The sequence below is a fragment of the Pelmatolapia mariae genome, linkage group LG3_W, assembly GCF_036321145.2.
Source record: "Pelmatolapia mariae isolate MD_Pm_ZW linkage group LG3_W, Pm_UMD_F_2, whole genome shotgun sequence".
NCBI classification, from domain to species: domain Eukaryota; kingdom Metazoa; phylum Chordata; class Actinopteri; order Cichliformes; family Cichlidae; genus Pelmatolapia; species Pelmatolapia mariae.
This window is the reverse complement of record NC_086229.1, coordinates 64,583,574-64,871,931: the sequence shown is the minus strand read 5'-3', so window position 1 is coordinate 64,871,931 and position 288,358 is coordinate 64,583,574. Positions and strand designations below refer to the sequence as shown.

Sequence of the window (288,358 nt, the reverse complement as noted above, 5' to 3'; positions counted from 1 at the left end):
AAATCCATGTCCATGTAGTTACGTCCCCTCAGTGAGAGAGGCAGATATGAGCTGAAACACAGGAATCAAACCAGGGACGCTGCTGTTATGGAGCTGAACTGGAACCATTCAGACACTGAGGCCCTCTGAACACATTTTAATTACAGCTGTGCAGAGACACACTGATGACTGACTGGAACACTATGATTCACATTTTACATTAACACCATCCTCACACATGGTTTATATATGGCCACTAGAGGGAGATGTTGGACTTTAAACACTAACAGACATGCTCAGCATGTCTATGTTAATATGGACAAAATTAAGGAGGACATTAAGACCATCAACGCATCACCTGAGGACGCCTTGGACAGAACCAAATGGAGAAACCTTTGCCAAAGAGTGGAACCTGCACCTGCGGGAACAACGCCAGGATGAAGAAGATCAACATGCTCAGCATGTGCTGCTCCTAAATAAATAATTTTGGATAAAGATAAGTAAGACTGTGCCTGTACTTCCTGAGCATGCTTTAATTCCTTGAATGTAAAATAAAGAACAGTGAACATCCTCTGCTTAAAACCCTGAAACATTACATGACCATCGCAGTTAGACAAAGCTAGTTAAACCTCATCAGTGTCACTCTGCTCAATAGGAAAGTATTGTTTGTCATTTTCACCTGTTTTGGAACAAAAGAAAGTGCTGCAATCACAAGACAATCTCCAAGGGCCAATGGTTTATTACCATACTTTAAGAATGTAGTGTAGTATTTCTTTTTCTTCTTATAAGTCCTCTTGTCATCAGATATCTTCATGGGATGAGTACCTGCAGTCCACCAAGGTCTTTCAGGTAGTCCAACTTCTCCAGGTAGGCACGTCCATATGTGAGGAGATACACCTTGCTGGTGACCTCATCAATATCTTGAATGCAGTTTCTCCAGGTGAGCTAGTAAATGACTGGTGAGTGTTCTGCTTCTGTTCGTGGAGGTCAAATCAAAATGTACAGTATTAAATACACATGGACCAGTTAAAATCTTAAATGTATGCACTCTTTCATTTCTAACATGCTGCCAGATTTGAACTATCAAAGATGTACACATAATTCAACGATCACTTGAAGTGCTGCTTTCTATAAAAGCTTTAAACTGTGAAGTGCCTGATGGCACTGATCTGTGTGAATCCTTTCATGTCAGTGCAGGTTTCTCAGAAGAAGTGTGTTCAGGTTGTGGTGCGAGCATGGGGCTCATCCTCCTCTAATCATGCTTTTGAATTAGACACCAGGACCTGCTTAGTTTTCTGTGCTGGAGACATGAGCTGAAAAACTGCACAATAACACAATGGAAATAAATACTGACGACTGTTGATCTTGCACTGCTGCGTGCATCAGGTCCATTGTCACAAAGGTGTATTCACCATCTCCAGACCTACAAGCCAAGCTAAGTATCGGCAGAGGTCTCTGTATAGGGTTCAGATCTGCACATCTGACAATAAATGTGCCATTCAGACAATGACAACATGAAAAAGTATGCTTTCAGTATGGAGATAAAGATGTGTCAAAAAGGTTGATGATGATCAACAATTAAAGATTGTTCCACTGTTCTTCACACTATGACGTGAATGCAGCTGAAATTTGTGGATCTGTGTGAAAGTGCAACGTTAAATTTGTCTCAAAACATCACTCGGGCATGCAATGTGATCTCTGTGTATCAGGCAATTTTACCACATGTATTTATGGTTTTGTGACCTTTATATTATTACACATTTTGCTGTTATTTTCCAATAAATATCTGTAGATGTAGTTTTGTTTTCTGCTCAGGATCGGATGGCTGTTTGCTGAGTACATACAGTTTTCATGATTATTCTTTTTATTTTAAAATTATTGGGCCACTGCTATGTTTGATTTATTTGAAGGTGGGCTGTTTTATTATTTGATTATTTTCCACAAGCTCTGAACTCAAATAAACTAACAAAATGATTTTTCATTTTAAAGTTGGCCTGCACGTGCCAGTGTAGTTTTTTTTTCTCGTCTTCAAAGCATTCTTAAAAAGTACAGAGAGTTTTTCTTATTATTATACTTGTATTAAACATACGTATAGGATTTGAAAAAGCTCACTGGGACGAGCAGGTTACTGTATGCTGAGAGCAGCTGGGCCGGGTTTGAATACAACTTGTGGCCTTTTGCCATGTCTTCCCCTCTCTCTCTCTCCCTCCACTTTCCTGTCATTTTTCACTGTACCTTCTGAATAAAGCCGAAAAGGCCAAAAAAGGACATCTTATCATCATTATCATTGTCCTCTCCAAATTACATCTGTCTGTTTGCAGCCCACCTGCACGCACATGTTTTTTTTTCCCCTCTGGGTATTAGGTTGGGCTAAAATGGCTCTTTTGATAGTGTAGGTTGCCAACTGGTGGTCTAAACCATTTGTTAAGGAAACGTATTGCCCAAGAAAACTGCACACATGCATTATTTAAAACTAAAAAATGCTGAGAAATTTTAATGTTCCTAAACAGATCCTTGAGCTATAAGATGTTTGTCATGTTATGGCTGTGTGCAGGCAGGAGAGGACTCAAGATGCAGACTTGTTGAGGCGAAACATGAACTCAAAAGCAGCTTTAGTGCTGACGGGAAAACAAAACAGAAGCCTAAACTGGAAAGCCAGAAAAAAAAGACACAAGCACCAGGCAAGACACAGCATGAGGGGACAACGCGATGCTGACCAGATGAAAACACAGCAATGAATACAAGAGGAAAATGAGGGAATGAGGACCAGGTGGGCAACACAGCTGATATAAATCAACTGACGGGGCCAGGGCGATGTTAAAGTGTAACTTCCATATTAAACCAACGTGAAACATGTTCCCACTGCTTTGTTGGTAAGTTAATGTAAATTCTATTCAAACCCATAAAAACAGAAACAGTGAAAAAAACATAAACAAAGTCACAAGTAAATTTACTTTAATATGGAAAAATTTCATAAGACACTGCATTTCTGTAGATTTCTTCCAGGTTATGTAACAGTGACACAACACTGAAACCATTAGGTCAAAGTGGGAAATTGCACCAGCTAACATTTCAGGAAAAAAATTTAAAATATAGATTTAAGAAACCATGAAATTCTAAAAATTAAAGGGTGTGCTGTGGCTTTTTTTTAATTTATTTGTATTTTTTCTGTTTGGTGGTTATTGTTTTTCAGCCTGTGCAGATTTAATCATCTTTTGGTAATTAAAAATATATCCAGCTCAAGCTGTGATGTTTATTGTGTTGAGAATCAGAAGCCTTTATTAATCCCTGTGAAAATGATGTGTTCACAGTTGCTGTGGTCTCGGCATCATCCTTCTCTTAGACAACCTCCGCCTCTGTCACCACCTTCAGAGATTTAATTTCCATCACCACTACGTTACAGTCTTTGCGGACCATTTTTCTTTTTTTTAGTCTGTTATCATCTGCAGCCCTCAACCCACTGTTCAAGCATTCAACAGCATAAAGTATAGCACTGCCCACAACAGGCTCATAGAAAATCCTGGTGTTAAAAGTCCTGAACCTCAGAAGATGGCAGGTCTCTGCAGTGACTAAAGTCTGAGGTATAGAGGATGGTCCCTTGTGGTGTCCCTGTGTTGCTGAGCACCTTGTCAGGCACACAATGTTGAAGACACACATATTGTGGTCTTTCTGTCAGGTAATCAATAATCCAGGATCCAACAAGGCTGCAGCCCTGTCACCCAGGAGGGTCGTCCTGATGGTGTTGACCGTACTGGAAAAGTTTTTAAAAAATGACCCTCACAGTGCTCGCTAGCTGGTACAGATGGGTGTAGATACAACTGAGTATGTTTAGTGATGTTGAGAAGCTTCTGAAATGTGCTTTGGTTTAGCAGAAAAAATCACAAGTGTTGCGTCAATTTCTACATGATGTTTTCTGTAAAAACAGCTAATCTGTTTAATAATGATAAAAATAAAGTGGTGCAGTGATTAGCACTGTTTCCTCACAACAAGAAGGTCCTGTTATTAATCCATTCATCTCTGACAACAGATTAAAAGTGTTCTGTGTGGTGTGAAAGGACCATGATAATCCAGATGTTCAGAAGAATCTTATCAGTAAAAATCATCTAGTTTAAATCTCAGCAGGTCAGTTCAGAGATGAATGATGTAACTACAACCCATCTGTCTGGAGAGGTTGTAGATGCATCTTCGTTAGAAGAGAAAGAATAGTAAGCAGTTATTTAGTCAAACTGGATAAGTGCATTTAAAGTATGACTGGAACAAAACCTGTCAGATATGACCACTAGAGGGAGGTGTTTTAGTTTACAGGCAGATAAGCAGGTCATCACTGATGCTTCCTCAGTTTATTCCAGAGCACAAGGAACACATCTAACATGTGCAGTGAACAGTAGGACCACAACATTTCTTTTGTTCAAAACAACATTGTAAAAATTACTTTTACTTTGAAACCATGCTTTGAAAAAGGCCTAGGCACATACGGACCAGAGCTGTGATGAAATTCTATGAGAGGAAATTCCCAGACTGTTGTTATGAATTGGGATTATATAAGAAGTGACTGAAGCACACGTGGTTAGCCTGAAATCCCCTTCGGCTTATCAAGGTCATGCATGAACTGGAGGCTATCGCAGCTCCCACAGAGCGAGAGGTAGTGTACACTCAGGATAGTCTAAGGAGCTTAAAAGAAAAGCGTCTGGACTTCTTTAAATTGCCTGAAGACGTTTCATAATCAGTTAAGCTAATTGCACTAACTGCATGTCTTTGGACTCTGGGAGGAAGCCGGAGTACCCGGACAGAACCCACACAGGCATGGTTAGAACATGCAAACTCCACACAGAGAGACCCTGGCAAGATGGTGGCTTTAAGCTGGGACTGTTTGTTTTTTGGGGTTTTATTACTAATTCTTTGTTTTATGCATTAAAAAAAGGTTGGTGTATCAATTCTGGAAAACCAAACCACTACATATTTTCCCATCTGACACTTTGGTGAAAGTATCACAGTAACAAAGTCAGGCTAAAAGTGTATTTATTAATGATGTAAACAAACGAGACCACTACCAGCATTACAAAGGCAAGGTGACCTTATTGTAAGCATAAAACATATTAGCATACATTTTATTATCATTGCTGATTTTAGACACTTATATCAATTAAGATTATATGATTTTTGAAGTATGTGAGTCTAAATAAGCCAAAGAAACACATAAAATACACAGAAAGTCTTTTCAACATGTTGATGTCCTATGGTCTGAGGTGCTGGGGGAACAAGTTAGAGACCAGCAGCTGGACGTCAGTGGTTGGACTGGTGGACTACTTCAGTGAAGAGTAGACGACGTCTGGCTCTGGTTTAAAGTCTGAACACAAACACACACAGTTCAAACATCATGAAATATGATTACAAGCTTTGCAGTTCAACTAAAACTTTAATCTCCGCCTCTCTGCGTCACACACAGTCCCAGTTTAGACTTTACTGGGAACCAGTTCAGACACAAATCAGAGCACTGTGAAATTAGCAAGTCAAACAGGAACCCGAAGAGCTTAAATTAAGTCATACATTTATACCGAGGGTCAGTTTGAAATCACAAACAAAAATAAACCCGTCATGTACTGGACTGTGGGAAAGAACCTGCACATTCACAGGGAGAAGATGCAAACTCCAGACAGAAAGGCCTGAGCCTGGATTTGAACTCAGGACTTTTTTGCTGTTAGACAACAGTGCTAATTATCACAAAACTACCTGAGCACAATCATTATTAGCTTATAGTAGAAATGGGACCTGGCTGCCCTCAGAATCTGCTCTTTCTGCTGTGCAAAAAGGCTGATGAGGCATTGTCATCACCCCGGCTGGCATGCTGACGGACAGCATGGACACCTGCATTGATGAATATGACAACTTGAGATCTAGGGGACAGAGTTTAAAAATGATACCAAGCTCATCTACTAAAAAACTCAGACAAGTTCAAATCTCAGTATCATTGACCTCAAGGTCAGAAGTCAAGTTTTCTGAAAATCTGTAAATGGAATAAATTGAGCTCAAGGTGACAAAGGATAGAAAGGATACAAAGTGATACCTCAGGTGTGTCCATCGGGAGGCTGATTTTTGTTTGTAGTCATCCATTTAGAATTACAGAATCACTTGAATTACATGTTATGTGACATAAAACTCTTAAGTATTGTTCCAACAGAAGGGGGAAGGCTCTTTTATCCCTGATCTAATGTTTAGCTGTCCATGTCTCATTCAACAGGAACTGCATTTTGCATTTTATTTCTTTGCTTATTCAGAGATGGGAAGTGCGAGTGTGATATCCTTCACAAATCTAAGATCTGAGAGTCATGATGTGGTCATGTTAGCTTAGGTTAGGAGGATGTCTGGAAACAGAGTAACCCTTATTCAAAGTTAAAAGTAAAGAGCAGTTCTACCTGGTTCTTCTTTGTTCAGATGGTTTCTGGTTGGTAAGTTCTCACTGCTGAATGGACTGCAGCTGAATGTAAAATAAAACATGTTTAAATGACTGCAGGTACCACAGATACAGCATTGTTATATTATCACACTAGAGCAAAAAGTTTACTATTATTTGCATTATTATCATAATTTTTTCTAATATTGCATCATGAAAAAACTAACTGACAACTCTTTATAAAGATTAAACCCTTTGTAGAGTTTCTGTTTTTTAACAGCTCTGCTGAGAAACATAGACCACCACAAAGAACTGGGGGGAGTTTTCTGAGAATAACAAGGTGGACAACCACAAGCACACCTTCTTCTTCCATTGCAGACCGACGCTCTTAACCACAGAGCTAAGAGCAAGCACGCTCTCACAACACGACCACTTTAAGTGCATTGAGGCAACTGTTTTTCTGACTTGTTGCTATATAAATAAAACTAAAACGAACTGAATTATGGTTGGCCAAATTACAATGCACTGCAGTGAGAAGCAACTTAAAGCTATATTTAACTAGAATCAGTATCAATATGAATCGATCTGTTTTACATATTATTGTGTCTAGAAAACTAGCAAAATATTGTTGTTAAGGTGACACTCAGAATGCAAATATATATACTGATGTAGATATGATTTAAAATGCTATTGTCATATAAAAAACTCAAATGCTAAATTCGAAATAAATAGTGAATGCTGAAAGAAGATCTTAATCAAATGAATTTATCCTTTGTGTGCAGAGTTTCCAAATGATGTCTCCATGTTCCTTCCTATTTTAAAATGAACAGCTCTGTGTTGAAACACCTGCAGCTGAAGTGTTTTCTTTCTATCAGAAACAGGATGCTGGACGACTGCAGAGCTGTTAGCTTCAGTTAACCACAGACCACAAACACACAGTCCAGCTGACAGTGAACAACAGTAAGTACAGTGTGAAACACATATGGTTACATCCGACTAAGCTAGCCAATGTTTAATCAAAAGAAACAGTTGTACAATAAAGGTATGAACTTAATTGTTTTGATTTCAGGCTATCAAAAATATTTTTATTGTTACAGTAATCTGCATTTCTACACTTCTGATCATCCCTCATTGCTTCATAATGTCCTCAAAATTCATCATATCACCAAAGTCATAAACAGTCTTCATGGACTAAATCTAATTCTACCTCCAGTCAAACACTCAGCAGCAGTTTTATATTGGCTCTGAGCAGAAATATGCAGTTGTTTTATAACCTCTGCCTCAATGAAAGGGACACAACAAGGGCAGATGTAGAATCAACAGACACCATCTGATGAAACCTGAATCGATGGTGTGATGATTTGTCATGAAAAATAAATCAATTAACCACACAAGTTATACGTATACTCTCTATGTGTGAGCTGGTCTTCTAGTGAGGATTTTCTGATATAAGTCTTCATTAGAACAATAAACAGACTGAGCAGAAACTTGCAGAGATGAAAAGAACAAGTGCAAAAAGCTGCTGTTCCTCTAATATTCACTTTCCTAAAGTATTTTATTCCCCACACAGTAATCCAGGAAGTTACCATAAGTAAACTGAACTCCATCCTTACTATGACAAAAAAGAAGCTGAAACTTTCTGATGTTCATATACTTTGTGTTTAAGCTGCTGATTGGCTTTTGGGAGTGTGGCAACCATCATGTTTGTTAACACAACTTTCAAGTAAAGTATGCCTTACCTATTTATGAATGTCCTCACATTATAAAACACACCACACCTCTACTCCCAAAACACACACAGACACAAAAAGTCTAAAAACTCAGTGAAGGAAACACAGCAATACCTCTACTTTGTATTTTGACAGCATGGTACATGACGCGTGTGAAGATGTCATCTTCTCCAGCTTGTTGATCTGCTGAAATGAAAAATAATTCAAATTAAAAATCTAAAAAAGACATTACATTTAATCAAGTTGTTACTATGATCATAATAAATGTGAACTTTATTCTACTAAACGAACTCAGACATGAAAGATCAGGAAGTCTGAGTCTCACCTTTAGGTTTCCTGTGAACACATCGTCTCACCAGCAGAACCAGTAACACCAGTAGAACCACAACACAGACTGATACAACAAATGAAAACACAGAGAGAAGAGGAGGAGAGAGTGATGGAGGAAGAGTGATGGAGGTGGAACCAGGAGGAGAGTTAGATCCAGGTGGAGGTGTGGATGTAGGTGGAGGTGTGGTGGTGTGTTCCCCTAAAATAAAGCAAACACAGTCATTAAGTTGTCGTCACATTGTGAATGTTGAAAGCTGCAGAAACACAGACAGGTGAGTGTGTCACCTGTGACAGTGATCCAGCTGGATGGAGACTCTCCATGACCGCTGATGTCACACTTGTAGAGGCCTTCATCAGACCTGGAAACATGCTGGATGGTCATGTGACCTGTAGGCTGCTTCCTGATGAGGGAGCCATCTTTATAGAAAGCAGCTGGGAGGTTGGAGGGAGTGGTCTTTGTTTTACAGAGCAGAGTGACGTCATCTCCCTCCATCACAGGGAGGACAGGACTCTGCAGGATCACTGATCCACCTCAACACAGAGACAAACTACAGCATTTCATCCATTTACACACAGCTTCATCAACACTAACTCCACACACTCAGCTTACCAGTGACTGTCAGGTTAACCATGTTACTGATGGGACCCTCTCTGGACTCACACCAGTAAACTCCGCTGTCCACTTGATATGTGTTACTGATGTTACAGGAAGAACCAGCTTGTTTTCCCCACCCATCTCCACACTGAGTCCTCTGTTGTTTGCTTGTGTTTCTCCTCAGAGTCCATCCAGCAGAGCTGTCGTCCTCCTCACAGCTCAGAGACACAAAGTCTCCTTTAAAGAACTGAGAGCTGCTGGGACTCACAGTCAGACGAACTGTGAGGGTTAAAATGAAAAACTGATGATCTGTTTGCTGTTGTCAAGAGTTATAATTTTGTAATTATTGCTTCATTTCAACAGTTTTTTATTCAAGATCCATTGTGAAACATGAACCCAATCAGGTCATATCAGTGAGCATTAATCAGGTTTAAACTGTGACAGAAGAAGGTTACTGACCTTGGTTTGTTGTGCAGCTCAGCAGTGAGATCAGAACTAAAGAGAAATGACACTCAGGTTGATTTGAGGTGAACATAAAGAACAACTGCACACAAACAGCAAAGCTATATGTGGAAGGAAATGATGACTTAGGACAAGCTGATGGCATCAAAATAGTTACGCAAAATGAAGTATGCCTGCTCCCACTGGTTTTAAATGGTTAAACACAATTTATAAATCATTTCATTTTATTTTTATTAACATATCTCACCACATCCAAACTTTTCTGGCACATGCCATACCACATTTGCATTGAAATATCCTGCGGGGGACAGCAGGAAAAAAGCATGTCAAGAGCTACTGTGCAAAATGCAAGCTAATCAGCAGCAACTCCATGTTTGGACCCAACAAGGTGAGTGGAATTTGCCTAGCTTTGCTGGTGCTTTAATATAAAGCCATTCACAGATGGGGGTATGCCAAAACATTCATGGTTGATGTTGAACTTTTTGACGGCTTTTTGGATAAAGACAAAATAATCAAATATCTCTCTCTCTCAGCAAGAACTGTTCACGATCGCACTATCATGATAGTAAATCAAATTGAAGCAACACAAATGAAGGACTTAATTTCAGAACCATTCTTTTCTCTCAATTTAGGTGAATCAACAGACTCAAGCTGCTTATCCGAGTTCAGCGTGATTGCAAGGTAGGCTCTTGGTGACACACTATGTGAGGAAAGTTTTGCTGAGCTCGCTAAAGAAAAAAAAAATCTACTGATGGAAAAAACTTATTTCGGTGTGTACTGATGGTGCTCTGTGATGGTGGGGGAAAAAAGGATTCGTAGCGCTTCTTCGTAAACATGAAAAGAGACGTAAGTTTTCACCGCATCCTACATCAGGAGACGCTTTGTGCTCAGATGCGTGGCGAGCAGCTTGGTGAGCTGGTCACTCGGGTGGTGTAGTTATGTTGTTGCCAAAGCTTTAAATGATCTCCAGTTTAAAACACTGCTGGATGTAGTTGGGAATAATAATTATCGTGGTCTGCAATGTGTGTTAGTTGTCAAGAGGGAAGGTGCTCAACCGTTTCGTGGCTTGTCTGATGGAAATTAAAAATGACGAGTATTCTGAGTGGCTGCTGGAGTTCTGCTATCTCGTGGACATGACTGAACATCTGAAACAGCTCAGTGTGAAAATGCAAGGTGAAAAAACTTCAACCCGCAGACCAGCTGATTGCCAAAACTTGGAACGCACTTTCCATCACATACCACACACTGCACCATGTGAGTATTGCTGTACTGACAATGTTTTGCTCTACGTGTGAATTTGAGCAGTCTTTACATCTAAAGAACATTAAGGACAACCTACGATTGTGTTTAACGGATGGAAGTCTTAACGCCTGCATGAAATTTAACCTCACCACATATCAACCAGACTGCAAAGCCATAAGCAAAACCATGCAGCGCCAGAAGTCGCATTAATGGTAAAAAAAAAAAAAGTACTTTATTCAGCATAACAACGTTATTAAAAAGAATTCAGAGACTTATTGTATTTCAAAAGTGTTGGTCTTACATAAAATGCACACACTATTGAGTCTGTGTTTCCACAGGCCCCGCTAGTTTAGAGACTGACAGGCAGACCCCCAGTGTCCATAAATTCTTTCTCTCTAAAAAATTACACACATTCTCAGGCCTACAGCTAAGCCAAACTAAAACGCACAGACAAATCCTTCCCTATTCCTCTGATCTACTGCTGGACCCTCTTATCTAAGTAAATTTAACACATTGTATTCTAATAATTGTTTTCTTGTAATCACACAGAGCACCATAGGAAAAGAAAGGTAACAACCATCAGACACAACCCAAAGAGACGGCGCCATCTTGGATGGTGCCATTGTGCACGGCAAGCATTATTCCATACAGCCATTACTTCAGTGTCTTGATGACATTAAGGCTTGGCTGTCTCTTAACTTTGTAAAATTCAGTGACAAAAAGACTAAGGCGATTGTTTTTGGTAGGCCCACTGAGATCCCCCAATTTGTATTAAAATTCCTTGGCCCAGTATAATAAGCCAACTGTCACAATTCTGGGGGGTCAAAGGGGACTGTGAACTGAAGCTTGACAGTCAGATTAAGGCAGTCATTAAATCAAGCTTCTTTCAGCTCAGGCAGATGGCTAAAATAAAGCCAATTCTTTAACAGCAGCACTTTGAGACAGTTTGTTTGACGTTTGTTAGCACTTCCCTGGATTTCTGTAATGTTTTTATAGGGACCAGTGCTTCATACATTACCATATTTTTCACACTATAAGGCACACTTAATATCCTTTAATTTTCTCAAAAATTGACAGTGCACCTTATAATACGCTGGGCCTTATGTATGAATTCTGGTTGTGCTTACTGACCTCGAACCGATCTTAAGTGGTACACAGCGCTCAAAAATCTTTCAAAAACTGTTGTAGTATGACTTTGGTAAGCTATGAAGCACACTGCTTGATGGATTGTCGAACCATTACGGCCAATGTTTGCTCTCATTTTTGTTAGACTACTTAAGTGCTTTAGCCCACTTACAATTAAAATTTTAAAAAGTCTTGTTCATGACCTGTGTAGTATGTTAACACTTTTGGAAGTAAAAATAACTTAAACTCCAATTTTGAAAACACAACTTTCTTTTAAAATAAATAAATAAATAAATAAATAAAGCCCTGACTTGTATTATTAGTATGAGTCTGTGGTCTGTTACAATTAAAATTTTAAAAAGTCTTGTTCATGACCTGTGTAGTATGTTAACACTTTTGGAAGTAAATATAACTTAAACTCCAATTTTGAAAACACAACTTTCTTTTTAAAAAAATAAATAAATAAAGCCCTGACTTGTATTATTAGTATGAGTCTGTGGTCTGGCAGAGAGTCCTGTAACTCTGTCTGCAAAATACTGTATATAAAGACCAATGTTGGGCAATTAATTATATAGTTACTTCTTCAAAAAAGTAACTGAGTTATGCAAACAGCAAAGTTTTTTGCAGCCGTTAACCTAAAAACTATTAAAACTATTTACAGAACAATCAAATTTGATGCCACACAAATTATTTGTGCCACTCCAAAAACTAATTTCTGTCCACTATGAGATAAAGGAGAACAACAGCCTGATACCTGCAGGCCTGACAACAGGAGATGTATCACTCCTGTAACACCTGTAACATTCACTAGTCGCCTCATTGTTCTGACACACACAACAAAACTATTGACTGCACTACACACTAACTACACACTAACTACACAAGATTTGCGCTAAACGTGGCAAATCTCTCACATCTCAAAACATCGCCATCACTCCTAAAACTTCCCGCCTTAATAACAACTGTTGCAATATCATTTTTGATTGGTCGACATGGTACATTTTTGGTACGTTTTGGTTTTGTTTTTGCTCACAGGTGGAGAGTGCTTTCGAGCGTTTTCCTTATAAAGCGCCGTTTTTGCCATTTCTTCCCGCAGTAAATATAAACAACGAAAGTATTCAGGAAGAAAAACAAACATTGCATAATATTTTATCATAACTCTGGTTTTACGTGGCCTATCAACACAATTTAAAAACTGGTATAAAGTCCACATTTTTTCCGTCAATTGTTCCGTCTGTCCTGCTCACATCTCCAATGGTTGTACACGTTGTCATTAACGTGGCTTCACTCCACATCAGCCACGCCGCTTTGCTAGCTAAAACACCGGTGTCGGCACATAAGGACGCTGTCATAGCCTGTCAACCACATTGATTAGCTGCGTATATACGAATGTGAATCGCATCATTGGCTGGACTATGGGATAAGGGGGCATTGTTCTAATCCCATACGGGAGCAGCCAGTCACTTACTGACTAACACTGCAAAATAAAATTGTTAAAGTTTTAATTTTAATTTCAATTCAGGTTAGATTTTTTCGCAATTGTGCACGCCCGCAGCTTAGAGGGAACATTGCCTGCCATTAATTACTTCTTCAATCTTAAATATGATCAACCTATCTCTAATAATCGGCTATGTACCACAGGCCTTCAAGGTGGCTGTAGTTAAACCTTTACTCAAAAAGCAATCTCTAGACCCAGCTGTCTTAGCTAATTATAGGCCAATCTCCAACCTTCCTTTCATATCAGAAATCCTTGAAAGAGTAGTTGTCAAACAGCTAACAGATCGTCTGCAGAGGAATGGCTTATTTGAAGAGTTTCAGTCAGGTTTTAGAGCTCATCACAGAAACAGCTTTAGTGAAGGTTACAAATGATCTTCTTATGGCCTCTGACAGTGGACTCATCTCTGTGCTTGTCCTGCTAGACCTTAGTGCAGCGTTCGATACTGTTGACCATAATATCCTATTAGAGCGACTGGAACATGCTGTAGGTATTACAGGTACTGCGCTGCAGTGGTTTGTATCATATCTATCTAATAGACTCCAATTTGTTCAAGTAAATGAAGAGTCCTCTTCACACACTGAGGTCAATTATGGTGTTCCTCAGGGCTCAGTGATAGGACCAATTCTGTTTACACTATACATGCTTCCCCTAGGCAACATCATTAGAAGACTAACCTTCTGCTTCTTAATTCAGATAAAACTGAGGTTATTGTACTCGGCCCTGAAAATCTTAGAAATATGGTATCTAAGCAGACCTTACTCTGGATGGCATTACCTTGGCCTCCAGTAATGCTGTAAGGAACCTTGGAGTCATTTTTGACCAGGACATGTCCTTCAAGGCACATATTAAACAAATATGTAAGACTGATTTCTTCCATTTGCACAACATCTCTAAAATTAGAAATATCCTGTCTCAGAGTGATGCTGAAAAACTAGTTCATGCCTTCATTACTTCCAGGCTGGACTACTGTAATTCATTACTATCAGGATGTCCTAAAAACTCGCTGAAAAGTCTTCAGCTAATCCAAAATGCTGCAGCAAGAGTACTGACAGGGACTAGGAGGAGAGAGCATATTTCTCCTGTTTTGGCTTCCCTTCATTGGCTTCCTGTTAAATCCAGAATTGAATTCAAAATCCTGCTCCTCACATACAAGTTCTTAAATAATCAGACCCCATCTTATCTTAATGACCTTGTAGTACCATATCACCCTATTAGAGCACTTCGCTCTCGCTCGTTTTTCCTTTCCAGTCACCTTTCTCACTCACTATGTGTTAATAGACCTCTCTGCATCGAATCATATCTGTTATTAATCTCTGTCTCTCTTCCACAGCATGTCTTTATGCTGTTTTCCTTCTCTCACCCCAACCGGTCACAGCAGATGGCCGCCCCTCCCTGAGCCTGGTTCTGCCGGAGGTTCGCAGCAGACCACGTCATGGTACCAAGGCAGCTTTAGTAAGAGTTTTTAATAATCTCCTTCTAACCACTGATTCAGGATGCTCTGTAGCTCTGTAGTTTTATTAGATCTAACGTCTGCTTTTGTTACGGTTGACCATAACATTCTCCTTACAAGGGTAGAATATGTTGTTGTCCTTAAAGGTAATTTTCTTTCATGGTTTAAGTAATCGCTATCTGACAGATCCTTCTCCGTCACCATGGGAAAATACTCTTCCTCTTCTCCTGCTGTTAACTGTGGTGTGCCTCAGGGATCTGTATTAAATCCTACACCTTTCTCCCTGTCCATGCTGCCCGTGGAACTTGTCTTCAAAAAACACAACAGTTTCCACCACTGCTACGCAGATGACATCCAAATCTTCTTCTCTTAAAATTTGGATGGCCCGTCACCATTCTTGCCTTTGTTCGACTGTCTGCGAGAGGTTAAAGACTGGTTATCCCATAATTATCTTACCTTAAATGAAAATAAAACAGAAATTATTGTTTTCAGTAGCCACATTTCCCTGGGCCAGCTAAATGAAACACTGGGGTCTTTTTGCTTTCAATCCGCCAGAAATATCGGCGTGCTCCTGGATAGCTCCTTTAAATTAAACAAGCAGGTTTCTACAGTGATAAAAAACAGCTTTTATCAGCTGTAACAAATATCCAAAGCCATGCCCTATTTACCACATAAAGGACTCAAACAATGTATTCATCCCTTCATCACTTCTAGATTGAACTATTGCAACTCTCTTTACCTGGGCCCCCAACTTTCCCTTCTTCAGTGCTTGCAATTAGTACAAAATTCGGCATCATGCCTAATAACTGGCACCCGAAGCCGGTGTGAGTTAGCAAGGACAGGGACGCTAACTTACTCTGGTTTCCCATCAAATATCACATTGATTTTAAAATCCTTTTGCTCACTTTTAAACATTTAGATAACTTAAAACTTTAAATAACCCTAGCTACTTGATCTCCTTGACCTGTATAACCCAAAGTTCCTCCAGCCAACTGCTCCTAATGTAACCAAGGTCTTGTTTAAAAGCCAGAGGTGACCACTTTGCTATTGCCGCTCCTAGACTCTGGAATAATCTCCTAGTTGATATTCGTACATCGGAATCTATTCAATCATTCAATTAAAAACCCACCTGTTCAACTTAGCTTTTAAAGAAAATTAGTTCGACTTTCACTCGGCCTGCACTACACCATGTAATTGGAACTTTAAATTGGAATTTTACTAATTGTTTCCCGTACTGCCCGCATTGCTGTACTATTGTTAAAGGAAACTTGTATTCTTCTATTACTGTCTGTACTCTCATAGTGTTTAGCTTCATTTAAACTTAGTGTGTGTGTATGACATGAGGAGTATGATTGAAACCATAGGGAGGAAGCTGCACAGATGAAAGTAGAAATGTTCAAGGCCACATATAGATATGGCCAACGAACTCACCGAACTCACGTATCTTCAGTCTCCATATCGGAGCTATCAAGCGCTGAGTCTGTGTTTCTTGCCTCCTGAGTTTTCTCTTAACAACTATTGTGAAGGATTTTGATGTACACTAGTCTTTTAAAATGTGCTATAGAAATAAAATTTGATTGACTGACATGTGCTTGTATTTATCTTTAAACCTATTGTATGGCTCTCATGGAATTACATTTTTAAAATATGGCATTCACGGCTCTCTCAGCCAAAAAAGGTTCCCGACCCCGTCTTAGAGAGATCATAATGATTACAGTCATGTGCACTGAATACACTGTGATCATATCGAAAATAACCACTACTTATAATGTAACAGGTGTGTCCACTGTGCAGCTGTGTTGATATAATGAGTGAATGATTTGATCTTTTCACTGCCTGCTGTGTTTCCTCGACTCCTGAGCAAAGATAAAGAGTCAGTTCAGACCTGCAGTTGGTCCTCGTGGTGTTTTGAACTTGAATTCAGCCTGATTTGTTTTTCATGTCTTCTCCTCCATCATCAGTTATCAGGAGAGCAGACAGTCAAAGTACAAGAATTCAAACAAACACAGAGATTCTACTTACAGAGCAGACACAGCACAGATGTTTCCTTCATCGTCCTTCTCACTCATTTGAGCTTTTTTTCATTTCTCTCACTGACACCAAGTAAAGCCCGCCCTCTTCCTCTGAGCACCAGCTTTCTATTGACTCAAATGCAGAGGTGGGATACTAACTTCTTTTCATGGCGTAAATATTATTATTTTATGTATGTTATTAACAGATTAATTTTAAGATGTAACCAGACCATATTCCAATTTAAAATCAAACTGATTATATATTTTATCTGTGATCCCCTAAACATTCCTCAGTCCACACGGATGAGAAGACAATTCTTTTAGAAAATTTCTTCTGCTGTCAGTGCGCTGTAGTTTGGTTCATATTGTGGACATCCCATCCACTCTAGATCACATGTTCATAAGTTTATCATTCATCACTACACACACAACTGCTACATGTTTTTGCTATAGCTGAAAAGTGTTCATAATTTTGTTAAGTCCAACCTAACATCCAAAAAATACTTTTTTAGCCAGACCAGAAAAAAAGATGGAAGGATTCACATTTAAGAAGCTCTGTTTTATTTCTTTTTTCTGCTTTAAAAAGATTTTCTTTTCATTTTTTTACAAAAAAGACTTTGCATTTTCAGATAATGTCTCTGCAATTGAGATAAAGTCTCTTCACACACATTCAGCACTGAAAGGGTGTTTTTGTTGTTGTTTTTTTACATTCAGTGAATTTTTCTGCTGTTCCGGTTTTATCTGTTTTCTGCAGAGAAATGAGACGTGTATAGGTTAGCCAAAACCAAACTGGAAAATTCCAGTTTTAAATCTAGAACTTTGGTGTAAAAGTTTTATTAATCTGACTATAACACTATACTATAACTATTAAAATAGTTATATTATCAGTTATATTATTTTGCTGATTTTTAATATACGTTTTAAACTTCTCTCATCCACAAATATACAGAAAGTTTCGATGAGTTTGTGGATGTCTTCTTGTCTGAGGTGCTTGGGAGACCAGTTAGAGACCAGCAGCTGGATGTTAGTGGTTGGACTGGTGGACTACTTCAGTGAAGCGTAGATAATGGCTTGCTCTGGTTTAAGTGTTGAGCTGATGGCGGCATGGCAACCACGGATGGTTGAGCAGGCTGTTATGGGCCAATGGTGGCACTCACAGCTTCTAAGCCTCTAACCGACACTGACAGAGGCATGGAAGACACATATGGCTGGACAGACTCCTCAAAGCCCCCAGTGGAGACAGATGCAGTGCCAGCAGGTGTGGAGACCCCTGGCTGAGGCTAAGCAGGGTCAGCAGACGAGGAAAGAGTAGAACCTCAGACGGCCTGTAAACTGGAACAGGGACCAACCGGGACCTAGTCCCCCTCACCCAGCAAACTAATGAGGTGCAGGGGATGGCTGGACCATAGCCGCACTGGGAACAGAAGCACAGAGAGGCAGAGGAGCAGACTCAGACAAAAACAGTCTGTGTTTTCAAACTTTTTTACAGACTTAACAGACTCTGTGTTTTTAGACCAGGAGTTAACAGACTTGGAGTCAGTAAGTCATGACTCAAGAGGAGCAGAATGACAAAAGTTATTTTTGCCCAACAAATCAGCAGCATTGGAAAAAACAGTTTTAGATTTCGTGTTCTTAACAGGTTTTGAAGAGTGTTTATGTTTTGATATTAACCATCTCAGGAGGAACATGAGAAAAGAATCATTTTCACTCCCCACCAGGAGTTGCTCGGTGAAGGAAGAATGTCGGTGGCATGAGTGCTGCTTTCTCTGGGAGAGGGAATTGAGCTGTGCCTTCAGTGTGCAGGACAACAGCACCGAGGCTGAGGAGTCTATGCCCGCAGACACCTCGAACAAAGTTTGGATACTGAAAAAGATAAAAAGATTTTAAAAAAGCTTTATTTATTTATCCAAAATTATTATTATCATTTGTTAAACCTGATGGGTTTCAGATATGTTTTCCATGGAATGCAGGTTATGTTACAGCAAATTTACAACTCTTACTTTCCATTGTTATTTGAATGATTTAAAATGACAGAAAATCCATTCCTTTCTGAGAGATGTCCAGTTTGATATCCTGAACTTTTATAAGCAGCTTACCACCTCTGCTGAAAAACATCTGATTAGAAAGGACCTGTGGGTGTTTCTGAGAAAATGGAAGGCAGACGACCACAAAGGTGCCATCTTCTTTTAATACAGACTGAGACGCTTCACCACACAGCACAAAGGAAACTTGTTCTCACAACATGAACACTTCTGTTAGCCAAACCAGGACACACTGTGGTGAGAGGTCTCATCACAATAAGACTAGAGTTAACTGGTGTCAACAACAGGAAGTTGTTTTTGTGGTTTCACATGCAGAAAGAAGTGAAAGTAAATTATTGTATCATAGTAGTTTAAGCCTGGTCAGTTTTTCTCCTTAGCCACCTTGTACTGGTAATGAAGTCTTCCTGTGAACATCTTGTTTACATTCTAACATCCTAAATAACTCTGCCTAAGGATTTAATGCTCAGTTATGGCACTGCCAAAAGTCACAACACAAGATTTAAAGTGTTCCAGAGGCTGAAACTACACCATTAGTTATGGCCAAATGTGTTAACCTCTTAAGCCCCCCAACGCCCCCTGATACGGGGGCAACAGGCAGGAGATCAGGTAGGTTCAGCTTCTCGTCACTACCAGATCAACTGCCCATTTGCGCATGTGGCTTCGACAGTCTTGGTCGTTGTGTCCTTGGGCAAGACTTCACCCGTTGCCTACTGGTGATGGTCAGAGGGCCCGGTGGCGCCAGTGTCCGGCAGCCTCGCCTCTGTCAGTGCGCCGCAGAGTGGCTGTGGCTACAATGTAGCTTGCAATCACCAGTGTGTGAATGTGTGTGTGACTGAATGTGTAAAGTGCTTTGGGGTCCTAAGGGACCAAGTAAAGTGCAATGTATTCCCAATTTAGGTCATCCCTCCTAGTTTGAGTTTTGGTGTTGTTTATAGTATTCATGTGTTGTGTTTTACGTTTTACACCATCCTCCCTCATGGTTTATTTGTATGGCCACTAGAGGGAGATGTTGGACCTGAAATACTAACAGTGATACAAGCAGATCATCAGTGATGCTTCCACAGCTTGTCATAAATACAATTATCATGCTAAGCACGTGCTGTAGGAAACATTATGGCTGCATTTACTCAAGTCTGAATAAAGATAACTGAGATGCATGCATAACATGTTGTATAGAGTGCTATAAGTAGATCAAAACTCCAGACATCCAGAGGCCCCCAGAACACAAGAGACCAGGGAAGACCAACAGAGGGGCAGCCGCGTCACTATCCCAGAAAGAGCTGAGGAGAGTCCCAGATGAGGCGTCACTCAGCAGCCGCGGAGCAGAAGCCAAGGGGGGTTGCAGTGAAAAAAAAGACTCATATGTTCGAATGCTGTTCATAGATTTCAGTTCAGCATTCAACACTATAATCCCCCAACAGCTCACTCAAAAACTGGTCCAGTTGGGGCTTAACACCTCTCTGTGCAACTGGCTGTTGGATTTCCTCACTGGAAGACCTCAAGCAGTACGGGTCGGCAGTAATACATCCAGCACCATCATTTTAAACACAGGGGCCCCGCAGGGATGTGTGCTGAGCCCCCTCCTCTTCACGCTGCTGACCCATGACTGCACTCCATCATACAGCTCCAACCTCTTCATCAAGTTTGCGGACGACACAACGGTGGTGGGTCTCATTAGCAACAGGGATGAGACCGACTACAGAAGTGAGGTGAGACGCCTGGCCACGTGGTGTGTTGACAACAATCTCTCTCTGAATGTGGAGAAGACGAAGGAGATTGTTGTGGACTTCAGGAGAATGCACACCCAACATGCTCCTCTGACCATTGACGGAGCGTCTGTGGAGAGAGTGAGCAGCACTAAGTTCTTGGGTGTGCACATCACAGAGGATCTCTCCTGGACGTACAACACCACAGCACTGGCCAAGAAATCACAGCAGCGTCTCTTCTTTCTCCGCAAACTAAGACGAGCAGGAGCACCAGCCCCCATCATGTACACTTTCTACAGAGGCACCATCGAGAGCATCCTGTCGAGCTGCATCACTGTGTGGTTTGGAGCCTGCAATGCGTCCTGTCATAGAACCCTCCAACGCATAGTGAGAGCTGCAGAGAGGATCATTGGTGTCTCTCTCCCCTCCCTCCAGGACATTTACAGCACCCGTCTCACTAAAAAAGCCCTTTGCATAGCGGCTGATCCCACGCACCCAATGCAAAGCTTCTTCAAGCTGCTGCCGTCAGGGAGGAGACTGCGGAGTCTCCAGGCCAGGACCAGCAGACTGAAGGACAGCTTCATCCATCAGGCTGTCAGGAAGCTTAACTCCCTCCCGATTCTGCCCCCTCTCCCCTCTCTCCTACACGGTCTCACTGAACTCTGTCACACACACACACACTCTCTGACTCACTCACTGGCCTGCACCAGTTATTAGTCACCTTGTGGAGCATTGGATTGGACTGCCACTACCTCATAAGACTTTGTTGTTACACTATCTCCTACCGTACATTACCAAATCTCCATTTGCACTATTTGCCTATTTGCACTACCTTGCCTGGTCTACACTCAATGTCATTTACCGTTACCTGAATATTGTATATGGTATATTGTATAGCTTTTTTTGGTATATGTAAAATTGTACTGTATTTATTCAAATTTTACTTTTTTTTTTTTAATTATTTTAATTATTTTACTTGCATTTTTAATCACTCTCTTATATTTAAATGTTCATTGCTACTTCTTCTAGGGTTTGAGAGTAACGAAATTTCTATTCTCTGTATGTCCTGTACATATGGCAGAATTGACAAATAAAGTTGACTTTGACTTTGACTTTGATGTGCCCGTGAGCTACGCCGGCAGCCAGGTGTGCCTGAGTGACCGAGCCCCAGGCTGAGAGGCCGGGGGCACCCCACCTCCAAAGTGGCCCGAACGAGCCCCAGGCTCCAGGCCTGAGTAAGCAGAACACTTAAATCTGTACTCAAGTAAAGGACTGTGTGACATCAAGCCACATCATGATCAGTAATATTCAAGGTTTTCTCTATCTTTTTTGTTTACCTGTGTCTATGTGACTTTGGTGAGCATTTTTTATAACCAAAAAATATATTTACATATTCCAATATCACAGGGTTCAGGTTAGCAGAATTAAAAGCACATAGTTTAAACTATGCTGCTTTTAACATTTTCTTCAATAAATATGTATGTGACTTGATCTTAGTCTCATTCTTTTTCACTCTTATGCTGCTCATGCTTTGTAATGGCTGGATTACTGTTTGCTGTGGATGTGGACACGGTCTGCTGGAAACCTGTCAACTAAGCAGTCATTCCTGTTATACTTCTTTGAAATCTGCCACCTAAGGCGGATGCAAAGTTTTAGTCAGGCTTTCTTTGTGTCAGCTGGCTTGATCCAACCCAAAACTGTCATGGTCTGGGTGAGTCACAGTATTTTCCAAAGCCCCTGCTCTTCTTCTCTGGGCGGACTCTTTATCACCCCTCCCAGGATCACCACTTGAGACTAATTAAGCCCGTTTTATTTAAGATCAGCGTTCACAACCAGCCCTTGCCAGATTGTCTGCTAACCCATGTTAGTGCATGGCTCCATGTTTACTCATGTTTTTCACAGTCCATGTATTTACCTCTGCTCTCTTGTGTCTTCAGTGGTTCCTTGGAAAACTCTGTCATCGTCACAGTAATTTCACTCATCTGGATGCCCCTCCTTACGTCTCTACAGGTGGTAAAACTCTGTTTGTCTCCCCTGCTGTCTCTGATTGGAACTTCAGATCATTACTCCTCTGCACTCCTCAGGAGTCGTTTCCTCACCGTCCCCCTCCTGTGAACAAGTAAGGCTGTTTTATGCTTTGACAGTGGATAATTTTCTTAAACCAGTTGCCACTCCATGCTTTTCCCACTGAGGACTATGGCTTCAGACTTGGAGGTGCTCCTTCTCATTCCCACCGCTTCACACTCAGCTGTGAACCATTCCAGAGTGAGCTGGAAGCCATCACCCAATGAAGCCAACAGAACCACATCATCTGCAAAATGCAGAGATAAGTTTCTGAGACTACCCAAGGGAAAGCCACTTGGCTACGCCTAGAAATTAGTGGTGGACAGATTGATCCAAATATCGATTGTATCGATACCAAGTCGACATCAGTATCGGATCAATACTAGCCTGGGCAAAGGACTTGCCGTTCCCGTGTCAGCGCAAAGCAGGCGCACTTTGCTCCCCCTCCCCTGTCTTATGCTTAGATGTTGCACTGTCACATGACACGACTTAGATGCTTTGGGTTTTTTTAAGTTGTTTATACATTATTTATATTTTCATCAGTTCTTCATTTTGTTGAGAATTTTAATTCTAATTTATGTATTATAGTTTCTCAACAGTACTTGCTTTAAATTTTTTTCACTGGTTTGCGTTCACTGTAGGTTCAGTGAATGCTTACATTGCACTGATTAGAATATACTGGACATTCAAAGCTAAGATTCAGCGCACTGTGTTAGAGGCTGGGATTTGATGAATTCATCATATATACAACCTTTGATCATCATTTATGTCCAGTTGAGAATGAATCTGTGCTCTCACATATTAAATGAACTGAAATCAGTAGTGTGATCTCCAGTCTTGATATAAGGAATGAGAGAACTGACAGTTGTTATTTTAATCAGCCTGTCTCAGTTGTTTGAACTCTAAGTACCATAGAGTAATGTGGTAACATCTGGACTGACGAGTGTACTGTCAGCATTTTAATCGCTAGTTTAAAGGCTGTAGGTTGCAGCCATTGCTCTAACACTGTATAAATGTAAGAGGCCTCAGTGCTGGTTCTAACAGTCTGAGCTGCTTCCAGCTTTATTTGTGAAGAGCACAGCAGCTTACAAAACACGTAGCTAGCTCGTACAGCTGCGACGTAAAACTTTGATTAGCTAAGATGACCTTAAAATAACGGGGCTACATGCGGTGATGCTAGCGTTAGCCACGTTAGCACCTTACCTTCAACAGGTGGTCAGACTGAGTAACCTCCGTTTCGCTGCAGGGTCCCTTCATTCTTCACATATCCGTGTCGAGACGAGTGTAAATCTTGAGGCTGAACAGTTTATTAAATTTGAAAATGAATTTATGAATGCAGAATTTAATCTACAATTTATTATTTAAGCACTTTATTTCGATGCACATGACTCTTGTGGTCCTCCATAGTACTTATAGCTGGTTTATTCTATTATTATTCTATTACTTTAAATAAATCAGTTTAAATAAATAAACACTTGACACGAATAGAGTATCACTGTTTATTATTAGGAAGCAAAAATGACAAAGACGCTTGCACAGGAAAGTTATAAAGTAACCATTGAGATAAGAAAACACCCAAAAAGAGTAGAAGCTGCACATGATGAAAGACATGATAAATTTACCGTTCCCTTCTTTTATTTAAATAATTCTGTTCTGGCATTAAACACATAAACCTTCTTGGGAAATAAACAATAAACCTGATAAGGAAATGACCTGGAAAAGCCTTCACGAAGACCCATACTTTCCCTGCATATTTTTTTTAGGTCCTCCACAGAGGTTTCAGTCTTCCCCCAAAGGAAAATGATGATGATTGCGATTAAAACATTTTAATATATTCTTATATTGCTTGATTTATAACTGTTTACAGACTAAATATGCCCACCCCCACACATTTCCACCAGAAAAACCCCAAAGATGTTAAAAAAACAAACAAGGGCTGTGTGAGACATTTGCAGCTGACCTGCTGGATTCCCATCACTGTGAACTCACATCTGTCTTCAGAGCATCTTGCTTTTTGCCACGAAAGGTGGGATGAGTGGGACGAAGAGAAGGTTCTAACTTGGTGCTTGGCTGTATTTGTGTTGTGCTGTTTTTTTCTCCTTTTGTCTTTTGTGTCATTTTTATGTAGAAGATTATACTTGCAAAAGAAACCAAAGACAGCACAATAGCAACTTTCAGTCCAACAGCCCCATCCTCTCCGTGCCCTCCTGGCTGACCTGCAGGTGAGAAACAGCTGTGAGGTATCAGCTGCTACACACAAAGTCTTATCATCAACATTTTTAGAAATAAACAAGCTTCAACTCTCATGACAGACAACATCTTTTTATGTATCTTGAGTTTTCGACTCCCAACCGGACACCTCGGAAAATAGCTGAATGTGTCCAAAGCCAAAATGAATTTGACTGACTTACCTGGTGGAAGAACTTTTAGGTGGATGATGCTGATGGGATCAGTCTTTAAAATGTCTAACTTTCTACCGTCTCTCACTTCCTGCATGATGCAACACTCATATGTTCCACTATCAGCAGTCGTCACATCCTTCAGAATCAAAGACACATCTCCATCCTTCATCTGTTTGTTCTGCAGATCCACCCGGTTCTTAAAAGATGGATGCTGATAATATGAAACAATCTCTTTTTCCCAGTACCAAAGCACATATTGTGCCTTCAAGTCACGTCTGCTCCACTCCACACCTGGTATGATGATGTTGTTTGGAGATCGACATGTCAGAGTGACGTTCTCTCCAGACTCAGCTGTGATGTTTTTGTGGCCTAAAAGAGGAAACAACAAAGAGCAGAGAGGATAAAGAACTAACTGATAACTACAACAGCCAATCACAGACAAAAAAAAAAAAAAAACCAAACCAAGAAAAAGACTCAATGCTATTTATGTATATGTCTCATGTTTTAACTAGTTCTTTCACATGCAGCCCTTTACCTACTTTGTCTAAGTTACTATAAACATTTAGGAAGAACAGAAGTTAATCACCTCTTTTCTATAGGCTGTAGCCAGTTTTAAAGTATAAAGTACAACCAAAAAGATCCAAGCTTTTGACTTTTATTCTCCTCAGAAACATCAGACATCAAGAACCAGGAAGCAACTTCATCTATACTAACAAACTGAACTCTACCAACTCACTTTGAGGAACAACACTCAGGTAGGTGGTGCTGATGGGGTAACTTTCCAGACTGGCTCTCTTCCTGCGGTTCACTCCTCTCTGCGCCACATAACACTCGTATGTTCCAGTGTCATTAATCGTCACATTCTTTAGAATCAAAGACATGTCTTTATTCCTCATCTGTCTGTCCTTCAGATTCACCCGATTCTTATAAGATGGATGCTGGTAATCTGGAAAAAGCTTGTAGTCCTGATAAAAAAGGACATGTTTTGGCTCCAAGTCAGCTCTGCTCCACTCTGCAGCTATTATGGGGTTGTTGCTGTTTAGGGCTCGACATGGCAGAGTGACCCTCTGTCCCATCACAGCTATGATGATTTTTTTGTCTGAAAGAGAAAAACACAGAGTGGTTAAAGAAGAGAGGTGATTGCTAGAGCAGCTAATCATATGTATTTATATATATATGTGTATGTGAGTGTGTATAACCTGATCTCTTCCAACTCACTTGATGGAACAACACTCAGATAGATGGTGCTGATGCGGCGACTTTTCGGACTGGCTTTCTCCCAACCGAACGATTCGCTCTGTACCACATGACACTCGTATGCTCCTGCGTCATCAGTAGTCACATCCTTCAGTATCAAAGACACGTCTCCATTATTCATCTGTCTGTCTTGCAGATCCACCCTGTTCTTAAAAGACGGATGCTGATTTTCTGGATGAAATCGCTGATTCGGGTAAGAAAGGACACATTCTTCTCCCAGGTCAGCTCTTTTCCACACTACAGTAATGATATGCATGAAACTGGTGTCTTCAACTCGACATGGTAGAATGATGGTCTGCCCAGAATCAACTGTGATGTTTTTCTGGTCTGAAAGAGGAAACAACACACAGAGTAGAGAAGTCAAAGAACAACACAGCAGCCAGTCACAGAAAAATAAATAAAGACATATATGTATTTATATAGTTGATATATATATATATATATATATATATATATATATATATGTACATATACATCAGGCATACCTCTGTGCTTCCATGATGGCTCCTCCTCTTCCTAATTTTTCTTGGGTTTCTGATGCCTGAGGTATTTGCTGAGCACATGCTTGGTTGGGGCCATCTTTATGATGCACTCGCGGATGGCTGTTCCCAGATCCTGGACTGTGGTGCTTACATTCACTAGTCCCCAGCCTCGATCCTTCCGCTTAGCACACAGTCTTAGGGTGCTGGAATTGGGGTGAAACCCTCCATGCATGTTAAGGAGCTTGGACAACTGCTCCATCTATCAATAGCTGGTGTTTTGGGCCTTTGGTATTCTTGCCAATTAAATTCTATTCCCCATTCGTCTATTCAGCCATGTGCTTAATCACTTTAGACACAGTTATACTTGGAACAATATCTGAGCTATCAACACCTACACCATGCCTGTGATCAGGTACACTCCTGAAATGATAAGTTGGCCAAAGGAGGAGATGGAAGCCAGTGACATCAAGACATGTAAGCTCCTTTATGCATGGAGGGTTTCATCCCAGGTCCAGCACCCGGAGGCTGAATAGTAAGAAGGAAGGAGGCCAGGGACTGGTGAGTCTCAGTAACACAGTCCATGATGAGACAACAAACATCCAAGAGTAAATCAGGAAGATGGCCCCAACTGACCATGTCCTCAGCTAATACCTCTAGTATCCAGTGTTGGGAAGGTTACTTTTAAAATGTATTCCACTACAGATTACAGGATACATGCTGTCACAGCTAGACGGTCCTGACCGGTCGCCTGTCCAATTTTTGTTGTGTTTGTGTGTACTTTGTGGTGTTCTCCTCTCCATCCTGTGCTTGTGTGTTTGTATGCTGGAACATGTACTTCCGGAAGCCGTGGCACGGAACGGCAGCTGACCCGGGGGGAGAATCCTGAGCTGGAATCACCGCACCTGTGCTTTATCATTTCGCCAGCTGCTACTAATCCGAAGCAAACCTATTTAATGGTGCGGTCGGGTCACAACCAACGCTGGAACGTTGAGCTAAACCGGGTAACGTAGTCGCGATTAGCATACCTAGTTTGTGAAGGAGAGAGAACGTTTTCGTGACCGTGTGTGTGTTTTTCTCATCTGCCTCCAGGATCCAGGGATCGGAGGAGGAGCAGGCACAAAAGGAGTTGTTTTGGATTATCACTGCACTGTCACCACGGGGAGAAGTCACCGTATCACTGCACTGCCATTTTGGATTACAGACTGGAACTGTTGCCTTATTTTTTCACTGTGAATAAAATTCACTGCCATGCTGCAAGGAGTCTCGCACCTTAGTCCTTTAACTCAATTCTCCTAATACCAACTAGATTTTTTAATCCTAATATAAAATGAGTAACAGTAGTGTCACGGCCTAAGGGATCGGCGAGACGTTGATTGGCCTTTTCTGTCTTTTTCTCTCTCTTGTGCTCTCTCTCTCCTCCTCTCTTTCACCGGGGTGGAACTCCTTGTGGGTTCACGCCCTCGGCCCACACCCATGGGAAAGAACACACCTGATGCATTTAAGCCAGGAGGTGACTGCTGGTCTTCGCTGGATCGTTGTCTGCCACGCGTTAGTGAAAGTCGAACCTCAGCTCAAGATAAGTCAAGTGCTTTCTGTAAATATTGTTCTCATTCCTGTCTTCTGATCTGCAGACCCCCTGGATAACCCCTCCCGTGTGAATCTGTGTCAAGTGTGAAAGAAGAGGACTGCAGTCGTGTATGTGGAGAGCTGAAGAGCAAGTGATTCCCCCATTGGATTTCCCTGGAGCCCGTCCCTCACATTTCTGTATATAGCACTACCCCGCACTCTCTGTATATACACCTTGGTGAACCCTGTTAATAAACCCTTGTCTTAAGCTGATTCAGGAGTCCCGCGTTTGAGTCCCCTGTGTTGAACCTTAACAAGTAGGGTGGACATTAGGTAAGGCTGCACTTTTTGCAGCAATCTTGTTTAGAAAACTATTCCACGCATATATAAAACAGGTCCGCGGCTCCAAACCATAAAGGCATAAAACTGTAGTAAAGGGACCTCTGGCTAATACGTCGGGTTCCGTGTCGGGCTCATAGCTGAAAACTAGCTTTACTTTGTTGTCTGGGTCAACTTTGCTAGCGAGAGACAGCGAGTCCCGTCTCTGCTCAGTGACAACTCGTACTTTTTGACTCTCCTTTTTCTCCCTCCCTCTCACAGACACATAACTGGTATGGCAGTCGATTCTTCCTGCAGCATGGACTACACTGCCCATGAGGCTACATTCTTTAGGGCGATGCCTGTAACACTCTACTTATTGTCTTCATATTAAATCATTTTTTGAATAATAATTTTTTAAAACATTTCTTCACGTCCTTTACGTGGGCCACAGGTAGGTGACATGGGCCACCAGATTGAGACACAGACATTAGAGCCTCTTAATGTGTGTTTTGTTTAGGTTCTACCGGCGTGGAATCACCAAAGATACAGAGGGCATAGCCTAACATATGAAACAGGAAAATACCGCTGTGTAATCTATTTATTTCAACAAAGTAACTGTATTCTGAATATCACCTTTTTAAACAGTAATGGTAACAGAATACATTTACTCATATTTTGTATTTTAAATTCGTAACACTGGTACATGTATTGCGTTACTCCCCAATACTGGTGATACCAGAAAGGCAAAGAAGAAAGGACGAGGAGCCATGAACCATCATCGAAGGACAGGCCCCTGCACGGTATGTAGCACTGGCAGATAAAGGAAGTGGTTGGCATCCTGAAATTCTACCAGCAGCTAGACAAAGCTGGACCGAAAGAAAGCACAGAGACACTGATCTTGGCATGGCATGCTATTTTTTCGAGGTCAGTGTAAATGTCGGGTACAGAAGTTTATATAGGTCCCTCATCCTATTCATGTAAACCTTTCCTTCATGCAAAACTCAAACTTACCTGGAGGAACAACAGTTAGGTAGGTGATTCTGATGGGGTGAATATCCAGACTGGCTAGTTTCGTTTTTCTCTGGTCAACGTAACACACATAGAGTCCTGAGTCATCAGCCGTCACATCCTTCAGAATCAAAGACACGTCTCCATCCTTCATCTGTCTGTCCTTCAGATCCACCCTGTTCTTAAAAGATGGATGCTGATAATATGTATCAATCTCATCATCCTCGTAAAAAAGGACATATTCTGGCTCCAGGTCAGGTCTTATCCATATTGCAGCTATGATGGGGTCATTACTGTTTGGAGCTTGACATTCTAGAGTGGCCGTGGCCTTGTCTCCCCCAAAAACTACGTTGCTGTTGTGGTCTGAAAGAAGAAACAAAATTCAGCACAGAGGTTAAAGAACTAACTGATCACTGCAGCAGCAGCCAATCACAGAAAAGAACAGGGGTTGCTAGGGCAACTAGACATCTCTTCTCAACAACAGATGTCTACAAATGCACCTGTCTTTTACAGGCTGTAGCCAGTTTTAAAGTATAAGGTACAAGTACAAGGATCCATGTTTTCTTTACCTCAGAAACATCAGACATCAAGAACCAGGAAGCAGCTTCATCTCTACTAACAAAATGAACTCTACCAACTCACTTCGAAGAGAAACAGTCAGGAAGGTGGTGCTGATGTAGTAACTATCCAGACTCGTTGTATTGCTGTGGTTCGCTCCTTTCTGGACCACGTAACACTCGTATGCTCCCGCGTCATCAGTAGTAAGATCCATCAGAATCAAAGATACGTCTCCACCCTTCATCCGTCTGTCCTGCAGATCCACCCTGTTCTTAAAAGATGGATGCTGGTAATCTGGAACAAGCTTATTGTCCCGGTAAAGAAGGACATATTCTGGCTCCAGGTCACGTCTGCTCCACTCCACAGCTATAATGGAGTTGTAGTTGCTTGGAACTCGACATGGCAGAATGGTGGTCATTCCTGTGTGAGCTAATGAGACTACCTGACCTGAAAGAGAAAACAACAGAGTGGTTAAAGAGATCGACGAACAACCAGTCACTTTAAAGTGAGGAGCTACTGAGATCAGGGAGCTTTTTACTGTACATTGCTTCAGACAAACACAAAGGGCACATTCAGTCAATGCCTGACTGTCTAGTGAAAGAATGTTGTGCGAACTCACTTAATGAAGGGCTACTGTACTTACAGCACCACTGATTCATAATTACTTATTATTTATACTATAAATACATTGTTATACTTGGTCTTCATTAGCTTTTTTTTTTTTTTTTACCTCTGCTGTGGAAGTGACAGAAGCCATATTCTGAAGTTAGTCATATTTTTGTAGGCATTTGATATTAACAATTTTCAGTCAAGTGAAGTGAAGTGAATGAGTAGCTTTTAATTGAAGATTCATTTTTTGCCAACAGTTTACTGTACCAGCCCACTAATGACTAACTGCTGTTTAAGAACTGGTTCAACCTCACTTGTTATCTCTGTAATAACATAAACTTGTGCAGAGTAGCAAGAACCAGATTTGTTTTGATGTGAACTTAGGAATGAACTGTATGTATGAGGAAATGAAGCAGGTGTAGCAGGAGGAGAGGACAAGATCAGGTAAACAGAGTGTTCACAAGCTGAGCTCACATTTCTGATTAAACAGAAATGCTTGGAAACGAAACAGACCTCAGATCAGTCCTTAAGCTTTAACTCTCTGCAGATGTGGCAGGTCATACAGCCCAGTTAAACACACCTTTAAAACAATGAACAGAATCCTTGAAGAGTGTTAATAATTTATAAATCTGAAATTTAATCTCACCTGCAGAGACAAACGAGAGGCAGACAGACAGTAAAGTCCAGCAGACAGATGGAGACGTTACAGCAGACATTGCTCCTTCGTTTAAAGTGTAATAAATGTCCAAAGGATGGTGGTATTTTTCAACAATTACAAAATCCCTGAACTTAAAATCTGATGTTTTTAAAGAAAGCTGAAAGTCTCTTAGTGTGATACCAGTTATCAGTTAGCTTGTTCTTGCGATGGTCCAGACAGGCCAGCGTTTTTTTTCTCTCTTCATTTCTGTCTCTATCGTCCTCCTGTCCTACAGGTGAAGTGGAGATGGAGAGTGTCTTCTTCCCTGTCTTGGCTCCGCCCAGAGGCTGAGTCTCTTCTGTTGATCCTGTCACCTGTTTGCTTTGAAGTCTTTACTTCAGCAGATTTAAAGACCAGATATAATTTCGTTGCCACTCTAGTACTGTGACATTGCAATGGATATTTCTCTTCTGTCACATGTTTTTGACATCTAAACTTTACGAAACAAGGAATTGTGACAGGTTTTAGGAACTAGAAATGGATCAGTTCCCCTTTTTGGGAGCCAGAGCCTTCAGTTTTCAGGCCCCTCTTCTGTGGAACCAGCTTCCAGTTTGGATTCAGGAGACAGACACTATCTCTACTTTCAAGATTAGGCTTAAAACTTTCCTTTTTGCTAAAGCATATAGTTAGGGCTGGACCAGGTGTCCCTGAATCCTCCCTTAGTTATGCTGCAATAGACATAGGCTGCCGGGGATTCCCATGATGCATTGAGTTTTTCCTTTCCAGTCACCTTTCTCACTCACTATGTGTTAATAGACCTCTCTGCATCAAATCTTATCTGTTATTAATCTCTGTCTCTCTTCCACAGCATGTCTTCATCCTGTTTTCCTTCTCTCACCCCAACTAGTCACAGTTTTTCTTTCCTACTGTCGCCAAAGTGCTTGCTCATAGGGGGTTATATGACTGTTTGGTTATGTGTTATTCTTATTTAACTATTTAACTTTTAGTTGAGGTTAAAGTCAGCCATCATTTATCATTGTCTTCTTGGTTTCCGTGTTTGGGTTCTTGTCTACTCTGTCACGTGTTTTAGTTATGTTAAGCTTGTGTTGTCATATCTAGCCTCCATGTTTCTGTTTCACTTTGAAAGGTCCCGTGTTTCTTGGTTTAGCCTCACTTCCCCTGTTGTGCAATTATGTACATTTGTGTCAGCTGAGTCCTCATTTGTTTCCATTTCCCATGATCACACCTTGTGTATTTATTCTGTGTGTTTCCATTTGTTCCTTGTCACGCCATCTCATCCTTATTGTCGCCGCAGGTCTTTCATGATGTGGTATGGGACATGTTCATGTTTCTGGATTTCATAGATACTTAGTTTCTTTTATGCTCCTGTACCAAATCATAGTAACCCATAGTCAGTTCTAGTTTCTCCAGTATAGGTTTAGTTTTGTTCTCACTTGGTTTTCTGTTCCTTAGTCTCAGCTAAATAAAGGCTCGCTTCTTGTTGTAATGATTCTGTCTCCTCATCTGTGTCCACATGTTTGTCCTTTACACACACTCCACATGGTCTGGCCCCACCAACTGTGACAATACTCTGCTCTGTTTCCTGTTCCTACTTGACATGAAGGGCTACAGCAACCATGTAAATAAGTTTGACCTGCTTTGGTAAGAAATAAAAGTGGTGCAACAACAAGACAGCCTGCAAGGATCATTTGGTCTTTGAACAATCTCCAAGAATTTAATCGCCGAAGGCCATTGCTGTCTGCATATTCCTGATTTTTCTCTATTTTTCCTTTTTTTGTGACTGTTCAAATCAGTCCTGGAGCCATGAGATGGTACCTGCAGACCACTCAGACTGTACAAAATTTGCAGGATAGGACAGGAGAGTAAATTCAGACCAGCCACCAGTCACAGGTTTAGCTGTTTCCATGTTGTATTGTTCCTCCGGGTGAGCTACAGTACTAGTTTGTTTGTGATGTTGTTAGAAAGCTGTAGCCTCGCTCCTGTTTTATGTCTTTACTCTGCAGGAGGACACATCTGTGTTTCTTGGAATTTATGGAAATCATAGGGAGCATTTGGATCAGGTGAAAAAGCTGTGACTGTCCTTCTGTTGTTAGAGGTCAGTGCAACAAGCAGTGTTAAACTGACAGGGACCTTTTGACATGTGTTAGGTATCCTGTTGTTTCAGGTGATATTCAGTCTGACAGATGTCATATGATAATCATAATGATCACTAGGAAATCTTTGTGCTTAGGCTTAGCCAAAATGATATGGAGTTTCGACCCACTCACGCTGTCACTGCCATGGTCAATGTGTCTCCCCAGCTGCCTCAGCATCAAGTTATTGTTTTTCTTGTCTCTCTTGTCTCCTCCTGCTTGGGGAGAACTCATCACGGGTTCCTGCCCACACACCTGGACTGATTAACCACCTGCAGCTCGTCAACCTGAGTTAATCCTAGTCTCTTTCAAACCCTTGCTTGTTTTCTGACAGTCGTGTCACTGTTTATAGATATCCTGGACCCTTTCCTGTTTACCTTCCCTGGATTCCTGATTTTGGCAGTGTGGTGTGGTGATGAGTCAAGCAAGAGCAAGAGGAAGAGAGGCAGTGTGAGTGTCCAAAGAAGAGCATGGAGTGTACACTGCATAGGACCCTGGTGTAGTGATGGCTAAATGAAGCTTTCTGAAGCACTGAAGCTTGAAAAAGGGTTCATTACTCAAAGCTTTTCAACACAGCTTTATTCTTCCTAAAAAATACTGATGGCTTCAGTATTTTTAAGAAAGACTTCAGTAAGTAAGACTTTTGTATAACAGTGTCACAGTACTGGGTCATGAACCCAGTGCCTTGGGTTTATTATTGATCTAATAGTTCCGACTATTATTGTGATTTGTGATTCTTTTGCTTATGTCTGTCGTCTTAGTCCTTGGATTATGGTTTCGGTATCATCTCATCTCTGCTTCATGTTCTCATGTTCCACGTTTTAGTGCCTAGTCGGGGTCATGGTGTTTGTTTCAGTTTCCTGCTTTACGTTGGTAAATCTTGTCCCATGTTTTTGCTTTCAGCGTTGTTTCCCCGTGTGTAATCATGCCTGCATTGACCTTGTGTTTCCTTCCTGTCTTGCATTCCCTAATTACACCAGCCCTGTGTTTTTCCTTGCCTGTTGTTGCATCCTCCGTGTCAGCGCTGTTTATCCCTAGTCCTTGATTATGACATGGCACGCAATGTATTCCCAATTTAGGTCATCCCTTCTAGTTTGAGTTTTAGTGTTGTTTATAGTACTCATGTGTTGTGTTTTACATTAACGCCATCCTCCCTCATGGTTCCAGGGTGCCAGAGAGAGAGAGAGAGAAAAGCAGATCATACAAGCAGATCATCAGTGATGCTTCCAAAGCTTGTTATAAATACAATTATCATGCTAAGAATGTGGTGTAGGAAACTGGCTGCATTTACTCAAGTCTCAAGTTTACTCAAGTCTGAATAAAGATAACTGAGATCCTAAAATAATTCAGAGAAAACCACAAGCAAAAAGAGGTGGCCTCAACAGCCGCTGTTTATCCGGGGCCTTGAAGTGTAGAGGGTGAGCTGCTTTGGGTACCTGGGCGTCTACATTAGTGAGGACCTCACCTGGACACTGAACACCAAGAAGACTCAGCAGCGGCTGTATTTCCTGAGGCGGCTGAAGAAATTTGGCATGTCAGCCATGAACCTCAGCAGGTTCTACAACTGCACTGTGGAGAACACACTGCATCAGCTGCATCACTGCACGGTACAGTAGCACTACTGCTATGGACTGCAAACGCCTGCAGAGAGTGATAACAACTGCGGGAAGAACTCCGCTGCCCTCTCTGCAGAGCATCTACCATCGTAAAGTCCAGAGGAGAGGTGCCTCCATCCTCAAAGACCCCACACACCCTTTGAATATTAAATCTTGAACAATCTAATGCCCCCCTTTCAGCAAACACAAGAGAAAAAACACTCCAGCACAACCAGGGCAATGCTTTCTGGTGGGGGTAGCTGTAGCTCAGAAGGAAGAGCAGGCCATCCGGTAGTTTAAAGAATGTTGGTTTAATTTCTTTCCTCTCCAGTCTGCAAAACAAAGTATCCTTGGGCAAGATACTAAACCCTGAGTTACTCCTAAAGTGTTCATTGGAGTGTGAATGTTATGTAGAAAGCTCTTAGATCAAGAAGAAAGTGTTTGGGTTGTGAAACATGTTGTATAGAGTGCTATAAATAGAAAAGCAATAAAATAAAATAGTTAAACTCTCTTTTTGCAAGTGTACTTAAGGAGTCATGAACCTGCGGTCCATTCAGGCTGCAGATTCTCCAGGATGGCACATCTCCAAGTAAAGTCGGACATGGACGTGGACCTTTTGAAAAGTCTGAAGTATCCTGTTATTTCAGCTGACAACTTAAGACTCAGTCTGACAGATGTTATGCTGCTTGTTTTGATCAAAGACTTGCAAATAACCATAACAGTCACTTAAATTGCTGCTTTTTATAAAAGCTGCAAATACGGCTGGGCCATATTACACCTTTCACGGTAATACCGGTATAGTGTTAGGCAACGATAAGAAAATAAAATATTGTGATAGAATTTGGGTAAAATGCGCATGTGCAGTGCTTTCAGGTCCCAAAGTGAAACGAACACTTCAGCACACAGAGAGTTAAAAACTGTGTAAATTATTTAATCTTTAATAAAATGATCAGCATTACTGCTTTACCAGGTGTAACAATTACGTTTAACATCCAGGCATCCATTAAAACAGAATGTATTAAATTTAACGGACTTAGAAGTTAGCGGAAGTTAGCACGCTATTTTCGCTAGTTACCTAAACATGATATAGCATGTTCTGCCTGAGATATTTCTGAAAAAATTAAAATGTAAAGCTCTGCTGTCACTTCCAACATAGTTGAAGACAGAAACCAAAACAGCAGTGACATTTGTAGGGTTACTGAAGTTGGGCTAGCTGGTATATATTGATTTGCTACGGGATCGCTAGCAACCCAGCTATTTTAGCATAACATAAACAGTGAAGCTGGAAGATGAAAGCAAAGTTTTTTTTCCACTCGATAAAAGTTAAGGTGGTGGTTGGTGGTTAGGGACAAATGCAATCGAATGGCACACTGCAGGTTAATGTTGCAAAGCACCTCTTCTTAACTTTAGTGGATTATACATGTTTATGCTCAGAATATGTCAGCCCATTTTCACTGGAAATGCCTTTTGGTTGAACTTTTCAAATATATATCATGATAAATATTGTTGGCCATATCGCCCTACTCTAGCTGCAAACTATTGTTGAGGTGCCTGATATCTTTATTGTCATTAACCCTCTGGGGTCGCCGGATACGCTGGCGTGTCAAAATCACATGACCAATTTAAGACGACACAGCTACAAGATCCATTCCAACTTTGGTCGAAAGTGCGGACTTAAAACTATATACCAGTTTTTGAATTGTGTCGATGGGCCACGTAAAACCAGAGTTATGATTAAAAATACACGTGATGTTTTTTGCTGAACAAAACAGTGGTGTTTACAGCAGGAAGAACGGTAAAAATGGCGTTTTCTACAGACAGCGCTAGCAAACACTCTACGCTTACGAGTGAAAAAAGAAAAAGAAAAAACACCCCTTCCCTATTGGTGTTGGAGTTTACCATGTCAGCCAATCAAAAAAATGATATGGCAACATATGACATTTGGTTGTTTAGGGAGAAGGGAAAGTTTTTAGGAGTGGCACCGGCGACGGAAAGCGGGCGAGCGAGCGAAAGAGAGAGAGCGAGTTTTCATATGTGAGACATTAGTGATGTTTAGCGTGTTTGGAGGCTGTAGTTAGTTTGTTGTGTAGTAATTGTTATTTTATTGTGTGTCAGTTAGACTGCTGAATTTCATATTTGATCTAAAAAAGCCATCAAAGGCAGATTCCAGTGTAAACTCTGTTCCCACATGGAAAACTGGACTGATGCACCTCCTGCTGTCAGACCTGCAGGGTTTAGGCCTTTGGTTTTCTCCTCTGTCTTATACTGAACACATACTACATTTTTGGACTGGCACAAATCATTTTTTGCCTTCTTATTTGATGCAGAACACCTGATTGTTCAGTAAATAGATTTAAATGGTTATATAAAAAACGCCTGAGGCCTTGGCTGCATTTTTAGGTAAATAGCACCATATAACTTTGTTGTTTGCAAAACCTGTGCATAATTTTTAGAGATGTACAATTTCTATTTGATTTTCAAGTTATGAAAATGATTCGTTAAACATGTTTGTGGGTTTTACAGTAAAAAATATAATTTTTTTCTACTCAGATTTTGAAACTTTTGTCTGAATTTAGATCAACTGTGCTAATATAGTATACCAAAATGAAAAAAATAACTCAAATTTCAGATATTTGAGGTTGTGCTGAAAATGATGATACCAAACAAGGCAAGAAAAACATATTTTAAAGGTCAAATATAGAGGTAAAATCAAAAGTAGTCAAAAACGGCCAATTATACCCCGGACCCCAGAGGGTTAAGTTGGAAGATTATTAAGATTATGGTTTTCTGGCCAATGTTATTTTCTAAAAGCAAGCGTTTTTACTAGAAACTACTAGAATTAAAAATAATACTGCTTCCGTATTGTGGTTGTTTACTAACATTGGTAGAATGAGATTCTGGACTCTGATCAACTTCTTTATCTATTTCCTTGGCTGTTTACAATTGTTTTACACATTAACTCTAAGAACTCACACTTGATGAGTTCTTAGAGATTTCAGTCTGCAGGAGGTTTGTTTGAAATCTTACCTGATTAATCTTTACTTTTTCCCTAGATCACAAAACCAACAAAATAGCATTAAAAGCAACAAGATTACAAAAAACTGATGCACTTGTTAGCAATCCAGCGCATCCTCTACTTATTCCATCCTGCTTTCCTCCATCCTCTTTGTCTCCTCCTGGTTGACCTGCAGGTGAGAAACAGGTGTGAGGTGTCAGCTGTCAGGTAGGTGATGAGTGAAGAACAGAACAGAATCCATTTCCTCTTCAAACTGCTGTCAGACATTATCTACTGCACTCTGATCACATCACTCAGACCAGCTGCTTTCTACAAAGTCTCATCAACAACATCTTTAGAAACAAACATCAACAACCAGGAAGCAGCTTCACCTCTGATCACACACACACTCAACTCTACTCACTCACCTGGAAGATCAGCAATCAGGTACATGGTGTTGATGTGAGTCAAACTATCATTCCCACTCTTGTTAACACTGCAGTCGTATGTTCCATTATCATTCAACCTGGTTCAACCAGGCCTCTTGGTTTGGTTCTCCCCATGCAACATAACATTTGTATGTTCCATTGTCATTAATCGTCACATTGTTCAAAATCAAAGACACGTCTCCATCCTCCATCTGTCTGTCCTGCAGATCCACCCAGTTCTTAAGAGATGGATGCTGTTTGGCTGGAACAAACTGAATGTCCCGGTACAAAAGAACATAATCTGACTCCAGATCTTTGCTTTGCTTTGATCTCCAGCTTTGCTCCACTCCACAGCTATTATATTCTCTAGCATATCAAGATTATCTCTCCACACCGTTACATATTCCATATGTATGGGGGTACGACCCCCCTTGGTCGTGGCGTGTGGATATTTCTTTAAGATACTGCGGCATGCCTGGCTACGCCTCACAGCTTACGTATAAAACAGCTGAGCCTTGTTTCCTCACTGTTTTATGCTTTGACAATGGATCATTTCCCTAAATCAGTGGGCACTCCATGTTCTTTTTGTTGAGAATTTTAATTGGCATTTCTGTATTATAGTTTCTCAACAGTATTTGTGGTAATTTGTTTAATGGTTTGCACTGTAGGTGCAATGAATGCTTAAATTGTACTGATTAGAATTTACTGTAAATTCAAAGCTAAGATTCAGTACACTGTGTTAGAGGCTGGGATTTGATGAATTCCTCATATGTATAACCTCTGATCATTATTTATGTCCAGTTGAGAATGAATCTGTGCTCTCACATATTAAATGAACTGAAATCAGTAGTGTGATCTACAGTCTTGATATAAGGAATGGGAGAACCGACAACTAATGTTCCCTCTAAGCTGCACGGGTGCGCAATTGCTCACTGCTGACACGGTCTCTGCGCACAAAAAAATCTAACCTGAATTCAACTTAAAATTTAAACTTTAACAATTCTGTTTTGCAGTGTTAGTAAGTGACTGGCTGCTCCCGTATGGGAACAGAACGATCCCACCATATCCCATACTCCATCACGCGATTTACATTCATATATACACAGCTAATCAACGTTGTTGACAGGCTATGACAGCGTCCTTATGTGCCGACGCCAGTGTTTTAGCTAGCAAAGCGGCGTGGCTGATGTGGAGTGAAGCCACGTTAATGACAACGTGTACAACCATCGGAGATATGAGCAGGGCAGACGAACAACTGACGGAAAAAGTGTGGACTTTATACCAGTTTTTAAATTGTGTTGATGGGCCACGTAAAACTAGAGTTGTGATACAAATATATGCAATGTTTGGTTTTCCTGAATACTATCGTCATTTATATTTAATGCGGGAAGAAACGGTACAAACGACGTTTTATAAGAAAAACACTCAAAGTACTCACCGCCTGTGAGCAAAAACAAAACCAAAACCCTACCCTTTCCTATTGGTTAAATGTCGACCAATTACAAAATTATATGGCATCGTGGCATTTAGAAATGGAAGAAGTTTTAGGAGTGACGGCGGTGTTTTGAGATGTGAGAGATTTGAGACATTTTGCTCAAATCTTGTGTAGTTAGTGTGTAGTGTAGTCAATAGTTTTGTTGTGTGTGTCAGAACAATGAGGCGACTGCTGAATGTTACAGGTGTTACAGCAGTGATACATCTCCTGTTGTTCTCCTTTAACTCATTGTGGACAGAAATTATTTTTTTGGAGTGGCACAAATAATTTGTGTGGCATCAAATTTGATGCAGAAGAGCTGATTGTTCTGTATATATATTTTGAAATGTTTGTTTAAAAAATGACTAGGCAGCATTTTTAGGTAAACAGCTAAAAGAAATTTTGTTGTTTGCAAAACTCAGTAACTTTTTTGAAGAAGCAACTACATAATTAATTGCCCAACATTGTTCATTATATACTCCATTTTGCAGACAGAGTTACAGGACTCTCTCCCAGACCACAGACTCATAATACAAGTCAGAGTTTTATACAAAATTAAATAAAATAAATAGATAAATAAAAAAATTGTGATTTCCAAATTGGAGTTCAAGTCATCTTTACTTCCAATAGTGTTAACATACTACACAGGTCATGAACAAGATTTTTAAAATTTTCATTGTAAGTGGGCTAAAGCAGTTAATTAAAAGTAGTCTAATATAAATGTAAATGCTGCAATTTGATTATTTTAATATAATTGTAATTTAACATAATTTTAACCATGTAACTTGGATGGATTAGATGCTGGCGTGACCACAGTCCACAACAGTGGCGTGTCTAGAAAATTTTTGTTGGGGGGGCCAGGTAGGGGCACAGATTTGGAGAAGGGTGACAGATGTAATTGGCAGATAATGTTAAAAAAATTCTACCAACAGTTAACCATCATTCAATAACCCTAAAAATCTAATAACTTAATTTGGTTTTGACTATTATTAGAATGAGGTTTTAACCACTACGGTGCAGCAATATTTGCAGAGTATTTTTACTGACATATAGTGCACGTATGTTTCGGGCAAAAACATTTTTAAATATTAAAATACGAACATTTTTAACATACAATTGGCAAATTAGCCAATGCAAAACTTTATCTGCCTATTAGAAAAGGAAGATAATCTTCTCACAAACTGGTGTTTGATTTTGAAACAGGAAAAAAGTGGGGAAACAAATGAAAAGACTAACATTTGAATGAAACCTAAGGGCAAGTAAATACTTTCTATGCTGCCTTATGATAAACTTTGGTAATATTGATGTATAAAGAACAACACTGGCTGATGATGAAATACAGTCAGCTGGCATGGTGACACTGCCATTATTAACCTGCAGGGCTGGACTGGGACAAAAAAATCGGGCATTTTGACTAGAGACCGGCCCACCAGGTATTAAAGCCATAAAGCCTTTGAATGAAAACGAACGCTGATGTGACAGTGATGTACACTGTGTTGTTGGTATATGTATGACTTCTATCAATTTTACATCATATAAAAACTTTGTTCGCAAGATTCAGATAATTATTTAATAAAAGCGAGATATTTTAAATGAGAATAAGAAAGAAAAGTATTTCCTTCTGCCCCCTTTCCCTGTTAATGCTCTACCTGGCCCCTGGCATAACTTTGCTAGATCCGCCCCTGCACAGTTACCAGCTGTCAGCTACATAGAAAAGGATCCTGGTGTTATTTGTCTCTCAGAAACAGTTCATAACTTCAACTCATCCATGTCACCTAAAAAGTAAACCTGTTTCTCCATCACCTGTTCAGCTCTGATGATTCAGTAAGGACATCTCCTGGTTTCATCTGCATGTTTTCCTCTCACCAGATAACCAAACTGACATCATGACCAGTAGGGGTGGGCGATATAAACGATATACGATAGAAACGACATAGATTTGGCCAACGATAGAGATTTTGACTATATCGCGATATCGCATGTTGATGATGTCATCAAGCTGCGCCTGTTTTGGTAGAAAGTATCACAGCGGCTACAACCATTATCATCAGTAAATTATGTTCTCCTGACTGAAGTTTGGCCCGTGTACAGCATCCTGCTATGCAATTGCATTTGTCCCTGACCACCAGAATCCCTCACTTTAACTTTTATCGAGTGGAAAAAAAGTTGACGTTCATCCTCCAGCTTCACTGTGCTAGTGTTATGCTAACATAGCTGTGTCGCTAGCAATCATGTAGCACAACATTATATACCAGGTAGTCCAACTTCGGTAACCCTGCAAACGCCACTGCTGTTTAGTGTTTCTGTCTTCACTTGTGTTGGAAGTGGTAGCAGAGCTGTACGTTTTAATTAGTTTCAAAAATCTCTGTCAGAACATGGTATGAAATGTTTAGGTGTAAACTAGCGAGCTAACTTCCTGTTAACTTCTAACTCCGTTAAATTTAATAAATTCTGTTTTCATGGATGTATGGATGTTAAACTTAATTGTTACACCCGATAAAGCAGCAACGCTGATGATTTAATTAAAGATGAAAGAATTTAGACTGTTTTTAACTCTCAGTGTTCGTTTGACTTTGGGACCTGAAGAGGACTGAGTTTTGGACCCAGATTACTCCTCACTACGGCAGCCGTAAAGCTCTGACAATCCATCAAGCAGTCCATCAGCAGGCTTACCAAAGTTGTACTAAAACATTTTTTAACAGATTTCTACACGCCAAAATCGGTTCAAGGTCAGTGAGCACAACCAGAATTCATACATAAGGCACACTCTCGATTTTTGAGAAAATTAAAGGATTTTAAGTGTGCCTTATAGTTTGGAAAATACGTTATACAGAAGAAAAGAATATATCGTGATATATATCGTTATCGCACATGCTTCAAATTATATCGCGATATGAATTTTAGGCCATATCGCCCAGCCCTAATGACCAGTAGCTTTCACAGTTGTGGCTCCAGCAAACATCAGCTGATACTAGAAATTAATATTAAATAAATTCTAACAACAGCTGATCAAGCTTAAACGTGCTGCTGTTGTTTAGCGCGACATCTGCTGGTTTCCTCTTTCTGGCGCAAAGTGGGCGATAAACAAACAAGAGAAAAGCCAATCAGCTGATCATTGATCAGTTTCATGATTGAAGTAGCAACAGGAGAGGAAGGAGAGACAATGAGAGAAGAAGAGGCAGCTGTGCAAGAAAGACACAGAATAACTCCAGCTTTGTGTCTTTTTTTCATTATAGCTAAAGTACGGGACAAACTGCATCTCTTCTCAGCTCAATACAAAACCTGTAATATTTTCTCTGAATGAGGGACCATTCCATTTTTTAAGGAGCGGTTGGCAACTCTACTAACTAAACTTATGAATAAAATAAAATTCACTATCAGTAACATAGCACCCACCCAGCTGTATAGAAACTCCGTCATGCTAGCTAGCACGCAGTACGAGTTATTGTAGCTGACTGTGAAAAGTCAGCACAACGAAAATAAACTCCACCTAAACTTGGTTTATATCTGACCCAGACAGACTGCAGGTCTTAACTTCTTACCTGAAGTTCAGTTCACCTGACACTCGGACCGGCGGCTGCCTCGGGTCTCTCCTCCTCCTGCCTACCCTTCCCTCATCCACCTGCTAGCCGCCGTGGGAGCTCCGCCATGCTCGATGGCCAGTCCAGCTATGTTAAACTGTTAACCTTTCCCCGAAAAACTGTTTTCTGGGATGCTGTCATTCTTGCTTGGCTCTCCTACCTTTGCTAACATGATGCTCATAGCGCAGAAGCCGATGCTGCATTCACTTACACTCGGATATCTGAGCTTCACTGTGAAAACATAATTGTACATTTGATGTTTTATTGGATTTTATCTTTTTGGCTTCGGGGTGGCACCTGGGGTGGCCAGGCTGGTTGGGGGGGGGGTGGCCTGTGCCCCCCCAGGCCACCCCGCTTGACACGCCACAGGTCCACAAGTCTGTTGTCGCTCACAGTGGTCCATGGGATCGATCAGGGAGTTTTTGCGTTCACTCAGACACATGAAAAATTAGAGAGAACATTGCCGACAACTATTATTGCTGAGTATCCCAGGTCCGATGGAAGTGTATGAAGTTGGTATTGAGAAAATATGAAAAGAACAATTGATAACTTTTTCATTAAGTTAAGGCCTGATCAGTCCAAAGTTCTGAGCCAGCGCTCTGACATGGAGCCATCAACCTCTCAGTTTTTGTCAAACACTGGTCCGGAGACGGCATCAGAAAATGAGCTACATACGATCGACTCCCAGCCGGGAGATCGTATAAAATTTATTTGTTCTTACAACAGAGAAGAGTGCTTCTGAGACAGCCACAAACCAAAGCTGCCAAATACTTCAACATTTTCAATCACGCTAGCTGGCCAGAGAACTTAGAGGATTTAGTGGACCATGGTGCTGATGACCTTACTTTTCTCATGGATCAGATGAAAGGAAGAAAATTGGGACAGAATTTGTACTTGTAACTTGAAACTTAAGTGCAGAGTTTCACACATATTTTTTGGCTAGGTCCACACACAAATCTTTTTTACGCACACACAAATTCTTTTTACACATACAAATCCTGATTTACAAGTACAAAATATTTATGACCACAATTTGAGCCCATATTCTTAGAGCCGAATCTTTGACGTGAATGACGCGAGCCAGCTCCTTATTGCCAAGCCATGGGGTTTTCTTTTTTCTTTCTGTCACCCTCTCTCTCGCACTTTTTTCCCGCTTCACTTCACACGCGAACCTTGTGCTTTGCGCTGGGAGGAGGGGTGGTAGTTACACTCACAGTCGCACAGGAACAGAGCAGGAGGAAGACAGCGAGAAAGAGAGCCAGGGACAACGTTACATTAGAAAGGTATAGTAATCATCCACAACTATTTTCAGTTGTGGATGTTAAAGGATTCAGAAAGTTTATTCATGCAGGCCCATATGACAGAGAATGTGCATCTTGTTTTTGTTTTCATATTTGAATTTATATTTAAATGTGTTGTGGTTTGCAGTGTTTTGTGTTGTTTCACTTTAAAAGGAAAAAGCTGAACATTTAAATAATTAAAAGTAGAAATGTAAATAGTTGGTTTTTGTATTATATGATTTATTTATTACATTTTATGTGGAGGGAATAAATAAAAGTATATTTACGGTGGCCCCACAAACAAAGCACGTAAAAACTCCAAAACACGTAAAAACTCCAAACACGTAACAACTCTATAGCACAAACAAACTCCAAAGCACGTACAAACCCTGTTGGGAATAAATAATTTTCAGTCCCTCAATTATGCAATGCTGTTTTATTAATAAGTGTTATAAAGTTATATAGTGCAGTATTAAGTGGACACAGCCCGGAAAATAAAGGCATGAGACTATGTGTACTTGGGGAGAAGAAAGCTGCAGACTCTTGCTCATGCTTGCCTGGGAAAAAAAAATAAAATAAGAGGAAACCATTTCCTGTGGAAAGTTACTGGAATGCTGTTGTTTAGACTAGAATGAGAGAGCTTTTGAAACAAAACTGTAAAGGAATGATATTGAGGAAACATCAACAAATGACTGCAGATTGAAATCAGGAACTGAGCAAATAGTATATCCAGATCTTGAGGAAACCTGCTATGGTGAATTAGAGCACACAATCTGCCTTAGCTCAGTGGCAGAAGTTTTGGCTCTCACCAAAGGCAATACAACATTCAGGAGGTAAAAGGAGTAGCATATCTATACAGACTTAGCGGACATGACAAATGACAAATGAATGCTCTTACAGAGGAGTCATTACTAGGGATGGGCACCAGTTTCGTTCTGACATAAACGGTAGTAACCAGACCGAAAAGCAGCGCACATTTCGGTGCTTTATTTCGGTGCTTTTTTTTTTCTTGAGATGTCATACACTTTGGATTCTAGCCAATCATTTTACCTTTACAAGGATAGAAGGCGGGCCCAGGTACGTACGTTCTTTTAGAGCAGAGCTACAGATTAAAAATGCCCAAGGCGAAGCGGTCAAAAGTCTGGCTGTACTTCACAGCAAAAGATGCAAACTCAGCAGCCTGCAACAAGTGCTTTAAGGCCCACACCCCCAGTACTGCGAGCAAAAAGGAGGAGATCACGTTTAATCGGTTATAAAACGGGGTGAGAAATATAAGTCCAGACATGTGTGGTATCCACAGAAACCTCTGAATCTCAGCAAAAATGTCATATAAACCATTTCTACAACCACCAAACTCAACGAAAACAAGCCAGGATTAAACGAGCAGTTATGTAAATGCGCACAAGTCCGCTTAACAAACATGGCGAACCAGTAATTCTCCAGACTTCATGTAACCGGCTAAAGAAAAGCTGGTTATCTTCTAGAGCTATCACCAATTCCAAGCACCAAGTTTCACCACATTCTGACCAAAATTCACTGAATGAGCCACAAAAGAAGACCACAAAAACACACAGCGGCAGTTACCATGCCTACCTAGCCGCATCAGAGTCGTTATCCGTCAACAACCTCTATTTTAGACCCACCTATAGACACGTGACGGACAGACGTCACATGCAGTAAATTTGGGCCCACGTGGGTTTTGGCATTAAAACGTCTGATTGGTTGACGTAATGTGAACGTGGCATCGTTACTGTGACTCTATTGGCTAAAACAATTAAAAAGAGGTGTCAATCACGCAAATTGACCAAAAGAAACCAAAGTTACAGCGCCTCAAAGTTTAAAGGGCCAGAGGCCAATTAAGCGCTCCATGCAAAAAAGGCCCATTACCATGTAAATGTGTGGTTAATTCTTCAAAAATGCATTTAAAAAAAAGCATTTTTAGGCATGTTAATAAAATTAATTAATAACTGCTCTTAAATACCTAAAAAAAATCAACTGGCATGGTGTCCAATTGTATGCAAGAATTGAACATTTTTGTACAATGTCTGGATATTCATGTATTGACAGCGCTGTAATTTTTCACTGTTTCACTTTAAAAACATAAATATTTGCACAGATGATGTTTATATGTTGTTACGGCTCTTATCATTTTGCAGAAAAAAAGAGACAGCTAAAAATAAAAACATGAGAGGTTTTTGGACGAAGTTTGTGTTCTCCATTCTTTAAGCACCGGTTCAAGCACCGGTTCGAGCACCGTTTAAGCACCGGCACCGTTTCAAAAGTACCCATTTGGCACCAGTATCGGATAAAACCTAAACGATACCCATCCCTAGACATTACCATAATTTCACAAAAGATGAGATTTGCCACGGCGGGTACGCCGGTGTGAAGAATGAGGTAGACGCAGATGCAAACACGGTGGAGACAAAACGTAGTTTCAAAAATAAAGCGAGCCCTTATTGTGTCTGATTGCAGAAGAAACACATGAAACTTGGGAGACTAAGGAGACTATGAACACTGTGTTAACAGAAGGCTGTGACACTCAGTGAAAGAACTATGACAAAACTATGAACACTGAGTAAACTAGGAAACACAGTGAAACAATGAAGTAAACCTATGAAAACTGTGGTGAGGTTAACAGACGATCTGACACTGACTGAGCGGAAACACACAGAGTAAATACATATAAGGAATGATCAAGGGAAGAGGAATCACATGGGGAAAACAGCTGACAACAATTAACATTATGACAGGATACGTGAAACTAAACACAAAACACAAAGCTCTTTAAAAAAAAACAGGAAACATAAGGAGACACAGACATGACTTGAACTTGACAAACAAAGAAAACTTGGACATGAAACATGGCAGCATGTAACTAGATAAACTGAAATGAAACTAGACTAAAAAGAATAACAAACACACCAAGAAACTCAGAATACTGGGTCACATGACCCAGGACCATGACAAGATTAAAACAAAGAGGCAGGAGCCTACAAGATCAGTGAGAGGATGGAGAAACAAACAACACGGAATAGTGGACGTTTGTTAAAACAACCACATGGTGCTTCGCATGAGAGCAGAAACAGACTCAGAGGAACATATAGGGCCAGTGGGTGACACCCACACGTGGAGGAGATGGTTGAGGACTGTGTACTGGTGTCCGAAAGGGGAAGTTTACAACATTGGCGGCTCCTTTTGGAGACATGAAAATGGATTCTGCAGACATGAGGAGCTGACAAAAGGACAACAAAAACATGGGAATGGAAACATTGAAATCTTCTTGTGATATAGGACAGACACCAGATAGAAGGAAGCTACACCCTGCAGAGATAAGACGTAAACCAAGTCATAAAATGGCTGTGAAATGAACTGATACGAGAACAAGTACTGAAAACCGTTAAAAATCAGATAAGAGATTTTATTATTAGTCCTTTATTTATCCAGGTAAAAAATCTCATTGAGATTAAAAAATCTCATTTTCAAGAGAGACCTGGCATCATAGCAACAAAAGTCAAAATACGCATACCACATAAACATATAACGTTTAAAACAAATACAATATCCCATAACAACATGTGTAAAATATACAATAACAGATCAAACTAAGAATACATTAAAAACAATCACACTGAGTAAAAGAGTTATTCTCTCGTTCCTTTAAGACAGACTTAAACTCTCCCAAGGTAACCAATTCTGATAATTTCAGTTCCTTCTGCAGATTATTCCAGGAAGCAGGGGCAGCGTATTTAAAAGCCTTTTTCCCCAATTCTGTTCTGATTTTAGGGACAATCAATTGTATGGTATTGTGAGAACGAAGGCTGTATTGGTTGTGGTTTCTACACATATAAACACATAAATAAGATGGAACCAGCCCAAGGAGAGATTTATAGATAAAGATCAACCAATGGGAGAGTCTGCGAATATGCAAAGATGGACATTTAGCAGCAGCATACAAAGAACAATGATGTACACGATTTCCATAGCCAGTAATAAAACGTAAAGCACAATGATACACAGTATCCAACCTCTTTAGGTAGTGGGCAGGTGCATTCATAAAAAGCAGGTCACCATAATCCAATAATGGTAAAAAGGTTGCATGAATCAAGTGTTTTCTCACTTGGAGGGAGAAACAGGATTGATTTCTAAAAAAGTAACCTAGTTTTAGTTTTAACTTTCAACACAAGCCTTTGAATGTGAGTTTTAAATGGCAAATTCTGATCTATAATGATCCCTAGATACTTGTAAGATGTGACCATTTCAATTTCAGTTCCTTGAATTGTTTTAATCTTAGGAGACGTAGCTAACAACTCTTTGCCATTTGAGAATAACATGAACTTGGATTTCTCTGGATTTAACACCAACTTAAGTTGAGTTAAATGGGATTGAACTACATCAAAGGCAGACTGCAGAAATTGCAGGGTTTGTGATACTGAAGGGGATGAACAATAAATAATTGTATCATCTGCATAAAGATGAAATGCTGCATTTGACAAATTATCACAAAGGTTGTTTATGTAAAGAGAAAATAACAATGGCCCTAATATGGAGCCCTGCGGAACTCCTTTGGATACTGGGAGAAAAGAGGAAGAAGACCGAGCAGCATGGACACATTGTTTTCTTGCTGACAAGTAATTTGAAAACCAACTTACAGCATTTACAGATACACCGATGTTGTTTAGTCTATTTAATAAAATAGCATGTATCGAAAGCCTTTGACAAGTCAAGAAAAAGAACAGCACAGTATTTTTTGCAGTCCATTGAATCAACGATGTCATTAATCACTTTAATAGCAGCAGTTATAGTGCTGTGTTGTTTTCTGAATCCTGACTGATGTTGGGAAAGAACTGAATTTTTGTGTTTTGGATCATTGTCATGTTGGAAGACCCAGCCGCGTTTCATCTTCAAAGTTCTCACTGATGGAAGGAGGTTTTGGCTCAAAATCTCACGATACATGGCCCCATTCATTCTGTCCTTAACACGGATCAGTCGTCCTGTCCCCTTGGCAGAATAACAGCCCCATAGCATGATGTTTCCAACCCCATGCTTCACAGTAGGTATGGTGTTCTTGGGATGCAACTCAGTATTCTTCGTCCTCCAAACACGACGAGTTGAGTTTATACCAAAAAGTTCTACTTTGGTTTCATCTGACCACATGACATTCTCCCAATCCTCTGCTGTATCATCCATGTGCTCTCTGGCAAACTTCAGACGGGCCTGGACATGCACTGGCTTCAGCAGCGGAACACGTCTGGCACTGCGGGATCTGATTCCCTGCCGTTTTAGTGTGTTACTGATGGTGACCTTTGTTACTTTGGTCCCAGCTCTCTGCAGGTCATTCACCAGGTCCCCCCGTGTGGTTCTGGGATCTTTGCTCACCGTTCTCATGATCATTTTGACCCCACGGGATGAGATCTTGCGTGGAGCCCCAGATCGTGGGAGATTATCAGTGGTCTTGTAAGTCTTCCATTTTCTGATGATTGCTCCCACAGTTGATTTTTTCACACCAAGCTGCTTGCCTATTGTAGATTCACTCTTCCCTGCCTGTTGCAGGTCTACAATACTTTTCCTGGTGTCCTTCGAGGGCTCTTTGGTCTTGGCCATGGCGGAGTTTGGAGTCTGACTGTTTGAGGCTGTGGACAGGTGTCTTTTATACAGATGATGAGTTCAAACAGGTGCCATTCATACAGGTAACGAGTGGGGGACAGAAAAGCGTCTTACAGTTACCGTTACCGTTACCTGAATATTGTATATTGTATATTGTATATTGTATAGCTTGTACTGTATTTATTCAAATTTTACTTTTTAATTATTTTACTTGCATTTTTAATCTCTCTCTTATATTTAAATGTTCATTGCTACTTCTTCTAGGGTTTGAGAGTAACGGAATTTCTATTCTCTGTATGTCCTGTACATATGGCAGAATTGACAAATAAAGTTGACTTTGACTTGACTTTGACTTACAGGAGACGTTACAGGTCTGTGGGAGCCAGAGATTTTCCATGTTTGAGGTGACCAAATACTTATTTGCCACCCTGATTTACGAATAAATTCTTTACAAATCCTACCATGTGTATTCATGGATTTTTTTTTCACATTCTGTCTCTCACAGTTGACGTGTACCTCTGGTGCAAATTACTGGCCTCTGTCATCATTTTAGGTGGGGGCACTTGCACAATCGGTGGCTGACTAAATACTTTTTTGCCCCACTGTATCTGGGGGGTTGAAGATCCTCTTGGTGAGTGGTTTGATATACCTTTATTAGTCCCACAAGGGGAAATGTCAAATTGACTGAAACATTCAGAAAATAAAAGGCACTCAGTCTTCTGAAGGTCATAAGCTTCGTTCAGTGTGACTGTCCGGACTGATATATGGTAGGTAATGATGTAAGAGTGCAGAGGGCTAACTGCAAACACGCTTACACACATTATTATGATTATAATTAGACTAATTATCTAGGTCAGTGAGTCCCAAGCATGACATTCTAAACCAACTTTGAATCACTGGAGGAACAATGGATAATAACATTAGATTATCAAGTCTAGGCAGAGAGATGTTTGGTTTTCTGTCTCGTACAGAGAAAGGCGCAGACACCAGACGAGGTCACTGAGATGTGAGGATCCTTCGCAGCATAGACAGACAGAGAGACTGCCAAGACAGCAATTTGGGTCAAGGGTCATGCCATTTGGGCTCCAGCTAGTCACTAGAGGATGGATCAGAGAACCACAGCAATAACTGCAAAGGGGTTAGCGGAAATCCAGAAGCACCAGACCAAGGACGGTCTGGCTAAGAAAGGGGGACTTAGCTGAGACCCCCCCAAAAACATAGATCTTTTAACATAGGGGCAGAATAAATCCCCTGATCTATGCAAGAACTGAAGGGTAGTCTAACCCCTGACGCTGAAGAAAGAAGAGGAGAAGACCGCAGAGAATCACCCATTATTTGTTTAACTGTAAAGAAGGTCAAAAGCCCCTCAGACAGAGGTTCTAGTCTGAGCACAAAAGTGGAGGCAGGAAACAACCAGAATGGGGATTGGGGAAGCTGAAAGTAATGGGAGATCTGAGAATTAGCTTTGGTGATAGTCTGTGACTTTTATGTTATGACAATTGCCCAAACACAGCAGTCATCCCATATATGGTCCACCCGTCAAAGGGAGACAGAGGGCCAAAGAGAGAAAGAGGCATAGAGAACTGACACCTAGTGGGTAAAAAGGGTGTGTGTGTAATATCTGGAGAGATGTGCTGCACTTTCATTCCCAGCAACAAGACCCCATGTGGTTCTGTAACTAGAGCCCTGGGAAGATTCAGAACATAATTTAATGAAAGGGGTGTATTATGTCCATTAGGGTTTCCTTATTTGTTTTTACAGGTAGTTGGGTACAAAACACAACAGGCGCAGTGTTGAGCTTTTGTTACCTAGTGGCTACATAAGCCAGGAGGTACCAAAGACTGGATTTGGTGTGTGGCAATAACAGGCAAATTAACTTTTTTTTTTAATTATTTAATTATGTATGTATGAGTGCTTGTGTATAAATACACAAACAATACTCATGTGCTTTCAATTGTGTGATTTAAGTGATCTTGGTGATCTCTGTTTTGGAAGTTTAGTTAACGCTAGAACGCTGTGTTTTTGAGTTTGTACATGCTTTGGAGTTTTCACGTGCTTTGGAGTTTGTATGTCAGGGGTCCCAAACTTGCGGCCCGCTGGCCATTTGCAGCCCACTGCACCTCTACTTGCATATTGATGTGAAGAAATATTTTTTTTTAATTATTATACGAAAAATTATCTAATACGATGGCAGAGTGTTACAGGTATGGCCCTTTAAGACTGTAGCCTCATGTACAGTGTAGTACTTGCTGCAGGGAGAACGTGTGGGTCCACCCCTCCCGCTGTGTATGTGTGAGCGTGAGGGAGGGAGAAAAAGTAAAGTTGAAAAGTTTGAGGTGCTACCAAGCAGAAACGGGAGATGGAAGCATGTAAATATAAAAATAACCACTGCAGCCAAAAAGAGTGCCCAACGAGCCCAGTTGTAAGTAAGCTATTAATACTCGACTGAACACTGTGTTCTTGTTTTCCTACAAAACAATAAAGTTCTGCTGGAGCAGCCTTTCAATGCCTCTCTCTGTCTCTCGCTAGCAAAGTTGACCCAGACAATAAGGCTCGTTCCCGACACGGAACCCAAAGTATTAGCCATAGGTCTCCGTACCACGGTTCGGAGCCACGGACCTGGTCGAGGTAGCAAGAGAGAGCTACCATGTTGAGGGCTGTGTTAGCTCAGTGACAGATTTATTTGGAAAGAAAACAATTTTCACTTTCAGTTAAAAACTAATGTGTACCCTTATACCTGCATTTGTTTGTTGTTAAATACAAACATAAATGTAACAAAAGTGCTGCCACGTGTTTGGCCAGAAAGAGCTATTTATTTGGTAGTTCAAGAAAACTACTGTACTATACTGCTGAGTGACTGTCTTCTGCTCGTCAAATACATTTCATTGCAATGTTGACCCTGCGCTAACTTGTGTATGACAAATTAAACTGAAAGGCTTCAGATAGTTAAGAGTTAGAAAAAAATTGCGTTCATGTTTACAATTTTGACTTGTTACACAATATTTGGAATTAAATGGAACTAACAAAACACTAAATTTTAGGAAATATCAGTGGGTGTTCGTGGTTGTTTTTTTGTTTTTTTGTACTACTTGGACACTAATGTGGCCCTCCAATGAGAGGACGGTGCCAGAAGTGGCCCGCGGCTCATTTGAGTTTGAGACCCCCGTTGTACGTACTTTTTGGATTTTGTATGTGCTTTGTCACTAGGGGCCACCATATTTATTTATACATAAACATAACAAATAAAACCACTTTTTTAACATTAGTCATTCCTTTTGTGCATACTTTTATATTGTTAATAATAAATTAATTAAAGAAACAAAACAACCTGAAGAGCTGGTTGGGAGCCTAAAGAGCCAGCTCTTTTTAGTGAGCCTGTCAGGCTCTGGAGAGACTTGGAGGCAGACCGTCACTTGAGTTCACAATTTATTTCCACAAACACAGACACCAGGTGCGAATATATACAGGTGAGGAGGGGAGGGGGCACAGGAAGAGGGTCTCCGGAGAACACAGGCACAGAAGGGAAAGGGGCTATGTACACAATCCTTGCAGCGGCTCAGGTTGGCTCGGACTCCGGCTAGCTCACCCAATGGTGGTCCCAGGCTGGCGAGAATGAGTGTTACACAATAATCCAGCGAAGAAGCCTTCTCAGCCGCCGCCTTAAGTGAGCGTGGTGATGAGCTGATTAGTCGCAGGTGTTTGAGCCAGGGGCTGGAGTCGTCATGACTCCGCCCCGTAGAGCGCAGTGCACAGGAGGGGAGAGAGAGAGACGCAACATACTTGTAGCCATACAGGGACTGCCGAGGAGGCACAGGGTCATGACAGTACCCCCCCCTCAACGGGAGCCTCTCGGCGACCCACCAGGCTTACCCGGATGCCGCCGGTGAAACTCGCGGAGCAGACCAGGAGCCAGAACCGCCGACCGGGGCACCCAGGAACGTTCCTCTGGCCCGTAGCCCTCCCAGTCCACCAGGTACTGAACGCCCCTCCCCCGCCGCCGAGAGTCCATGATGCGGGTGATGTTAAACACTTCCTGCCCATCCACGAGCCGGGCGGGCGGAGGGGGCCTGGAAGGAGGGCACAACGGGCTGGAGAGCACGGGTTTGACCTGGGAGACATGAAAAACATTGTGGATACGCATGTTGCGAGGCAGCTTTAGACGAACTGACACAGGGTTGACTGTGTCAGTTCGGCGAGGAGAGCCATACCTTCTGCCCAACCGTATAGTCCGGCGCAGGGATCCGGCGGCGGTCGGCGAGCGCCTTGTTGCGCTCCGCCGTCCGTAGTAGAGCGGCTTGGCTGGACCGCCAGGCCCGGCGGCACCTGCGGAAATGATGTTGTACTGAAGGTACGGTATGCTCACCTTCCACGGCTGGGAACAGGGGTGGTTGGTAGCCTAGTGAGGCTTCGAACGGCGACAGTCCCGTGGCAGAAGAGGTCAGGCAGTTGTGGGCGTACTCGATCCAGGGCAGTTGCTCGCTCCAAGTGGTCTGGTTGTGAGAGACGACACAGCGGAGTGCTGCTTCGAGCTCTTGGTTGGTACGCTCAGTCTGTCCATTGCTCTGAGGGTGGAAGCCCGAAGAGAGACTGACCTTGGCGCCGATCTGTGTGCAGAATTCCTTCCAAGCCCGAGAGGTGAATTGGGGCCCGCGGTCAGAGACGATGTCCATAGGGATGCCGTGAAGCCGGAAGACGTGGGTGGTGAGCAGCCGGGCGGTCTCCAGGGCCGTAGGAAGCTTCGGGAGGGCGATGAAATGAGCTGCCTTAGAAAAACGATCAACGACAGTTAGGATGGTGGTGTTACCTGATGACGGTGGAAGCCCCGTAATGAAGTCCAGGGCTATGTGGGACCAAGGCCGCCCTGGCGAGGGGAGCGGTTGAAGAAGCCCGGCGGGTGGTTGGTTGGAACGCTTGTTCCGGGCGCATGTGGCGCATGCTCCAACGTACTCCCTGGCGTCCTTGTCCAAGGAGGGCCACCAGAAGAATCGCCGGAGGAAGGTGATGGTGCGGCGGGCTCCGGGATGACAAGTGAACCGGGCAGTGTGGCCCCAGTGCAGCACTTGGGCGCGGACGGCCGCAGGGACGAACAACCGACCAGGGGGCCCCATGCCCGGGTCGGGTCAGTTTCCTGGGCCTCTCGCACGAGAGCTTCGATCTCCCACGTGACTGCTCCAATAACACAGGTAGCTGGTAGAATCGGTTCAGGATCAGGGTCCCCCTCCGTACTGGAGAACTGACGGGAGAGTGCATCGGGCTTCACGTTGCGGGACCCAGGCCTGTAGGTGATGGAAAAATTGAATCTTGTGAAGAAGAGGGCCCACCTGGCTTGCCGGTAGTTTAGGCGTTTGGCGGACCGGATGTACTCAAGGTTCTTATGGTCGGTCCACACGATGAACGGGTGTTCTGCGCCTTCGAGCCAGTGCCTCCACTCCTCCAGAGCCAGTTTGACCGCCAGCAACTCCCGATCACCGATGCCGTAGTTCTGTTCTGCAGGTGAGAGACGACGAGAAAAGAATGCACAGGGATGGAGTGTACCTTGGAATCGTTGTGACAGAACAGCTCCCACTCCAGTGTCTGAAGCATCTACCTCCACCACGAACGGTTGCCTGAGGTCGGGTTGACGGAGGATGGGGGCGGTAGCGAACCTCTCCTTTAGCAGGGAAAAGGCCTCCTGGGCAGAGGGGTCCCACTGAAAAGGAACTTTGGGAGAGGTAAGTTTTGTGAGAGGTGAAGCGATCTTACTGTAGTCCTTTATGAAGCGTCGGTAGAAGTTGGCGAATCCTAGGAACCGTTGGAGTTGCTGGCGGTTCGGTGGTTGGGGCCAGTCCACCACAGCCCGGACCTTTTCGGGGTCAGGTTTGAGATCCCCACGAGAGATGATATAGCCAAGGAAGGCCACCGTGTCCACGTGAAATTCACATTTCTCTGCCTTAACAAACAGCCGATTCTCCAGGAGGCGCTGCAGGACCCGCCTTACGTGACTCTCGTGCTCAGCCTGAGACTTAGAAAAAATGAGAATGTCATCAAGGTAAACAAAAGCACATCGATTAATAAAATCCCTCAAAACATCGTTAACTAGAGCCTGGAAGACCGCAGGCGCATTGGTTAAGCCAAAGGGCATGACGAGATACTCGAAGTGTCCGATATGTGTGTTGAAGGCGGTCTTCCACTCATCTCCTTCACGGATTCTCACCAGGTGGTATGCGTTTCGCAGGTCTAGTTTGCTGAACACTGTGGCCCCCTGGAGCAGTTCGAACGCAGAGTTCAGGAGGGGAAGAGGGTATTGGTTTTTCACTGTGATCTTGTTGAGGCCACGGTAATCAATACACGGCCGGAGTGTTTTGTCTTTCTTGTCAACAAAGAAAAAACCTGCCCCCACTGGAGAAGACGACGGGCGAATTATCCCAGCTGCCAGAGAGTCATTGATGTATCTCTCCATGGTTTCCCTTTCGGGCTGTGTGAGGCTGTAGAGTCGGCCAGAGGGCAGGGAAGCCCCAGGGAGAAGATCGATGGCGCAGTCATAGGGCTGGTGTGGTGGAAGCGAGCCCGCCTGATCCTTACTAAAAACGGCTGCGAGGTCATGATAGACGGAAGGAACTGCAGATAGCTCAGGCGCCTTTGAAGATCTCTCGGGGACGGAAGAAGGGACAGACGGCGAGGCGGCCCGAAGGCAGGTCATGTGGCAGTCTGTACTCCACCCCATGATTTGCTCCTTCTTCCAGTCAATGTGGGGGTTGTGTAGTGAAAGCCAAGGATAACCTAGTACGAGCGGGGTCACAGGTGCTCTAAACACACAGAAGCAAATGTTCTCAACGTGGTTACCGGACAGAGTGAGTGTGACAGGTAAGGTGATGTGTGTGATGTCTGGCAGCCGGTGGCCGGACAGGGCGGACACGCGTAGAGGATGAGGCAGTGGCCGTGTGTCAATGCAGAACTTGGAGACCAGCGACGCATCAATGAAATTCTGTTCGGCACCAGAGTCAATTAACACAGAGAGGGAATGGGACATTGACCGGAGGGTGAGTTTCGCAGACAGCAAGAGACGGGGAAGAGGTTTGTTGCCGGACAGGTCGCCCACCAGTACCTCCTCCATTACTGGCGGGCGCCTCCTTTTGCCAGCGCCGGGCAGGCAGAGATGTAATGCCCCTTGCGGCCGCAATACAAACACTCACCCGCGGAAAACCGGCGTTGACGTTCCGCAGGAGTGAGTCGAGAGCGTCCCAGCTGCATGGGCACCTCCTCCTCAGTTCCGGAGGCTCTAGCCTCCCGTGCGTTGGGCTGGAGGTCCCGAGAAGCCAGCGGCTCGCAAAACGGCTGTCTTCGTGAGCTCTGGCGCGCCCGCAGGCGATCATCCACCTGAATACACAAGGACATTAAAGCGTTGAGAGAAGCAGGTAGCTCACGCAACATTATCTCATCCTTGAGTTCTTCGCGGATTTTATTTAACAGAGTGGTCTTCAGAGCCTCAGGTCCCCACTTGGTCTGTGCCGCCAGGGTCCAGAAATCAACAGAAAAGTCAGCCATGCTTCGCTTACCTTGCTTCAGATTAATTAAACGATAGCCGGCAGCCTCCGTACTCGAGCCTTTGTCAAACACCGACTTAAAGCGAGACAGGAAGTCATCGTAAGACATTCCGGGGCAAGCCTGCAGCTGGGCCTGGGCCCAGGCCAGGGCCCGATCTCGTAGTAGCTGGGTGATGTAAGCAATCTTAACTCCGTCAGTAACAAACACATGCGGTAATAGTTGAAACTGCATGGAACACTGCAACAGAAATCCCGCACATTTTCCCATCTCCCCGGAAAAGGCCTCAGGTGAAGGCAAAAGCTTATCCAGCGACACCGCGGAAGCTACAGGAGCTACCGCGCTAGCAGCCGGAGTAGCAGTGGCTGCAGTAGTGACGGCAGGAGTGTGTGTTACCTGGGGAGGGGCTGCAGGAAGCGGGTTGTCGGCCAGAGGAATCCGCTGGGCGAAAGCCTGAGTCAGCGACGCCACTTCTCCACTGAGCCTTACTAGCATTTGTTCGTGTCGGTGCAGAAGCTCCTCCAGGGACATGGGGGCTGTTGCGGCCGAGGCTGGGTCTGCCGAGTCCATAACGATTGGCTGGATTATTCTGTCAGGCTCTGGAGAGACTTGGAGGCAGACCGTCACTTGAGTTCACAATTTATTTCCACAAACACAGACACCAGGTGCGAATATATACAGGTGAGGAGGGGAGGGGGCACAGGAAGAGGGTCTCCGGAGAACACAGGCACAGAAGGGAAAGGGGCTATGCACACAATCCTTGCAGCGGCTCAGGTTGGCTCGGACTCCGGCTAGCTCACCCAATGGTGGTCCCAGGCTGGCGAGAATGAGTGTTACACAATAATCCAGCGAAGAAGCCTTCTCAGCCGCCGCCTTAAGTGAGCGTGGTGATGAGCTGATTAGTCGCAGGTGTTTGAGCCAGGGGCTGGAGTCGTCATGACTCCACCCCGTAGAGCGCAGTGCACAGGAGGGGAGAGAGAGAGACGCAACATACTTGTAGCCATACAGGGACTGCCGAGGAGGCACAGGGTCATGACAGAGCCGAGCCGAAAGAGCCGGTTCTGGGGATTGGGACGCGCATCTGTAACCGGTGGGAACTAGTCCCTTAGCGCAGTTAGCTTGTTAACATGTTGGCACCGTCCAGCCCCACGCACGGGGCGATCCGCGGTAGCTCGTTAACGGAGATTTGCCATGTTGTGGCGTTAACGTCATTACAACGAGATTAACGCTGACAGCACTAATGGGAACACAATGAATATGACTGCACATTTACGCCGACATCATCCTAGTGCAAAGACAAGTGGAAGCAGACAAAAACATAAAGCACGCATGCTACAAACTTTACCCGAGTCATTTAGACAGCCGTTAGCACATGATTCTCCTTATGGGGACCTGATATGTTTAAGAGCCATTTCTCTGTAATAAACCCTCTTTTCCAAAGATGAGTGATTTCTCGATCAGATAGATTTATTTTTTGATCACTTTGTTTCAGCAACATTAAATTTAAAAAACTGTACTTAAAATATATATTTATAATTGTAATAAATGACAAATTAAAAAGGCATGAATATTTTTTTGTATCGAAAAAACATCGAACCGTGACACCAAAGTATTGAACCGAACCGAACCGTGAATTTTGTGTATCGTTGCACCCCTACTATTAAGGGTTCAATTCAATTCAATTCAATTTTATTTATATAGCGCCAAATCACAACAAAAGTCGCCTCAAGGCGCTTTATATTGTACAGTAGATAGCACAATAATAAATACAGAGAAAAACCCAACAATCATATCATATGACCCCCTATGAGCAAGCACTTTGGCGACAGTGGGAAGGAAAAACTCCCTTTTAACAGGAAGAAACCTCCGGCAGAACCAGGCTCAGGGAGGGGCGGCCATCTGCTGCGACCGGTTGGGGTGAAAGAAGGAAAACAGGATGAAAGACATGCTGTGGAAGAGAGACAGAGATTAATAACAGATATGATTCGATGCAGAAAGGTCTATTAACACATAGTGAGTGAGAAGATGACTGAAAAGGAAAAACTCAATGCATCATGGGAATCCCCGGCAGCCTACGTCTATTGCAGCATAACTAAGGGAGGATTCAGGGTCACCTGGTCCAGCCCTAACTATATGCTTTAGCAAAAAGGAAAGTTTTAAGCCTAATCTTAAAAGTAGAGATAGTGTCTGTCTCCCGAATCCAAACTGGAAGCTGGTTCCACAGAAGAGGGGCCTGAAAACTGAAGGCTCTCCCTCCCATTCTACTTTTAAATACTCTAGGAACAACAAGTAGGCCTGCAGAGCGAGAGCGAAGTGCTCTAATAGGGTGATATGGTACTACAAGGTCATTAAGATAAGATGGGGCCTGATTATTTAAGACCTTGTAAGTGAGGAGCAGGATTTTGAATTCAATTCTGGATTTAACAGGAAGCCAATGAAGGGAAGCCAAAACAGGAGAAATATGCTCTCTCTTCCTAGTCCCTGTCAGTACTCTTGCTGCAGCATTTTGGATTAACTGAAGACTTTTCAGCGAGTTTTTAGGACATCCTGATAATAACAAATTACAGTAGTCCAGCCTGGAAGTAATAAATGCATGAACTAGTTTTTCAGCATCACTCTGAGACAGGATATTTCTAATTTTAGAGATGTTGCGCAAATGGAAGAAAGCAGTCTTACATATTTGTTTAATATGTGCCTTGAAGGACATGTCCTGGTCAAAAATGACTCCAAGGTTCCTCACAGCATTACTGGAGGCCAAGGTAATGCCATCCAGAGTAAGAATCTGCTTAGATACCATATTTCTAAGATTTTCAGGGCCGAGTACAATAACCTCAGTTTTATCTGAATTAAGAAGCAGGAAGTTAGCGGCCATCCAGGTCTTTATGTCTTTAAGACATTCCTGCAGTTTAACTAATTGGTGTGTGTTACCTGGCTTCATGGATAGATAGAGCTGCGTATCATCTGCATAGCAGTGAAAATTTATGCTATGTCTTCTAATAATGCTGCCTAGGGGAAGCATGTATAATGTAAATAGAATTGGTCCTAGCACTGAACCCTGTGGAACACCATAATTGACCTTAGTGGGTGAAGAGGACTCTCCATTTACTTGAACAAATTGGAGTCTATTAGATAGATATGATACAAACCACTGCAGCGCAGTACCTGTAATACCTACAGCATGTTCCAATCGCTCTAATAGGATATTATGATCAACAGTATCAAATGCAGCACTAAGGTCTAGCAGGACAAGCACAGAGATGAGTCCACTGTCAGAGGCCATAAGAAGATCATTTGTAACCTTCACTAAAGCTTTTTCTGTGCTGTGATGAGCTCTGAAACCTGACTGAAACTCTTCAAATAAGCCATTCCTCTGCAGATGATCTGTTAGCTGTTTGACAACTACTCTTTCAAGGATTTTTGATATGAAAGGAAAGTTGGAGATTGGCCTATAATTAGCTAAGACAGCTGGGTCTAGAGATTGCTTTTTAAGTAAGGGTTTAACTACAGCCACCTTGAAGGCCTGTGGTACATAACCGATTATTAGAGATAGATTGATCATATTTAAGATTGAAGAATTAATTAATGGCAGGACTTCTTTGAGCAGTTTTGTAGGAATGGGGTCTAAAAGACACGTTGATGGTTTGGAGGAAGTAATTATTGAAGTTAACTCAGAAAGATCGATTGGAGAAAAAGAGTCTAACTTAACATCAATGGTACTAAAAGTAGCTGTAGACGATATTACATCTGTGGGATGATTATTGGTAATTTTTTCTCTAATGATAAAAATTTTATTTGTGAAGAAGTTCATGAAGTCATTACTAGTTAACGTTAAAGGGATGGTTGGCTCAGTAGAGCTCTGACTTTTTGTCAGCCTGGCTACAGTGCTGAAGAGAAACCTGGGGTTGTTCTTATTTTCTTCAATCAGTGACGAATAGTAAGATGTTCTGGCTTTGCGGAGGGCTTTCTTATAAGCAGCAAACTATTTCTCCAGGCGAAATGATGATCCTCTAGATTTGTGACACGCCATTTCCTCTCCAGCTTACGAGTTATCTGCTTTAGGCTACGTGTTTGAGAATTATACCACGGAGTCAGGGACTTCGGATTTGAGGCCTTAGTGTTCACAGGAGCTACAGTATCCAGAGTCGTACGTAGTGAGGAGGTAAAATTATTAACAAGATAATCGACCTCTGTTGGAGTAGCGTTCAGATAGCTGCCCTGCTCTATGTTGGTACAGGACATTGAAGATGATAACAGTGGGTGGATTATATTCTTAAACTTAGTTACAGCACTTTCAGCAAGACATCTACTTTGATAACGTCTACTCTCCACTGCTGTTCCCTGCTCCCTTCTTTCATTTAAATAATTCTGTTCTGGCACTGTACACCTAAACCTTCAAGGGAAATAAACAATAAATCTGATGAGGAAATGACATGGAAAAGCCTTCACAAAGACCCATACTTTCCCCGCATAATTTTTTTTAGGTCCTCCACAGAGGTTTCAGTCTTCCCCCAAAAATGATGATGATTGTGTTAAGATTAAAAAAATTGGAAAAAGGAGTACGGAGGGCTTTCAAGTAAAAACAACTCTAGTCCACGAGGTATGATCAAAGCGAAGATTTATTGGTTACATGCATGGAGTTCAGAGACTTATCTCTATGACATCTGGTATCTTCCTGGAACAAACTGACAGTCTCAGCACAATTTGCAATTACAGCAAAACACATCTCAACTTCTACCCTACTAAAATGATTCTACTACTGTGTTTGTGTATGGGTGTATGTGTGTGAGTGTGTGCTCTGTGTATGTGTCATGAACACTTCTGCACCCCAGCTCACCTCACACCTCCCGTCATTTTGAGACATGAGGCCTGCACGTACACAGCTGAAACTGCATGTGTAACTTCTAGACTAAATGTCACACTCAAATGATGCTACTAAAAATATAAACGAGACTGCTTAACTCTTAAAACTTACAACTTAAAACTTAACTCTAAAGAATCTAAGTAATAAAGAATAATAACATAACTCGAGAAATATGTCATGTAAGCAGGTGTGTTGCGATTCCTTTCCGAGCTCCTCTCATCCCCACCATGTATTGGCTGATCCTAACGTCTGCCAAGAGTTTCTGACCCTCACTTGACCAGGAGCCACAGCTCCTTGAATAAGCACAAATGCAATCATGTATAAAAGATTAAAATCATTTTCATTATGACTGCCAATCTGTTTGCTCATGTCACTTAGTCTAACTATTGAAAATTACTAAGAACAGCATGCTCTTTTGGAGGTTGCCAATTATATGACAGGGGCAGTTTATCTGACCCGATATAATCAAAACATTTTAATATATTCTTATATTGCTTGATTTTTAACAGTTTACAGACTAAATATGCCCACCCCCACACATTTCCAATCAAAACCAAAAAACCCCCAAAGATGTTAAAAAACAAACAAGGGCAGTGTGAGACATTTGTGAGCTGACCTGCTGGATTCCCATCACTGTGAGCTCACGTCTGTCTTCAGAGCATCTGGCTTTTTGCCACAAAATGTGGGATGAGTGGGACGAAGAGAAGGTTTTAACTTGGTGCTTGGCTGTATTTGTGTTGTGCTGTTTTTTTTCTCCTTCTGTCTATTGTGTCATTTTTATGTAGTAGATTATACTTGCAAAAGAAACCAAAAAAAGCACAATAACAGCTTTCAGTCCAACAGACTTACCTTTTGGAATAACTTTTAGGTGGATGATGCTGATGGGATCAGTCTTTAAAATGTCTAACTTTCTACCGTCTCTCACTTCCTGGATGATGCAACACTCGTATGTTCCACTATCAGCAATCGTCACATCCTTCAGAATCAAAGACACATCTCCATCCTTCATCTGTCTGTCCTGCAGATCCACCCGGTTCTTAAAAGATGGATGCTGATAATCTGGAACAAACTCTTTTTCCCAGTACCAAAGCACATATTGTGCCTTCAAGTCACGTCTGCTCCACTCCACACCTGGTATGATGATGTTGTTTGGAGCTCGACATGTCAGAGTGACGTTCTCTCCAGACTCAGCTGTGATGTTTTTGTGGCCTGAAAGAGGAAACAACAAAGAGCAGAGAGGATAAAGAACTAATGGATAACTACAAAAGCCAATCACAGACAAAAAAAAAAATACAAACCAAGAAAAAGACTCAATGCTATATATGTATATGTCTCATGTTTCAACTAGTTCTTCAACATGCAGCCCTTTACCTACTTTGTCTAAGTCACTATAAACATTTAGGAAGAACAGAAGTTAATCACCTCTTTTCTACAGGCTGTAGCCAGTTTTAAAGTATAAAGTACAACCAAAAACGATCCAAGCTTTTGACTTTTATTCTCCTCAGAAACATCAGACATCAAGAACCAGGAAGCAACTTCATCTATACTAACAAACTGAACTCTACCAACTCACTTTGAAGAACAACACTCAGGTAGGCGGTGCTGATGGGGTAACTTTCCAGACTGGCTCTCTTCCTGCGGTTCACTCCTCTCTGCGCCACATAACACTCGTATGTTCCAGTGTCATTAATCGTCACATTCTTTAGAATCAAAGACATGTCTTTATTCCTCATCTGTCTGTCCTTCAGATTCACCCGATTCTTATAAGATGGATGCTGGTAATCTGGAAAAAGCTTGTAGTCCTGATAAAAAAGGACATGTTTTGGCTCCAAGTCAGCTCTGCTCCACTCTGCAGCTATTATGGGGTTGTTGCTGTTTAGGGCTCGACATGGCAGAGTGACCGTCTGTCCCATCACAGCTATGATGATTATTTTGTCTGAAAGAGAAAAAACAGAGTGGTTAAAGAAGAGAAGTGATCGCTTGAGCAACTAATCATATATATATATCAACCACTCTGTAGATATATATATATATGTATATATCTACACTATGTGTACGCTAATTTAAAAAACTGTACTGTACTCTGCTCTGGTAACTATTGTCCATGATGTAAATATGTAAAAATTGTGCTTCTGTTCTGTGTCCTTTTCTGTTTATATATGTGTGTTTTTGCTGCTGATACAACCAAATTTCCCCTTGTGGGACAATTAAAGGATTATTATTAAAAGATAGATAGATATATACAGTGGCTTGCAAAAGTATTCGGCCCCCTTGAACTTTTCCACATTTTGTCACATTACAGCCACAAACATGAATCAAATTTATTGGAATTCCACGTGAAAGACCAATACAAAGTGGTGTACACGTGAGAAGTGGAACCAAAATCATACATGATTCCAAACATTTTTTACAAATAAATAACTGAAAAGTGGGGTGTGCTTAATTATTCAGCCCCCTGAGTCAATACTTTGTAGAACCACCTTTTGCTGCAATTACAGCTGCCAGTCTTTTAGGGTATGTCTCTACCAGCTTTGCACATCTAGAGACTGAAATTCTTGCCCATTCTTCTTTGCAAAACAGCTCCAGCTCAGTCAGATTAGATGGACAGCGTTTGTGAACAGCAGTTTTCAGATCTTGCCACAGATTTTCGATTGGATTTAGATCTGGACTTTGACTGGGCCATTCTAACACATGGATATGTTTTGTTTTAAACCATTCCATTGTTGCCCTGGCTTTATGTTTAGGGTCGTTGTCCTGCTGGAAGGTGAACCTCCGCCCCAGTCTCAAGTCTTTTGCAGACTCCAAGAGGTTTTCTTCCAAGATTGCCCTGTATTTGGCTCCATCCATCTTCCCATCAACTCTGACCAGCTTCCCTGTCCCTGCTGAAGAGAAGCACCCCCAGAGTATGATGCTGCCACCACCATATTTGACAGTGGGGATGGTGTGTTCAGAGTGATGTGCAGTGTTAGTTTTCCGCCACACATAGCGTTTTGCATTTTGGCCAAAAAGTTCCATTTTGGTCTCATCTGACCAGAGCACCTTCTTCCACATGTTTGCTGTGTCCCCCACATGGCTTGTGGCAAACTGCAAACGGGGCTTCTTATGGGTTTCTGTTAACAATGGCTTTCTTCTTGCCACTCTTCCATAAAGGCCAACTATGTGCAGTGCACGACTAATAGTTGTCTTATGGACAGATTCCCCCACCTGAGCTGTAGATCTCTGCAGCTCGTCCAGAGTCACCATGAGCCTCTTGACTGCATTTCTGATCAGCGCTCTCCTTGTTCGGCCTGTGAGTTTAGGTTTATGGCCTTGTCTTGGTAGGTTTACAGTTGTGCCATACTCCTTCCATTTCTCAATGATCGCTTGAACAGTGCTTCGTGGGATGTTCAAGGCTTGGGAAATCTTTTTGTAGCCTAAGCCTGCTTTAAATTTCTATATTACTTTATCCCTGACCTGCCTGGTGTCTAAATCCAATCAAGAATCTGTGGCAAGATCTGAAAAGTGCCATTCACAAACGCTGTCCATCTAATCTGACTGAGCTAGAGCTGTTTTGCAAAGAAAAATGGGCAAGGAGTTCAGTCGCTAGATGTGCAAAGCTGGTAGAGACATACCCTAAAAGACTGGCAGCTGTAATTGCAGCAAAAGGTGGTTGTACAAAGTATTGACTCAGGGGTAGAGCTGGGCGATATGACCCAAAATTCATATCTCGATATTTTTTAGCTGGATGGCGATATAAGATATATATCTTGATATTTTTTTAAAGCCATAAAGTAAGAACAAAAAGAGGGTTCTTAGTCAAAGCCGTGTCCCAGATGTCACACAGGCACTTTTATTAACATACAGCATAGATGTACAACTACTCAAAAATAAATTATAAGCATTTATTAAATAATGATGCTCTATAAATGAAAGAAAACTATGTTGTTTTGTGCATAACAAAGAGCTCACAATTGTGCAGTCAAAATGTAAACGAAAAGACGCTGAGCATAATAACAGACAGATTTTACAGCTGCTCTGTTCCCAACTTCTACTGCGTGACTGACAGCCTGGAGTTTGAAATCCGCTTCGTAACCATGTCTCTGAACAGGTGCCATTTATGGTCCTTATACACACACAATACGGTAATATTACGTTGAAGCACAGTACGTAATCACTCTGCGAAGCTCCTCGGTAGCCGCAATGCTCCGACAATCCGTCAAGCAGTGCAGCTCCCTAGCTTACCAAAGTCGTACTAAAACATTTTTTGAGAGATTGCTGAGCGCCGTGTACCTCATAAAATTGGTTCGCGGTCATCAAGCACAACCAGAATTCATAATTCATTTTGAGAAAATGAAAGTATTTCAGGCCGTGCAGTTAGGCGTTAGCGTGGCTAGCTCGTTAGCGTGGTTAGCTCGTTAACACGTTGACGCCATCCAGCCCCATGCACGGGGCGACGCGCAGTAACTTGTTAACGGAGATTTGCCGTGTCCATCTTGTCGCTGCCTGCAGGTGAAGCGATGGGGGAGGAGGGGGAGTTGTGTTCAGTGAAGGAGAGGCGAGGTGGAGTAACGTTGCGTAAAGACAAAAGTGGACGAAAGAGAGGCAAACTTGCGGTGCCGCAACTATAATTATAACGTAACATAGACTATATCGATATAAAGGATATTGTCACATCTTATATCTCGTATAAAAATATATCGATATTTTTTAAAAACTCGATATATGGCCCAGCTCTACTCAGGGGGCTGAATATTTACGCACACCCCACTTTGCAGTTATTTATTTGTAAAAAATGTTTGGAATTTTGGTTCCATTTCTCACGTGTACACCACTTTGTATTGGTCTTTCACATGGAATTCCAATAAAATTGATTCATGTTTGTGGCTGTAATGTGAGAAAATGTGGAAAAGTTCAAGGGGGCCGAATACTTTTGCAAGCCACTGTATATACGTGTCTGTGTGTGTGTGTGTGTGTGTGTGAGTGTTTATAACCTGAACTCTGCCAACTCACTTGATGGAACGACACTCAGATAGATCGTGCTTATGCGGCGACTGGCTGTCTCCCAACCGGACAATTCCCTCTGGACCACATGACACTCGTATGCTCCCGAGTCATCAGTAGTCACATCCTTCAGTATCAAAGACACGTCTCCATTATTCATCTGTCTGTCTTGCAGATCCACCCTGTTCTTAAAAGACAGATGCTGATTTTCTGGATGAAATAGCTGATTCTGGTAAGAAAGGACACATTCTTCTCCCAGGTCACCTCTTTTCCACACTACAGTAATGATAGGCTTGAAACTTGTGAGTAGAACTCGACATGGTAGAATGACGTTCTGCCCAGACTCAACTGTGATGTTTTTCTGGTCTGAAAGATGAAACAACACACAGAGTAGAGAGGTCAAAGAACTAACTACAGCAGCAAGTCACAGAAAAATAAAAAGATTGGATCTTTGGATCTTGTACTCAGAGCTTGTTCCTGTGCTGCCATAATTGGTACCTCTGTGCTGTCTTTTAGTCCAGCTCTGTTAGCCACTGGTAGAGTTTCTGGATGTCAGCCCCTTTCTCTATCTGCCAGTGCTATATAACTTGCATGGACCTGTCCTTCCATGATGGCTCCTCCTCTTCCTACTTTTTCTGACACTGACTAGTCCCCTGCCTCTATCCTTCCGCTTAGCACACAGTCTTAGGGTGCTGGACTTGGGGTGAACACTTGCAGCAATCTTGTATAGAAAATTATTCCATGCCTATATAAAACAGGTCTGCAGCTCCGAACCGTAGTAAAGGGACCTCTGGCTAATACGTCGGGTTCCGGCTCTTAGCCGAAAACTAGCTTTACTTTGTTGTCTGGGTCAACTTTGCTAGCGAGAGACAGAGAGAGGCGTAGAAAGGCTGCTCCAAGTTATTGTTTCGGAAGAAAACACGAAAAATGTGTATAATCAAGTCTTAATAGCTTAATTACAACTGGCCTCGTCAGGCACTCTTCTTGGCTGCAGTGGTTATTATTATATTTACATGCTTCCAGCTGCACGATCTGATATCGTCATGTTGGTGTTGTTCCCAGATCAGCATACTAAATGTTGTTCCAGGATCAACATTGCAAGTGACCAATAACAATGTTATGACGTCATACTTTTGCGACTTCGGGAGAAACCGCCTCTGTCCACCGATCAACGGACCCTGACCCTAACCCTTTAATGAACGGTAAGCAGAATTGTTATTGTCCTTGCAACATTGGAATTTCATAAATGCATGAATGGCTTGGCGCGCAAAAGAATAACGTCACAACAATGTGATTGGTCACTTGCAATGTTGCACCTGGAACAACATTTTCATGATGATCTGGAAACAACACCAACACGACGATATCAGATCATCCCTTCCAGCTCCCGTTTCTGCTCGATGACAACTCATACTTTTCCACTCTCCTGGCTGTGGCTCAGGTGGTAGAGCAGATCAGCTACTAATCGGAAGGTTGGTGTTTCGATCCTTGGCTTCCCCAGTCTGCATGCCAAATATCCTTGGGCAAGATACTAACCCCTGAGTTGCCCTCAGATGCGTTCATCGAAGTATGAATGTGTATGAATGTAGTTTACGTTGCACTTGAGTTTAGAAGTGCTTGTATGAGTGGGTGTGAATGGGTGAATGAGGAAGTTGTATAGAGCACTTTGAGTACTCCGGGAGAGTAGAAAAGTGCTATATAAGAATCAGTCCATTTACCGTTTACCATTCCTTTTTCTCATTCCCTCGCTCACAGACACACAACAGGTATGGCAAACTATTCTCACTGCAACAAGGACTGCACTGCTCATGAGGCTACATTTGTTAGGGTTATGCCTGTAACACTCAGCCTGTTGCCGTCACATTAAATCATTTTTTGAATAATCATTTTAAAAAACATTTCTTCATGTCATTATACAAGTAGAGGTGACATGGGCCGCCAGAGTGAGACACAGGCATTAGAGCTTTTTAATGCGTGTTTTGTTTGGGTTTCCACTGGCGTGAAATTTCCAGAAACAGAGGGCACAGCCTAACATATGAAAGAGGAAAAGACCGCAGTGTAATCCATTTATTTCAGCAAAGTAACTGTATTCTGAATATCACCTTTTTAAACTGTCTTGACTGTAACAGAATACAGTTACTCATATTTTGTATTTTAAATACATAACATCGGTACATGTATTCCGTTACTCCCCAACACTGGTGGTACCAGAAAGTAAAGAAGAAAGGACGGGGAGAAACCATCATGGAAGGACAGGCCCCTGCACGGTATTTAGCACTGGTAGAATAGATAAATTCTACCAGCAGCTAGACAAAGCTGGACCGAAAGAAAGCACAAAGACACTGATCTTGGCATGGCATGCTATTTTTTCGAGGTCAGTGTAAATGTGGGGTATAGAAGATTATACAGGTCCCTCATCCTATTCATGTAAACCCATCCTTCATGTAAAACTCAAACTTACTTGGAGGAACAACAGTTAGGTAGGTGATTCTGATGGGGTGAATAAACAGACTCTTTCTTCTCTGGTCAACGTGACACACATAGAGTCCTGAGTCATCAGCCGTCACATCCTTCAGAATCAAAGACACGTTTCCATCCTTCATCTGTCTGTCCTGCAGATCCACCCTGTTCTTAAAAAATGGATGCTGATAATCTGTATCAATCTCATCATCCTCGTAAAAAAGGACACATTCTGGCTCCAAGTTAGCTCTTATCCATAATGCAGCTATGATGGGGTCATTGCTGTTTGGAGCTTGACATTCTAGAGTGGCCGTGGCCTTGTCTCCCCCAAAAACTACGCTGTTATTGTGGTCTGAAAGAAGAAACAAAATAGAGCACAGAGGTTAAAGAACTAACTGATCACTACAGCAGCAGCCAATCACAGAAAAGAACAAAGCAAAGCAATATCTATACATATATAAAGATCTGATAGACCTACATTGTATAGGTTGCTATGGCCATCTGAGTACAACAGATGTCTACAAATGCACCTGTCTTTTACAGGCTGTAGCCAGTTTTAAAGTATAAGGTACAAGTACAAGGATGCAAGCTTTTTTTCACCTCAGAAACATCAGACATCAAGAACCAGGAATCAGCTTAATCTCTACTAACAAAATGAACTCTACCAACTCACTTTGAAGAGAAACCGTCAGGTAGGTGGTGCTGATGTAGTAACCATCCAGACTCGTTGTATTGCTGTGGTTCGCTCCTTTCTGGACCACGTAACACTCGTATGCTCCCGCGTCATCAGTAGTAAGATCCATCAGAATCAAAGACACGTCTCCACCTCTCATCTTTCTGTCTTGCAGATCCACCCTGTTCTTAAAAGATGGATTCTGGTAATCTGGAACAAGCTTATTGTCCCGGTAAAGAAGGACATATTCTGGCTCCAGGTCACGTCTGCTCCACTCCACAGCTATAATGGAGTTGTAGTTGCTTGGAACTTGACATGGCAGAATGGTGGTCATTCCTGTGTGAGCTAATGAGACTACCTGACCTGAAAGAGAAAACAACAGAGTGGTTAAAGAGATCGACGAACAACCAGTCACTTTAAAGTGAGGAGCTGCTGGGAGATCAGGGAGCTTTTTACTGTACATTGCTTCAGACAAACACAAGGGGCACATTCAGTCAATGCCTGACTGTCTAGTGAAGGAATATTGTGTGAACTCACTTAATGAAGGGCTACTGTACTTACAGCACCACTGATTCATAATTACTTATTATTTAGTCTATAAGTACATTGTTATGCTTGGTCTTCATTAGCTTTTTTTAGACATCTGCTGTGGAAGTGACAGAAGCCATATTCTGAAGTTAGTCTGATTTTTGTAGGCATTTGATATTAACAATATTCAGTCACCTAAATAAATTTGTCTTCAATCAAAATGCAAACTAGAATAATTGTCACGGCCCATAGCTCGGCATCCAGGGAGCCGTAGGAGGCTGCGGTGGCCACACCCTCGGGCTGGGCCACCTCCAAACCACCTGCGTCACATCGGAGGCAATCACCGTAGGACTACTTCAGCCAGCTCTGATAGCTTCTCCTCGCCTTTCCATAAGTCTCCTTCCAGTGTGACCAGCGTTCAGCGTGGAGGCCTGTGGCCTGCCTGTCCTCCTCCATCGCTGCCTCCCTCCCTAGTATCCCCTTCATGTACACCTCTTCCCTTCAAGCTCCACGGTCCTGCTCTACCTGTAAGCCTCTGCAATTTATGAAGACTAGCTGTTTCTCTCCTGGCAACCTGCGTGCTGTTAACTGTGTCTCCCCTTTCTGTTGCAGTTTTTCCACGGTCCCAATGACGGTGCTCCCGAGCTCCACTCTCCTAGTTTCCCCCCCGTGGCATGAGCCTTAGTTTTTAGTTTCCTTAGCTTTGTTGAAGGATTCCTCAGTTAAAATAAACTTGTACATATTTCTGAGCTGTGGTGTGCTGTATCTGCTTTTGGGTCCTGTTACCTGTACACTCAGTGTTTTGTGACAATAATTGCCATGCTTATGTTCATAAACCAATGGGCTAGTATTAAATTTGAAACCAGTGTTTAATGTTCTGTCAAAATTCAAATGTCAAGTTTCAGAGGAGGTCTTCTGTGCTCTCATGTGCAGCACTGAGTGGTCAATCATCCATGTTTGATGTCAGGAGTGTTCAATTGATCCTTTTTGTGTGGAAGAAGAGTCAAATGATGAGCCAAACACCTTATTTTAATGTTAGCACTCAGTGAGCCTAAAGCAAGAAGCCAGAGTTAACAGATGAAGCGTGCTACCTTCATCAAGGCACCTTTATCACTAACTGAGATTTTAGGTTTTTCGACCTAGCTTTGCAAGGAAATCCTAATACATATCATTTGAAAGTAGGACTGTGCGATATGACCAAAATCTCATATCCCGATATAAGAAGTCTATCGTCCTGATAACGATATAAATCACAAAAATGTAACAGTTTCTGTAAATTCTGTGACTCTCGGGCAGCTTGTCTTGCGGGAAGTGTTTCCAGCTGCGCGTCAAGTAGCTGGAGTCGAGTGTTTTAACCGATGCATGAAACGATACATTTTTAGACATAAATTGTAACGGCCGCCGTTTTCTTTGTGAGTATTCATTACACGGCGTGCTGCGGGGAAAAGCCTGTTCTAACGTTTGAGTCTAAGGTTTATTTTTTAGCACCTGGTCTTTCTATACTGTATTTTGCAGACAGAGTTACAGGACTCTCTCCCAGACCACAGGCTCATAGTCATAATACAAGTCAGAGCTTTACACACATATATACACACACACACACACGGTTAGGTCCGATACTTTGGTGTCACGGTTCAATATTTTTTCTATACAAAAAAAATGTTCATGCCTTTTTAATTTGTCATTTATTAAAATTATAAATATATTTTTTAACTCAAAATATATATTTTTTTAAATTTAATGTTGCTAAAACGAAGCAATAAAAAATAAATCTATCTAATCGAGAAATCACTCATCTTTGGAAAAGAGAGTTTATTAGAGAAATGGCTCTTTCCAAAATAAAAGCTATACCATACGCTGCTTCTGGGCTATATTCTCAGCAGCATATTAAACATATCAGGTCCCCATAAGGAGAATCATGTGCTAACGACTGTCTAAATGACTCAAGTAAAGTTTGTAGCATGCGTGCTTGTTGTTTTTGTCTGCTTCCACTTGTCTTTGCACTAGGATGATGTTGGCGTAAATGTACAGTCATATTCATTGTGTTCCCACGCTGTCAGCGTTAATCTCGTTAAAATGGCATTAACGCCATAACACCACAAATCTCTGTTAAGGAGTTATCGGGGATCACCCCGTGTGTGGGGCTGGACGGCGTCAACACGTTAACAAGCTAACTGCGCTAACGCACTAGTTCCCACAAATTGAGCATTGCATAGCACATCCGACACACTGTTTTACTTTTGTCCATGACACGCTTTACATGAAAACCAAGATAGTTTCAAACGCCAGATCTGAATGAGGGTGGGGGAGGCTCAACTTCGGGTAGCATTGAGGCAGTTGCCATGTTGCAACGAGCTTAGCTTCTGTCTCGCTAGCTTGCGCTGTGCTCAGTAAAATAAAATAGATAAAATAAATAAAAAGAATTGTATTGTTCGATACATATGCGTACCGAACAGAAAGCACTGCATCGAACGGTTCAATATCGATACGAGTATTGTTGCACCCCTAAATAAATATATATATATATGCACCCCTATGTATATATATATATATATATATATATATATATTTCAAAAATGGAGTTCAAGTTATTTTTACGTCCAATAGTGTTAACATACTACACAGGTCCTGAACAAGTTGTTTTTTTATTTTAATTTTTTTTTTAATTTTGGACTAAAGCAGTTAATTCAAAGTAGTCTAACATAAATGTAAATGCTGTGTTTTGATTATTTTAATAAACCATGTAACTTTGATGGATTCGATGCTGGGGTGACCGCAGTGCACACGTCTGCTGTTGCTCACAGTGGTCCAAGAGATCGGTCAGGGAGTTTGTGCAAGACACATAAAAAATTGGAGGAAACACTGGATATCAGATGTGCTCTGGTGTCAACTTTGACCTGTAGGTATGAGGAAATGAAGCAGGTGTAGCAGGAGGAGAGGACAAGCTCAGGTGAACAGAGTGTTCACAAGCTAAATGACCCAGCTCTCCTCCTCCCACATTTCTGGTTTAACCGAATTGTTTGGAAAAGAAACAGACCTCAGATCAGTCCTTAAGCTTTAACTCTCGGCAGATGTGGCAGGTCATACAGCCCAGTTAAACACACCTTTAAAACAATGAACAGAATCCTTGAAGAGTGTTAATAATTTATAAAGCTGAAATTTAATCTCACCTGCAGAGACAAACGAGAGGCAGACAGACAGTAAAGTCCAGCAGACAGATGCAGACGTTACAGCAGACATTGCTCCTTCGTTTAAAGTGTAATAAATGTCCAAAAGATGGTGGTATTTTTCAACAATTACAAAATCCCTGAACTTTAAAATCTGATGTTTTTAAAGAAAGCTGAAAGTCTGTGATACCAGTTATCAGTAAACTTGTTCGTGTGATAGCCCAGACAGGTCAGCGTTTCTTTCTCTTTCTCTTTAGTTGAGTCTACCGTAGCGCAAAGTCTGTAATAGTGAAACAGCTCTTAGAGCCGGATCTTTGAAGTGAAATACACGAGCCGGCTCCTTAATGGGAGATGTGGGTTTTTTTTTCTTTCTCTCACTCTCTCTCTGCCTTTTTTCTGCTTCACTCCGCACGCAAGCCTTGTGCTTTGCGCTGGGAAGGGGAGGGAGGGGCGGTAGTTACACTGGCAGTAGCACAGGAACAGAGCGGGAGGGAAAGAGAGAGAAAGAGAGCCAGGGACAACAACGTCACATCAGAAAGGTATAGTAATCATCCACAACTATTTTCAGTTGCGGATGATAAAAGGATTCAGAAAGCTTATAGATGCAGACAGTGGCGGTCCTGGCCTGTCTGGCGCCCCGGGCGAACACTATCTCTGCCCCCCCCCACACACACACACACACACATACATAAGAGAGAGAGCGAGAGAGAGTATGTATTACATGCAAACGGCTACCAAACAGCCATCATAATTCAACATACAATGAGAACAGGACAAATCAACAATTGACACTGACTAATTAATATTCAAATCTGTAGGCTAATGTATTTTAGTCTGTTACTGTTACTATTTTTAGCCTTTTGTTGGAACAACTGTAACCCACATAATTTCCTTAGGGATTAATAAAGTATTCTGATTCTGATTGTTTCAGCATGACCTGCCATTATCCAATGACACATCTGCTTACCTGTATCTTTTGTTCGTTTCTCCTCCTCTTCTTTTCTCTTTTTTCTAAATTGAGGACCTGATGGCTTTGAACATTTCTTGTCCATCTTCCATTGGTTTTAATTTTGCACTCCAGTATGAACACAAATCCCCCAACTCGAGGATCACCACAACTTAACCTACTAACTACACCTTAGTTCACATATTCAGTTTGTCTAGGGTGCATTTCTGAGATTTCACACAACCCAGGATTCAGATCATGAATGCATAATGGGCTTGGATTTACATCATTATTATTGAAATGTGCTCTATTTGGAAACAGCCAGCCCCTCCCCTTTCGACGGGTTGTGTGTGAGACTTTAAATCATCAAACTGTAAGTTTTAAATTTTAAATTGTTATTGATCCCTTTACCCTGAGTCCTAAAGTGTATATTTATTTTCTTACTCTTCTTATATTTATTGTTTGTTTACTTGCACTGCTGTAACTGGAGCCTCGTCGTCTCGTCTCTCTTTAATACTGGACTGTATGTAGCGGAGATGACAACAAAGTTTACTTTGACTTCAGCAGCGAGCAGGCGCACTGAGGGCTCTCGCGCTCACTTTTGACGTTTCGAAAAAACATCGGCGCAAATTATAAGTCTGTATCATGATGTCTGGTGTTTTCGTGTTTTTATTTTATTTTATCTTGCTGCTCCAGCCAGCCAGAGAATCCCCGCCGCCCCACCCACTCCATCCTGTGCCGCAAGCGCGCCCTTACTCCCAGGAAATGGGCGATAGAAAACCGATCGGTGCCTATTACATTCCCAATATGCGCTGGCTGATGTCAGGGCAGCATGAGTACCGATGCCCATGATGCCGCCCCCCACCACGATGCCACCCTGGGCAACCGCCCGTGTCAAAAACCGCTACTGCATGTAGGTCTATATGACAGAGAATGTGAATATTCTTTTTGTTTTCATATTTTAATTTATATTTAATTGTGTTATGGTTTGCAGTGTTTTGTGTTGTTTCACTTTAAATTAGGTTTAAAAGGAAAAACCTGAAAATTTAAATAGTTAAAAGTTTAACATGTAAATAGTTGGTTTTTGTATTATATGATTTATTTATTACATTTTATATGGACTGAATAAATAAAGTATATTTATGGTGGCCCTTAGAGACAAAGCACGTACAAACTCCTGAACACATAAAAACTCAGAAGCACGTACAAACTCCTGAACACGTAAAAACTCAGAAGCACGTAAAAACTCCAAAACACGTACAAAAGAACAACAGAAGTGCTCCAGGATGCTAGGTGCAGTGTTGAGCTTTTGTTACCTAGTGGCTACACAAGCCAGCAAGTATCAACGACCGGATTTGGTGTGTGGTAGTAGCAGGTAAATTGATTTTTTTCCATTATTTGAATATATATGAGTGCTTGTCTACAAATACACAAACAATACACATATGCTTTCAATTGTGTAATTTAAGTGATCTGGGTAGCTCTGTTTTGGAAGTTCAGTTAACGCTAGAAATGTGTTTTGCAGTGTACGTGCTTTTTCGAGTTTGTATATGCTTTAGAGAATGTAAGTGCTTTGTCTCTAGGGGCCATATATAAATATATATAAAGAAACCACATTTTTTACATTAGTAATTCCTTTTGTGCATAATTTTATATTATTGTTAATAATAAATTAATTAAAGCAACCAAACAACCTGAAGACCCGGTTCCGAGCCGAAACAGCCGGCTCTTTTTAGTGAGCGAGTCGAAAGAGCCGGATCTCTAAAAGGAGCCGGAAATCCCATCACTAGTCTGTAGCTCGTTACATCTTTTTATTGGCCCGGTAAGCGTAGACACTGTAGATTTGCCCCAATAGGAGCGCCGAATCCCACTGTAGATGACCAATCGTCTGGTCGACGGAAGTTGCGTCACCAAAACAACACCACGCAGCGGAACAGCGAAGAAGCCGGCAAGTCCGCTACTTTTGACAGATGCATCTATGGTCAGAAAGGGTTTGAAGATCACACCTCTTAAGTGATGTGGGAATTATATTGTCAGTACAGCAGCCAAAACAACAACCTGAGAAGTTCAGTGATGAGAAGAGGGAGGTCATTCAGAAGGCACACAGTTCTGTGAAGCGGTGGTTGAACACACCAGTGACGCACATCACAAGTATCCAAATGAAGAGGTTCAGAAAAAATATAAATATGACAAGGAACAATTAATTGTTGTGGAGCAGAACAGGGCAGTAAATGACTTAGTTAAAGATAGTGATATGTGATTAATCTTGGCAAAGTGTGCATGTCCATCAATTGCGGTACTCACAATAAACTGTATTGTTTAGCAACGGCTGACGAGTACCCCCAGGTGCGATCCTTCATTGTGGCCAGGTGATGATGCTGAACTGATAGCTGCATCCCAATCTGTGGAAGTTATGTGAGATTCAGAGTTAATATACATTGTACTGTTTTTATATAGTCATTATAATTACAAAACTAATTATTCATATCATTTATAGATTCACTGAAGTCCCAACACTCCTCGTCTGCAAGTCAACCTCTAAAGCAACGGCTGACAAGCAGAGATGCTTCCTCCTCCCAGATGTCTGCTACTCAGAACTCAGCTCACCTGGAGTTTAAGAACACTGTACAGTCACATGAAAATAAATCTACTGTGCAGCCCAAACATCGTGGGTCCACAGAGGCTGCCATACAGTCCAAAAAACTTGACACAGTTGGACTCACTAAGTCATCTGCATCCCAGCCATGATCATACAACACAATTGATGTTGAGAATCATTCACCTGTAAGTGATATTTATTTGAAATCAGACTATTTCAGTTAGAGCGTTCGTGTGTTGTTGTTGTTGTTGTTGTATTCTATGTTATATGTGTGTGTTTCAGGTGGAGCTAGAGGGATCAGTGTGTCTCTGGGAAAATTCTAACGGTATCCCATCTGATGACATTTCCTGGCTTAAAGAGGACACTGAAAGAGGGCTGTTTACCCCTGTTCAGACATACAAGGATGTTACTGGTGTGTTAAAGAGGCGACGGGTGATTAAATCAGATCGCATGTGGCCCACCAGAACTTCCTGGCTATGAAAGGGTTGCTGTGGCCAGTGTACAGCTCTTTTTTTTGCAGCCGTGTCTTTTTGTGGCGTCCTGTTGGGGTATGGAAGTACTCCCTGAAGTGTCCTCGAGCTGACGAATGTGTGGGTAAAGGACAAAGGGTGCACATATATAAGTCTGACTATCACCACCGGGTAATTTCACATAAATATTTTACTCAAGTCTTCAAATGTAAACGGTAAAACTGCCATCCTGGATTCATATGCTTATTTTGGCCATTTTATCTCGTCATTATATACTTCAGATACGTCACATCTGTTATGTGTCCAACTGGTATACGATGCTTACTGAGGTCCTGTGCTGCGGACATGTACAAAGGCAGGCAGAAGTGGCAGAGGAGGAAAAGTGGGTCGGCCTGCCCGGGACTCGGAAATTTTATCAGAACTCAGGGACACCAAGCCATGTTCCCGGCAATCCTGACTAGCAAGTGAGTAAAATGACCACCACGTTCATTTGTATTTTAAAGGCTATAAGTTTGTTTTTGTAGGGTTTTCTTTGTTGTTGTTGTTTTGTAAAAGTTTTCAATCACTCACTCAATTCAACATCAAGTACTTGGCTGTGACTGACCTTGCAGGCGTGGTGTGGATAAGAATGTTGTGCTCTTTCAGAGAGACAGAACCAAAGAAAACACTATGGTTTGGTGGCAGATACAGGAGAATCACATGCAGGAGTACCTTCAGCGGAAGGACCTGTACACCACGCTGACTTTTGCGTAGCTCGGGGGTATCGTCTCATCCTTACGGCACACATTCCAGGCGCCACTTCCTCTAAGAGAGCTTCCCTTTACATGGCTCTTGCGCCACACTTTCCTGCTGGCAGAGGCCAGCAGTATGAGGGATTACCGAAGCCAGATTCTGTCCACTTTTGGCACCGTGCTGAAAATGGATTCCACCAAAGTCTGTACTTTATAATACTGTATAACACTTTCATGAAACAAACAAGCCGACCTTGCTTAGTCTTGAAAGACATGGTCTGTTGTCTTCAACGGATATTGGCCACGTATTTGTTTTGTATGTGATTAGCCTTTGAACAATTCTTATGCACAGAAAGGTATATCTCTGTATTGTTGTGACAGAGGAAATACAAAAGATGTCCATGCTATTGTTATGGGGCTTTTATTTTTTAAAATACTATTACATAATGCAAACATTTCCTTTTTTTTCTTTTAGGTGGTGGAAAAGATGTCTGGGGAAGGTCAAGGCTCAGCAGAATGGTTCAGCAGTATCAGAAATGAACACTCACAAATAGTAACATTTGTGCTGACCTGCAAGGAGTCCTTTGACAAGCTGCAGCCAATATACCGTGGAATTATGGAAAGGTTTCACTTGGCCAATCAGCCTGTTCCAAAATGTTGTATGCGGACCGTGGGTGTTGCCGTGCACAGGGACCATCAGTAGTAGAGGCCTTGTTTCAGCCTTGGGTGGACAGTGGGATGCTTGTGTGTCTGGACATCTTTTACTCATGCAAAGTACTCTGCATTTAAGTCCGCACTGAAGTGAGTCTCTTCAAAACACCAGGTAGAAAAGTCCTCATTTCAAAAGGTTGTTATAATATTAATACAAATTGGGACAAACTAAAGATCACACAAGGTGAAATATGAGCCCATGCCCAGCACTGCAGGGACCAAGGTTTTGAAGGGAAGGAGAGACTTGCTGATGCCAGTCTTCCAGCCCCAGCCACCTCTTCCACCTGTGCCACTACCACTTGGAAATACCCCTGCAACCTCTACCATCACCAGATCTGTGTCTTCAGTGGCTGCTTCTACATCAACCTCTGAGACTGTTGGGCCCCATTCTGTTAAAAAAAACCTGCAGCGAGACTATCCCTGGCAACAATGGTCCTGCTACATCACTCTCTTCCACATTGGCCATAATACTCACCATTACCATACTAGACACTGCAGGCAGGCCTTCAGTCTGGGCAAGGGCAACACAGTATAAGGGTAAGCTTAAGGATCACCTCATCAGAAGTAGGAGCCAAAGTGTCAAGGGTGCAAAACCTTCCCATTTGCAGAATCTGCCACCAGACAACCCAAGGACATAAAAAATCAAAAAAAAAAAATCAAAAAAAAAAAAAAGCTTTCTGCTCTGTAAAAATGATGTCCCCATCAACAGGTCTCAAAAATAGTTTTTAGCAGCTACAAGCACTTTACCTCGATGGTTGCCCAGCTTGGGGAGGTTTAAAGGGGTTTTCCATTGCAGAGCAGGACCTGGTGTGGTACCCCATATGGGTTTGCAGGACAATCAACTTTTAGAATGATCAAGACATTCAGCCTTTATCTTTTTGTACTCTTTTAAAATACCACTGATTATACTGCTGTCTTTGTCTTTTACTGTTTCATGCATTTTATTAAAGTGTTTTGTATTACAGTAACAGTGAGGTTCGCCCCCCCTTTGTTTTACAAGAAAAATGCCCCCCCCCCTCCACACACACACATACACACACACCCATACCTATATTTTGTTTTCAAAACTCCACTGATATTTGGTAAACAATCAAACAAATACAATTAAACTGTAATACATTATAGGTAGGAATAAAATATACTACTAACTCATTTATGCTATGACCACACCTACAAACGCAGCTGTTTCTATGCATTTGGGCCTTTCGTCCACACGTAAACGGCCTTTCGAATCACCGAAAACTGAGATTTTTTTTAAACTTCTTTTTTGTGTGTGGACGAGGAATACAGAGGTCGACTCGTCACGCAACGTCAAAGGTATGTGCCTTTTTTCACGTCACGCTGTGCGCCACTTTATTGTTTACATGAGATGAATTGCCGAATGGCAGACAGACAAAAGAGAACAGTGTGTGAGGGTTGATAAAAGTCATCCATGTTGGAAAACAGAATCGGTATTCCCCAAGGATCTGTTCTTGGCCCATTGCTATTTAGTTTGTTTATAAATGATTTGCCTACCAGCTGCCCAAAAGCCAACTGCCAACTTTATGCAGATGATGCAGTTATACACGTACCAGCTAAGTCACCTGGTGAAGCAGCAGACACCTTAACGGTACATCTAAATGGTGTCCAAAAATGGCTGGAACAAAATCATCTTGTACTGAATTTAAAAAAAACTGTTTCTATGTGCTTTTCGATTAGGAAACGAAATTCATCTGATGATTTTAAAATCAACCTAGGGAACGAAGAAATAAAGGAGGTCAAAGATTTTAAGTTTTTAGGAATAATCTTAGATTCACATCTTAAATTTGACAAGCACGTAAAGAAGATTTCTAAGACGGTCAAGGCTAACCTGAATTGTTTTAAGTTAATTTGGCACTATATACCCACTTCAGCAGCTCAGTTATTTATGCATTCTATGATATTTTCGCATTTTTCATATTGTATGACAGTTTGGACTCAAGCAGCACCATCTACAATTCAGCCTGTGGTATCTTTATATAATCAAACCTTAAAAATAATGGATAGAAAATCGGTTCGGTGGCATCATTGTCACATTTTACAGAAATATAACTTATTTAGTTTTAAGAGATTTAATCATTGGTGTTATCTTAAATTAGTTTTTAAATGTATAAATAGGATGCCCCAGAGTGTCTCAATAGATACATTCAGAGACAAGACAGTAATCGTGTTACTAGGAGTAAGGTGAACGGCAACTGCAAGATATTATATCGCAGATCTACATTCGGTCAGTCAGCTTTTTCTATAAAGGCCTGCCATCTGTGGAACACACTTCCAACCGATATCAAACTGATTACAGACATTAGATCCTTTACATTGAAGGTTAAAGTGTGGTTAAAGGGAAACCAAAGTTGTAGTCATTTTATCTGATGATTTTAATTTTATTTTAAATTATTGTCTATTAATTGTAATTGTATTTATAATGTAATTTGGTTTTATGAAAATGTATGTTTTATTGTAATATGTATTTATTTAGACTGTAAGCCCAACAAGGGACAATTGTTGAAAATTAGCAGTAGCTATAAACCTATGTGCGGTACATCAGTCTCATGTCTTGCACTTGAACTATGTTAAACTGCACTGTCCCTTTTAAATTAATAAATTCAAATTCAAATATTGTTGATCTGACTATCTTCAGTTTTTACGCGCATACATATACACACACGTGATTTGAACCAGGGAAACAAATCGTGGCAGGATCAGCCTGATATTATTTGGATCCGTTGCAAAATCAGTTTCACCCCGGTTCTTTTTATTCCTCGGGCATCCAGAGACGGCACCGGACTCAGTAGTCATTTTCACAAAAACCTTTATTCATCTTTTTTTTTTTGCCTGTCCCATTTGGTTCTTTAGCTGTCCGAATTGTTGTCTGAAGACCAACAAGGATACCCAATGGATTTATTTTGCCAAATGGATCATAATGGCATTTCCGTATTGGTCCATTTGATCGACCTTTGTTTTTATTATTTATTTTATTTTATTTTATTTACAGTTGTTACAGACGGGACAGACATGAGTGGGGGATAGGAAAGGGAGAAAGAAAGAGAGGAAGGAAAAGAAAAACAGAAGGAAAGAGAGACAGTGAGAAAGGGAAAATCACCTGTTGAGAGAGAAAGAATAGAAAGAAAATAACAAAGCAACATACTAAACATTTATTCATCTTTATTCATCTTCATTTAAGCATGCATCTTCTAGAAGGGAAGACGTGCAAGGCCGGTGTCCCTCTGCAGATCTTCCACTCCTTTGTTTGTTACAGTCAGCTTTATAGGAGTGACCCCATCATAAAACCCCATGGTGTGTTGCAAACTCTGTGTGTCTGTGTGTGTATGCATGAGCACATGAGTGCCTGTGTGTGCGCGTACCCATATGTCTATGTGAGTGACTGTATGTGCATACCTGTGTGTATGTGTGTATTTACATTTACATTTAAGGTGGAGAGTCTCCTGCAAACCTACTTCTAAGTTATAACAATTATACATTTTTATTAAAGGTACAAGCATCAGCAATCCCCAACTGTAGCTTCCTGTCTCCTTTTATGACAGGCAGAAGCCCAGTGTCCATAAATTCCTTTCCCTGTACACAATTACACACTCTCAGGCCTACAGCTAAGCCAAACTAAAACATACTGACAAATCCTTTCCTTATTCCTCTGATTTACTGCTGGACCCTCTTATCTAAGCAAAGTTAACACATTATATTCTAATAATTATTTTCTTGTACTCACAGATCCCACTGTAACTTTACTGTATAAAGAGCTAACATCTCCAAAATGTCAGGAGTAGTTAGTCATTACAAGAAGAGTTTGTGAACTAAAAATCAAGAATGTGGGATACAGTTTGTCTGTGATTTGAGAGCCCAGCGCGTGCTCCAGACAGGGAAAACTAATGCTGCAGGGGAGACCTACCTTGGCACTTGTGCAAGTGAAGCCAAAGGGTAGATATGCTTCACCATATTTTCTAGTCTTTGCTTGGAAGGAAGTTGGTTTGGAACCATATTTGGCGAGGCTTCATCTGTTGTTTTGCGTTTGTTTGGGAGCCCCGTCAAAAACCTGTCAATTATGGTAGCAGTGTCCAAGCTTTCTTTTTTTTTTTTTCTTTCATACCGCGCTCCCCGCCCCCCCCCCAACCACACACACACTTTGGGAACCTCTGACTTAATGAATGAATGCCTAAGTTGGGCTTTAATATGCTTTAGACTTACTGACCTTCTTTGAATCAGCATCACTATAGTCCGAAGAGCAAGTTACACAACAATAGCATTCTCTGCCAACATGTTTAGAAGACACAAATACGTAGAAGCATAACAGAAGCAAAGAAGGCAACATGTACAAGCAGGTGGCAAACACAAATTCATGATGTATTTGTGCAACACATGTCTCCGCAAGAGCTTCAGTGTTTACTGGAATTGATTCTGAAACACTAACAGAGCTATTATCTATCTGTTATGTCATTCAAATTTGCCCAGATAGCCTTGGTGGAGATCTGGTGACTGTGAAAGCCATGGTATATGATCACACCATTTTCATAATCAACTATTCAGTGACCCCTCTTCAAATACTTTGTCACAGGACAAATATAATCTCTCGTGGCAACTTTGTAATCATTTTGCGACTCTTTTGCCTTTCACATGTGGACCCTAACATGGTAGCAAAGTGCAACAATGTCTCTCTGTAGGGGGTCAAGAGTTTAGGGTATGCCTTTAAATTTTTCCCTGTCTGTAAATGACAGTACAATGGCATGAATAATCCTTCACATTTTACCAGTATAAATGTAAAACGATTACATGGGGGCAACATAAAAGACTCCTCTTATGACTAGTCAGTCTGCCCCAGGGCTGCTGTGGCTACAACTGTAGCTTGTCTCCACCAGTGTGTGAATGTGAGAGTGAATGAATAGTGGAATTGAGCAGCGCTTTGAGGCTTTGAGACTATAATGCAATCCATTATAGTAATTACACATCATAATAACGCAGAAGAAAAGAAAGCAATTCATTCTCAATTGCTGTTGATTTCAGGGGATTTTTCAACCTGTTTTGGTTCAAAAGAGCCAAAGGAAAATCATCATCAATGTTGGAGTAAAAACTAGATGCTTTTATAATGCAGACTCAACAGAAATCTGCTGCGTTACCCACATGAACTCTCCAAGCCCCAGGAACCACCCCTCCTCTTTTCACACTGGATGCGATTAGTCACAAATATGGAATCCATTAGACACTTCCGGAGTACCCCCCTCCCCTCACCGGATGCGACTTGTCGTGCTTATGGATCATGTTACACACATCTGGATTCGATTAGACACTTCCAGAGTACTTCCGGTAGGGTCAAAAGGTTAAGGCTGGGGCCATCAATCAAATTTTGATACAAGCCGTATGCTCTCTCCTGTTTTGGCTTCCCTTCATTGGCTTCCTGTTAAATCCAGAATTGAATTCAAAATCCTGCTCCTCACATACAAGGTCTTAAATAATCAGGCCCCATCTTATCTTAATGACCTTGTAGTACCATATCACCCTATTAGAGCACTTCGCTCTCGCTCTGCAGGCCTACTTGCTGTTCCTAGAGTATTTAAAAGTAGAATGGGAGGGAGAGCCTTCAGTTTTCAGGCCCCTCTTCTGTGGAACCAGCTTCCAGTTTAGATTCGGGAGACAGACACTATCTCTACTTTCAAGATTAGGCCTAAAACTTTCCTTTTTGCAAAAGCATATAGTTAGGGCTGGACCAGGTGACCCTGAATCCTCCCTTAGTTATGCTGCAATAGACGTAGGCTGCCGGGGATTCCCATGATGCATTGAGTTTTTCCTTTCCAGTCACCTTTCTCACTCACTATGTGTTAATAGACCTCTCTGCATCGAATCATATCTGTTATTAATCTCTGTCTCTCGTCCACAGCATGTCTTTATCCTGTTTTCCTTCTTTCACCCCAACCGGTCGCAGCAGATGGCCGCCCCTCCCTGAGCCTGGTTCTGCCGGAGGTTTCTTCCTGTTAAAAGGGAGTTTTTCCTTCCCACTGTCGCCAAAGAGCTTGCTCATAGGGGGTCATATCATTGTTGGGTTTTTCCCTGTATCTATTATTGTTCGATCTACTGTACAATATAAAGCGCCTTGAGGAGACTTTTGTTGTGGTTTGGGACTATATAAATAAAATTTAATTGAATAGCTAGGTTTCATTTGACGTAGACGTGACGTCGACGTAAAGCGCGAAATTTGACTGGCGGTCGGAAGTGAAAAAGATAAGCGCAAAATCACAGACAGACAGTACGCAAAATGCCTATGTCCTGTTGTGTTTACGGATGCTCCAGTAGGTCGACCAGAGAAACCGATAAACGGTATTTTAGGGTACCAAAAATAGCCCAACGAAGATGGATTTTAAATTTACGTTTACAGTCGGGAGGAGCAGAGTCTGCCAATGCCCGTGTCTGCAGCGACCACTTCGTCAGAGGTAATGTTATGTTTGCAAACGAACTTATTAGCATTAGGTTGTCGTTAAATTCTCGTTTACTTAGTGCTTTTAAGTTAGTAGTCTAATATTGACTTGATTGGGACTATAGGCTGCCCAAGTGCTTTGGATGACGAAGAGTCGGAGGACTGGGCTCCGACGGTCAATCTCGGCTACGAACGAAAACCCAGATCGGAATCAGTTCTCAAACGAGAGAAAAGAATGAAGCTTAAGGCAGAACAGCATCGATGTGCAGAGGTGATTTTGGATATGCAACAGACGGCTGAGAGCCCGGATTTGAGCCTAGTGACAGTGGAGAACCCCGAACTGCAGCTTCCAGCTGAGAATCCACAACCAGAAGACTTCAGTGTGAATGAGACATTCACTTATCCAGGTAAGATATTGTGCTGAGATGTAAAACAAACAAGAATCATGTCAAAGAGAAAAAGATGCCATTATCTGTAATGATTATGGTCCAAGTTACATATTACATGTTTGTGATTTTTTAATCACAGAGTAAATCCATACCATTTTATTCAGAAAAAAAGAAAAAGTGGCACTTATTACCGTCAGGCACACACCACAGGTTTTTGTACACTGCTATGGTTCTTATATTGCCAGATTCCAGACAGTCTCCTTTCACAGATAAGTAAAGATATCCGTAATGTAAGGTTTCTGTGGTGAGAAACATATAAATATATTTTTTGTTTAGACGCAACATGTTTTTTTGTTGATTAAAAAAAATAATTACATTAAATTAACATAGTGAATTAAACACATTACACCAGATTCTAATAGCCCACTAAAAAACTCCTACAGTGAAAATGAGTAAAAATTGAGGTTGCCTCTATTATGCTGATTATGCTCCCCCACTGTTATATTGCAGGCTGTGCGGCTGCTGGATGCCAGACAGAGCTGACGATGGATGACATCGAGAAGATGGAGGATGTTTTGAGACAGAACACAGCAGAGCTGGTTGATCTTCGGAGCAAGGCTCTGGACACACAGTTCAGCCAGGAGGCTTTTGAAAAAAATGAAGACAAGACAAAGTTCTACACAGGGCTCCCCAACTTCTTAGTTTTAATTCAGATTTTTGAACTGTGCGAGCCCTATATCACCTCGGGACCTATGTCTTTGTTGTCCAAATTTGAACAATTCATACTAGTTTTGCTGAGGCTGAGACTAAATCTGCCCCTGAAAGATTTAGCTTTCAGGTTCAATATTTCTCTGTCCACTGCTTCTAGAGTTTGGCATAAAGTAATTGACATACTTCATAAAAGGTTAGAGTTCCTAATTGAGTGGCCAGAGCGACATGTTCTTCAAGCTACGATGCCACTGAGTTTCAGACAGGCATTTGGATGTAAAGTGGCTGTGATTGTTGATTGCTTTGAAGTCTTTATTGAGAGACCATCTAATCTTCTTGCACAAGCTCAAACTTGGTCCAACTACAAGCACCATCACACTGTAAAATTTTTGATTGGTGTTGCCCCCCAAGGCTACGTCACTTACATATCTTCTGCCTGGGGAGGGAGAGTTAGCGATAAGCAGATCACAATAGAGAGTGGCCTCCTAAAGAACTTGTTACCTGGAGATATTGTCCTTGCAGATCGTGGGTTCAATATTAGCGATAATGTGGGGTTTTACTGTGCTTCACTACAGACACCGGCATTCACTAAAGGGAGAAAACAGCTGTCAGCCTATGAAGTGGCAGAGACAAGGAAAATAGCCAATTTGCGTATCCATGTTGAGCGAGTCATAGGTTTAGTCAGGAGGAAATATCACATTCTGCAGAGCAGGGCTATGCCAATAGAGAACATGTCCACAAAGCCAGGTGAGACACATGCATTGATCGACAAGATTGGGGTAATTTGTTGTGCCTTATCAAATCTCTCCGAGTCTGTTGTCCCACTGGAGTAAGGGGGGTGGGTGGTAATCAATCAGTTAAAAAAAATTAAATGTCTTGTCACTGTCACGGCTCACAGAAGGGGGTGGAGAGGAAGAGTAGTGTCCAGTATCTGCTGCTTGGCTCTGGTGATAAGTAGAACAGGGTAGAGTAATAGTAGTACCTAAGTCCTGACTCCTGATTAGTCTGTAAATGTTTTCAAATGAAATATTTTTCTCCAACTGTCATATTGTGCTGGCAGTTTGTACAGTATTATACTGTGAGATGGATTGCAATCTATTTTGTTTATTTGTTTAAAAGTCTAATCTTGTAAATAAACCACCAATGTATTATTATGCTGCCTCAATAGCATTTAATCATTGTGTAGTGTTACACAACACTTAAATGACACAATTAAATGTACAATAAAATTAAATGACAATTTGTGCTCTAATGCTACGTCAGAGCAAATACAATAGCCAGAACTCATAATGACTACCATCAGGTCATAACAATATTCAAAATGTCATTATGTTGTCGTCCTTTTATCACATTACACATGTATGTTTGTAACTTGCTGTCCCAGTATTTCTGGGAGTATACTGTTTCTAAAAAAACACTCAACTTTAGGAATCGCATCATCCCAAAACTCAAGGTCAGGCAAAATCCTTTCAACAAATATGTCATTGCGGTTCCACACAACAAAGTCACAGTACTCTGCATTTGCAATGTGAAGCTGTGCCTGAATTTGGTAATAGTAGTCATGAGTTGGGTCCAGTGTGACATTATCCCCGTCACTGATGAGGCAGAAGCCCTTCTCCCCAGCACGCATGCGCAGGTTGACCGCATCTTTCTGAGAGTGTGGGCACTAAAATCACAGTGATGAGAACAACAATCAAGATTTATCTGATGAAACAGTGAAGAAGCAAAGATGATGGGTGTGGTCTGTGTTATCATAATCTCTCATTGCCCAAAACAAATGTCTATTTGAGACAGACAATAAAGCCTCATCTTATCTTAATTGAACAATCGATTAGAAATTAGAAAAGGTATTTCCTGCATTTTTACTCAGTTCACTGATTCTTATGGAAAGATGTCACACCTATGGCCTTGACTACAACAGAGTCAATACCTTAATCTCGCAGATGCCAGTTCCATGACAGTCACAAGTGACTATCCCATCAGGGGAGGACCCCATGTATGGCCACTTGGGGTTCAGCCAGAGACCGCTGTCCATACATGAGAAGCCTGCATGCTCCTGGCTCATAAGCTTCTCATATGCTCCTCTGGCTTGTGCTTCATGTTTGCATCCATAACTATAAACAGTACACATGCCAAACATGAAAAGGAAATTATTACTTAGTATTGGATGTGTAAAACAGTAAAGTGATGTATTATACAATATGCCATTACCCTAAACTATACTTAGTTCTTACCCTGTATAACCCTAGCCGTATAAGCCTATAACTAACCTCCATCTTCATAACACTTTTTTAGTTACAGTTATGGACAGTTTCATACCCCAAATCTTAACTCTGCCTTACCCTACATCAAACCCTAAATACCTTGTAGCAGCTGTGGTGAACCTATATGCCTCTGGATAGCATATGGCCTTGATCAAGCTCTTTGATGGTTGCTGGGGGTTGGTCTTAAGAACTTGTTTCAGCTTAGAGGCAGTTACGCGTCCAGCTCTTTGCCTAAACCAAATACTGCTTGCACTCTGACTTCGAGTCGCCCTCTCTACAGCCTGGACTTGGGACAGGGTGAGCTCTTCAAGCTGGAAGTCCAGGCATAGCTCTTCAAGGTCTTTGGGGGGGAGCTGCAGTGTCTCTGGTGTTCTGTACTCAGGCACAGTTTTAGGAAGCATGCTAGACTGGGGGACAAATTCTTTGTGGTAAGGTTCCCTAGACATCAGTGCTGCACTCCTTGGACAGTTTTTGCTTAAACTCTCAAAAAACCTACAGTATGTCTCTGAATCTCTCTGCACTCTTGGGCATGGAAGTGATTTCCCAACCTTTTGTGTACTTGTGCAGCCATCAATGGAACACTCAAGCTTTCGTTTTTTTGACTTTGCTGAAGAGAAGTCAATCAGAGTTACTGGGCAAGCAGGAATCTGGAAAAATTAAGCCAAAGAAGATCATTAAAATTTAAAAAGCTCTTTTCCAAAATGCTATATATTCGTTTCCAAAAATATTCGAAATTGAACAGTGATGGCAGTGGAGTGAGTATGTGTGTTTTAGGCTGGGTATAGTGGTTGGTTGGCAGTGAAGTGTGTGTGTGTATGTTGGGTGGGGATGGAGGTGCCATGTGCTGGGTATAAAAGGAGTGGAAAGTAAGCAGCTCCATGTTGATGAAAATGTGGTGTGAGGAGTTGTGAGTATTGAGGAATGCATGAGAAATGTGAATATATAAAGTGCTGCAGTCAGGTGTGTGTGTGCGCAGAAAACAAGTGCTAGGGTGTTGAGGCATGCATGAGAAGGGTGTGATATACAGTATACGGTTCTGCAGTCATGGTTATGTTAGTCATGAAAAAGGAAATGGCTTTTAAATGCTGTTATAGCGTTTTGGAATAGAACTCTTCATTTATTAAAGTACTGCCTTTTGTCTGACCCCTCACCTGCAACCTGCCCGGCTTGATTAGATCTACCAGGAGCTTGAAGCCCCCGCCGGTATAGCCTACAGGGTCATTGAGGCACTCAAGCTTCCCCACCACGACAAGGTAGCAGTATAGGGGAAGATATTTTATCCTACTGTCACATGAAGTCCCAATATAACATTCTTTATCCTTCATTTTGCTTTTTGGCTTACCTTTTTAACATGAGATGGCATCAGCCACTTGCACTGCTCTGATGTGCATGTCGCTCTCATTTTCACCCCAGCTTCAACTGCAAAAAGAACAGCTCCAACGTGCGAGCATGATTCTGATAGTCTGGAAATAGAGCACATAATCTTTTTAACATGAAATGCAATATTTACAGTACATTTTGATGATGCATAGCTTACTAATACTAATGTGCAATGGCACTTTATTTGAAGTAACATGTTTATTCATTAACTCTTTCTCAACAGCCTATAGAGAAATCATTATCTAGGTGATGACATGACTGAATAGTTCTACCCTCTATCTGAAAAATGCATCTGAGTGTCATGAGGGATCTAAGGCAATCACACAAATTCTTAGCTGATGAATTCTTAGCTAAAAGAAAACACTCTCTCCCCACTACTACTGAAGTACACCTGCAAAATGCTAGCAGTGCCCTATGCGTATATGTGTGTGTGTGTGTGTGTGTGTATGTGTGTGTTCTCATTGCAATAACATCCTACTTAATTAGGCTACTAACCCTGCCATACAATTGCAATGAGCTGCAATCACTTCTCCATCCTCCTTTGCAATTACCCAAGTCTTCAGAGGTGTCTCGTTAGACCTCTGGGAATGGTTTACCTTGAAACAAACAACTGTCACTCTAACGAAGTCCTAAGGATGTGGCATGTTTGTTGACGTTAAAGCCGCTACCGCTAACTGTTAGCGTGTTTAAGATAAAGCAATATAAGAACAAACACTCACCCTTGCAAACACCAAACTGTATCCATCACGGAGACGTTTTGTTCCAAGGTTGTGGACCCACCCGCTGACAAAAAAATTGTACGCCTCCAGACTCTTGAAAGCTTTCATTTGCTGCCTAGTGTAGTAAGAAGTCTGGAGGACCAAGTAGTTGGTGATATCCACAGCCTCGATAGTAGGCAAATCCTTTACTTCTGTGGTGTATTCGGACATTTTCAAAGAATACGGATCACGTCCGATATATTTTTTAACTATCTGTTTATATCTCTCCCGAGAAACGGGGTCTAAAGTTGCACAATAGCTGCTCTCCTGACTCTCCACAGTGTCCTCCATGTTTACTTCCGCCCTCCACTCAAAAATCGCGCTGCCTCCGCACGTCATCAGAACCACGTGACCGCAACCCAACTATTAGAAGGGGGAAGAAGGGGATACCTTAGTCAAACGTTTCGAGTGAAAGAAGGGGAAAAAAGAGGCTTGTGATTGGTGAAAAATGTGCAATAAAGGAGACTTCTCCTTTTCATTCAGTCTATATATGTTTCCAGCTCCTTTATCCCACCTGATGCCTGGACTGCTGTCTGTGGTCTTCAGCATGATCACAATGTGTTATTTATGTGTTTTGAGTTGTTTACAATGACAGGGCAGTAAGCATTATCAGTGCACATACAATAAAAGCATCTAGTTTTTACTCCAACATTGATGATGATTTTCCTTTGGCTCTTTTGAACCAAAACAGGTTGAAAAATCCCCTGAAATCAACAGCAATTGAGAATGAATTGCTTTCTTTTCTTCTGCGTTATTATGATGTGTAATTACTATAATGGATTGCATTATAGTCTCAAAGCCTCAAAGCGCTGCTCAATTCCACTATTCATTCACTCTCACATTCACACACTGGTGGAGACAAGCTACAGTTGTAGCCACAGCAGCCCTGGGGCAGACTGACTAGTCATAAGAGGAGTCTTTTATGTTCCCCCCATGTAATCGTTTTACATTTATACTGGTAAAATGTGAAGGATTATTCATGCCATTGTACTGTCATTTACAGACAGGGAAAAATTTTAAGGCATACCCTAAACTCTTGACCCCCTACAGAGAGACATTGTTGCACTTTGCTACCATGTTAGGGTCCACATGTGAAAGGCAAAAGAGTCGCAAAATGATTACAAAGTTGCCACGAGAGATTATATTTGTCCTGTGACAAAGTATTTGATGAGGGGTCACTGAATAGTTGATTATGAACATGGTGTGATCATATACAAGTGGTGCAACGGATCAAAAATTTCACGGTTCGGTTCGGATCACGGTTTTAAAGTCACCGATCGGATCAATTTTCGGATCAGCAAAAATAGAAAAAAAAGACAAAAATTCTACTCGCCGTTTACTTATTTAAGCATTTTTTGCCTATTAAAAACATTCAACTGAAGACTCATTCCACGCAACTTATATAAAAACAAATTAAGGTGCAATATGGACATTATGGGCCATGCTGGGCAGCCTCTGCATCCTCTGCACACGGCCATAAACAACCAGAGGAGTCTGTTCAGTGACAGGTTGCTTCTCCCAAAGTCAAGGACCAGCAGACTTAAAAAGTCCTTTGTCCCACACGCCATCAAACTGTTTAACTCCTCGCTGGAGGGGAAACGGGGACAGAGGAGGGGGAACAAGTAGTTGTAGTGCCTTTTCACTGTGCAATAGTTTTTGTTAATATCCAACGGTGTAATAGACTCACAATACTTGAAATGTGCCGTTCCCTTGTATTCTTATTCCTATTTATTCTATTTATCCCTTTTGTATTCTCTGTATTTATATATGTGTATATTTGGTATATTTCTGCTCACATTCTGCAACTTCTGTCGGTGCTGTGCTACTGGAAACTGAATTTCAGTTTGAACCCACCCAAGGGATAAATAAAGTTTCATCTAATCTAATGTAATCAATAGGGCAGTACAGGGCTTTGTATCTACCACTCCGCTGTGATATAACAAGCGGTCGCGGTCACGTGGCTTTCCGTTGACCTGGAGCTCCACCCATTTGTAGTTTGAGCAACAGAAGATGCCTGGGACAGTTCAGCCATAACTTTAAACATCTCCTGCTCATACATGCTTGGAACGATCTTGTCACACTGAAGTGGACGCGCAACGAGATATCATAGCGTGGCTCAAGCACGTTCATCACAGTTTAAACCCCTTGTTTTGCACAACAGATGAAGGCCTCCCGTCTGCAGCTAATCACCCCATTATTTAGTAATAGCTTCAGCCCGGTCGGACTGAGCAGCAAAGGGTTGCTTAAATGCCGCAAACTCCTCTGCTCCTCACTTGGACCGCTAGCGCTGACCATAACTACCACTTGACAGACTGACCGCGCGCACCATACGCATACTTTTGTCTTTCTTTTTCGAATCTTCGGCTCACGTGCGTACCGAACCGTGGAGTGGGATCGGTTCGGATTTTGGATCAACTGTGATCCGTTGCACCACTATCATATACCATGGCTTTCACAGTCACCAGATCTCAACCAAGGCTATCTGGGTAAATTTGACTGACATAACAGATAGATAATAGCTCTGTTAGTGTTTCAGAATCAATTCCAGTAAACACTGAAGCTCTTGCGGAGACATGTGTTGTACAAATACATCATGAATTTGTGTTTGCCCCCTGTTGTACACGTTGCTTTCTTTGCTTCTGTTATGCTTCTACATATTTGTGTCTTCTAAACATGTTGGCAGAGAATGCTATTTTTGTGTAACTTGCCCTTCGGACTATAGTGATGCTGATTCAAAGAAGGTCAGTAAGTCTAAGGCATATTAAAGCCCAACTTAGGCATTCATTCATTAAGTCAGAGGTTCCCAAAGTGTGGGGCCCACCCCCTGGGGAGGGGGGAGGGGGGCAGAGTCATTGCAGGGGGAGCGCGGTATGAAAGAGAAAAAAAGAAAGCTTGGACACTGCTACCATAATGGACAGGTTTTTGACGGGGCTCCCAAACAAACGCAAAACAAAAGATGAAGCATCGCCAAATATGACCAAAGCGCTCGAAACACTCTCCGCTTTTAAGCAAAAACAAAAACCAAAAAAACTCCACCCTTTCCTATTGGTTGAAAAAATGTACCATGTCGACCAATCAAAAATTATATAGCAACGTGGCATTTAGTTGTTAAGAAATGGAAGGAAGTTTTAGGAGTGACGGTGGTGTTTTGAGATGTGAGAGATTTGCAACGTTTAGCGCAAATCTTGTGTAGTTAGTGTGTAGTGTAGTCAATAGTTTTGTTGTGTGTGTCAGAACAATGAGGCGACTGCTGAATGTTGAATGTGTTACAGGAGTGATACATCTCCCGTTGTCAGGCCTGCATGCATCAGCCTGTTGTTCTCCTTTATCTCATAGTGGACAGAAATTATTTTTTGGAGTGGCACAAATAATCTGTGTGGCATCAAATTTGATGCAGAACAGCTGATTGTTCTGTAAATAGTTTGAAATGTTCAAAATGCCCTGGCTGCATTTGAAGGTAAACAGCTGCAAAAAAAAACTGTTTGCAAAACTCAGTAACTCAGTAACTTTTTTGAAGGAGTAACTATAATAATAATTGCCCAACATTGGTCATTATATACTGTGTTTTGCAGACAGACTTACAGGAATCTCTCCCAGACCACAGATGCATAGTCATAATACAAGTCAGAGCTTTATAATAAATATAAAAAATGAAAAGGTTCTCATTTCAAAATTGGAGTTCAAGTTATTTTTACTTCCAATAGTGTTAACACTGCTGTACTTTGATTATTTTAGTAAACCATGTAACTTGGATGGATTAGATGCTGGCGTGACCACAGTGCACACGTCTGCTGTTGCTCACAGTGGACAAAGGGATCGCTCAGGGAGTTTGTGCGTTTGTTCAGACACATGAAAAATTCGAGGGAACATTGATGGCAGGACTTTTTTGGGCAGTTTTGTAGGAATGGGGTCTAAAAGACACGTTGATGGTTTGGAGGAAGTAATTATTAAAGAAAAAGAGTCAAATTTAACATTGATGGTACTAAAAGTAGCTGTAGATAATATTACATCTGTGGGATGATTATTGGTAATTTTTTCTCTAATGATAAAAATGTTATTTGTGAACAAGTTCATGAAGTCATTACTAGTTAACGTTAAAGGGATTGTTGGCTCAACAGTGCTCTGACTTTTTGTCAGCCTGGCTACAGTGCTGAAGAGAAACCTGGGGTTGTTCTTATTTTCTTCAATCATTGATGAATAGTAAGATGTTCTAGCTTTGCGGAGGGCTTTCTTATAAAGCAGCAAACTATTTCTCCAGGCTAAATGATGATCCTCTAAATTTGTGACACGCCATTTCCTCTCCAGCTTACGAGTCATCTGCTTTAGGCTACGTGTTTGAGAATTATACCACGGAGTCAGGTACTTCTGATTTGAGACCTTAGTTTTCACAGGAGCTACAGTATCCAGAGTCGTACGTAGTGAGGAGGTAAAATTATTAACAAGATAATCGACCTCTGTTGGAGTAGCGTTCAGATAGCTGCTCTGCTCTATGTTGTTACAGGGCATTGAAGATGATAACAGTGGGTGGATTATATTCTTAAACTTAGTTACAGCACTTTCAGAAAGACATCTACTTTGATAACGTCTACTCTCCACTGCTGTGTAATCAATTATTGAAAATGTAAATGTTATCAGGAAATGATCAAACAGGAGAGGGTTTTCAGGAAACACTGTTAAATGTTCAGTTTCTATGCCATATGTTAAAACAAGATCTAGAGTGTGATTAAAGTGGTGGGTGGGTTCTTTTACATTTTGAGAGAAGCCAATTAAGTCTAATAACAGATTAAATGCCATGTTGAGGCTGTCATTTTTAGCATCTACATGGATGTTAGAATCACCCACAATAATTATTCCCATACGGTAAAAAATATATTTTGAAATATATTTTGAAATGTATTTCAAAATATACAAAAAATGGCCAAAAAAAGATATGCGCTAAAATACATTTTAAAATATGTTTATATATTTTGAAATGTATTTGCGCTATATTTAAATATGTATTAGAATATATATCCCACTGCTTGTTTCATCAGGCCTTTCAGCAGAGTTACCATGAAGGAAGGAAATGTGATGATTGGAACTCACACTAACAGTCGAGCACATGGGGAAAGCTTTTATCCTCAGTGATGTGCATGCCTGATGTTTACTGAAACGGAACGCATCCTTCATCTGCTGCTAATGGCCAAAGACTTTGTGTCATTCCTCACTGACTCAAGAGTAAAAACAGATGCTGAGACATACTTGGCCGACTTTTCAGACGTACGATCTGTTCCAGTGGAAATGTTTGTTGTTGACAAACATACACAATAAATTACTTTCTATTCAGCCTCAAAGAGAATCTGTTTCTAACCCACATGTCACACATTTCCTTTAATTTGTAGGAACAGTTTGTAGCACTGAGAACACATCTTCCTCGGCAGTCAGTTTTCCACACAAAGCGACGTCACACAGAGGAAAGGCTAACATATGTGTTAAAAATGAATTAACATTGCAGAAATACACATACCAATTGTACAGGTGCTTATCTGTGCTCAGTCTGGTATTTGAGTACCTTATGCCTATGATCTTTAACTGTATTCTACAGTTTCAGCTTTTCAATGTGGTTATGTTCCTGTTGTTTTCCTTTAGAGTGATCCAGAGTAAAAATCCAGCGTTTCCTGTGGGAAGTCATGTTGTGAGTACCAGCGGGTGGAGAACCCACACACTCAGTGATGGGACCGGCCTCACTCCCATCCTGTCTGAGTGGCCTAAGTGGTCTGTGTCCCTGTCTCTGGGTGCCATGGGGATGCCCGGGTAAGAAAGATTTAAGTAACTTGCATGGATCATGGTCACTTTCTATTGGATGTTAAATCATGGCAGGATGTTCTGACTCTTCCTTCAGTTATTAGGTTGCAAACTGCAACTGAATAAAAGCATTAAAAATCAAAAAATAAGTAGACAGTAAGTGGACAAACCCCAGATGTTTTGTCCTGCTGATGAGCTGAAGCAGAGTTTCTAAGCAGTGATTTTTGTGGAAGTAAGTAATATGGCAATCAAAGAGGCAACAGCAGGATTTACTGTTTCTGTCTCTCTGCAGACTGACGGCTGTTTATGGGATAGAAGAAGTGTTGGGACTCCAGAAGGGTGAGACCCTGCTGGTAAACGCTGCAGCTGGAGCAGTGGGCTCCGTGGTGGGACAGATCGCCAAGATCAAGGGCTGGAAGGTGGTGGGCTCGGCAGGCTTTGATGCCAAAGTGGCTTACCTCAAAGAGCTGGAATTTGATGAGGTCTTCAACTACAAAACTGTGGGTTCCCTGGAGGAGGCTCTGAGGAAGGCTTCACCAGAAGGATACGATTGCTTCTTTGAAAACGTGAGCTTTCTTTATACATGTATTTCTTTTGCATATTCAAAATATATTTATAATATATTTTTAAATATATTTCAAAATTATTTAAAATCATTCAAAAATATATATATATTTAACCCTTCATATATTTCTAAGAAAACACATGTAACAGCTAAAAAAAATCTTTATTTGATATCTAAAACATGCATATAGAATATCAATCAAGCAAGGAACATACATTTTATAATTTTATTCTCATTACATACTTAAACATTCTAAAAGAAACACACACACACACACACACACAGAGCACTCCCACCAGACCACACACCCACAGAAACAGAAGCTAAAAGCTCGACAGTCGCACTGTTAGGTCTGTCAAGCAGTTTTGGATATTCTTCTGTTGGTACAAAAATGATCGTTTTGACAAAAATTAATAATTTCATCAATTGTGGTCGCCTGCCCTAACTTGCCCTCTACTTGTTTTATGTATGTATGTTAAGCTTGTGTTGTCATATCTAGTCTCCATGTTTCTGTTTTACTTTGAAAGGTCCCGTGTTTCTTGGTACTACATGTTTAGCCTCACTTCCCCTGTTGTGCCATTATGTACATTTGTGTCAGCTTTTTCTTCATGTGTTTCCACTTCCCATGATCACCTCTTTTCAAGGTCCTGAAGGCAAGCTATAACTTTCTTTTTGTAGCTGCTTGTGGGGTCTCACTTTAAGGCTTCGTAGGTATTGTTGTCACTGAGGAGAGTAGTGATCTTTGTGTGGTAATCTGTTGTGTTTAGGACCACGGTGCACCTTCCCATATCAGCTGGTATTATAGTGATGTTGTGGTCTTTGGTCAGGGAAGTGACGGCCTTCTTTTCTTGTAATGTGAGGTTAGATGGAGGGACTTTGGCACTGGAGAGGGTAGCTTGCCTTCAAGACCTTGAAAGGGACAAAATCATTGACCGCCTCACATATCACCGCCTTTATCCCGGGGATGCCATACACTGCATTTACGGACTTCCGAAAATCCACAAGGAAGGGGTCCCACTCAGATCCATAGTCAGTAGCATAAACTCAGCCACTTATAGCATTGCAAAACACCTTGCTACCATCCTTGCACCTCTGGTGGGGAACACCCCACACCACATCAAGAACTCCACCGACTTCATCGACAAGGTCCAGAAACTTACCCTGGATCCAGATGAAACCATGGTGTCCTTTGATGTAGTCTCTCTCTTCACTTGCATATCCACCACGGAGGCAGTGGAGACTGTCAGAAGACGACTACAACAAGACAGCTCCTTGGAAGACAGGACCAACTTCACACCCAATCAGATTTGCACATTGTTAGACCTCTGCCTTACCACAACATACTTCAAATACAACAAATGCTTCTACAGACAAAAATATGGCTGTGCCATGGGCTCCCCCGTGTTACCTATTGTAGCCAACCTTTACATGGAGGAAGTGGAAAGGAAGGCTCTTGGCTCTTTTAAAGGGAGAGCACCCAGCCACTGGTACAGATATGTAGACGACACCTGGGTCAAAATCAAAACACAAGAATTGGAATCCTTCACTGCGCACATTAACGCCGTGGACAAAAACATCAAGATCACCAGGGAAGACACAAAGGATAACTGTTTGCCTTTCCTGGACTGCGCTGTGCACATTGAAGAGAATGGCAACCTCAAGTGTACCGGAAGCCCACACACATGGACCAGTACCTCCTCTTTGACTCACATCACCCTCTGGACACAAACTTGGAGTAATTAGGACCCTACACCACCAAGCAGAACATGTTCCCTCTAAGCCTGAAGGGAAAAAGAAGGAACACACACATGTAAAGGAAGCACTTAAAACATGTGGTTATCCTAATTGGGCGTTTATAAAGTCAGCAAAGATGCACAGAAAAGAAGATCAGACACCAGCGAGGGAGGATAAGAAGGACAGACGCAACAACGTTGTCATCCCCTATGTAGCCGGTGTATCAGAGAAACTCAGGAGAGTTTTCTCCAAGCACGACATCCCAGTGTACTTCAGACCCAGCAACACACTCAGACAAAAACTGGCTCACCCGAAAGACAAAACTCCTAAACACAAACTGAACAATGTGGTGTATGCTGTACAGTGCAGCGAGGAATGCCCAGACCTCTACATCGGAGAAACCAAACAGCCACTTCACAAGCGCATGGCACAACATAGAAGAGCCACCTCCACGGGACAAGACTCAGCAGTCCATCTGCATCTTAAGGATAAAGGTCACTCTTTCGAGGATGCCAACGTTCACATTTTGGACAGAGAGGACAGATGGTTTGAAAGAGGAGTGAAAGAAGCCATCTATGTCCACTGTGAGCGACCATCTTTGAACAGAGGCGGTGGTTTACGACACCAACTGTCTGCCATCTATAATCCAGTTTTGAGTTCCCTCCCCAGACGCCTTAACGCCCACTCACATCCTGGGCCATCTGACCTCAGGAAATTACATGATAGGGTGGGGCCAGGTTTCACAATGAGCTCACCCGAAACCCTGGCTGATTGGGACCCACACCCACTTTCACACCTTGGCTCAGGTGATTAGAGGATCATCAGGGGGTCCTTTTGTCCCTCTTTGGGGGGAAACTCCCACTGGGTTTAAATCTGGGACTCTCTGCCATTTGACCTGAAGAAGCTTCTCGGATGAGAGGTGAAACGTCTTCAAGCAACTTAAAGAAGTCCAGACGCTTTTCTTTCCAAGCTCCTTTGACTACGATGACCTTGATGATTGAGAACCTTCACAGACATTACACCTGCTGATTGTAAAAAATGTAAACTTTTCATTCTAAGAACTCTGGTTCGGCACTTGAGTCCGTTCAGTCCTGTGACAGTCACCATAACCATAACAGATATCAGATCCCGGAAATATGGATATGAACTGTGAAAACATCGTTCAAGTATGGGATTAAATAATATAGTGGAAAAAATAAGATAAGTGTAAGTGCTAGTTGATTTAATATGTGGTAAAAAAAAACAACATGGTAATTAAAATCATTTCAATATTAAAATAAAATATCTATCTGTGTCATAAAAACAAAATCTACACCAACAAATGTGACATGACTGAGGGGGAAAAACAACACCAAAAAAACCCAATATGTGGACATCCTCGTATCTGAGGTGCTGGCAGAACGAGTTGGAGACCAGTAGCTGCCAGTGGTTGGAGTGGGGGACAACTTCAGTGGCATTTATCTATTTATCAGTTTCTCATTTATGAGCTTTGCAAAGTATTCCTTACAGTTTCTCAACAAGCTCTCTTCCCTCTTAGTACTCATCTCTTTCCCTTAATCACTTCAACCTCCTCAGATAATTAATAATTTGTGACCTCAAATTACAAACCAGGGTAAGTAACTGGTAAGATTACAAAAGATTCCAATGTAATCATTGAATGGGATTTTTGTTTTGGCAAATCTGAAGAAATCAACAATGCTGGACTGATCTCTGTATGACTTTTGAAACCACGTTTATCAGGTTAATTCTGTGTGGTGTGGATGGCCATGGTTATTAAACTCTTTGAATAGATCTTCATCAGAAGAGAAAGAATATTCTTAAAGTACTTAAAAACATTGATATTAATGTTCCCAAATATGTTAGTCTATAGTTTTGGCTACTTCCACCATGAGGTCAAACTACATAACTACATTTAGAAACAGGCTGATTACTGACTGGAATAGCAACTTTTATGTATGTCCACTAGATGGAGCTGTTTGAGTTTAATTACCACACAGTTCCAAGCAGATCATCAGTGATGCTTTCACGGTTTATTCCAGAGTACAATGTTATTAATTGTTATTAGTTATTAGTTTTATTGTATTTATTGTTGAGTCACATGGATAGTGATAACTGGTAGTTTAGACACTAGGAGTGAATCAGTGGTGGAGTGGTGCCAGATTCATGTAGTAATATTTTTTGTCCTTCGAGTTGTATTAATTATTTAATTAATATATGTTTTGTATTGCAACTATTTTGTCTTCAGAAGTGTGGCCTTTTCTGGTAGTGACTGCATCACAGGGGCTGCACCTTTAATATGACACCTTAAGAGAAAATTTCTAATCCTAACTCATTTTCTAAACTATGGTTACGTTGCTGATCGTAGTCGCACTGAAGCCCTTGTGTGCTGTGAACAGCCACTGAAACAGACAAGCATGAGAAAAAAAGTGAGAACAAAAGTTTATTGATCATGCAGTAAAACTGTCATGGGAACAAGAACAAAGTGCCAAACTAAAACATGTTAAAATGTGTTTTGCTGTTGCTGCTTTTAAATCATTGTTGATTTTAAGTACTGAAACAGCTCTGGTTAAGATTGTGATTTTTTAATCAAATAAGGGAAAACAAACAGACACAGTAATCATTTGTATGCATGGATGTCCTCTGGTTTGAAGTTCTGAATGGACCAGTAAGAGACCAGCAGCTGGATGTCAGTGGTTGGACTGGTGGACTACTTCAGTGAAGAGTAGACGACGTCTGGCTCTGGTTTAAAGTCTGAACACAAACACACACAGTTCAAACAACAGGAAACATGATTACAAGCTTTGAACTCCAAGATGTCCAATCTCTCTGCATCACACACAGTCCCAGGTCAGACTATGGAGTGGAGCTGCACCGATTCACCGAGTAATTTGAGTTACTTGATTCTAAAAAAATCCTCCATACATTTTTTTCTTTTTTGCTTCTGTAGCACCTCTACAAATGACCAGTAGGACATCAGTTTGAATAAAGACCTTAGACATCTAGTTTGGTACTCACAAAATGAGTTGTTTTGAAAGTGAACAACTTGGACCTTCATTGCCTCAGTACAACTCGTCCATCCATACATAGATATAGAATAAAATAAAACAAAATAAGAAATTGAAATGAAAATTATTTGATTGAAACAGGCATACTGTCAGGGAAATGTCATTGTGCAGACCAATGACTGTTCTACAGTCACTAGAGCAGACCCTACTGTCTACTACTTAGGTAAGACTAGTGCACATGGCTTACCTGAAATCGTCTTGATGCATGCTCAATCATCCAGGTAAGTAAATCTCCAAAAGTTGAATCTGTTCATCTGGACGTAGCATTTTGTGGGAGAAATGTTTCATCACTCATCCAAGTGACTTCTTCAGTGTCAGCTGACTGCAGGTTTCCCCAATCTTATAAACAGCATAATGACTGAAACCAGCCCACTGAAGGAACAATGGGCTGGGAGGTCAGTTCATTGATCTTAATTATGCAAATTCTCATGACCATTGATCATCAACCCACTGATCAAAGACTACTGATCAATGGCCATGAGTACCATTTACAGAGAGTTGGGGAATGGCTACATTTCACGGATCACATTAACTTGGTGGACGAACACATCAAATTCACCAGGGAGGATATGAAAAGTGGCCGTTTAGCCTTCTTAGACTGTGAGATTTCCATCAGTAATGGGGGACATCTAAAAGCTGTCGTGTACCATAAACCTACGCATATGGATCAGTATCTAAGGTTTGATTCTCATCATCCACTTGAGCACAAACTGGGTGTCATTATGACTCTACAACACAGAACGAACACCATCCCACACCATCATGGCCATTGATCAGTGGTTGAGAATCATGAGAGTCATGAGAATTTGCATAATTAAGGTTAAGGAAATTACCTCACAGCCCATTGTTCCTTCAGTGGACTGGTTTCAGTCATTATGCAAATGTGCTGTTTATAAGATTGGGGAAACCTGCAGTCAGCTGAGACTGAAGAAGTCACTTGGATGAGTGACAAAAGATTTCTCCCACAAAACGCTATGAACAGAATAAAGATGAACAGAATCAACTTTGGAGACTTACCTAAAATCCTCATTACCTCTTGACAACCAAATGTAACTTAATTTACAATGCTTCACAGGGCTCTAGAGTGCGACCAATTTGGTCGCAAATGCGACCAAATTTTTCAGTGGTGCAACTAAAAAAAAAATATTTGGTCGCACCGCGACCAACTGTTCGGGTAACAAAAGAAAAAAAAAAAATCTCTGCAACTCTCCGTGTGGTCAACAACAGACACACATTATGCCCCTATCGTGGACTAAACCAATCAGAGATAGTCAGGGGCGGGACCTCTCTGATTGGCCGTGGTCCAGTTGAAAGTGCAGGTAGAAGAGAGAGGTGAGTAGCTTGAGTAAAGCGATATCAATTCATTATAGGATTCCACACAAAGACATAAACACAGAGCGGATCCGACGCATCAGAATCAGCTTTGTCTTTCTCGGCTTTCTCACCCCACGGCCCGAACACGGACACGCTGTCGGAGCTTAGCGATTCTGATGCGTCGGGTCCGCTCTGTGTTTACGTCTTTTTTGCGCTGATTCTGAGCTGCAGGTTTTGTCTCTCCAACCAAACTTCGCCGAGCCAGCAGCAAAAGAAGCAGCAAACTGCGCTTTACATTTGATCAATGTCGTCATGAATTCCCTCTGAGTTTTGCTGTTTTGCTTCCACCACGATAAAAATCACACTTCATGCACAGCTCCCTCTCTCTCTCTCTCTCTCTCTCTCTGTACTTCAAGAACAGTTTCCCGTCTCAAATCTCTGTTTTCTGCATTATTCATTTGCTTATTACCCACCAGTCTACCGTTGTTTACAGCGCTGTCTTTTTCTTTTTTCACTTAAATGACCTCGGACAAGAAAGCCTAATTTCTGCTGTTCAATACTGAAGAAATTTAAACTAAAATTATGCAAAATTGCAGAATATTGCAGAATATTTTTAAGGTTATCTGCTATAAAACGCCAGACCAGAAAAATCTCCTTCATGTTTTTCTGTGTTTTATTCTCAGTTACTATGACACAAAGGCATCTGCTGTGATGTTCACAATTCTGATGAAGTCTCATGTGTATCAGTACTGATAAATGATCAGAATTATAATATTTCTGACTGTCTGAGGCTAAATTGAATCAAATCAGGACTTTGAGAACCGGAATCGAATGGATTATAGAAATCAGTGATGATACGCAGCCCTAGTGAGCAGCCTAGGCCTGACAGAAGTGGATGTAGCTGTGGGTAATGAGAAAAGATGAAAAGAACTATTGATAACTTTTTTGTTAAGTTAAGGCCTGATCTGTCTGAAATTCATGCCAGTGCTCTGACACAGTGCCATCAATCTTTGAATGCTGAAAAAGCAGCAGTGCATCCAGAAAACACATTATATGCTGCAATAAATGCACTGCACAAGTGTCCCCTCTCCCCACTGCCTTTCAGCAGCAGGCAGCAGCAAACAGGTCGTCAGAGGAGGCCAAGATGATGATTAAGTTTAACATTTTCTACAATATTGACAAAGCACTTTAAGCACAAGTTTGTTAGTTAATAATTTAGAAATGAATATTGTCTGTATGGACTTCCCCCCAAAGAAAGTGCACATGTAAAACTGCGGTGTTAAGCGATGCGGTTGAAAAATTTGAGTGCGCCTAACTTTTGTGCCGGTACGCCTAAATTTTTAAAGTTAGGCGTACCGGTGCGCCCATGTCAAAAAGTTAGTCTAGAGCCCTGCTTCACAATGTAATGCTTTTGAAATGCTTTTTAAACCTCAAATATCGTGGTTCTATTAACACTCAATCATTTCATTGTAACCAAGCAAGTATCTATATTTTAATACCTCCCCCTATTGTGATGTGGCTTGGGGGGCTGGCTAACCACATAGAGCAGCTAGCATCACACCGACCATCACCAGTAACATTTGTAGAACAAACATAAACCACACTATAAGGAACAATAATTTAATAAAAACAACATCCTACATTCTCATAGCTCCCATTTGGTGTTTTTCAAAGGTTTCTGAGCTTAATCAGCTACTATCTAAACTTAGCAGGTAGCAAACAAAAGCATGTAACAAGATTTACCAATACAGCTATTGTCCCGACAGACTTCATTTCAACAGCTTCTTTATTGTCCCATGTACAAGGGAGAATAAGCACAGCACAAAAGCCTCATGCAGATTCAAAGGGCAGTCCCTCAATCTGTTACATTTATTTAAGTTCCTCATTCGGTGCCTACTTTTCCTGTTATTTAGTACTCTGTGTTCCTGTACCCTTCATACACAGTTTTGAACAAAATATCTCCTCCTTCCTTTAATTTTCTTAAACCTCCTTTTAAGGTGCTACACTTGTTTTTTGTTTCTTTCACTATGCTTGTCCTACCCTCCTATAAGGTGTGAGTGGTTATATATAGAGTCTTGACGTGCAACAAGTTCATCACCTAGTTCTGCTTTTTGTCTATAATTACCAAAATGTGTTAAACGGCAGTTAGTGCTGCCTTTTGCACCCTTTCCTTTAATACTGCTTCTTACTAATTATTTTCCTCCTGCAGTTACACAGCGGCGTGCTAGCAGTATAATACTATCTACAGTTCCACACTCTACAGATGTTATTACCTTTGAGGTCAGAGTTTGTCCTAAAAGAGTAGCTTTTACATTGACATGTAAAAACCAATTTCATTAGCTGGTTTGCAGCACTTCACACCAAGATATTTCCTTGCTGCACTTTGGCACACACTTGACCTCCATTAGAGAGACCCTCCCATCTATATGGTAACGACATAGTGCTACAGAGTTTAAACGAAGCATCGTGTGTAACCCATGTGAAATACAGCCTAAACCTCTTTTCGTTAATTAAAGCGGTTGCTTATTATTGTCACACACACACACACACACACACACACACACACACACACACACACACACACAGCCCTGTTTCTCCCTGTCCTTGTCGTTTGTTGTCTTCGTCTCTGTTATCAGTCATCATTCATCAAGTCTCTCTGTGCCTGGGTCCTCGTCTCAAAACATGGCATCACTGTTTTGTACATTTTAACACAATTTAATCCCCACATTTGTGAAAGAAAAGCAAAACACTTTTTTGAAAAGTCTGTAACAAAACCATCAAATCTGATAAAGGTTATTTAAATGCTGCAAAAGAAGAATGGATTGGAATAAAATACATATCTTAACCTTAATTACTGCGGGAGAATAATGAATGATGCTCATAGTGAGTAAAAAGTAAATTGAGTGCATTTTTTTGGACAGAGATTCACATTTAATGTGTATGTATAATATAATACAGATGCATAAAAAATACACTCCAAAATTGAGGAGTCCTTGAAATGTACACATGTACAAAATATGAATTAAAAAATTATAAGAACTATAAAAATGCATCTCAGCTGCTCAGTCTGTGGTTTTTCATCAGATATGGGGAACACTGAATTGTTTTTGTAGCCATTTCCTTCTTTGCCGGGTTTCAAAAATGTTTGGCTGGCTGGAGCGGCACCTAATAACCAACTCGCAAAATAAAAACAAACCAACAAACACAAAAACACCAATACATATAAGACTTATAATTTGCAAGGATGTTTTTTCAAAATTCTATATGTGAAAAGTGAGCGTGAGAGCCCTCGGTGCGCCTGCTCGCTGCTGAAGTCAAAGTAAACTTTATTGTCATCTCCGCTACATACAGTCCAGTATATAGAGAGACGAGACGACGAGGCTCCAGTTACAGCAGTGCAAGTAAACAAACAATAAATATAAGAAGAGTAAGAAAATAAACATAGACTTTAGGACTCGGGGTAAAGGGCTCAATAAAAATTTAAAATGCATAATTTACAGTTAAATGATTTAAAGTCAGAATGAATCAGAATACTGAATACAGAATACTGCCCTGTGAAGCATTGTAAATTAAGTTACATTTGGTTGTCAAGAGGTAATGAGGATTTTAGGTAAGTCTCCAAAGTTGATTCTGTTCATCTTCATTCTGTTCATAGCGTTTTCGGGGAGAAAAGGACCCAAAACGCAGACTCCAAGGATCAGGGAACAGAAGTTGAATGTTAACAAAAAGCGAGCCGTTTAATAAGGCTGGTAAAAAAGTTACAAAGAAAGGGCAAACTGAAGTAAATTAACATCAACCTAAACTGGGAGAACTAAATAAACAACAAGAAAAACCTAGACATGAAACTTGGAAACATCGCATGGAAAACGTGGCGTGAACAACAGACAACCTGACAAAGAATGAACAGAAACACACAGACTAAATACACACAAGGGTGATTAGGGGAAGTGGAAACACATGGGGAAACAGCTGACACTAATCTGACATAACGAGACAAAGGAAGCAAAATTGACTACGCTGACAAGAATATTCCAGAGTAGAAAAGAGTGTGTGTAAAAGTAACTATTGCAGTGTTTACAGTGTGTTAGATGGAGGAGTTGTACAGGGAGATGGCCATGGGTAGGAATGATTTCCTGTGGTGTTCAGTGGTGCTTTTTGGTGATCTCAGTCTCTCACTGAACGTGCTCCTGTGACAAGACAGCATGTCATGGAGTGATTGGGAAGTATTATCCAACATTGTCCTTATCTTGGCAAACCACAGTTGTAGCCACAGCTGCCCTGGGGCAGACTGACAGAAGCAAGGCTGCCATATTGCAGGGTGAAGTGTCTTGCACAAAGACACAACGACCAGGACAGAGAGAGCTGGGGGATCGAACCAGCAACCTTCCCATTACAAGATGAGCTTCCAACCCCTTGAGCCAGTGGATCAGTTTATTTAGTCTGTTTTCATCTGTGACCCTCAACCTCCTGCCCCAGCATGCAACAGCATAGAGGATAGCACTGACCACAACAGAGATACAACAAGACATTAATTAGAAAGCTGACAGCTTACTCATTTTGCTGTGTCAGTGGGTCCGCACTTTGTGTTTACATCTTTTTTTGTGCTGATTCTGAAGCTGCAGGTTTTATCTCTCTCCAAACAATATTCACTGAACCAGCAGCAAAAGAAGATCCAAACTACGCTTCACATAAACATTGTCATGAATCCCTTCTTACTTGCTGTTTTGTCCCCACAACGATAAAATCACACTTCATGCACTTGCCCATTCACTTGCAGTTTACAGTTGTTTACAACACTGTTGGCCGCTGTGTTTTTTTCTTTTCTTTTTTACTTAAATGACTTCCAACAAGAAACCTTTTAATATTATGCGAAATGCAAAGCTGTATCTAATAAAAACCTCTGTAACTTTGCTTCACTTCATCAGTCCAGGTAATGTTCATATGTGTCAATTCACAGTTCTCTTCAGTTTTTGTTCTACTGCACAATATTTTTGAGATTACCTGCTTTAAAATCCCAGGCCAGGAAAATCTCCTTCATGTTTTTCTGTGTTTTATCTTCAGTTACTTTGGCACAAAGGCATCTGCTGTGATGCTTACACCTTTGATAAAGTCAAGTGTCAGCTTTCTTTTTATAGATATAAAAATATGGATATGTACTGATTAGTGATCAGAATTATAATATTTCTGACTGTCTGAGACTGATTTTTCCTATTCTAATTGAATCGAATCAAGGATTGAATCGATTCGGGACCTTGTGAATTGGAATTGAATCGATTTAGAAATCAGTGATGATACCCAGGCTGAAATAGAATACACAGTAACGAACATAATCAATATCTGCAGCCTGACTTTACAGGGAATCAGCTCAGCTTCACCAATTTCCCATACTGCTCACACTCAAACTAATCCCGAAGCTTGAACCCACAGAGATGAAACAATTAACTCATCAATTGCATGAAATAATATTAAAAAGTCAGTAGTTCAAGCATCTTTTCACCTAGATAGACGGTTTCTTAGGATGATCCATAACAAACACTAATCTGCTAAAACAACAAAACACCCCCCCCCCCCCCCCCCTTCATCTACAAAGCAGAATCCAGACACTTTGTCACCTGAAATATTTGTTCCATCATGAAATGAAAGATATGAAGCAGGGCAACTGATTAGCTAAAAACCTACTTTTTATTTATTACTTTATATATGAATGGAACAGCCTTCCTCTCCTTCATTACCAAATGTTTACAGCGTTTTACACAGTGGTAAATATGTGCATGTCCAGCTTTTGAGAAGTACTGATCCAATCAAATTTAACAGGATCAGCCCACAGTGAAAGATGAAGAGCAGCTGGACCTCTGACTTTTTTGTCCATACGTGACATCTTATTTTGCAGCTGAGTTACTTTTTGCAAGATATGTAAATTTCTGCAGGTATATCGACTGTGTATTATTACAACTACAGGGAAACATTTTATACTGATTAACTTTTTATTCATTTATTTTTATTTATTCAGAGCTTAACTTCTACAAACAGCAACTGAATTTCACAGTTTGTAGCACTCCTTAACTGCTCTGCTGAGAAATGACTACAAAGACCTGGGTGTTGTTTCTGTGGTTATAAACGAAGGTGGATGACCACAAAGCTGCTATTCTTGTTTCTTCATGGTGACTGATACACTTCACCACAGAGCAGAAAGCAAGCATGTTCTCAAAACACTATTCTTAGCCAAGCAGACACACACTATGGTGAGAATTTGTAGATTCAAGCTGTGGTTAACTAGACTCAACAGCAGGCAGCAGGAAGCTGCTACTGTGGTTTTACATGTAGAAGTTTAATTCAAAACGACTCATTGTATTATAGGGACACTAGTCTGTTTATATGTTCCATTCTGCGCCTCATATTAATAACAAATTTGTCCTGTTTATAACCGGCATGTGAGCTAAAGGCACAGAGTAGAAACATCTGAGCTGCTTTTTGATTAAATGTCCAGTTACCGCACAGCTAAAAGTCAAAACACGCCTGACATCTGGGTCATACAAGCTGAACCTGTACCTGAGACCACAGTACTTAAGACAAAATGTGGCTCAAAGAAAACTTAATTAAATAAATACATTTTATGTTGATCACTGGACTGCTGAAAACAATACTCCATGATCACATGTGATCACATTTTGGTTTACAGTCGCTCATGCTGCAAAAAAGTAAATACAGCAAAGAAAGTAAAAAAACAACAACAAAAAGACCCCAAAAACATTTTAGGTGATATAAATAAATCTACAAAAGGTTGATTCTGTTCATCTGGACGTAATCATCCACATATCCGAGCCAATGACTAGGTGGTGTTTCAGTGTAGGATAACAAAGCCCTCTTTTCTACTTCTTCTATGTACAAGTCAGCCACATTGGGCAGGGAGCCCACGGCACACCCATGTCTCTGTCTAGTGTAGTGCTGACCCTTGTACAGGTCCTTCTGAAAAAATTAGCATATTGTGATAAAGTTCATTATTTCCTGTAATGTACTGATAAACATTAGACTTTCATATATTTTAGATTAATTACACACAACTGAAGTAGTTCAAGCCTTTCATTGTTTTAATATTGAGGGTTTTAGCATACATAACTCATGAAAACCCAAAATTCCTGTCTCAAAGAATTAGCATATCATGAAAAGGTTCTCTAAACGAGCTATTAACCATCTGAACCAACGCATTAACTCTAAACACCTGCAAAAGCTTCCTGAGGCTTTTAAAAACTCCCAGCCTGGTTCATTACTCAAAACCGCAATCATGGGTAAGATGCCGACCTGACTGCTGTCCAAAAGGCCACCATTGACACCCTCAAGCAAGAGGGTAAGACACAGAAAGAAATGTCTGAACGAATAGGCTGTTCCCAGAGTGCTGTATCAAGGCACCTCAGAGGGAAGTCTGTGGGAAGGAAAAAGTGTGGCAGAAAACGCTGCACAACGAGAAGAGGTGACCGGACCCTGAGGAAGATTGTGGAGAAGGACCGATTCCAGACCTTGGGGGACCTGCGGAAGAAGTGGGCTGAGTCTGGAGTAGAAACATCCAGAGCCACCGTGTACAGGCGTGTGCAGGAAATGGGCTACAGGTGCTGCATTCCCCAGGTCAAGCCACTTTCGAACCAGAAACAGTGGCAGAAGCGCCTGACCTGGGCTACAGAGAAGCAGCACTGGACTGTTGCTCAGTGGTCCAAAGTACTTTTTTCGGATGAAAGCAACTTTTGCATGTCATTCAGAAATCAAGGTGCCAGAGTCTGGAGGAAGACTGGGAGAGGGAAATGCCAAAATGCCTGAAGTCCAGTGTCAAGTACCCACAGTCAGTGATGGTCTGGGGTGCCATGTCAGCTGCCGGTGTTGGTCCACTGTGTTTTATCAAGGGCAGGGTCAATGCAGCTAGCTATCAGGAGATTTTGGAGCACTTCATGCTTCCATCTGCTGAAAAGCTTTATGGAGATGAAGATTTCATTTTTCAGCACGACCTGGCACCTGCTCACAGTGCCAAAACCACTGGTAAATGGTTTACTGACCATAGTATTACTGTGCTCAATTGGCCTGCCAACTCTCTTGACCTGAACCCCATAGAGAATCTGTGGGATATTGTGAAGAGAAAGTTGAGAGACGCAAGACCCAACACTCTGGATGAGCTTAAGGCCGCTATCGAAGCATCCTGGGCCTCCATAACACCTCAGCAGTGCCACAGGCTGATTGCCTCCATGCCACGCCGCATTGAAGCAGTCATTTCTGCAAAAGGATTCCCGACCAAGTATTGAGTGCATAACTGAACATAATTATTTGAAGGTTGACCTTTTTTGTATTAAAAACACTTTTCTTTTATTGGTTGGATGAAATATGCTTATGAAATATGATTTTTTGAGATAGAAATTTTGGGTTTTCATGAGCTGTATGCCAAAGTCATCAATATTAAAACAATGAAAGGCTTGAACTACTTCAGTTGTGTGTAATGAATCTAAAATATATGAAAGTCTAATGTTTATCAGTACATTACAGGAAATGATTAACTTTATCACAATATGCTAATTTTTTGAGAAGGACCTGTATGTGAAGGGTATGTGTAGCTGCTCAAGGCTGGCAAGAGACTCTGAAAGCACTGAGTGAATCCGTCTGTGGCAGGCTGCAGCACCCACGATGTGGGACAGAGAGATTTTGCAGGTCTTTCCTCCCTACTGCAGTCAGACTTCATAACAGAGAATTTTGCAGCTAACCAGATGCACATATCCACACATGTGCAATAACACAAAGTGCAATTTTGTTGTTTGTCTTATCCTATCCTATCCCATTGTTGAGCTTAATTTTTACTACTTTAACATGCACTGTCCACTTTCTGCTGTGACACAACAAATGTTGCACGTGTGGGACTAATAAAGGCCTATCTTATTTTATCTTATCTTATCTTAAATGGCATGAAGACAGTTCGAAAAGCATTTGATCGGTGCTGAAAGTGGTTCTGTTGCTAAGTTTTGGGCCAGTCTGTAATCTCGTACAAATTACCTTCAACGCATCAGTGACTGGAACACAAGTGGAGAGACATGTAACATCATACAAGATCTGCCTCCATAATGACATCTCTCACCTTCTCAACAAAATTCAACGTGTTCTGGATGTGGTGTTCAGAGCTGCCCACCAGCAGGTTGAGGATTGAAGCCAAAAACTTAAAGATGATATAGGTGACAGAGTTGATCATACAGATAATTGGTTTTAAAGGTGCACCCTGTTTATGTATGTTTGCTAAATTTGTCCCTTTCTAACTGCTTCAAACAATGTATCACCTTCTTCCTGTAACCACATCCTGGGTAATTTTTCAGGCGCTCGCATGCATTTTTGTCACTGATCAGTGACAACATTTTGTCCTAACAGTCTTTCTGGATTAGCAAAGCCATGCACCTACCTTTGTCTGCTGGAAGGATGATGATGTTGTTGTCATTACTAAGTGATGTGAGTGACCTCCTCTCCTCCATGCTGACGTTGCTTGGGGATGCTGGGCGCTCTTCATCATTGAGACAGCCTGAAGCGTCCGTCCGCAGTTGCTCTGCTTCCACGTCTGCAATGTTGTTGTTTTGAATTGCTGATTCTGGGCTGTGATCAATTCCACTCGTGGGATTTGTCTCTGCATCACAGCAGGAGAGGGTTATTTCCTGCCCTTTGACAAGGATTTCTCCATAAGTGACGCCTTCAGTTCTCACTTCTGAATCGATTGGAGCTGAATCACTCTCTGCGCAGTAAAACAAAGACAGGACATCATCACAGGCAGAGCAGCTGCAGAACTTATTGTATAGGGTTTTTTTGGATGGTGTTGCTGTTTCAGAAATTTTTACACAATAAAAAATTTGGATGTAAATATAATATTTGAAAACACTGATGACATTTATTTAAAAAAAAAGTTATACTGAAAATACAACAGCTCATCGTCAGGATCAGTCTGGTCAGCATGACAGGATGTTACACAAACTACCAAATACTAAACTTTATAAAACTCTAAAACAGTTGAAAATAGATGCAGAGATGAATTTAATTTGAATAACGAAGCAATTAAAATATTCTCTTAATTTTCCTCTTTTGCATGCTCCATAATGTCCTGTAATGCTCCAATATGTCAACCATACTCAGAGTCAGAAAAATTAAACATCAAACTAAAACCAAGTCAGCATAGTGGAGAGGTTAATGTCTTCACAGTCATGAGGAAATACATTCTAAAAATGTTGCTGTATTTAAAGTTTCCCCTCATATTAGTAAACCAAAAAAGCCTGAGCATCAGTTTTGGTGAGTGAAATTATAGGATACGTTTTTAATGTTAATGAGCACTAATTAGCGTCTATCTGTGACTCTGTGATGCCCTTATACAGTCTATGTATTTAGCTTGAAAGCCAAGCTATGTAGCACTTTCCTAAATGTAGTCACTTCTGGTTCTAAAAAAACAATACTTTGCTGAAGTGTTCCCATTTTATAAAATAAAGCTTCTCCTAACACTCAAATCTCACAACCACAAAACCCAGAGCCCGAAAGAAAAATTAGAAAAAGAAGCAATATTACCTCTGCTTTGGTCGACTGACTGTTGTTGACGCTGTAATATTCTGATGTCGCTGTATGTGATGTCATCTTTAATGAAATCTTCCTCAGCTTTGTCGTGATCTGCTGAAATGGTCAAAATGTAAGTGCAGTTACTATAATTTACTGTAAAAATTCAATATGGAATTTTATTTATGAAAAAAACTGGCTGTAAACTTATTTCTATATTTTATTGTATTGTAACAATTATTATTTGCATGTGCAGAGAATGTAAATAAAAAAAACATCTATTCATAATAAATGTGTGGATTATTCAGGAAAATAAAACCACATGTAAAATTGACAGTGTGAGTCTCACCTTCAAGTTTCCTACCAATGTATCTTCTCACCAGTAACACCAGTAACACCAGCAGAACCGTAACAGTAGATGATGTAAAAAATGACAACAGAAAGACAACAGGAGGAGAGAGTGTTTGAGTGGGGGAGGGGGAACCAGGCGAAGGTGTGGATGGAGGTGGAGATGTGGTGGTGTTTCTCTCTAAAATAAAGCAAACACAGTCATTAAGTTGTCGTCACATTATGAATGTTGAAACCTGCAGAAACACAGACAGGTGAGTGTGTCACCTGTGACAGTGATCCAGCATGTTCTTTACTGACCTTGGTTTGTTGTGCAGCTCAGCAGTGAGATGAGAACTAAAGAGAAATGACACTCAGGTTGATTTGATGTGAACATGAAGAACAACAACCCAAAGACCTTTTCCTTCTATATCTGCTTATTTTTACTTTGGTGCCAGTCATAAGTTTAAATACATTTCGTGCAAAAAAGAACTAAAAAAATGTGTAATGCTTAAATAAACAAAAAATTAAAACATAAATAAATAAATATTAATAATGACTAGTGTTTGGAATGTTGGGGGAACCTGTTTTCCTTCTGAATCTTTTCATCCATCAATTCTCTTACACTAATCTGGTTTCTTTCCATCTTTGCATTTTTGTTTTATTAATATTTCTCACAAAATGACAGTATCTACACAGCTTAACCTCATCATGGTCTTTTACCACAGTTTGAATTGTATATAAAAGCAGCACTTCAAGTGATCATTATGATTATGTGCAGCACTGGCTACACTTTAAGTATAGTCCATCATCAGTTATCAGGAGAGCAGACAGTCAAAGTACAAGAATTCAAACAAACACAGAGATTCTACTTACAGAGCAGACACAGCACAGATGTTTCCTTCATCGTCCTTCTCACTCATTTGAGCTTCTTTTCATTTCTGTCACTGACACCAAGTAAAGCCCGCCCTCTTCCTCTCAGCACCAGCTTTCTATTGGTTTAAACGCAGTGGAAGGAAGTTGCCTTTGTGTGTGTAAAGACACAAGTGATGAAAACAATCTAAAAACATTAATGTAACCAGGCTATAGTTGTTTTTCTAAACATTTGGAAAGTCAATTCTCACTTAAAACTGCAACAGAAACGCAAAAGGCAAGACCAGCAAATAAATAAAGGCCATTGTAGCAAATTACATAAACACATACAAGCACGTACTCCTTTAAGTTGATATTCACTATTATAAATAGAAAATCAGAAAATCAAATGTCCCCTGCTCTCAGTGATCTGTAGTTTGGTTGATGAACAAATCCATGTCCATGTAGTTACGCCCCCCTCAGTGAGAGAGGCAGATATGAGCTGAAACACAGGAATCAAACCAGGGACGCTGCTGTTATGGAGCTGAACTGGAACCATTCAGACACTGAGGCCCTCTGAACACATTTTAATTACAGCTGTGCAGAGACACACTGATGACTGACTGGAACACTATGATTCACATTTTACATTAACACCATCCTCACACATGTCTAAATGCATACTAAATTATCCAGGAAAGAAAATCCCAAAAAGTTCATTGTGTTCATCTGTACGTAGCATTTTCAGTGGGAGAATTTTTTCATAACTCATCCAAGTGACTTCTTCAGTGTCAGCTAACTGCAGGTTTAGTCACCCCTTATATGTCAGGAGTATCGGAACAGTCTGGACGCTGGTTTGAGGGGAGAGTCAATGAGGCCATTTACGTAAAAAGCGAGCTTATACCAGAGACTTGTATTTTTACTTTTAATTCAAAATTTCATTTAAAAAAAAGAACATTTTTGCCATATAGGCGAGTGCTTGTTGGTTTCTGGGTGACTAAATAAATAAAGTCAGTGCCATACACAGATGTCTGTGTAAGCGTTTGAATGATGCTCCTGTCATTGTTTGCAATTTACTGCTTATTTGTTTTCTAAAGATGAATTAAATCAAATTTTCCATTTGCCACACTGGTGAAACCCATAGGAAAAACAGAGTGAGAACAAAAGTTTATTCATGTGGCAGAGACACATAAGACAAACATGAAATAAATATAAATATCTGTGATGTTAACAAAGAACAATATATACATTGAACATGTGGACGTCATCTGGTCTGAAGTTCTGGGAGAACCAGTTAAAGACCAGCCGCTGCACATCAGTGGTTGGACTGGTGGACTATTTCAGTGAAGAGTACACGACCTCTGGCTCTGGTTTACAGTCTGAACACAAACACACACAGTTCAGATTTGTGTTGGTGTGTGGGAGCTGTAGCCTGTTTGTTTATATTATTAATTGATAATTATGAAACTGTGTTTTATATTATTTTACAGAGTAACATGAAAATAACGCATAGAGTAGTATAACAAATGTTTTTCTCCTGGGTGTAATTAAGTAACGTGCTATATTACTTTAAAAAGTGTTCTGTGTATAATATGTAATAAGTAATGTACTGCATTATTTACTGCATTACTTTAAAAAAGTATTCTGTGTAATGTAATAACTTTTTAAAGTCACAGTTTTTCATTAATGACCACAACACTGATCACATGCATGTTGAAGGGGAAATACCTCCAACATGCATAAACATTGTCCACTTACTATGTGATTAATTTGCACGAATCTAATATCTTTGATATGCTGCTTAGCGATGGTGGTGCCTCTCAAAATGGAGCCAATGAGAACTGAGGAGAAGAGGCAAGGTCCCACAATGGTTTCACCTAAAACCTGTGGTGATAATAACCCATGCTTTTTTCACACCTAGGCGCATGGGATGAGTCACATGATTAATAGTGGTTCAACAACCTTCTTAAGAAGCAACTCCTACAGCTAGCTTAGTTCTGTTGAGAGTTAAAGACAAAGAGCAGCTGGACCTCTGCCCTCGTTGGCATGATGCTTATTAGTTCGTAACTAATGTCAGTTCCCCCTGTGCAGCTGCATCAGTGTCTGCACAATAAAACACATAAATTACTTCACTGACAACCCTAATAGTACTATACATTTGAGATTTTCATTTTATTTTCCACATCTTAACACATGTGCTGTATGAAAGTTGTTGACCAGAAACAGCTGGGGTGTTTGAATGAAAAAGAAGCCAGACACCACAAAGGTGCTACAGTATTTTCTTTTAATACAAACTGGTGCACTTCACCACAAAGCAAAAGCAAATTTATCATCACGGCATGAACACTATTATTAGCCAAACCAGAACACACTGCGGTGAGAAGCCTCATCAGCTTTAAGTTAAGTGTAAACAACAGGAAGTTGCTGCTTTGGTTTTACATGCAGGACTTTTAAAAAGACAAAATGAATTGACGTTCAGTCTTTCTGTTTATACTCTTGATATTAACTATGAATTCATAATACTAATAAAACCAAAATCAGATTGGCCTAATTTGGACTGCTTTGGAACTTCGTGCTAAAAGTAAGTAAAAACCTAACATTCAGTTCAGTTTCCATTTGGAAGGTCTATGCTAAGGTACTGGAGGGCAGCAAGGAGGGCAGGTGTCATGGTCTGGGTAAGTCTGATGCACCTGTGTTCCTGGTGTCTCCGCCCCTGGGCGGGGCCCCTCAATTCCACTGACAAGCAGCACCTGTGAGCAATTAGGCTGCGGAGCTATAAGGCCAGCATGTACCAGTCCTCGCCAGATTGTCAGCTTTTTTAAACCACTGATGACACCACAGTAGCTACATCCACCCTTTATAGCATCTGTGAATAATATTTACAAAGCAGTTGCTCTGCTGTAATTTACAGTTTTACCAGTAGATGGCAGAGATATGTTTCAAAAGGATGTTCAGTCTAAGCCCCATAATCATCAGTTTGTAGTTCATCAGACACAACAACTCAGGTGTCTGTTTTCATCTAAACTACTGAGTGTGATACTGAATGTTTCACAGGGAGAAGAAATATAAATAATAAGCAGTCAGACATTGATCATGGATCAGGCTGACTCACTTTTCTGCCAAAAAAAATGTACATAACACAGTTAAAAGGCAAGTTTTAAGCTTGTGAAGCGAAAGGAAAAAAATCACATTTGTTTATATTTTGTTTGTAGAGCAGGAGGTTTAGGAGGTAGAGCAGGTCACCTACTAATTAGAAGGTTGTTGGTTCGATTCCTGGCTGCTCCAGTCTGAATATGTCAGGGTCCTGGGGATCTGGGTGTTACGTATTTTCCAAGTTATAATTATTCTTTGATTCTGTGTTTTTTTTCATGGTTTAGTCTTTTGTGTTTCTTGCTCCCTCAGTTTTCTTTAGTATTTTGTGATTCCTAGTCTTTCGGTTTTGTTACTGTGCCTCCCTTGTGGTTCTTGTATTACGGCTAGTCGTCTCTTTTACTTTGACAGTCCCGTGTCCTGGTTTTGAGTATTCTATTTTGCTTCCCTGTGTGTGTGTGTGTGTGTGTGTGTGTGTGTGTGTGTGTGTGTGTGTGTGTGTGTGTGTGTGTGTGTGTGATTAGCCCCAGCTGTGTGTGATTAGCCCCAGCTGTGTTTTCCTCCTGGTCCTCAATTCCTCATTACCTTTTTGTGTATTAATCCTCTTTTGTTGTCAGTTTTTCTGCTTTTCTCTCCCCGTGTTTCCAGATTTCTAGTTCGGTGTTTCAGGTAGTGTTTTATATTTAGCTTTCCCCAGTTTAGGTTTTTGGTAGTTTATTACCGTCTGCCATCGCCTTTTGTTTGTAGCGTGCTGTGCAGGCCTAGATGAAGTCTTGCTTTTTGTTCATCTCTTCACTATGTCTCCATTTTCTGCTTTTGTGTCCACATTATCTTCACTCCACACCATCTGCCTTAGCAGACGTGACAGCATGCCAACTATCCCTGGGCAGGATACTACCATCAAGTTGCTTTCAAATGTAACCATTGGAATATGAATGTTTGATGGAAAAGCATTTTTTGAAGGAGGCATGTCAGTGGCTGCTTGTTGGTTTCTAATGAAACAAAGTCGGCCACAAATGCAGAGGTTCTGTACTCAAACTTTTCTTAGTTTACTGCAACTGAATGATGTTCCTGCTGTTTATGGAGTGTGATTGCAGCGTACTGAAGATAAATTAAGGTTTTCCATTTAACACATGGTGAAACCCACAAAAGCACCCTGGAGTGAGAAAAAAGTTCATTAATCTAATTTAGAAACTAAATTGTTTTTATTTCATTTTTACAGGTGCATTTAGCCATAAATCAAAATATAAATGACAGTGAAGTGACCTAGGAAATTAAAAACAACAAAACAGTTCTATAATATGAATGTACCCTGGCCTATGCTGCTGGAGGGACCAGTTAGAGACCACTGTGTGCACTGTGGTCACGCCAGCATCGAATCCATCCAAGTTACATGGTTTATTAAAATAATCAAATTACAGCATTTATATTTATGTTAGACTACTTTTAATTAACTGCCTTAGCCCACTTACAATGAAAATGTAAAAACATCTTGTTCATGACCTGTGTAGTATGTTAACACTATTAGAAGTAAAAATAACTTGAACTCCAATTATGAAAACACAACTTATTTATTTTTAAATTTTATTTTTTGCTCTGACTTGTATTATGAGTCTGTGGTCTGGGAGAGAGTTCTGTAACTCTCTGTCTGCAAAATACAGTAAATAATGACCAATGTTGGGTAATTAATTATATAGTTACTTCTTCTTCTTCTTCAGTAACTAAGTTATGCAAACAACAAAGTTTTTTGCAGCTGTTTACCTAAAAAGGCAGCCAAGGCGTTTTTTTTTTTAAATAAACATTTCAAACTATTTACAGAACAATCAGCTGTTCTGCATCAAATCTGATGCCACACAAATTTTTGTGCCACTCCAAAAAATAATTTCTGTCCACTATGAGATAAAGGAGAACAACAGCCTGATACCTGCAGGCCTGACAACAGGAGATGTATCACTCCTGTAACACCTGTAACATTCAGCAGTCGCCTCATTGTTCTGACACACACAACAAAACTATTGACTACACTACACACTAACTACACAAGATTTGAGCTAAATGTCGCAAATCTCTCACATCTCAGAACACCGCCGTCACTCCTAAAACTTCCCCCTCCCTAAACAACTCAATGCCATGTTGCCATATAAATTTTTATTGGTTGACATGGTATGGAGGAAAGGGCTGGGGTGGGGGGGTTGGCGTTGTTTTTGCTCACAGGCTTTCAAGCGTTTTCCTTATAAAACGCCGTTTTTACCGTCTCTTCCCGCAGTAAATATAAACAACGATAGTATTCAGGAAGAAAACAAACATTGCATTTATTTTAATCACAGCTCTGGTTTTACGTGGCCTATCAACACAATTTAAAAACTGGTATAAAGTCCACACTTTTTCCGTCAATTGTTCCGTCTGTCCTGCTCACATCTCCAATGGTTGTACACGTTGTCATTAACGTGGCTTCACTCCACATTAGTGATGGTATTTCCGGCTCTTTTTAGAGAGCCGGCTCTTTCGGCTCCTAACCGGCTCCGAACCGGCTCTTCAGGTTGTTTTGTTGCTTTAATTAATTTATTATTAACAATAATATAAAATTATGCACAAAAGGAATTACTAATGTAAAAAAAAAGGTTATATGTTTACATATAAATATATACAGTGGCCCCTAGAGACAAAACACGTACAAACTCCAAAACACATTTCTAGCATGAACTGAACTTTCAAAACAGATACACAAACATTCATATATATTCAAATAATTAAAAAAAATGTTCATTTACCTGTTACTACTACACACCAAATCCGGTCGTTGGTACTTGCTGGCTTGTGTAGCCACTAGGTAACAAAAGCTCAACACTGCGCCCTAGCATCCTGGAGCACTTCTGTTGTGTTTTGAGTTTTTACGTGTTTTGGAGTTTGTACTTGCTTTGTCTGTAGGGGCCACCGTAAATATACTTTGATTTATTCACTCCACATAAAATGTAATAAATAAATCATACTATACAAAATCCAACTATTCACATTTCAACTTTTAACTATTTTACCCTCTGGGGTCCAGGCTATAATTGGCCGTTTTTGACTACTTTTGATTTCACATCTATATTTCACCTTTAAAATATGTTTTTCTTGCCTTGTTTGGTATCATTATTTTCAGCACAAACTCACATATCTGAAATTTGAGTTATTTTTTCATTTTGGCATACTATATTAGCACAGTTGATCTAAATTCAGACAAAAAATTCTAAATCCAAGTAGAAAAAAGTTATATTTTTTACTGTAAAACCCACAAACATGTTTAACGAATCATTTTCATAACTTGAAATGCAAATAGAAATTGTACATTTCTAAAAATTATGCACAAGTTTTGCAAACAACAAAGTTATATGGTACTATTTACCTAAAAATGCAGCAAAGACCTCAGGCGTTTTTTATATAACCATTTAAATCTATTTACAGAACAATCAGGTGTGCTGCATCAAATAAGAAGGCACACAAATTATTTGTGCCAGTCCAAAAAATGTAGTTTGTGTTCAGTATAAGACAGAGGAGAACAGCACAGGCCTAAACCCTGCAGGTCTGACTGCAGGAGGTGCATGAGTGCAGTTTTCCATGTGGGAACATGTGTTTGCACTGGAATCTGCCTTTGACGGCTTTTTTAGAGCAAATATGAAATTTAGCAGTCTAACTGACACACAATACAAGACAATAACTACACAACAAACTAACTATAGCCTCCAAACACGCTAAACGTCACTAATGTCGCACATATGAAAACTCACTCTCTCTCTTTCTTTCGCTCGCCCGCTTTCCGTCACAGGTGTGTCTAAAAACTTCCCCTTCTCCCTAAACAACCAAGTGCCACATGTTGCCATATCATTTTTTTTATTGGCTGACATGGTAAACTCTAACACCAATAGGGAAGGGGTATTTTTTCTTTTTCTTTTTTCACTCGTAAGTGGAGAGTGTACGCTAGCGCTGTCTGTAGAAAACGCCGTTTTTACCGTTCTTCCCGCTGTAAACACCACTGTTTTGTTCAGAAAAAAACATTGCCTGTATTTTTTATCATAACTCTGGTTTTACGCGGCCCATCGACACAATTCAAAAACTGGTATATAGTTTATCCTCCTAGGACCTGCCGTCCACATATGTGGACATCACATTTTTGGTTATTTTGACCAAAATACTCAATTTTGCTCTACATGGGCCTGATATCCACTTACGAGGACATTATACTGCTACTGTTCTATCAAAATTTTAAATGAAATTCCTCATTTGTGGCTCTCATTTGTCTTAAAAACAAAAATAAGGTAAAAAAAAAAATCTGAAAATTCTTTGTTTTTACATTCATCGGGCCCCAATATGCCCAAATATCCAAGAGAAATTAAAAATGCATGTCGTGGAAGAGTTCGGGTCTTAGGAGGTTAAAGTCCGCACTTTCGACCCAAGTTGAAATGGAGACTCTGACCTGCTGCATCTTGTAGCTGTGTCGTCTTAAATTGGTCATGTGATTTTGACACGCCGGCGACCCCAGAGGGTTAAATTTTCAGCTTTTCCCTTTTACAAATATAAAGTGAAACAACACAAAACACTGCAAACCACAACACAATTAAATACAAATTAAAATATGAAAACAAAAAGAAGATGCATATTCTCTGTCATATGGACCTGCATGAATAAACTTTCTGAATCCTTTATCATCTGCAACTGAAAATAGTTGTGGATGATTACTATACCTTTCTAATGTGACGTTGTTGTCCCTGGCTCTCTTTCTCTGTCTCTCCCTCCCGCTGTGTTCCTGTGCTACTGCGACTGTAACTACCGCCCCTCCCCCCTCACCCCCATGGCTCGCGATAAGGAGCCGGCCCGCGTCGCTCACGTCGAAGATCTGGCTCGTTCGCGACCGACACATCACTACTCCACATCAGCCACACCGCTTTGCTAGCTAAAACACCGGTGTCAGCACATAAGGACGCTGTCATAGCCTGTCAACGAGGTTGATTAGCTGCGAATGTGAATTGCATCATTGGCTGGACTATGGGATATGGTGGTATGATGGTATGATATGATATGGTATGATATGATGGTGGCATCGTTCTAATCCCATACGGGAGCAGCCAGTAGTTATGTGCGATACCACTGATTTCCTTTCCGATCCAATACCAAGTAATATTCAGGGTGGTATCGACGATACTGATCCGATACCGATACTTGGTACAAAAACTTATTTAATTTATTGTATCTCAAATTATAGCGTCATAATGATTACAGGACATCAGATTACTTGTTCTTATCACTTAATAATGCACAGTTCATCATATAGAAATAAAAAACTGAAGCTGTGCGCTATTTAAACACCTTGCCTGCCTGCAGCACTAAAGGACTCTGTGAGAGACGTCTGTCTTGCCCTAGCAGCACCTGTCCTTCTCCTCCTTTTCAGTTCGCCTCAACATAAGCTCGTCATATTCTGTGATTTACTCTGCGGTGTTAGAATAGGTCAGTGGTGTTGCCACAACACCTCACTTTCTTGCCACATGTATTGCAAACCACGTCTCAGCTGTTTGTGGATGTAAAATATTTACCCAAAATTACTAAAATATCGATATTTTAATGTGAGAATCGATTCTAGAACATAAAAGACTGGTATCGGAGGAATCGATATTTCAGGATCGATCTGCACATCACTAGCAGCCAGTCACTTATTGACTAACACTGCAAAACAGAGTTGTTAAAGTTTTAATTTCAATTTCAATTCTGGTTAGATTTTTTTTTTTGTTGTGCGCAACGCAGATTTTCTGTGCGCAGAGACCATGCCAGCAGTGCGCAATTGCGCACGTGCGCAGCTTAGAGGGAACATTGATTGTAAGGTAAAGATCAGACAACATACAATTACTTCTCTTAAAAAAAATCGAACCTGGAACCTGAAGAGCTGAAACTATTTGTTCATTGATTGCATTGAATGACATTAAAAAGTTAATCATTTGTTGCTTCTGGCTTCTATTTCTTTTTTTTCTCCAACTTACAAAACGTTTCTCACACTAGCCGAGCTTTGAGACTGCAAAACAAGAACCACCAAAAGAATCTCCTGTCCAAGGTGTCTACTTCACATGAGACACACAGAATTTTTTGACAACCATTATTCTATTTAAATTTAATTCTATTTATTTAAATCTGACATCTTGTACTCCTGGGGTTATTATTATACTTGCAGACAGCTGTTTAGTAAGTGAACAAGTTCTCATGTTTGATTTCAGGCACACTGCCCTCTCAAAATTCATACGGTACAGGTAAATGTGTTTGAATTTGAGTTGAGTCACAAATGTTTTGCTTCTTTTGGTAGTTGATTTCTTTTAAACAATCATCATCCTCTCCAGAGGTCCGCATGCCTGCCATGCTTGCTAGGACTCCATCTTTGACTTGATGGCCTCTTAACCTGTGGTTAATCCCAATCCAACTAACATAACTCCTGTAGTGAAAGCTGAGTCTGGGAACAAGGGAGATGACTCGTCTATGACCAGGACTTGGGCATCTGAAGCAAAAAGAAGTCAAACAGCTCCCCTGTGGCTGGAACCAAAGGACGTTGAGCCTCCTTTTGAAGAAGGGGGACTGGAGTCAGGATTTCAAATTAAGAGTCAGTGCGGAGCCCCCTTGGAAGGTCTAATCCAGGGTACTGGAGAGGAGACTCAATGGTTTAGTCAAACCTTGGATTCAGTTATACCTGGGCCTCCTTGTTCTGATGGCTGTTTGTCCATAAGTGAAGTCTTGATTTCTCACTGCTGGGTCGACTGCAGCTGAATTACTCTCTGTATAATGAAAAACATTTAAATTACTGCAGGTAGAACATTTAAAGTATTATTTTATTCTTACACTACATTATTATTATTATTATTATTATTATTATTTGTGAAGTTGCATCATGAAAAGTCTAATGGACAACTCTTTACAAAATCAGTACCTTTGTACCTTTTCTTTTTTTAACACCTCTGCTAAGAAACAGAGTGACCACAAAGAACTGTGAGAGCTGCCATCTTCTTTCAATGTAGACTGGCACATTTAACCACAGAGCACAAAGCAAACATGTTTTCACTACATGAACACTGTCATTAGCCAAGCCAAGACTCACTGCAGTGAGAAGACATTTTAGACTACAGTTAAACTAAAATCATAACTGGTACAAAGAGATCTGGTCAACATGGCAGGATGTCATTCACTAACAAAGTATTAAAACTGTAGAAGTGAGAATCAGAATTTAAGGCACAGATACTGAGGTACATGACATTTAAAATGCTGATGACATATAAACAGTGTTGGGACTAACGCGTTATTAAGTAACGCGTTACAGTAGCTACGTTATTATTGTGGTAACGAGCACGGTAACTAGTTATTATGCCAAAATCAGGAACGCGTTACTCGTTACTGGGATTTAGATAGGCTCATTATTCGTTACTTCATGTGGTGGCTATCGCTGAGCTTCCACAGATTCAGTAACATTAGCAAGTGGTGGAGGCCAGCAGGTGGATGAAGGAAAAGGGAGGCAAGAGGAGAGACCCGAGGCGGCCACCGGTCCGCGTGTCAGGTGAACTGAACTTCAGGTAAGAAGTTATGACCTGCAGTCTATCTGGGTCAGATATAAACCAAGTTTAGTTGGAGTTGATTTTCGTTATGGGGGCGGATCTAGCAAAGTTTTGCCAGGGGGGCACAAAGTACTTTTCTTTCTTATTCTCATTTAAAATGTCTAGCTTTAAAAAAATAATTATCTGAATCTTACAACAAACGATTGATAGATTGATGCATATATACAATCAAAACAGTGTACATCACTGTCACAACCGTGTTTGTTTTCATTCAAAGGCTTTATGATTTTTCCTATAATGGTGGGCCGGTCTCTAGTCAAAATGCCCGGGCCAATTTTTTGTCGCAGTCCAGCCCTGTATGCCTCATGGTGTGGATCAGTGAATCAGTGATTGATGCCAACTTTGTAAACAAGCTGGCAAACATTTGCTTTATATCCTTTAGCCAGTCTGTAACAATAAAGCAAGTGACAGCCACAGTGTTGCAGGTTAGTGAGTGTTTTATTTACAGTGTCTTTGGTTTGCTTGTGCAGCTTTCCAGCCATCTCGTACTGCACAGCACACACAACACTCTTGTCAGATCCTGGTATCCAGGACTAGCAAAGGCATGACCAGGGGATGGAGAACAGCTGTGTTGGTCAGCCTCCCTTAACACTACACCTTGAACCCACTGCTCCACCCTACCCCTGCACCTGAGCCACAAACTACACTCCGCCACACAGTCTTGTTAAAACCGCAATTCATGGTGACTTGGACTCTCCTGTGCTTGAAGTTGGCCTTGAGTGTTGTTTTCCACATTCCCATCTAATCCCTTTTAAGGTCTTATTGATCTTGTATATTTCCAGGATTGATGTGCAGGGCACTGAGTCATAGCCTCACACATGGATATTGTGTGGGAAAGGCCTGTAAGTATTTACCTGACAGTAGGGATGCACCGATACCGATACTGGTATTGGGTATCGGGGCCGATACTGTAAAATGTGTGTGTACTCATACTCGTAACCGATACCATGATCCGATACTAATGTAGCCCGGATGGGAATTTGGGAGTAGATACTCATAATTCCCATGGACTTAAACGCCACGGTAACATGAGGTGTTCACAGTTCACAGAAGAGATGCACGAGGTTAGCTGAACCAAAGTGAGAGACTCGGCTAGTTTTACTGAGGTTAACCAGCACAAAAGAGTGTGTGACTAGAAAGCTGACCGTGTGAGAGCTTCACAACAGAGTGTGGGTGAAGTGACTTTTTGTTTCAGCGGTCGCACCACCGTGGAAAACTGTGTTTCCAGCTACGACTGCCGAGGCTAAAGGCTAGCCCGGACTGCTTGGCTGCGCCACGGAGGCAGCCGCTATGGACTGTCGGAGAGCTGGACAGTGACTGGCTAACGTGCTGTAACAGAGACAGCATCGGGTCCGCAGGGAGTGGATTTAGTGTGGGACTGGTGAAGGCGACCTACCGAGCAACGGAACTGTAAGTCAGACTTTTGTGCTCTTACTGGGGAGAAGAGGATTTTTCTCCATCGTCCGGCGTGAGCAGCAAACAGGCCTGCAACAAGTGTGAATGTGAGTGTGTGGAGCCCATTTGTGTGAATATTGTGTGTTTAGTGGATTTATATAACGTGTTTTGGAGTGTATATTAGTGAGTCGCTTACCAAAAGGTGATAACATAAGTTGGGTTGTTTAATATAATTTGAAAGGGAATTATTTCATTTATACAGTGTATTTCATTTGGTTAAGGAATTGGAATATCATTTGAGTTTAAAAAAGGGATGGGTTGTACACACAAGTTAAACTTAACCAGTAGTAAAGAAACGACCCCAGACAACTCTTTAACACAAACGAAACGTTTACTGAACGTATATATGTATGTATATATATATATATATGTATGTATATATATATATATATATATATATATATATATATATATATATATATATATATATATATATATATATATATATATATATATATATATATATATATATATATGTATGTGTGTGTGTATATATATATATATATATATATATATATATATATATATATATGTGTGTGTGTGTGTGTGTATATATATATATATATATATATATATGTGTGTATATAAAATTACATTTAAATGAAAACTGAATAATAATGGGAACAGTTCTTAATTTAATCAATACTGACTTTGAATGAATGGTAATCTGTGTGCTTTTCCAAATGATTTCTTCATCTTCCTTCTTTCCTACTTTAAATGAACAGCTCTGTGTTGAAACACCTGCAGCTGAAGTGTTTTCTTTCTATCAGAAACAGGATGCTGGACGACTGCAGAGCTGTTAGCTTCAGTTAACCACAGACCACAAACACACAGTCCAGCTCACAGTGAACAACACTCAGTAAGTACAGAGTGAGACTTTACAGACAGACAGTTGCACTTGACTAAGCATTTCTAATTTTAAATGAAGTAATAAATGTATCACAAAAGTATGAAGTTAAATATTGTGATTTTAGGTTTTTATCACATTAAATAAGGAAAAACTTTTTCTTTATTTTTACAGGAATTACATTTTTCCCCCTGTGTGGGGGAAATGTTCAAAGACAGAAATAGTCTTTTAAATCTAAATCCACATTCATATCAATTTGGTTTCCAATGTGCGCCTTTCTATTATGTTTGTACATATTTGTCTTGATTGTCTATATTTCTCCTGTCTACTATTAATATTTTATTCCAGTACAGCTGGTGTGGAGCAGCCATAATTTCATTGTACTTGAAAATTATTAATGATGATAAATGGCTATTCTATTCTATTCTATTCTATTTTAACACTCAAGTCAGATACTCAGCAGCCATCTTGGTCATGCCTCTGGGCAGATGTTTATGTAGTTTGTTTAAAGCCTCTAAATGAAAGGGAGCTGCATAATATTCACTTGACAGTAGGAAAAAATGGCATGTGTAAAATTATTAGTCAAGTCTGAAAAAGTTTGCTTAAATACATAGATGACATTGCCTTGAAATAAAATTTGACACCCGCCCTTCCCCCGCCAAGTTATCCTTTTGCTACATATCCATGAAGTTAGGTGTTATATGTCTTAATCTGAATCAAGTGGGAACTTCCACAGAAGAAACATAAACTTACAAAACCTGCAGTTCTTCCAATGTCCAACTAAGGCACCAAAACTCAGTCAGTTCTCATAGTTACCCTTATTAACATGTCCAACACAGCAGTGGAAATTCATACATGTTTACTACAATAACAAGGAGCTGAAACCTCAACATGAATTCTCCTATGAAGACAGCATAACAGTACCTCTGCATCATCTGATTGGCTGTTTTTGAAGATCTGATGTATCAGAATACATGACATAAGTGCTGATGTCATCTTCTCCAGTTTCGTTGTGATCTGTTAAAATTTTCCAAAATGAACAATTATATAAATTAAATATCTAAACAGAGATTACATTTAAGAAAGTTGTTACTGTGATCATAATGAATGTGAACTTTATTCTACTAAACAAACTCAGACATGAAAGATCAGGAAGTCTGAGTCTCACCTTCAGATTTCCTGTGAACACATCGTCTCACCAGCAGAACCAGTAACACCAGTAGAACCACAACACACACAGATCCAACAAATGATAACACAGAGAGAACAGGAGGAGAGAGTGATGGAGGAAGAGTGATGGAGGTGAAACCAGGAGGAGAGGTGGACGTAGGTGGAGTTTTGGATCCAGGTGGAGGTGTGGATGTAGGTGGAGGTGTGGACGTAGGTGGAGGTGTGGTGGTGTGTTCCCCTAAAATAAAGCAAACACAGTCATTAAGTTGTCGTCACATTGTGAATGTTGAAAGCTGCAGAAACACAGACAGGTGAGTGTGTCACCTGTGACAGTGATCCAGCTGGATGGAGACTCTCCATGACCGCTGATGTCACACTTGTAGAGGCCTTCATCAGACCTGGAAACATGCTGGATGGTCATGTGACCTGTAGGCTGCTTCCTGATGAGGGAGCCATCTTTATAGAAAGCAGCTGGGAGGTTGGAGGGAGTGGTCTTTGTTTTACAGAGCAGAGTGACGTCATCTCCCTCCATCACAGGGAGGACAGGACTCTGCAGGATCACTGATCCACCTCAACACAGAGACAAACTACAGCATTTCATCCATTTACACACAGCTTCATCAACACTAACTCCACACACTCAGCTTACCAGTGACTGTCAGGTTAACCATGTTACTGATGGGACCCTCTCTGGACTCACACCAGTAAACTCCACTGTCTCGTTCAACGATGTAACTGATGTCACAGGATAAATTAGCGGATGTTCCCCACCCATCTCCACACTGAGTCCTCTGTTGTTTGCTTGTGTTTCTCCTCAGAGTCCATCCAGCAGAGCTGTCGTCCTCCTCACAGCTCAGAGACACAAAGTCTCCTTCAAAGAACTGAGAGCTGCTGGGACTCACAGTCAGACGAGCTGTGAGGGTTAAAATGAAAAACTTTGAAAACTGAAAATGGTTACAATGTTGTAATTAAACCTCAATTTTCCTTACTTTTATATGTGAGCTCCATTGTGAAACATGAACCCAATGAGGTCATATCAGTGAGCATTTCTCAGGTTTAAACTGTGACAGAAGAAGGTTACTGACCTTGGTTTGTTGTGCAGCTCAGCAGTGAGATCAGAACTAAAGAGAAATGAGAAATGATTTGAGGTGAACATAAAGAACAACTCCCCACAAACAGCTGACAAATGCACAGACTCGACTCTCTCTGATATATCTGCTCATTCTAACTGACAGCAACATGTTTTAATAACGTTTGGATAGCAAAATGTGTTTAAAGCTGTGCTTTCAAAAAATTAGAGAACTGAATGGAAACATTTCTCAAAGATTTTTGGATCACAGAATCACACACTTGCTGCAGATTTATCAGCTTTACATTTATGAGCAGTTAATGTAATATACATAATAAAACGATTGGTGAGATCATTTTCTCACTAATTCAAATTTAACTGGATTCACCAATTTTTGATTATCAACACAAAAGTGCACAAAATTTGGACTCATCTACACCAGTTCAAAATCTATTTAAAAAGCAGCAGTTGTGTGATTATTGTGATTGTGCAATTATTATGTGCAATGACTACAATGTGATTATACAGAAAATATCCACTACATTTAAATAACACAGTAAAGTCATGTGTCCACTGTGCAGCTATGTTGATATAATGAGTGAATGATTTGAGCTTTTCACTGCCTGCTGTGTTTCCTCGACTCCTGAGCAAAGATAAAGAGTCAGTTCAGACCTGCAGTTGGTCCTCGTGGTGTTTTGAACTTGAATTCAGCCTGATTTGTTTTTCATGTCTTCTCCTCCATCATCAGTTATCAGGAGAGCAGACAGTCAAAGTACAAGAATTCAAACAAACACAGAGATTCTACTTACAGAGCAGACACAGCACAGATGTTTCCTTCATCGTCCTTCTCACTCATTTGAGCTTTTTTCATTTCTCTCACTGACACCAAGTAAAGCCCGCCCTCTTCCTCTGAGCACCAGCTTTTCTATTGGTTCAAACACATAGGCGAGAACATGTGCAGTCCCTAATACAGTGGCACTTTTATATTTATGGATAACGAATAACTTCACGTAAAGATGTGATCAGGATGGTGAAGAAAAAGAAAAAGGTTTTAGGCACTTTCTGATTAGGCTGCAGTGCCTCTAATAGAAAGAGAGGTAATGATTTCTTTTCAAAAGACATTTCATGATCATAAAATAACACAAATGTTGATGTTTTTTTCAATGCACTGTGTTTTTTTGCCTTGTCACTTCATTTCATAAACTTCAACCTAAACCTGCAGCAAAGTGTTTTGATTGTCCACTGGTGGATGTTGTTATGATTCGCTGTGTGGCAGGCAGGAGGAATGACTCAAATGCAGGACTGAAAACAGAAGGGGAAACTCAAAGCAGCAGCTTTATTTGCTGGAAAAGCACGAACACTAAATGCAGGAAGCAAAACATAAAACTAGAAACTAAAGTTCAGTTTCTACTTTCCTTTCGTTTCTACTAAAGTAAGCACTGATGGGAAATAGAATCAGAAGCATGGAGACTACACACAGCATTTAAGGGTATGATGTGACAATAAGCAGGGGAAGACAGGACTAAAATACAGGATGGAGAAATGGAGGATGGGAGACTGGAGGGAAACACAGCTCTAGCTAATTAGGCAGACGAAACAGGGGACAGAAGCTGAACACAGAACAGGACTATCAAAATAAAAAAGGAAGCACATCACAGGGACAGAGACAGTGAACAGAGGGAACATGGAACCAAAACCCAGGAACTAGAACTAAGAAAATGCCAAAGAACTAAGGAGCTAGGAATTATTGAGACAAAAACCAAAAACAAGAGACAAGCAAAGACACATCATGAAATCAAGGATTAATAATACAAAACAGAAAACACTGGATCGCTGAGCCAGGACTGTGACAGATGTCAAGATGTTTATTAAATGCTGTTATAAAGCAACTGCTCTGATGTAAAGACCTGTTTCACCAAAAGGTGGCAGCAGACTTTAAAATGGGACTCATAATCCTTCTCTTGGCTCTTGATGGAGGTGGTCACACTTTCTCCCTTATCTTTCCTGCTTGGCGTCTCATGTCTCTTGTATAGTCTTGCTTATTATCTAACCCTAAGAGAGTCTCCCAGACTTGTTCTCTAAAAACCTGAAGAAGAATTATGGATTTGATCAACTGGTCCCTTAACAAAACTGACACCCTCCTGGGCTTGGGAGAGCCTGATTGTCACATCGTGTGTCTGGCGACACTCTGGATGGAGGACACTGAACAACATCTACCAATTCGGAACCATGATAACAGAGTTCTGGCTGATTGGAGCTGGCTTATCGAAGAACAAGAAGCGACTACACCTGTTCAAAATCCCACAAGGCTGGCCGACATGATAGACGATGGGCAGGGCTGTGAGTACTCAGACTGTGTTTAGTGAACGCAACGTGGATAAGATCTTGGAGAAGAACAACGGGAACTGAGAGACCTGGTGACCAGTGACGGACATTAGACCTACTGTAAAATTGGAAGCACTTTGTTGGCACTAACCAAAACCATACCATCTTCATCTCATATGGCCCCCCTGGCGGCAGCTGGATGCTCAAGGCAAAAGCTGATGGGAATAACAAATTCTCTTTAGATAGATAACAAGACTGTGTTGTGACTTTCTCCCTCCTCATTCAAGACCACCCTCGTCGACCGAAGATTGTTGACTTTTGCCTGTGTGCTGAGGTGTTTTTTTTCTGTTCTCAAACTGATCTCCCTGTTGGAGCTCAGTCTGGGGGGAGTTCTTTTTTCTCCTCGTCTTTCTTCATGTTGTGCATTTTCTATGGTTTCAGTTCGGATCGCTGCTCATGCCATCGACCTGCCAGTGCTACCTAGCATGACCTGTCTCCCCAATGCGATGTTTGTGTATTTTATCTATGGTCAGCAAGGTATCATCTGTCTTAATTGCCCCTTGGGAATAAATAAAGTCTCTCTGACTAACTTCTCAGCGCTGTTGACTCTGTGCTAGTTCAGGAGATCCACTCTGGTGGATATTTGTTCATGAGTTTGTCTTTCCTCACTAAACATGTAGACATCCGTGTCTCAACATGTTTTTACTAAAGCAAAGCTGAAAAACATTCATAATTTTCTACAGTCTAACCTAATTTGTTTCCTTTTTTTCCAGACCAGACAAAACTCACATTGTTTTGGTTTATATTTATTTAAATCAATATATAAATGAAATGGAAAGATGCAATGATTCACATTTAAGAAGCTGTTACAATAATTCTGTTCTGTTTGTTTTTGTCTGCCTTGAATTAAAAGAAAAAACAATGATAGTTTTTTTCATTATCAGCTCATTTCTGTGTGACTGAGGAAATAAAGACATCAAACTTATTCACACACTCTTAGTACTGACACTCTTCTTTGGAGATTACATTCACTAAATATTGCTGCTGTTCTGGTTTAATGCTTTTTTTCTCTTTCTTTTTGCAGAGAAAGGAGGCATGTATTGGTTAGCCACAACCAAACCGGAAGAAGTCAAATTTTCCATCTCACACCTCGGTGAATACCACAGAACCACACGAAGAAAGAAATGAAAGCAAAGTTTTATTAATCTGACAGAAACCAGATCACTACCATGAGAGCAACAGCACTGATACTGTGGCGATAAAACATATTAACATAGTTATATTATAATTGCTGATTTTCAGTATACATTTAAAATATAACTAAAAATAGGATGGGTTTTTTTTTTTTCAATCACATGAGGGTACATAATCGAGAAAAAAAAAATTAAAATACATAATGCAAATACTTCTTTGTATCATGTGGATGTCCTCTGGTCTGATTTGCTGGGGGGACCAGTTAGAGACCAGCAGCTGGACGTCAGTGGTTGGACTGGTGGACTACTTCAGTGAAGAGTAGACGACGTCTGGCTCTGGTTTAAAGTCTGAACACAAACACACACAGTTCAAAAAACAGGAAACATGATTACAAGCTTTGTAGTTCAATCAAAACCTAACTGGAAGTCCCAGTTCAGACTGGCAAAGTGTAAAACTGGACTGTGCTTGAGTCATAATGTAGTTTGATCAGCTTAGTTTAGTGTCATGAGTTAGAAACATGGTGAGCAACTAGCAAAAACTAAAGATAAAGAGCAGCTGCACTTGGACCTCCTTGTTCACCTCTCTGCATCACACATAGTCCCAGGTCAGAACTACATTATTTACAAGCCATAGAAGTTTCATAATGTCCAACTTAAACTGTGTCATAAACCATCAATATAATTCTCAAAACTCAAACCTATTTCGATTATGTGCATTAAATGACATGGGGCAATCGTGGCTCAAGAGTTGGGAGTTCGTCTTGTAATCGGAAGGTTGCCGGTTCGAGCCCCGGCTCGGACAGTCTCGGTCGTTGTGCAAGACCCGTTCAACTTCACCTTCACCCGTTGCCTACTGGTGGTGGTCAGAGGCAAGACACTTCACCTGTTGCCTACTGGTGGTGGTCAGAGGGCCCGGTGGCGCCAGTGTCCGGCAGCCTTGCCTCTGTCAGTGCGCCCCAGGGTGGCTGTGGCTACAATGTAGCTTGCCATCACCAGTGTGTGAATGTGTGAATGACTGGATATGTTAAGCGCTTTGGGGTCCTTAGGGACTAGTAAAGCGCTATACAAATACAGGCCATTTACCATTAAAAAGCCTTATAATTCCTACTTCCCACTTCTGTCTCTCTCTGCTGTGTTCATTGGGTGAGCGAGCGGTGAGGATTCAGATTGATCCACTTGCACTGGCTCCCCATAAAATTCACAACCCACTTTGACATTCATGGCTTTCCATGGAAGAGCACCAAACTAATATCAGAGATCTTTTACATCCTTACATGCCCAGCAGCTCCTTGAGGTCATGTGATCAGGGCTTGCTGGTCGTCTATCATACAAAGCTGAAAACGAAAGGCGGACAAGCATTTGTAACTGTAGCCCCCAGACTCTGGAACTCCCTTCCTTTGAGCCTGAGATCTGTGGACTCGGTGGTTTCATTTAAAAAAACAGCTAAAAACTAATCTTTTTAAACTTGCTTTTGGTTGATTTCTGTTTTTATGTTCTAGCTTTTCTGTGAAGCACTTTGTGATTTTTATCTTGAAAGGTGCTATACAAATAAAATTTTACTTATTCACTTACTTTTTTACTTTGACCACGTGACTTGTACACAGAAAATAAAACAGGACCTAAAATTGACCCTTGTGGTACACCACAGTTAATGGGAGCTGAAGATGGTGAGATATTATTTATGATGACCACAATAGTTCTTTGTAAGAGATGTGAATGAAACTGCAATGTTTCTGATTTGAACCTTTAATTTAATTAATCAGTAATTTTCATTGATATTCTTAAAAAAAACTGGGTTGTGATCTTCTTAGTCAAAAATCAAGAAAATGACAGAGCGGACCACAGACAGAGGACAGTTATTGAATCAGCAAGTGCAAAGGATCAGTGATGAGGATGGGAGGGCAACTATGAAAAGCATGACGAGCGGAAAGGTGGATGGCTGGGAGTGATTACTTAATGTGATCTCATACACTGACCTAATTATTTGAAACTAATGTTACTGCTTGATTTGGACATTCACCACTGGAACAGGCAGTAAGAAAAAGTTGGTGCACAAGAGAAACAAGCTTTATTTGTTTATTTATTATTCAAACAAATATTTATTTAGCAAAGGAAAATAAATATTATTTGTTGGCTGCATTTGAACAAAAACCTGACAGCTTTCAGTGCTGTTTCAACAGATGCAGGATATGCATTATGGCAAATGTATAACTCTTGCATTCTGCTGTTCATAAATGTTAAATTATTTTTTTTATAATAAGAGAAAAACTGTTTTCTTTCTGCGAGATTAGCAGTTTGATATCCTGAAATTGGGTCAAGATTAGCTTCGTTTAGCAGAAAGACTGAGAACTATCTCAAAACAAGCAATTCATTTGGTTTCCAAAGTTAAAAACAGAGCAGCTGTACCTCTGGTCCTCTTTGGTGTGATGGTTATTTCTCCATAACTGATGGCTTCTGTTCTCACTCCTGAGTAGACTGCAGCTGGATCACTCTCTGTACACTGAAACACAGAGAAATTGTTGCATGTACAAAGGAAACAGTACTGTTTACTATTACACTACAGCTGCGGCACCAAGTTTTTATTACTTATTTATAAAAAAAATTAATGAAAACCTTTATACACAGCTGTGGGTTTTTAGTTTTTTTCCACTTCTTACCACCTCTGCTGAAAAACATTTGACCAGAAAGAACTGGTGGGTGTTTCTGTGAACATGGGGGGCAGACGACCACAAAGCTGCCATCTTCTTCTAATACAGACTGAGATGCTTCACCACAGAGCACAAAGCAAACTCGTTCTCACAACATGAACACTTCTGTTCGCCAAACCAGGACACACTGTGGTGAGAGGCCTCATCACAATAAGACTACAGTTAACTGGTGTCAACAACAGGAAGTTGCTTCTGTGGTTATAATTCATTATAATTGTCTTAAAGTAGGTTAAGTAGGTTAAGTGTGATCAGTTTGTCTCTTTAGACATTTTGCAGTGACTACGAATTATTAATGTTAACAGTCTGTTTACATACTAAATCCAGATAACAGACCCATCTAGTCTAATCAAGTCTGCTGTGGGATTTAACACTCAGTTATGGCGCTGCCAAAGTCACAACACAGCTGAAATTTTGCCCAAATAAGATGTATCTGTGACTGAGACTATTATTTAGGGCCTAATGTTGATTTGAAAAATTGTGAGATATTATATTCCTCCTAACACACAGCTGTGCATTCCACAGTTGAACTGACGAACATGATCATTCATGACCATGAGCATGTGGTGTAGTCAGTTTCAATTCACATGCCTTCATCATGAGACAATCATGCAATATAGAATGAATCACTAAATAAATAAATACAACACCTGACATAGACCTTGTGAATTTGGGCGACATCCAACCTTGTATGGCTTCAGTTTTCTGTCTCTTGGTCATATCTGAGGTAGGTTTGGTTAGCATGAGGGGTCTAGGCTAAGGACCCTTAGTGGATATAGACATCCTACTCAGGAGTAGAACCCCAAAGGAGTGTACAACAACAACAACAGCTGTTGGTAATTCTTTTTAAACCAAAAGTTGAAAAATAATTGGTCTATGATTAGCAAATACAGCTAGATCAAGTAAAGAATTATTCAAGTGGTGGTTAAATTTCTGTCACCTTACAAGTCAGCAATATGTACCTGTTAATAAAATAAACTAGACCCAGCAGTTAAATTCATAACTGTAGTTTGCTGCTTCTCCATCTAAGTTCCAGAAGTAATTTGAAATAAATCTTGTGATGACAAACTGATTTGCATTAACAACTTGTCATCTTTAGGAACAATGGCTGTAGAACTAGACCATGATGGAGAGAAATAAAAGCACACATACCTCTTATATTGAATTTGTTTTGCTTCTTTTTGATGATTATTTGTCCATAAATGATGTCTTCTGTTTTCACTGCTGAGTGGGCCGTAGCTGGATCACTCTCTGCAGAAAAAAACACATATGGAAGACAACACTGCAAGTCATACATGTGATAAGAAATCCACAAAAGCATTTGGATAGTTAATATATAAGTAGCAATAGCATGTATATAGAAACCATGACTGCTCAACAACAGGATTCTTATCTTGGATCAACATGCTAGAGAGTTACAAACTATAAAATAATTAACTTTATCAAACTTAGATTCTGAATTTATGTATATATACTGAGAGAAACGGAATTTCAAATGTTGGTGTCACAAGAATATACAGCATTAAATTTCCCTTTATTTATTTAAAATTAACACTTTTACAGTTTAACACCTGTAGCTGATTTATTTTTTTCAAATCTAAAACGGGATGCTGAACGACTGCAGAGCTGTTAGTGTCTGTTAACGACAGACCACAAAGACAGTCCAGAACAAAATGTACAACATTCAAGATATGACAACAAACCTTAAAGACATAAAACCGAATTTAATTAAGATGATCAAGTTGTTACATTTTGAACAAAAGAAAGAAGGCACTTTAATTTCCACATGTGGCTCCACCCGTGAGCCAGTCTCCATAGACTCCCATGTTAAAATGTTCAACTTTAAAGCAGAATGAAGCATGTTTGTAGTTTGCAAGAAAAAACAGTTCTGATGTCTATAGTTAATTTCCTCAAATGTATGGGTGGTTGGATTTTTTTTAATAACTCACTTATTTAAACTATTTGAAGACTTAAAGTTTATATTATTGTAATTATATCAATGTCAGGATACCTGGGTCATTGACTCAAAGGTGGTTGTAGCTACTAGAAACTGACATAGACGTATACTTCACTTTCTGTCTATTAGCCTCACCTGATTCTATGAATGCAGCTTGAAAATCATTTTAGTTATCGCTTCTCTAAATTTGGTCCCTCTTGGCTCCAAGAGGGACCAAAACAATGGTGTTAAAAAAACTGCAGGATCGGTCAAGACAGGTGGTCAAACACCTGGTTTCTCCCGCCACCATTCTCATGGGGTCAAACAATGAAGCTTTACTGGATCGAGGAAGAGAACAGCCCCTAGGCATTCCTGGACATCTTTGAGGCCATGGCAAATGGCCAATGCTAGGTGACTTCATAAAGCAGTGGACTGATTTCTACAGACTGGCCTCGCAAAGGAAGAGAATCAATATATTCAATAGATCATCCTCACTCAGTCTGAACAGAGGCTGCAGGCAGCTTTTCCATCTTGGACAGCGGTCGAGGGCATCCACTAATCCTCTATTATTTGCTGTCTCTCCGCAGGTGAGATGACTTGCAGTAAATGGTGACAATCACACGCAACAAGAGCACACCCAGTTGTTGGTGCTGAAAAGCCACTAGGAAATTATTTTCCAGGCAGTTCATCACAACCCGTTGGCTGGTCACATGGGGTATAATAAAATCATAGCCCAATTTTGCTGGCCAGGTATTTGGGGGAAGTGTGCTGGGTGTGCATCCTACCCGGAATGTCAGCTGGTGAACCAGCCAGCAATTCTGAGAGTGCTTTGATGTCCATTGTTGTTAATCAAGGTCCCTTTTGAAGACATTGACATGGACCTTATTGAGCCAGTTCCCCGGAGTGCACAGGGATGTCACTTTTTATTAGTTCCTATGGCTTATGCAATGTGATATCCTGAAGCACTGCTGTGCCCCATTTCCGCAGAGTATGGTGCAGGCGCTTTTTCATTTCATCTTCTAAGTAAGTATTCCAAAAGAGATAGTGACATCATTCATGTATAGCACACTACAAGAACTGTATGCATTTCTGGGCATTATGAGGCCTTCAAAGGATTTTCTCCCTTTGAGGTACTGTTCAGCAAGAAGTCATTGGGAGTGTGTGACCTGAGCAGAAGGAAGAAAATTGGGGAATTTGACTATAAAGTAGTATGATCATACCAGGGGAGGAGCCACACAGCTATATCAACCTTCTGCAAACATAGAGAGAGGCTGAAACTGCTTATTTGGTGAACCTGGTGAACAGCATGACGAATTGGAAATGGAAGTGCCCATGTCCACCATTCCCACCTCCCCCCATTGTGATGACCATCTCACACAGGCCCAGAGAGCAGATGTTGCTGCCTTGCAACAGCATTTTGTAGAGGTGTTCTCCCCCCTGCCTGGTCGTATCTCACTTACAGAACACAATCAAACATCCCCTGACACGTTGTGTTTACAGCTCTACAGGTTCCTGAATACAAAAGCGAAATTGTCCAGAAGGAATTGGCTGAGATGTTGGAAATGGGAGTAATAGAATAGTCTCACAGTGCCTGGAGTAGCCCCTGGAGGCTGTTGGTTCAGCGAAGTGCCAGGTGTGGCTGGCCAGCAAAGCTGGCAGTCATCACTCTAACAATACTTTCCTATCTGAGCAGTACACCGGAACCCAGAGGAGAGAGAGGAGTACTGATCTGGAGACAGAGGTGCTGAAAAGTCTCCCACAAGGAATATTAATCATTATATTTGTCAATAAAAACATTCTTGTGCTAGCAAGACTACCTGTTGGTCTGAGTCCTTGTCTGAAACTTTTCCAAACTTTTAGAAAATAAAACATTTCTTCACACACAAATCTTGATCTGCTGAAAGGATCTAATTTTAATAAGAATTATTATAATTTTCTGAAAGAATATAGAAAGAACTCTAAACCCAAAAAGTATTCCAACATTTGAGAGTCTAAAAGTTGTTATTTATATGACAAGACAGTTAAATCATAACAAATTCAGCATATGAAAAAAAAAGCACACACGTAAACTCAGAAGTCACCTTCAGGTTTCCTGTGAACACATCGTTTCACCAGTAGAACCAGTAACACCAGTAGAACCACAACACAGACTGATCCAACACATGACAACACAGTGAGAACAAGAGGAAGAGTGATGGAGGTGGAACCAAGAGGAGAGGTGGATGTAGGTGGAGGTGTGGTGGTGTGTTTGTCTAAAATAAAGCAAACACAGTCATTAAGTTGTCGTCACATTGTGAATGTTGAAAGCTGCAGAAACACAGACAGGTGAGTGTGTCACCTGTGACAGTGATCCAGCTGGATGGAGACTCTCCATGACCGCTGATGTCACACTTGTAGAGGCCTTCATCAGACCTGGAAACATGCTGGATGGTCATGTGACCTGTAGGCTGCTTCCTGATGAGGGAGCCATCTTTATAGAAAGCAGCTGGGAGGTTGGAGGGAGTGGTCTTTGTTTTACAGAGCAGAGTGACGTCATCTCCCTCCATCACAGGGAGGACAGGACTCTGCAGGATCACTGATCCACCTCAACACAGAGACAAACTACAGCATTTCATCCATTTACACACAGCTTCATCAACACTAACTCCACACACTCAGCTTACCAGTGACTGTCAGGTTAACCATGTTACTGATGGGACCCTCTCTGGACTCACACCAGTAAACTCCACTGTCCAATGGGAAAACATTGATGTTACAGGAAGAACTAGGCAACCTTCCCTCCACATCTCCACACTGATCCCTCTGTCGTGTGCTTGTGTTTCTCCTCAGAGTCCATCCAGCAGAGCTGTCGTCCTCCTCACAGCTCAGAGACACAAAGTTTCCTTCAAAGAACTGAGAGCTGCTGGGACTCACAGTCAGACGAGCTGTGAGGGTTAAAATATGTTAGTATGAGCACTGAGCATTTATCAGGATAAAACTGTGACAGAAGAAGGTTACTGACCTTGGTTTGTTGTGCAGCTCAGCAGTGAGATCAGAACTAAAGAGAAATGACACTCAGGTTCATTTGAGGTGAACATAAAGAACAACTCCACACAAACAGCTGACAAACACACAAACTTTTCCCTCTCTAAGATGTATAATTTTCATTACCCGCTCGCCCCTGTGAGCAGTCTATTCTTCAAGCTTAGGTCCTCTACCAGAAGCCTGGGAGCTTGAGGGTCCTTCGCAGTATCTTAGCTGTTCCTAGGACTGTGCTCTTCTGGATAGATGTTGTTAACTGGGATCTGCTGGAGCCACCAGCTGAGCTTGGGAGTCACTGCATGTAGACTTCCAGGCCATACTCAGCACAGATGTTTCTGTGTACTTGCCGGGCACTTGGTTATGTAGTGATCCATGTATGCCCTGCCTGCTAGCATCTGGCAGCCTGCTGCCCCATGTGCTGAATTGTCTTAGGGGCATCTTTACACACCCTGCATCTGGGGTCTTGCCTAGTGTGATAGACCCCAGCCTCTATGGATCTTGTGCCATGATTAGTGCCTTTGTGTTGTCTTTCAGTCCAGCTTTGTCCAGCCACTGGTAGGACTTCTGGATGTCAGCCACCTACTCTATCTGCCAGTGGTACATACCCTGCAGGGGCCTGTCCTTCCATGACGGTTCCTCCTCTTTCTTGGGTTTCTGCTGCCTGAGGTAATGACTGAGTACACGGTCGGTTGGAGCCATCTTCCTGATGTGTTTGTAAATGTTTGTTGTCTTATCCTGGACTGTGGTACTGACACTCACCAGTCCCTGGCCTCCTTCCTTCTCCTTAGCTTAAAGCCTCAGGGTGCTGGACTTGGGGTGAAAACCTCCATGCACGGTAAGGAGCTTCCTGGTCTTGATGTCAGTGGCTTCTATCCACTCTTTTGGCCAGCTTATTATCACAGCAGGGTACCAGATTATGGGCAGGATGTAGGTGTTGATAGTCTGGATCTTGTTCTCACCACTCAGCTGACTCCTCAGGACTTGCTTGACAGTCTGCAGGTACTTGGTGGTTGCAGCTTTCCTAGCAGTCTCTTCATGGATTCCATTTGCCTGTGGGAAGCCCAGATACTTGTAGCTGTCCTCGATGTCTGCAATGCTGCCTTCTGGTAGTTTGATCCCCTCACTTGTGTCTAACTTCCCTCTCTTCATTATCATCCGACTACCCTTCTCCAATCCGAACGACATTCCGATGTCATTGCTGTATATCCTGGTGGTGTGGATCAGTGAATCAATGTCTCGTTCACTCTTCAAATACAGCTTAATGTCATCTATGTATAGGAGGCGTCAGACAATTGTTCCATTCCGTAGTCGGTATCTGTAGCCAGTCTTGTCAATGATCTCACTGAGGGGGCTATGGCCTGTGCAGAACACCAGTGGGGACAGAGCATTTCTGAGCATCTGAGGGACTGCTCAGTCTACCAGTAGTTGGTGTTTTGCTCCCCTGGTATTCTTACCAATTCCTTTCTGCTCCCCATTTATGTATTGAGCCATGTGCCTATTCATCTTAACCACAAGGATGCCTGACAGTAGCTTCCACATGGTACTGGGTCTCACTCTTGGCTCTTGACGGAGGTGGTCGCACTTTCTCCTTCTCCCTCTCCCTTATCTTTCCTGCTTGGCTTCTCGTGTCTCTTGTATAGTCTCGCTTATTCTCTAACCCTAACAGAGTCTCGAAGACTTGTTCTCTAAAAACCTAAAGAAGAATTATGGATTTGATCAACTGGTCACTTAACAAAACTGACAAACCTCTGGGCTTGGGAGAGCCTGATTGTCCTGCAGAGATGTTTGCTGCCGGATACTCGATGGTCGGTTGCGTCGTGTGTCTGGCGACACTCTCAATTGAGGACAGTGAACGACATCTACCAATTTGGAACCACGATAACAGAGTTCTTGCTGATTGGAGCTGGCTCGGACCTGGCTTATCAAAGAACAAGAAGCGGCTACAGCTGTTCAAAATCCCACAAGGCTGGCCGACATGATAGACTATGGGCAGGGCTGTGAGTACTCAGACTGTGTGTGTTTTTTTTATACGCACTATGGATAAGATCTTGGAGAAGCTCATGGCTCTGCTATATGGATAACATCTTGAAGAAGAACAACAGGAATTGAGAGACCTGCTGACCAGTGACGTACATTAGACCTTACTGTAAAATTGGCACCCAATCAGAAGAAAGTTGTCTTAAAGGGGGAGGAGCTAAAACACCTTATTTCAGATAGAGGATGGGTTATATTAACGTCTATTGTGGTCTAAAGTCACTTCAAGATGCACAGAGCAGAGCAGGAGGACAGGAAGAGAACATTTAGACTGAATCCAGTTCATTTTCAAAATAAAACACCTTGTGCAGGAAAAATACTCTGAACTCGGAATTACACCTGATGAGATTTCAAACTGGGAAAAAAACCCTGCAATTTCAACATTCAAAGTGTGAGCCATATAGAAAGCTCTGTGATATGACTCTTAACCCTCATTCAAGGCCACCTGTGCCGACCGAAGATTGTTGACTTTTGCTTAATTGAGTGAAGGGACACTTTCTCCCGGCTGAACACGGAACACACACACACAAGCATGTACACTGACAGAGACCTACACTCACGTCCGTACTGCTGCATTCACTTCATCTAGTAGATCTTCTGAAGGTGCTTCATGATGTCTATGTAAGTGATTCTGGAGGATCCAGGTTTCAAGCTTCACCATGATCCTATCTTTCTGGTCAGTTCTTCTAGCAGTGAACGATCCTTCTTCCACCACACATGGGGTGTGGTACCCAGTCATGGGTGGGGATAACGATATCTCCCCTCTGACCTGCCATCCTGGCTCCCCCTTGCTATAGCATGTGTGTTGTACCTCATCAATCTCTAGCTGTGACAGCAGTCCCTTCTTCCTAATGTTGGAACCCTGAGCTACTAGTTATTTCGCCGTCAGTGTGGATGTTGGCTATCAAAGATTCCATAGGCCCTTCATCATATTCATGTAACCCCTTCCGCCAGGGTTACTTGTGTAGTAGCATTCAAACAGCAGCGTATTTTTGTCTCTTGCCCACTGATGCTTTCTTGTTCCGATAACCCACATCTCATCAGTATGCCCTGACTACTCAACACCTGACGCAGACCTTGTTGATCCAGGCGATTTCCGAGCCGGTATGAATTCATATTTATCTCTCTCGCTCATGTCTGCGTTAGGCCAAAGTGTACTCTTTTGTAGGTCACCACCCAGCGCAGGGGATTTACAGAGAGAAAGGCAACTCTACACCTATGGTGAGTTTCCTTGCAAGACAGCTATATTCACTGGACTTCACTGGCCCTTGTACTATGATATATACACTCACTGGACACTTCATTAGTTATACCTTGCTAGTACTGGGTTTGACACCTTTCCCCTTTGGAACTGACTTTATTTTTTAAGGTCCTAAATTCATCAGGCTCATGGAAATATTCCTCAGAGATTTTGGTCCCTGCTGGCATGATACCATCCCACAATTAATGTCAATTTGTCACCATCTCCTGTTCCAACAAATCCCAATATTGTTCTATTGTCTTTTCTCATGTTGTTTTTTTTCTGTGCTTGGAATTTGATGCTTTCAATCCATCAGTGATGTATTCACTGATTGACAGATTCTGAGTCTATTTCATTGAGATCTGGTGACTGTAGATGCCATTTCAGTACAGTGAACTCAAGTGTCATAATCAAGAAACCAGTTTAAGATGATTAGAGCTCTGTAAAATGGTGTGTTCACCTGCTGGAAGTAGCATCAGAAGGTGAGTGCACTGTGGTTATAAAGGGATTAACATGGTTAGCAACAACTCAGTCATTCTCCTCTCTGACATCAACAAGACATTTATGACCCAGAGAACTGCTATTCACTTAAAAATATTTCTTTTTCAGATAATTCTCTGCAAACCATGGACATGGTTGTGAGGGAAAATTTTAGCAGATCGGAAGTTTCTGAAATGAGCAACCTGTCTGGCACCCACTACTGTAGCACACTTATCTACATTGTAATTGAATCACTTAAATGACCTTTCTTCTTCCTTCCTGATGCTCAGTTTGAACTTGTGCATGGCATCCTCGCTATGTCTACATGCCAAAATTAAGTTGCTGTCATGTGATTGGCAGATAAGATATTTAACTTAACTACAGTTGAACTTGTGTACTAGAATAGAATAGAATAATCCTTTAATTGTCCCACAAGGGGAAATTTGGTTGTAAAAGTAGCCAGAAAGACACATATACAAACAAACAGTACACAGGACACAGAACAGAAACATACACAATTTTTTCTTACATATTTACAATGGACAATGGTTACTATAAACAGAGTATTGTACAGTTTCTAGATTAAATATAAATAACTACAGATAAGAGGCAAACCAGGTTGTAGTGCGAATCGGTTGATTAACTTATTGCAGTTACAGCGCAGATGTAAACATCTATGTTTGTTGGGAGCAGTTCTGATTGTACAGTCTGACAGCTGCAGGGAGGAAGGACCTGCGGAAACGCTGGTAGTGAGGTAGTGAGTGCATTTTGTCACTAATTCAAATTTAAGTGGATTCACCCATTTTGCAATTGTTACCTACACAAAAGTCCACAAAATTTGGACATTTCTTAAAAAGCAGTACTTAAGAGCGAATATTGTGATTATAAATATGTGTTATGACTACACTGGGATTATATAGAAAATATCCACTACATTTAGATAAGACCGTAAAGTCATGTGTCCACTGTGCAGCTGTGTTGATATAATGAGTGAATGATTTGATCTTTTCACTGCCTGCTGTGTTTCCTCGACTCCTGAGCAAAGATAAAGAGTCAGTTCAGACCTGCAGTTGGTCCTCGTGGTGTTTTGAACTTGAATTCAGCCTGATTTGTTTTTCATGTCTTCTCCTCCATCATCAGTTATCAGGAGAGCAGACAGTCAAAGTACAAGAATTCAAACAAACACAGAGATTCTACTTACAGAGCAGACACAGCACAGATGTTTCCTTCATCGTCCTTCTCACTCATTTGAGCTTTTTTTCATTTCTGTCACTGACACCAAGTAAAGCCCGCCCTCTTCCTCTGAGCACCAGCTTTCTATTGGTTCAAGAACAGAGTGAGTGGGGCCTAAATTCTAACCAAAAAAGAAATGAAAAAAACATATTTAAATAAAAAATTTTAACACAGTGACCTGCCTCAGACATTTATCAGTTCACAAAAATGAAAAAGAAAAACTAAAAAAAACGCTAAATATCCTCTGGTGTTAGTGATCTGTAGTTTGGTTGATGAACAAATCCATGTCCATGTAGTTACGTCCCCCTCAGTGAGAGAGGCAGATATGAGCTGAAACACAGGAATCAAACCAGGGACGCTGCTGTTATGGAGCTGAACTGGAACCATTCAGACACTGAGGCCCTCTGAACACATTTTAATTACAGCTGTGCAGAGACACACTGATGACTGACTGGAACACTATGATTCACATTTTACATTAACACCATCCTCACACATGCTTTATATATGACCACTAGAGGGAGATGTTGGACTTTAAGTACTAAAATGGATACAAGCAGATCATTAATGACGCTTCCACAGTTTGTTATAAAAACGGAACATGTATATGCAGTTGTTAATATAATGACTGATTATTTAACGGTGAATACCTTTATTTAAATATAAATGTCATATTTTATTACTTTGTAATATATTTTATTATTTTATTTAGTCAGATACTGTGACCACAGAGTTTACACAGGGATTGAAGTATTCTAATTCTGAAATGTGTGTTTGTAACAGTGATGACACTGTTGAGACCACACCCCTGTGGGGTTCAGCTGCACTCCTTGATTTAGTTGTAACACTTTGATATGCAAATTGAAAAAACTCAGTTATTCCAGCATTTAGTGAAAATATTGAACAAGTAGATAGAGGAGTAAAAAGTACTTTTCTGCTTAGAGTATATAATCTGTTAATGTTATGGCATTAACTAAACATTTCACTTTAAAGACCTTATTATCTTTCAGCATCACAATGTATTTAGACATTTTTAATCTACTTTAAAGTTAACAAGTAACGATGAGAGAACTTATTTCTTAACATGACATTTACTGTGAAACTTGCATAATCCTTCTGTTGAACTGTTGATGAATGTCTCTGGATCTGATATCTCGGCTCCACACTTAGAATTAAAAAGAAAAAAGAAAACACCTGAAAACCAGGTGATTAATAGAAAGCTTTGCAGAAGCGCTATGAAGCAGATCTGGTGTCTGAATACTTAAAAAAGAGAGATGTTAGAGACAAACATGTCTCGGTTTGAAACTTCCATTTGTATTTATAAACTTGTCAGGCTTATAGATGAAGTACCTTCATTCAGTTCTAACAATCAGAGTGTGTAGTCAGCAGAAATATACAAGGCTGAAATATCTTCTTGAACATCAGTGTCATTCTCTTTTTTGTCAGGTTTTATTTCACGTTTGCATATATGAACTCTGCATCAACAAGCTCAACAGATCTGAAACTTCTGATTAAAGTATCTATATTTTTTTTTTACAGCCACAGAAGAAAAAACCCCCAGAATTTTTACAAAAAGTTTTTAAAAAGTTCATACAAATACATGCAAACCTTTATGAACAAAAAACAACAGAAACAATAGAAATTAATCAACAGTAAGTGAACATCTCTGAACTGAGTAACAGATTAAAGAGTCTCTTTCAAGAAAGGAGAAACTAAATAAGCATCTCACTTTGCAGCTACATGGAAGTAACTGATCTCTTTGGTTTCATAATTCTCATTGGTAACAGTCATTTAGTTGTAGACAAACTGATTCTGCACACAATCAGGTAAATTAGTGATGGTCTATAGTTCATGGATGTTCATCTACACTCAGACACATCCAGTGCTTGTGTTGTCAGGTGGTTCAGTCAGTCTGTAATTATACTGTAACACCTGATCTGTACATAAGGATCTGCCGCTGGACCTGAAGATAAAGCAAACACTCTCTGATTCTGATACTGTAACATACAGGACACTGAACTCATGCTAAACATAGCTGTCACTTCTACTGGCATCAATGGAAGGTAAGTTTAAGAGAAAAGTTCACACATAAACTATTATGTGTAGAGTACCAGTGAGATTTTTTTTCTTATTTTGGTAAGTGTCAAATTTTCTTTACTTGAAATATGAACTCTATGATGTTCCATATACTCAGGTTTAAGTAAGGCAGAAATATAAAGAACATGTTTAAAGAAAATAATTCTTACACTGAGATGAGAAGCTGATGGGAAAAGGCAGGAAAACATTAGAAATATATAAGAAAACCCAGAGCCTGGTTCTGCTGCAGGTTTCTTCCTACTGTTGCCAAGTGCTTGCTCATAGCGGGTCGTCTGATTGTTGGGTTTTCTCTGTATTATTGTGGAGTGTTAACCTTACAATAAAACGTGCCTTGTGTCAACCGTTTAGCAATTTGGTGCTTTATAACCAAAATTGAAATGAAAAAACAGTGGAGGTGTGAGGAAACTGTACCTAGTACCAGGTAATGTAACTAATGGAAAGCTAAACCTATAAAGGATCCTTATTATCAGAAACATACATAAATAAATACAAAGGTCGGTGATACTGTTGTGTAGTTCTATTCTTTATCCATTGACTAGTCAGAACTTGACACTGTGTCATAATATATAATTATATATATAATAATATATCTATATATATATATAATAATATATATATCTATATATCTATATATATATATATATATATTATTATATATATACATATGTATATATATAAATATATCTATATATATATACATATGTATATATATAAATATATCTATCTATCTATATATATATATATATATATATATATATATATATATATATATATATATATATATATATATATATATATATATATAATATATATATAATAAAGCTGAATAGATGTAAGTTTTGAACGTTGTGGTTCAAAGTCACTGACAGGTAACACAAGGACAAGCATTAACAGACTAAAGTAACAGTGAAATTCTTGACATTCTGGAAATTTACCATCATCATCATTTTCTGTCTGCAGACCATCAGTCTTCCTTGAATGTCTAATGATAACACAGAGAACAGCAGCATGGGACACAAAGTTTAGCTGGAAAAGCTCTGAGACATGTCAAACCTACTGCTGTTCAGCTGGAATCTTACTCTTCTGTTTACATCTATGTTTTCTGTAGATCACAAAACCAACAACAACAGCAACAACAAGCAGCACAGCAGAAACACACAGAGCAACGATCAGTCCAACAGATCCATCCTTTGTGTGTCCTCCTGTCTGACCTGCAGGTGAGAAACAGGTGTGAGGTGTCAGCTGTCAGGTAGGTGATGAGTGAAGAACAGAACAGAATCCATTTCCTCTTCAAACTGCTGTCAGACATTATCTACTGCACTCTGATCACATCACTCAGACCAGCTGCTTTCTACAAAGTCTCATCAACAACATCTTTAGAAACAAACATCAACAACCAGGAAGCAGCTTCACCTCTGATCACACACACACTCAACTCTACTCACTCACCTGGAGGAACGACTCTCAGGGTGATGTTGTTGATGGGCATCAAATTGTTTCCACCTCTTGGGATGACTTGACACTCGTATGTTCCAGTGTCATTAATCGTCACATCCTTCAGAATCAAAGACACGTCTCCATCCTTCATCTGTCTGTCCTGCAGATCCACCCGGTTCTTAAAAGATGGATGCTGGTGGTCTGGAACAAACTGACCACCCCGGTACAAAAGGACATATTCATTTCCCAGGTAATCTCTGCTCCACTTCACAACTATGATGCTGACGTTGATGTTTGAAGGTCGACATGGTAGAGTGATGTTCTCTCCAGACTTTGCTGTGATGTTTTTTTGGTCTGAAAGAGGAAACACAGAATGAGAGGTTAAAGGTCAAAGTACAACTGATCACTTTTACAGCGGTCTCAGGGACCACTGATCACATGTTTATGTGCACACATTACTATCAAAATTTATTAGTGTATGATGTGTGAGAGAAAGCAGCCTCTCATTATAAGACACTGTGAGTCTCTGCATGCTGCCTTTATGGAGCTACAGCTGTTTGTATACACTGAACACAAAGCTTTGTAGCTGTATACTGACTCCTGACACTACAACACATCACACTGACACACACATTACACTTCTTTGTCTCTGTCACAGCTGGATTACAGAGACAGATGCTAAGTTCGTACAGACTCCACCCAGCCATGTGTCACCTGCACAGTAACATTGGGGACATTATTAAAAATAGTAAGCTGTTATTTATTAATGTCTTCTTAATTGCATTATAATTTTGATATAATAACACCCTGGAAACAGCAATTAGTTATAATTAGGGTTACATTACTTTTGCATTTCTCCACAACATGGTCTGAGATCTCATGTTACTGGTGAAGCAGAAACGTTAAGGCACAAATCTCCTGTCTGTGTACGTGTTGCTGTTTGGACAGCAAATGCAGAAGAGTTTTCATCCACTGCAAACATGTTTCCTGTCTAGTTCTCTAAAATCCAAACTGCACATCGAAGGACGAGGATGACCTATGAGTTGGTTCAATGCTGATTGGGTGACGAGAGGGATATAAAAGAGATATAAAAATAAAGCATGAAAAGCACAGACTGGCTGCAGTGGACACTAGTTTTCACTTCAGCTCTTTCAGTGTTATAACTTGACTCTTCTCTGTGGTTGGATGAAGATCAACAAACAGCACAAGGAAGATTTGCCCACAGACCGGTTGTACCACATACACTGCCTCCATCAACATCAAACACTGTGCAGGTAGATGAGCCGTCCGCCTGCCTTCATATTACTGCACTGAAGCATAAAAGCAGCATTAGAGTGGCACCTCCAGATGCCATTGCGTTCATTCACAGGTGATGCCACAACCTGCTGAGCAGAGCTGTCGTGTTTCAACACTTAAGGATAGTGTGCAACCACACACATGAGGTGAGTTGTGGCTCATTTGTAAAGCTCTGTAGAGTGACAAACGACATACATACTACATAGTACATACTACATACATGTACATACTGCTGCAGTATTGTTTGGCCACTTTGTAGTGTTGGAAAAAATAAAGTGATATGATGCTTCTATAAGCTGTTGAGAGTGCATAAATGCCAAAAACAGATAATTTAGCCAATTTCTAGGTTGTTGCCAGGTAACGGGATGACATAAAATCTGACATTTGGGTTAGGCGATTTACCCTTTGCTCTTTCATGCAGGACTTTTAACACTGAAATACTGTACAGGACTTTTCCTCTCATACCGCTGATGTATCTGCATGACAGGTGTGTTATTTTCATAATATATTATGTGTATAAGCGCTCTTATTCTTCCTAACATTATACTTTACCCCTTCTTTGTACGATCAGCTGCTGTTACACTAATCAATGTGAATGGTTTGATTTTGGAAACACCAGCCTTTTCATGTGAACATGCAAGTGCAACCACGAGTAGTTTCATGTGACCGTTTATTGATCCCACAAGGGAAATGATAAAGTATCTATCCAATCGACAACTGAATCCAACTAACAGAAAGACACCCGGGATATGTTGAACTCTGCAGTACAGGAGCCTGTGTGCAGCGTATTTTAAAATTCACAAATATAAAACAGTAGCAGTACGGATCAGTAGCCTCTTCCATCTGAAAAGGGAAGTCAGAAATTCCTGCTTCTTAGTCACAATTACGTTCAAATAGAACAGCCTCAATTTGTACTTCAAACTCACAAAGTCTGAGAAACTTAACCAACACCAAGTTCACAGTCCCAGATGGCAGCAGTGCACAAAAACAGTATCAAACCTAAAACTTGTAATCTGTTCTTTCACTTTTGTGGCATTGTGTTAGCATCGTGCTGTGTGGCTAGTTACAGATTGATAACCAGCACAATAACAAATCAGTGGGTTCTTCAGCATGTAACAGGTCTTTGGTGTCCATCCACATCTATGGACTCTACTTAGCTAAAAGCAACATAAATAGTGTTTTCTTCTCTTTTCTGACAACTTATACTGGAAGGTATGTTCGCTCAGGAGAGACGTCACAGTACGACCTCCATCAGACCTCTGAGGTTAAATAAGCGTAACAAGATTTTAAATTTTAAGCTTTTCTTAATGTTTACAGGCACTGCTGCCATCTTGGATGGTGAATTCAGGATTATCAGGGATTTTCTCAGGTGGAATTTGAAAGCTGAATTTCGAACTGTAACTCGTTACAGGGTTACATAAAAACAATTCATACTGCATCTTGCTTCTTATCTCAGAGCAAAACTGATTTTGGTTTCTCATAGTTAAATCTCACCTGCAGAGACAAACATGAAGAGATCGACAAACAGAAAAGTGGAGAAAAACAAAAAAGATCTTCGGCGAGACATTTCCGTAGCCTAGCTAGCTAACTCCTCCACCCAAACATTAGCACGTCACATCCGTGGGTTCGGGACAGAGTGTACGATTATTTCAGTTTTGATGGTTTTCAATTATAGGTGTTTTCTATAATCTATTATAATCATGGAGACATTGCAACAGCTCGAGACGCTCTCCAGAAATTAAAGGAAACAAAAAAGGGAAAAAAACAAACAAAAAACTGAGCCCTCTACTTCCTGTCTTGACTTTTTTAACTGGAGTAAGAGCTGATGCAGAATTTTTATCTGACTGGTGACGCCTACCGTTCAGGAGAAAACTGCAGTATTCGTGTCAGGCTGATGTGGATTCCAGAGGTTCTCATTATTGGGTGTTTATATAGTGATGTGATGATGGGGAACTAATATTAACTTCTGAAAGTCACAAGGAAACTTTGGTATCTCAGTGAACTGCAGATAACAAATTTCCCACGTGTGGGACTAATAAAGGTTATCTTATATAATTGGATATAATTCAAACAGTCAGATATGAAAGCTGAGCTAAGACTAGGCTAGCTTTCACTCAGCGTTTGGTTATCTGATAGCTTGTTCCATTTTTAAAAAAATTGAATACATTGAAAAAGTAATGAAAAGTAACATAGCACTAGTTTATTAAACCGCAATGCCTAAGCAGTCCTTAGTTTCGAGAAAAATAATCTCTAATCTGTCCTGTTCTCTTTCTTACATCTTTTCCCACTGTGTTTCTCTCCATGAGAAACAGTCATTGATGGATGAGGAACAGTGTTTTCTGATATTTCTTGATATGTTTGAAACATTTCATTTGAAATTACCTGTCACCTCCATCCATCCATTCTCTTCAGCCTATCCTTATCAGGATCGCAGGCGGAGCCTAACCCAATTATCATAGGATGAGACCCGTCACTGAAAAAAAGCAAAACAACAGTTACTCTAAAGTAGAGCTAGATAGATGCTGAATTACTGCAACTATAACTTCATTGACTTTTGCGGCATGAACATCATTCCTATCAATGGTGAGCAGTAGCTGTCCATATGTTTAGATAGCACCCTGGGTGAGAAACACAAGCAAGTGTGGAGATCAACCCAGCCCTGAAAAACATCTTAAACCTGTCTGGCAACAGTCCAGGGTGAAATCTCCAGAAATCCACTGCTTCAAAATATTCTTGAAGCTGACGCAGCTTTGCATAGAGTTTTGATCATGCTGGTAATATTGTCAGAATGGTTTTTTAGTATATATTCTTATAATATTTTGCACTGTTTGAATCCTGTGAATGGTGGCCAACACCCTACAGAGATCCAAAACAAGCATCCTCGGTACACTTTTGTGCACCCATATGCATGGTAATGGTTGCATGGAAACACTTGAACGATAAAATTTTGACATGAATGCTTTGGAAATAGACTTTAATAGTCCCACATATAACGAAGAAGAGACTCCTAATTAGGGATGGGTATCGTTTAGGTTTTATCTGATACCAGTACCAAACTGGTACTTTTGAAACGGTGCCGGTGCTTAAACGGTGCTCAAACCGGTGCTTAAAGAATGGAGAACACACACTTTGTCCAAAAACCTCTCATGTTTAACTGTTTTTTGTAAAAAGATAACAATGTTAGCCTTTTCTGCAGCTATAGGGCATATATGGTATCACTCTTGGCTGGAAGCAGTGCTTAAACAATGGAAAAACACAAACTTTGTCCAAAAACCTCTCATGTTTAACTGTTTTCCACTTTTTCTTTGGTCATTTTAGCCTTTTTGGCCAGAATGACGGGAGTATCTGCCATCAAACAAGAAGACAGCCGCATGTAACTACGACGGTGTTTGCTAGTTCACCTTACATGCATTAATGTAATAACGTGGTTAGCCTACTCAATGTGAATTACACACAAACAACATTAAGCTACTCACGCAGAGAAGAACAGCTGCTGCTGCCATCATCATCGTCATCATTTCTGCTACACTGGCAGGGCTAGGGGCCAGGATTCTACTCTTCGGGTTTTTGGGGGATGTTGCTAACTCCAGGTCCGATAACAGGCACCACACCCGCAGTAGATGTGCACGGTGTGAGGTCTCGCAGCAAGCTATCAAACACGGCGCATTTCTCGGCTTTTAAAAAAACGCTATGCGTCGCCAGGTGTTTCATCAGATTCGAGGTGTTACCTCCTTTGACAGTATCACAGTATCACCTTAAAGCACTTGTTGCAGGCTGCTGAGTTTGCAGCTTTTGCTGTGAAGTACAGCCAGACTTTTGACCGCTTCGCCTTGGGCATTTTTAATCTGTAGCTCTGCTCTAAAAGAACGTACGTACCTGGGCCCGCCTACTACGCTTGCAAAGGTAAAATGATTGGCTAGAATCTAAAATCTATGACATCTCAGGAAAATAAAGCACCGAAATGTGCGCTGCTTTTCGGTCTGGTTACTACCGTTTATGTCAGAACCGGTACCCAACCCTACTCCTGATGAAATTCTAACACACAAAAGACAATCAAAACAGAAAGCAGAAAGACACCACAAAACAGCAACAATAAAGTTAAACTGGAATCCAAACATGGGGCAGAAAACTGCAATTTAGTCCTATGAGAACCATAAAGGAACAAACACTCAATATTGCCAGAAATACACCCCACTATTAGAACAATAAAGCAATTAATATTGGAATTAAACCAAATAATAATCAAAAACAGAAACCAAACAGAAAACACTGAAAGCCAAATCTACAAGGACACTCAAAATCCCAGGAGCTAAATCAGGGATCATGTTTGAATCTTGAACACAAAATAGTGCTCTAACTACATTTCCTCTTTGTGATTGAGGTGATTTTCTTCTTTATATTGTGTCAGATAAAGTTTGACAGCTTTTGTTTCTTCAGATGATAAAACACATTGAATTCATCTCATATGATGTGTTTTCACAGATGAAACCAGCCAACAGTAAATCAAATGCTTCACACTAACTCCACATGACATTCATCTGTAACCAGTAAAGTGAAGCTTTAATCCTGGTTCAGATGGATTAACATGAACAATCTGTTAATCCACTGAAGCTCACAGACTTCAGTCAACCTGTCAGATTACATAAAAGACTGAAAGACGTCATTTTAAACACTTACTGTTGTTCTGAAGGATCTCTGAAACCCTCAAACACTCTTCTGATCATCATGGAAAATTATCCATTGAGAGCAAATAGAAAGAAGAAAGACAAAAAATATTTGATGATAGAGACCTTGGTTTGGTCTCTGGCTGCACTAAACAGCCCCAATGAACAATCTAACCCGTATTTCCTTGTCAGCTGTTTAATACGACACCTTAGACCTGTTTGACTTCATTGCATCACCGTGGCAACAACATTCCCGGACTGACTCAGCGGACTGGATCTGAGCGTGTATTTGACAAACAAATACCACAAACATAATGAAAGTAACAGAGAGGTGACAGCAACAGGAAGTGAATTTTTTTCTCTGGCACAGGTGGATGTGTAGACTTTGTAGACTGTCTGTGTGTGTAGAGTCGAGATAAATAATGAATGAAGGGTCTCATGACAAAATGATAATAATGCAAGTCAAAGATGTCTTTGTATCAAGCAAACGTAGACACTAATAAAACAAGACCAGTTAATATTAAACACACACAATACAAAAAATGTCAAAGGAATTATACTAAAATATACTGTTGTTGTACCTCCAGACTTTACTGATTATCGTAAATGTTGCTGGTTTGATTGCGATTTGAGATGAATGTAACAGTGTTGTTACTTTCATCTGTACAAAGTTTGTGCACAGACAGAAAATCTGTGACAGCACCTCCCACTTGACCACTTCAGAACCAGCTGATGATATTTGTACCTTAAGAAAAGTATTCAAATACTACAAATATGTTCAGAGTTACAAACCCCTGAATTACACAGCAGTGTATTATAGTTCAGGATATACGTGCACAACATTTTCAGGACTAAAAATCTTTGTTAAACTCTGTTTCCAAGTATTCTGAATGTTGACATTTCTTCTACAAAGATCTGAAGGAATCTGTAAAAACAGTTTTGTGGTTGTGGTGAAGTGAGTCACATAAAGAGTGTCACATTTCAAAAAGCCATAGTTTTGCATTTCCTGGTCAGACTGGTTCAGCTGACAGTGTTTGTTTGTTGGTACAGCTGGACTCTGGGTGTGTCAGTGCATATCATCATATGGCCTTCATCAAAAGTACGTTCATCAAGGAATAAATGATTAAGTGGATATTAATCAGATACTGATTATGGAAATTTTTGCTTCTTTTCCCGTTTATTATTCCTCCACTGAAACACGTCAGCATGATTAGTTAAACGACATCAGGACAAACGTGATGAAACTGAGCAGGAGAGAAGATATGAGGAGCAAAGTGTGACCAATAGAAGCAGCGTCACAAGGTCACTTTGTTTCTTTGTGCTTGCAGGTAAAACAACACTAGAAAATAAACCGTTTACAACTTAAATAAACTGAGCTGATCAGCTTTTTTGAATAACAAGTACTGGTAACTTACTTAAACTGAGTTCCAACAACAAATTGATAAAAAATTAGTTTAGTCTACTTAAACGTTTTAATTAAACACAATATTAGATTTTACAGCGCTCTTTCATAGAAAAAAATTGTATTTGTAGTCATCTTAAACTTATTTTAATAAAATAAACCACAATCAAATATGAGCACATTCATAAAAAGTGTAGATGTAAGAGTAAAAATCATTTAAATTTTTTAATGTTGGCTTCGAGAGTACAGCACCCTATCAAATTACATGTTCCAACAGATGTTCACTGCTCAAACACACATTAAAACTTGATTAGAGTAAGTAGTAAGTAAGTAAAATTTATTTATATAGCACATTTCACAGATAAAAATCACAAAGTGCTTCACAATAAGATCAGACATAAAAGTTAAAATTAATTAGAAGCCCATTTGTATAAAAATGTCTTCAGCTGCTTTTTGAAGGAGTCAGTAGAGTCTAGACAGCGTAAAGACAACGGCAGGGAGTTCCACAGCCTAGGTGCCAGTGCCTGAAAAGCCCGATCCCCACGTGTTTTAAACCTAGTACGTGGGACCACCAGTAGCCTCTGACCTGAAGACCTAAGTGCTCGGGATGAAGCATGAGGTTTCAACAGGTCAGAGATATACTGGGGAGCTTAACCGTGCAGAGCTCTAAAAGTTACAACTAAAATTTTAAAATGAACCCTAAAATTTACTGGCAACCAATGAAGAGAAGCCAAAACTGGAGTAATGTGTGACTTCTTGTTTGTACCAGTTAAAAGTCTTGCCGCTGCATTCTGTACTTCTGTACTTCTGTACAGACTGAAGGCGATCCAGAGCTTTTTTGTTGAGACACATAAAAAGACCGTTACAATAATCCAAACGAGAAGAGATAAAAGCATGAATAATCATCTCAAGTTCTGCCTTACATTACAATCTATCAGCCTAATCTCTTCGTATTATAGTTTATTTGTATGTTTTTTTGTTGTACAACATTAAGATGAATTTGGAAATTTGTATTATAAATTCATCAATTAACAACAACTACACACTGCAATTATTCTACACTCTCAAAAATATGTGGTATTCTCCTGTTAAACAATGGGTGTCAAACTCCAGTCCTCGAGGGCCGGTGCCTCGAAACTTTTACATGCATCCCTGCTGCAACACACCTGAATATAATTATTGGGTCATTAGCAAGACTCTATAGCACTTGAATACATGCTGCTGTGATAAATTTAGCCATTTGATTCACGTTACAGCAGCTCATGAGTGAATGAAATTACTTAAAGGGGGAATAGGGGGTTGGTGTGTTGCAGCAGGGACACATTTAAAAGTTTCAAGACAATGGTGTTGTGCCAGAAAGGGATCGCCTGCCAAAAACTGATTTCCAATTGTAGTGGCAATTCCTTTACTTTTGACAAACCAAACATCCCACAATTTAAAGTCCACAAGCCACTGCTGCACTGAGATAATGTTTCGTACGCAGGCAAAAGAAGTCCACTGTCCAAACTTGAAAGTTGAGTTTATGGTTTATTTATCCAGTTTGGCAAGCAATAACAAGATCCTTCCTGCTGCTTCTCCTGCTCTGGTAAAAAACCATAGGCCCACCCCAGTGCATGCTTGTCCTATACCAGTCTCTTTATTTATAGAAACAAAATGGCCCTACAGCTCTTACTGACTAATTTAACAAAGTAACATCAAACAAACAAAACATTGAAACAAAATATTAACCGACAAATAAACTTGTAAATAAACCCCAAAATATAAGTAAACTAACAACAAACTTTAACTAATTTCAAAAATAATAAAAAATAAGAACAAATAGCTCCAACACCAATGTTTCCGTACGTTTGTTATGAGTAATCTTTACATATCTTGGTAAACAGACTTCAGTGAACAGGGTTTACAAAGGGGTTATATATATATAATTTAAAGATTACCTGTTTTTCAAGTATCTTTAAAACTCTGTGTTATTGTACTTACATTATAATTAATCGGGTCCTTTTTGTCCGGTTAAAATATGTTTAAAGAACTATTGTAATATTTTTTGCAATTTCTGCTGTCCTCAGGGCCAGCTTACAAAAGACATTTTTAATGTCAACAAGATTTTTTTTTAACTGCATGAATAAAGGATATATAAAAGTCACTGCTAAAAACTGATTGCGGCTTCTACCTTGTTACAGGAATGTTGTTTGTGGCTCCAGATCACTTGATATCATTCACGAGGGATACATTTGACACAGGTTTCACGTATTATAGACAAACAAGTTATTTACAGCAGTTAAAATACAAGCAATCAGTTTTTGGCAGACAATCATTTTTTGGGACAACACCGGCCCTCGAGGATTGGAGTTTGACACCCCTGCGTTAAACCATTAACTTGTCACTGATGTCTGAACAAGTTTAGCTCACAGAATACACCAAATTCACAGAACAAATTTAATTATGGCTCTTACAACTTACAAGGTTTACGTAGACTAAATACTACTGCCATTCAAAGTGGGCACAGTATTATATTTATATAATACTAACACTCATCCACTTCAAAAAATACTCAAAGCTCAATAAAAAATGATGTTTTCCACAGGTCATAACCATACATCACGGTTTGCTGAATAAACACTCATGATATAATGATTGGGTAATTAATGAACATGTTAAACTTTCCTTGTTGATTTGGAAACTATGACATTAAAATAATAGTTTGTAGATCAAATACATTTTTTAACATTTGCAACCTATAAAAAAAGCTAGCATGCCTGCAACATGTAATTACTCTTGTTGCTAACATTTATCATAGACGGCAAGTTATTAGCTGGCTTACCACAACTTCAGCCACACTATCTCACATACTCCTTACTATTGTGATGGTAGCTAACAAGCTTCTGAAACTATTTTCCTTATCCGTAGACCGCGAAGGCCGGGTCCTCCGAAGGATGCGGCCAAGGTTTTGGGACACAGGACAACTGAGCTAATCGAAACCCCCGATGCACAACTTCCCATAGATCTTCAAAATAAAAGCTGCTGCTAGAATCGGCGGGAAGTGAAGAAATCAAAACAAATTCTTTCATATCACTTATTGCGTGTAGCAGTTAAAACAAATAAAAGACTTATTCCACAACAACAAATCAATTACAAATTATAACTTAATATAACCCATTTCTCCAACTGGGTTACACACGGTTTTGCTAAATCACCACACTGTTCTACACTGTAAAATATAACTTGTTGTTTCAACTTAAAAATATGAGGTAAAGGGCTGCCTTAAAATTTTAAGTTAAGTCAAGAAATAGAGTTTGTTCTTATAACACAACCAATTGTTATCTTAATGAAAAATCACATGTTGTCTAAACTTTCATCTTAGTTTAGTTGACTGAGATTTATTAGTCAGTTCAACTCCTTTAATTGTCATCTTTACTTGGGAAAACCCTTTCAGCTAAATGAAAATAATCTATTGTTTAAACTCTTGTCCTAGTTCAGTTGACTTGGGTTTTTTAGTTAATTCAAATACTTTAGTAGTTCTTTTAACTTAGGAATCTATTTTAGCTTAACTAACATAATCTGTTAGCTAAGTTGATTTAAGTTTATTAATTAACTGAGCTCCTTAAGGTAGCTGAGTGAACTTGTAAATCAGTTTCATTTTAATTATCAGAGTTGATTGACTGGATGTAAAGAAAAATGTGTATTAAACATCTTAAGTTTTGTTTTGGTTTTTTTTGGCTTTCTAACATCCATTTCAGCAAAACTACCTGTTAGGTTTATCTTAGATCTCAGGTTTAAATATCTACATTCCTTTAAATTAATTTTCTGTTGTTTACAGAAAAAAAATAAAACCCCACAGATTCCATTAAAGTCTATCTGATCATTTCATACAGAAAGTTTGTTTTAAGAACATGACAAGACAATTACTCATGAGCACCCAACATTCACCATTTATTGTGCCATCTTAGTCATCTGAGAAACAGAAAAATCAGTGACGTAGCTCATCAGGCTCACAATCCATCAAAACTCAAAGGCTGCTCCCTGTGAAACAACTAATTTGAACTTGGTCTTGAGCCCAGTTTGGGTGAAGATGAAATTCTGACCAATACTCTAGGAGCAGTAGTGATTCTTGTGAAGTAACAACATAAAGTCTGCATTAATGTAATGTATCAACGGGACACTTGCTATTTTAGAAAAGTTATTCTTTACATTTACAAAATTTTTAAACTTCATTGTGCTCAGTCACACCTGTTAGCATAAAACTTGAAATATTAAAATAGTACAAAACCTTTGATAAGTGACAGTAAAGATCAGTTTATAACAACTAAGACATCAAACTCTTGTATTTGTCTTCGTTTACAATTGCAACAAATTCCACAGAACCAATATCTCTGAAAATGAGTGCATGCTTCTGAAACATTTGATAATATGGATATTTCAGATACATCAGTTTGAGTCTGCTCAATTGCAAAACAAAGGAAAAACTACTGACTTGCATGAGATAAGCATCTGCAGAGTCCACCATTATATTGTTGTTCACATAAGTTTCTTAAACCATGAACAAATGAGTAATTGTCTAATCTGGAATGAAAAGTGTAGTCATTTAGTGACATACAAAAGTGAGAATGAGAACTTGCAAGAATAAAAAAACAAACAGTAAAATAAAAACTGTCCTTAACACTAAGGATCATACAATTACAGTTCTGCATGGCTTTCTGCAAGAGTCTGTTTCTTAGACCATGCACTAGTGAGATGCACTGCCTTCCACCAATGTTCATTAGGATGTTCTGAATGACTTCAAAGATGTCCTTAAGTTCCTTTGGATAGTGTATGTTGAGGGCAAAAAGAAGGCCCATCAGCATGGAAATGGCACTTGAGACATCCCTCAGATTAGACAGGATTACTGCTGCCTCAAGGACAACCAACACATCGATGATGTCTTCTTCTTTCACCATCGCAATGCCAACTTTCATCCTCTTAGAAAACGTGTCTTCAATACCTGTCGGCTATAAAAGGGTTCAAAGACAAAAAAAAAAAAAAAAAATTACACAATTACAATTACACAATATCCCGTGTGCTTAACAATTCATGTCTTTCCAAAGAAGAGCCATACTGATGCTTTGGATGATGGTGATTGGCTTTGGGTAACACTTATTAGTTGTTAAAGTTTTTTCAGAATGAGATATGCACCCCCATGTTACAAATCCATTTCTTGCTTTAAACAAAGACCATGTTCATAAATAACTGAGCATGTCTTCAATTGCAGAATTCAAACAAAATTTTCAATTTAAATGGTAAATGGCCTGTATTTGTATAGTGCTTTACTAGTCCCCTAAGGACTCCAAAGTGCTTTACACATTCAGTCATTCACACACATGGGTGGATGACTGAATCGTGACTCAAGAGTTGACAGTTCGTCTTATAATTGGAAGGTTGCCGGTTCGAGCCCTGGCTCCGACAGTTTCAGTCGTTGTGTCCTTGGGCAAGACACTTCACCTGTTGCCTACTGGTGGTGGTCAGAGGGCCCGGTGGTGCCAGTGTCCGGCAGCCTCGCCTCTGTCAGTGCGCCCCAGGGTGGCTGTGGCTACAATGTAGCTTGCCATCACCAGTGTGTGAATTTAAATCTACTTATGCTAAATATTGGCTGTGCTCTAAACCAAATCTGGCTGAGAATACATGAAATGTGCAAACTGCAGCTACACTACAGGATCAGATTATGGCTCCATAGACAATGCTTCTTTAATCAGTTTATTGATTAAAGTTTATTTTTTCCCCCTATATTAACAGCATGAAAAAAGAGCATATAGACATGGCTGAACAGGTTGCATAATTGGCACTGAATATCAACATCCACCTTTACCCAGCTGCCCAATGACTCTCGGCCAGTAACCTTTAATTGCTTACACAGTCTACACAGTCTCTTTTCCAGGGTCCAGGACATTTCACCAAAGTATTGCCCCCCACAGCTGTAGCAGCCACTGCAGCCCCTTAAATACCCTAATATCTCTGCCATTACAATATACAATGTGAGAAATCAAACGTAAAGCTGAAGTGAACAGTACAGCAGCGAAATGTCAAAGACCCTGGTGAAGACATGAATAAACACAAGACACTAATAATATCAATGCTAGCTTGCCAGTTAGTTTCTCTGAAACCCAGACCAAATCCAGTGTCAAAGATCTTGTAATAATACATTTGGTGAGGAAAAAGTACACATGTACTTTTTAATTTAAAATCCACTGTGGTGCTGTCATTATTAAATTTACTAAAAGAAACAATGCTAACCTTCACAGTCTTGAAAGTGTGTGAGGGATCTTCCTTTAGAAAATGAGGTCCTCTGTCCTCTTCCTTTGTGTAGGGCTCTGGTCAAAGAAGTCAAAAAGAAAACAAAAACACTTTTTAAACAGTGTTTATGAAGCATGTAGACAGCTCCAAATTCACAGCTTTTTGATGCATAATTCCATCAATATATGATTATCATTGGAGATTTCGAATCAGGCTTATCAGGACATTCAAGTAGAATATGATATCCAACCTACCACCAATATACATAGATTCTGTAAAAGTTACCACACTAAATGTCCAGTTGTGAAATATGATGACAGACTTTACTTATCAGCTTTCTTTCAATGAGTTCATCAGTTGAACTGGATAACCTAAAACTTAAACAAAGGATTAGATTTCGCAGTTGAACACTTACATCATCTCCGAAGCATCTTATGAGCCTAGTTAGCCTTTCTATGCCGCTCTTGATTTTGTACAGCTCCACGAACCTCTCCATAATGGTCAAGCACAGCAAAAAGGAACCCTTTCAGGTCAACAGATGTAAGACGGGCAAATTCTGCTTCAACCTGAGCAATAGAAGAAGAGGGGTGGAGAGTACAGGCAGAATTAAAAAAAGATTCTTTGAGACCCAAATTTAAGCAAACAGTCATCTGAGGCCCATTAGAGAAAACACAAACACACAAAAGCAAACAAACAAAAAGATGCACTTTACCTGCCGTTCAGCAAACAAGGAAGTTCAGAGAACAATAAGCTCTGTCTTGAAATCTTTTAAAGTAGAATGATTGTGAAAATGACTTATGTGATGTAAAACTTTAGTAAACGTGCGATTAAAAGAACACTGAGTAAAAGGACAAGTAACAGTTTCCTTATTCCTCAGATGTTTACCTTGATGAGCAATACTGTTTTAGTCCAACTGCCTCATTAAAGTTACACAACAGGCTTTTTACATTAAAGCCAGCAAGTCCATTACATACTCCCTTTTCAGATCTGAAATACTGTGCACATTCTGTGTATATGTAGTGGACAGCAATTTACCCCAAAGAGCGCAAAGTTTGCAAGTCCACCTCATTTAAATGACAAAGTCAAATGTGATCATCTAGACCTGTGAAAATAAATTAATGACAAACTTGCAGTTATGGATGTTATTACAACCACAAGAACCTAAACAGTCTGCTCCATTGCTTTTGTTAATGAATCATTTGTTGGTAACACGTCTGAATATTTAGTTTATGCCACCTGCATGTGATCATCAATAGTGCCATATTACTTCGTAAGAAGTACCCTGACACTACAATCTTTATATCATTTGTTCTACAGAGCTATTAAATTACAATATAATCTGAGGTGTTTCCAGTATGACAAAATGCACAAATTGTAACTTACCATTTGACTCCACTGACAAAAATAAATCCCCAGCATCAAGTTTGGCTTCACAGACCTAAAATAAGTAAAATAAAAATATATGTTATAATTATATTGTTTTCGCCATTTATTCATGTTTGCTAATTTTCTGACATATAAACAATGTTAGTTTTGTTACAATACAGAGAATGCAGTTTAATTAAAAGGTAAATTATGCAAAAAAAAAAAAACTTCTGCAGTATATCATGCCAAAAATCAGTGTCTCTGATGCCAATTATTTTATCACTACAGCTCGTTTAGTATGGAAACTCACACAATCTAGTCATACTGATCACAAGAGTTCAAAAATAAGTCAAAATAGTGAACTGTTGTTAAGCATAAAGCATTTCAGGGTAACAAATAACTGCACAATATAATTAAAGCAAAAAATAAGCACACTGGAGGACTATCTGATAAAAACTAATATAATGCTGGTTTGTAGACCATATTTTGTCTCTGTCCTCAGTGCACTCTTGCAGCTTAGCATGCAGCAGTTAATAACACCTTAAGTGATTACATAGGGATAAACAGATGACAACAAGCATCCGAGTCCTGCCAAAAAGGTCTTTTTGAACCCAGCCAGTTATTGGAAATATTGCCAAAATGAACTTCCACCAAAATACAACAGCCTGTGAACTTGAAAGGAATTTACAAGTACAGAGACAATATGAAATAAGCTTTATTAATTAGCTGAGTTAGCTTGCTAATATCGCAACAGTGGTTGAGTGCACAACCTTAAAGCTAGCGGCACAATACTTGTGATTTGCTCAGCGCCACATTAAACCCATAAAAAAGGCCATATGTCAGTTTATTAGGTCAAGTTTGGTCATGACACACAAGCTGGACCTTGTCGGCTAAAGTTACATTAGCTAAAGCAAACATTTCGGTAAAAGAGAAAAACACACGTCATGCCATAAATTCAAAACATGTTCCAACTTTTGTAGCTCTCTTTCCTTATAGTTATAACCAATGTTACTCACCTTGAAAGCATATTCCAAAGAAGACGATTAGAAAACGTCCAAGTAAAGTGAGCATGTCGTTAACCGCCAATTCCCCATGATGCACCTCGGTAGCAGTCACGTGAGGCAGTTTTGAATCCTGCTGTGCTCAACTTACCCGCATTGTCAAGTTCACATAAGTTTCTGATTTAGCTGGACATGAGTTTTTAAGTTAGCTTTTTTTGGTGTAATTGGGACGTTTTTAACTTGTAATTCTATGTTATAACAACAACTTCAGTCATCTATCGTCAAACTGATATAGAATAATATGTTGAAATAACAAACAGCTAGAATTACATTTTACAGTGTAGACTATCATGCTGTAGATCCTCGTGGTGTGGACCAGTGAATCAATGATTGCTGTCGTCCATGTAGAGGACAGGATTACTTTTTTTCTGGGATTACATGCATAGCAGCATTTAAGTAGTTCCCTCCACCATCCAGCCAACATACCTTGCACCTGGGTGTAAGCCAATATTTTTAGTTCAAAATGAATATCCAGCTGGTTATGAATAAGCTCTGGATAATTTCACTGCAGAAATATAAAATATGTTGAAGAAAGGTTAAAAATGTTCTGAGTGGTGTTGAGGACAATATATTAATAGCCCAGATGTTTAGAAGAATCTTAAGTAGTCCGTTTAATAATAAATTAATAACTAATGTTTAATTTTTCTTACACTGTTATTGCACATTATTTGTTGTCATAGCCAGCTGTAACAGAGAGACAACACTGCCACCATGAGGTCAAATTTAAAACACTACACTTGCAGCTATGCAGAGTTGCACTAACTGATACTTATATAGGACTTTTCTGTTCTACTGGACACTCAAAGCACTTACAGCATGCCACATTTCCCATTCACACACACATTCTTTCTTTATTTTCTAAATTTCACACTCAGTATGTACAGATGTACAGGCCATCTGTCCCTGCAGATGACTGTCCCTGGTTCTGCTGGAGGTTTCTTCCTGTTAAAAGGGAGTTTTTCCTTCCCACTTCTCTACTCTGCAACATTTTACTCCTGATCTCGTTGATTCTAATATGGCAAGAAAGATGAGATCCTCCAGTTTGTGTCAGTAACCTCTCAACATCCACCAGTCCAATCCAGTGAATAAACAATGGGTGTCAAACTCCAGTCCTCGAGGGCTGGTGTCTCGAAACTTTTACATGTGTCCCAGATGCAACACCTGAATATAATAATTAGGTCATTAACAAAACTTGAATAGCCACAGCAGCTCATGAGTAAACGACTTGAGTGGGAATAGGGGGTTGGCACCTCAGTATGCAGTCAAGTTCTATAGAGTCTTGCTATTCGCCTACTAATTTTTTTTCAAGTGTGTTGCAGGGACACATTTAAAAATTTCAGGACACCGGTGTTGTGCCAGAAAGAGATCGCCTGCCAAAAAAACTGATTTCCAGTGTTTTTTATGAGTAATATCTTTACGTATGTTGGTAAATAGACTTCGGTGAACAGGTTGTACAAAGGGGTTATATATATATAATTTAAAAAGTTACCTGTTTTTCAAGTATCTTTAAAACTCTGTGTTATTGTACTTACATTATAACCAACCGGGTCCTTTTTGTCCACTTAAAATATGTTTAAAGAACTATTGTAATATTTTTTGCAATTTCTTTTGTCCTCTTGGCCAGCTTGCTCTTACAAAACAGATATTTTAAATGAGATATTTTAAACATAAATAAAGGATATATAAAAGTCACTGCCAAAAACTGATAGCGGCTTCTGCTTTGTTATAGGAATGTTTTTGGTGGCTTCAGATCACTTGATATTATTAATGAGGCATACATTTGACATATGTTTCATGTATTATAGACAAACAAGTTGTTTACAGCAGTTTAAATACAAGCAATCAGTTTTTGCAAATACCGGAAATCATTTTTTGGCGCCACACCGGTGTTATGGGAATTCATCCTACTTGACAAACCATCCTACTCGTTGTTTCTGCGCATGCGCACAACACGAAATTAAGTGGCGCGCCGTCCTACCTTTGTTAATAACAGCTAAAAACATACTCTGACGGGTAAAATTAAGTGCCAAACCATGGTACCTTTGTGAATGTGACCTACAAGCATACTTTAATGGGTAAAAAAAGTCAACTCTTGAGATTTGGGTTCACATCTATCCCTTTATATAAGATTTTCAGCAATATGTCACATCCACACAAAGATCCTATAAGAGAACTGAATTGAAACTTTACTTCTTTTAAGTTTCTGAAACTGTTGAGAATCTGAGGAAAACGCAAACTGACCCAAACTGATTTGATGATCAAATGCAGTACGTTTAAACCATACTGATGTAACACCCAGTTTCACCAGTAGATGGCAGAAAACGTTAAAAGTCAATCACAGCCATTTCAAGCGTCACTGAGAGGTTTAACCGGAGGAGCTATGATTCAGGCAGTGTGATCCAGATGGAAGTCCAGACTGAGTCTGATGTTTATCAATTTATGGTTTATAAGACACTAAAAAACACAATTTCTTTATTTTTAGGTCTGTGAAGGTTCTCAGTCATCCAGGTCATCGTAGTCAAAGGAGTTGCAAAGAAAAGCGTCTGGACTTCTTTAAGTTGCTTGAAGACGTTTCACCTCTCATCCGAGAAGCTTCTTCAGTTCTAAGGTCAAATGGCCGAGAGTCCCAGATTTAAATCAAGTGGGAGTATCCCCCCAAAGAAGTGACCAAGATGGCGCCGAGTATGGCAGCCTCGTCGCGAGCTCCCCCAAGCAACAGCTGTTTTTTGTGTTTAATTTTACTTTTTCTTTATTTTTTCACGAGTAGCACATGTCTCCTTGTGTACGACCGACAAACCTTACTGGACATAAAAGATGGACTTTCTCATCACTTTCCGGAGTTCAAGTTTTGCAACACGGACCCTCCGTTTGCAGACCCCCCATTCATCTCACCTGAGACGCCTTTGTTCTGGGCCCGTGGAGGCCGCAAACGCCGACGCAGAGGGAGAAGATCTGGCGTTCTGGTTCGACTGAGACGGCGCACTAACAGACCACCGTTACCCAGTTTATTACTGGCTAATGTGCAGTCTCTGGAGAACAAGCTGTGCGAGCTTCGGGCACGGATCTCATTCCAGCGAGAGATGCGGGACTGCTGCGTGATCTGCCTCACAGAAACCTGGCTATCGGACAAGGTACCGGACTCCGCAATACAACTACCGGGGTTCTCTGTGCACCGCGCGGACAGGTCACAGGAGCTTACTGGGAAAAGCAGAGGCGGTGGTGTATGTTTCATGATCAACAACAGCTGGTGTGATTATGCGAACGTGCACCCGGTCAAATCCTTCTGCTCACCGGACCTGGAGTACCTGATGATTAAGTGCCGGCCATTCTGGCTACCGAGGGAATTCACAGCAGTGATTATTACGGCTGTTTACATTCCCCCACAAGCCGACACTGACCGAGCACTCAGGGAACTGTACAGCGCGATCAGCAGTGAGGAAACCGCACACCCAGAGGCGGCGTTTATCACGACCGGGGACTTTAATAAGGGTAACCTGAAGAAAGTCTCACAAAAACTCCACCAACACATCCATTTCAGCACTCGTGGAGACCGGCTTCTTGACCACTGCTACACCTCTTTCCGGGATGCATACAAAGCCCTCCCCCGCGCCCCATTCGGCCAATCAGATCACCGCTCCATCCTGCTCCTGCCCGCCTACAGGCAGAAGCTGAAACAGGAAGCTCCAACCCTGAGGGCGGTGCACCGCTGGTCGGACCAATCGGAGTCTACGCTGCGGGACTGTTTTGATCACGCGGACTGGGAAATGTTTCACGTGGCTGCTAAAGACATTGATGAGTACACAGACTCAGTCTGCGGATTTATCAGAAAATGCGTGGAAGATGTCGTCCCATCCAGAACAGTTAAATCCTTCCCAAATCAAAAACCCTGGATTAACAGAGATGTTCGCACAGCACTGGCGGCACGGAGCACCGCTTTTGCCTCCGCGAACACATCGGACTACAAACACGCACATTACCAACTCCGGAAGACGATCAAAGCAGCCAAACGTGAGTACAGGGACAAGGTGGAGCAACATTTTGACAACCCTCGGAGTATGTGGCAGGGACTAAACACGATCACAGACTTTAGAGGGAAAACCAGCACACCGCAGACCACGGCCTCTCTGTGTGAGGATCTAAACGTATTCTACGCTAGATTCGACACAGCGAACACCACGAGACCGGACAGTGTGCGCACCGCGGATGATGTCAGTGCGCACACTGTGTCTGAGGAGGATGTGCGGAAGTGCTTCAGGAGGGTGAACGCACGCAAAGCTACTGGTCCGGACGGGATTCCCGGCCGCGTCCTCAAGTCATGCGCGGCTCAGCTGGCTGGAGTGTTTACACACATCTTCAACCTTTCCCTCTCTCTGTCTGTAGTCCCAGCCTGCTTCAAAATGGCCACCATCGTCCCTGTACCCAAATCCTCCACCATCTCCTCATTGAACGACTGGCGACCCGTAGCCCTGACCCCCATCGTGAGCAAATGCTTCGAGAAGCTGGTCAGGGACTTCATCTGCTCTGCACTACCCGACTCACTGGACCCTCTACAGTTCGCATACCGCCACAACAGGTCCACTGATGATGCCATAGCCCTGACACTCCATGCTGCCCTGTCACACCTGGAGAAGAGAGACACGTATGTGAGAATGCTGTTTGTAGATTACAGCTCAGCATTCAACACCATCGTTCCCTCGAAGCTGGACAGGAAACTGCAGGATCTAGGACTGAGCAGCTCCCTCGGCAGCTGGATCCTTAACTTCCTGTCTGACAGACGCCAAGTGGTCAGACTGGGCAGCACCACCTCATCCCCCATCACACTGAACACTGGTGCTCCACAGGGGTGTGTACTGAGCCCTCTCCTGTACTCACTCTACACCTACGACTGCACGGCCACTAGAAACTCCAACATCATTGTGAAGTTTGCGGACGACACTACAGTGGTGGGTCTTATTACCAACGGTGATGAGACGGCCTACAGGGAGGAGGTCAGCGCCCTGACCCACTGGTGTCAAGACAACCATCTCACCCTCAACGTCGCAAAGACAAAGGAGTTGATAGTGGACTTCCGGAGGTGCAGAGGAGTACACACCCCCATCACCATCAACGGCGCCGCTGTGGAGAGAGTGAGCAGCTTCCGCTTCCTTGGTGTACATCTGGCTGAGGATCTTACGTGGTCAGTACACATAAACAAAACAGTGAAGAAGGCGCAGCAGCGCCTCTTCTTTCTCAGGAGACTGAAGAGATTCGGCATGAGCCCCCGCATCCTCAGGACCTTCTATCGCTGTGCCATTGAGAGCATCCTCACTGGATGCATCACCACCTGGTACGGCAACAGCACCGCTCACAACCGCAAAGCTCTCCAGAGAGTAGTGCGGTGTGCTGAACGGATAATTGGAGGTGAGCTTCCCTCCCTCCAAGACATCTACAGGAAGCGGTGCCTGAGGAAAGCGGGGAGGATCATCAAGGACTCCAGTCACCCCAGCCATAAACTGTTCAGACTACTACCATCAGGAAGGAGGTTCTGCAGCATCCGGTCCCGTACCAGCAGACTGAGAGACAGCTTTTTCCATCAGGCCATCAGACTGCTGAACACTTCATAGACACCTCACCCTCACTACTGGAACTTCAACATTATGCACTCCATACTGTATATAAATACCACTGTTTTGCACATACCAACCTCTGTATATTTTATATATCTTATTTTATTGTTTACTTTATTTCATTTGTAAAACATGTATATACATACTATATACACACTCAAACACACACACGTAGAAAAACATATTTAGTATACACATTCAGTAATGTATATACCTTTACATATTGTACATATATTTATTACTTTTTAGATTAGCCATTTTTATATTTTGCTTGTTTTACATTATTGTATTTTGCACAACTCTGTTGCTTGTGAAGCTCGCACACAAGAATTTCACTCACATGTACTGTACCAGTGTACCTGCACATGTGATGTGACAATAAAAGTGATTTGATTTGATTTGATTTGAAGAGGGACAAAGGACCCCCTGGTGATCCTCTAATCACATGAGCCAAGGTGTGAAAGCGGATACACGTCATGTACTTCAGTTTAACTGTGTGTTTTTCACCCACTGAATGATCTCCCTAAGATAAGAAAATACACAAAATGTTGATGTCCTCTGGTCTGAGGTGCTGGGGGGACCAGTTAGAGACCAGCAGCTGGACATCAGTGGTTGGACTGGTGTACTACTTCAGTGAAGAGTAGATGATGTCTGGCTCTTGTTTAAAGTCTGAACACAAACACACACAGTTCAAACAACAGGAAACATGATTACACGCTTTGTAGTTCAATCAAGACCTCCAATCTCCACCTTTCTGCATCACACACAGTCCCAGTTCAGACTTTACTGGGAACCAGCTTAGATACAAATCAAAGAGCTACTGCCGACTAGTTGTTAAAGTTCACAGAAGTCAAACCTTGAGCTCAAAAATCTGAAAAAATTTGCTCTTTAACTGCATTAAATGACATTAAAAAGTCAAACATTTGCCACAAAGAACCATTTCTTGATGGTTCTTTGCAGCACTAAAAAAGGTTCTTCTATGGCATCAGTCTAAAGAACCACTTTTGGTTCCAGTTGACACCTTTATTTTTCTGAGTGTAGTCAAGGTTTAGTTTCAGCTACTTCAGATGTATACGAGAAGTTTGATGTCCTTCACAATTCTGAGCTTGAGTCTTGATGGTCACATGGTTAGATTAGCTTAGCACGATGGTTATAAACAGGGTGAGCAGCTAGCTTGACTTTGTCCAAAGATAAAGAGCAGCTGTACCTGGTTTTTGATGTTCTGATGGCTGTTTGTCCATAACTGATGTCTTCAGTTCTCACTGCTGAGTCGACTGCAAGTGAATCTTTGTCTGTGTAATAAATAATACAAATAATAGACATTTGCTATTACTATAAAAAAAAAATCATATAATTACACTACAGCAAAAATGTTTTTAATTAATGTAATGCTTCATGATGAAAAAATTAAATGCTTTTTTCTTTTTTTTTTTAAATGCCCAGAACCTTTTGTACTGTTTTTCTTTTTTTTTTTTTTTTATCGTCTTCACACCTCTGCTTTGAAACACAAAGTGACCACAAAGCTGCCATCTTGTTTCAGTGAACACTGACACTCTTCACCACAGAGTACAAAGCAAATACTTTTCACAACATGAGCACTAATATTAGACAAACTGGTACACTGTGATGACTACAATTAAACTAGAATCATCACTTCATTAAAAACCCAAGTAACGATACTGTGATAAACTGGGTCTAAAATGTTGGACTCACATAAATATATAAAAAATTACATTTAAATGAAAACTGAATAAAATGGAAACAGTCCTTAATGTAATTAATATTGACTTTGAATGGATGTGATCTGTGTGGAAAGTTTATTGAAATGCTTTTCCAAATGATGTCTCCGTGTTCCCTCCTGTTAACATGAACAGCTCTGTGCTGAAACACCTGCAGCTGAAGTGTTTTCTTTCTATCAGAAACAGGATGCTGGACGACTGCAGAGCTGTTAGCTTCAGTTAACCACAGACCACAAACACACAGTCCAGCTCACAGTGAACAACACTCAGTAAGTACAGAGTGAAACTTTACAGGCAGACGGTTGCATTTGAATAAGTATATCGAATTTTAAATAAAGTAAACAAATGTATCACAAAAGTATGAAATTATACAGTGGCTTGCAAAAGTATTCGAGATGATTCCAAACATTTTTTACAAATAAATAACTGAAAAGTGGGGTGTGCGTAATTATTCAGCCCCCTGAGTCAATACTTTGTAGAACCACCTTTTGCTGCAATTACTGCTGCCAGTTTACAGTTGTGCCATACTCCTTCCATTTCTGAATGATCGCTTGAACAGTGCTCAGTGGGATGTTCAAAGCTTGGGAAATCTTTTTGTAGCCTAAGCCTGCTTTAAATTTCTCAGTAACTTTATCCCTGACCTGTCTGGTGTGTTCTTTGGACTTCATGGTGTTGTTGCTCCCAATCTTCTCTTAGACAACATCAGAGGCCGTCACAGAGCAGCTGTATTTGTACTGACATTAGATTACACACAGGTGCACTCTATTTAGTCATTAGCACTCATCAGGCAATGTCTATGGGCAACTGACTGCACTCAGACCAAAGGGGGCTGAATAATTACGCACACCCCACTTTGCAGTTATTTATTTAAAAAAATGTTTGGAATCATTTATGATTTTCGTTCCACTTCTCACGTGTACACCACTTTGTATCGGTCTTTCACGTGGAATTCCAATAAAATTGATTCATGTTTGTGGCTGTAATGTGACAAAATGTGGGAAAGTTCAAGGGGGCCGAATAATTTTGCAAGCCACTGTATATTGTGATTTCATGGTTTGATTCTTGAAATGTGGAAATCTCACATGTTAAGAGCCAGAAACAGCCTTCATATTGACCCTGAAATTAAATACTCGGCAGCCATCTTGGTCAGTCCTTTGGGCAGATATTTATGCAGTTATGCAGTTTCATAGCTTGCAATTGACAGAAAAAACTGCGTGTGTAGAATCATCAGTGAAGCCTGATAAAGCTTGTGTAAATATATTGGTTATGTTACCCTGACAAAAGTTTTATCCAACAGTTATCCTTCTGCTACATATGTGTGAAGTTATGTGTTATACATCTTCATCAGAACATTAAACTTTTCAGAGCTGGAACATAACCTGAGAAAACCTGCAGATCCGTCAATGTTCACTTGAAGATCCGAAAATCTTTCAGTCCACAGCTGGACTGGCCGCCGGGCAGGTGATTTTTCGTTCTTATGGTGTTTACTCGGGGGGTGGCAAAATTGGTATTGCCTGGATCTGGCCCACACAATGTGATTACACATGGCCCACATATCGCAAAGGATGACAGCCCTTTGGTGGCCCACACTGGGCCCACATATAGGCCAGCTGCAGACACACAGGTGGTCCTGTGCTGGTGTGGCAGCACGAGGTGGAAATAAAGTAATTACTCTTCACAGTTTTAAAAAGACAACGCCACCCTGGGAATTTCACCCAGAGAATACTGGAGGTAACACTAATCACTACGAAGGCAGTTAGGTTTGTTATACTCAATACAGAGACGAGGTTCAATGATAAAATAAATTGACAATTTATTAATTAAAACAACATTTAAAAGCACGGTGATAAATATCAGTGTAAAAGTATGCAAAAAAAGGTATTCAGAGCTGAGGCTTACCAGTGGAGGGCAGGGATGCCACACACAAACTCAAAAAAAGAAGAAAATACACCAAGACAGTGCAGCACACACTCACACTAATAAACTAAACAAGGCAGGTGTGTACACTCAAAGGCTCCCACCACCAAGGCACCCTAGTCTCCTCCACGTCGGCGCTCCGCATCTGAATAAAAGAAACAAAGAAAATTTTAATATATTGCAACAAAACTAATATGCAGCGCTGGGGGATAACCCAACTGCAGGACCACACTGGTGATCTACAGCTAGAAAAAGGGCCTCCCACCAGTGGCGTAACAAAAATCCAAACTACAAATCAAATACAGTAAAACAACATACAATCTGGATAAAACTCTAAAATCTGGAGCAAACGGAATCGCCGTATTGCTCCAACTTGCCGTCTACACGACTACAAGTTAACGGTCAATCAATATGCACGCCAGCTAAGTCCGATAACCGGCATGCATATGGCCGCTGTCCACGCCGCCGTCCACTGTAAAAGCTGGCAGCAGCAGGGAAAGAAATCTCGCAACGGGAACAGACGGTATAAGCACAGCAAAGCAAAGCAGCACAGCAAAGCAGCAGCACTTCAGTTCACGTAACTTGGCGCAAAACTCAGGCCCACACTTCCACGTAAGCCGTGTCATAAAACGTAAGCAGAATGGCTCAGAGGAGGCTTCTACAGCTACGACCAGCTGCGATGGAGGCTTCAGAAAAGTAACCCGCAACTAATCTCAGCAACACCAACAGGAAGTCAGGTGACCAAAAAGGAGGTCACAGGCAAGCGATCCAGGGACACTCGAATGGCCACTATTTATACTAGCGCCCCCTAATGCGCCAGGCTGAAAGTGGGTTGGACCGAGGGATAACATTCATCCTGCCACACTGGCATAGAAAAGTTTCAGCTCTGGCTCCAGATGTCAGCCTCTAGCCTCTTCCTAACTATATTCATACTCCAACGGATGCATCAGAGGGCATGCCATCACATAAACAGTGCCATCTACGATAGGCCTGGCCCATATCTGGATGACATACCATTTACCATGCCAGAAGTCACCAGATCCGGGCCAGACCCCTCTGCCATATGGGTAGTTTTCATTTAAAGGCTTTATGGCTTTTCCTATAATACCTGGTGGGCCAGTCTCTAGTTGAAATGTCAGGGCCGATTTTTTTGTCCAAGTCCAGGCCTGATTTATTCCCCATAGTTACCCATGTTGACATTTCCAATACAGCAGTCAAAGAAAAGACGAGAAATACACTGACCAACATGTTTACTATGATAACCAAGAGAACAAAAACAAAAACAAATGCACAACCCTACCAATGCTTTGTCTGACTGGCTGTTGTTGATGATTTGATGTTTTGAAATAGTACATAACATGAGTGATGATGTCATTTTCTTCACTTTCTTCTTGGTCTGTAAATATTTTACAAAATGAACAATAACATACATTATAATCAAAACAGAGATTACACTGAAGTGAGTTGTTACTGTGATCATAGTGAATGTGAACTTTATTCTACTAAACAAACTCAGATATGAAAGATCAGGAAGTCTGAGTCTCACCTTCAGGTTTCCTGTGAACACATCGTCTCACCAGCAGAACCAGTAACACCAGTAGACATACAACACAGACTGATCCAACAGATGACAACACAGAAAGAACAGGAGGAGAGGTGGATGCAGGTGGAGGTGTGGATGCAGGTGGAGGTGTGGTGGTGTGTTCCCCTAAAATAAAGCAAACACAGTCATTAAGTTGTCGTCACATTGTGAATGTTGAAAGCTGCAGAAACACAGACAGGTGAGTGTGTCACCTGTGACAGTGATCCAGCTGGATGGAGACTCTCCATGACCGCTGATGTCACACTTGTAGAGGCCTTCATCAGACCTGGAAACATGCTGGATGGTCATGTGACCTGTAGGCTGCTTCCTGATGAGGGAGCCATCTTTATAGAAAGCAGCTGGGAGGTTGGAGGGAGTGGTCTTTGTTTTACAGAGCAGAGTGACGTCATCTCCCTCCATCACAGGGAGGACAGGACTCTGCAGGATCACTGATCCACCTCAACACAGAGACAAACTACAGCATTTCATCCATTTACACACAGCTTCATCAACACTAACTCCACACACTCAGCTTACCAGTGACTGTCAGGTTAACCATGTTACTGATGGGACCCTCTCTGGACTCACACCAGTAAACTCCACTGTCCAATGGGAAAACATTGATGTTACAGGAAGAACTAGGCAACCTTCCCTCCACATCTCCACACTGATCCCTCTGTCGTGTGCTTGTGTTTCTCCTCAGAGTCCATCCAGCAGAGCTGTCGACCTCCTCACAGCTCAGAGACACAAAGTTTCCTTCAAAGAACTGAGAGCTGCTGGGACTCACAGTCAGACGAGCTGTGAGGGTTAAAGTGGAAAAATGATGACCTGTTAGATTTATAGAGCTGCCTAATTAGTTCAGTTTTATATGTGAGAGCTATTCAGAAACATGAACCCAATCAGGTCATATCAGTGAGCATTTCTCAGGTTTAAACTGTGACAGAAGAAGGTTACTGACCTTGGTTTGTTGTGCAGCTCAGCAGTGAGATCAGAACTAAAGAGAAATGACACTCAGGTTGATTTGAGGTGAACATAAATCCTTTAAAGGTCACCAAACATCACAGGCAACTTTCACCTCACTGTCACCCGTACTGTTGAAAATACACTCACTGAAGATCTCATTATTTACGCCTTGTTAATTTTTAGTTGGACCACTTTTGCTTTAGAAATGTTTGAATACTCTCATAGGTTCAACACAGTGCTGAAAGCATTTTGTTCCATGTTCATATGATAGCAACACACAGTCCCTAATGTTAATCTCCCATTCCAACACGTCCCAAATGTTCTATATTGTCTTTCAATCTTTTTGGTCTTTATTGTGTTTTTATTGTTTCTTCCTTTTTTCTCTGCTTGAATTTGATGCTTGCAATGCAACTATGATGTATTCAATATTGAATCTACTGCATTGCGACCTGGTAACTATGTGTCATACTAGTGACATTTGTAAGGTACTAGTAAATGCTTCGTTCATCATAATTATGTCATTTTAAAAATTCACAACTAATTGCGACTATGAATAGGAACATTACTAGCAGTGTTGTAGTAACAGTGATAGCTGTACATGGTGTAACAGTAACGAATGGATAAACACATCTGCTTTTATAAGTGACATACTAAGGAGGTTTAATCATTTATAAATGATGAATTAAGCACTTTCTAATGACTTACTAATGCTTCATAATGTGACGTAATTATACTACTATACTACTGAGGCAATCTGAATACAGTCAACTTATCATGTTAAAGAAAGCAGTTTGAAATAACTGGTGGGTTATGGGTGTGGTTGTTGAATGATGCTCAGTCGGTACTAATCGACCCAAAGAAGCCCCAAGAAAATATCCCTCACTCCATGACACAAGCAGCAGCATGAACCATTCATACAAGACGGACTGAATCCATTCTTTCATGTTGATTAGTCCAAATCCTGATCCTACCATCTGAATGTCACACTGCACTCGTCAGGCCAGGAAATGCTTTTTTCTAATCTTCTGTTGTCCAATTTTGGGGGGCATGAGTGAACTCCAGGCTCAGTTTCCTGTTCCTAGCTGACATTATTGACAACTCACGTGGTCATCTGCTGCTGTAGCCCTTCAAAGTTTCCTTTGAAGAACTGAGAGCTACTGGGATTCACAGTCAGAGGAGTTGTAAGGATTAAAAGAGTTGAGGTTATGTGCATTTACAGATGCTCTTTTGCATATCAGTTGTAGCAAGTGGTTACTGCTGCTTGAAGCAGTTTGGCCATTCTCCTCTGAGCTTATTTCACCCAGATAACTGCTGCTCACTGGATATTTTCTATTTTTCAAATCTTTCTCTGTAAACCTGGAACACAGTTTATGGAAAAGTCCCAATAGATCAACAGTTTCTGAAACACTCAGACGATACCTGTCTGACATCAGCTAGTACAGCACAATCATCTTGATCTTATCTACATTACATTCAAATAATTTACATCACTTTCCCCCATATTGATACTCAATTTGAACTTCAGCATGCCATCTTGACCATGTCAAGAGGCCTAAATTAAGGTGCTGCCATGTGATAATGAGCAGTTAACCTTTTGTACGTAATAAAGAGGCTTGCGAGAACATTTTATCACTAATTCAAATTTGACTGGATTTACATTTTTAAAAATGGTTATTTACACAAAAGCCCAAAATTTTGGACTCTTCTACACCAATTTAAACATTTTATATAAAAAGCAGAACTTAGAGCAATCATTGCAATTAGAATTTGTGCAATACATTTATCTAACCCTGCAGCTGTGTTCAAATTATGAGTGAATGATTTGATCTTTTCACTGCCTGCTGTGTTTCCTCCTGAGCAAAGATAAAGAGTCAGTTCAGACCTGCAGTTGGTCCTCGTGGTGTTTTGAACTTGAATTCAGCCTGATTTGTTTTTCATGTCTTCTCCTCCATCATCAGTTATCAGGAGAGCAGACAGTCAAAGTACAAGAATTCAAACAAACACAGAGATTCTACTTACAGAGCAGACACAGCACAGATGTTTCCTTCATCGTCCTTCTCACTCATTTGAGCTTTTTTCATTTCTCTCACTGACACCAAGTAAAGCCCGCCCTCTTCCTCTGAGCACCAGCTTTCTATTGGTTCAAATACAGAGGTGGGGGACACATTTTAAGATACAAGTCATCTAAGCAGTTAATAAAAAATATATGTTGCAACTTTCTGTCTGTTTTTGTCTAAAACATGTTAAAATAAAACATTTATGGGTAACCAAATGAAAACAAAGTAAAAAACAAACAAACAAAAAAAAATCAAACATCCTTTTGCTCTCACTGATCTGTAGTTTGGTTGATGAACAAATCCATGTCCATGTAGTTACGTCCCCCTCAGTGAGAGAGGCAGATATGAGCTGAAACACAGGAATCAAACCAGGGACGCTGCTGTTATGGAGCTGAACTGGAACCATTCAGACACTGAGGCCCTCTGAACACATTTTAATTACAGCTGTGCAGAGACACACTGATGACTGACTGGAACACTATGATTCACATTTTACATTAACACCATCCTCACACATGGTTTATATATGACCACTAAAGGGAGATGTTGGACTTTAAATTTCATGTTTTCTTCTTTTTTTTGAAAAAAAGGGAGGGAAAAATATGCTCTACATGTGCAGTTCATAATACAGCGGCAGTTTCATATTTATGGATAAAGATTAACTTCACCTAAAGATGTGGTCAGGATAGTGAAGAAACAGACTGTGTAAACAGTGAATTTTAGGGGCTTCCTGGTTTGTCTACAGTGATTCTAATAAAAAGAGAGGTCAAAATTTTAACTTCAAAATGACATTGATGATGATAAAATTAAACGAATGTTGATGTTTTTCAATGCACAATGTTTTTTGCCTTGTCACTTCTGTTCATTCCACTTAATTTTTGTCTGTTTAGCATGTGAAGAAAATGCAACCTAAACCTGCAGCAAAGTGGGCTGATGGTCTACTGGTTGATGTCAATATGTTTATTACATGCTGTTATAAAGCAACAGCTCTGATGTAACAACCTATTTCACCAAAAGGTGGCAGCAACATTAAAATGGAATCCATGGCTGTGTCGAGCTTCTCTACACTGTTGAGTCTGTGCTGGGTTAGCAGACGTCCACATGTTCATGAGTTTGTTATTTATCACTAAACACTCAGCTCTCTGTGTGTCTATATGTTTTTACTAAAGCAAAGCTGATAAACATTCATAATTTTCTACAGTCCACCTTAAAATGTAAATGTAAAATTTGCTTCATTTTAGAAGCTGCTACAAGAGTTCTGCTCTGTTTGGTTTTTAAAAGTTTTAAAAGACCCCAGGTGCAGGCTGTGTTAAGATGCCCCTGAGACAATAACAGCAGGGTGAAAGATGCTAGCAGGCAGGGCATACATAACCAAGTGGCTGGCATAGTGTACAGGAACATCTGTGCCGAGTATAACCTGGAAGTCCCGAGGTCAAAATGGGAGATGCCCCCAAGGGTGATGGAGAATGACCGAGCTAAGATCCTGTGGGACTTCCAGATACAGACGGACAAAATGGTGGTGGCTAACCAACCGGACATAGTGGTGGTAGACAAACAGAAGAAGACGGCCGTAGTGATCGATGTAGCAGTTCCGAATGACAGCAACATCAGGAAGAAGGAACACGAGAAGCTGGAGAAATACCAAGGGCTCAGAGAAGAGCTCGAGAGGATGTGTAGGGTGAAGGTGACGGTGGTCCCCGTGGTAATCGGAGCACTAGGTGCAGTGACTCCCAAGCTAAGCGAGTGGCTCCAGCAGATCCCGGGAACAACATCGGAGATCTCTGTCCAGAAGAGCGCAGTCCTGGGAACAGCTAAGATACTGCGCAGGACCCTCAAGCTCCCAGGCCTCTGGTAGAGGACCCGAGCTTGAAGGATAAACCGCCCGCAGGGGCGTGCTGGGAATTTCATATATATATATGTATGGGCAGCACGGGGGAATGGTGGTTAGCACTGTTGCCTCATAGGCTGGGGTCTTTCTTTGTGGAGTTTGCATGTTCTCCCCGTATTTGGCTGGGTTCCCTCCGGGTACTCCGGCTTCCTCCCACAGTCCAAAGACATGCAGTTAGTGGGGATAGGTTAATTGGAAACACTAAATTGCCCATAGGTGTGAATGTGGTAGTGAAGGAGAGCACAAATGGTTGTCTCTGTCTATGTGTTACCCCTAGAACAGACTGGCGACCTGTCCAGGGTGTACCCTGTCTTTGGCCATAAAAGAGCTGCGATAGGCTCCAGCACCCCCCGCAAGCCTGAAAAGGATAATCAGAAGCAAATGGATGGATGGATATATATACATATACACAATGAGAGTATTTTACCTTATTAGTTCATTTCTGTTGACTAAGGAAATAAAGATATTAAACCTATTTACACATAGTATTGATTCTTCTTTCATTCTCTTCTTTGCAGGTTTCTTTCAGTAGATGTTGCTGCTGTTCTGGTTGAATGCCTATTCTTTTTTTCTCTCTTTTTTTGGAGAGAAATGAGGCATGTACTGGTTAGCCACAACCAAACCGGAAGAAGTCAAATTTTCCATCTGACACCTCAGTGAATACCACAGAACCACACGAAGAAAGAAATGAGAACAAAGGTTTATTAATCTAACAGAAGCCAGATCACTACCATGAGAGCAACAGCACTGATACTGTGGTGATGAAACATTAACATAGTTATATTATAATTGCTGATTTTAAGTATACATTTAAAACAGAACTTAAAATAGTATTTTTTTTTCAATCACATGAGTGTACATAATCTAGAAAAAAAATGGTACATGGACTGGTTCTTATATAGCGCATTTCTACTCTCCTGGAGTACTCAAAGCACTCTATACATCACGCCACATTCACCCAATACACACAAGCACTATTATCTATACAGTGAGTGCTTTCTAACTATCATTCATATGCATTCATACTCCAATGGATGCATCGGAGAGCAAGTCTGGGTTAGTATCTTGCACAAGGATATTTGGCATGCAAACTGGGGGAGCCAGGGATCAAACCACCAACCTTCCAATCAGCAGCTGACCTGCTCTACCTCCTGAGCTACAGCCACCCCAAGGTGACAGCACCTTGTTTTCCTAGGCAGTCTCTCATCCAAGTACTAACCAAGCCCAACCCTGTAGCTCCCGAGATCAGATGATATTGGGTGTGCTCAGGGTGGTATGGCCGTAAGCTATTAATATACTTCTTTGTAACATATGGATGTCCTCTGGTCTGTGGTGCTGGGGGGACCAGTTAGAGATGAGCAGCTGGGCGTCAGTGGTTGGACTGGTGGACTACTTCAGTGAAGAGTAGATGATGTCTGGCTCTGGTTTAAAGTCTGAACACAAACACACACAGTTCAAACAACAGGAAACATGATTACAAGCTTTGTAGTTCAATCAAGACCTTCAATCTTCACCACTCTGCATCACACACAGTCCCAGTTCAGACTGTACTGGGAAGTACATCATTTACAAGCCACAGAAGTTTCATATTGTCCAACTTAAACCGTTTCATTAAACATCAATAAAATTCACAAAACTCAAACCTGAAACCCACAGATCTGAGGCAGTTAGCTGATTATGTGCATGAAATGCCATTAAAAAGCCTTATAATTCCTGCTTCCCGCTTCTATCTCTCTCTGCTGTGTTGACTCGCTGAGGGAGTGGTGAGGATTCAGACTATAATGGTGAGCAGTGAAAGGAGACATGGGTGTTTAAAGTTTCAAAAAGTGACTTTAAACAGAAAATAAAAGAGGACCTAAAATTGGCCGTTGTGGTAAACTACAGTTAATGTGAGCTGAAGATGGTGAGATATTATTTATGATGAAAACAATAGTTATTTGTAAGAGATGTGAAGAAACTGCAATGTTTCTGATTTGAACCCATTTTTTAAATAATCAATAGGTTTTACTGATATTCTAAAAAAACTGCGCTGTGATCTACTTAAGAAAATGACAGAGCGGACAACAGACAGAGGACAGTTATGGAATCAGCAAGTGCAAAGGATTAGTGATGAGGATGGGGGGGCAACTATGAAGAGCACGACAAGTGGAAAGGTGGTTGGCTGGGAGTGATTTTTTAATGTGACCTCATACACTGACCTAAATATTTTAAACTAATGTTACTGTTTAATTTGAACATTCACCAGCAGAACAGGCAGGAAGAAAAAGTTGGTGCACAAGAGAAACAAGCTTTATTTGTTTATTTGTTACTCAAACAAATATTTAATTACAAAAAACAACTATTATTTTTTTTTTATTATATTCTTTTTTTTTCTTTTTTTTTGGCTGCTTTTGAATAAAAAACTGACAGTTCTGTTCATTTCAGTTAAGTTCCATTTCAACAGATGCAGGATGGCAAATGTATAACTCTTGCATTCTGTTGTTCATAAACTTTAAAGGTTTCTTTTTAATAACTGAAAAACTTTCCTTTATGAGGAATAAGCAGTTTGATATCCTGAAACTGGGTCAAGATGAGCTTAGCTTAACAGAAAGACTGAAAACAGTCTGGAAACAAGCAGCTCATCTGACTGTTTCCAAAGTTAAAAACAGAGCAGCTGTACCTCTGGTCCTCTTTGGTGTGATGGTTATTTCTCCATAACTGATGGCTTCTGTTCTCACTCCTGAGTAGACTGCAGCTGGATCACTCTCTGCACAATGAAACACAGAGAAATTGTTGCATGTACAACAGAAACAGTACTGTTTACTATTACACTACAGCTGCGGCACCAAGTTTTTATTACTTATTTATACACAAATTAAATGAAAACCTTTATACACAGCTGTGGGTTTTCATATTTTTTTTCCACTTCTTACCACCTCTGCTGAAAAACATTTGACCAGAAAGAACTGGTGGGTGTATCTGTGAACATGGGGGGCAGACGACCACAAAGCTGCCATCTTCTTCTAATACAGACTGAGATGCTTCACCACAGAGCACAAAGCAAACTTGTTCTCACAACAAGAACACTTCTGTTCGCCAAACCAGTACACACTGTGGTCAGAGGTCTCATCACAATAAGACTACAGTTAACTGGTGTCAACAACAGGAAGTTGCTTCTGTGGTTTCACATGTGGAAAGAAGTCAAAATAAGTCATTGTCTTAAAGTAGGTTAAGTGTGATCAGATTGTCTCTTTAGACATCTCCTAGTGACAATTAATTCTTAATGTTAACAACTAAATCCAGATAGCAGACCCATCTAGTCTAAACAAGCCTGCTGGAGGATTTAAAACTAAGTTATGGCGCTGCCAAAGTCACAACATAGATGGAATTTTGCCCAGATAAGGTGAAGCTGTGGCTGAGACCACAAAATTAGTTAGGTTCTAATTTTGCTCCAGGTGTCTGTCATCCAGTAGCAGCTGGTTCATCTGTGCTGCGAGACGCTCATGGAGTGCAGTCAGCTTCTTCAGCCAGCAGGCATGAATCATGTTAGGTCTGGTGCTGTCCAACTATTCATACTGAAGACCCCTTCTTAGATTTCTCCCACTGTGATGGTTACAGGACCCTGTTTAGGTGGTTGCTGTGGCCTGCTCTGAGATCCGCTATCCACTGACCATTGTGGTTATGCATTGCATCCTTCTCCCATAGGCTCTTCCAGTACTGTCTTGTGGCGCTGTTCCCCTGCCACTGAGCGCATATCTTGGTTCTGTGGAGGGTACTGCTACTTGTGGCTGTTCATCTCACTGATCACTGCTGCCATGGTGCTGATCAGCTGATTAGTCTCAGTTTTGTTAGCAGTAGGAATTTTCCGTTGTGCTACTTTCACATCATCTAGTAGATCTTCAGAGGGTACTTCACATGGTCTTGGTAACTAGCTATGGAGGATCCACGTATCAAGTTTCACCTTTTCGGTTAGTTCCTGTTGTCCTGGCTCCCTCTTGCCATAACATTTGTGTTGTACCTTATCAATATCTACCCATGAGAGCAGTTACTTCTTCCGAATTTTGGAAGACTGAGCTAGTTGTTTCGCCATAAATCTAGATGCAAGGTATCGAAGATCCCATAGGTCCCACATCCTATTCATGAAACCTGTTCCACTGAGGTTGCTTGCATAGTGGCATTCCAACAGCACTCTATTCGCATCTCTTGCCCTCTTGTGCCTTCTTGTTCCAGTAGCCCACAGCTCAACAGTCTGTCCTGGTTCCTCAAGCTGGACGCAGACCTTGGTAATCTGGACGACGTCCAAGCTGGTATGGCTTCAGTTTTCTGTCTCTCGCTCATATCTGAGGTAGGCTTGGTTAGCATGGGAGAGTCTAATCTAGGGAGCAGAGAGTCTCTAAGCGGATAGAGACTCTCTGGTCGGGAGTAGAACCCCAGAGGTGTGTACAATATGTACTGTGAAATTTTTTAAATAAAAGGTGAAAAAAAAGGTCTATGATTAAACAGCTTATTATAAATAGCGGTTACATTTCTGTCACCTTAAAAGTCTGCAATATGTACCCTGTTAATAAAATTAATTGATCCCACAGTTAAAGTCACAACTGTAGTTTACTGCTCAGATCTAGAAATAGTATGAAATGAATGGATGCAAAAAATGACTGATGGTCTTGTGATGACAAACTAATCATTTTGCATTAACAACTTGTCATCTTTAGGAGCAATAGCTGCAGAAATAGATCATGATAAGCACATGTACCTCTTATATTTAATTTGTTTTGCTTCTTTTTGATGATTATTTGTCCATAAATGATGTCTTCTGTTTTCACTGCTGGGTGGGGTGTAACTGGATCACTCTCTGCAGAAAAAAACACATATGGAAGACAACACTGCAAGTCATCCATCTGATAACACAGCTGCTTGTATAGAAACTTCTACTGCAGTAATCTTTGCACAAAAAGCATTTATATAGTTAATAAGTAAGTAACAATAGTATGTAAATAGAAAACATGAGTGCTCAACACCAGGATTCTTGTATTAGGTCAACATGCCTGAAAGTCAAAAACTAAAAATAATTAACTTTATAAAAGTTAGATTCTGAATTTGGATCTATATACACCAGATACTGAGAGTAATAGAATTTAAAATTTTGTTGCCACAAATACAACAATAAAGTTCCCTCTATGTTTTAAAACTAACACTTTACTTTTGTTTAACACCTTCATCTGATTTATTTTTTTAGATCAGAAACAGGATTTTGAATGACTGCAGAGCTGTTAGTGTCTGTTAACCACAAACAACAATCACACAGTCCAGAACCCAATGAACAACATTCAGCACACAACAACAAACCTTAAAGACAGACAACTGCATTTAATCAAGATGATCAAGTTGTTACATTTGGATAAAGGAAGAAAGGCACTCTAATTTCCACTTAAGGTGTCAGCAATGACTCAGTCCACATACAGGTCCTTCTCAAAAAATTAGCATATTGTGATAAAGTTCATTATTTCCTGTAATGTACTGATAAACGTTAGACTTTCATATATTTTAGATCCATTACACACAACTGAAGTAGTTCAAGCCTTTCATTGTTTTAATATTGATGATTTTGGCATACATAACTCATGAAAACCCAAAATTCCTGTCTCAAAAAATTAGCATATTTCATCCGACCAATAAAAGAAAAGTGTATTTAATACAAAAAAAGTCAACCTTCAAATAATTATGTTCAGTTATGCACTCAGTACTTGGTCGGGAATCCTTTTGCAGAAATGACTGCTTCAATGCGGCGTGGCATGGAGGCAATCAGCCTGTGGCACTGCTGAGGTGTTATGGAGGCCCAGGATGCTTCGATAGCGGCCTTAAGCTCATCCAGAGTGTTGGGTCTTGCGTCTCTCAACTTTCTCTTCACAATATCCCACAGATTCTCTATGGGGTTCAGGTCAGGAGAGTTGGCAGGCCAATTGAGCACAGTAATACCATGGTCAGTAAACCATTTACCAGTGGTTTTGGCACTGTGAGCAGGTGCCAGGTCGTGCTGAAAAATGAAATCTTCATCTCCATAAAGCTTTTCAGCAGATGGAAGCATGAAGTGCTCCAAAATCTCCTGATAGCTAGCTGCATTGACCCTGCCCTTGATAAAACACAGTGGACCAACACCAGCAGCTGACATGGCACCCCAGACCATCACTGACTGTGGGTACTTGACACTGGACTTCAGGCATTTTGGCATTTCCCTCTCCCAGTCTTCCTCCAGACTCTGGCACCTTGATTTCCGAATGACATGCAAAAGTTGCTTTCATCTGAAAAAAGTACTTTGGACCACTGAGCAACAGTCCAGTGCTGCTTCTCTGTAGCCCAGGTCAGGCGCTTCTGCCACTGTTTCTGGTTCGAAAGTGGCTTGACCTGGGGAATGCAGCACCTGTAGCCCATTTCCTGCACACGCCTGTACACGGTGGCTCTGGATGTTTCTACTCCAGACTCAGTCCATTTCTTCCGCAGGTCCCCCAAGGTCTGGAATCGGTTCTTCTCCACAATCTTCCTCAGGGTCCGGTCACCTCTTCTCGTTGTGCAGCGTTTTCTGCCACACTTTTTCCTTCCCACAGACTTCCCACTGAGGTGCCTTGATACAGCACTCTGGGAACAGCCTATTCATTCAGAAATTTCTTTCTGTGTCTTACCCTCTTGCTTGAGGGTGTCAATGATGGCCTTCTGGACAGCAGTCAGGTCGGCAGTCTTACCCATGATTGCGGTTTTGAGTAATGAACCAGGCTGGGAGTTTTTAAAAGCCTCAGGAATCTTTTGCAGGTGTTTAGAGTTAATTCGTTGATTCAGATGGTTAATAGCTCATTTAGAGAACCTTTTAATGATATGCTAATTTTTTGAGACAGGAATTTTGGGTTTTCATGAGTTATGTATGCCAAAACCATCAATATTAAAACAATGAAAGGCTTGAACTACTTCAGTTGTGTGTAATGAATCTAAAATATATGAAAGTCTAATGTTTATCAGTACATTACAGGAAATAATGAACTTTATCACAATATGCTAATTTTTTGAGAAGGACCTGTAGACTCTCATGTTAAAATGTTCAGCCACACAGTAGAATTAAGGGTGTTTGTAGTTTGCAACAAAAAACATTTATTGTCGCTATAGGTAACCTGTTAAGCCCCAAGGGGTTTTCTGAGCTGTGTGTGACCTCTGACATTAGGAGGTCACACACGGTGCTTTCAGTTTTGGACTGTCGCAGGGGTGTGGTTTCTGGCTTTGCTGCAGTGGAGGGATGGTGCAGCTAGCTTGAGGGGCAGTGTCAGGGTGGCTGGCAAAGCAGCTACTTCCACCCAGTAATCAAACTGTCCAGCTCAGTGACGCAGGGACTCAAGAGAGGAGCAGAGTGTGGTGTGGATAAGCAGCTGAAAGCTGACCTCCAAACGTAAGGAGAAATTTATTGTGGAAATCAATATGACAAAACTGTTACCTGAGGCTGCGTGGCGTCAATTCATTTCACAGTGGTGACAAAACCCTAAATAGTCATGTCAGACCTACAATTTGCACCACCCGTGCAGACCATGCATCAGATGGGGAAGGGGGATGATTCACAGGTCTTCATGGAGGCATTCCAGGCTACAGGTGAGGCATGTCGGGGGAGGCCCAGACGGCAGCCCTGAGCCTGCCCCCCGTGTCCTGGAGGTGTTTTCAGGATGCTTCCTGGGCCGTGTTGGATTGGCTGGGCCTCTCCACAGAGGACCAGCAGGCGGTTCGCAGCAGTTAGATGGCGAAGGGGATCAGGCATTCGCCTGGGACTGGAAGCTGCACAACGCCACGGTGAGATGGCTGCAGCTCAAGCCATCGAAGGGTGAGGCACAGATGCTCTATGTGATTGTGCTGGAGCAGTTTGTTGAGGGGCTGCCTAGAGAGACAGAGGTGAGCGTGGATACAGCGGCCGGCCTTGCCAACAGTCACTTGACTGCACAGAGTGACCGAGGCGAGGGCTGCAGCCAACTGGTCAGCAAGCCTCCGTTGGTACCTGAGCTGAGGTGCAAAGTGCCCGCTGCCGCAGCAACCCGTTTGTCGCTGATCTGGAGCCCAACAGCAACAGTTGAGCCACGGGGGGTGGCACAGAAGCTGTTTTATTGTGTTAGTCTTGTAATCCTGTGCGTTATGTTTTGTTCTACTTCCTCTGTGTCATTAGTTAGATTTATCCCAGCTGTGTTCCCACCTGTTTCCGGGCCCCTTCATTGTCCTGTCTATATAAGCCCTCAGTTTCTCTCGGTTCCTTGTCTCATTGTTGTCAACTCTTCAAATGTTTTTCCTGTTTAAATCAGTCATTCGTGTGCAGTTCACCTATCTCCATAATAAATACCGTGCGCATTCTAAACCAGCCTGCGAGTCCTACAGACTGGCCTTGCAAAGGGAGAGAATCAATAGACTCAATACATCATCCTTAATCAGTTTGAACAGAGGCTGCAGGCAGCTTCTCCATCTTGGGACAGCGGTCGATGGAATCCACTACTGCTCTATTATTTGCTGTTTCTCCGCAGGTCCACAGAGGCACTGGTGACAACCACACACAACAAGAGCATACGCAGTTGTTGGTGCTGAAAAGTCAGTGGGAAACAATTTTCCAGGCGGTTCATCACAACCACAACAATCCTGAAGCACCACCACTGTCCCCCATTTCTGCAAAAAGTGTGGTACTTTTTCGTGTCACTTCCTGAGTCAGTATCCCACAAGGGATAGTGACATCATTCATGAACTGTATGAATTACTGGGCACTGAGTGTGTTTGGATCAGCATCTATAACCTGGAGATTAAGACGCTAGTGGAGCAGCTGAATAAGGCTTTAAATGTTTCGTAAGTTAATTCACAAGGATGAACAAAACTGGGATCACTGATTATAATCTGTGATGTTTGCAGTGCAGGAGCTGCCTGAGGCCTTCACAGGATTTTCTCCTTTTGAGTTACTGTTCAGCAAGAAGCTGTGAGAAGTGTCTGTCTTGAGCAGAACAAAGAATACTGTGAGGAAGATTCAAGCCCACCTAAGAATGAAAGTCAGGATATTTTGGACCTTAGAGCAAAGCTAGACACATTTGGCAAGTTATCACAGGAACCCTCTGTTTTAAAAGTTATTTTTATTATTATTTATGTAACTGTGCCAGATGTTGTTTGTGACATCATAGTCTAAGGAGTTTGCAAAGAAAAGCGTCTGGACTTCTTTAAGTTGGTTGAAGACGTTTCACCTCTCATCCGAGAAGCTTCTTCAGTTCTAAGGATCAGTGGTGGAGAGTCCCAGATTTAAACCCAGTGGGAGTATCCCCCCAAAGAGGGACAAAGGGCCCCCTGATGATCCTCTACCTAATCACATGAACCAAGGTGTGAAAGCGGGTGTGGGTCCCAATCAGCCAGAGTTTCAGGTGAGCTCATTGTGAAACCTGGCCCCACCCTATCATGTGATTTCCTGAGGTCAGATGGCCCAGAATGTGAGTGGGCATTAAGGCGTCTGGGGAGGGAACTCAAAACTGGATTATAGATGGCAGACAGTTGGTGTCGTAAACCACCGCCTCTGTTCAAAGATGGTCGCTCACAGTGGACATAGACGGCTTCTTTCACTCCTCTTTCAAACCATCTGTCCTCTCTGTCCAAAATGTGAACGTTGGCATCCTCGAAAGAGTGTCCTTTATCCTTAAGATGCAGATGGACTGCTGAGTCTTGTCCTGTGGAGGTGGCTCTTCTATGTTGTGCCATGCGCTTGTGAAGTGGCTGTTTGGTCTCTCCGATGCAGAGGTCTGGGCATTCCTCGCTGCACTGTACAGCATACACCACGTTGTTAAGTCTGTGTTTTGGAGTTTTGTCTTTCGGGTGAACCAGTTTCTGTCTGAGTGTGTTGCTGGGTCTGAAGTACACTGGGATGTCGTGTTTGGAGAAAACTCTCCTGAGTTTCTCTGATACACCGGCTACATAGGGGATGACAATGTTGTTGGGTTTGTCTTTCTTATCCTCCCTAGCTGGTGTATGATCTATAGGATCATCAGGGGGTCCTTTGTCTCTCTTTGGGGGGATACTCCCACTGGGTTTAAATCTGGGACTCTCCGCCATTTGACCTTAGAACCGAAGAAGCTTCTCGGATGAGAGGTGAAACGTCTTCAAGCAACTTAAAGAAGTCCAGACGCTTTTCTTTCCAAGCTCCTTAGACTACGATGACCTGGATGACTGAGAACCTTCACAGACATTTTGTGACATCATCTTCTGAATCTTTGTCTAGATCTGCTGAAATTATCAAAATTTAAGAGCAAACTATAGATATAAGACTTTTAAAAAGTCTTAATGGAGCATTTGAGTCTAAAAATTGTCATTTATGCCTCAAGAGATTTAATCAAATACAGGCCATTTTAATCATATTAAATTCAGAATATGAAAAAAAACACATGTAAAATCAAGAAGTCACCTTCAGGTTTCCTGTGAACACATCGTCTCACCAGCAGAACCACAACACAGACTGATCCAAAAGATGACAACACAGAGAGAATGACAGGAGAGAGTGATACAGAGGTAGGCGTAGTTGGAGATGTGGATGTAGGTGGAGGTGTGGTGGTGTTTTTCACTAAAATAAAGCAAACACAGTCATTAAGTTGTCGTCACATTGTGAATGTTGAAAGCTGCAGAAACACAGACAGGTGAGCGTGTCACCTGTGACAGTGATCCAGCTGGATGGAGACTCTCCATGACCGCTGATGTCACACTTGTAGAGGCCTTCATCAGACCTGGAAACATGCTGGATGGTCATGTGACCTGTAGGCTGCTTCCTGATGAGGGAGCCATCTTTATAGAAAGCAGCTGGGAGGTTGGAGGGAGTGGTCTTTGTTTTACAGAGCAGAGTGACGTCATCTCCCTCCATCACAGGGAGGACAGGACTCTGCAGGATCACTGATCCACCTCAACACAGAGACAAACTACAGCATTTCATCCATTTACACACAGCTTCATCAACACTAACTCCACACACTCAGCTTACCAGTGACTGTCAGGTTAACCATGTTACTGATGGGACCCTCTCTGGACTCACACCAGTAAACTCCACTGTCCTGTGTTAAGATGTAGCTCATGTTACAGGAAGAATTAGCTGAATTTGTTGGTTTTCCCCATTCAGCTCCACACTGAGTCCTCTGTAGATTGCTTGTGTTTCTCCTCAGAGTCCATCCAGCAGAGCTGTCGTCCTCCTCACAGCTCAGAGACACAAAGTCTCCTTTAAAGAACTGAGAGCTGCTGGGACTCACAGTCAGACGAGCTGTGAGGGTTACAATGAAAAATGTACTTATTATCGCAGTGTTGGTCAAGTTACTTGATAAAAGAAATCACTAACCAATTACTGATTAATTACTGATTTTCAAAATTAATTAGTTACTTAGTTACTTTTTAAAAAAATGATTTAGAACCTGAATAGGTAATAAAAGCAATAGATCTTTCAGCCCAATTCTATTTTTTCTGCATTATCAATTATATAAAATGTAATCACATGAAAAGGTCTCTTTAAAAACTACTTTTAGTTTCAATCCTTTAGCTTCATGCATCAAGCAAAAATTTAATCATATGCAACATTCTCTGACTGGAAGGTTTAACATTTAAACCTATTTTCTGCACATTCCAGCATATGAAATAAAATAGTTTTTTGTGTTTACACTCACTCTTTCAAATGTACACAAGTAAAACACAGTAAAATGAAGTTTTCTTACCCCGCAGTGAACAGCGGACACTAATGTTTTTGTCACTTTTTACTGAATCAAACTCAAAGTAAGGTCAGTACTTCCACGCTTAAAATGCTGCACAGTCATATGCAATAGTAATCCCTTACTTTACTCGTTACTTGAAAAAAGTATTCGGATTACAGTCCGCGTTACTGCCCATCTCTGATTATCTGTGAATATTTTCTTACATTTTTCATTTCAGCACTTTTATATTTGATAGCTACCTACCAACATGAACCCAATCAGGTCATATCAGTGAGCATTTCTCAGGTTTAAACTGTGACAGAAGAAGGTTACTGACCTTGGTTTGTTGTGCAGCTCAGCAGTGAGATCAGAACTAAAGAGAAATGACACTCAGGTTGATTTGAGGTGAACATAAAGAACAACTCCACACAAACAGCTGACAAACACACAAATTCACGTTTCTGATTTTCTACAGTAACATGTCGTGATCTGTTCTTTTGCAGAATTATCTACTTCAGGGTTACAGTAGAGCTTGAGTTTATCAAACCTGTTATACGGTGAGTAAAGGTCATCACCCCATCACATACAAACTTCAACTCTCACATTCATATTAGGTTTAGAATCACCAATAGATATCATTTACAATCTTTTATTTATATTAAAATTTCTCATCATATCCAAAATATTAAAACGTAAATTTATACTATATATCTGTATCAAATTATTTACACAGTTTAATGATTACAATTATGTAGAGTTGGATGTCTCAAGACCACTTTTACGTTGTCTTGGTCTCGCTGTCTCAGTCTTGCTGTCTCAGATCGACATAGTGGTCAGGAGATTTGGAGTCAACAGTATCTATGACACACAACGGAACGTTCGATAATGTGTCATGCGCAAAGCATCAGCTCTAAGAGCCGTGCTTGGAGAGTGCTTTGTAGTGAATCAGAAGAGTCGACTCCCATTGAGTGAGAGCCAGCTCCTCACTTAATTTCCTTTCGCTGCTCAGCTCTCACACAGTGGCTCAGCCAGACGAGAGTGCAGGAAGGCTGAACGTAAGTGGAAAAAAGATGGGCTCCAGGTGTCTTTTCTCCTGTTGAGAGACAGTCTGTACAGGTATCAGGACATTGTAAAAGCAGAAAAGTCACGTTTTTTTTTTTGTTACTGAGAATAGCTCCAATAATCCTCAGGTTCTTTTTTCAATTATTGACTCTGCCCTGAATATTTCCCCAGCTACTTGTATTAATAATTCCTCAGACACCTGTGAAAAGTTCCTGCAGTTTTTTATCAATAAGATAAATCAGCTTCGATCTATGATCGCCATGCCTTCACATGACCTTTCTAAAATATTCACCTGCTCTTCTGTTTTCTATCAGTTTGAGCCTGTGTGTCTTGATCATGTGGAGGAAGTGTGTAACGGCACAAAGACATCATCTTGTCCAAATGACATTATTCCAACACATATTTTAAAAAAGATTTTTAAGGTTGTCAGTTCTGACATTTTAGCTATTTTTAATAGCAGCCTTAGCTCAGGTGTTGTGCCAGCGTGTTTTAAACATGCTGTTGTACAGCCTATACTTAAAAAACCTCATCTTGACTCCTCTGTCCTCACTAACTTCAAGCCAATTTCAAAGCTCTCCTTCCTGTCGAAAATTTTGGAAAAGATTGTGTTTGTTCAGCTGCAATCTTTTGTAAAAAAAACCACACAATGCTCTTGAGAGGTTTCAGCTCTTCATAGCACAGAAACTGCACTTTTAAAAGCTCTTAATGATCTTTTATTAGCCACTGACTCAGGTGACTCAGCTATGCTTCTGCTTTTAGATCTGACCGCTGCCTTCGATACTGTTGACCACAGCATCTTAATCTCACGGTTGGAGCATTGTGGCATAAAGGGCACCCCATTAGAGTGGTTCAGGTCATACCTGTCAGACAAGACCTTCTCTGTGAGCTTTGGCGATTTTATCTCTTCCTCAGCTCCCCTTACTTGTGGTGTTCCCCAGGGATCTATACTGGGGCCAATTTTATTCTCCATTTATATGCTGCCTCTAGGTCTAATTATGTGTGCCTATGCCAAGAGGCACACATATTACTATTCGTCGGATTTATTATTATTATTATTATTATTATTATTCTTCAGTTTCCGCCTGAAATTTTGCAGCGAATCTCGCCTCGCAGTTTTGAGACAAGCTTCATATATGTTACCTCATTTTGTGCGGCTGGATCAGGAATGGTGTGCTATGACTTTTGGTGTTTATGACTATTATAGTTTTTTAAATATTAATATTTTAGTGAAAATTTTCCCGCGCTTCTCTGCCAAACAGTTTTGACAATAGGGTTACATATGTTAGATCATTTTGTGCGGCTGGAGCTGGACTAGTATGGTATACACTTTTGGTGTTTATGACTTTTATAGTTTTTTAAATATTAATATTTTAGTGCAAATTTAGAAAGATTCTTCTTTTGGCGCCATAGAAACAGACTTCATTTGTGGTGTGTTGGCTCCATCTTTTGGTCCCACTGATACAAATTTCAAACTTCATTTGTGGTGTGTTGGCTCTCTCTAGTGGTATGCCGGGAGTAGTACGGCCTGTCTACCCTTATTTGGATTACCGTAATGATGACAATATCAACGGTGCGCACAGCGTCGCTGCTTTCAGGAGCCATTGGAATTTTTAAGGTTGCGCAAATCATTCAATAGTTACGGTAATGCTTGGTGGAAAACTCAATATCCCACAATTCATAGCACGCCTCTGCCGAGTCAAACAATGGCGGCCATCACTTAGTTTTTATTTTCCTCTTAATACTGTTTCTAGGTCACAAAATAAACTTTTAAGATATTTTCAGGCGAGAATATAGGTGTGTAAACTTCAAATATCTGCTCATTTTGTCAAAACATCCCATATTAGCGACAATGTTCTGACGATGTCGTTTCTGCTTGAGGCTAGCTGGCTAGTGTGGCTAGCGCGGCTTTGCTAACAAGCTACAGCCGGCCTGGATGACAGTGAGAGCGGCTTACTCTGGTTTCACACCCGGTCCTTCGTAAAGTCTCGTGGTCACAGCTGGACTTATTTTAAATAAATAAATGATTTATTTATTTATTCATTTTAGTAACGGTATAAACAGTGAAAGGTGGTGGATTGGCCAGATGTAAACTTCAAATATGTGCTCGTGTTACCAAGACATCCCATATTAGCTCTGATGGTTTCGGTGCCTGCAAAGAGCTAGACAGCTAGCTAGCTAACTGGCTGTCTTTTTGACTCAGGGTCATAGCTGGACTTATTTTTCGTTTTTATGAGCCGATGAGGGGTTTTTTTTAGTAACGGTACAAACAGTGAAAGGCGGTGGATTGTCCAGATGCTGGTCGATGTGGAAAAAATAACTGAGTTGTTTGGTGGTCGCTGACGCGGAGCTACAACCGAGGGCAGCTATCCACCGGTGTGTGTCAGACAGAGCATGCAGGGAACGAGGCGGCGAGGCGACCGCCGATCAACCGGTGGTAGATCGTGGATCAGGGAAACCGAAGGCAGGAGAAGCAGGCGGCTGCCGGTCAGAGCGTGAGGTGAACTGAATTTCAGGTAAGAAGTTATGAACTGCACTCTATTTGGGTCAGATATAAACCGAGTTTAGGTGTAGTTTGGTGGAAACCAGGAGATGACCTTACCGAATCATCAGAGCTGAACTGGTGATGGAGAAACAGGTTTACCTTTTTTTTAGGTGACATGAATGAGTTGAAGGGAAGTTATGAACTGTTTCTGAGAGAAATAAACACCAAGCTCCTTTTTTATTTAGCTGACAGCTGGTAACTGTGCAGGGGCGGATCTAGCAAAGCTTTTGCCAGGGGGCCAGGTAGGGCATCTTACAACCAAAGTTTGTATAATAATACACAAGATTGGCTGTAGACCATTGTTAATCATTCAGAACACTGTGTAAAAATAACAAAAAACAAAAAGTGAATGCAAAAGTGCATAAATATTTATTTTACGTGATTGATGTGTGTGGCGGGGCGTGGTCTGCAGTGCCGCTGCAGGGGAGGTGGACCCACCTGAGCGGCATCTGCAATCACGCCTCTCTGGCGTAGTCTGTGCTCTCTCGGCTGTTTTTTGGGTGTGTGTCAGGCTGTGAGTTGAAAAGCTACAGCCGGCTGTGTGGGTACACCAACCATGTGTGAAAAGTGGTCCATAACGTAATGCTTCAAAGCGTGTTCATGCAAACATTGTCGGGTCTGCCGTGGTACAATGGGACTTCTGCTCATGAAACTATGTGCACAGCGTCTGCAAATCGGGGCTGTACAAAGTCACTTCATCTTTACCCAAAACTGTAAGCTGTCATCTGTGAGGCGCGAGCGGTGTTTGTTTTTACCATAGTTCATGGTGGAGAATGGCTGCTCTGCTGAGTTTTGCTCTCTGTAGCTGTATGGATGGCAAACTACATTGATTACCAGCGGCATAGGCACACTTAAAATTTCTTCTGAAATTTTCGCTTTCTAGTTTTTAGAAAATATAACATTTGTTTTCATTCATATGCCGATGATACTCAGATCTATCTTCAACTGAAGGGAAACAGTCCTGCCTCAGTAGAACCCTTACTTCAGTGTCTCGGTGAAGTTAAATCTTGATGGCCTCTAACTTCCTTAAATTCAATGAGAACAAAACCGAAGTGATAATTTTTGGACCAAGTGGCCATCCCAGCACCTCTAATTTTAACCTGCACAGTCTTGAGCCTTTTGTCAAATTGCATTCCAAATATTTGGGGGTTATATTTGACAGCAATTTCATCTTTGAAAAACAGATTAGCTCAGTCGTGCAGCGGTCTTTCTTCAAGCTGAGGCTTTTAAATAAGGTGAGATCATTTTTATCTTTTAAAAACTTTGAACATGTGATTCATGCTTTTATTATATCCCAGCTGGACTATTGTAACTCCTTATATGCTGGGGTTAGCCAGACCTGCCTGGCAAGGCTGTAGTTAGTCCAGAATGCTGCAGCTCATCTTCTGACACGTACTAAAAGATGTGAACACATTTCCTCGGTGCTTGCCTCTCTTCATTGGCTCCCTGTCCACTTCAGAATTAATTTTAACATTTTATTGTTGACTTACAAAGCCCTGAATGGACAGGCTCCCGGGTATTTGTCTGACCTCTTGCAGACTTATACCCCCCTTAGATCTCTTAGATCAAGCGATCTTTTGCTTTTAGCCGCACCAAGGTCGAGGCTGGTTCATAGAGGCGATCGAGCATTTGCAGTCGTAGCGCCTAAGCTGTGGAATGATTTACCCCTACACATCAGACAGTCTCCTACTGTCAATCTTTTTAAATCTTATCTTAAAACATATTTTTATTTACTGGCTTTTAATACAGCATGAGAGTTATTTGTTAATTCATATTTGGTGTTTGCTATCGATAAGTTATTTTATTAGGTATGTTGTATTCTTGTACAGCACTTTGGTCAACGCTCCTGTTGTAATTAAATGTGCTATATAAATAAATAAACTATAAACTATAACTCAGCTATGCTCCAATCCCTCCATATTGTGGCCAATCACATGCGAGGATATAGGATAATATCATTATGTGAAAAACAGAGTGGGTGAGAGACGCGACAGTCAAGTGGAGCGTGCATCTGTCCTCTCAGTAAGTAAGTGAGACAGTAGACAGCGGCGAGGAGGGCTGTGCAAGTGTATCGCGAAAACACATAAATATGCCCGACACCCATAAACGAAGCAGCATCTGGCCGCAGTTTAAAGACTTTTTTTTTCTCGGCCTCGACTCGGTCTCTCTTGGCCTTGGTCTTGTCTTGGTCTTTTTTAGGCGGTCTTGACTACAAGTCTACAATCATGTAAACTGACAATACACAAAATATCCACACTAAACCCATGTTTTCACTATAGAGCTGTGTTCACATAATGAGTGAATGACTGAAAGACTCATTCGTACATCCTTTATCCAAGAGCAAGTGGGTGGCTCCCGCGACTTTTTGGTCAACCGACCCCAGCGAGTGAATCTGGATCTTCATCTCTCTTCCCCTCGCACTCTCAGTGCTGGCTCTCCCCAGGCCTGAGTACTATGCACACTACTCTACTCCCTCTACACATCTTGTCAAAGCTCGTGGGATGAGCCGTGTGGAATTTAATGAGGACCCAAGATGCAGGCAGTTGAGATGCAGGGGAGTCTTTATTGAAAAGGTGGTGATCCAAACAGAAACGACAGAGGAGTGAAGGAAACTAACAAAACCTAAACTGGAAAAAACTAACAAAACAAACCTGAAGCGCTAACTGGAGAAATATAGAAACATGCAGGGAGGAACACAGGTTGATGCAGGGAATTAACTCAGATGAACCGGCAACAGGCAGGAGAACACACAGGGCTTAAATGCACACAGCAGTGACCAGGGGATGGGAGACAGAAGGGGAACACATCTGGGAGAAATCACAGCTGAGACAGGGGAAACGTAAACTGAACACACCCACATGAGACAAGGACCTTCAGAATAAAACAGGAACAGACACAGAGGACCTGACAAGACACTGAACTTAACAAACTTACCAACAGACACAGTGACACCGTGGACAGACAGAGGGAACACAGGCAGGCATAAAACAAAACCCAAACACATAGCAAACCTAAACAAACAACTCAACAGAATAAACAAGAACATAGAATAATATAAAGAAACCCAAAACACTGAGTCGTCAGACTGAGGACCATGACACATCTGACCGCAGTCTCACCAAGACAGAGAACATCACTGTCAAATTTGCAGATGATGCAACAGTGGTGGGGCAGATCACGGGGAAATGAGGCAGCTTGCAGAGATTAGGTCCTGAAACTAGGGGAATAGTGTGCATAAACAACCTTGTATTTAACATCTCCAAGACCAAGGAACTCATCCTGGACTTCAGGTGAAACAGAAGTCCAGGACAGTGGTAAACACAGCACAAAAAATCATTGGCTGCCCCTTCCCTTCTTGTCTGCAATCTATAACTCCCGTTGTCTCAGCAGGGCCAGAAACATCTTCAAGCACACAAACATCGTTTTACCTACTGTCCTCTGTAGGTAAAAAGGCGCTTCAGATCCATACAGGTCAGAGCAAACAGACTCGGATATAGCTTCTTCCCCAAAGCTATCACCATACTCAAATCAAACGTGCACAAAAGTAATTTGCACAGTGATGCACGGTGATTTCTATTATTTGTATAGTTAAATTACTGGATAGTTTTTTATAATGTGCTAAGTACATGTGCACTTTTATGGAGCTGTTTTAAATCTCATTATGCTGTGTATAATGACAATAAAGGCTTTCAATTCAATTTGATCTTTTCACTGCCTGCTGTGTTTCCTCGACTCCTGAGCAAAGATAAAGAGTCAGTTCAGACCTGCAGTTGGTCCTCGTGGTGTTTTGAACTTGAATTCAGCCTGATTTGTTTTTCATGTCTTCTCCTCCATCATCAGTTATCAGGAGAGCAGACAGTCAAAGTACAAGAATTCAAACAAACACAGAGATTCTACTTACAGAGCAGACACAGCACAGATGTTTCCTTCATCGTCCTTCTCACTCATTTGAGCTTTTTTTCATTTCTCTCACTGACACCAAGTAAAGCCCGCCCTCTTCCTCTGAGCACCAGCTTTTCTATTGGTTCAAACACAGAGGGTCACTAAATTCTTATAAAAATGCAAGATATAACTATAAACATGTATCTTTTAATGTAATGAGCTTGCTCAGACATTTGGCAATTCACACAGCTGGAAAGAAAAATCAGAAACAAGTCAGATGTCCTCTGCTCTCAGTGATCTGTAGTTTGGTTGATGAAAAAATCTATTTCCATGTAGTGTACACCCCCCTCAGTGAGAGAGGCAGATATGAGCTGAAACACAGGAATCAAACCAGGGACGCTGCTGTTATGGAGCTGAACTGGAACCATTCAGACACTGAGGCCCTCTGAACACATTTTAATTACAGCTGTGCAGAGACACACTGATGACTGACTGGAACACTATGATTCACATTTTACATTAACACCATCCTCACACATGGTTTATATATGGACTTTAATTACTACTTGTGGACATTCACAGTAAGGTTTCCAGCTTTTCCTGTCCAAGCACAAAGTCTTGACAAAGACACTTAAGCTGAGAATCATACAGGGGGATAGATGTTGCCTTTGGGTTTGTAAGTCAAACTGTGGAAGTCTTTTACAGAACGGAGTGAGAGTGCTTTGCAGATTGGAAGCAGCAACAAGGTTGTTGCATTTCTTAGATGTGAAGATTTTCTTGGCTGTAAATACATGGCAGTATAATATTTCACCTAGAGGGAGATGTTGGATTTTAAGTACTAACATGGATACAAGCAGATCATCAAAGTAAGGTTTCAACACAACTGAGTTTGATGCTCTTAGATGCTTGCTCAAGTACGTGACCAGCCTTAATATACAAGGTGAAAATGTCTTCTGAAACACCTGTTGAGGTTTTCTTTGTCAAACTCTTCTAAAATCATATTAAAAATGCACACTGTGGACAGAATTAGTCTTTTGGGATTTACTTATCTGGATGATTGCGCATGGACCGGAACAGGTGGCTGTTCTGTCATGGTGTGCAGTCCTCGCCGGTTGACATGACATGTCTATCCCTAAACTTGATTCTGTTCATCTGGACGTAGCGTTTTCAGTGGGAGAAATGTTTCATCACACATCCAAGTGACTTATTCAGCCTCTACTGACTGCAGGTTTCTTATAAACTTATCTTATAAACACTACATAAATCCTGGCAATCCTCCTGGCACTTAACAGCGTACACTATGTTACTCTGTTTGTGTCGGGGGACCCGATCCTTGGGGTGGACCAGTTTTTGGTGCAGCGTGTTTTGGGGTTTAAAGGCCACAGAGACCCGGTGTTTAGAAAGAAATGCGTCTCAACTGTTCTGATACTCCTGACACATATGGGATCACTACAGGTTCTCACTTGTGCAGCGGTTGTCCTTCTCTCCTGGATCGGCTGGATCTTTCTTTAGGTGCCTTTCCAGTTTTGACAGAAGTCCAGCTGGGATAACCACATTTACTCAGGGCCTTCTTGAAGTGATGTTCTTCTGCCTCCCTGGCCGCTGTGTCAGTGGGGATGGTGTTCGCTCTGTTGTAGCGTCCTAATGACACCCAGTTTATGCTCCAGTGGTTGATGAGAGTCAAACCTTAAATACTGATACTGAAATACTGAGGAGGGGGCCTAGGGGTACATCAGTCACCATCTTACAATGCTGTGATTGCAGCTATTCCATCGTTCTCTGTCAATGGTACTCATGGCCATTGATCAGTGGTTCTTGATTACTAGTCATGACAATTTGCATATTAATGATATCCAAATTGTTCCTTCAGTGATACTAGTTTAAGTCATTGTACAAATGTACTGATTATAAGGTCGGGGAAACCTGTAGTCAGCTGGACTGCAGGTTTCAGGCAGGAGGCTCCGGTCCATCCGGACCAAAACCTTTTGCCATAGGAACAGTTTCTTCCCCTCTGCTGTTGGATTCATAAACATTTACCATAAGACTTTCCCCACCACCTGCTCTGATTCAATCACATGCTGCACCTGCTCTTTTTTGCGTTATAACCTGCATTCATGTATACATATCAATCTGTTTCCCACATTTTATTTTTATTCAAGTGTGTTTTATCATGTTTCCAAAGTGCCATAGCAATTTCCTAATGTTGTAAATCTGCTCAACATTTGGCAATAAACCTTCTCCCTGATTTCTGACTCAGCTGAGACTGAAGAAGTCACTTGGATCAGTGACACAACGTTTCTCCCACTGAAAATGTCCAGATGAACAGAATCACCCTTGATCGAGCATCAGGACTACCGTGTCTATATTGTGGTCTCCTTGTTTGAGAACTAGTTGAAATGTGAGGTCATATTGTGAGGCAAAAACCTCCAGGTTAGCCTGCACTGTACAGGTAGTTGATCAAAAAAAAGTTTTATCAATGTAATAGGGAGGAAGAATACAGAATAATGTATTTGACCAATTGTCCAATGATTCTGATATATTATCCACTACCTCTGAGAGGCAGGTCTGTAATTATGAGAAGCAGAAACAGTTTACACATGGTTATATTTATTTTGGATCGACTCAAGGTGACAACATCTGCATCAACAGTTTCAGGAAGTCAGAGCTTCTGATTAAAAAAATAAAGTGTACAGCCACAAGAAATGTTGGAATAAAAAAAACAAACAAACACACATTAAGTACTAACACATGTGGATCTTTGTTGGGAAACTATTTAAAGGAAAGTAACAACTGGACAGTAACAGACTGAAGAGTCTCCTTCATGGAAGGTAAAGTTCAATAAAGCTGAATCGTTCCAGGTCAAAGGGAGGAAATGTTGGACTCTGCAGCTACATAGAAATGTTTTTTCTTTGGTTTCATTTTAATATAATTACATTTAAAACGAGTCAAATACCAGCAACATGTGATCAAAGGATCCTGAATAATATCAGACAAATACTGTTTATATTCCAAACAACTTTCTCCTCTTTTCTGATGAAAAATGTAAATTAAATGTAAAATCTGGACGTGTCTGACAGGTACCTGCTAAATGTTTAATATTACTGATTTCTGTCTTTCCACATGTTCAGTGAAACAACTGAAAGCAAAGCACAAGAATCACAGTTAAGCTGACATTTCAAACAGGCTGCAGTTCAACAGGAGGCTGGTATGAATCCTGACTTTGTTGTTGTTTGTTTTCTGTTGATCAAAAAACCAACAACAGCAACAACAAGAACCACAGCAGAAACTGACAGACCAACGATCAGTCCAACAGATCCAGCCTCCTTCCCTCCATCCTCTGTGTCTCCTCCTGTCTGACCTGCAGGTGAGAAACAGGTGTGAGGTGTCAGCTGTCAGGTAGGTGATGAGTGAAGAACAGAACAGAATCCATTTCCTCTTCAAACTGCTGTCAGACATTATCTACTGCACTCTGATCACATCACTCAGACCAGCTGCTTTCTACAAAGTCTCATCAACAACATCTTTAGAAACAAACATCAACAACCAGGAAGCAGCTTCACCTCTGATCACACACACACTCAACTCTACTCACTCACCTGGAGGATCAACAACACTCAGGGTGACGATGCTGATGGGGTCACCATCTAAAACACCTCTCTTCCTGCGTTTAGTTCCTCCCTGGACGACACGACACTCGTATGTTCCAGTGTCATTAATCGTCACATCCTTCAGAATCAAAGACACGTCTCCATCCTTCATCTGTCTGTCCTGCAGATCCACCCGGTTCTTAAAAGATGGATGCTGTTGATCTGGAGAAAAACGCTCATCCCGGAACAGAAGCACATATTTCTCTCCCAGGTCAGCTCTGCTCCACTCTAGAACAATAATGTTGTTGTTGTTTGGAGCTTGACATGTCAAAGTGATGTTCTGTCCAGACTCAACTGTGATGTTTTTCTGATCTGAAAGAGGAAACAACACAGAGAGGTTAAAGGTCAAAATACAGCGACTCACTTCTACACCAGGCAATGAGAGTGAAGGTCACTTGTGTCGAACCTCATTTTTCACTGGCGCTGCTTTAAAAGTTGTTATAATAGAAGGATGTCTCACTTTGTTACCTTCCTACAATAAATAAGGAGCTAATTGAGATCTCATGTTACTGGTAAAACAGAAACTTTAAGCTACAGTCTGAACATATTTCTGTCTTTCAGTGTTTGGGCTCAGACACAATGTTCCCGTCTGGGTACGTGTTTCTGTTTGGACAGCAAATGCAAACATGCTTTAAAATCCCAACTGCACATCAATGAATGAGGATGACCTTTTGGTTGGGTCAATACTGATTGGCTGATTAAAGGTAAGCACAAGTATTGGAGCTACTGGGAGTTCATCAGGAACAGAAGATCAAAAAAATCATCATTGTTAAAAGAAACACTGCATGAAAAGCACAGAGTGGCTGCAGTGGACACTAGTTTTCACTTCAGCTCTTTGTGTGTTATAACTTGACTCTTCTCTGTGGTTGGCTGAAGATCAACAAACAGCACAAGGAAGATTTGCCCACAGACCGGTTGTACCACATACACTGCCTCCATCAACATCAAACACTGTGCAGGTAGATGAGCCGTCCATCTGCCTTCATATTACTGCACTGAAGCATAAAAGCAGCAAAGCAGTGGCAGCTTCAGATGCCACTGCTTTGCTGCAGCAGCTGCCTCTATTCAGAGGTGATGCCACCATCTGCTGAGCAGAGCTGTCGTGATTAAACACTGAAGGATATTAATCACATGCACATGTGTGCAACCACACACAAGAACTTGAGTTGTGGTTCATCTGTAAGACTCTGGAGAGATACAGACAACACTGACAAACGAGGCATGTTCAGTACAAAGAATCTAGATGTCCTCATGCTCCGCTAACTTCAGGGTTAATTTGGGGTTTTCTGTACTACAGATGTGTAATTAAACAGCTATGAAATAACCACTTACTGACTGAGCAATCGTCCAGCAAATCATCAATATTCCTATAATCAATATAAATACACACAACTGTTGCTATTTTGAAGGGGGTTCGGGTCTTTTAGTGTCAATATACCTCCAACATATCATTCTGACTCCTTGAATAACTGAACAGATAAGCATCCAGGTAGCAGAGCAGCCTCAACTATAATCCATCATGGTAAATGGCCTGTATTTGTATAGCGCTTTACTTGGTCCCTAAGGACCCCAAAGCACTTTACACATTCAGTCATCCACCTATTCACACACACATTCACACACTGACTATTCATGTGTGTCTTACTGATAAAACTGTGAAATTAAAACTCACACAATAAAAGTGTTTGTGAGCTTTTCTTCCTCCCTTTAAATAGGATACATTTTATTTGCTTTTTTCCAGTCTTACTGACCAAAACGTGCACACGTTTATACAGCACTTCTAACACTGAACTACAGTACAGAGCCTTTCCTCTACATCTGCTGATTATCTACAGCAGATTTTATGTATAACCTCTTCATATTTTTAATAACCTTGTATAGTTTATCCTTCCTTTGCACAATCAGCTGCTGTTACACTAATCAATGTGACTGTTTTGATGTGCCAACACCATCTTTTTTATGTGAACATGCAAGTGAGTAGTTTTGGGCGACCATTTATTGGTGCCACAAGGAAAATGCTATGCACCTATCTGACCAACAGTATTTGGATACATGAATCTAGATAACTTAAAGACACCCTCAATATTTTGAACTCTGCAGTACACGACCAAGTTTTCAGTGTGCAGCATATTTTCACAAACTGTAGCAGTACAGATCAGTAGCCTCTTCCATCCAAAATGGGAAGTCAGCAATGTCTGCTTCTTAGTACGAATTACTTTCAAATAGAAGTACAAAACAAGGCAGTGCACACAAACAGTCTGTGTGTATCCAACCTAAACCTTGTAATCTGTGCTTTCACTTTTGTGGTACTGTGTTAGCATTGTGCTGTGTGGCTAGTTACAGATGGATAACCAGCACAATAACAAATCGGGGATTTTGCCAGCATGTAAAAGGTCTTTGGTGTCCATCCCCATCCATGGACTCCACTTAGCTACAAGCAACATAAATAGTGTTTTCTTTTCTTTTCTGACAACTTATACTGGAAGGAAGTTCGCTCAGGAGAGACGTCACGGCACAACATCCATCTTACCTCTGAGGTTAAATGAGCGTAACAAGATTTTAAATTTTAAGCTTTTACTAACTGTTTAGTAAAAGCTGTTTACAGGCACTGTTGCCATCTTGGATGGTAAATTCAGCATTATTGGGGATTTTTCCAGGTGGTATTTGAAAGCTGATTTTCGTACTGTAACTCGTTACCGGGTTACATAAAATAATTCACATTCCATCTTAGTTTTTATGTCAGAGCAAAACTGATTTTGGGTTCTCATAGTTATATCTCACCTGCAGAGACAAACACGAAGAGATCGACAAACAGAAAAGTGGAGAAAAACAAAAAAGATCTTCGGCGAGACATTTCCGTAGCCTAGCTAGCTAACACTTCCACCCAAACACTGGCGGACATGACGTCGGCCAGTGTTTGAGTCATTTATTTATTTTTTGATAGTTTTCTGTTATATATATATTTTTTATAATATATTATAATCATGGAGACACTGCGAGACGCTCTCCAAAATTAAAAGAAACAAAAACGAAAAAAACAAACAAAAAACTGAGTTCTCTACTTCCTGTCTTGACTTTTTTAACTGGAATAAAAGAGCTGATGCAGAGTTTTTATCTGACTGGTGACGCCTGCCGTTCAGGAGAAAACTGCAGAAAACTACTATTTGGCGCAGTCATGTCAGGCTGCTTTGGGTTCCAGAGGTTCTCATTATTGGGTTTTTATTTACTGATGTGATGATGGGGAACTGGGGATGAACTTCTGAAAGTCACAGAGAAACTTTGATATTTCAGTGAACTGCAGATAAAATTAGATAAAATTCAAACACTCAGAAGTGAAAGCTAAGCTAAGACTAAGCTAGGTTTCACTGAGATTCTGGTTATCTGATAGCTTGTTCCATTTTTTTTAAATTTGAATATATTGAAAAAGTAATGAAAAGTAACATGGCACTAGTTGACTGAACAGCAATGCCTAAGCAGTGCTTAGTTTCAAGAAATATAATCTTTAATCTGTCCTGTTCTCTTTCTTACATCTGATCTCACTGAGTTTCTCTCCATGAGAAACAGTGTTTTCTGATATTTGTTGAGATGTTGGAAACATTTCGTTTGAAATTACCTGTCACATCCATTCTCTTCAACCTATCCTTATCAGGGTTGCATGCGGAGGCTATCCCAGTTATCATAGGATGAGACCCGTCACTGAAAAAACAAAAAACAAAAGTTACTCCACAGTAGAGCTAGATAGATGCTGAATTACTGCAACTATAACTTGATTGACTTTTGCAGCATGAACACATAACGGAAATGACAGAAATGCAGACAGGTCTATAAATGTTTCAGCAGCGTCAGCTGGGAGGAAAGCAGCAACTGCAGCCCAAAGATGATCTGGCTTCACATTAGCTAGAGATTCACATCACAGCCTCACGTGACAAATCAACATCAGTCACATGGGTGTATCAAATACGGGCTGCAGCAACACTCATTTCAAAAGGAAGACATAAAACGCCCCTCTTAAACCTGCCTGGCAACACTCCAGGGAGAAATTTCCCTTAAATCCACTGCTCCAAAATATTCTTGAAGCTGATGCAGCTTTGCTTACTACTTTGATCATGCTGGTAATATGTCAGAATCGTTTTCAGTTTAGGCTCCAGGAATGACTCCAGTCATGAAAAAAGAAACAGAAAAAAATAATAGCGCTATTTTAATGGCACCCTCTTCCAGCTGCGCACAAATGCAGCGATTCATTTACTCAAACTCATAACAGAAAGAAAGAAAGGCAGTAGCCTATCAGAAGAACTAAAACATTTTACTTAAGTAAGAGAAATTGGTTCTTTTTTCCACTTTAACTGTGTTTACAGGCCATTACAGTCTTTGTCTTACACCTCAACCAAACAACAAATACAAAATTAAAAAGTACGTTAAAAATCTAAATTTCTTCCAGCGAACATTTAAAAAAAAATCTCAGACGTAATGTTAAGTCTTTTCTACGATCTCAAATAAATGAATAAATACAAGAATAATCCAAAAATAGTTATATTTATACAGAAACACACAAGAAAAGAAAGTGAGTCTGTGTCAAAAAGTCACCTGCACGAATATATCACCTATCGTCATTTATTAGACTGACAATTGTTGGTTGGGAAAAATTCTACATATTGCCCAACCTTAATATATTATATCAAAAATAGATTTTATTGGTCCAAAATGAAACAAAGAAGAAACTCCTGATAAAATCCTAACGGATACTAAAGACAAACAAAACAGAAAGCATAAAGTCACCGCAAAAACAGCAACAATAAAGTTAAACTGGAAAACCTAAAACTCAGTCCTATGAAAACCACAAAGGAACAAACACTCAATATTGCCAGAAATACACCCCACTACTAAAACAATAAAGCAATTAAAATTCAGCCAATAATAATCAAAACCAGAAATAGAAGCCAAACAGAAAACACTGAAAGAGAAATCTCCAAGGCAACTCAAAATCCCAGGAGATAAATCAGGGATCATGTCAGAATCTCCAACACAAATAGTTTGACAGCTTTTGTTTCTTCAGATGATAAAACACATTGAATTCATTTCATATGATGTGTTTTCACAGATGAAACCAGCCAATAGAAAATCAGATGCTTCACACTAACTACACATGACATTCATCTGTAACCAGTAAAGTGAAGCTTTAATCCTGGTTCAGATGGATTAACATGAACAATCTGTTAATCCACTGAAGCTCACAGACTTCATCAACCTGTCAGATTATCTAAAAGACTGAAAGACGTCATTTTAAAGACTTACTGTTGTTCTGAAGGATCTCTGAAACCCTCAAACACTCTAATGATCGTCAGGATGGAAAAATTATCCACTGAGAGCAAATAGAAAGAAAAAAAACTTTGACGATAGTGATTTGGTCTCTGGCTGCACTAAACTGCCCCAGTGAACAATCTAACCCGTATTTCCTTGTCAGCTGTTTCATACGAAACACCTTAGACCAGTTTGACTTCATAGCATCACCGTGGCAACCACATTCCCGGACTGAATCAGCTGACTGGATCTGAGCCGTGTATTTGACAAACAAATACCACAAACATAATGAAAGTAGCAGAGAGGTGACAGCAACAGGAAGTTAATTTGTTTCTCTGGTGGATGTGTAGACTTTGTAGAGACTGTCTGTGTGTAGAGTCGAGATAAATGATGAATGAAGGGTCTCATGACAAAATGATAATAATACAAGTCAAAGGTGTCTTTGTATCAAGCAAACATAGACACTAATAAAAGAAGACAAATAAAAGAAGACCAGTTAATATTGAACACACACATTACAGAAAATGTCAAAGGAATTATACTAAAATATACTGTTGTTGTACCTCCAGACTTTACTGATTATCGTAAAGGTTGCTGGTTTGATTCCATCTGGAGACACAAATCACTTTAGGACTGTCAGGAAGGGCAGCGGGTGTCAAACTCTGCAAATCAAAATAAGGGGCACTAACTGCTGTGGGGTCATCATGTGACCAGGAGCAGTCAAATGTAACTACTTTCTCTTACATTTAACAATATGATGAATGTAACAGTGTTGTTACATTCATGTGGGGTGGCTGTAGCTCAGGTGGCAGAGCAGGTCAGCCACTAACCTGAAGGTCAGTGGTTCGATCCCAGGCTGCTCCAAGCTGCATGCCAAATATCCTTGGGCAAGATACTAACCCCATCTTGATGCATTCTCAATCATCCAAAGGTTGAATCTGTTCGGTGGACCAACACATCAAATTCACCAGGGAGGCAGGTTAGCCTTCTTAGACTGTGAGATTTCCATCAGTAATGGGGGACATCTAAAAGCTGACGTGTACCGTAAACCTACACATACGGATCAGTATCTAAGGTTTGACTCTCATCATCCACTGGAGCACAAACTGGGTGTCATCAGGACGCTACAACACAGAGTGAACACCATCCCCACTGACACAGCGACCAGGGAGGCAGAAGAACAGCACATCAAGAAGGCCCTGAGTAAATGTGGTTATCCCAGCTGGACTTTTGTCAAAGCTGGAAAGGCACCTAAACAAAGCTCCGGCCGATCCAGGAGAGAAGGACAACCGCTGCCCAAGCGAAAACCTGTAGTGATCCCATATGTGTCAGGAGTATCGGAACAGTTGAGACGCATTTTTTCTAAACACCGGGTCTCTGTGGCCTTTAAACCCCAAAACACGCTGCGCCAAAAACTGGTCCACCCCAAGGATCGGGTCCCCCGACACAAACAGAGTAACATAGTGTGCGCTGTTAAGTGCCAGGAGGATTGCCAGGATTTATACATCGGGGAAACCAAACAACCTCTAGCGAAGCGGATGGCACAACACAGAAGAGCAACCTCGTCAGGCCAGGACTCTGCAGTTTATTTACACCTACAGGCCAGTGGACACTCTTTCAATGATGAGGATGTACACATCCTGGACAGGGAAGAACGCTGGTTTGAGCGCGGAGTCAAGGAGGCCATTTATGTGAAGAGGGAAAGACCATCTCTGAATCGAGGAGGGGGCCTAAGGGTACATCTTTCGCCATCTTACAATGCTGTGATTGCAGCCATTCCCCAACTCTCTGTGAATGGTACTCATGGCCATTGATCAGTGGTCTTTGATCAGTGGGTTTTGGTCAGTGATTGTTGATCAATGGTCATGAGAATTTGCATAATTATGATTAAGGAACTGACCTCACAGCCCATTGTTCCTTCAGTGGGCTGGTTTCAGTCATTATGCAAATGTACTGTTTATAAGGTTTGGGGAAACCTGCAGTCAGCTGAGACTGAAGAAGTCACTTGGATGAGTGAGGAAACGTTTCTCCCACAAAACGCTACGTCCAGATGAACAGAATCAACTTTTGGAGATACTAACCCCATGTTTGCCTACTGGTGGTGGCCCGGTGGCGCCAATGTCCGGCAGCCTCGCCTCTGTCAGTGCGCCCCAGGGCAGCTGTGGCTACAACGCCATCACCAGTGTGTGAATGTGTGTCTGAATGGGTGGATGACTGAATGTAGTGTAAAGCGCTTTGGGGTCCTTAGGGACTGAGTAAAGCGCTACACAAAATGCAGGCCATTTACCATTTGTTACTGTCATCTGCACAAAGTTTGTGCACAGACAGAAAATCTGTGACAGCACCTCCCACCTGACCACTTCAGAACCAGCTGATATTTGTACAATAACTTAAGAAAAGTATTCAAATACTACAAATATGTTCAGAGTTACAAACCCCTGAATTACACAGCAGTGTATTATAGTTCAGGATATACGTGCACAACATTTTCAGGACTAAAAATCTTTGTTAAACTCTGTTTCCAAGTATTCTGAATGTTGACATTTCCTATATAAAGATCTAAAGGAATCTGTTTTGTGGTTGTGGTGAAGTGAGTCACATAAAGAGGGTCACATTTCATAAAAGCCACAGTTGTGCATTTCCTGGTCAGACTGGTTCAGCTGACAGTGTTTGTTGTTGGTACAGCTGGACTCTGGGTGTGTCAGTGCATATCATCATATGGCCTTCAGTAAAAGTACGTTCATCAAGGACTAAATGATTAAGTGGATATTAATCAGATACTAATTATGGACATTTTTGCTTCTTTTCCCATTTATTATTCCTCCACTGAAACACGTCAGCATGATTAGTTAAATGACATCAGGACAAACGTGATGAAACTGAGCAGGAGAGAAGAGACGAGGAGCAAAGTGTGACCAATAGAAGCAGCATCACAAGGTCACTTTGTTTCTTTGTGCTTGCTGTAAAACAACACTAGAAAATAAACTGTTTACAGTTCAAACAGTCAGTAAACACTTTGAATCACATAAAGGCCAAACACTGTTGAATTCATAGTAAAGACTGAGGATGCTGAGGGAGCTGCAGCGCCCCCTGATGGATGATAGAAAACCACAACCAACATACTGACATGACTCAGTTGCATAAATAAATAATTCATTTTCACTCCAATTACATTTCTGAATTCTGATTTGATTCTCTTCCTTTGCTTGTGAATATGAGCTGCTGTAGATGCTATTATTATAAAAATAGTTACATCTGTCTTTGCTAACAGCAGATCAGAGCTGCTGAATTATTACTTCACATTTTCTTGTTATTAGACCAACTTTTTATAAATAAGTGTCATTTGTTATGTAAATCAAGCTGTTCTGTGGGTGGTGACCAACACTAAATTTGTGTACTGCATATCCAATATTTTATTATTATTTCTTACATCATCCTACTTCACAGACAAATATTGCATTTTTAATCATCCTCAACTTATTTTAATGGAGCTCAATTAAATATGAACACATTTATAAAAAGTGTTGATTTAAGAGGGAAAATAATTACAACTTTTTTAATGTTGCATTGAGAGTGTAACGTTCACAATACCTCATCTGTTCATTGTTTAGGGACACATTAAAACATTTGTATTGTAAATTCAGCAATTATCAACTACACACTGCAATTATTCTACATTCTGAAAAATATGTGGTACTCTCCTGTTAAACATTAATATGTAACTGAAGTTATAACTACTTTAGCTCACTGAATACACCAAAGTTATGACCATAACACAAATGATAGACAAATTAAATTAGAACTGTCACAACTTACAAGCTTTCCTTAGACTAAACATTACAACCAGTAAGAAGCTATCATATTACATTTAGTTTTTGTTATATTTTTACAATTCATATTTATATAATATTAACGCTCACCCACTAAAGATAAATCATAAAAACATACTCATAATATAATGATTGAGTAATTAATGCACATGTGAAACTTTCCTTGTTGATTTGGAAAATATGACATTAAAACAACAGTTTGTAGATCAAATCCATTTTTTAACATTTGCAACCCATAAAGAAAGCTAGCATGCCTGCGACATGTAAATGTTCTTATTGCTAACAGTGACCACATATTGTAAGTTATTAGTTAGCTTACCGTTACCTTCAGCCGCACTAACATTCACCTCACTATTTTGGTGGTAGCTAGTAAGTTTCTGGAACTGTTTTAACCTACAGACAACTGAGCTAATTTTCTGCAAAATAAAAGCTGCTGCAAGGAACAGTGGGAAGTGAAGAAACCAAAACAAATTAATTCATATCACTACATGGAATTAGTGATATGAATCAGTAAGTATGTAGCAATACAATGGGAAAAAAAATCCCACAACTAGACAAATCATTTAGAAATAGTTTCTTATTACAACCGATTTACCCAACTGGGTTACACATGGTTTTGCTAAACGAACACGCTGTTTTAGACTTTCATGCTGTAGATTCTCCTGGTGTGGATGAGTGAATGATGTCGTCCATGTAGAGGACGGGATTACTTTTTTCTGGGATTACATGCATTGCAGCATTTAAGTAATTCCCTGCATTATCTAGCCAATATACCATTACACTGAAAAATATTAAAGTCTACAATTTACAATGTGTGTAAGCTGTTCATCAAGAAGCTGGTGTATTTTCTTACCCACAACACACCCAATATAGTTAGTGTAAAATGAAAAATCAGCTGGTTATGAATCAGCTCTGGATAATTTCACTCAAGAAATATGAGATATGTTGAAAAAAACAAAACAGAAATGTTCTGAGTGGTGGTGAGCACAAAATATTAATAGCCCAGATGTTTAGACGCTTAATTAGTCAGGTTAATAGTAAGTTCATAATTAATTTTAATTTAATAATACATTATATGATTTTTTTTTAATACTGTGATTGCACAGTATCTATTATCAGAGCCATTTATAACAGAGACAACACTGCCACCATGAGGTCAAATTAAAACACTACACTTGCAGCTATGCAGAGTTGCACTAACTGGTACTTGCACAGGACTTTTCTATTGGTCGCTCAAAGCACTTCATACATCATGACACATTTTCCCCATTCACAAACACATTCTTCTTTTTCTCCCAACATTCAGTGTCTGAGAATGTACAGGGAGCAACTTAGTATTCAGCATCTGGATTGTGTTCATACTGGAGCAGCCAGAGATCAACCTACCAACCTTCAAATTATTACATGATGTGTTTTACCTCCTGAGCCACAGTCAGTCTATGATTCACATTTTACATTTTTAATATTAACACAACTCTCCTTCATGTTTTTATATATATCCAGCATTAATGTTGCTGTATCACAGAAAAACCATATTTTCTAATGGGCCAAATTTGTTTATGTCACCGAATTCCACTCAGTTTAAAATATTACATTTAAATGTGTGCTGTTTCACAAATAAATAAACAAAAACAAAAAACTCAATAATATAATGCCAGTTAAACTTCAGGAAAATAATATATATTGCAAATAGAAACCATTGTTTTAGCTTCTTTGATGCAAATCATAGTGGACAGTTGGGCTGCCACAAACGATTATTTTGATAGTCGACTGGTCACCGATTATTTTTGTGATTAGTCGACTAATCAGATCATGCATCCATTGGACGTAAAACATACAGCGTATTGTACCAGCATGCATCTGCTCTTATAGAACTATCATTAGCTTACAGCTTATAGTGTTTAAGGTATGTGCTAACCAAAAATAAAGACAAGATGATAGTTTATTAAACTTCTAATGAAATTTGCAGATTGTCTCGGTGGAGTTTAACAATCTCAGCCGCCTGCTCCTTGCTATCTAAAATATACCAGGACACTGGAGTAAAATCTTCCATCTCACACAACAGCTTTCTGTTTGACGTTTATTCAGCTGTGTGAAAACTATACCTTTAATCTCAGCCGAACCGATTTCCTCAGCAAAAAATGAAACACTGAAAAAAGCCAAACAATAACATTTTTAAGTAATCTAAGTGACTTATATATCATGTTTAACCTCAGTACTCAAAGACCGCGGGGGGTTTGAAAACGATGTGCCGGCGGTAGTTCGCTGTTCTCGCCGGCTAGCTATCGAGCTAGTAGGTAACAGACGTCTCCGAAAACGTCGGAGCACTTTTGCAAATATGGGATGTTTTGATAAATCAAGCAGATATTTGAAGTTTACACAGCTATATTCTCGCCTGAAAATATCTGAAAACTTTGTTTTGTGACCCAGAAAGAGTAATAAAAGTAATATTAAAACTAAGTAGCTGTCTCCAAAAGTTGATTCTGTTCATCTGGACGTAGCGTTTTGTGGGAGAAACGTTTCGTCACTCATCCAAGTGACTTCTTGAGTCTCAGCTGACTGCAGGTTTCCCAAATCTTATAAACAGTACATTTGCATAATGACTGAAACCAGCCCACTGAAGGAACAATGGGCTGTGAGGTCAGTTCCTTAATCATAATTATGCAAATTCTCATGACCATTGATCAACAATCACTGACCAAAACCCACTGATCAAAGACCACTGATCAATGGCCATGAGTACCATTCACAGAGTTGGGGAATGGCTGCAATCACAGCATTGTAAGATGGTGAAAGATGTACCCTTAGGCCCCCTCCTCGATTCAGAGATGGTCTTTCCCTCTTCACGTAAATGGCCTCCTTGACTCCGCGCTCAAACCAGCATTCCTCCCTGTCCAGGATGTGTACATCCTCATCATTGAAAGAGTGTCCATTGGCCTGTAGGTGTAAATAGACTGCAGAGTCCTGGCCTGACGAGGTAGCTCTTCTGTGTTGTGCCATCCACTTCGCTAGAGGTTGTTTGGTTTCCCCGATGTATAAATCCTGGCAATCCTCCTGGCACTTAACAGTATACACTGTGTTACTCTGTTTGTGTCGGGGGACCCGATCCTTGGGGTGGACCAATTCTTGGCGCAGCGTATTTTGGGGTTTAAAAGCCACAGAGACCCGGTGTTTAGAAAAAATGCGTCTCAACTGCTCCGATACTCCTGACACATATGGGATCACTACAGGTTTTCGCTTGGGCAGCGGTTGTCCTTCTCTCCTGGATCGGCTGGAGCTTTCTTTAGGTGTCTTTCCAGCTTTGACAAAAGTCCAGCTGGGATAACCACATTTACTCAGGGCCTTCTTGATGTGCTGTTCTTCTGCCTCCCTGGCCGCTGTGTCAGTGGGGATGGTGTTCGCTCTGTGTTGTAGCGTCCTGATGACACCCAGTTTGTGCTCCAGTGGATGATGAGAGTCAAACCTTAGATACTGATCCGTATGTGTAGGTTTACGGTACACGTCAGCTTTTAGATGTCCCCCATTACTGATGGAAATCTCACAGTCTAAGAAGGCTAGCCTGCCACTTTTCATATCCTCCCTGGTGAATTTGATGTGTCGGTCCACCGAGCTAATGTAATCTGTGAAATGTAGTACGTCCTGCGATTTGATTTTCACCCAGGTGTCATCCACATATCTGAACCAATGGCTTGGTGGTGTTCCAGGGTAGGATAGCAAAGCTCTCTTTTCCACTTCTTCCATGTACAAATTGGCCACGATGGGTGAAACTGGGGAGCCCATGGCACACCCATGTTTCTGCCACAAAACGCTACATCCAGATGAACAGATTCAACTTTTGGAGATTTACTTTCCTGGATGATTGAGAATGCATCAAGACTAAGTAGCTGTCATTGTTGAAATCTGGAATTGGCTGAGCCGCGCTATGAACTGTGGGATAGGTTGGGTATCGAAGAATACACATGACCCATCCTTCAAATCTGCGGAAATTAAGGACGCATTTGGAGAAGTCTTCGAGTTTGGAAAGCCTTTATCACGTCGCTGTAACGTTATTAGCCTAGAAATGCAGCCTCTGAATTTGGACACTACCCGACAACAGCTATGATACCGGAGACTGCTTCTTCTTCTTTGGCGTTTAATGGCAGCTGGGATCCTTGTAGATGCAGTGCTGCCATCTTCTGTTTCAGTCCGTTACTACACTCTTAAATCCTACTACTTATTCCTGCGTCTTTCAGGATCTTACAAAGCTTCAAACGACGCGTCGACTACTAAATTAGTCGTCGACTATCATGACTAGTCGACGAATTGTGGCAACCCTAGTGGACAGCAGTGCATTGGAGAGTCATCAATGAGACAAACACCCTAAAGGGAATAGTTTATATCATAAAAAAGATGGCGCCAGTGTGTATAGCCTGCCATCTGACTCTGTTTGTACTAGAGTTTCATTTTTAATTTGTCTTGAAAATTGTTAACTGTGTTTGTATATGATCGCCAAATGCTCCTGGCTTTAAGATCATCTAATTTAAAACCTGTTAATTGCAGTTGTGGATATCAGGGAACCTCCTCCCCACCATTCCTGTCAGGAGTTCCAGCTCGTCTCCGTCGTGCTTATTGGTGAGAATGACAGCTACCTTGGCATGATTTGCAAAAACACCTTACCCTATCCCGACTGGATTCAACCGCATCAACTACTGGCGCTCTCTGGATATGGCTTACACCTGTCTGACACCTGTTGTTGGGTTTATTACAATTAAGCCCGCGTCCTCCCCGTCTTCATTTGGGTAGGGTTAACCCTCAGAACCTAAGGCCGATAGGTCAGGCACCCACATTGGCCGCTGAGGCACTGGTACCACTAAAGATAAATCTTGTTAATGCTCAATCGTTAGTAAACAAAACTTTTATTCTTAAGGACTTCTTTATCAATCGGGAGCTGGATCTAATGCTTGTGACAGAATCCAGGCAGGGAGCCGATGATTCCAGCTGTTTTACTGAACTTTTACCTTCTGACTGTGAATATCTTAATGTGCTGAGGATAAATGGGCGTGGTGGTGGAGTGGCAGCTGTTTTTAGGAAGAAGCTCACATGCAAAAAAGTCTTAACTGACCCTTATTCAAGTTTTGAACGTCTGATGTTTGAATTGGGGCATCCCTGCCCGACACTTGTTGCAGCTCTATACAGATCTCTAAAATATCACAAGGATTTTATTCAAGACTTTTTAAACTTTTTATCAGCTATTGTGCTAAGCTATAACCAAATTTTAATTGTTGATTTTAATATTCATTTGTGTTGTCCCTCCAATCCGCTGGCCAGAGACTTTTTAAGTTTGATAGACTCCTTTAGTCTTGCTCAATTTGTGTCGGGGCCAACCCAGAAACAGGGTCATACGTTGGACCTTGTGCTGTCTTTAGGGTTACTGGTCCTAAACACGGAAATATGTGATGCGGTTTTTTCTGATCACTGTCCTGTTGTTCTTGATATATTTTTATCTCACCACCATTTTACACCTCTTATTCCAACTCATCACTGCTGTGTGTTTAACCCATCTGCAACTGAAAAATTTTGTGTTGCTTTTAAAAAAAGTTTTAAGATCTCCCTTCAACTTTGGTACCCAGGAGATGTCATCTCATTTCTATGAGAAATGCAAAACTGTCCTTGATGAGGTTGCCCCTTTTACAACTATGAGCTTGAAACCACAAACGGACCCATGTATAAATGAGACCACTCTTCAGCAAGACGAGTGCAGGAAGACTGAACGTAAGTGGAAAAAGATGGGCTGCAAGTGTCTTTTCTCATTCTGAGAGACAGTCTATACAGGTATCGTTTAATTAGTTATAACGAAGAGTCAGAACTATAAATTCTGACATGTGTGATGTCCACAGAAACCTCTGAATATCGGCTAAAATCTCATATAAACCATTTCTACGACCAACAAACACAACAAAAACAAGCGATGATTAAAAGAACAGTTAGTTGCACAAAAGTCCGCTAAACAAACAAAAACCGACTCTTCAGTCTTCATATAACCAGCTAAAGAAAGGCTAGTTAGCTTGCAGAGCTATCACCAATTCCAAACACAAAGTTTCACCACGCTCTGACCAAAATTAACTTAAAAGCCGCAAAAGAAGACCACAAAAACACATAGCAGCGCAAATGCGCTAACACAGAAATTCGCTTACCGCCCTGATTTCCTCCTGATTTTTGCCAGCAGCCAATAGCTCCATGATTATCAGCAGCTACCGTGGCAAACTAACTGCATCAGAGCTGCTTCTTCTTCTTTCATTTTTAACGGCAGCTTGCATCCAAAGATGTTGTACTACTGCCATCACTTCCAAATAACATCACGTCCAAATAGTTAGATAAGATAAGATAAGATAAGATAACCTTTATTAGTCCCACACGTGGGAAATTTGTTTTGTTACAGCAGAAAGATACTGTACACAACTACAGAATAGAATAGAATCAAATAAAATAATATAATATATACAATAGGATAAAAATAGAATACAAATGCTATATACAACTGAGTCAAAATACAAGTTTGTCAGAAACAGAGTATTACTGGACTCTGGATGAGTCCAGAATTTCTCAAAAAATGAAAAACCATTCTCTTCATCACTAATTAATCAACTCCCTATTCAAACTGGAGTTCTGTAGCACCCTCCATTTTTACCTTCAACGTTCTCCAGTACTGACATACTTCCTGCAACTAATAAGCACATGTTCAACCGTTTCCATAGCATTACACCAATTACATAATCCAGTTGGTTTCTCAGTCCTAAAAAAGTGCCGTTCAGAAAACACTGATCTGTTCGTATTCTACTTACAATGATCTCCTCCTGCCTATTTATTCCTCTACTTCTCTTAACTTCCATTGTGTAAAATGTTTCCCTTTTACTTCATTATCCATAATTTACATTCATTTTCTATAAATTCTTACGTTCTTTCCAAACTACTTTTCCCTTCAGATTTTGACAACAGTATCTGCACATCAGCATCAACTTTTTTAACAGGTTCTTTAGCCAACCTGTCTGCTCTTTCATTACCCACAATACCTATATTATTACTATATCTTAATTTTGTTCAGACAATCTAGTAAAAAGAACTTCACTGGCTCCCTGTTCACTTCAGAATTGATTATAAAATGTTATCGTTGACGTACAAAGCCCTGAATGGACAGGCTCCCGGGTATTTGTCTGACCTCTTGCAGACTTATGCACCCTCTAGATCTATTAGACCAAATGATCTTTTGCCTTTAGCCAAGCCAAGGTCTAGGCTGGTTCACAGAGGCAATTAAGTGTTTGGGGTCGTAGCGCCTAAATTGTGGAATAATCTAACCCAACACATCAGACAGACTCCTACTGTCAATCTTTTTAAATCTCATCTTAAAACATATTTGTATTCACTGGCTTTTAATACAGTATAAAAGTTATTTGGTATTAATAATAATAATAAGAGGGGACAGAGAGAGGAAGGGAAGAAGAAGATCTGAGACACCGAGATGGGATGGTGATCTGAATCAGATCAGAGAGATATGGAGGGGAGAGATGATGAATAGCCTTAAATGTATACAAAAGTATTTTAAAATTGATGTGATATTTGACCGGGAGCCAATGAAGCTGCTGCAGGACAGGAGTGATGTGATGGATAGAAGGGGTCCTGGTGATAGTATGAGCAGCAGAGTTCTGGATGCGTTGGAGCTTTTGCATGGATTTTTGAGTAAGACCAAAAAGAAGAGAGTTGCAGTAATCGATCCGGGTAGTAACAAGGCTGTGAACAAGAATGGCAGTGGCATGTGGGATGAGAAAAGGATGAAGACGATTAATGTTGCGCAATCTAAAATTTGCAGACCGAGTGACATTATTAATGTGTGAATTGAAAGACAGAGTACTGTCGAGGATGACACCCAAACTTTTCACAGAGGAAGAAACTGAGTGAGTTATTGATAGTAATAGAGAAACTGTTGGTTCTGGATAATGTTGATTTAATGTTGATTATTGTTTTGGTACTAATATTATAAGTTATTTAGTACTAGTTATTTTGTATTTTTGCACATTTTTGTACTTTGGTCAACATTGCTGTTGTAATTAAATGTGCTTCATAAATAAATAAATAAATGATAAACAAGTTTAGTTTAGCAGACAGTGACCACAGACTATTGCGCTCTCCTGACTCTGTCCTGAAGTGTCCTCAATTATCCACCAGAGGGTGCTGCAAAACCTTATGAAGTGAAGCTATTTCAGACACTCCTTTAACATTTAACAGCTAGTGTGTGAATGTGTGTATGAATGGGTGGATGACTGGATATGTAAAGCGCTTTGGGGTCCTTGGGGACCAGTAAGGCGCTATATAAATACAGGCCATTTACCATTACTAATCTGGGGGATCCTAAGATGCCAAGAAAGATGAGATTCTCCAGTTTGTGTCAGTAGCCTCTAACACCCACCAGTCCAATCCAGGGAACTCTTTAGATTTGGATACTCATCTATTCCTTTATATAATATTTTCAACCACACAGAGATCTTTTAACAGTACTGAATTGAAACATTACTCTTTAAAGTTTCTGAAACTGTTAAGAATCTGAGTAAAATACAAACTGGTTTGATGATCAACTGCAGTATGTTTAAACTGTGCTGATTTCACCAGTAGATGGCAGAAAACTGTGATTCACAGCCATTTCAAGCTTCACTGAGAGGTTTAACATGAGGAGCTCTGATTCCGGCAGTGTGATGCAGATGGAACTCCACTCTCATGTTTAGCAATTTATACTTTATCAGACATTAAAACACTTAATTTCTCTATTTTTAGGTTAAACCACTGAGTGTGAGACTATAATGCTCATATGTTCCTGATAAAGTGCAACTGAAAAAATGCACAGTACATGTTCTGTACTGAAGTTTTCCTGTGTTTTTCACCCACTGAATGATGTCCCTGCTGTTTATAGTGTGCCAGTTGAAGCTTAATCTTTATTCCTTGTTTCATGGTAAAGAAAAAAATGAGTGAACAAAGAGGTGATCCCAAAGTTTATTAATCCTGTAGAGAACCTAAATGGAAACCTTTTACAGGTTATAGAGAAAATTAAAAATAGAAATAACATGTGGATGTCCTCTGGTCTGAGTTGCTGGGGGGACCAGTTAGAGACCAGCAGTTGGCGTCAGTGGTTGGACTGCAGGACTTCTTCATTGAAGAGTAGACAACGTCTGGCTCTGGTTTAAAATCTGAACACAAACACACACAGTTCAAACAACAGGAAACATGATTACAAGATTTGTAGTTTAATGAAGGCCTCCAATCTCCACCTCTCTGCATCACACACAGTCCCAGTTCAGACTTTACCAGGAGCCAGCTCAGATACAAATCTACTGTCGACACTTTAATTAAAGTTCACAAACCTTGAGCTCAACCGCATTAAATTATATTAAAAAGTCTAATATTTGCTGCTTTGACCTTCTCTGTGCTTTCCAAAGATTTCTCTGACTCACCGGGCAGGAGTTTCCATGTTAATGGAAAACTATCCTTTTCCATTAACATTTTTTTTGGTGGGGTCATAAATCTGATACCAAATAACACAAACTTCTCAACTTAACGTCTTTCTCCATGGCCTCAACAAACTCCTCCCATAATCAAGATTTTCTTTCAACTTCTTCAGACAGATAAAAGAAGTTTGATATTCTTCTAAACTCTGAGCTTGAGTCGTGATGGTTACATGGTTAGCTTAGCTTAGCACGATGGTTAGAAACATGGTGAGCAGCTAGCTTGACTCAGTTGACAGTTAAAGATAAAGAGCAGCTGTAGCTGGGCCTCCTTGTTCTGATGTTTGTTTGTTCATAACTGACATCTTATGGCGTTATTTTTGTGCCACTATTCTGAGCGCATGTAAAAAAAATTGAGCGCACGTAAAAAACATTTGCAGGTGCAAGTGTCGCATTTTGAGGAAAAATTTATTTTGAGCGAAGAAAAGCTAAATTTAAGTGAACAAAATTCATTGCTGTGTGCAAAAAATGTATTTCAGTGTTTGCTATTACCCACACACACACACAATTGCAGCCCCTCTCGCTCAGTTTTTGCATTTGCGCTCGCTCGCAATGTGTTGCTCGCGCTCTCAACATTTCTGCCTGTACGTGCTCAACTCTTTCTCTACAGCGTTATATTTGTGCCACAAAACCAGCCAATCACAGACTTGGATGCAAAAAAATCTGATTGGCTGTTTTGGTCTCCAATCAGCTCGAAATGACGAAATGCAATATCCCAGAATCCATTTCGTCCAAAACTCAAACGAAGCAGTGGCGGAGGAACACAGAGTGGCAGAGTTTGAAGTATTACTCTTTCTGGGTCACAAAATAAAGTTTTAAGATATTTTCATGCGAGAATGGTGCTGTGTAAACTTCAAATACCTGCTCTATTTATCAAGACATCACATATTTGCATAAGTGCTCTAACATTCTTGGAGATGCCTGTTACCCACCAGCTGACCGGGTGGTCACCCGGGTTAAACGTAATATAAAAGGCTGAACTGACAAAATATCGGCCGACTACACCACCAGGTATTATAGGAAAAACCATAAAGCCTTTGAACTAAAACAAATGCTGTTGTGACAGTGATGTACACTCCAGCAAACAGCTGATACTAGAAATTATTATTAAATTAATTCTAACAACAGCTGATAAAACTTAAACGTGCTGCTTTTGTTTAGCACAACATCCGCTGGTTTCCTCTTTCTGGCGCAAAGTGGGCGATAAACAAACGAGAGACGATCAGCTGATCATTGATCAGTTTCATGATTGAAGTAGCAACAGGAGAGGGAGGGGGAGAGAATGAGAGAAGAAGAGGCAGCTGACAGTGTAAAGACAGAATAACTCCAGCTTTGTGTCTTTTTCATTCTAGCTGAAGTACGGGACGAAACGCGTTCCTTTTCCCCTCAATACGGATGTATTGTAATTGGTCCAGCCCAGAGTTGATCATGATCAATTGGCTAATCCACCACCTTTCATTGTTTATACCGTTACAAAACAAACAAACAAACATAAAAATGAAAAATCATTATTGGCTCACCGAGCAAATGCCCGGTATGCCCAATGGCCAGTCCAGCTATATGGTCAGCTGGTGGGTAACAGGCATCTCCGAGAATGTTAGAGCAGTTATGCAAATATGTGATGTCTTGATGAAACGAGCAGATATTAGAAGTTCACAAAGCACCATTCTCACATGAAAATATCTTAAAAGTTTATTTCGTGACCCAGAAAGAGTAATATTTCAAACTCTGCCACTCTGTGTTCCTCCGCCACTGCTTCGTTTGAGTTTTGGACGAAATGGATTCTGGGATATTGCATTTCGTCATTTTGAGCTGATTGGAGACCAAAACAGCCAATCAGATTTTTCTGCATCCAAGTCTGTGATTGGCTGGTTTTGTGGCACAAATATAACGGTGTAGAGAAAGAGTTGAGCACGTACAGGCAGAAATGTTGAGAGCGCGAGCAACACATTGCGAGCGAGCGCAAATGCAAAAACTGAGCGAGAGGGGCTGCTATTGTGTGTGTGTATGGATAATAGCAAACACTGAAATACATTTTTTGCACGCAGCACTGAATTTTGTTCACTCAAATTTAGCTTTTCTTCGCTCAAAATAAAATTTTCCTCAAAATGCAACACTTGCACCTGCAAATTTTTTTTACGTGCTGTTACGGCTGCGGTCATATGAATACTGTGTGCTGTCTTGTTCTGTCTCTCTACTGTGTTTTAGACTCTTTGCAGGTCCATCCTCTAATGAAGAGTAGCGAGCAGCTGATTGGCCCGTGGAACACGTGCCCACGTTCAAAAAGCCGCTCTGACAGCTTCCCAGAGAGAGAGAGAGAGAGAAGCGAGCAAGCGGTTTGACAGCCGACGCGGTCCTGGCCCTGGTTTCCAGCTTATACCTTTTGTTGTGTATTTGTGTGAGCGTGTTCGGTGAGAGCAGCTCCTAGTGTGTTAACTTAGTGCTTAGGCACTCTTAGGCTGAAGCAGAAGGGGTGAGCCGCCTTTTTCTTTGGAACAGTTTTCTCCTGTTTTCCGGGTTAGGGAGCGAGGGTTAGTATTGTCATTTGTTTGTTTTGTTTCTTTCATAGGGTTTAGTTAGTTTTCTCGGGTGGGATTTAGTTGGTTTTGTTTATTGTTTTGGCCTGGGTTCACCCTGGAGCTATGCTTCATCACCTTCAATAAAATCACCTTTTTACTCACAACTGGTTTTGGATGTTTGGCTTGGGAACCAGGGCGGGTATTTGTCTCTCTCTCTTCCAACTTATATGTGCGTCTCCACCCGCCTAGACTGGGGGCGTAACATGTGCGCTCAGAATAGTGCACAAAAATAACGCCATAACATCTTCAGTTCTCACTGCTGAGTTGACTGCAGCTGAATTTCTGTCAGTGTAATTAATAATAATACACATTTGCATTTCTGTAGGTGCACAACTATAAAATTACATCATTGCACTACAGCAAAATGTTTTTAATTAATGTAATGCTGCATGAAGAGATTAAATGAAATTTTCAAGTTTATTTTCAAGCCTGGCACCTTTTGTACGGGTTTTTTTTTTTTGTCTTCACACCTCTGTTCTGAAAAACAAAGTGACCACAAAGAACTGGGGGATGTTTCTGTGAAAGGGGCAGGTGGACGACCACAAAGCTGCCATCTTGCTTCAGTGAAGACTGACACTCTTCACCACAGAGTACAAAGCAAATACTTTTAACATGAACACTATTATTAGACACACTGGTATTCTGATGTCTACAGTTAAACTAGAATTATTACTTTTATTAAAAGTCCAATTTCAAACATCAGTTGAGTGTGATAAAGCTTGCATAAATAGACTGGTCATGTTGCCCTGACACAAGTTTTACAATACAACGCAATACAATACAACTTTATTTGTATAGCACATTTAAAGCCAGAGGTAGCCAAAGGGCTCCACAGAATCCAATAAAACACCACAGTTATCCTTCTGCTACATCTGCGTGAAGTTATGTGTTATATGTCTTCATCAGAACATTAAACAACAGGGAACTTTTCAGAGCTGGCGAAGAGGTGAACCTAAGAACAGCAAGGGTGAACCTGTCACGTGACATCAGAGAGGGGAAAAGGCAGTACTCCAGGAGGATTTTGCAGAGCTTCTGCAACAGCCCAGATATTTGGAGGCTATGGCAAAGAATACAGACCATCACAGACTACAAGCCCTCTCCACAGACCGCTGCCAGTTCCACCTCTTTATGAGATGAGCTAAACAAATTCTTTTTTGAGGCACAGAACGTCACCCCCACACAGAAGATCCCTTGCCAGGATCAACACACACAAAGCTCCAGGTACTGACAACATCCCTGGATGAGCACTGAGTTACTGTGCTGTGGAAATCTAAGATGTCTTTACGGACATCTTTAATACATCAGTGAATTAGGCTGTCGTTCCCACATGCTTCAAAGCCTCCACCATCATTCCTGTACTGAAGAAGTCATCTCCCTCCTGCTTTAACAACTATTGTCCAGTCGCACTCACCTCCATCATTATGAAGTGCTTTGAACTTTTAGTCATGCACCAAATCAAGACATCTCTTCTCTCCAACCTGGGTCCACTTCAGTCACATACCAGTCAAACCGCTTGACCGATGATGCAATTTCAACTGCCCTTCACTCAGCCCTCACACATCTGGACACTAGAGACTCATACGTTAGAATGCTGTTCATAGACCAGTGTTCAACACCATCATTCCCCAGCAACTCATTCACTGGATCTGCTGGGTTCAGCACCTCACTGTGAACTGGCTGCTTGATTTCCTGACAGGAAGACTGCAGACAGTACGGGTCGGCAGCAACACCTCCAGCCCAAGAACACTGAATGCAGGGGCTCCCCAAGGATGTGCGTTGAGCCCCCTTCTCTTCACTCTGCTGATCCACAACTGCACACTATTACACTGCTCCAACATTTTCATCAAGTTTGCAGATGATACAACTGTGGTGGTCACATCAGCAACAACGATGAGACCTATCACAGGAGTGAAGTTAAACATCTGGCCGAGTGATGCAGCAACAACAATCTTTCCCTGAATGTAGAGAAGACTAAGGAGATCATCATAGACTCCTGGAGAACTCACACCCTGCACACCCCACTAACCATCAATGGTGCTGCTGTGGAGGGTAAGCAGCACCAAGTTCCTGTGTGTGCACATCTCAGAGGATCGCCACTCATTTGTCCAACAGCTTCTTAAATTTGTTGCCATCGGGAAGGAGACTGAAGAGCCAGAACCAGCAGACTGAGAGACAGCTTGGTCATCAGAGTGTCTCGTACACAAACTCCAGACCTGCACTCACCTCTTCCCTCTGAACTCCCCAAACATAGAAACTCTGACACACCACCACTGCCCTTTCACTGACTGCCCCACCCCCACTTCTACACGAAATTGTCAAGGTCACTATGATTGTGTTGGACACTGCTGTTTATATAATTGTATAGTATTGTATTATGTTGTACATAAGACTTTTATTTTATTTTTTATCTTTTTATCTTTATATTCTTTTACTGTACACTGAGGGCCATGGGAGTATTGTCATTTCAAATTGCTGCAGTCAAAGAAAAGAGATAAGCAGACTGATCAACATGTTTACTACAATAACAAAGAGCTGAAACCTCAACATGAACTCTTCTATGAAGAAAACACAGTACTACCTCTGCGTCGTCTGATTGGCTGTTTTTAAAGTTTTGATGTTTTGACATCACAGTACATGACATGAGTGATGATGTCATTTTCTTCAGCTTCTTTTCCATCTGTTAAAATTTTTCAAAATGAACAATTATATAAATTAAATATCTAAACAAAGATTACATTTAGGTAAGTTGTTGCTCTTATCATCATGAATGTGAACTTTATTCTACTAAACAAACTCAGACATGAAAGATCAGGAAGTCTGAGTCTCACCTTCAGGTTTCCTGTGAACACATCGTCTCACCAGCAGAACCAGTAACACCAGTAGAACCACAACACAGACTGATCCAACACATGACAACACAGAGAGAACAGGAGGAGAGAGTGATGGAGAACGTGTGAATGTAGGTTGAGGTGTGGATATAGGTGGAGGTGTGGTGGTGTGTTCCCCTAAAATAAAGCAAACACAGTCATTAAGTTGTCGTCACATTGTGAATGTTGAAAGCTGCAGAAACGCAGACAGGTGAGTGTGTCACCTGTGACAGTGATCCAGCTGGATGGAGACTCTCCATGACCGCTGATGTCACACTTGTAGAGGCCTTCATCAGACCTGGAAACATGCTGGATGGTCATGTGACCTGTAGGCTGCTTCCTGATGAGGGAGCCATCTTTATAGAAAGCAGCTGGGAGGTTGGAGGGAGTGGTCTTTGTTTTACAGAGCAGAGTGACGTCATCTCCCTCCATCACAGGGAGGACAGGACTCTGCAGGATCACTGATCCACCTCAACACAGAGACAAACTACAGCATTTCATCCATTTACACACAGCTTCATCAACACTAACTCCACACACTCAGCTTACCAGTGACTGTCAGGTTAACCATGTTACTCATGGGACCCTCTCTGGACTCACACCAGTAAACTCCACTGTCCTGTGTTAAGATGTAGCTCATGTTACAGGAAGAATTAGCTGAATTTGTTGGTTTTCCCCATTCAGCTCCACACTGAGTCCTCTGTAGATTGCTCGTGTTTCTCCTCAGAGTCCATCCAGCAGAGCTGTCGTCCTCCTCACAGCTCAGAGACACAAAGTCTCCTTTAAAGAACTGAGAGCTGCTGGGACTCACAGTCAGACGAGCTGTGAGGGTTAAAATGAAACATTGTTGATCTGTTAGACATTTCTCAAAACCGTTTGAAATGGTATTTTGCAGGAGGATTTATCTCATCACTTTTACATGTAAGTTCCATTATGAAACCCAATCAGGTCATATCTGTGAGCATTTCTCAGGTTTAAACTGTGACAGAAGAAGGTTACTGACCTTGGTTTGTTGTGCAGCTCAGCAGTGAGATCAGAACTAAAGAGAAATGACACTCAGGTTGATTTGAGGTGAACATAAAGAACAACTCCACACAAACAGCTGACAAACACACAAACTCATCTCTCTGTAATATCTGCTCATTTTTTAACATGATGTTATGTTTAAACACAGTTTGGAAAACAAAAGACTAAAGAAGTGTGTCAACTGAAAAAGAAAGAAGAGAAATAACTGATGGAAAATCTCACAGTCCATCTATTTATGTTTCTAATCAGTTATCCAACATAGAGCTGAGGGAGAGGTGGACCTTATCCCAGCTGAAGGGTACATCCATCACAGGCAACTCTCATATTCACACCTATTGGCGGTTTCCTGAACTCACTGTCAACTGTTCTTTTGAAAATACACTCACTGAAAACTTCATTAGTTACACCATGTAAATGTTGGGTTGGACCCCTTTGCTTTAGAAATGCTTGAATACTTTATGTCATAGATTCAGCCAGCATTACTACAAACACTGGCGTTCCAAAGTGTCACGTTCCTGGGTCTATTGACCCAGCGTTTTAAGTTTTAGTTAACCCCTTCTGGCTGCCTCTGCCTCAATTTTATCTCACAACTTAGACATTCCCATTACTCACACTCTCATAACACATACATATAGGATCTTGGGGGTGGGCTCACAACACGGACTCCAAATTACCATCAGGGTGTACACCTCACCCCTGGCGTCGTTGCCCACCTCTCAATTTTAAATACACGTAGACATTGAGGGCTATCAGGAGGGGCTTACCTGCTGCTCTCTGGCAGGTAGCTCCATGCCCTCCTGGGTTTTAATTGCACCTTAGAACACATATACATCAACACTACATATGAGCGGGTAGAGGGAGGTTTGGAGTCTTCTCACACCCCCGGTCTCTGCGGCCTGCTGGAGCGGGGGGGCTAGGAGGAGGAGTTGGCCGTCCGACTGGGGTCTGGTGTGTGGGGCCTCCCTGCTGCTGCGGAGTCGGGGCAGTCTGCTTCTCCCCACTGCAGGGAAAAGGGTAACACCACCTGGGTCTGGGTGCAGTTTCCCCCTCCAGGGGCAAGGGTACCTAGACCCGGTTCTTAGAGTACGCTTGGGGAGTGTGATTGTGTGTACAGCGTCTCTTTATGTCTGTCTCCACGTTGGTTGAGTGTGGAGTAATTGCCTATGAGAGCATGAGGGTGGGAATGGATGTTTGTATTTGAGTGTGCCTGTATGTCTGTGTCTATATGTCAGGTTGGGTATCAGACGCCACCTCTCTGGGGACATCTCAGGCCCTCCAAGGTTTGGAGGCCTATCTCCCCCCACCACTTCCCCTGCCGGTGGCAGACGCCCTCAGACATCGATGCGTTGGTGGTTCTTTGTGTCCGGGGGTGGGCGTCCGGGTACACACCGGCTCACTCCTTGGTGGCTGCTTATCGGGGCCTGGAACCTGTGGCTCGCTCGGGCCACTTCGGGGGTGGGGTGCCCTCGGCCTCTCGGCCTGGGGCTCGGTCACTCAGGCACAGCTGGCTGCCGGCGGAGCTCACGGGCACGTCACTGCAACCCCCCCTGGCTTCTGCTCCGCGGCTGCTGAGTGATCCCTCATCTGGGACTCTCCTCAGCTCTTTCTGGGACAGTGGCGCGGCTGCCCCTCTGTTGGTCTTCCTTGGTCTCTTGTGTTCTGGGGGCCTCTGGATGTCTGGAGTTTTGATCTCCTCCATACCTGCTTCATGCCCTGGAGGATGGGACTGTGGCCCCCCACACCCTCTAGCAGATCATTACATTAAGGAACCTTTTAAATACAAGCGCGCTCATGCTCACAGGTGCACACACAGGTGATCACACACACAAACTACACCCTTTTTGGCTCCTACCTCAAAGCACACTGTGCGCTGTCGATCTTACGTGCTGCACAATAATGTTTAATATTAAGTATGTAGTGTTATATTCCCATATATCATTGTGATGTTGTTTATTCTATTACTCTCGTTTTCTTCTGCTTGTTTTCTTTTTTTCTTTCTCAACAGGTGATCCAGGTGATCGATATATGTATTTTTTGTCTGCTTATTTTGTTGGTTTTTGTTTTTTGCCCTTTATCCCCGTCCCTCTTCTCCGCTGTTTTTTTTTTTGTTTGTTTTTTGTTTTTTCCCCCCTCTTTCTTTCTCCCTTTTCTTTTCCCCTGTCCCGTATCTAGCAAGTAAAAAAAATAAATAAAATAAAATAAACAATAAAAGGTAAATCAAATGGACCATTACGGCAAGGCTGGGATGGTCCATTTGGTAAAGTAAATCCGTTGGGCATCTTTCTTCGCCTTTAGACAATAATTCTGATGGCAAAAGAACCAAACGGGACAGGTTTATAAAAAAAAAAAAAAAAAAAAAAAAAAAGTTTTAGTTAATTTGGATGTTATTTTTAAGTTCTTTAGGTTATCTGAGCTCATTTGTTCATTTCAATTCCCCTTGTGTCTCTCTTTGGCCTTTATATGTTCAAGCTGCATGTCTTATGTTAAGTTTATATTATCAAGTTTATATATCTGTGTCTCATGTTTCCTGTTTTATTGTGAAAGTCTGTGTCCTAGTTCAGCGTATCAGCTTTGCTTCCTTTGTCTCGTTATGTCAGACCAGTGTCAGCTGTTTCCCCATGTGTTTCCACTTCCCCTAATCACCCTTGTGTGTATTTAGTCTGTGTGTTTCTGTTCATTCTTTATCAGGTTGAATGTTGTCCACGCCATGTTTCTCACGCCATGTTTTCAAGTTTCATGTCTAGGGTTTTCTTGTTGTTTGTTTAGTTCTCCCAGTTTAGGTTAATGTTAGTTTTACTTCAGTTTGCCTTGCCCTTTCTTTGTACCTTTTTTACCAGCCTTATTAAACGGCTCGCTTTTTGTTAACATTCAAGTTCTGTTCCCTGTTCCTTGGAGTCTGCGTTTTGGGTCCTTTTTTCAATTCATACAGTCTGCCCTCACCAGACTGTGACACAAAGGGTTGTGCCTCAGTCCGATCTACACCATGTACACTCATGACTGTGTCGGCTCCAACAAGGATAACACAATATGAACACCACACAGCTGGTCAAGAAAGCTCAGCAGCAGTTGTATTTCCTGAGGAGGGTGAGGAAATTTGGTATGTCAGCCAAGATCCTCAGCAGCTTCTACAGCTGCACGGTGGAGAGCACAATGACCAGCTCCATCACTGCATGGTACAGCAGCACTACTGCAATGGGCCGCAAATGCACGCAGAGAGTGGTAACAACTGCCGAGAAGATCATCAGGACCCTCTCTGCAGAGCATCTACCATTGCAGAGTCCAGAGGAGAGCTGCTTCCATCCTCAAAGACCCCACACACCCCCAACACGGACTGTTCACACTTCTGTCCTCGAGACAAAGGCTCAGAAGTGTGAAATCTAGAACATCCTGACTCAACAACTCCTCCTTCCTACCATCTGAATGTCACACCACACTCATCGTTTTTCTAATCTTCTGTTGTCCAATTTTGGTGGACAAGAGTGAACTGCAGGTTCAGTTTCCTGTTCCTAGCTGACATAAGTGACACATTGAGGTGCTCCCATGTGATAATGAGCAGTTGAACTTTTGTACCTAATAAAGTGGCTTACAAGAACATTTGATCACTAATTCAAATTTAACTGGATTCACTTTTTTAAAAATTGTTATTGACACGAAAGCCCACAAATTTTGGACTCTTCTACACCAGTTTAAACGCTTTATATAAAAAGCAGCACTTAGAGCAATCATTGTGATTGAAATTTGCACAATACATTTAAATAACCCTGTAGTGATGTGTCCACTGTCCAGCTGTGTTGATATAATGAGTGAATGATTTGATCTTTTCACTGCCTGCTGTGTTTCCTTGACTCCTGAGCAAAGATAAAGAGTCAGTTCAGACCTGCAGTTGGTCCTCGTGGTGTTTTGAACTTGAATTCAGCCTGATTTGTTTTTCATGTCTTCTCCTCCATCATCAGTTATCAGGAGAGCAGACAGTCAAAGTACAAGAATTCAAACAAACACAGAGATTCTACTTACAGAGCAGACACAGCACAGATGTTTCCTTCATCGTCCTTCTCACTCATTTGAGCTTTTTTTCATTTCTCTCACTGACACCAAGTAAAGCCCGCCCTCTTCCTCTGAGCACCAGCTTTTCTATTGGTTCAAACACAGAGGTGGGGGACTGAATTTTTTTCTTTTTTTAATGATGGAAGTTCTAAAACTATTTAAACATATATTTAAAGGCACACTGTAACACTGCAATTTTATTTCAGAAACAAAAAAAAAATCACAAATCTGTTGTTTAAAACTGTGACAAACATACATACAATTACTCAAGGATGAACATACATTTAAAAAGTGTATAATAAGTATAAGTAAGGACTGTTTTAATTCACTTTGAGTTTGATCAGTGTGATTACAATTCATGTTTGTGATGCCCCTAAAATCCTAGACATTAGTTCACTGGAAAAAAAATAGATCTCCTCTGCTCTCAGTGATCTGTAGTTTGGTTGATGAACAAATCCATGTCCATGTAGTTACATCCCCCTCAGTGAGAGAGGCAGATATGAGCTGAAACACAGGAATCAAACCAGGGACGCTGCTGTTATGGAGCTGAACTGGAACCATTCAGACACTGAGGCCCTCTGAACACATTTTAATTACAGCTGTGCAGAGACACACTGATGACTGACTGGAACACTATGATTCACATTTGACATTAACACCATCCTCACACATGCTTTATATATGACCACTAGAGGGAGATGTTGGACTTTTTAATTTTACGTGACAGCGCTTCCTGAGTTTGTTGGAGAAAAGAAAAAAAGAGAAAGCTATCCACGTGCAATATGAGAAAAGAAAAGGCTTGAAAAGAAAAACACCTGGACTTCTTTGACTTTCTTGAAGATATTTCACCTCTCATCCAAGAAGCTTCTCCTGTTCAAAGACCAAATGGTGGAGAGTCCCAGATTTTAAGCCATATTGGGAGTTTTCGTTGACCCACTATTGATCATGTGCCATGTTGTGAAAATGGCTGTGGGTCATTGTAAGCAGAGGTTTCAACTAAAGCCAATCTGAGACTGCAGAAGTGTGTGAGCTGCTAAAGACTCGAGACTCCACCTTCAGAGCAGGTGACAAGGCAGCCCTAGGAACAGCGAGGGCCAAACTGTCTTGAGTCATCAGAGCAGCAAAGTGCATGCATGGCATAGGAGTCCACTGCCACTTCCAGGGCCTGAACACCTCCCTCTGCAACAGGATCCTGGAATTTCTGATGGAGAGACCTCAAACAGTCTGGATTGGTAACAGCATCTCCAACGCCACCACACTGAGCACTGGAGCCCCTCAGGGCTGTGTGCTCAGCCTCTGCTGTTCACTCTGCTGACTCATGACTGTGCAGCAATGCACAGTTCAAACCACATCATCGAGTTTGCTGATGACATGACTGTGGTGGGTCTCATCAGCAAGAACGACGAGTCAGCATACAGAGAGGAGGTGTAATTGCTAACTGACTGGTGTAGAGTCAACAACCCGTCTCGGAACATGGACAAAACAAAAGATGATTGTTGACTTCAGGAAAGCACAGAAAGATCACTGTACACATTTCATTTAACATCGATGGATTCTCTTCAGAGGTCGTCAAGAGAACCAGATTCCTTGGTGTCTACCTGGTGGAGAACCTCTCCTGGTTCCTCAACACCAGCTCTGTACTAAGAAGGCCCAACAGTGTCTCTACCTCCTGCTGAAGCTGAGGAAAGCCCATTTTCACCACGTTCTACATAAGGGGCTATTGAGAGCATCCTGAACAGCTGCATAACTATCTGGTATGGTAACTGCACATTATCTGATTGCAATACCCTAGAACGGACAGTGAGAGCAGCTGAGAAGATCATTGGAGCCTCTCTTCTCTCCATCATGTACACTTATATTACCTGCTCCATCCACAAAGCCACCAGCATTGTGGAGGACCCCACACACACCTCACACACACTCTTCGCCCTGCTGCCTTCTAGAAAGAGGTACCAGAGCATCCGGACCCTCACTACCAGACTATGGAACAGTTTCATTCCCCAAACCATCAGACTCCTGAACACTCAATGACTGGAATGACACCCACACACCCACACACACCCTCAGACACCAAGTTACCTTTGCACAAAACTCAGCATTTTGCACATTTCCATTTCACTGTCTTGTGTCTGTAGCGTCCTTTTCTGTCTACTGTTGCAATGTCTTGTCTTCTTCTTTTATATTTAACTGTGGATAAAGATTAGACTCACATAAATATGTCATCAGCAGTAATGGGAATAGCGGCGTTACAAGTAACGGTGTTACTAACGCCATTACTTTTTTCAGTAACGAGTAATCTAACTAATTACTATTTCTATTGTTACAACTCCGTTAACGTTACAAACAAGAAAATGCGGTTCGGTCACGTTACTATTTTTAACATTTTTTAACTATTTTTACAGACGGTTGAAGCTGTCTTCAGCTTACCACATCTTATATCAGTTGCACAGAAGTAGCTGTAAGTAATCTGGGCGCTTTAGTAGCTGCTACGCGCTCCTGCGGGCGGCAATCACTTTCTGGCAGACGATCACTTTTTGGCACAACACCTGGAACTAAGGGGGCAAAACAATCGCATGAGTGCTGCTGTTTGACTGAGGAAGAATAAAGTAGTCGTGGTAAGCCAATCACACGAACACTTTAAGATGACAAAGCAACAAGGTGATATATACCAGTTTTTAAATTGTGTTGATAGGCCACGTAAAACCAGAGCCATGATAAACAATATATATGCAGTGATTTTTCCTGAATGGTTTCTTCACTTTTACTGTCTAAGGACAGCGCTAGCAAGCACTCTCTACTTATGGCCAAAAAATAAAAAAACAAAAACAAAAAAAACCAAAACAGCCCTTTGGTGTTGGTGGAAAAATGTATCATGGCAACCAATCAAAAAATGATATGGCAACATGACATTTGGTTGTTTAGGAACAGGGGGAAGTTTTAGGAGTGACGGCGAGAGAGAGAGAGAGAGAGAGAGAGAGAGAGAGAGAGAGAGAAAGAGAGAGGGAGTTTTGAGATGATGACATTTAGCGTATTTGGAGTGTGTAGTTAGTGTGTAGTGTTGTGCATAGTTTTGTGTTGTGTGTCAGAGCAATGAGGCGATTGCTGAATGAAAACAGGAGGAGTGATACACCTGCTGCTGTCAGACCTGCAGGTATCAGGCTGTGATGTTCTCCTTTATAGTGGACAGAAATTATTTTTTTAGGAGTGGCACAAATAATTTGTGTGCCATCTTATTGAAGAACAGCTGATTGTTCTGTAAATAGTTTGAAATGGTTATAAAAAAGGGTTAAAGGTAAATGGCTGCAAATAACTTTGTTATTTCCAAAACTTGTGCATATGATTTTAAAATTGAAAATTTATATTTGCATTTAAAGTTATGAAATATGATTCATTAAACATGTTTGTGGTTGTTACAGTAAAAAATAGATAAACTTTTTCTACTCTGATTTTATGGTTTTCTCTAATTTTAGATCAGTTATGTTAATACAGTATGTCAAAATGAAAACATAACAGTAAATTCAGAAACTTGAGGTCGTGCCGAAAAGAATGATACCAAAGAAGGCAAAGTAAATAGTTTTTAAAGGTGTAATGTAGTAGAGATGGACCGATCCAACATTACGTATCGATATGGTCCGATACTGACCTAAATTACTGGATCTGACAGAAATAAAAAATGTGATCCGATCCGAAGTATCACAAAATCACCTCACAAAACGCGTTACTTGGCGTAACCCAGCTCAGCGCCTCGAGTAGTATGTGTCACGTGATAGAGCGGCTGTTGTCTGCCAGACCTGTCGGTGGTCTGGTGGAGCATTTGGTGCCTCGCTACCAGGGCTGGACTGGGACAAAAAATCGGCCCGGGCATTTAGACTAGAGACCGGCCCACCAGGTATTATAGGAAAAACCATAAAGCCTTTGAATGAAAACAAACGCTGTTGTCACAGTGATGTACACTGTCCTGTTAGTATATATGTATCAATCTAATAAACTACACCATCCTCCCTATTCTGGTATTCTAAACAGTACCCGAAAGTAGACTGCTTGGTCGAGTTAACCTACTGAACTATCTACAACACATGGAGAAAACCTGAAATTAAGAGAGGACTAGAGGTGAGACATGATCATTATTGAATATTAAAAATGATAAATGACAGATTTAAATATATTTTCATAAACTATTCATTTACCACATCAATAAACAGCATGGCAGGGTAAAATATTTTTTCTAACATGGCAACCTTTAAAAAGTGAAAAGAGACAGAAAGACAGGTGAGAAAGAATAAAACTTAATTGACTTTTTGATGGCATTTTACAAACAGTACTGGTACAGAATCTAGAAAATGTGGGAAAATACTGGCATCATATACAGTACTTACTTCTGAAGAAATTATGATGGGACCCTGAAAAAAAGATTACTAAGTTACTAAGTTTGTTGTAAGATTCAGATCATTATTTATTAAAAAATAGACATTTTAAATGAGAATAAGAAAGAAAAGTATTTCTTTGTGCCCCCTTTCCCTGTTAATGCCCTACCTGGCCCTCTGGCAAAACTTTGCTAGACCCGCCCCTGCACAGTTACCAGCTGTCAGCTACATAAAAAAAGAAGGACACATGCAGATGAAACCAGGAGATGTCCTTACTGAATCATCAGAGCTGAACAGGTGATGGAGAAACAGGTTTACCTTTTAGGTGACATGAATGAGTTGAAGGGAAGTTATGAACTGTTTCTGAGAGACAAATAACACCAGGATCCTTTTCTACGTAGCTGACAGCTGGTAACTGTGCAGGGGCGGATCTAAGTTTTGCTAGGGGGCCAGGTAGGGCATTAACAGGGAAAGGGGGGGCACAAAAATACTTTTGTTTGTTATTTCATTTAAAATGACTAACTTTCAATAAATACTTATCTGAATCTTACAACCAAAGTGGTCATCTGATTAAATGTATAGAAATCCATTATTGTATATAGCAGACCTTCCCAAAGTGTGGGGCCCGCCCCCTAGGGGAGGCGCAGAGCCATTGCAGGGGAAAAAAAACAAACAAACAACAACGCTTGGACACTGCTAGTACAGGGCGCCCACACAAACGCAAAGCAGGAGATGAAGCATAGCTGAATTTGTTTCGAAACCAACTTCATTCTAAGACTAGAAAATATGATGAAGCACATCTTCCCTTTGGTTTCACCTGCACAAGTGCCAAGGTAGGTCTCCCATGCAGAATTTGTTTTCCCTTCGTTGGGAGCACGCGCTGAGCTCTTCAAATCATGGACAAACAGTATCCCACATTCTTGATTTTTAGTTCACAAACACTTGTTGTAATGACTAACTACTCCTGACATTTTGGAGGTGTTAGCTCTTTATACAATAAAGTTACAGTGGGATACAAATAACATCAGGCTGATCCTGCCACGATTTGTTCCACCGATTCAAATCACGGACAAAAAGTATCCAACTGTTTTTAAACCGATTTTGCACAGAGAGGCATTTTTTGAAAAATTTATTGATAGCAATGTTGAATATTATTACACATGAAAAAAACAACTACATGTAAAATAATCACACCGTGACGCCTCTGCCTTTCTAAATAGAGGGACAGTCTGGTGTGTATATATAAGCGTGTAAAACCTGAAGATAGAGACAAAATACTGTTAATCTGACTATCTGCCATTCTGTAATTCATCTCATGTAAACAATAACGTATCGCACAGCGTGACGTGAAAAAAGTCACATACCTTTAACGTTGCGTGACAAACTCTGTATTCCTCGTCCACACGTAAACGCAAAAAAAATCTCTGTTTTCGGTGATTCCAAACACCGTTTACATGTGGACGAAACAGCTGCGTTTTCTGTCGTTAGCCAGCAGTGTGTCTCCTAGAAGATAGCTGTTTAGAGGTGAGGGATTAAGGCTGTATCCCAATTCAGGGGCTGTATCCCAATTCAGGGTCTGCAGCCTTAAAGTACGCAGCCTCAACGATCCTCAAGGGCCGCGTACTCAAAGACCGCTAAGGCCGGAAGTGCGAGGCTCGTGAAATGGGACGGTCTAGCCTCCGTCGCGCTGCCCAGGTTGCCTAGCAACCATGATACTAACAGCTGGAAACGTTTCATACAACTTTGTTTGACAGAAATGAAGGAGAACATATTTTGTTCGTGTGTTTGTTTCTACACGAGCTTTGTGTGATTTAATAAGTATCTGAGGCTGAGACCACAGGACTGTAAAACATGATTGTTGGCCTTCATATCTGTACTGAACAGTCATTTAGGATTAGCTAGTAAATAACAATTAGCCAATGTTGTTCATGAGACTAAAGTCAGTGTAAATATGATATGGCCAATATTATAGTTATTATATTAATCATTATAAGTTATTACAGCAGTGAGTTTGAACTCTCAAATCAAATCACTTCTATTGTCACATCACATGTGCAGGTACAGCACATGTGAGTGAAATTCATGTGAGTGAACTCTCTGTCAAACACTGAGCTTCAGTAAAGATTCAAGTTCCAGTTATTTATAAGTCCTATCACCTTAAATCTTCACTCAAAGAGAAATATGTTTGACAGTGTATATGTATTATATATAAGAGACAAATGTTGTTCGTTTGATATGTTGGCATTACTAAATTTGGCTCAATGCTCACATATATGTGTAAAAAGAAAATGTACGAGCTGTGATAACTGTTGCTGATAGAATGAAGAGTAGACTGATATATGAAATATTCCTTTATTGGGTGAGAAAATCAGACCATGTCATAACTGCTTTAAGTCATACAGAATAGATATCAGAGCCTTAAACAGGCTGACTTCTGCTAAATGGGTCAAACTGGGCAGAAAGTATACAAACACATAACATCCTTATAGAATATGATGTAACACTATAGATCAACTTACCTCAAAATATATAAAGCATATAAACAATTACAGCAATATGATGCAACAAACACAGCAGTACTACTAATCCAAAATACTCAAAGCTTCATAGAACTGAAACAAACATTTATTTTTAGCTCCATTCTGCTGCTGATACATACTTTAGGTTTCTGAATATTAAACTTGTTGCTGCCTTTCATAGTGTGTAACTTGAAGGCCTTGAGTACTTTCTCCCACACTGAAAACACTGGAATGATAACATTATTTGAACATTACCTAATAAGACTGATTCAGGACAGACAATTAGTTATTTTAAACTTTTCTAGCAGTCCTTCACAAACAGGGAACAGTCTGTCTATTCTCTCCATCTGTCAGCTGCTGCTGGCTCTTCCTCCTCCTCTTCCTCACACACTGCTGAGTGTGTCCTGGTGGATCATCAGGGGTGCAAAGCCTCACAGATGATGTGCAGCAGTGGCTCCCTCAGTCTGTCCTCACTCTGGACACTTGCAGTCGTCACACATGGAAATCAAATGTGTGATAAGCTGCAGGATTCAAACACAAGTGTAACTTATAAATACATGTTCATACTTTTATTCCACAATCAGAGAGAAAGAAACAGAGAGAGAGTGCAGGACAGACAGACAGGTGACAGTCTCAGGTGTATACACTGCTACAAAACAGCACAAGAGAAGGAGGATTTAGTGTTTGTGTTATTACGAGTGCTAAACAAGAAGAGTTCCCAGATGGTACAGTGGACACATGTGTGACTCCTGTGATTAAAGCATCTTTCTTTCAGCTTAACGAGTGAACCGTCAGCTCGTTCAAACACACGTTAAAGTCCGTTTGGCTCGACACCACCAAACAGAGGCAGCAATATAACATAGCTAACATTAACAGTGCAGTGAATCCTGCTTGTGCCGTCATATTCAGGACTGCAAACCGAGCAGCATCACTGACTTTCAGCTTGTTGTGTTTGTGGATTTATGGCTGATTTTAATTATCCATAAAATCATCACATTCTCTGTAAGAGAATCAATGAGTACTAAAAATGTGCACCTTTACCTGTGTGTTTTCTGACCCAACTCCCACAGCTGGTTGGGGGACTCATGTTGTTTTCTGTTCGCAGTGGATGGTTGTCCCATCCACTGCAAAATGTATTAAAATTATCCTCTAGTCGAGGAAGAAAGATGTAATGGCAGCAAAAGAGGTGTGCAGCATTTGAAATGTCAAGAAGGCCTTCTTCCTCAGGGTTGTGAAGAACATCGTAGTAAATGCATGTAACGGCCACCCAGAGGTCTCTCCACAGTCGCTCTATTCTGAAATAATATATAAAAAATATTTAAATTAGGTATGGCCTTTCTTTTGGTGTGTATGAGAAATTCCCTGCTTGTTTCTAACCCTACATGAAATGTGTGCATGACAACAGTAATAATACATTATCAGGGCATGTAGGAAGGACCCAGGTATATCACTTAAAAGGTGTCAAAAGGGTTGTGATGATCAGTGGCAACACATGAGATGACAACCAGACCATTAACACAGAATGAACATTCTTGGAAGGAAGTAACAGACTGGAAAAGGTGTGTGAATAACTAAAAATAGGGCAGAGTCCTGAAGGCTCTTTGGGGTTTGTAGGACCTGTCCAATATTTTCTTCCTTGAGGGGTAAATAATGGAAATTGAAAGAAACAACAACAACAACAACAAAAAACAAAACAAAACAAAAAACACCTGACACATATCAGACAATATATCCTGCTGGATAGGGCACTGTTCTCTAAAGACATATTACTATAAAACTTTTTTCATAAAACTATACCCTTTAAATGTTTATGTATTTTTAAATAATGGAAATAAAGCTGCAACACCTTCCATCTTATGTCAGAAACATTTGAGGTTGACAGTATTTTATGAGAACAAACCTTTGATTGTGCACACTCATTCCTGAAATGAAACTGCCTCTTCCTGTGCCACGAACAGTAAACATCAGCCGTGCAACCTCCACATTTTCCCATCCGTGGTTGCCACGAACCCTGAAAACAAAGAAGAGTACCCCAAAACATTCGAAGCTTTAAACAAACTTAGATCTGATGATAAAGAACAACTTATGCCTTAATCAGAGTGTTTTTAAAAAATGTAAAAGAATCCTTAAAGTCTTTGATTGCTACTGCTCTAGAAGGCATAAAACATGAATTGTCTCATGAATGCACTTTCCAGCATGTGTCAGTATGAAGTTTAATTTAACACAGCTGTTAAAACATTTTTCAGGATTTACCGGGTTGATAACAATTATTTAGATTTATTGAATTTATAGGAAATTACACAAGTGCCATCTTGTATCATTATGATCTGTGTAAAGAGACAATTTTAAGAATACTTTTGCAAAAACACGTTAAAGTTGGAAGTAATTGGCCGATGTTCCAATCTTGAAGATCAGCTGTGCCCATTTGTTGCACATTGTGGGAATGGAGAAGTTGAGGCCCTTGCAGGCTCCCCACAATTTTCCCCAAACTGAGCGACCCAGCTAATTCAACACCTTTACTAAGCAGTGCTGTTATGTAATTGGATACAAGGGGTGAGATAGTAATATTTTCCCTCCTTGGTTGTAGCTCCCTGATATTACAAGGGTAATCATTTTATGATGTCGGGTTCAGTGTTACACCAGGATTTCAAATACAATATCATCATCAATAAGAATTAGTATTATCATTTCAGAATTGTAGGTAACCACTTTTAAATGCCATAGACTACTTATTTGTTTAATTTGATGTATTCACTCTAGGAGAGCGCAGAGGGAATATCCCGTTTAACTTATGCTATCTGTTTAAGTTTAGATAGTATTTGTAAAGATATTGACCATATCCTTTTCTGAAAGTGTGGATATAATGGATGGGGTAAGGTACTGGCATGCCACAACTTTATAGTTGTTAAATTCTGGGTACAAGTATACATGCCCATCTTGTACATGTTTTTTTAATATTATTATTATCATCATCATCATCATCATCATCACCACCACCACCCTACCCAATTACATGTTTCTTTTAATCAGGTTATGCTGTTTTAATGACTTTACAGTATAATTTACATTGTGTCCCTTTAATTTTCCCTAATTGTATGTTATATTAATCCCATATTTCCGTTTTAATATTTCTAATGTTTGCATTGTTTTCTTTACTGCCTGGTCTGCCTCTGTCTCGCCTGTATGGATGCATTTACACCTAAATTTCCCCAACAAAGGATGTTTTAATTCACCACTATTCCAGTGAAACACGAGTCTCCCATCTTCCTGCTACGGGTCTCGAGTTTTTGTTCACCAAAGCACACACCAACTTCATACTGACGGACATATCACTGCCCTATTCCCGCCTTGCCTGACCGTGTTTTGTGGCTTTGGTTGGTTCACTTCTCCTCACTCTTCCCCATTCTTGTCATTAAATCAGGCCGTTCTGCAACCATGGCAGCCATTCACTCTATGGCTTTATTCATAGTGTATTTTACCCCTTCACCAAATGCCGTTCTCGTTTCCCACATTATATTTGCAGTGTTCGTCTATCTATCAATATCTGCGGATTATGGTTTTGTACCGAGTATCCTATTTTGTAGAGCACAGCATGTAAAGGTTAGCTCGGTTAGCAGGATGCTAGCATGTAGCGCATAGTGAGACACGCATCAGACGAGTTGAGCAAAGACCCCGTCTGTGTACCTTATACGTGACCAACGGATTTAAATAAAATTAACGTTTCAAAAGACAAACTTGAAGATAAAACATAATATACTTACCGGAGAACCGCCAGGGTTTGCCGCTGCCATCATGCCGCTCCTGAATTCAAAACTGCCTCTGCAGACAGGCAGGGGAGGCGCGGAACTTTTCTTTGAGTTAGTCAAACGTTTTCCTCAGTTCGAGTAGATGATAAAATAAAAGAAAAATGAATGGTATTTTAAGTAGGACTAGGCGTTCTGTAATGATCTCTATTTAGGAGAAAAACTTAATCACTCACCTCTAAACAGCTCTCTTTTCAGAAGACACTGCCGGCTAACATGTCATGTGATCAAACAGCGTAATTTAATTGGCTGAGAGCCGCTCGACTCGATCTAGTGCTGATTGCTCTGGCTTGGGTCATTTAAGGTCATCACTTTTGCAGGTGAATTTTTGCAGTTGAATTTTTGCAGGTGAATTTTTGCAGGTGAATTTTTTGCAGGTGAATTTTTGCAGGTGAATTTTTTGCAGGTGAATTTTTGCAGTTGAATTTTTTGCAGGTGAATTTTTGCAGGTGAATTTTTGCAGGTGAATTTTTTGCAGGCGAATTTTTGCAGGTGAATATTTTTTGCAGGGAAATTTGGAGGATAAAAATTCAGTGTTATAAATTCAATGTCTAAAAATAGTTGGATTCTGATGACACTATATTTCTTCCATATAAAAGGAGCATTACCGCCTCCTACTGTTCCGGAGTATGGGTCCCACACGTTCTCCCTGCTGCAAGGACTACACCGCCCACGAGGCTACAGTCTTAAAGGGCCATGCCCGTAACACTCTGCCGTCGTATTAAATCATTTTTCGTATAATAGTTTTTTAAAAATATTTCTTCACATCAATATGCGGGCCGCAAGTAGAGGTGACGTGGGCCGCAAATGGCCCGTGGGCCGCAAATGGCCCGCGGGCCGCGAGTTTGAGACCCCTGATGTAGTGCATGTCAGGACTTTGTACTTATTTTTATTTCACATTTTTCTAGTAGACAGCTCTTTGACAGAGGCAGAGAGAATTCTTAACAGAATCATTGAGGGAGATTCAGACATAGATCTTTCAGAAGATGAGAGTCATGTGAGCCAGACAGGAGAGGGTGAGAACCCAGATGAGGGACCAGACGAAGATGACCAAGATGTAGGGCCAGATGTAATGGAGAAAGACACAGGGCCAGCTGAAATCTGCCGTTGTCCTATCTGGTCCAAAACCAACATGTAGGAGAATCTGGAATTTTTGATTTTGAGTAAAAAAGTACCAGTAACATACAGAAATGTTTTACAGTTAATTAATTTAACTTGTAAAGATAGTGTAAAAGTGTTTTAAGTGAACTATATCGGATATTTGAGTATAAATAATTTTTCTAACTTATGTTTTGCTAAGTATTTTTTCTGTATCTTAGGTTCATGCCTGTGTTGGGAGAATGCAGAATTCGAGATGATGGCACACTAATGACACGTAATGATTGGAGCCCACAGCAGTATTTCCAGCAGTACGTTGACAAAAAACTAATTCAGGACTTGTCCTTCTTCACCAACCAGCGTGTGGTACGGGATTCAGGGTGTAGTTTAAACACAACACCAGAGGAGATTAATACCTTTTTAGGAATCTCTGTGTACATGACATGCCTTGGATATCCGAGAATTAGAATGTACTGGGCTACCAAAACAAGAGTCGCAATTATAGCTGATTCCATGACACGTGATCGTTTCTACAAGATCAGGTCCTTGCTGAAAGTGATTGACGATCTCAGTGTGCCAGAAAGCGAAAAAAGAAAAAGGATCCCCTGTGGAAAGTCAGACCAGTTCTAAAGAGGGTCCTCCAAGGTTGCCTCAATCTGCCCAGGCCAACAAAGGTCTGTATTGATGAACAGATCGTTCCATTCACTTTCCGTTGTCCAGTTCATCAGTTTGTACCTGGGAAGTCAAATCCAACAGGATTAAAAGTGTTTGTTCTTGCAAGTCCAGGTGGTTTAGTGCTTGATTTTGAAACCTACATGGGAAAGAACACCTTCACTCAAGTCCAACAGATGGGAATAAGTGGAAATGCAGTCCTGCGTTTAACAGAGACACTTCCTAGAGGATCACTAGTCTACTTTGACCGGTATTTTACCACCATCAGTCTTCTGGATGCTCTTAAAGAAAGGGGCCTTCTAGGAACAGGAACAATTCAAAAGAATCGAATCCCAAAAGAGTGCCACTTCACTGCTGACAACATCCTGAGCTCAAAACCAAGAGGTTCGTCAGAAATGATTGTACGGAGACCTGATGAAATAGCAGTCACCAAGTGGATGGACAACAAGCCTGTTGTCATGGCATCAACTGCTCATGGAATTGAGCCCCAGGATACCTGTTCCAGATGGTCAAAGAAAGAACAGAGACAAATCCAAGTCCCAAGACCTGCAGTGGTTGCAGAATATAATATCAACATGGTAGGGGTTGACCTATGTGATCGCATGCTCAGCTTCTACAGAATATCTAGCCGGACCAAGAAGTGGACTGTTCGCACCATACTTCATTTCATTGATCTGGCCATCACCAACTCATGGCTTCAATATCGACAAGACAGCGAGGCCATGCAACAAGCTGAAAAGAACTCACAGTATCTGGAGTTCAAGCTCCTCTTGGCCGAAGAACTGATAAACAAGGGACAAACATGTGAACAAGACCTGAATAATACCAGTGATGAAGAGTTCTCTCCAGAAATCAAGAAAAGGAAGCCCCAACCAGATGAGAGTGTAAGAAAATATGGTGCTCTCCACTTGCCTGAAATGGTTAACAGCCCAAGGCCTTTCAGGTGCAGAATGCTTGGGTGCAACAGTAAAACATATGTGAGATGTGTGAAGTGCCAAATGTTCCTCTGTGTCTCCAAAAAATCACAGTGCTTTCTTAGATATCATAAATGAATGGACGTTTGTGAAATAAATAAAAAACACAGTGCAATCAGTTGTTCCTAGACGAATGGCCTACAGCCAGTGAAATGTCAGTGACTTCTAAGTTGACACCCATGATCTACTTTTTTGTGATGTTTTTATGTAAATATGTTTTAAAATCCTGCTTACAAAGATTTCAGTGGAGCATTTAATTTTCTTAATCAGCTCTTGAATTTTGTTAGTTTCACATTCGTGATCAATGAACTCGCCTTGTGCACTGGAGTGCACATGTTGTAAAATTTAAATAAAGTTTGTTAAAAACAAAATTGTTTTTGCAATGTGTTTTTTACCAACCCAATACTTGATTTATATTAAAAAAATCAAAATCAAAATACTTTTTTTTCCCTGGGTCTCAGGAGGATATAGTAACTGTTAAGTCTAATACACCCTAGTAAGCTATAGTACTTTTTCCTTTGGGAAGGTACCATCTGTGCAGTCTGCAATTCTGTTGAAGAAAGATGTTGAATCTATATAAATATTGTAGAAAAAGAATTGATTTCTGTGCAATTTTTGACATGTGCATTAAATTAAAGTTGATTATGTCAATTAAGCATCATGAGGTGGGGGGTGGTTCCCGAATATTTTTGCTGGGAGTTGGCAACCCTTTTAGTTAGGTTGTTTAATATTTCTGCTAAGTGCTCTTTAAGATACCAGAATAGCAAGGATGGTGCAGGTTTAAGTTTATTAGATTGATCAGTTTTGCTGAACTATAAAATATTTTGAGTGCAGTGTATTTTTTGCACACAAGTATAACAGAATAGCTTTAGTTTTTTGTTTTTTAAAACTTGAGTATGAACTTATACAAAATGCAGCAAGATATTTATAAATAACAGTTTTATGACAAAATACACATACAAATACATTACAAAATACACTATATCGGATTCATATCGGCAGATATCCAAATTTATGATATCGGTATCGGACATAAAAAAGTGGTATCGTGCCATCTCTATAATGTAGAGGGAAAATCAAAAGTAGTTAAAAATGGCCAATTATACCCTGGACCCCAGAGGGTTAAACATTTAGTAACGCAAAAGTTACTTTTCGAGTAATTAATTACTTTTAGAATCTTGTAACTCAGTTACTAACTCAGTTACTTTTTTGAAGTAACTAGTAACTATAATTAATTACTTTTTCAAAGTAACTTGCCCAACACTGGTCGTCAGAATGGTGATGAAACAAATTGCATTGCTAACATGAATAACATTTATAACATTGATGACAATAAAATAAAATTAAGGTTGCAGTTTCTTACAGGCACAATATTTCTTATCTCATCAATTGTGTTCATTCAACTTCATTTCTGTTTAGCATGCAAGTAAAATGAAACCTAAACTGAAACTAAAGTGTTTTGATGGTCTGCTGTTGGATGCTAATATGTTGAACTGGTGTTACAAAGCAGCAGCAACTCTTTTTCCCAAAAGGTGGCAGCAGACTCTACAATGGGATTAATGGCTGTTTCAAACATCTCTCACCTGCTGATTCTGAGCAGGTTCAGGAGATCCACTCTGGGTCACATATCCATGAGTTTGTCATCTACTACTAAACACTTAGCTCTCTGTGTGCCTACATGTTTTTGTTAAAAGACTGCTGAAGTATTATTATTTTTCTGAAGCCAAACTTAACATGCTTAAATTGCTTAATTTTTTCCAGACCAGACATTTTTTTTTAGGTTAAGCTAGTTTAGGTTCACATTTAGGCTAGTTTCAGTCATTGTGCAAATGTTCTGTTTATAAGAGAGAAAAAAATAAAATTAATTATGTACAATGAGAGTTTTTGTCTATCAGCTCATTTCTGTGTGACTGAGGAAAAAAAAGACATCAAACCTCTTCACAAACATTAGTATTGACATTCTTCTTTGCAGGTTACATTCACTGAATATTGCTGCTGTTCCAGTTTAATGTTGATTCTTTGTTTCCTCTATTGAAATAAGAGGTGTATTGGTTAGCCACAACCAAACCAGAAGAAGTCAAATTTTCCATCTGACACCTTGGTGAAACCCACAGAACCACACGAGGAAGATAACTGAAAACAAAGGTTTATTAATCTGACAGAGAGACCAGATCAGTACCATGAGAGCAACAGCACTGTTAATCTGGTGATAAAACACACTCACTTTTAAGTATACATTTAAAACTCTACTTGAAATAGGATTTTTTTAAATCACATGAGGCTAAATAATTGAAAAAGATTCTATAAAGTACATAATACATATACTTCTTTGTAACATGTGGATGTCCTCTGGTCAGAGGTGCTGAGGGGACCAGTTGGAGACCAGTAGCTGAACGTCAGTGGTTGGACTGGTGGACTACTTCAGTGATGAGTAGATGATGTCTGGCTCTGGTTTAAAGTGTGAACACAAACACACACAGTTCAAACAACAGGAAACATGATTACAAGCGTTTTAGTTCAATCAAGACCTCCAATCTCCACCTCTCTGCATCACACCCAGTCCCAGTTCAGACTTTACTGGGAACCAGCTCAGATACAAATCAATCTCTCTCCGCTATAGCTGAATGAGCGGGGAGGCTTCAGAGAATAACGGTGAGCAGTGGTGTAACAGTGAAAGGATATGTGGTTTGACCAAGTGATTTGTAATTGAACTTTGTGATACACCACGGCTAATGTGAGCTGTAGATGGTGAGATATTATTTATGATGAACACAGAGGTTTTTCCATTTTTTTAAAAGTGAAAATTATGCAATTTAATGTCTCATTGCACTCTGAAATGAAAGCATAGTGCAAATAAGCAACTGGAGTTAAAAAAGAATGGAAATTAATTTAACGAACAAAATCCCAAAAGGTTGATTCTGTTCATCCCGATGTGGCATTTTCTTAAAACACTATGTCCAGATGAACAGAATCAACCTTTTGGGATTTACTTACCTGGATGAATGTACATGCATCAAGATATAGATCAAAATGTATTCTAAACTTTTGACTCATCAAATTAGCCACCTTTGGCAGATATATAACAGCTGAACACACATGTGGCATTTGTTTCTACAATAGAAATCAAATATTCTTCAGAAAGTTGTTCCCACATCTGTTGCAGAAGTTCCCATAAATGTGGTACTTGTAGGCTGCTTTGCCTTCAAATTTCTGCCCAGTTCATCCCAAACCAGCTTGATGGGGTTCAAGTCTGAAGACTCTGCTGACCACTCCATGTTTTCATTCCACGTTACCATCTTATTTTTTTTCCTGAGGTAGTTCTGGCACAGCTTGGACTTATTTTATGGGTCATTATCTTGCTATAGGATGAACCCCTGAAACACACTGTGGAAGCATCCTTTCACCTACTAGACTGCGTACAAAGATCCTGTGTGATGAACCGAAGATTTCAATTTTTGATTGATCAGATACTTTCTTCCAGCCTTCGGTAGTCCAATGGTGGTGTTTCATAGCCCAGGTAGGCCCCTTTGTCTTATTGTGACATCTTGCCAATGGCTTTCTTGCTGCAACTCATCTTGTCAAACCTGCAGCTCAAAGTCTTCACTTCACAGTTGAAGCTGAGACTTGTTTACTACGACCCCTATGATCAAGCTGTTCTAGAAGCTGTTGTCCTGTGAGCTGCCTATCATGCAAGCTGCTAACTCTCAGAACTTGGCCTTTGATTCAGTTGTGGCTGCCAGACATTATCCTGTCAGAGTTTGCTCCAGTTTTGTAGTGCATTTTGATGGTGAAGGAAACTGTAATCACTGACACCTTGACTTTCTGTGCAATTTCTCTGTAAGAAAGACCTACATTTTTAAGTTTTATGATGGTCTGTCTTTCTTCCATTGTTGTCTTTTTCTCACCATTTTTGTAACAACACACTACTTTCTGCAGTACAATACTCTTCAACTGATGCTCATGGGGGCATGGTACTACAGTGTGTTCCAACACTGCTTTTATGCAGATAGAGGGTGTTGTAAGTAATCCATAAAAGTTGGAACACCTGTAGGAATTAGTAGGAGCAGCATTCAAGGCTTAATCAACCTCCATTGCTGCAGAACAGATTTGTGTACATCTCATCGTATGGGCAGAAATCTGTGCCATCAGAAACTGAATTTGAATAAGTTAAATTTGAATTTGAATTGCTCAGATTAAATCTGAATTGTAACTTGAATAAATGCTTTTGAAAACTGAATTTGAATTAGTCTAATTTGAAATTGAATTTATGGTTTGAAAATGATCATCACTAAATTGAAATTGAATTTTATATTTTGAAAATGAATCGATTTGCTTTGAAACTGCATTTTATCCTTTAAAAATTCAGCTCTCGAATAATTTCAGTTTCACTTCTCACCATTCAGTTTCAGTTCTACAATTCAATTTCAGTTCCAAAATTCAGTTTTTTGGAACTTACATCCGGTTCCGGGTCAAGCGCAGATTAATAGAACTACGTTTTACTAGCGGACCGAAAGTGTTACTGACGGGATTCTACAGCATCTTGAGCTGAATTAAGACTTCAGAAGTCATTCGTCATGTCGAATGACCAGCGGATAAACTCTCAGGTTGGTAATAAATGTATTACATGTATAAGAGCAAGCGTCATGTTAACAAATGATAGCCGTAAGGTAACTTTTATGCTTATTGTAGCTGTTAGCTAAAAACGCTAATTTAGCGTAGTTTGTCCTGAATTCAGCTTTGATAAACAAATATGATCGACTGTTTCTAGTAGAATTCCAAAGTTGTCATCTTGTACCCTGTCAGAGCCCTGTATGCTTGCAGAGACCCCTACAGTAGGGAAACATGCAAAACGGTGTCCAAACCTTTGTATTTTAGCTTTATTTATGTCTTACACAGCATCCCAACTCTTAAGCTAACTTAATAACTTTAGCTAAAGTGAATAGTTAGTCTAATTTATTAGTGCAGCATTACTGGATCACCTCTGTTTGAAGTGATATAATATGATATACAACTATCACTGTGTTTAACTATCATAATAATTCTTAGGGTACTGAGTGCATGCTTAATTAGATTTTTTTTTTTTTAAACATACTACTCCATTGCTATGTTTGACAGGCTGAAGTTGTCGGGTCACCTCCTAAATCGACCATCTTTTACAGGTGTTTTGTGCCAGAAATGGAGTGTCCACTGAAGACTGAAGATACTGAATCTCTACGCCTTGCCATTGATCCCTCTTGTGCCTTCATCTAGACAAGAGACATTAACTTAACCACTCTTACATGCTCTGTACCTACATCACCTTCCCTGACAGTTGTAGCTTGGCTCATCTGAGGGTGAAATTATAAGAATGTGTTATTTTGCAAAGTGCTCTCTAGGGTTCCTAAATAAAATATGGCATTGAGGTCATTTCTTTTGAATTAATCCCTTCTTCTGAAATATAAGAACCTCTCCTGGTTTTAATGGCACTTTGGATTTCCTTACTTTCTGTTCCACTTCCAAACCCAAATAGATGCTGACAAGCTGACACAGTAACATGGAAGAGGGAAAGAAGTTGGAAAGGACTACTACAAATAAACCTAATGCCTAACAATGAAAAATGTAAAATAAAAACAATAATAATAAAGATAAAAGATGAAGTAACAAGTTTTTAGTTTTTTGTTTATTCCAAATGATCATCCAGATGTCTGTGACATGTGATGACAAACACCATAATGGAAGGCCTTAGTCATCACATGCTTAAACTCATCATATATTTTTGCATATGCTGAACAGGCAGTCAGACATGCTGTAACTGTGGGGTAGAAAACAGCATGAACACCATACAGCAGGGGTCTCAAACTCCAGTCCTCGAGGGCATGGAAAAGTTGCATGACACCAGCCCTTGAGGACTGGAGTTTGAGACCCCTGACAGGTGTGGTTGAACTGCATGAAGACTCTGAAGTTTCTCTTCTCTCCTGGCAGGACAGGAATGTGGCCTTGTCCTGTGAGCCACCGTAAGGATGTACTTGGAGTAGAACTGGACTGTCACCGGCCTCAGGCTCTTCACCTTTTCAAAGACAAAGCAGTCATTTAGATAAAATATTAGATATTGTTTACCTGTAAATGCACAAAGAGAATTTAGAAATGTAATTATTGTCAAGAGTGAATAAGCACTGATAGTGTAATCTACAGCTGTGGCCAAACGTTTAGAGAATGAGAAGTGTTGTTTGTTTATTTACAAAGTTTGCTGTTTCAGTGATAGTTGTATATCATATTATATCACTTTAAACAGGTGATCCAGTAATGCTGTACTAATAAATTAGACTAACTATTCACTTTAGTGTAGCCGGAGGGGCTACTCGCTTTTCCTTTCTCTCTCGCCCCCACTTGCCCTACTGCTTTCTCTCTCTCTCTCTCTCTCTCTCTCTCTCTCTCTCTCTCCTGTGCTTGCTCCCGCTGCGCGCTTACGTCAACTAGGAGCCCACCTGTATATTGATTACAGGGCGGCGTTTACCTGTATAAAGGGAAGCCGGGTTTTCTCGTTGGATTATCTCCTCCCGAGCTTCTGGTGCGCTACAGCGGTAGACGCTGGCTTGTTGGTTAAATTACTGAGGCGATCAGGTCGTGTGATTGCTACAGGTAGGTCTCCCCTTTGATTTCTGATTTCTCCCTAACATCGGCAATTAGTAGTTATATTTCTGCGGCCCGCTACAGCGCGGCTGTTTTTCTTTCCTTTGTTCCAGCCGTGGTGAGGAGACGCGTGAATGTATCCGCCGTGCAGTACAGCGCCTCCAAGTTCTGGGGTAAGCCGCTTATTTTATAGCTGCTAGTTTTGTAAATTAAAGAAGACTAAGGTTAGTTTTGCCTTTTTCTTATTTGTAGGGTTTGGTTGCTGCCGTGCCCTCTCGGGGACCAACCGCCTGCTTTGGTTACGTAGAGAGTCGGGCGCCTGCCCTGCTGCTGTCTTGTTTTGTTGATCTTGTTGTTTGATTTTGTTTTGCCTTGTGTTGTTTTGGTTATATTACGGTTAATCTGTCGGCGGCCCGGTTTTTCCTTGTAGCTTGCCTTGCCACGCCCTCTTGGACTATCGTTCGCTCCAGCTTTTGTGGCTGGCCGGGGCGATTCTCGGCTGTATATTGGGCTGGTTATACAAATTGGTACTGCCTTTCCCCTTTCTCCCAGCTGTGGGAAGTTGTGTGAGACCGAGCAGACCAAGGACAATCGGACCCAGCACCAGCTGTGGGCTGGTTCGCCGAGCGAAAGTATTTTTAATCAGTGCTCTGTGGTGTATAACTGGGTGTGTTGTATCACAGACTTTTGTTTTCTTTTAATCGTTTCTTTTTTTTTGTTTTGTAGGTTGAGAGCCTGTTTGTGTCCCATGTTTTTCACCTTTTAATGTGTATGTTCTGTATCTTTATTGTAGTGGACGGAGGATCTACCAGCGGCTGTGGGACCGTAGGTGGTGGGTCGTTTTCCACGCTTCTTTTGTTGTACAGCACCAGGTGAAAAAACTGTAGTAGGTTTTCTTTGTGTGGTTTTGTTTTGGTCCACCGCTGCTGGTAATCCCCGGTTGTGTATATATATTCTTTCTTGTAAACTGGGACGCTGTTTTAAATATTTAGTATGTTGTTTTTTTCATGTTATATAATAAATCCAATTGCGTTCATATTTGAACCGGCCTCACCGTGCATCCCTGAACCTGTGCGAACGTAATTGTCCTAACTATTTTTCTTTCAGTTTGTATTTCCTGGGGGCTAGCCTTTCCCCCCCAGGTGGCGTTGTCAATTTCTTTCTCCATTCTTGTAGAACCCCGCCGACCACTTGGTCACATTAGCTAAAGTTATTAAGTTAGCTTAAGAGTTGGGTTGCTGTGTAAGACATAAATAAAGCTAACTGATCAAACACACACATCCACAAATGTGCAATAACACTAAGTGCAATAATCTTTTCTGGCATCGTTGTATTTTTACTCAGTTGTATATAGCATTTTTATCTTATTGTATATTTTATTCTAGTGTATATAGTATTCTATTTTATTCTATTCTGTACAGTTGTGTACTGTATTTATTCTTTTATTTTATTCTAATTTTTGCTTCATAACTTTTGCACTGTCCACTTCCTGCTGTGACAAAACAAATTTCCCACGTGTGGGACTAATAAAGGTTATCTTATCTTAAAATACAAAGTTTTGGACACCGTTTTGCCTGTTTCCCTACTGTAGGGGTCTCTGCAAGCATACAGGGCTCTGAGAGGGTACAAGATGACAACTTTGGAATTCTACTAGAAACAGTCGATCATATTTGTTTGTCAAAGCTGAATTCAGGGCAAACTACGCTAAATTAGCGTTTTTAGCTAACAGCTACAATAAGCATAAAAGTTACTGTACGGCTATCATTTGTTAACATGACGCTTGCTCTTATACATGTAATACATTTATTACCAACCTGAGAGTTTATCGGCTGGTCATTCGACATGACGAATGACTTCTGAAGTCTTAATTCAGCTCAAGATGCTGTAGATTCCCGTCAGTAACACTTTCGGTCCGCTAGTAAAACGTAGTTCTAGTAATCTGCGCTTGACCCGGAACCGGAAGTAGGTTCCAAAAAACTGAATTTTGGAACTGAAATTGAATTGTAGAACTGAAACTGAATGGTGAGAGTGAAACTGAAATTATTCGAGAGTTGAATTTTTAAAGGATAAAATGCAGTTTCAAAGCAAATCAATTCATTTTCAAAATATAAAATTCAATTTAGTGATGATCATTTTCAAACCATAAATTCAATTTCAAATTAGACTAATTCAAATTCAGTTTTCAAAAGCATTTATTCAAGTTACAATTCAGATTCAATCTGAGCAATTCAAATTTAACTTATTCAAATTCAGTTTCTGATGGCACAGATTTCTGCCCATATCATCGTCATATTACAAAGAAATGCTGAACTTGTAAAACAAATTACTTTCCCAGGATATGACCTCATACACTGACCCCATCATTGGAAATTAATGCTGATGTTTTATGTGAATTATCTGAAAATTCACTGGTAGAACAGATGATAAGAAAAGGCAGGTCAAGTTTAACAAGAAAAACAAGCATTATTTATTTATTTATTACTCAAAAAATATTTAATTACCAAAAACAATAATTATTATTTGTTGGCTACCTGACAGCAGCAAATAGCAGAAAACTGTTTCCTTTATGAGAAATGAGCAGTTTGATATCCTGAACCTGGGTCATGATTGTCTTAGTTTAAAAGAAAGACTTAAAACAGTCTGCAAATAAGCAGCTCACTTGGCTGTGTACAAAGTTAAAGAACAGCTGTACCTCTGATTCTCTTTGGTATGACGGCTGTTTCTCCATTACTGATGGTTTCTGTTCTCACCACTGCAGCTGGATCACTCTCTGCATAAAGAAACACACAGAAACACTTGCATGTACAATGGCGAAAGTACTATTTCATTATTACACTTTAGCTGTGGAAGCACATTTTTATTTTGGCTTATGCAGGCATTGAGGAGTGACTTTTATACACAGCTGTGGGTTTTCACAGGGTTTTTCCACTTCTTACCACCTTTGCTGAAAAACATTTGACCAGAATGAACTGGTTGGTGTTTCTGTGAACATGGGAGGCAGACAACCACAATGCTACAATCTTCTTTTAATGAAGACTGAGATGCTTCACCACAGAGCACAAAGCAAACTTGTTCTCACAAGATGAACACTTCTGTTAGCCAAACCAGGACACACTGTGGTGAAAGGTCTCATTACCTGAAGACTACAGTTAACTAGTGTCAACTACAGGAAGTCGCTTCTGTGGTTTCGCATGCAGAAAGAAGACAAAATAACTCAATGTCTTAAAGAAGGTTAAGGGTGAACAGATGGTATACTTAAACATCTCTTGACAAGGAATTACTCCTGTTAACAAGTTGTCTACTAAATCCCAATCTACACTGATGTGAATTTTAACACTCAGTTATGGTACTGCCAAAAAGTCACAACACACCTGAAATTTTCTCCAGGTACGGTAGACCTGAGGCTGAGACTACGCCAGTATTTATCGCTATGCGATCCACAAACCTGTAGACCTGCCACATCACTAACATCACTGTTAGTTGAACTGATGAACACAATCCTTCATGATCATGAACACATGTTGGAATCAGTTTTAATAATTCACCATCATTCTGGTGCAAGCACCCAATACCGAATAAAAAAATAAATTGAATAACTAATATTTTATTGTAAATGATGCATGGCAGACGCGACCACATTTCACACCTTTCAAAATAATTTTATTTGGTTGTTTTTCCAGACCAGACAACATCAACAGGACTCAGCACAGACTTTAATCCAGGGGAGGCGTGATAAACTGGTGTGTTGTCTTCACTGCAGCGGCACCACAGACCAAGCCCTACCACATACCCCCATCGCTCGACTGAGGACAGGGAGCCATCAGGCTGAGTCCCCCCCGCCATGACCGTCGGCAACCCCGACACACTTTTCAACACACTTTTATTTGGTTTATCTCCAGATCTGGCTCCAGCTTTCCAGCTGCCAGCCATCCGTACACAGCAATGACGCCCCTGCAGCGGCACCGAAGAAAAAAATTGACTCCCTCTTACTGTAATACCTCTCTTTAAATTACTGGTATTTTTGAAATATGTACTTACAGGTGGTAAAGACAGGAACGTTTTGATAAAGTATTGCTATTGGCATTGATGGGCACACAGGTGAAGGATGTGTTGTATAAAACAGGATGATACATGAATATACATGTTGTTTCTGTGGTTGTTCTTATGCACAGATTTGTAACTTGTTATATTTTATATTTAAAATTTTGACATATTTCCTTTTTTTCTGCTTGTGTAGAAAAAACAAAACAAAAACAATATACTATCCCATCAACTTGGTTGTGCCTCTAGTCCAGATCACCTTCGCTCTCTTGGAAAACAACTGGTAATGATAAATGAATTGATTCTTATATAGCACTTTCCTACACTATCTGAAGACTTAACACAAGATGCCTTATTCACCCATTCACATCCACTTATACAGAAACGTTTACATGCATTATTAACCTTACACAGTACCAAGCATGCCAGTATTCATATGTAGGGTATTGAGTTGAAGGATTTCCTATAGTGTTGCACACTTGGACAAATGACACTTCCAGGCGTGCATGAGTTTAGAATTGTTCTCTTTACTTGCTCATTTGCAACTGCAAATACAAAACACTTCAGTTTAGCGTAGCTGCACTCTGCAGGCTATCTGTGCAGTAAAACACACAGGACAACTTTTCACATAACTACTGAACCTGCGTTAACAAAGTACTCATTTACTCTGTATTTTCCTGCCAATGTTCATATTACAATATTCTGCACACTTGCATGCTCATCCAACTAGTATTGTAGCACCTGGAGACTACCCTCTCGATCCTCTTACATGATGTGATATCCCGTCAACATCATTGTGTTTATACATCATCACATTACTTGTGCTCACCTGCAAATACAAAACACAAGGGGCATTTCTCAATATGCGTACTTGTGCGTACTTGCGTTCTCGTGTACTCGTGAAACGTCATCAGTCGGAGACCAAGTACTGTTCCAATTCGAAGTACGCATCAAGCCGAGAACGCGAAAAAGTCCCGGATGTGTTCTCGATCCGCCCGTTTTATCGAGCATGCATCGGTGTAGACTTGGGACAGCTATATATCCCAGAATGCATTTCGTCCAAAACTCAACAGCGGACTCCCGGCACATCGTTTCCACCCCCCCCCCCCCCCCACCGCTCGTGGACTTCTCACTACTCAGGTTAAAGAAACCCCAGCAGCTGTCTATTGTATTAAATGTCCACTAAAATAGAAATAAAAGCGTTCTAACATCTCACCTGCTTGTTTTTATTAAGGTATGTACACGTATGTACATGTACACTATTTTTATTAATAGAGGTTTCACTACTGAGGTTAAAAATGATATATAAGTCACTTAGATCACTTCTAAATGTTAATGTTTGGTTTATTTCAGTGTTTTATTTGTTCCTGAGTAAACCGGTTTGGCTGTGATTAAAGTTAAGCTTCATAACATGTTACTCACAGTTAAATTAAGAGGGGACGGCAGTAAAAACTCCGGACCTGTGACATCATCACGTACGCAGGTGTTCCAATTGTACACATCGCGAGTCCGTGCTCGCGTTCTCGGCGGGTACGTACTCCCGTGCGTTCTCGGCGAGTACGTACTCACCGAGAACGGGAGTACGTACTCGCGTAAACGGCCAAGCACTTCAGTTTAGCGTAGCTGCACTCTGCAGGCTATCTGTGCAGTAAAACACACAGGACCCCAAAGCTGCCCGATTCAGTGCCTGCGTGTCGGAATCATCATTGACCACAATATTCTAGCTGGATTGGCAGTGAGCACAATATGTGTCAGAAATAGTAAAGAACTAAATGTATAACGTAACAATGATAAGAATGCCAAACACATGAAATTATGGGGGGGGGGTATCAATTACAATACTTTCATCTGTGTCCACCTATTATATGATTCCCACAATAGTTAGTGCAGAAGTGCTTAGTTTGTTCTGTCTGGTCTTAGATGTACACCTCTGTCTACTGGTTACTGATGCTTTGACCCTCTGATGTTATTTACAATGCCTGTCTGAAGTGTATCAACTTGTTTATGTGCTTACTTAGCTTGGTTGCAATGATGGTGGGTGTTGTGCATCTGTCTTTACGAACATGCCTCTGCAACATTGCTAAAAATTCGCACACAGTGCATTTGGATTGGTAGGCCGTAGTATGGTCCTCCAGTGCCCAAGATGAGTTTTAGTTTAATCAGGAACACACATCTCAGCCTCTATAAAACGTCTACAGCAGAATCCCTGGGAGGCTATTTATTGATCAAACATTTTTTGTTTTGGGGTTTTGTCTTTCGGGTGAAAGTCTCCAAAACACAGACTTAACAACGTGGTGTATGCTGTACAGTGCAGCGAGGAATGCCCAGACCTCTACATTGGAGAGACCAAACAGCCACTTCACAAGCGCATGGCACAACATAGAAGAGCCACCTCCACGGGACAAGACTCAGCAGTCCATCTGCATCTTAAGGATAAAGGACACTCTTTCGAGGATGCCAATGTTCACATTTTGGACAGAGAGGACAGATGGTTTGAAAGAGGAGTGAAAGAGGCCATCTATGTCCACTGTGAGCGACCATCTTTGAACAGAGGCGGTGGTTTACGACACCAACTGTCTGCCATCTATAATCCAGTTTTGAGTTCCCTCCCCAGACGCCTTAATGCCCACTCACATCCTGGGCCATCTGACCTCAGGAATTCACATGACAAGGTGGGGCCAGGTTTCACAATGAGCACACCCGAAACCCTGGCTGATTAGGTCCCACACCCGCTTTCACACCTTGGCTCATGTGATTAGAGGATCACCAGGGGGTCCTTTGTCCCTCTTTGGGGGGATACTCCCACTGGGTTAAAATCTGGGACTCTCGGCCATTTGACCTTAGAACTGAAGAAGCTTCTCGGATGAGAGGTGAAACGTCTTCAAGCAACTTAAAGAAGTCCAGACGCTTTTCTTTGCAAACTCCTTTGAGTATTCCAGGAATGTTTTCCTTCTAAAACATTCTTCTGTCATCATTTTATTATAGATTAAGAGTTGTTAAGTGTGGATAATTAAATAATAGTATATTGCAATAGCAAGTTGTGCCTTGTTCTCAGATGAACAGCAAGTTGAGAGTGATAGATGAGATGAGGGGATGAAGGAGGAAGAGAAGCAAAGAGTGATTAACAGGCAGAGCCGAGTTTATTGCTCACAGTTTTTTGTTGCCTTATAGCTCCAAGCGCTGTCACCAATCTTTGCATTTTGTTATTATCTCATAACACTTGTTTAATCAGCTACCATCTCTCCTGTGGACTTTTTAATGTCTACAGTCTCAGATCAACACAGCCCTGCCCTCCAGCACCATCAGCAGCAGGAGCAGCATAAACACCTCAACAGCAACATTGCACCCATCAGATAAAACATCGGCTACGTTTGCTTTGCCTTGTCGCCACCTCACAACAGTGATATAGTATGATGCGATACCATATTAGATTGTTGATGAATGTGTTTTGTTATTATTCAACCTGATTCAATGTGCCCCTTTTTAACTTTGAGCACCCGCCCCTTTAAACTTCTCTGCACGGCCCTGCTGCACTTGTTCATAGCGTCTCATAGAAATATTCGTTTTTTTGTATCTTGTGAAATCTAGTTTGTAGCCTGCCATAGAGGGAGTGTTTTACAATCTCATAGTCTGCAGAGTTTGAAGTATCTCGTTAGTCATTAGTTTGACTATCTCCAGAGGTTATATTTATTCCTCTCACTTTCTGTTCATGATTAGTGTGTTTGTGTTTGACTATTGTTCCCTGTGTGTCACCTTTGTTTGCTGTAAAAAAAAAAAACACTGATCTTCCTAGCCTCCGAGTGTTGTCTTCACTTGAGGCCATTCACCTGTGTTGGCCAACATAATTAACAGACCTACCAAACCAAAAATAACCCAAAGTTTTTGGCTGTGGAAATAGACCATGACAGAGACAAAGAAAAGCAGCTTTACCTCTCATATTTTTATTTTCTTGTTTCGTTTTGATGATGATTTGTCCATAAGTGACCTCGTCTGTTGTCATTGCTGAGTGAACTTCAGCACTTTCTGCAGAATAAAACACATATGAAATTACTGTAGGTTATGTAGTTGATAGCAACTGCTCCTGCAGAGATATTTACACAAAAAGCATTTGGATCACTAATAAGTCACTGACCTCCTGGTCCTAGGAGGTTCTACGTTTAACCTCCTAGGACCTGGTGTAATTTTGCTAAAAAAGGGCCTGATATCTGCTTACGAGGGCACTATACTGCTACTGTTCTGTTTAAAACGAATGTCTTCATATGTGGATCTGATTTTTCTCAGAAACATAAATCAGGTAAAAAAAAATCAGGTAATTCTTTTTTTTATATATTAAAGAGAAATTAAAAATGCATGCCATGAAAGAGTTCGGGTCTTGGGAGGATACAGAAAACACGACTACTCATGACAAGGATGCTTGTATTGGATCACCATATCAGAAGGTTACAAACCATCAAAATAATTAACTTTATGCAAGTTAGATTCAGAATTTAAATATAGATAGTGAGATAAATAGAATTTAGTTCACCTGTGGTTTCACACCTGCAGCTTTTTTTTTTTGGTTTCTTAAATGCTAAACAGGATGTTGAGCAACTGCAAAGATGTTAGCGTATGTTAACCACAGACCACAAACACACAGTCCAGCACAGGAGAACAACACTCAACACTATGCATCAAACTGCATTTGATTACAATGATCAAGTTGTTACATTTATGACAAAATATATAAAACAAAAAGTATTATATTAAAAGTGTGAAGTACAAAGATAAACTCTGAATAAAATAATAACAGTTCTAAATTCAGATTTAAACAAATTATTTAATTCCATCGAAATAGTAAAATGTTTGTTTTACTGTTGCAACAACAGAGATTTTCTAAAACCACTTAGTCTCTCTCTGAGACAGATATTTTTAAAACTCTAATCTACATGAATGGATTTAGGTCTAACTTTTATTAGATAGAGCTGGTAGGAAGTGCTAGGTTCCAATCTTGTCCCTGACCTTGTTTCAGTCCTTTGCTGTTGGTGTTGTTTGTTCTAACAGGAGGGTTCATATTTGAACTATTCTGATAGGAAAGAGGAGGTATACATTCTTCAACGTTGGCAACCCATCTGTCCGAGAAACTCTGACCTTATCTCACCTGGCAACTTACTTAGAAGTCGCTCTACATGTGATTCATATCTTAACTCAGTTTCACCGTCAGGGCAAAGAGTGCTGAGCATGGTATTGAGAGACCTGATTCGTAAAGCAAATCCCTTAAATGCTCCTTTAAATCTCTCTATCGAATGAATCCATCACATCAGTAATCTTAATGAGAGCTAGCTTATGTAGCTTATTCGGTGCAGCCATTGTGTCATAATGGGGGAATTGAGAGGTCAGATAAGAGTCTGCTAATAGACAAGTTTCTTCCAGTTTTAGATGCTCCATTAGTATTACATATCTAAATAACTCTCTAGAATCAGAAGCCAGAGGAACATCAAGAGCCATCTTAAGTCTGGTAAACTCACTTGGGTTCTTAGTCACAATATCTGGTATTCTTGGTGTAGCACACTAGTAAGTCTATTCTTGAACTTCTAGAAGTGTGTGTGATTGCACAGGAGCAACCTAGTAATCAGTGTTGGGAAGGTTACTTTTAAAATGTATTCCACTACAGATTAAAGATTACATGGCCCAAAATGTATTTTGTAATGTATTCTGTTACATTGCTCAATGAGAGTAACGTATTCTGAATACTTTGGATTACTTAATATATTATCACGCTTTTTACAACTACATGAACGTACTTTTGCTGTGTGATTTATTACTATTACTGAAGGTTACTCGTCATACCAATACCAACTAGATTTTTAAATCTTAATATAAAATGAGTAACAGTAGGGTGGACATTAGGTAAGGCTGCACTTTTTGCAGCGATCTCGTATAGGAAACTATTCCACCCGTATATAAAACAGGTCTGCAGCTCCGAACCGTAGTAAAGGGACCTCTGGCTAATACGTCGGGTTCGTGTCGGGCTGGTAGCTGAAAACTAGCTTTACTTTGTTATCTGGGTCAACTTTGCTAGCGAGAGACAGAGAGAGGCGTTGAAAGGCTGCTCCAACCGAACTTATTGTTTCGGAGGAAAACACGAACACAGTGTACAGTCGAGTCTTAATAGCTTAGTCTAAGGAGCTTAGACTACAACTCGTCAGGCACGCTTCTTGGCTGCAGTGGTTATTATCGTTTCTGCTCGGTGACAGCTCGTACTTTTCCACTGTCCTTTTTCTCCCTCCATCGCTTACAGACACATAATGTGTATGGCAGTCCATTCTCCCTGCAGCATGGACTACACTGCCCATGAAGCTACATTCTTTAGGGCTGTGTCTGTAACACAACCTATTGCCATCATATTAAATAATTTAAAAAATAATAATTATTGAAAATATTTCGTCACGTCATTATAGGTGACATGGGGCGCGAGTTGGAGACACAGACATTAGAGCCTATTAATGCATGTTTTGTTTAGGTTTCAACTGGCGTGGAATTGCCAAAAATAGAGAGGGGACAGACTAACATATAAAGAAGGAAAAGACCGCTGTGTAATCCATTTATTTCAAGAAAGTAACTGTATTTGGAATACCACCCTTTTAAACAGTTACTGTAACAGAATACAGTTACTCATATTTTGTATTTTAAATACATAACGGCGGTACATGTAGTCAATCATGCCCACTTCTGGGTGCTTCAATCTACGGTTGCTGGTGCCGGAAGTGGGAGGGTCTGAGAATTCTGAGTCTCACCTTCAGGTTTCCTGTGAACACATCGTCTCACCAGCAGAACCACAACACAGACTGATCCAACACATGACAACACAGAGAGAACAGGAGGGGAGAGTGATGGAGGAAGAGTGATGGAGGTGGAACCAGGAGGAGGTGTGGATGTAGGTGGAGGTGCGGATGTAGGTGGAGGTGCGGATGTAGGTGGAGGTGCGGATGTAGGTGGAGGTGTGGTGGTGTGTTTGTCTAAAATAAAGCAAACACAGTCATTAAGTTGTCGTCACATTGTGAATGTTGAAAGCTGCAGAAACACAGACAGGTGAGTGTGTCACCTGTGACAGTGATCCAGCTGGATGGAGACTCTCCATGACCGCTGATGTCACACTTGTAGAGGCCTTCATCAGACCTGGAAACATGCTGGATGGTCATGTGACCTGTAGGCTGCTTCCTGATGAGGGAGCCATCTTTATAGAAAGCAGCTGGGAGGTTGGAGGGAGTGGTCTTTGTTTTACAGAGCAGAGTGACGTCATCTCCCTCCATCACAGGGAGGACAGGACTCTGCAGGGTCACTGATCCACCTCAACACAGAGACAAACTACAGCATTTCATCCATTTACACACAGCTTCATCAACACTAACTCCACACACTCAGCTTACCAGTGACTGTCAGGTTAACCATGTTACTGATGGGACCCTCTCTGGACTCACACCAGTAAACTCCACTGTCCCGTGTGAAGATTTCTCTGATGTTACAGGAAGAACTGGTTGGCTTTGTCATCTGACCTGGACATTGTTGTTTGCTTGTGTTTCTCCTCAGAGTCCATCCAGCAGAGCTGTCGTCCTCCTCACAGCTCAGAGACACAAAGTCTCCTTTAAAGAACTGAGAGCTGCTGGGACTCACAGTCAGACGAGCTGTGAGGGTTAAAATGAAAAATGATGATCTGTTAGACTTTTGTCCAACCCGTAGTGTGATATTTTTTTTTAATTTCATCAGGTTTACATCTGATATTCATTCTGCAAACATGAAAGTGTTGAATCTGATTAAAACATTAACAGGATGCATGTGAGATTAATTCTGAAACATGAACCCAATCAGGTCATATCAGTGAGCATTTCTCAGGTTTAAACTGTGACAGAAGAAGGTTACTGACCTTGGTTTGTTGTGCAGCTCAGCAGTGAGATCAGAACTAAAGAGAAATGACACTCAGGTTGATTTGAGGTGAACATAAAGAACAACTCCACACAAACAGCTGACAAACACACAAAGTCATTTCTCTGATATATTTGCTCATTCTCAATTTGATGCAACATGCTTCAATAAAAATGGAAAACCAGTTTAATGCCTACAGGTGGAAGATCCATCTATATATTCTCCTTATCATTGAGCCATTAGGGTAGGAAAGGACCAGATGGCGACTTGAAGTCTGAAGCATTTGAGTTGCCTGCAACATTACAAAAACACTAATCAGAAGTTAACCTAACCTAAGTCTTTGGACTGTGGGAGGGAACCTACACAGACACTAACCACGGCACCTCTGTGACACTTCTGCTGTAGATATAAATTATAAATGATTCTATTTTATATTTTTTAACACTTCTCACCACATCCACACTTTTATGCAAAGCCTGTACTGACGTTAAAGTAGCCACAAACTTTGGACCCTTCTTCACGCAAGTTTTGTGTGAAATGGTGCTTCTAGAGTTATTTTAATGATTTACATCTATTTGCACTGACTACTTTGTGACTACATTGTGATTACACAGAGACGCAGACCCACCACACTGACACTGGTGAACATCCAGGGAGTGGACATTGAGATAGTGGACTCTTATAGGTACCTGGGTGTTCACCTGAATAATAAACTGGACTGGAGCCACAACACTGATGCTCTTTACAGGAAGGGTCAGAGCAGACTCTACCTGCTGAGGCGGCTGAGGTCATTTGGAGTACAGGGAGCGCTTTTAAAGACCTTCTATGACTCTGTGGTGGCATCTGTCATTTTTTACAGTGTGGTATGTTGGAGCAGCGGTTTATCGGCAGCTGAGAGGAAGAGGTTGGATAAACTCATCAGGAAGGTCAGCTCTGTTCTGGGATGCACCCTGGACCCAGTGCAGGTGGTGGGAGACAGAAGGACTCTGGCCAAAATAACATCTCTGATGGACAGAGTCTCCCACCCCATGCATGTAAATGTTGCTGAACTGCAGAGCTGCTTCAGTGACAGACTGCTGCATCCTAGATGCATGAAGGAGCATTTCCGCAGGTCCTTCCTCCCTGCAGCTGTCAGACTGTACAATCAGAACTGCTCCCAACAAACATAGATGTTTACATCTGTGCTGTAACTGCAATAAGTTAACCAACTGATTCGCACTACAACCTGGTTTGCCTCTTATCTGTAGTTATTTTTATTTAATTTAATAACTGTACAATACTCTGTATATAGTAACCATTGTCCTTAATGTAAATATTTAAGAATAATTGTGTATGTTTCTGTTCTGTGTCCTGTGTACTGTTTGTTTGTATATGTGTCTTTTTGCTGCTGTTACAACCAAATTTCCCCTTGTGGGGCAATTAAAGGATTATTCTATTCTATTCTATTCTATTCTATTCTACATAGACAATTTCCACTGCATTCAAATACCACAGTAAAGTCACTTGTCCAGTTGTGTTGATATAATGAGTGAATGTTTTGATCTTTTCACTGCCTGCTGTGTTTCCACGACTCCTGAGCAAAGATAAAGAGTCAGTTCAGACCTGCAGTTGGTCCTCGTGGTGTTTTGAACTTGAATTCAGCCTGATTTGTTTTTCATGTCTTCTCCTCCATCATCAGTTATCAGGAGAGCAGACAGTCAAAGTACAAGAATTCAAACAAACACAGAGATTCTACTTACAGAGCAGACACAGCACAGATGTTTCCTTCATCGTCCTTCTCACTCATTTGAGCTTTTTTTCATTTCTCTCACTGACACCAAGTAAAGCCCGCCCTCTTCCTCTGAGCACCAGCTTTTCTATTGGTGGGTAACTAAATTCTTATAAAAATGCAAGATATAACTATAAACATGTATCTTTTAATGCAATGAGCTTGCTCAGACATTTGGCACTTCACACAGATGGAAAGAAAACTCAGAAAAAAGTCAGATGTCCTCTGCTCTCAGTGATCTGTAGTTTGGTTGATGAACAAATCCATGTCCATGTAGTGGACGTCCCCCTCAGTGAGAGAGGCAGATATGAGCTGAAACACAGGAATCAAACCAGGGACGCTGCTGTTATGGAGCTGAACGGGAACCATTCAGACACTGAGGCCCTCTGAACACATTTTAATTACAGCTGTGCAGAGACACACTGATGACTGACTGGAACACTATGATTCACATTTTACATTAACACCATCCTCACACATGGTTTATATATGACCACTAGAGGGAGATGTTGGACTTCAAACACTAACATGGATACAAGCAGATCATCAAAGTGAGGTTTCAACACAACTGAGATGCTCTTTGATGTTTGCACAAGTACGTGACCAGCCTTAATATACAAGGTCAAAATGTCTTCTGAAACACCTGTTGGGTTTTCTTCGTCAGACTCTTCTAAAATCATATTAAAAACAAATATGTTGGACAGAATCAACCTTTTGGGATTTACCTATCTGGATGATTGAGCATGCACCAAGACCGCCATGTCTATGTTATGTTGTGTACTGGTAAAGGTAGCCTGACTCCATTTAGATCCAGTTGAACTTTGAAGTCATATTGTGAGCTGCTAACCTCCAGGTTTAACTTTAAAATTAAAGGCAACTTTTGGGGTATAAATATAGAAGAGTCTAAAAGAGGTGTGGCCACAGCTGAAAAGCCCAAACCATGGAGAAAAGAGAACTCTGTAAACTACTTGTTTTTTTTTATCATTTCTTATGACTATGTTAAAAAGGAGTTAAAAACATTTTATGTTTTTGTTTTGGCTTTCTATTGTGATTTTTTTAAATTTAATTATTATTTATTATTTAATTATTAATTATTATTTATCAATACGAACTGCAAGGACTGTGCACCATAACAGAACAGGTAGCTTTTCTGTCATGGTGCGCAGTCCTCGCCAGTTGACCTGACATGTCTATCCCTAAATTTGATTCTGTTCATCTGGACGTAGCGTTTTCAGTGGGAGAAACCTTTCATCACTCATGCAAGTGACTTATTCTGCCTCTGCTGACTGCAGGTTTCCCCAATCTCATAAACAGTACATTACATAGCATAAATCCTGGCAATCCTCCTGGCACTTAACAGCGTACACTATGTTACTCTGTTTGTGTCGGGGGACCCGATCCTTGGGGTGGACCAGTTTTTGGCGCAGCGTGTTTTGGGGTTTAAAGGCCACAGAGACCCGGTGTTTAGAAAAAATGTGTCTCAGCTGTTCTGATACTCCTGACACATATGGGATCACTACAGGTTTTCGCCTGGGCAGTGGTTGTCCTTCTCTCCTGGATCGGCTGGAGCTTTCTTTAGGTGTCTTTCCAGCTTTGACAAAAGTCCAGCTGGGATAACCACATTTACTCAGGGCCTTCTTGATGTGCTGTTCTTCCCTGGCCGCTGTGTCAGTGGGGATGGTGTTCGCTCTGTGTTGTAGCGTCCTGATGACACCCAGTTTATGCTCCAGTGGATGATGAGAGTCAAACCTTAAATACTGAAATACTGAGGAGGGGGCCTAGGGGTACATCAGTCACCATCTTACAATGCTGTGATTGCAGCTATTCCATCGTTCTCTGTCAATGGTACTCATGGCCATTGATCAGTGGTTCTTGATTACTAGTCATGACAGTTTGCCTATTACTGATATCCAAATTGTTCCTTCAGTGATGCTAGTTTCAGTCATTTTGCAAATGTACTGTTTATAAGGTCGGGGAAACCTGTAGTCAGCTGGAGTGCAGGTTTCAGGCAGGAGGCTCCGGTCCATCCGGACCAAAACCTTTTGCCATAGGAACAGTTTCTTCCCCTCTGCTGTTGGATTCATAAACATTTACCATAAGACTTTCCCCACCACCTGCTCTGATTCAATCACATGCTGCACCTGCTCTTTTTTGCGTTATAACTTGCATTCATGTATACATATCAATCTGTTTCTCACATTTTATTTTTATTCAAGTGTGTTTTATCATATGTTTTCACAAAGTGCCATAGCAATTTCCTAATGTTGTAAATCTGCTCAACATTTGGCAATAAACCCTCTTCCTGATTTCTGACTCAGCTGAGACTAAAGAAGCCATGGATGAGTGACACGTTTCTCCCACTGAAAATGATCCAGATGAACAGAATCACCCTTGATTGAGCATCAGGACTACCGTGTCTATGTTATGAACTGTTGATGGTAGACGGACTCCTTGATTTAGAACTAGTTGAAATTTGAGGTCATATTGTGAGCTGCTAACCTCCAGGTTAGCCTGCACTGTACAGGTAGTTGATTAAAAAAGTTTTATCAATGTAATAGGGAGGAAGAATACAGAATAATGTATTTGACCAATTGTCCAACGATTCTGATATATTATCCACTACCTCTGAGAGGCAGGTCTGTAATTATGAGAAGCAGAAACAGTTTACACATGGTTGTATTTATTTTGGAACGATTGAAGGTGACATAAAATCTGCATCAACAGTTTCAGGAAGTCAGAGCTTCTGATTAAAAAAATAAAGTGTACAGCCACAAGAAATGTTGGAATAACAAAACCAAACAAACACACATTAAGTACTAACACATGTGGATCTTTATCAGGAAACTATTTAAAGGAAAGTAACAACTGGACAGTAACAGACTGAAGAGTGTCCTTCATGGAAGGTAAAGTTCAATAAAGCTGAATCGTTCCAGGTCAAAGGGAGGAAATGTTGGACTCTGCAGCTACATAGAAATGTTTTTTCTTTGGTTTCATTTTAATTTAATTGCATTTAAAACGAGTCAAATACCAGCAACATATGATCAAAGGATCCTGAGTAATATCAGACAAAAACTGTTTATATTCCAAACAACTTTGTCCTCTTTAATGATGTAAAATGTAAATTAAATGTAAAATCTGGACGTGTCTGACAGGTACCTGCTAAATGTTTAATATTACTGATTTCTGTCTTTCCACATTTTCAGTGACACGACTGAAAGCAAAGCACAAGAATCACAGTTAAGCTGACATTTCAAACAGGCTGAAGTTCAACAGGAGGCTGGTATGAGTCCTGACTCTGCTGTTGTTTATGTTTTCTGTAGATCAAAAAACCAACAACAACAAGAAGCACAGCAGGAACACTCAGACCAACACTCAGTCCGACACCTCCATCCCCCGTGTCTCCATCTTTGTTGGTTTCATCTTTCTCTTGTCCTCCTCCTATCTGACCTGCAGGTGAGAAGCAGGTGTGAGGTGTCAGCTGTCAGGTAGGTGATGAGTGAAGAACAGAACAGAATCCATTTCCTCTTCAAACTGCTGTCAGACATTATCTACTGCACTCTGATCACATCACTCAGACCAGCTGCTTTCTACAAAGTCTCATCAACAACATCTTTAGAAACAAACATCAACAACCAGGAAGCAGCTTCACCTCTGATCACACACACACTCAACTCTACTCATTCACCTGGAGGATCAACTCTCAGGTAGATGATGCTGATGGGATCAACATCTAAAACACCTCTCTTCCTGCGCTCTGCTCCTCTCTGGACGACACGACACTCGTATGTTCCAGTGTCATTAATCGTCACATCCTTCAGAATCAAAGACACGTCTCCATCCTTCATCTGTCTGTCCTGCAGATCCACCCGGTTCTTAAAAGATGGATGCTGTTGATCTGGATAAAAACGCTCATCCCGGAACAGAAGCACATATTTCTCTCCCAGGTCAGCTCTGCTCCACTCTAGAACAATAATGTTGTTGTTGTTTGGAGCTCGACATGTCAAAGTGATGTTCTGTCCAGACTCAGCTGTGATGTTTTTGTTCTCTGAAAGAGGAAACAGCACAAAGCAGAAAGGTTAAAGGTCAAAATACAACAACTCACAACACCAGGCAATGAGAGTGAAGGTCACTTGTGTCGAACCTCATTTTTCAATGGCGCTGCTTTAAAAGTTGTTATAATAGAAGAGTGTTTCACTTTGTTACCTACCTACAATAAATAAGGAGCTAATTGAGATCTCTTGTTACTGGTGAAGCAGAAACTTTAAGCTACAGTCTGATCCTATTTCTGTCTTTCAGTGTTTGGGATCAGACACAATGTTCCCATCTGGGTACGTGTTTCTGTTTGGACAGCAAATGCAAACATGCTTTAAATTCCCAACTGCACATCAATGAATGAGGATGACCTTTGGGTTGGGTCAATACTGATTGGCTGATTAAAGGTAAGCACAAGTATTGGAGCTACTGGGAGTTCATCAGGAAGAGAAGATCAAAATAAATCATCGTTGTTAAAAGAAACACAGCATGAAAAGCACAGAGTGGCTGCAGTGGACACTCAATGTTTTCACTTCAGCTCTTTGTGTGTTATAACTTGACTCTTCTCTGTGGTTGGCTGAGGATCAGCAAACAGCACAAGGAAGATTTGCCCACAGACCGGTTGTACCACATACACTGCCTCCATCAACATCAAACACTGTGCAGGTAGATGAGCCGTCCGCCTGCCTTCATATTACTGCACTGAAGCATAAAAGCAGCAAAGCAGTGGCAGCTTCAGATGCCACTGCTTTGCTGCAGCAGCTGCCTCTATTCAGAGGTGATGCCACCATCTGCTGAGCAGAGCTGTAGTGATTAAACACTGAAGGATATTAATCACATGCACATGTGTGCAACCACACACAAGAACTTGAGTTGTGGTTCATTTGTAAGACTCTGGAGAGATACAGACAACACTGACAAACGAGGCATGTTCAGTACAAAGAATCTAGATGTCCTCATGCTCCGGTAACTTCAGGGTGAATTTGGGGTTTTCTGTACTACAGATGTGTAGTTAAACAGCTATGAAATAACCACTTACTGACTGAGCAATCGTCCAGCAAATCATCAATATTCCTATAATCAATATAAATAGACACAACTGTTGCTATTTTGAAGGGGGTTCGGGTCTTTTAGTGTCAATATACCTCCAACATATCATTCTGACTCCTTGAATAACTGAACAGATAAGCATCCAGGTAGCAGAGCAGCCTCAACTATAATCCATCATGGTAAATGGCCTGTATTTGTATAGCGCTTTACTTGGTCCCTAACGGTGTGTTCACACCGAATGCGATAGAGGCGGCCAGAGCGTCAGGTTTACATGTAAAGTCAATGGAAATCAAATCAAATCAAATCACTTTTATTGTCACGTCACATGTGCAGGTACACTGGTACAGTACATGTGAGTGAAATTCTTGTGTGCGAGCTTCACAAGCAACAGAGTTGTGCAAAATACAATAACGTAAAACAAGCAAAATATAAAAATGGCTAATCTAAAAAGTAATAAATATATGTACAATATGTAAAGGTATATACATTACTGAATGTGTATACTAAATATGTTTTTCTACGTGTGTGTGTTTGAGTGTGTATATAGTATGTATATACATGTTTTACAAATGAAATAAAGTAAACAATAAAATAAGATATATAAAATATACAGAGGTTGGTATGTGCAAAACAGTGGTATTTATATACAGTATGGAGTGCATAATGTTGAAGTTCCAGTAGTGAGGGTGAAGTGTCTATGAAGTGTTCAGCAGTCTGATGGCCTGATGGAAAAAGCTGTCTCTCAGTCTGCTGGTACGGGACCGGATGCTGCAGAACCTCCTTCCTGATGGAAGTAGTCTGAACAGTTTATGGCTGGGGTGACTGGAGTCCTTGATGATCCTCCCCGCTTTCCTCAGGCACCGCTTCCTGTAGATGTCTTGGAGGGAGGGAAGCTCACCTCCAATTATCCGTTCAGCACACCGCACTACTCTCTGGAGAGCTTTGCGGTTGTGAGCGGTGCTGTTGCCGTACCAGGTGGTGATGCATCCAGTGAGGATGCTCTCAATGGCACAGCGATAGAAGGTCCTGAGGATGCGGGGGCTCATGCCGAATCTTTTCAGTCTCCTGAGAAAGAAGAGGCGCTGCTGCGCCTTCTTCACTGTTTTGTTTATGTGTACTGACCACGTAAGATCCTCAGCCAGATGTACACCAAGGAAGCGGAAGCTGCTCACTCTCTCCACAGCGGCGCCGTTGATGGTGATGGGGGTGTGTACTTCTCTGCACCTCCGGAAGTCCACTATCAACTCCTTTGTCTTTGCGACGTTGAGGGTGAGATGGTTGTCCTGACACCAGTGGGTCAGGGCGCTGACCTCCTCCCTGTAGGCCGTCTCATCACCGTTGGTAATAAGACCCACCACTGTAGTGTCGTCCGCAAACTTCACAATGATGTTGGAGTTTCTAGTGGCCGTGCAGTCGTAGGTGTAGAGTGAGTACAGGAGAGGGCTCAGTACACACCCCTGTGGAGCACCAGTGTTCAGTGTGATGGGGGATGAGGTGGTGCTGCCCAGCCTGACCACTTGGCGTCTGTCAGACAGGAAGTTAAGGATCCAGCTGCAGAGGGAGCTGCTCAGTCCTAGATCCTGCAGTTTCCTGTCCAGCTTCGAGGGAACGATGGTGTTGAATGCTGAGCTGTAATCTACAAACAGCATACTCACATACGTGTCTCTCTTCTCCAGGTGTGACAGGACAGCATGGAGTGTCAGGGCTATGGCATCATCAGTGGACCTGTTGTGGCGGTATGCAAACTGTAGAGGGTCCAGTGAGTCGGGTAGTGCAGAGCAGATGAAGTCCCTGACCAGCTTCTCGAAGCATTTGCTCACGATGGGGGTCAGGGCTACGGGTCGCCAGTCGTTCAATGAGGAGATGGTGGAGGATTTGGGTACAGGGACGATGGTGGCCATTTTGAAGCAGGCTGGGACTACAGACAGAGAGAGGGAAAGGTTGAAGATGTGTGTAAACACTCCAGCCAGCTGAGCCGCGCATGACTTGAGGACGCGGCCGGGAATCCCGTCCGGACCAGTAGCTTTGCGCACGTTCACCCTCCTGAAGCACTTCCGCACATCCTCCTCAGACACAGTGTGCGCACTGACGTCATCCGCGGTGCACACACTGTCCGGTCTCATGGTGTTCGCTGTGTCGAATCTAGCGTAGAATACGTTCAGATCCTCACACAGAGAGGCCGTGGTCTGCGGTGTGCTGGTTTTCCCTCTAAAGTCTGTGATCGTGTTTAGTCCCTGCCACATACTCCGAGGGTTGTCAAACTGTTGCTCCACCCTGTCCCTGTACTCACGTTTGGCTGCTTTGATCGTCTTCCGGAGTTGGTAATGTGCGTGTTTGTAGTCCGATGTGTTCGCGGAGGCAAAAGCGGTGCTCCGTGCCGCCAGCGCCGTGCGAACATCTCCGTTAATCCAGGGTTTTTGATTTGGGAAGGATTTAACTGTTCTGGATGGGACGACATCTTCCACGCATTTTCTGATAAATCCGCAGACTGAGTCTGCGTACTCATCAATGTCTTTAGCAGCCACGTGAAACATTTCCCAGTCCGCGTGATCAAAACAGTCCCGCAGCGTAGACTCCGATTGGTCCGACCAACGGTGCACCGCCCTCAGGGTTGGAGCTTCCTGTTTCAGCTTCTGCCTGTAGGCGGGCAGGAGCAGGATGGAGCGGTGATCTGATTGGCCGAATGGTGCGCGGGGGAGGGCTTTGTACGCATCCCGGAAAGAGGTGTAGCAGTGGTCAAGAAGCTGGTCTCCACGAGTGTTGAAATGGATGTGTTGGTGAGACTTTCTTCAGGTTACCCTTATTAAAGTCCCCGGTCGTGATAAACGCCGCCTCTGGGTGTGCGGTTTCCTCACTGCTGATCGCGCTGTACAGTTCCCTGAGTGCTCGGTCAGTGTCGGCTTGTGGGGGAATGTAAACAGCCGTAATAATCACTGCTGTGAATTCCCTCGGTAGCCAGAATGGCCGGCACTTAATCATCAGGTACTCCAGGTCCGGTGAGCAGAAGGATTTGACCGGGTGCACGTTCGCATAATCACACCAGCTGTTGTTGATCATGAAACACACACCACCGCCTCTGCTTTTCCCAGTAAGATCCTGTGACCTGTCCGCGCGGTGCACAGAGAACCCCGGTAGTTGTATTGCGGAGTCCGGTACCTTGTCCGATAGCCAGGTTTCTGTGAGGCAGATCACGCAGCAGTCCCGCATCTCTCGCTGGAATGAGATCCGTGCCCGAAGCTCGCACAGCTTGTTCTCCAGAGACTGCACATTCGCCAGTAATAAACTGGGTAACGGTGGTCTGTTAGTGCGCCGTCTCAGTCGAACCAGAACGCCAGATCTTCTCCCTCTGCGTCGGCGTTTGCGGCCTCCACGGGCCCAGAACAAAGGCGTCTCAGGTGAGATGAATGGGGGGTCTGCAAACGGAGGGTCCGTGTTGCAAAACTTGAACTCCGGAAAGTGATGAGAAAGTCCATCTTTTATGTCCAGTAAGGTTTGTCGGTCGTACACAAGGAGACATGTGCTACTCGTGAAAAAATAAAGAAAAAGTAAAATTAAACACAAAAAACAGCTGTTGCTTGGGGGAGCTCGCGACGAGGCTGCCATACTCGGCGCCATCTTGCGGAACCATCTTGCGGAACAAATAGCGCGATGACACGCGATTGCGCGTCCGGCGAAAATTCGGAGGCAGATTTGCGTCGCCAAAACGCCTGAAACGCGCGTCAGTGTAGCGCGTGGGGCGCGTTTGACTCGCGAAAAAAACCACGCGCGTGAATTTTTGTGTTGCATTTTGTGCATACGCGTGTTTCGCCTCTACCGCTCGAGTTGGAAAATCTGAACTCCAGCGTCAAATCGCGCCGCGACAACCAATCAGGAGCCTGGTGACATGGCTGTGACCTAGGTCAAAGGGGCAGATCCAGCCAAAGCCCCTCATTCTTCATTCAGTATGGAGGAAAAGCTGATCAGTGCCGTGGCTAATCACCCGGAGCTATATGATGCTAGCTGCTACTTTTACCGAGACAGGAATAAAAAGGACCTAGCTTGGAGGCACATAAGTGAGGAGATTGGGCAACCTGGTAAGTTCATTCATTCTTCTTTTTAATTTTCAGACTGACCCGATGAAGCCGCGCAAAAGCTAGCAAGCCCACCTACTGTCCCGCTATTTTCCCACTGATGTACAAATACCTTTCCGCTAACAAGATAATGTGTTTATTCAGAGGACATCTGCAGGAGAAAGTGGAAGAGCCTCAGGGACACCTATAATAAGGAGAAGAGGACGGAGAAGGAGAAGAGGAGTGGGTCTGCAGCAGGATCGGGGAGGAGATGGAAGTTCTTCGCGGTCATGGGGTTTCTGGACCCCTTCCTCACTCCGCGGGAGACTAGCGGCAATATGGTGCGGACCGTGGAGAACTTCCCCCCCAAGGACCAGGGACAGCCCGGAGAGGCAGCAGGGGAGTGTCAGTCAGAAGGTATGTTTACAATGAATTAATGTAGCCAGTTAATTTATGCGTGTTGTCATATAGGAATATATTTTGTTTATTAATAAACAGCACACAGTGGTCCCGCTGTTCATCCGTCACTGCCCCGCCTTTTCGCTGATTTTTTTTATTGCACTGTTCAGCTTTCAACAATGCGCATTGCATTCTGCAGCCCAATTGACAAATCTCCTCCGTGTCGTGTCTCCTGCGCTTGCCAAACTTATCATGTTTGGTTTTGATAACCATCACGTCCAATAGAAAAAAACAGCACAAAAACACTCATAACTATGACCGTCATTCGGAAATACACACCTGCACCGCGAGGGAAAAAGGCGCACAAAAGTGGCGCGTAGACGGAGAAAAAGCGCGGCATAATAATACTTTTACGTTTTGCAATCGACAAAGGTTTGCACTTTGAGAATCAACTTGTGAGAACTGCGACTACTGTTCATGTGCTGCAATAAATGAGAGACCACTATATATAATTTCTCTTTGACTATTGTCTTCAACCTGTTAACATTTAATATTGTCTTGACAGAACAAACTGATTCTGCAGCAGAGCCATCCCCTGTTGCTTCTCCTGGCTCCCCAGTCCCTGGTCCCTCCACTCCTGCTGCTGCACCCACAGGTATGTACATCAAGCACTGATAGCTTTTTACTCGCTTGGATTCCCTTGTGATCACCTTTACTAAATATCTACAACTATTCTGTTTATATCCTGTTTTTTTTTTTTTTTCAATTTTGAAAATGAAAATCTAGTAGCAGCCTTCTCATTACTTTGTGTTGTTTTATGCTGTGTTTTACAGGACCACAGAGGAGGACAGCTCGAAGGCGGTCGAGGGACGGGTCCCAGGACGGTCCATCGGCGGTGGAGCTGGCCATCCTGGAGTCACTGAAGAGGCCACGCCCGTCTCCAACGGAGTATTTTCTCCTTGGCCTTGTTCCTGCTCTGGAGAGCATGCCGCCTCAGACACGAGAATTCGTGAAATTTCAAATGCACAAATTAGTTTTTGAAAGCAGCACAGCTGTGTTAAATTTGGAAACATTGGACCCTAATGATCAGTAGTTTTCTGATGAGGCAGCAGGCTCTCCAGGGCAGAAACAATGTTGTTATTTTTCTCCTCCTTCTCCCTGAGGCTCTTCCACTCCAAGCTGGGTCCTTTTTATTCCTGTCCTTCTGTAAATAGTTAAATTTTATATATTTATGTTTAATGTTTTTGTTAGTGAATTTATATATTTTTTCCAATAAACATTTGTAATGACTAATGTCTCTGTTCTACTACACAGCAATGTAGAATTTATTTCATATTATACTAATGACAAAATATACTAATACAGTGGGATGCAAATGTTTGGGCAGCCTTGTTAAAAGTAATAATTTTCCTGTACAAATCGTTGGTTGTTACAATAAAAATTGTCAGTTAAATATATCATACAGGAGACACACACAGTGATATTTGAGAAGTGAAATGCTGGATTTACAAAGTGTGCAATAACTGTTTAAACAAAATCAAGCAGGTGCATAAATTGGCAACACAAAAAAAGAGAAATGAAATAAATATTTAGTGTATGTGTGTGTCTCCTATATGATATATTCAAGTGACATTTTTTATTGTAACAGCGATTCATACAGGAAAATAATGGCTATTAATAAGGTTGCCCAAACTTTTGCATCACACTGTATATAGGAACATAGTGAAGACAAGTTATTTAGGAGAGTAAAAAGAGGTTAGTTTATTTTGGAGTAGAGCTCCATTTATTAAGAAAAATTTAAAAAGACAGGAACGCTCTTTAGAGGTTTGTGGGTGGCTCTTAAAAGAGCCGTTATGGGGAAGTCACTCGGACTTCAAACAGGCTACTCCTTTGGTTGCCAAGACACAGCTCCCTCCGCCGAGAAGTGGGCCATGAACTTCTCCCTCACCAGGACAGCCTCTCTGGAGGAGTTGTTTGCTGCTACACGACCCAGGCCTTGCAACAGCTCCACCACAGCAGGTGTCACACCCCTCACAGCAGCTGCCCCTCTCTCGTCCAAACAGCGCAGAAAATTGTGGAGAACACACGTTGCCTTCACACACTTCTCCGCAATTTCAGGACGGAGCTCCATGGAGCGCCGATACATCCTCCACTGTGAGGAGAGGACACCAAAGGCACCCTCCACTATCATCCTGGCCCTTGAAAGGCGATAGTTAAAGATCCTCTTCTCTAAAGGGAGGAGGCGTCCAGGGAAAGGCCTCATGAGCTCACGCCGCAGCGGGAACGCTTCATCAGCCACAAAGACATGGGGCTGGGCTCCACGGTGTTCTCCACCAGGTAGAGGCTGGTCAGGAGGCAGATGGAGAGTCCCAGCCCGAAGAGCCTGACCAAAGGTGGAGTTGGCCAGAATACCACCGTCGCTGGTCCTCCCGTACCCCCCAACATCAATAACGCAGAAGCAATACCTTGCATCCACAACCGCAAGGAGAACAATGGAAAAAGTTCCCTTGTAGTTGTGGAACATGGATCCTGAGTTGGGAGGTGCCTTCGTCTGGACGTGCTTCCCATCCAGAGCTCCACAGCAGAGAGGGAAGTTCCAGCGCTCCTGGAATCCCTCTGCAATGGACCGCCAGTCTGCAGCTGAAGGCACAGCCATGAAATCATCCACTAGACAGTCCCAGATGGCCGTCGCTACCTGGGGGATGATCTGGCTCACCGTGGACACACCAACTCGAAAACTGAATGCAATGGTCCTGAAGGAGTCCCCGGTGGCAAGGAACCTGGACAAAATTGTTTAAAATTTGTATTATGTGTACTGCAGTTACAGAATACATGATTCCAATTCCAAAACACTTTTGTGATGTCAGATTTAAATTACAAAACATAAATCTTACATAAAACATTTTGTAATTATAAGGATGATTACATAATGTATATTAGATATAATCTAAAACAGTCTGCGGGGATTATATACAAATATTCAACTATCCCAGAATTAAACCTGGTCTAAAAAAAAAAAGGAGTGAGTATCACTACAAAGATTATCAACAGTGGGCCTCATACCACAGTTTGATATCAGCAAACACCGAGAGCATACACTGATAGACACCACAGCCATGCTATCATCGCAAACACTGATAACAGCATAAATCAAATTAAATCGGGACTTGATGAGACATTTCGAGTATCACTAGAAATACTATAAACAGTGGTCTCCGTAACACAGTTTGCTTTCAGTAAACACCGACGGCATTCACTGTTAGCATAGCACATCCATGTTAGCAGTGTATAAACGGATAGTTTAGCATATATTAGCACAGGTATCAATAAAGGACTACTGTATTAAACACTTTTACTAACCTCAGGCGCTCAATCCCACCTGCAGAGCGCCTGTAGTTGGTGTCTAGGCGGGCGATCCTGGGACCGACGCGGGAAAGCAGGTCCTCAAACTGGCCGAATGAAACACGGTGGTATCGCTGGAATCGGCCGTCATCCAGGCGCAGCTCTTGGAGCAAATGGTGAAACTCACCAAACTGCTCACGCCTCTGGAGGACCTGATGGACCCAGGTACGGCGAGGACGTCTTTTACGCCGCTGCTCTGCTCTCCACAGTAAATAGAGAAGGGAGACTCTCTCTTCACGCTCTAGCTCGACAGCTGCCATCTTGCAAAGATACCGTCTGGCACAACTTCCTCCCACATTCCTCCCACATTTCCGGTTCACGCGCGTGAGACGATGCAATTTTGAGGCACGATGGATTTCTGTTGGACACGCGTTGAGGTGCGAATGTGCACGCGTCAAATTAGGGGCGTTTGGGGCGTTTCCGCCCGCGCCTATCGCGTTCGGTGTGAACGCGTTCGCGTTCGGTGTGAACACAAAGATACCGTCTTGTGCCAGACGGTATCTTTGCTAGATGGCAGCTGCCGAGCTAGCGCTTCTCTATTTACTGTGGAGAGCAGAGCAGTGGCGTTAAGGACGTCCTCGCCGTACCTGGTTCCAGTCCTCCAGAGGCGTGAGCAGTTTGATGAGTTTCACCACTTGCCCCAGGAGCTGCGCCTGGATGACGGCGATAACAGCGATATCACTGTCTTTCACTTGCCCAGTTTGAGGACCTGCTGTCCCGCGTCGGTCCCAGAATCGCCCGCCTAGACACCAACTACAGGCGCTCAATCCCACCTGCAGAGCGCCTGTCCGTCTGCCTGAGTTTAGTAAAAGTGTTTAATACGGTAGTCCTTTATTGATACCTGTGCTAATATATGCTAAACCATCCGTTTATACACTGCTAACATGGATGTGGTATGCTAACAGTGAATGCCGTCGGTGTTTACTGAAAGCAAACTGTGTTACGGAGACCACTGTTTATAGTATTTCTAGTGATACTCGAAATGTCTCATCAAGTCCCGATTTAATTCGATTTATGCTGTTATCAGTGTTTGCAATGATAGCATGGCTGTGGTGTCTATCAGTGTATGCTCTCGGTGTTTGCTGATATCAAACTGTGGTATGAGGACTACTGTGGGTTAATCTTTGTAGTGATACTCACTCTTTTTTTTATTTAGACCTGGTTTAATTCTGGTAAAGTTGAATATTTGTATATAATCCCTGCAGCTGTCAGACTCTATAACAGGGGTCACCAGCATTTCTTAAAACTGAGAGCTAGATACAATTGTGAACAGTTTGGTTCATCTTTAGTTATATGGTTCTATCTAGCATATTCTATCTTGATATGCTGTCTTATCACAGGTTAATTTTTCAAAAATATTAACAATGATTTAAGCAAGGAAAGGGCTACATGTCAACATACAACTCTTTATTTCTATTAATGTCTTACTTCATTCCTACCTGACTGACATGTTGAGGGATTATGAGTGATTGGCTCACTGTAGCGGTAAAAGTTGCTACCAATCAAATCACATGTTAAAGTTAAAACAAAACACAACTGACTGTTTTATATTATATCTAATATATATTATGTAATTATCCTTATAATTACATAATGTTTTATGTAAGATTTATGTTTTGTAATTTAAATCTGACAACACAAAAGTATTTTGGAATTTGAATAATGTATTTTGTAACTGCAGTACACATAATACTAATTTTGAACAATTTTGTCCAGGTCCCTTGCCACTGGGGACTCCTTCAGGACCATCGCGTTCAGTTTCAGAGTCGGTGTGTCCACGGTGTGCCAGATCAGCCCCCAGGTAGCGACGGCCATCTGGGGCTCTCTAGGTGACGACTACATGGCTGTGCCTTCACCTGGAGACTGGCGGTCCATCACAGAGGGATTCCAGGAGCGCTGGAACTTCCCTCTCTGCTGTGGAGCTCTGGATGGGAAGCACGTCCAGACAAAGGCCCCCCATATATCATATAGAAGACACACACATTGATATACATTAAATATTTATTTCATTTCTTTTTTTGTGGTGCCCAAATTTATGCACCTGCTTGATTTTGTTTAAACAATTATTGCACTTTCTGTAAATCCAGTAAACTTCTTTTCACTTCTGAAATATCACTGTGTGTGTCTCCTGTATGATATATTTAACTGACATTTTTTATTGTAACAACCAACGATTTATACAGGAAAATAATGGCTATTAACAAGGTTGCCCAAACTTTTGCATCCCACTGTATTAGTATATTTTGTCATTAGTATAATATGAAATAAATTCTACATGTGTCAAGTCGTGTGCCAACATTTGCTGTGTAGTAGAACTGAGACATTAGTCATTATAAACATTTATTTAAAATAATATTAAAATTCTCAAACAGAAAAACATTAAACATAAATATAATATAAGTATTTACAGAGAGACAGGAATAAAAATGACCCAGCTGCTCTCCAGAGCAGGAACAAGGCTGAGGAGGAAATGCTCCATTGGAGACTGGCGTGGCCTCTTCAGGGACACCAGGATGGCCAACTCCACCACCGATGGACCGTCCTGGGACCCGTCCCTCATCTGCCTCGGAGCTGTCCTCCTCTCTGGGCCTGTAAAACAGCACAAAACACAAAGAAATGAGAAGGCTGATGCTAGATTTTAATTTCAACATTGAAAAAAAAAACAAAATATAATCAGATTGGTTGTAGACATTTAGTAAAGGTGATCACAAGGGAATCCCACCGAGTAAAAAGCTATCAGTGCGTGCTGTACATCTGATGCTACAATTGCATACCTGTGGGTGCAGCAGCAGGAGCTCAGGGACTGGGGAGCCAGGAGAAGCAACAGGGGATGCTCTGCTGCAGAATCAGTTGGTTCTATCAAGACAATATTAAATGTTAACAGGTTTTAAACAATAGTCATAGAGAAATTATATACAGTGGTCCCTCATTTATTGCAGCAGGGGTTCTCAGAATAACTAGCCCCTCGCCACGCACTTTATACACTTTTGTCCCCACACACATGAACATTAGTCACAGTTCTCACAAGTTGATTCTCAAAGTGCAAACCTTTGTAGATTACAAAACGTAAAAGTATTATTATGCCGTGTTTTGTCTTCATCTGCCTGCCACTTTCATGCGCCTTTTTCCCTCGCGGTGCAGGTGTCTATTTCCGAATGAGGGTCATAGTTATGGGTGTTTTTGTGCTGTTTTATCTATTGGATGTGATGGTTATCAAAACAAAACATGATAAATTTGACAAGCGCAGGAGACACAGCACGGAGGAGATTTGTCAATCAGGCTGCAGAATGCAGTGCTGTACGGTGCAAAAAAAATAAAAAGAAATCAGCGAAAAAGCGAGGCAGTGACGGATGAGCGGGACCACTGTGTGCTGTTTATTAATAAACAAAATATATTCCTATATGACAACATGCATAAAAGCAGAACGGTATTTGTACATCAGTGGGAAAATACCGGTGGCTTGCTAGCTTTTGTGCGGCTTCCCCGGGTCAGTGAAAATTGTAAAAAGGGAAATGAATGAACTTACCAGGTTGCCCGATCTCTTCACATTTCTTCCTCCAAGCTCGGTCCTTTATATTCCTGTCTCGATACAGAAAGCAGCTGGTGTCGTACAGCTCCGGGTTGTTTGCTACGGCGTTGATTAGCCTTCCCTCCATTGAAGAATGAAAGGCTTTGGCTGGATCTGCCCCTTTGACCTAGGTCACAGCCACGTCACCAGGCTCCTGATTGGTTGTCGCGGCGCGATTTGACGCTGGAGTTCAGATTTTCCAACTGGAGCGGTAGAGGCGAAACACGCGTATGCACAAAATGCAACACAAAAATTCACGCGCGTGGTCAAACGCGCCCCACGCGCTACACTGACGCGCGTTTCAGGCATTTTGCCGTTTTCGCGACGCAAATCTGCCTCCGAATTTTCGCCGGACGCGCAATCGCGTGTCATCGCGCTCTTTCCATTGACTTTACATGTAAACCTGACGCTCTGGCCGCCTCTATCGCGTCCGGTGTGAACACACCGTAAGGACCCCAAAGCACTTTACACATTCAGTCATCCACCTATTCACACACACATTCACACACTGACTATTCATGTGTGTCTTACTGATAAAACTGTGAAATTAAAACTCACACAATAAAAGTGTTTGTGAGCTTTTCTTCCTCCCTTTAAATAGGATACATTTTATTTGCTTTTTTCCAGTCTTACTGACCAAAACGTGCACACGTTTATACAGCACTTCTAACACTGAACTACAGTACAGAGCCTTTCCTCTACATCTGCTAAGTATCTACAGCAGATTTTATGTATAACCTCTTCATATTTTTTAATAACCTTGTATAGTTTATCCTTCCTTTGCACAATCAGCTGCTGTGACACTAATCAATGTGACTGTTTTGATGTGCCAACACCATCTTTTTTATGTGAACATGCAAGTGAGTAGTTTTGGGCGACCATTTATTGGTGCCACAAGGAAAATGCTATGCACCTATCTGACCAACAGTATTTGGATACATGAATCTAGATAACTTAAAGACACCCTCAATATTTTGAACTCTGCAGTACAAGACCAAGTTTTCAGTGTGCAGCATATTTAACAATTCACAAACAGTAGCAGTACAGATCAGTAGCCTCTTCCATCCAAAATGGTAAGTCAGCAATTTCTGCTTCTTAGTAAGAATTACTTTCAAATAGAAGTAAAAAAATAAGGCAGTGCACACAAACAGTATCCAACCTAAAACTTGTAATCTGTGCTTTCACTTTTGTGGTACTGTGTTAGCATTGTGCTTTGTGGCTAGTTACAGATGGATAACCAGCAGAATAACAAATCGGTGAGCTCTCCAACATGTAACAGGTCTTTGGTGTCCATCCCCATCCATGGACTCCACTTAGCTAAAAGCAACATAAATAGTGTTTTCTTCTCTTTTCTGACAACTTATACTGGAAGGAAGTTAGCTCAGGAGAGACGTCACGGCACAACTTCCATCAGACCTCTGAGTTTAAGTGAGCGTAACAAGATTTTAAATTTTAAGCTTTTACTAACTAACTGTTTAGTAAAAGCTGTTTACAGGCACTGTTGCCATCTTGGATGGTAAATTCAGCATTATTGGGGATTTTCACAGGTGGTATTTGAAAGCTGAATTTCGTACTGTAACTCGTTACCGGGTTACATAAAAATAATTCACATTCCTCATTTGTCTCTCACCTGCAGAGACAAACACGAAGAGATCGACAAACAGCAAAGTGGAGAAAAACAAAAAAGATCTTCGGCGAGACATTTCCGTAGCCTAGCTAGTTAACACTGTTTTTTTTTAACAACTTTATTTGAAATAATAAAGCGAACAGTCAGTCATTCCAGTTCAGTTTGTACAGTAGACATACAAGGCAAATAAGAGTAAGAATATACAGTACGATGAAATAAGAAGGATAAATAAATAAAGGAAAAGGAAAAAAAGAAAAAAAAGGAGGGATGTGACAGACTTCATAACAACTTTGTACTTAAAAGTTATATTTGTGACAGCTCATTCATTAAACATTTCTGAATGAATTTCAATCAATGATAAACCTTTTTTATTGGAAGTTAATTTAAGAGAGTTTAAGTAATATTCAATTTCAATCAAAAACAAATTAAATGATGGGGTTGAGTTTTGAAATTTACATTTATGTATATGGAATTTCCCTAATAAGATATAAAGATTGACAATGGTACATATTTTTTTTTCTTTGGTTTCAAAATAAGTGATAATGTTTTTTCCTTCAATTTTGATTTCGTATGTTGTTTTGCACAGTATATAATTTTCAAGCTTTCTCCAAAATGTAGCACTATATGAACAGCCATAAAACAAATGAATAACACTTTCAAGTTCAGTTTTACAAAAGGTGCATTTTCTATCAATGTCACAGAACCTTGAAATGTATGTGTTGGATGGATATATGTTATGTAATATTTTCAAATGTAATTCTCTAACTTTGTTTGTAATACAAAATCTAAAAGGAACAAGCCACGCTTTATCCCAGTTGATGTTATCAAAATAGCATTCCAAAAAAACTTCCCTCTTGGAGTTATTTTCTTCGCATTATACAAACATTCTCTAATATGTTTATTGGTGCATTTCTTGCTTAAAAGATCAATACCATTTATATAAAGAATGCTAACAGATGCATGTGGTGTGTTCTGTTTTTTGTAACTTTTCATCAACTCAGTCAGTCCGCTGGGAACGGACTTTATTACTGAGCTAAAATCTTTAAATTTGATAGGGAATGTTTTTTTCTGTAATAAAGTCATTGTAACTGAGTAGTTGGCCTTCAGAGTCAAATAAGTCTTTTAAATAGATTATATTTTTATCGATCCAATTCTGCAGATATAGTGATTTGTTCCTCTTAGTAATACATTCGTTATTCCAGATAATGGATCTATGTGGAGAAAAGTTATGTGAATAACATAATTTCCAAGCCAACAATGCCTGTTGATAAAATGCAGACATTTTAACTGGTAACTTTGATATACTGTGATTACAAGACAATAGGAACTGCAAACCTCCAACATTTCTAAAAATGTTATGTGTTATGTGTAATGATCCAGGAGATTTTAAG

At 40.9% G+C, this 288,358-nt stretch overlaps 3 protein-coding genes and 5 long non-coding RNA genes across 8 annotated transcripts; 1 reads left to right on the top strand and 7 right to left on the bottom strand.

The window, feature by feature from the left end:
* Positions 1–89,038: 89,038 nt before the first annotated feature.
* LOC135932563 (uncharacterized) lies at positions 89,039–90,672 on the bottom strand. The gene is made up of 3 exons (XR_010573558.1): positions 90,572–90,672; positions 89,690–89,873; positions 89,039–89,425 (listed from the first exon to the last, which is right to left on the bottom strand). It is a non-coding gene; the product is annotated as an uncharacterized LOC135932563 (long non-coding RNA).
* A 190-nt stretch (positions 90,673–90,862) lies between these two features.
* LOC134623871 (prostaglandin reductase 1-like) lies at positions 90,863–128,476 on the top strand. The gene is made up of 6 exons (XM_063468879.1): positions 90,863–90,871; positions 91,199–91,276; positions 97,166–97,253; positions 97,792–97,954; positions 98,238–98,511; positions 128,258–128,476. The coding sequence occupies exons 1-6, from the start codon at positions 90,863–90,865 to the stop codon at positions 128,474–128,476; spliced, it is 831 nt and encodes a 276-aa protein (XP_063324949.1).
* A 6,792-nt stretch (positions 128,477–135,268) lies between these two features.
* On the bottom strand, positions 135,269–139,083 carry LOC134617898 (uncharacterized). The gene is made up of 3 exons (XR_010091771.1): positions 138,979–139,083; positions 137,528–137,614; positions 135,269–135,469 (listed from the first exon to the last, which is right to left on the bottom strand). It is a non-coding gene; the product is annotated as an uncharacterized LOC134617898 (long non-coding RNA).
* Positions 139,084–150,694: 11,611 nt separating this feature from the next.
* On the bottom strand, positions 150,695–154,311 carry LOC134617882 (programmed cell death 1 ligand 1-like). The gene is made up of 3 exons (XM_063463028.1): positions 154,095–154,311; positions 151,317–151,658; positions 150,695–151,078 (listed from the first exon to the last, which is right to left on the bottom strand). Exons 1-3 carry the CDS (start codon positions 154,165–154,167, stop codon positions 150,921–150,923), a joined length of 573 nt encoding a protein of 190 aa, XP_063319098.1. The 5' UTR covers positions 154,168–154,311; the 3' UTR covers positions 150,695–150,920.
* Positions 154,312–163,478: 9,167 nt separating this feature from the next.
* LOC134617871 (uncharacterized) lies at positions 163,479–165,448 on the bottom strand. The gene is made up of 3 exons (XR_010091745.1): positions 165,346–165,448; positions 164,931–165,007; positions 163,479–163,651 (listed from the first exon to the last, which is right to left on the bottom strand). It is a non-coding gene; the product is annotated as an uncharacterized LOC134617871 (long non-coding RNA).
* A 7,808-nt stretch (positions 165,449–173,256) lies between these two features.
* Positions 173,257–177,326, bottom strand: LOC134617860 (uncharacterized). Its single transcript, XR_010091734.1, has 3 exons — positions 176,081–177,326; positions 174,170–174,254; positions 173,257–173,631 (listed from the first exon to the last, which is right to left on the bottom strand). It is a non-coding gene; the product is annotated as an uncharacterized LOC134617860 (long non-coding RNA).
* A 28,537-nt stretch (positions 177,327–205,863) lies between these two features.
* LOC134623870 (programmed cell death 1 ligand 1-like) lies at positions 205,864–287,067 on the bottom strand. The gene is made up of 3 exons (XM_063468878.1): positions 286,971–287,067; positions 272,592–272,885; positions 205,864–206,288 (listed from the first exon to the last, which is right to left on the bottom strand). The coding sequence occupies exons 1-3, from the start codon at positions 287,041–287,043 to the stop codon at positions 205,864–205,866; spliced, it is 792 nt and encodes a 263-aa protein (XP_063324948.1). The 5' UTR covers positions 287,044–287,067.
* LOC134624732 (uncharacterized) lies at positions 243,038–246,184 on the bottom strand. Its single transcript, XR_010093637.2, has 3 exons — positions 245,738–246,184; positions 243,877–243,987; positions 243,038–243,271 (listed from the first exon to the last, which is right to left on the bottom strand). It is a non-coding gene; the product is annotated as an uncharacterized LOC134624732 (long non-coding RNA).
* Positions 287,068–288,358: the final 1,291 nt, after the last annotated feature.

Excerpts from the sequence above, each read along its gene's own strand:
- LOC134623871 (XM_063468879.1), top strand. Across the intron at positions 97,254-97,791 it reads GATTGGAACTCACACTAACA|TGATCCAGAGTAAAAATCCA; the intron begins GTCGAGCACATG and ends TTTCCTTTAGAG. Across the intron at positions 98,512-128,257 it reads ACGATTGCTTCTTTGAAAAC|CGGTCGCACCACCGTGGAAA; the intron begins GTGAGCTTTCTT and ends TTTTTGTTTCAG.
- LOC134623870 (XM_063468878.1), bottom strand. The coding sequence starts at position 287,043 with ATGTCTCGCCGAAGATCTTTTTTGTTTTTCTCCACTTTGCTGTTTGTC. Across the intron at positions 272,886-286,970 it reads CTTCGTGTTTGTCTCTGCAG|AGAACAAAAACATCACAGCT; the intron begins GTGAGAGACAAA and ends TTCCTCTTTCAG. Across the intron at positions 206,289-272,591 it reads CGTCCAGAGAGGAGCAGAGC|AAGTGAGTCGCTGTATTTTG; the intron begins GCAGGAAGAGAG and ends TGCCTGGTGTAG.
- LOC134617882 (XM_063463028.1), bottom strand. The coding sequence starts at position 154,167 with ATGTCTCGCCGAAGATCTTTTTTGTTTTTCTCCACTTTTCTGTTTGTC. Across the intron at positions 151,659-154,094 it reads CTTCATGTTTGTCTCTGCAG|ACCAAAAAAACATCACAGCA; the intron begins GTGAGATTTAAC and ends TTCCTCTTTCAG. Across the intron at positions 151,079-151,316 it reads CCTGAGAGTCGTTCCTCCAG|GTCAGACAGGAGGACACACA; the intron begins GTGAGTGAGTAG and ends TCTCACCTGCAG.